We start from the raw sequence: 232,499 nt of genomic DNA on the forward strand, positions 1-232,499 counted from the left end.
CTGGACTTTTGCTAGAAGCTACACTAGAGAATCTAACCAGCCTTGGGAAGAAGATGTTGGGCAAATCTTGGTGAGATGACGGAAGTCGTTTTCCAAGCTCCGCCAAGGAACACAGGAACCTCGTAGTAGACGAACCAAATCCCACGGAAAAGGGAACGAGGCGAGGACCGCATGTCGTCTGGGGTGGAGACTGGGAAATGTCCCTCCCGTGAAATGGGAACAAAATGGAAATGGGGTGGAATCGAGGCTGTTATGGTAGTGGACCGGTCAGTTGGTACACTACAAAGTGGCTCCGGGCTGAGCTGGAGTTCCCGTCCAGGGAGCGGTCAGTTTCAAGCACGTTTTGATTTGATTGGTTGGGGGAACCCATGTCTTTTTCGCTCGCTATGGACAGGACGAGAGTTGAAGTCTCGAACAAGTTGTACATCTGAGAGTTGTCTGTACCGAGCCGAGTTCGGACCTTCAAATGGACGAACCGGAGAGGCCATCGGGACAATGGGGTTCGTCTGCTGTTATTATTTGTTCCTGAATGACGACGGCCATGCCGTGTGGCACGAATGACACAAAATTGAGAAGCAGCAGGCTGAGTGGGAGCCCCCGCTTTGACAATCACGACTTGTAGCCGTTGTTGGTTGACCGGTCAGGACAGTATCGACAACGAAGCGAAAAAGGTGTGTCGCACACCCAGCGTGGTCAAGACGGATGGTTTGCGCCGGGGATACATGAATGCCGTCCGCGATAACAGCGTCGAGTTTTGGACTAATAGGCGATGTTGGGCTCCTATCAGCCAGCGAAAACAGGGATGGAAAACTTGGAAGGGATGATATGCTCCTGGCCGGAGTCCGGAGCATTCTGACAGACATACATACATACGGACGTATGGCGGGCCGTCATTGATGTGTACCGACTAGAGGTAAGACGGAAGACAGAGATAAGGATAATCCTTAGTGTAATCAAGGCACGCCGTGGATCATACATACATACATACATACATACGTGTAATAGGTAAGTAAGCGGACACGGCGGGAAATCCTGTCGAAGGAATTCAGAGGATCAGAGTGAAGCAAGCCAATGGGAGAAGTTCCAGGAGCGGGACGAGCCTGTCAACGATTAGAGCCCGGGAACGTGACAGATAACAAACTGAATGCTGTTCAGGACCGAAGAAGGATCGAGCTGGAGACCGAGGGAGTGACAGATGGAGCCCCGTCTGGAGAAGATGGAAATCCCATCAAAGGAAGCTGAAGCAAGTCAACGGAAGTCGTACAGCAGTTAGTTGAAAAGGTACCTCTGTACGTATCTACCTCTACCTGCCCTGGGTACCTTGAGGTTTAGGGCCACGAGTCCCCTCTCTTCCTCTGCCTGGATGGATGGAACCGAGGAACGGGAGCCCTGGAACTGCAGTGACACTACTAACAGGAGGGAATCGCGAGTTGGGGACAGTAACGGCAGCACTGTACGCCCGTAGCATAACAAGACCATGCAGCTGACATCAAATCCTATTCCATGATCAGTGCACGCATCACGTCCCCTGCACCGGCTTGGACTTTTTTTTTTTTGTTTTTGGCCACTACGCGTAACACATGTTGCTCTATTCCTGTTCCTAGTGTATATTGCTTCCTTGTTTACCCAATAATAAACACCCCTGATCGGGCTGAAAGTGGAAGACAGACAGCCCAAGAGACGGTGCGTGACCATCACCATTTGAACTTTTTCGAATTGTTAACGAGGTACGTACCTGACTGTTACCGTGGGTACCTAGGTAATGCTACACTGTACTTCCATTGGCGGGCCAAGGGCGCAACCTCAAGACGACGGGAGGAAGAATCGATGGAAAGCGGGGCGCGGTATTGGCATCTCCGCTCCTAATACGCACTGTCTCCACACACGGCCGGCCCTCTTTCAGCGACGAGATGGCGGGTTCAGTTCCCTACCGCTGCCACTCAAAACCTCCCCCAAAACACTACACTACCAAAACACTCTAGATTCGACACCCACACAAACCAACATCCGTCCATCACCACTACCGACCGACGACAGATCGACTGCCCCAACAATCCCGCATCCCATTTCCTGTACTTCCATTCCTGTATCTGCGCAGCTGTCAGATGTCCTCCCCATGTCGAACTCGCATTCGACCAACCATGATGCCGCCGCCGCCGCCGCTCCCGCTGCTGCTTCGGTGAGCCCTGCTCGGCTTGCTGCTGCTGCTGCTGCTGCTGGTCAAGATGCTTCAAGCTTCTCCGACATCACTTCCACTTCCTCTCCATCTGCCGAGTCCTCTCCCTGCCGTCTGGTACCCCCAGTCGACCCCCCAGAACTAGACCAGGAACATGGCATCATCGTCTCGGCGCCGTGCCTGTCCCCGGGTCCTCCACCACCACCACCACCAGCAGTAGACGGACACCACCAGCCAGGACATTGTGGTGCTCCTCCTCCCGCTGCTGCTGCTCCTGCTGCCGTCCCCACTCCCACTACCCCCCTGGTCATCACAGATAATACCACAGATCGTACCGTTGCACATGCCGCTGCCGCTGCTGCTGCTGCAGACCCGATCAAATACCACCGCGGCCCTGCTGCTTATCTCCAGAGACACCCCTCCGGTCCTGGCGCTTCCTTGCTGACCCAGGCTTTTGCTACAGCTCGTGGCACAAATCATAACAATCCCCAACATCAACAACAACAACATCAACAACAACAACAACAACCACCACTACTAGCTGATAACACTCTTCAACCTCAACCTCAAGTCGTCTCCTCGTCTCATCTTCTGACCACCGTTCCGTCTGAAAGTCATACCAGACCACTACCGCCACCACAAGACCCCCGTTATAGCCAGGACGAAGAAGAAGACGCCCTGACCCCGAGAGCCGGCTCCCCTCGCAACTCCATCTTTCACAAGACACAACACACCATGGCCTCCATGACTGCTACCGTCACGTCGACCGCCACCATGACGGGCCCTCCATTGGGTAACGCCATCGAGCTCGATTTGCGTCAGGTCAACTCCATGCTCAAGGGACACCGCGAATACCTCACAAAGAATAAGGGCCGGGCAAGGTCTCCAGAACGGCTCGAGTCTACAGGTGCTGATAATAGCACCCATCCCGTCATCTCCACCAAGCTTTCAGAATCCCCTACCGCTCTGATTAACAACAACAACAACAACAACAACAACAACCATGACGGAGCCGCTGACAACGGCGACAATGCTATTCCCAGACTGCGCAAGGATCAGCGAGCACAGACGGTTCCCGAAAAGGCTTGGTCCATCGGCGTGGGAGAGCTGACCGACGACCAGGACGGTCAGGTCGAAAAGTCCATCACCGAGGTCCTGGCCGGCGTCGAGCCCAATGCCCGCAGCCGCAAGGCCAGTCACAGTTTGCGCTTCTTCAAGGAGGGTCTGCCTGATGAAAAGTCCAAGAAGAAGGACGCCAAGCGAGAGAGACTCGCTTCCACCGCCGAGGAGGCTGAGGAGACCGAGACAGAGGGTGAAGGAAAGCCACGGGCCCCTACTACTGTGCCTGCATCTACATCAGAGGACACACAGTTACCCGAAACTGACGAACCAAGCCAGGCTCGCTCCATTCCCTTGCTGACTCCAGAATCCCCGACCGACAACAACAACAACACCGCTCCAGACTATTTCTTATCCAAGCCGGTTGAAGAGCCGGCCCAGCTAAAGCATCAGCCTCCTGCTACCCCGGGTCGCGAGCATACGAGTGCACTACAAGATACTGCTGCAGCTGTTGGCAAAAGTTCTCCGTCGTTGGATCGCAAGCCAGAGCCTCGGCGCAAGTCGGATGCTAGCATTGAAGGTGGATCGCATACAGAGGAGGGCGAAGAGTCTGGGGAGGAAAAGATTTCGTCGGCCGTGTTCCTACCACATCAGGGCCCCGAGGAGGCTGAGGAGGAGCACTCCGACGTGCCTGGCGCCGCTTCTTCCCGAACTGCGCTTCCTTCCAGAACACACTCACGGGCTGAAGATTTCCATTCGTGGCTTGTGAAAGCGGGTGAGCCCGAGGTCGAGTGTCTAGACGAGTGTCCTGACGTTGAAAAGACCCATCGGCCTGCCAAGCCTGCTGCCGACAGCGCTGCTACTGTTCCTTTTGTAGGTTCTCAGATAGACACTGGCAAAGTCAATGAACCTGCCGTTGCGGACGAGATTGAAACTGGTGTCCCTCCACCACAGAAGCCATTCCAGTCCATTGCGCATCATTCTCGTCATCATGATCATCACCATCATCACCACCGTCATCCCGAAGAAGCCATCCATGACCACCAAGGGGAGCCCAAAGAAGAGCAACCCCTAGATGCAATTGAACTGATCCCTTACAAACACCAAGTCGGAGGGCACACCACTCTCTGGCGCTTTTCTCGGCGGGCCGTCTGTAAACAGTTGAACAACCGAGAGAATGAATTCTATGAAAAAATTGAACGATACCATCGCGACTTGTTGGCTTTTTTGCCAAGGTACGTTGTCGTCCCATGTATATCATGTATAGCTGTATGGTCCCATGACTAACCCTGTTGTTGCTGCAGATATATTGGTGTCTTGAACGTTACCTTCCAAAAGAAGCCTCGTCGCAAGTCGGTGCACAAGAAAGACGAGGCGGCTGCTGCGCTGGAAGCCCCTACAGCGGGCCAAGACGAAGCTACAAGCTCCGGTGTTAAAGGAGATGAAGCAGCCCCAACAACCCACGGTGCCCAGCCGGCACAGCCTGAGCAGCGCATGATCAGCCAGTCGCTGCAGCAACCACTGGGTCAGATCCCTACTGTCACCTTTGTTGACAACCAACACATCCTCCCCCGAAGCCTGATCCAACCAGCATTGGCGTCATCAAGCTCCTTCACTCGTTTACGGAGTGCCTCCTCGGCCTCTCTCCATGGGCGTAGGATCATGAACGGACAATGTGCTGAGAACCCCAGCCACATGTTGCGACCAAGGCTGGAGGATCGGCATGCTAACAGCTGGGGAGCCACCATGGTGAACAAGCGGCTGCGCAACGAGGTGTTCAATGACGCCTTCCTCAAGCAGCCCGTTGCTGTTCACCGTCATAAGAAGGGTCACCAAAGGCCCTTCTCCCGGCGGAGTTTGCAGCCAGTTCTCCGCCACACCGAGTCGGATCCGAACTTGGACGTCGCTCAAGATGCCAAGCCGCGGGCCAGCAGTGCTGGTGAGGAGTCGCGCCTCAAGCCCTGCGACCTGGTACGAAGCGAGGAGAACCTAGCCACGCGACCGCGCAGCTTCAGGGAAGAAGGAGTGGAAGACGACGGGCCTAAGGACGTGACGGGGACTAGTGCTCCTGAGCCAGAGATCCTGAAGGATGCGTCGCCCGCTCAGCCAAAGAAGAAGCGTCGGTACTCGGGGACGGGACTGAGGAGGAAGCCGAAGGACGTCGAGGATTCGCGCGGCGACCTGCAATACTTTGAGGAGGCTGACTCGGCTCCCTACAAGGCTGATAACGAGGAGCCCGTGTTTGAGTCTGGTGGCGTCCCGGGTGTGCCAGCAGAGGAGTCCATTGGGCCTTTGGATACCACGCACAATGGTACCAATGGTACCAACGGTGTCGACGCCTCCGTCAACACCGATGACCTTGCTCCTTCCAGCCCACACAACGAGATCGCCAAGATCCCCCGGCCCATTAACCCCAAAGAAGCTCAGACGCAAACCGACTCCCGCGTCGAGTACTTCTTGCTGCTTGAAGACCTCACTGCCGGCATGAAGCGTCCCTGCATCATGGACCTCAAGATGGGCACCCGTCAATACGGCGTCGAAGCCTCCCCCAAGAAGCAAAAATCCCAACAAGGCAAATGCGCCAAGACCACCTCTCGCGAGCTCGGCGTACGCGTCTGCGGCCTCCAAGTCTGGGACGTCGCCACCCAGTCCTACGTCTTCAAAGACAAGTACTACGGCCGCGACCTCAAAGCCGGCCAAGAGTTCCAAGATGCCTTGACCCGATTCCTCTACAACGGCGTCGACCGCGCCTCCATCCTGCGGCACATCCCCACCGTGCTGCAAAAGCTAGCAGAACTGGAAGTCATCATCAGGCGACTAAAAGGCTACCGCTTCTACGCCGCTTCGCTCCTCATGTTCTACGACGGCGAACCGCTTCCCCCTCCTGCGCCTCCCACGCCCTCCACCACCACGCACTCGGAATACGACACGGCCATGGAGGATTACTACTCGACCGACTTTGCGACGGACAACGACGACGCCGTCTCCATTAAGCATCGCATCGATAATACTCTGAACGGGAGTAGCGGCAGCGGCGGAGGCAAGAAGAAGAAAGACAAGCATGAAATCGATTTCAAAATGGCGGACTTTGCCAACTGCGTTACGGCCGAGGACTTGGCTGCCAATGGCATCGAAGGCAAGCCGTGTCCGCCTCGGTACCCGCAAGAACCGGATAACGGGTTTCTGAGGGGTCTGAGGAGTTTGCGAAGGTACTTTTTGAGGATCCAGAGAGATGTGAGGAGGGAGTTGGGGTTGGGGACGTGGAGGGCGGTTGATGAGGAGATTGAGAGGGAGATGATGGAGGATGCTGCGTATGGTGCCGAGGAGGATGAGGGGTTTGTGTCGGAGTAAGGCCAACTTACGAAAGATGCGATTACGCGGTGTGGAGATTATAATAACATAACGGAACGGAAAGTAATGGGAGGAGACTGGAGGGTGTCGAGTTGAGAAATGTTTGATGTGCAGGCTTGGCCGGCTGTTTGTTTGTTTGTCTGTTGATTATTGGAGTATCAGGTTGGTAGATTGTTTGGTAGGGTGTTTAGGGAGTTTTCAAGTTGGGTGATTGATTGATGGAATTTATGATTGAAAGTGCAATTGCTTGTTATGGTTGTGTTGAAAGAGTTAAGTTTGGTGTTTGTTTGTGTCTATCCTGACGTCCGGTTATTTTATGGATATATGGATAAAGACAGGACAGGAGTGAGCAGCAGTGAACAGTGTGCAGTGAACAGAGCAGACCAGACCAGACCAGAACAAAGCAGAGAAAAACAGACCAGAACAGAAAAAAAAAAGATTATCATAATATAAAACGAACCATGTCACTATTCTCCCTTTTTTTCTTTCTGTAGGCAGTAGATAGGTAGGTAACGGATGCAGTAGTCACTGGTCCACCAACCTGCCCTCCCATTCCAGAAATCATATAGACTAGTGTTACCGTATGATCCTACAAGTGGGGTGGGTAGAGTAGGTAGATACACGTCAAAGGGTAGGTACCTACCCAACCCGTCCGTTCCGTGGTAGCTGTGATAATAAAAGACTCCCTCCCTCTTGGTCTGTTTTAACCTGTGCTGTGTAGCACGACGACTCTGGGAGTCTATAGAGCTGATTGCAAAGAAGGGAAAAAAAAAAAAAAAAAAAAAAAAAAAAAAAAGGGGGAGGTGGGATGTGGGTTGATATAAAGCGGATTGGTGTGATCATACGTTAAACACCTGATACATAACACACTAACTACTATGAAGAAATGATAATGGGGATAAACAGTCATTTATATATAGAAGAGATTCGAGATTCGTCTGAAGCTGAGGAGAGGAGAAGCCGAGAAGCTGGGCTAGCTAAGTACTTATCAGCGTGTCTGTGGTTGTACCGTCCGTCCGTTTTTTTAAAATGGAGAGTGGTCAAGGGACTTTCCAATTCATTGGTTAAAATAGGGTGTTGTTATTCGATGGCGACGAGTGAGCCGTGAGAGGGGTTCTTTGATGTGTACTTGAAAGTGTTTTGACGTGGTGGGGTGAGTGAGGTAGGTACTGTTACTGTTACTGTTACTGTTACTGTTTTTATAGCCAGGCGAACAACGAACGGTCTCACTTCAAATATTGACGGAAAGCAGACCTCGTTTCCCAAGGAGACAACTGAAGGAGAAAAATCATTCATTCCCATTTCTCAATTCTTTCATTGAGCCATTCTCTCTCTCCTTCTCTCCTTCTTTCTCTCTCTTCTTTTTCCTCTGTCTAAACACCCCCACCCCTTCCCACCTATTTTTCGTTCCCTAGACTACCAGTAGTGTAGTACCATACCCTAGAACCATATCATAACCATGCCATGCTATGCTTGTCATGAAGCGCCCTTTACCGACTATCTATATAGCCATAAACTTGATCCCATACCACAAGAACAAGAAACAATGAGAAGGAACAACAATAAGAAAAGAGCAAGAAACCATACACCGTAAAACCATACCAGGAAAGAAAACAAACCGTTGCTATGCACGCCTCATAACTCCTTGCTTGTTGAGAGAAAACCATGATAGAAAGAGAACAGAGCCGGCCGACCCAGCTAACCCAGCAAAAAAGGAGAAGAAGAAAAAAAGAAAAACTTTTCGTAATCATGACAGTTCATGACAAACATTTCATCCATCCATCCATCCATTTATCCATCCATTTATCCATCCAGTCATCCATCCAGTCATCACTCGACATTCGACATTCGACAAAAGAAACCAGCGATAGCAGACAGCAGACTGCAGACCAAAGACAAATAAACCGAACAGTGCTTCACCAGCTCACCCAACAAAGTCTCCACTGACTCCTCAACCAGCCAACCACCTCTCCTCTCTCTCTCTCTGCATCTGTCTGAGCCTCTCTTCCAATTCCCTTTCACTCCTCTGGCCCTGTGTCTCTCTCTGGCCCATCTGTCCCATGAAATTTTGATTCGGAGGACACATATTCACTCCATAACCACCACCACCACCACTCACACCACCCATCCCGCCATTAGCGTTCATGTCTACTTCTTTTAACACCCCGCCATGCAGCCGTCCATTGACTCCATTAACTCCACGACCCCTTCCATTCGAGGGACTTCCATTTTGCGTCATTTGTACCTGCTGCTGTTGGTACTGCTGTTGGTACGGAGACTGAGACTGAGACTGACCCTGCCCGTTGACTGGGACGCGTCCAGCAACAGGACTCATGTTCATGTTCATGCTCATGGTCATGCTCTGCCTCCTCCCACCAACACCGTGACTCTGAAGGTGTCCCGGTCCTTCAGCATCACTACCCACCACTGTCGTGGGACTACCGAATCCAAAACCTACAGCTGACCCAAAACTGGAAGCACCCGTAGGAAGACCAGGCACGACTGGAACATTCGGGACTCCACCGCCTCCCACCAAGTTATTCCCATTCCCAGGAGTAAGGGCAAGGGCAGGGGCAGGGGCAGCAGCACTACCCGGAACAGGAGCCGCATTCGCATTCGCGCCCGCTGGAGATTGCTGACCGTGACTCTGACCGTGACTCTGACCCGGGACGGTAAACACCCCGCGAGCAACCAACGCTTTCCAAACTTCGTCCCTGAGAGAAAGAACATGATCGCGATCAAACGGGAGACCATCCACTTTTTTCAGCCTTGCACACTTCTCGGCCAACAAATGGTCGTAGACTCTGCGCCGCATCTTGGTCTGCAGATCGAGTCTCGACGCGTACGCTTTATCGGAAGCGAGCGTTTGCGGGGGGAGAGTCCACTGGTCTTTATTCTCGTGGTTTTCCTCCTGCTCCTGGCCACCACCATCTGCTTCCTCCTGTCCCTTCCGTGCATCCTCGCCTGCGTTGGTGGTGGGTTTGTCCTGCTTGCCGCCGAGACTAGTGTTGCCTTTACAAAGTTCCTGAACAGGCGAGTAAAACCCCATAACCAGTCCGTTTCCTCGCAAATCAACAGCTGTGAGGCAGGAAAAGTTGGCAAGGACGTCAACTAGCGAACTCAGATCCCTAATCCGGTTCCCGGAGATGAATAACCGCTTCAACCGCGGTACATGTCTCAATGGCGACAGATCCTCAAGCGCATTCATGTTGAGGTTGAGAACCCTCAGGTTGGGCATCATCTGTCCGACGTCCACGGGCAGTTTGGTCAAGCCGCAGTTGGCTAGTTCGAGGAGTTGCAGGTTGAGCAGATCGATGGGAGGGTTAAAACCACTCTCTTCGACGCCCTTGGGGTTGGTGGTGCTGCCTAGGTAGTTTCCAGACAAAAACAGTTTGCGGACTTCGTAGGCCCGAGAGAGGAGGTGGTCGAGGTCGAGAGGTTCGGGCCCTTGTTGCTCGCGAAGGGAGAGCGAGTCAAGATGGCGAGCGCGAGAGAAGCCGTGGATGCGGACGAGGCGGTTACGGTCGGCATGGAGGAGTCGTAGATGGGGGAGGTGGTGGATGGACAGATGGCTCAGACAGTTATCGTTGAGATGGAGGTACCTCAACGGACTAACGGCCTGACCGTGTTCAGAAACGGGAGAGGAACCAGAGGTAAGTGCGGCCGGCGAGCCAACCTCAAACACCTCAATCTGGTTCCCTTCGAGGTTAAGCGAGCTCAAAACCGGCAACTGGTCTAGGTTCACCACCCTTTTAATCTTGTTATCCCTCAAGTCCAACTCGGTAAGATGCACCAGCCTCGCCCCATCAAAGTCCACCTCCTCAATGCAGTTTCCTCTCGCCCTCAACACCTGTAACCCATCATGAAACTTGATCCCCTCCAAGCTTTCCAAGCGGTTGTTGTCCACCCTCAACTCCCTCAGATGCACCAACTGCTTGAACGGATTCAAGCTCGTCAATCGGTTGTTGGAGATATCCACATACTGCAGGTTAGTCAAGTGTCCCCACGCCGTCAGGCTTGAGAGCTGATTGTTGGTCATCTTGAGGAAGCGAGTAGTGGACGGAGCGCCGGTGAGGTTTCTAATCTCGTTGTGGCTAGCGTCTAGGGATTCGAGACGGCCACAGAATTCATCGAGAGCATGCAGGGATTCCAAACGCTTGTGCGCAAGGCAGAGGTTGCGCATATCTTCCCAGTAGGGCTCAAAGGGCTCGACTTCGGTGAGCTTGGCGACGAGGTCACGGGTAGACATGGACATAGAGCGGCCACGGGAGTGGTGGTCGCCGGTGACGAGGTGGTGGTTGCCAATAACGTAACTTGCTTCAAGAGCCAATGACGACTCGTCGGGAGGGTGGATGGTGAAGTCCGATAGGGGGCTGAGAGAGAAGGTGCCGACATACTGGCCGATGATGTGAGCCGGGTCAGCGCCGGACATGGAGCATGGTCGTAGATGGTGAGCGGGTGTTGCCACCAGGAAGGAAATGCTGTTGTGTTGTTGAGCTTCGTGGTCGTCTTGGTTGACCATTGATGTATCAGCAGCAACGATGCTGAGTTCCATGCCCTGAGGTTGTGGCGATAATAACGACGGCTGATCATGACCATGAAATGGGAAGCTGTTCTTATTAGCATTACTGGATTCTTCATCATGCTCGTCAATCCGTGAAACAGGTCTTGCCATGTACGTCTGGCCTTTGACGGACAAGTGACGCGGCGGACCTCGTGAACGGCTGCGTGACCTAGACGCTGAACCAGACACAACGTCGTTCCTCAGCTTGGAGACGGCTCCGCGGCCTCGGGGTTGCGGGTGCTGCTGTTGTTGCTGTTTGGTGTAACCTCTGGGCGGCAGAGGTGGCAGGCTACGCTTGCGCTGCTGCTGCTTGTTGTTGTTGTTGCCCTCCCCACCTGTTGTTAGTCCTAGCGCGCTCGGGGCGTCGGCATCGGAGTCAACGTCGTCTGCTACTTCCTGGATGTCCTGGATGATAGACGCAATAGGTGATGAGAAACTGATCGTGAGACGTCTGGGCCGGGCTGCTTGTGGGATGTTGCTTACTCGGTCCTCGTATATCCCAATTTCATGTTCGACATCGACTCCTGTGCTGCTTGTACCCGTGCCCGCCGCCGTGGTGGGTGACTGCAACGAGGGCTTTGCGTCGCGCTGTTCGTCAGTTCTGGTTGGCTTGTTTTTCTTGCCAGGGTTCGACGTGTCAGAGTCTTTGCGACTCCCGGTTGGCTGCCACTGCGGTTCCGAGTTAAGGAAATCGTCATCGCCAAAAGGTGCCGCGACATCCGATGGTTGGTCCAGGTCGACATCATCCTGCTCGTGCTCGTGCTCCTGCCCCCGTTGGTTGGTCGTAAGCCGCAACTTTTCCAATTCCTCCGTGATGTCCACGGTGAGATCGGGAATGTCAGCGAACGGGTCATCTTCGCTCACCTCCGAGGCAATGAAACTATTTTGTCTGCTGCCCATGAACCCGTTAGATGGACGCTTCCTGACCCACACATTTCTTTCCCTGTCCAGCACCATGTTGCCGACTCGGTCTGGAATAAGATGCAGTACACTTTCCGGCGCAATCGTCTTTCTGCTATCGGAGCCCTTGGACGAGGTAGTGTGAGATGACCGTCCCGTGTAGTTATCAGACTCGGACTGGGTATGCCTTCCATCCTCCACATTCTCATGCGACAGCTTGGTCTTGAGCGCTGGGTTCCAGGAGATGCGAATGTTTGGCGGATCGCTGATGACGCCGTCGTCCCTAAAGTTGGGCAACACGGGTCCACCCTTTTTGCCTGCATGATGCTTTTCATCCTGCCGTACAGTACCAAAGCCTTGCCGGTGCAGGGCAGCCGAACGCAGAGACGAGCCCATGATGTCGCCCATATCGCTTGCTTCCTCATACTGCTTGAGACGCTCTGCAAGGACGGGATCTTCCTGCTTGGTTGATCTGCGCGTCAAAGGCGGGCGTCCCTCGCGGCTGGGCGGACGCAGGAACGATTCCTGAGTGGACTCCTCATAGGAGCTCTCCCCATCTGCATCATGGCGAGAATCATACTCATCCGACTCCTCAACACTAGTTAGACCGCTGGCGGCATTCTTGCGAATCATGGCCATGATCTTGTTGGCTTCGATGAGGAAATCCTCGGTTTTGATGGAAGGTTTGCGGTCGGTGTTCATTGCCGACCCTGGTCCGCCATGTTCCTTGGGCGTGCGGCCCTTAGAAGACGCCTTGGATGACGGCCTAGTAGGACGACTGGATGGCTTTGTGATGAGCTCCGTCAAAGGCGGCCTTCCCTTCTTTCCGTCCTTCTGCAGAGACGATCTCTGGAGAGGTGTCGGCGTGCGTGGTCTTGGCACATCTTTGCCCGAGGGCGTACCAGGCTCAACCTGTTCGCGATGTTTTTCAGCGTGTACTTCTTTGCGCCGCTTCTCGATAGCAGCCTGTATCTGTTGGTACGACAGCTTCATGGACTGCGTTTCCGGAGAGGGAGAGATGTCTTCCAGTCCAAATTCGATGTCCGACTCATGCAGAGTCCTACGTCGTTTAGGCGTCGGATCCTTTGACGGAGAAGTGCGCGGCCGCTTGAACTCGGGGGCTGGGTCTGATCGTCGCTTGCTTGGCGTCCCAAACGTAGCGGGGATATGGGTGAAAGCATGACGTTTCTTATGCGCCATGCTTGACCCCATCCTGGAATGTCGCTTCGATGAAGCCGAGTCAGCGGGCTTTTGGCGCTTCCTACGCACCGAAGAGTTGCTTGCATCAGCGTCGTCGCCGGCGTCGGCTTCAGAGCGCGAAGAAGGACGGCTGAAGTCGAAGACAGGGATCCGGGGTTCTGGCTGAGAATCGTCATTTGGACCCTGGTTTTCCTTGTCACCCTCAATGCCGGATGCGCCAACCGACTGGTACGAGAAATCGTCCTGAAACTCGTATCCATCCAAGACCCCAGCTCCAAATTGGTTGACTGCAACCGAGGCCTTGCGTTGACCCGTCTCCTGTCCTCGACGCGTGTGGGTCTTGGGTGGTGATAAATAGCCTCCAGAGTCCATGTAGGAAACGTGTACTGGAGACTCATCTCCAGTTTGCTGTCCAGAAGAAGCCTGTTCACCCGGGGTGTCGTCGTGATATTGACTGAGTCGTCTTTGCAGAATCTCGCTGGTAAAGGTATCGTAGGGCTGGAAGAGCTTCAAAGGGCTGCCGGCCCCTTGCTGCGAAGATGCTACGCGCTTCGTGGATACGCTGAGATTAGGGATTCGGGGAACTGCAGATCTGGTGCGGGGAGAAATTTCGTCGGAGATGTGGCCAGAGACCTGTGCAGGAACGTGCTCGTAGTCATCCCAGTTCTCGATCTTGACCGAGGGAAAGCGCTTGGGGGTGCTAGCTTGAAGAGACTCCTCTGGATTGAGATCCGAGATATCGTTCAATGCTGAACTCAACATGTGGTTCTGGAATGATCCGTCGGCAGACCGACCACCTCTTCTGACGTTGATGTAGCTTCCCAGCTTTTCGTAGTCCCTGGAGGTGTTGCTAGTGTCGCCTGCTTTGTTGTCGCTTCTTGACGAACCACCCGTCTCTGCAGCCTCAGCCTCGCTCTTTCCAGACTCGCTCTTCCCAGAGACACTACCACCGGAATCGCTCTTGCCGGAACGGGCCATGCGCAACTGATTCTTTCTAAGAGTTTCAAGGCGGTGTCGGAGCTCGTCTGGGGAAATATCTGGCACAAAACTCGAGTTGCCCTCGCCCTCGTCGTGCATAGTGAGTAGGATCGGGCTGAAATCCTCATGGCGCAAGACGCTCTGGCCGCTTGCCTGACGCGATCCAGCGCTGAGGTTTCCAAGATGGGACGAGGCAGAGGTGGATGGTGTGCCTGACCGGACCTTGGGGTAGGTCTGTTGCTGGCTAGTCGAGGCGCGGAAACTGGACTCGGATCCTTGACTGGGGTCAGTGGAATCGGTAGCCCGTCGGTACCGTATTTCTGGTATTGTGCGCCGTTGTTGCTCTTGCTGTTGCTCTTGTTGTTCCTCTTCGACTTCCTCCTCTTGCTCCTTAGGTATTGGGGGAAGCGATTGGAAAGACTCATCCACATGTATCTCGACGGTTGAAGGGTCCCGTTCTCTGCCTAGAAAGGGCGGGCTCGAAGGCAACGTGATTTCGACATGGGACTCGGCTGGCGACTCGTACTGGGATTCGAAACCTCGGCCGTTTCGCGTATCCGCATTCGTATGCGCGTCCGCCGCATTCATGTTCGACGCAGCTGGAGGAGGTGGTGGTGGTGGTGGTGGCTTGAAGATGGATTCGAGGATTGCACCAGCCGAAGTAAACAAGTCGGGTGCTTCGCCATAATCAAGCTCTCGGTATACCAAACGTCTCTTCCACTCTGGAGTATCCTGTTTCCTCCCTGGCGAGCCATTCACTTCCTTGCGATTAACAGTGTTGTGGATGACGGAGCCAGCAGACTGGACGGATTCGGCTACGGAGGCGGTGCGACTTCGGGCGTCAATGGCTCGTTGGCGGTCGCGAACTCTATCGCCGAGGGACTTGGTCGAGCCACGGCGCGATGCAGGGTTGGAAGCGGTGTTGCTGTTGCGGCGATCATCGGGGAGGATGCTGTTGTTGGCACTCGTTCGACTCGAATTCGGTCTAGGGATTCGGCTCGGAGGGGTCTTTGGAGGTTTTTTCCTGCTTTGGGAAGTTGAGGAGTCTGCTTGGGATAAAGTGCGACTGTGAGCGGTGGCGGGTCGAGATTGGGATTGCGACTGCGACTGCGACTGCGACTGTGACTGTGACCGCCGATGGCTGTCCAGCTTCTTTGCAAACTGGGACGCGTCCGAGGCCAGAGAGCCAGGCTGGGAGGGCCAGTCCTCCGAGAGGGAGTCGAGCCAAGCATGCCCCATCCTGGGCGGTTTGTCGGATGGTCGGATGCCAGTTTGGGAAGCAAATCCTGGAAATGGAAACGGGGGAAAACGACGAAACGGGTTGTCGGAACACGAGACGAGTTGGGAAGTTGGTGGGTGGGTGGGTGCGCAACACAATCGGCGGAGTGGTGACTGTGGTGACCGGGTGGTGTGTGTGTGCTGGGCGTAGTGTAAAATGTGGATGGACTGTGACAACGCTGCTATGACGGATGGGGACCTGGTATGTAGCCTGTGACGAAGCTCTGGGATCGGTGACTGGATGGAATAATCGCAGTGCAGTGGGCGGAAGGGTGGATTCTTGTTCCCGAGAGAGAAATGGATGGTGGATGCCGTTGGTCGGGAGGATGGAAGCCGGGATGATGCCTTGACCCAGAGAAATTCAAGAATCTATGGTATTTTTTGGGTTGTTTCTCTCTCTCTCCAACAAAATCGCGGGGTACGTATCGATCTCTTTCCGTCCGTCAAGTTGTCGTCGGTTTGTTCGTTGAAGATGCTCTTTTGCTGAGTGCTGTTTGGTTGAGCTTGTTTGTTAGGGTTTTTTTTTTGTTACCTAACGCGGTACCCGTATGGACAGCAGCCGTGGTGCTCCGTTTGGCAGAAAAAAAAAAAAAAAAGGTTCCCGTCATGTGTTTGACGTGGAGAGGAGTGGACGACGAGAGGAGCGGGGCGCGACCAATGGATATGTTCAGTTACTTACTGTGTAGCTATCTATGTATGTTATGACCCGTACCATACGACGCCTGTTGTTGTCCACGGCAGTCAGGTGTTTAAACACAAAACTAAGTTGATGAATGTTGGGTTTGGAAAAGCGTAAAGATATGCAAGGGTAAGACACGATCGGTGGAAAAGGCCCGGTTTGTAAGGCTGGCTGTCGATGATTGATATGCTGATGCTTGGCTATGAAAGTGTTCAGTTCTTGGTTGTTGTTGAAAGTCAAAAAGGTACTTTTGTCCGATTTTGAGTAATCAAGACAAAGCAACTTGAACTGAGAGAGAGAGAAAGAGCTGAGGCGTCTTCCATTGGGCGGCCCATTAACGCGACCTCCCTCTCTACCACTCACGACACGGCTATAAGGAAGGAACATAATCGAGGTGGCTGAACCCGGGCATTTGCTTGGACCACCATGACTTGCAAGGGAAGGCTGGTTGTTGTTGTTGTTGTTGTTGTTGTTGTTGTTGTTGTGTTTCTTGCGCCTGGATGGAAGCTTGGGATCAGACGGGACCTTTCCTTACTTATCTTCAATCAGGGCATTACCAGTCCGTCTTTTACAACCTAACATGCGATGAACTACCTAGTACCTTTACACTTGCCGTGTGCTGTGCTGTGGTCTGCATATTGCCCTGTTTTTTACCATCCATACCATACAATGTACCGACGGGACGCCGCTCCAATGATAACCTAATGATACTTCTAACCCTTTCCTTCGGCCTTGTAGGATACTTTCTCCAACTCCAAGTGCAAGGTACATGGTAGGGACTAGAGGTAGAGGTAGTGCTCGTCCCCGGCCACTCCCTTGTGTTTCTTCAGTGAGACGTTCAGATTGACAACGCCATAGCGCTCGCGTCTTCCTGGTACCTACTTGAGGGAAACAGACAGCGGCATAGGCCGTGATTGGCCCACCGTCGTTTACTTGTCCATCTTGAATTCGCTGTTTTACTTTCAAGTTGATCACTCATGGAAGCACAAGCCATCCCGCCTAGGTTGACAGCAGTTCAGTTGTTGATCTTCAAAGTGGAAACTGCAGGGCAGAGGGGATCCGCAAATACCCCGCTCTTCAATCTCCACTTGTATTCTACGTATGTACTGCGTAGTGTGCAGTTTTAAAGAGCTTGCAGCTGTCTCCAAGACCATGTCACCTGACTTGGCGAACCCTCTTTAATGGGTTTTGCGCCAACACCACACGAAGCCAACAAAGAAAGGAAATGTGACGCGATCCGCCAACATAACCCTGGCGCTGTTTGCTATGTACCTAGTTCTAGTACGTACTTGTAGGTCGCCAAGCTAAACCCGAATCTGATGTGTGCTTGAGACGACAGAAAAAGCAACGAATACCGACGAATGACAGCAAAACCGCTTCAATCACGACGGACTTTTCCCTTTTTGTACCCCAATCAATCTGTTTGTCCCAAGTTGCTATCCACACCCTCGACCAAGCCAGACTGCCACCCAACACGACATCTCGACCGGCGATGCGCTCACTCTGTGCTCAGGACGACGACCCGGAATGACCTGAATGCCACTCTCGTCCTTGCTAGCGACGGACTAATGGACCACGACTGCTATACCTCGATCCATGTAACAGCCACAACCGAACCTGTTTCGGCTAATAGTAGCCAACGCGCCCGTCTAAGCAACCTGACAAAATGAAGCGCCGTTCGCACCTTGTCCACGGCTGGCTTACCGAAGCCTTTCCCGATGAACCTGTCTACGCCGAAGCCCTCCACACGTCCCAAGACATCTTGTACTCCGGTTCCGAAGATGAAGCCTACAACTCCCCGGCCGAGCGACGAGAGCGATACGAGGATAAGGGCCAGCGCTTTCTCCAGGGCAAGCCAATGCTCCTGCTGTCGGCGTCGCTGAGAGGTCCCTTTACCAAGGAGAGCGGCTGGACGAATCCATGGCGGTCCAAGACGGGTAGACAGAGGAGGCTTCAGTCACAGGCGGCCCATTCCACTCCAGGCCCCGCCGACGAAGAATCAATAGTCATAGCAGCTACACCAACGATTGTGGAGAGCGCAGTACGTGGCCAACAAGAGCAGTCGCGCGTCCATGACGAAGCCAGCTCGAGGCCCAACCCTCCCACTACACCCCACCGTTATCTAGACAACGAAATTCTGCACGAGATCAAGAAATGGCAAGACATGATCGCAAATCAATCAGGACTGGACGACCCGTTTGATGAAAACACCTACGAGCCGAGTTCACCCGACACATTGCAGAGCCTTCAAGTTGAAATTACACCAAGGACGCATGGTTCCCAGTTGTTCACTGTGTCATCATCGGCTGTCGCAGAGGGAGCTGGCAGGGAGGATTCAGTGGAGTATGACCACGAGGATATCGCTGAGCAGAATGAAGAAGCGAACCTCGGATGCAGTGACGAGGAGGAAGCAGGGCTTATCAACCTTCTCGGAGACGACGGTTCATCGCTGACAGATTTGATTGAAGAGAAAATTGAAGAGTTGGTTGACGACCAAAATGAGGAGCAGGAGGCGGAGGAAGACGAAGAGGACGAAGAGGACAATATCCAAATCCAAAACACTGAGGAGAACAGACGAACGTCAGAAAGCCTGCCTGTTGAGTCTCTATCTGACTACGACAGCCCTACAAAATGCCCTATAGCATCACAACATCTCCCCCAGCCAAATGGCAAACTAGACCTTCGACCTAGGGAAGAATTGGGATGTCTGCCTGTCGATGCTGTCGACTTATCACCCGCTGCCGTCAGGATATATGAAGAATCGATCCGCGGAAGTACCTGTTACAGTCCCTCTTGGCGGGCGCAAGAGAGGAGGAATCAGGGCAATCTTCTACCAGGACTTCAGGTTGTTGGTGCGACTTTTTCCAGCGGCAATGTCCCCCAGAGTCCCTCAAATCGGTCAGGCCGCAGCTTGCATGCGCCAGCTTCTACCTCCATCTCGCATGGTGAAAGAAGGTCAAACAGGGCTGGATCGATCACCCTCGAGCATCAAACAATCAAACCCGAGCGCATCTTGGTGGACAATCCGTCGTCCGAGCCTGACGAAACAAGAAATTCGCCCAACGATCCATCCGATATACCTGCTCATCACCAACAGATCACCGTGACACAGCCAAAATCCCCTCAGCGCGCCATTTCTGCGACTGATCGACCTCAACTCAATGCTGCTGTCACCCACACTGCTCCTGAGTTGACGGAAGGAGAACAAAAGAGTCTTACTACCGACCCAACATCGCCCTCATCATCCGAATTATCGAGTCCTGCTACGTCTTTCGAGGAAGAAGAGGAGGAGTCCATCGAAGAGCCTGTCGAAAACGTGAGAAAACTTCTCTGGGCCAAAAACCAACGACAACCAAGTGACCAGGACTCTACGCCCGATATGGCTCTTGGTGCACCGCCAGCAACACCGAGTTTTTCCCAAGCAGGACCAAGGCCTTTGCAATACATATCTGTCTCCGAATCAGTAGAAAGCCATGGAGAACAACGAAGTCTAGAATACTTCACAAACAATCAGCACTCCGCAAATGACAGAGAGCCAACGAAGGTCGCGCAGAATGCTCTTAACTCGCAATCATCTAGTCGCTTATTACAATCCCAACCACAATCGGCACCGGAGGCTACAGTATCCGAAGAGAGCATCTACGATGATACGATCAATCAAGTGCGGCTCGAATGGCCAACTGAGGCTAGTAGCCTCCCTCGCCAATCTCAAGTCCAGACCCAGAACTCAGCACCCGTGGCGAGCATAGAAGAACCATTGATAACGGGACATGACACATCAGCGCAACGCATGACACCCGATCAACCAAAGAGAAGTGTCAATGTCATGGATCTTCGGCATATAACAAATCCGACTTCCTGCAACGCAACGCCCCTTCAACCATCTCCGGGTTTACAGATCCCCTTTTCGAAAGCCCTAGAGATACCGGTCCTCGTACAACCACGCTCCTCCGTTACTCCTGAGCCGCCAGTAAACCCGGAACCAAGCCGGTCGCAACTCTCAATCATTGCCAGCCAAGCTCTCGCTCAAGCTGTCCAGCCCGTGATCCAACAGAGTCCCTGGGTAAAGGGCGACTCGCAAATAGCTTTCCTCGCTGTTCCGGCCCCAGAACCACAATGTGTCAACCCCGGCTCGTCACCTCTATCCTCTCCCGCCTCCAGCTCTTGCTTCGTGGACATGGAGGATCCCGTCCTTCCAGTGTTATCCTATCCTCCTGCTCCTGGCAACGACGCCCGTACTGAAGAAGAGACAGCGGTGCCGCCAGCTCAAGCCGAAACACGTCAACTCCAGGCTCCTCATCCGCCCTCGACGCCGGAGACCAAGAGATCGAGTCTCCCAACGCCAGAGTTTACAATGTCCATCAAGTCCTTCAAGCACTTTATGACGCCGTCGCCAAAGAGACCGGCAAAGCGTCCGCGGTTGTCACTAGGAGACGGTCGGTTGCCAGATACGCAAGCTTTGGAGGAAGCGGTGGTTACGAACCCGTGGGATTCGAGTCGCGTCGAGGCTGGTAACATTCATGAAACCGCAATCACGTCCGCTCCTTGCAGAAGAACCAAGCGTGTCTCCTGGGCTCCTTTACCCGGTGAAGTGGACTACGTGGACCCTGACATGTCAGCGGACATGAATGTGGATATGGAGGATCCTGATCAGCCTTCATCGGTCAACAGGGTGAAGTATCAGGGACCCCGGAGATCTATTCTCTCTACATCGGCGTCCATAGGGAACTACAGGGGCATCCCCAGACGAGCAGCCTCTCCACCACCAAACATGTCGTTGCCAAGTGTGGACTCGCTACCAAAGGAAAGCCAAAGGTTCGGGAAGCACTTTGCCGCTGTGTCTGGTCGGAGACGGCTTGCTCCTAAGCCTCCTACTACTACACCTACCGCTGCTTGGTATAGAGGTGATGATGCTGAGAGGGAGTCTCCAATGCTTCGAGATGTTAGTGGCAATGCTCGAAGCACGGGGACCTCCCGACCAGCCAAAAGTCTCCTTCCAAGCGAATCGCAACAAACATGCGGCAGTCCGGCTGTGGATGGGATGGCCAATGCTTTTATGCAAGCTGATCGGCAGACTGAGAACCTCAACTTGAACAGACGGCAGGCAGCGCAGGATGGCATCCCGACAGTTTTTTCTTCAAGCAGTAGCAGGGGAATATGGCAAGACCCGATAGACCCGGTATCTGAACCACAACAGAAAGATGACGATGACGATCGCTTCCGCCTTCCCACTCTGCCTGGCTTGGACTCCCAGCCTCAAGTCGAAGACATGGACGAAGTCACGGAAGTCATGGAGAACTTGGACGATTTCATTGATAGCTGGGATATCGATGAGGAGCTGGCCGAAGCGAGGGGTGAGAAGACCAAGAAGAATAAGAAGACGGTACAACTGTCGAAGCTTGGTCAGGGGTTGATCTCGGGGTTGGGCGATGGGCGCAATCTTTGGGATTCACCGAGTTCAAGGCCACAGAGTACGTTGAAGCGGAAACGGACGGGTGATGATGAGCACGTAGAGCATGGGATGGTAGAGAGCCAGGAGAGCACGAGTGGTGGTGATAGAGGCGGTGGGATATATGATGCAGGCGTTTGGGACCGGATTGTTTAGTCAGCAGCAGCCGGTGAGGAGCAACATATTAGAATCATGGGTGGTGTTTCAAGGGACAGCATTCTCATAACGATGGTTATGATTCATTCAAGCGTTTGGCTTTCCACTTTGCATGGGATAGGGTACGGTACGGTGCGGAACATAGGGCATGCATGGGGGCACTTTTGGGGTAGGCTGGATAGAGCATGGAAAAGAAATACCGTAGAGGCTGGGTAAATGACTACGGGTATAGTATATATGCTAATGGAATACTTGAGACCTCATGCCCCGTCTTCATCTCCGTCAAAGCCGGAAGAACGCACGCATTGTTGACGTTGCTCATTGTTTGATCTCAGGGGGTAGGAGGGGAAAGGTCGGCTGCTTACGTAACCAGCTTTGGAAACGGCACAGTAGAATATGTAAGTGCACCGTACCCGTACCCAACTGACCCGCTGTTAGTGCACTGATCCGTTCGGGTGGCTCGGGTGCTGTGCCTTTGCACTTGACCCTATCAGCCAGCCTAATTAAACCGCCCCAAGACTAACAACCCAAGGAAACCCGGTTCATATGACGGAATCTGACATTCGTTCCATTCCAGCGAAGAACAGGAACTGAAAAGCGACACCGAGAGAGAATCGAGATACCTAGTGACTGTTTAAGACTGACCTGTTGTCGATCTACCATAGGTAGTCTCTTTTTCGATTCTAGCTGTACGTGGATGGTTTCCTCTACCTACCTAACCTACCCAAGTAGCTTCTTCTTCTTCTTCCATTTCCTGAAACCAGGGCACCGCACCTCTTGTACCTGGTCGCGTGAGACATCATCATCGATCGGACCCTTTTTTTGCTTTCCTGCGGTTCATTCCACTTTCGGCCTTCAATTTCCTTTGGAAGGTTAGTTGGGCAGAAATTCGCATCTTTCACTATTGTCTATCCCACGTCCAAGACTTAGGTCGCTCAGCCATCCTGTCTCGATAATTCCGTTCCCTTCCCGACGTAACAGAAACAGACGCGAGATACATACATATAATATACCCTGACGGCCGCCGCCGTTGGAACCCTGACCCGCTAACCCGCGTCGTTAGGTTTGGACCTTGCCAACTGTCTAGCTTCGCTTTGAAGCTTCTCTAGCTTCTCTAGCTTTCTTTAACACCCGCCGAGCCGCGCCGATCGAAACGAACCAACCTATCCTACCTATTCTAACCGACCCCGGGCCGGGACCCCTCTACAACGAACAAACAAACAGCTCTTATACGTACACACGACCTCGAGGGACTTTGGGCAAACATCATCGCGAAGCGGATCTTATAGCCCGCCCGCCCGCTGTTCGCCGTATCGTCATCGACCTCATCGAGTCTGTCTACACCGCCGACACCTCCACCACCAAGCAGCACGCATCTCGTCATCTAGACAAAGCAAAACAAACAGCCATCACAATGCGCCCCCCAACAACCCCCCTAGCCGGCGCCGCAGCAGCCACCGTCCTCCTTCTGGCCGGTGGCCTCCCCTCGACAATTACCACAGCCGCCGCCGCCGCCGCCGCCGCACCAGCCGAAATAATGCGCTGCAAGGAAATCGTCGTGGACGGACACAAGTACGACTTTGGCGAGCTCGGCGGGCCGCACACGGTGGTGACGAACGAGTACGATCCGCCGGCCTACTACAATTACACGTACACGCTGGACATCTGTGCGCCGCTGAAGAGGAAGGGGGACGTAAAGAAGGAGGAGCAGTGTGGGGGGGATGCTAGAGGTTCGTTTGTTTTTATTATTTCCCTCTCTCTTTCTCTTTCTCTTTCTCTTTCTCTTTCTCTCACTTGATCGCGAGGGGGAACAAACCCAGTGGGAGGACAATAACACAGAATGAGAAAGAAAAAAAATTACTAACAGACGGGCAAAACAAAAAAAAACAGTCTGCAGACTCAAACACCACTACTCCCCCTCGGACAAGAAATCCACCTTCGAAACAGCCACCACCCTCGCCGGCGGCTCCTCCTTCCACTACGAAGCCACCAAGCTCGATTCCTCGTCCGACCACAAAGACGGCGGCGTCAAGTTGACGTTTTCCGGGTACAAACACCAAGGACGACAGCAAAAGGTGGTTATTAACTTTGTCTGCAACAAGACCCTAACTGGCACGGAAGGCGAAGTAGAAAGCAGCGAGGACATTCAATACGAGAAACCCAAGCTTCTTCTTGCGACAAGAGATGACAACGACAAAAAGAAGGAAGAGGAAGGCGACGATGGATACCCCGAAACGCAACTACTCAAGAACGAAACGGCGACGGCGCTACTGTGGAATGGGTACAAGCGGGTTGGTGACGATGTGGATCAGCTTGAGTTGACGTGGAATACCAAGTTTGCTTGTTTGGATGCTTCCGGTGGCGACAAGGATAAGCCTAAAGATGGCGATGACAAGGATAAGCCGAAGGACGGGGACAAGGACAAACCCAAGGATGGCGACAACAAGGACGGCGGCGGCAACAAGGGAGGGAATGGCGAGGAGGATATCAACAAGTCTTGGGGGTTCTTTACTTGGCTTGTGGTTCTGTAAGTCATGCCCCCACCCTCTTTTTTATCTTTTCCTTTTTCCCCCCATTTATTCCCTTCCCGTTTTATTGTATTTTGGCTCGCAAGGCTAATCAACGAACGCAAAAAAGCCTCTTCCTAGGCATAGCCGCCTACCTCATCTTTGGCTCCTGGCTCAACTACAACCGATACGGCGCGCGTGGTTGGGACCTCCTGCCGCATGGGGACACGATCCGCGACATTCCTTACCTGCTCAAGGACTGGACGAGACGGGTGTTGAACACCGTGCAAAGCAGTGGGAGTCGGGGAGGGTACTCGGCCGTTTAGGAGGGGTCATCAGTCGAGAATGGATGTGCTTCCGAGGTGGAGAGGACATTAGGGTGTAACTGAAGAGGAGGCGGAAGAGGATGAGCCGGGGGTATATGTATGAGATGTCTTAGCAGTGGGCTGATGATGGGAGGATGGGTTGACGAATGGTGAAAGGGGGGGGGGGGGGGGGAAGACGCAAAGGATCGGATACGACGCAAACAGAACTGCTGCTACTGCTTGCTTGCTTGCTGTAAGCTGTCAGGGCGCGCACGATGCAGAACCTCCGAAATGATTGTTTGCAATTACAAGACTCTTTTTTTTTTGTTTTTTTCGTACAAGTACTTACGCTAGGGATACATTTTCTTCAGGATTGGCGTTTTTGGGAATGATGGATATCCAGATCTCTCCTGTATCGGCGCGTCTTAAGCAGTGATTGATTACGTCTGTCTGGTCCGGGAAAGGCGATGTCAAGCTGGCTGTTGGGTGACACAGTCAGAGGAGATGGTACGCTTTTAAATTTCTCTGTATGATCGATCATCACGGGCATTGCCATGAAGCCCCTATATTCTTCAGATGTATTCAAAGCATGTGTCTTATTTACTTCCGATGACCACAGCCAAGGACGATAACCCCCGGGAAGTGGAGGGCTACACTCACTAGTTTCGGAACTGTCCCCGTGGGGTTCGTCGTGGCGTCGCCACCACCGGATGAAGTACCCTCTTCTGCCGTGCCGAAGGTCAGCCGAACCGCGCACGTATCGTATCACATGTCAGACTTGGCTCGTCTCGGGTACATTACAATATCAACGCCATAACCCTTCTTCTGAACTGCTTTATAGAACGCTCAAGAGGATATTCAGACAAGGTTGCATTGTGGCTGCCAACAAAGTAGGGACCATCTGCCTGCCGGTAAGTTCACAAGTTATCCGTGTCATCCAGTCGCGCGTCCCTACATACCTAAGACAAGAAGCCGAGGTACACGGCTGTATACATCCACTTATCATAACTGACAACAACTGACCGTTCATTGTTGCATTCTGAATCAACAAAAAGACACTTTTCTCTCAAAACATCAACAAATCACACTGACTTTACTTCACCTCGCGAATTCCACCGTCATTCATTCTGGGTACATCGCCTCACGGAAAACCATCATCTTGATCAATTTCGTCTCATCTCACACAACGGCCAACCAACCCAACCAACCAAACAACCAGCCGTCGCCAAGACTCCTCTCACCAACCTTAAACCAACTTCACTCACCTCTTTCTCCCACAAACAACCACAACAACAACAACAACAACAACAACAACCACCACCACCACCAAAATGGCCACCGACCAAAAACCAACCATGAAAACCCTCTTCACCCTCCCCATCGCCCCCTCCGGCTCCCAACCAGGCGGCACCCTAACCTGCACCACCCCGTTCTCCCCCTCCTCTGACTCCCCTGTGCAATCCCGCATTTACATCCTCACCCTCTCCTCCCCCCCCGACAACCGCCTCACTCCCCCCCTCATCACCGCCCTCCTCCGCGCACTCGACACCCTCGAATTCTCCCCCGAGTATCCCCCAGGGGTAGTAATCACCACCTCCTCCCTCCCCAAATTCTTTTCCAACGGTCTCGACCTCACCCACGCCCTCTCCGACCCTTCCTTCCTCCCTTTTTCCCTTTACCCCCTCTTCCGCCGGTACTTAACCTACCCCATGCCCACCATCGCTCTCCTAAACGGACACGCCTTCGCCGGCGGCTTGATGCTCGCCATGCACATGGACTACCGCATCATGAACCCCTCGCGCGGGTTCGCGTGCGTCAATGAGCTGGACTTTGGCGTGCCGCTTAAGCCTGCTATGTCAGCTATCTTCAGAAGCAAGTGCACGCCGGGGGTTTATCGAAGTCTGGTGCTGGAGGCGCATCGGTTCGGTGGGGGGGAGGCGAAGGAAGCGGGAATCGTGGATGCCACGGGGGGACTACAGGAGGTGATCCAGTTTGTGCAGGAGAAAAAGTTGACGGAGAAGGGAAAGACGGGGATTTATGGGTTGATGAAGATGGAGATGTACCGGGAGACGGTGGAGGGGTATTTGACGGCTGAGGGACACGAGAGGGAGGAGGAGAGGGTACGGAGGATCGTGGAGGGGGAGAAGGAGAGGAAGGAAAAGGGGAGGAGCACAAGGGAGGTCAAGGAGGGGTTGAGTAAGCTTTAGGGATATGGGTATATGGAGATTTGGTGCGGTGGGAGGGATGGGAAGGAGGGTGAGAAGGAGGTTGGAAATTGGATGTGGGAATCACGGAACCATGTCGTGCACTGGACAGGTCTGCGTTGGGAATTGGGATAGTATGTAGACCGCTTCAACTGGTCAGGTGCTTGGGGATTCGGAATATTTGCAACGATTTGGTGATTGATTGACATGCTCGATAAGTATCTCGAACTGGTCACCTTCGCGCGATTTACTGTTTCAGACAAACCTCCAACAATCTCGAATATAACCATCACCAGCGACGGCAAAGGTGACGGTTGGTGAACGAAACGGCTCTGAGACACCACGACGTCACGGTCTGGCTTTGACATGTGATACCGGTTCGGCAGTCTGGCGACATTCAGCAATTGGGTGGCTTCTACCGCAACGAGCGAACCGGTGGCAGACCCCGCTCACCCCAGGTAGTCACAGCAAATGCTCCGCGTCAACCGCGCCCAGAGGTGTATCCAACAGATATAACCCCCGACACTCAGTATCATCGCCTCTCTATCTAACATATCTGCCCTGTTACCAGCTTGCTCTCGTCGTCAGTTACCACTTCTACCGGCTCTCTTTGTGGTTTTTGCTTTCTTCTTTTTCTTTTCTGTTTTCGAACCCACCCGTATACATGTATCGTAGTACCTCGAGTTCGAAGCCTGCACGTTCTACTCCTTCCAGCTCGTTATTGCGAATATTTCTTTATTTATTTACTTTTATATTTTTCTGTTTTCTGTGGAAGCAAGCTCGTACATCTCAGGCCTACAAATTCACCGCATAGAACCTTTAACCAGCCTGAAGAATGTGAGTTCCTCGCAAAGGATTCAAATCTATTCGGCTGTGCTACTATCTCGCTGTGTGGACATACCTACTTTGCAATATGGTACGCTTACTGACAATTCCACCCCATCAGCCAGACTGCCGCCCTGTGTCAAACGACCATAGAACTAGCCTTTCACCACCACGACCAACAATCCGGACGATTTCCTACCTTCCAGAATCTTGACCCTCCCCCTACCGTAACGAATATCAACCACCTTTGTCCACGTCCAAAATGCCACCCTTTATTAGTCCGTGAGCCCAGTCTTTCACCACCACAATCAACATCAGACCTTGAATCATGAATGTCCAAGGGAGACAACTAAATGCGTGGCAAGTGCTTGTTGAGAAATGCTTTCCTTGCCTGTGCTTGAACATGTGCATCGAGGGCCCGCATTTCTTCTTCCAATTGGTTTTGCACTAGGATAGGGTTCTGAACATTGTCGACTGGTCCTTGGGCTTCGATTTGGGCTTGAAGCATTTGGACGTGACAACACCTCCGGAGCGACGCCAGCCGTTCCCTCTCTTTGCTCCATCGCTCCGGGGTATAAGGGACTGCAGTACTGCAAAGCGCTTTAAAGTATTCATACCGGATCGGGCCTGTTTTACAGAATCCAACATCAGCCCCAAAAAGGTTCAACCAAAGAAACAGTTCGACGGAACAACACAGATAAGAACGGGACGTTCCTTCAAAAGTAAATAGTTGCCCAAGTCAAGTTCTGTCCTCGACCCAAAGCCAAAATAGCAAGAAAAGGCAGGCAGGAGGTAAGTACTTACTCCAATAATCAGCAGTAAGCCACCTTGTCCATTGCGGACAACATATCACTTCCACGTTGTGCGCAACCTCCAACGCGCCCGCTTTATAGTTCTGATACGACCTCGCTATCTCCTCACCTGGGTACTCTCCTTGCGGCCACATATGCACGGGCGGGAACCTGTTATCTTGGTCATCCCGGTATTCGTTCACTACCACCTGGAATACAACTCGGTATTTTCCCTGTTTGCACGGGAACCTCACGTGGTGAAAGACGAAATACAAATCATTCTCGTTTATGGAAAGAAGGCCGTATTTGGAGGAACTGAGCGTTTGTACTATCCATAGCGGGCCGCGAGAGGCGCGCTTGCCAAACGGGGTGCGGTGCGTCGAGGTGTCGGTGATAATGTCTGCATCAACAATGGTGTCTTGATTGACAACAGTATCTTGCTCAATAACTGGGGCCTCGTCTTTGTGGTTAACATTGTCTCCGTCTTCGTGGTTCATGGTACCTTTGTCCGCATCTTGATCTACTGAGTTCCTCTCAGACGGGGGCGCAGGCCTCGCGGAGTTGTTTCTTTCCACGGTTATGTCCGCTTTGATGGTTGTAACGGCTTTGCTTTTGGCGTTGTAATGATGGATGTATTGTTTCTGCTGAACAGGTTCCGACTGGACAGTAACTGGCTGCCTGGTGACTGGATGGAACAGGGGGAGAATTTTCCCTAAGAGAAGGTCAGTCAGGCCCCAAAACATCTTGCATGAGAATTTGTGTCTCGTTTATGTTTGATTGAGTGTGGTCTGTGTCCGCAGAAGGCACTGGGGGGCAGGGAGAAAGAAGTAGTATGAGGCAGTATCCAAGTAGGCCTTGGTTCTTTTCGGTCTCTCCACTGGCAAGGATAGAGAAACAAGACAGGGACAGAGGCAGCCGGATCGGAATCGGATATGGTGCCATTTCCAGGGGCACATTACCTTCTTTATCTAGGTAGTTGCCTCTGTCATCCATGTGGTGTATCACATGCCCGTCTTTATCCACCTGCTCTACCGACTTCATCACCACCTCCTTCGGTTGCTGTTCTTCCTCGTCTTCAACGTGAAAAACCTTCATGTTCACTACGGTGTTCCCCTAGAGCGCCGGGTCTGGTCGTGGGTTGACGGCAATAACAGCAGCATACTCGATCAGCCCACCGGAGACGGCTCTAGGCTGGGGTGAGACGATGAGTCTAGCAGCGACGGGGCGGCCATCTAGGCCTCGTATCATGGGTTGAGGGAAGCGTTTCCGGATTTCGTGAGGTATGTGGTCACTGTGGGCGTCGTACCATTGAGATGTGGTGAAGTCGCTCATCTTGAGGGTACTTTTGTGGTGATGAAGGCACTGCTGTGTGGGTGATGAAATTTAGGGGAACGTATGAAGTAGTGGATACTGTGATGATAATAGCTAGTTTAATCAATGATAGTGACCATGTAGAGCCGAGGGAATTATCGATGATGCCGTCAAGCAACTATGCAGTGAAGAGAGGGCGCTCTAATTGTTCAAAGACTTTTCGTGGAACAAGCGATTTAACAAAGAGAACAAAAATATCTGATTTCTGATTCCAAAAGCACCTTCCGAGGGTAGCTGTCTGTCTGTCATGCCTTCCAGAGTTAAGACGACAATGACTCATGCTGATGACAATTCCTGGAACATCAATATGAAACAGGCGGTTCCTTCCAAAATTAGTGTTCCTTCTTTCCGCAGGTAACAAATGGAAAATACGGAAGTACTTAGTTACCTGGCCAGTCCATCTGGCCCAGCCTTGTTCCTCCCTATTGCTCCCTATCTCCCGAGTAACATCCATTTTCTGCTCATTCTGCCTCTTCGTCCATCGCGTCTTGTCCGTCCTACTTCGTCTTCCCCACCCTGTGTTTCTCTCCTGAATGCGATGACGCACTCCTTCGATACCACTTTCACGTCGGATGGGCAGACTCAATACAGGTGATTCGAGTTTCTGTTGAGACATCGAGTTACGGCGCGTAAGCCGGTTGGTTAGATGTTACATGCAACATCCCCCTTTCGATATCATAGACCGGGCATTATGCTGCAGGCCGTAACGCCTGTTCATCACCAACCAAGGTGGGTAGTTTTTGGCTGAGAGAAGTATACAGGCTGTGTTCAACATCACGCGCCAGATGGCGAAGGGAAGATGGTGTGCACCGAACATTGAGCGCTCTGAAGTAATAGAAGACGATGCGTGCGATAGCGTCCGGATTTCCTGCTTAGAGGTAGCCTTAAACTCCTTCTTGCTGGCCAACATAGCGATGGCCTCGTTCTACGTACAGGTCACGGTCTTTCCACCCTAGACATCGAGGTCCGGGGGGAGTCTGGTGCCAAGGGGGCACAACAACATGTACAGTTCGATACGCATCGCTTTACATAGGGGTGGCCCTTCCAATACAGTAATCTCATGAAGAATGTATTGGGAGGACGTCGACCGAGGATTACCGGGAATTCCTCCCATGAAGAGGACCTGGAACTTCGAACTTTTAGAAGATTAGAAATCGACAGAGCTTCCGAACCGCTATCCTACCATTCCAGGTTTCCTTCCAATTCATATCTGAGCGAGTGTCCTGAGGTGTATGAGGGGAGGCTATCGAAATCCTGAGCGTTCAACTGAGCCTTCTACACAAAACGCTGACAAAAAGTGCAATAGCAGGTACATCTTACCAGGGTAGGTAGGTAAATATACCACTTCCACGGATTGGGCTTTGGATAATAATAGCAGTTTGTTTCGAGGAACGCCTTGACTGCCATGCCCACCCCAGGCCTTTTCATCGTAGTCAGAGGACAATCACTTAAATCGAATCAACACAACGAAGTTATGCGCTTGGAAAAGTTAACATAAAATGACCGATTCATGACGGTACGGTAGTACCAAAAGAACCCCCTCATTGTATAGTCTTTGCTTGGGTGTACGTGCGAACTCGAGGGTTGACGGGAATTAATCGATATTGAGTCCCCAAAATTCGACAACGCCGGGCGTGCTGTACAAAAAGCACTCGGTACTTGAGCTTGAAATTTGTAGTTGGGCTAGGGTGTGAAGCTGGCTTGAATTTCATCGTAGGTAAGTGGACAATGGCATATTTCATGTACTTGAAAGGTTCCTTCACTCGTCTATCGTTCCTCAAAGATGCGAGCTGTGCATTCCCTTCCAGCAATGACTTAAACTCTGGTAGAAACCACACACCTACGCTATATGCCGCTGATGGTTCCTCACAGAGACGCCACGTAACAGGAACTCACGATCAAGGCTGCTAACAAGTAAAGGCTGCATGATGAATCAAGAGTATCAACAGAATACCTCTATTGATCGAGCCTTTCACTCACATCTGAATCATCTTCTTTCTCCAGGCCATAACCACCTTCCCATTGTCACATTGCAGCTACTCATTTCTCGATATTCCTTTGTTTTTCCCCACTATTTTGTTTTCTGTATCTAACAAAGTTGAGAAAGCGCGCTTATGGGTATTGTTGATTTGTTTATGGAACAAAAAGAAAACACCCAAATGATATATCCCAACCACAGAAACCAACCAAAGTTAAATCAATACAAGAAGCCCTATCCATGCTGCTGACTGAAGACAAAACCCATCATTAACTCTGAACAAATCACACCGTACCTTGTCATAACACTGCACATTTTTGACCATAAGCTTCATATACCCCACCGGACAGACAAGGGTGCGGGCTTAACCGCTGCACATCTCGCAGGAGGAGGGGTCGGCACCGGGATTCCAGGCGCCTGTTATTTGATGTGGTTAGTGTGTGTCTCAAGGTCTGGTAGGGGCTAAGTCTTGTCACTTACAAGCAGCAACTTGTTGCTCAGAAAGTGGAGCATTAGAGTAGATATTCTCGTCCCTCTCCTGGCTATCTTCGTCCACGTCCTCATTCTGGCCCTCCTTTCTCTCCAGCAGCGGTGAGCCAATGTCCTCGGTCTTAACAATCGGGTCAGTGGCCAGAGCCTTGGGGCTCTCAGGCTCGGGCAAATCGGCCTTGAAACCGGCACTCTTGGCGGGCGAGACAAGTGGACGGGGCCTGTTGTCACTCTGTACAAGAGTTTCAGGAACCTCAGTGGGAGGAGGTGTGCTGGCGGGTGTGGGAACATCCCTGGTGCCGATGGGTGTGCTAGTGCCACTAACACCAGTCTGGGCATACGGGCGGGGGCCCGAAGTGTTCTCCCTCAACACGATAGACGTATAAGTGCCAGCGGGAGGGGAGCGCTTCTTAAGACCCGAGTGGGCTGGGGCCACTCGGTCATCCGTGGCCCTGAGAGCCTCCTGGTCTACAGTGAACTGGATGGGCTGAGCAGCAGCCTGCGTACGGAGGTAGTACATGCCGGTCTTGAGACCCATCTTCCAGCCGGCGAAATGCATGCTGGTAATCTTGCCCATGGTGGGTTCGCGCATGTGAATGTTGAGGGACTGGGACTGATCAATGAAGGCACCACGATCGGCAGCCATCTTGACAATGGTACGCTGAGAAATCTCCCAGACGGTCTTATAGAGAGCCTTGATGTCATTGGGAATGCTTTGGATGTTCTGGATAGAACCGCCCTCAGCAATGATGCGGTTCTTCATGGCATCAGACCAAAGGCCCATCTCCACAAGATCCCTGAGAAGCCAGGGGTTGACGACCTGGAACTCGCCGGCGAGCACACGTCGTTGGTAGATGTTAGAGGTGTAAGGCTCGAAGCACTCGTTGTTGCCAAGAATCTGAGAAGTGGAAGCAGTGGGCATAGGAGCAAGCAGCAGACTGTTGCGAACACCGTACTTCTTGATGTCCGCCTTGAGAGCAGTCCAGTCCCAGAGGTTGGTAGGGGTGACGTTCCACATGTCGTATTGGAGGATTCCTTGGGAGACGGGTGAGCCTTCGTAGGTGGCGTACGGGCCCTGCTCCTTGGCGAGCTGGCAAGAGGCAGTAAGAGCGGCGTGGTAGATGGTCTCGAAAATCTGGATGTTGAGCTTGCTAGCCGCGTCAGAATCGAAGGGCATGCGGAGAGCCAAGAAAGCATCAGCAAGACCCTGAACACCGACACCAATGGGACGGTGACGCATGTTGCTGTTGTGGGCCTCCTTAACGGGGTAGTGGTTGATGTCAATGATCTTGTTGAGGTTGCGGACGACGACTTGAGTGACCTCGTGCAGCTTCTTGAAGTCGTAAGAGGCATTCTCGTAGTCGATAAAGGCGGAAAGGGCGAGAGAGGCAAGGTTGCAAACGGCAACCTCATCCGGAGCAGAGTACTCGATAATCTCAGTGCACAGGTTGGAGCTGCGGATGGTACCCAGGTTCTTCTGGTTACTCTTGCGGTTGCAGGCATCCTTGTAGAGCATGAAGGGGTTGCCCGTCTCAGTCTGGGCCTCGAGGATGGCATACCAAAGCTTCTGGGCCTTGACGGTCTTGCGACCCTTGCCTTCCTTTTCGTACTTTTCGTACAGAGCTTCGAACTCGTCACCGTAAACGTCGGCAAGGCCAGGGCACTCGTGAGGGCACATGAGAGTCCACTGGCCGTTCTGCTCAACACGCTTCATGAAAAGATCGGGGATCCAGAGGGCAAGGAAGAGATCGCGAGCGCGCACCTCTTCCTTACCGTGGTTCTTGCGGAGGTCAAGGAACTCGAAGACATCGGCGTGCCAAGGCTCGAGGTAGATGGCGAAAGCACCAGGACGCTTGTTGCCACCCTGGTCAACGTAGCGGGCGGTGTTGTTGAAGACACGGAGCATGGGAACGATACCGTTGGATGTGCCGTTGGTACCAGCGATGTAGGAGCCAGTGGCACGAATGCGGTGGATGTTGAGACCGATACCGCCAGCCATCTTAGAGATCATGGCGCAGGTCTTGAGGGTATCGTAGATGCCCTCGATACTGTCTTCCTTCATGTCGACCAGGAAGCACGAAGAGAGCTGGGGCTGGGGAGTACCGGCGTTGAAGAGGGTGGGAGAAGCGTGGGTGAAGGTCTTGAGGGACATGAGGTTGTAAGTCTCAATGACCCGCTCAACGTCGTCTCCCCAGATACCGACAGCAACACGCATGATCATGTGCTGGGGACGCTCAGCAATCTGGCCATCGAGCTTAAGAAGGTATGATCGTTCGAGGGTCTTGAAGCCGAAGTATTGGTAGTTGAAGTCACGGTCGTAGACAATTGCCGAGTCGAACTCGTCCTTGTGGCGCATGACACACTCGTATACGTCCTTGGCGATCATGGGGGAGTGCTTTCCGGTCCTGGGGTTGACATAGTTGTACAGCTCGCTGATAACGAGCGACCATTGCTTCTTGGTCTGCTTGTGGAGGTTGGACACGGCGATACGGGCGGCGAGGATGGCATAGTCGGGGTGGGTGACGGTCATGTAGGCGGCAGTCTCGGCAGCCTAGGGAAAGATTATGTGTTAGCTCGTGATTTATAATCGGTACAAGGAGAGGGACTGGGGAGAAGGTGCTTACCAGATCGTCTAGTTGTGCTGTGGTGACGCCACCGTAGACGCCAGAGATGACCTTTTGTGTAATGGCTACAGGATCAACATGGTTCATGTCGAGGCCATAACAGAGCCTCGAAACACGAGCTGTGATCTTGTCGAACTGGACGCGCTCCTGGCGGCCATCTATGAGGAGAGAGTTAGCATTGGGCGTGATGATGGTATTGGGGTAGGAAGGGAGAGTCGTGAACATACCGCGCTTCTTGACATACATAATGTCTGATGTGTGGGGGAGAAGGTGAAGAAGAGGGAACAAGAACAAGTACAGTTATTGACAACCAAAATGGAGGGGACAAAACAGAAGAACACGAAAACTTGAAGTGCTGCTGCTGCTGCTGGGCCGTAGACAGGATTCGACTACGCTGACAAATGGCACGAGCAGGAAGACGACTAACACCAAGATAGGCCCAAGCAATCTCGAAGTTGTCTTGGGGGAAATTGGGTATAGGATGGAGGAGAAGGAGGAGAGGGAAGGACAGTAACTTGAAGTAGTCACAGTCACGGAAGAGACGGGAGAGAAGGGGAAGGGAGAGAACGAAGAGACGGATCGAAGGAGAAGGCAGCGAGAAGGATGGTTTTTCGAGATTGGCGCGTCCACTCTTTTCTAGCGCTCGTCTTGGACTGGAAACTGCCAGTGCCAATGCGGGACCTCTATGGGTCGGCCGTCAAAAGCGCGTCACCCACGGCAGTGTGCACTGCAGTAGCAGTATGTGTGCATTTTGGAGTACTGGGAGCACAAGGACGCGTCTCACTGCGGGCTGCTACAGTTTTTGTTCTTTTGGAGCGCGTTGTAGCCCGGGGCTGGAGGGGAGGGGCTCCACCAAAAGTCTCCTCGTCCCCCCCTCCCCTGGCCCGATGTTAAACAAAACACTGCAGCTGCCACCCCACCTTTTAACAGCGCTAGCACCACTTTACACGTCCAGAACGACGCGTCTGTAAATTACATCATCGCAAGCAATGCGGAATTGTGAATTACCGTGAACATTACTCTTTGCCTTTTGCCTTTTCAAGTTGAGACAAAATTCACAGATATTCACAGCGCCGTGTCACCCATTTGTTTACATCGCGCCCTGCTGCCTGACAGTCTGACACTAGCAAAATCCCAGACCCGCGCGGATCCGTAACTCCAGCCATCGGCACCTTGAATCCGCCCAAAAACACGGTGCTTAAGTAATCATGGATGGGCGCCCTGCAGCGACTCAGCGGATGAGCTGCAGCGAGCCAAGCATGGCCCCTGTCAGGTCCCAATCCAATGTTCAAGCTTAAACCTCTCTCCATCAGCCAAACAAGTCACTGGAGTAGGAGACGACATCATACTGTCCTGTTCATCTCGTCCGATGACTTGAGAAAGGAAACGTGCGCTTTACAGGGTTCAAAGGTTTCAGTTTGAGCGTTTAAATTGCAAGAGAAGACACAAGATCCAGGGTTTGACCAAACTTTATGTCGATGAGATTGAGTGTCTCACGACCAAGTCTGCACATCCTCGCAAGACCACCAATCTTGAGCAGCCGTAACTGCAACATCACAGCACCATTGACAACCATGGCGTCCAACTCTACCCTTGCGGGCAATGGTTATAAGCCCAGATATATCGATGTAAGTCACTCGGTCACCAAATAATGTTTGCTTCGGTGATCATCAACATCAAAAGAAATACATGTCCATCAAAACACCCACTAACTGACATCAATGTGACACAAAAGATCGGAATCAACCTCGCCGACCCCATCTTCCGCGGCCACTACCACGGCAAGCCGCGCCACCCCGATGACCTCGCCGGCGTCGTCCAGCGCGCCATCGACGTAGGCTGTACCAAGCTCATCGTCACCGGCTCCAGCTTCAAGTCCTCGCGCGACGCCCTCAAGATCGCCCAACAGTTCCCTCACCACGTCTACACAACAGCCGGCATCCACCCCTGTTCGTCCTCCATCTTTTCCACCTCGCACCACATGCACCATGACGAATCCGGCTCCGAGTCTGAACAATCTCCTGCTGCCCCAGAAACAGAAACAGCAGCCGACTCGGCCTCCACCCCGATCCCCATCTGCGCCGACCCCGACCCTGACGCCCCACAACCCGAAGACCCTTCTCTAATCGACCACGTCCGCACCCCACAACTCATCGCCTCCCTCTCGGACCTCATCGACTCCAACCGTTCTCCAAAGGGGGGACTCATTGCCTTTGGCGAGTTCGGCCTCGACTACGACCGCCTCCACTACTGCTCGCGCACCATCCAACTACATTCCTTCCGGGCCCAACTTTCTCTCGCCGCCTCTCTCACCCCGCAACTACCCCTTTTCCTACACTCGCGCGCCGCCCACCGGGACTTTGTCGACTGTCTCAAGGAAGCCTTTGGTCCGAACCTCGAGCGACTAGAAAAGGGCGGGGTGGTGCATTCCTTCACTGGCACGCTGGAAGAGATGCAAGAGCTTATGGATTTGGGACTCTTTATTGGTGTGAACGGGTGTAGTTTCAAGACGGATGAAAACTGTGCGGTTGTCAAGCAGATTAGGTTGGACAGAATCATGTTGGAGACGGATGGGCCGTGGTGTGAGGTCCGGGGCGGACATGAGGGGTGGAAGTACTTGGTGAAGTATCATGCGAGGGAGAGGGAGGTTAGGGAGAAGGCTGAAGAAGAGGCGAGGAAAAAGAAGGAGGAAGAAGAGGAAGCAGCAAAGGCCCTCGCAGACGTTTCTATCAATGGTAATGGGACTGAAGTGGAAGTCGGGAACGGCGGTACCCCGGACATCAGCGGGACCTCCACACCCAACAACCCCAGTGGCCAACAACAACAACAGCCGGGTCAAAAACGCGAACGGCGCAAGAAGCAACCCCAGCCGCCTCCACAGCCAAAGAAGAACAAGAACGCAAAGAAAGAATCGGACGTGCCTGAGCGGTTCAAGGTCGTCAAGAAGGAGAAATGGGAAGAAGGGGCTATGGTCAAGGGTCGCAATGAGCCGTGCACGATTGAGCGGATTGCGATTATTGTGGCGGAGATCAAGGGCATCTCGGTGGAGGAGGTATGCGAGGCTGCTTGGAGGAATACTGTCAAGGTGTTCGGGTTGGAGGAGTGAGTGAGAGGATGGAGACGACATGAAGAGATTGGGGAGAAACTACTGTAAAAGGTAGAAGGTAAAGGAGTTGGGGCGTTGTTTTCGAGTTAGGTATATCAATCTGATGAATGCCCGAAAAGAAGGTCATATTTCGACGATAAACCTATCATGATTTGAAATGGCAGGTAACCATGTCCCTAGTTGATAAAAAAAAAAAAAAACCGTACAATACCATAGACGCTGCCTCCCACTTTGCGGATGCTAGTTCTGTAATGAAGGACAGGATGCTATTCCCAACGCCAAACGCCACTTGCTACTGCTACTGTACCCGGACACATGATGTAGTATAACATAAACCCCCTTTTCATAACCCTAACCCTCCTTTTACCTAGACTCCGTCCTCAGTCTTCCCCTCCTCCTCTCTTACCTCAAAGTCCACTCCCCTTATTCCCCCTAATCCTCCCCTCCCTAACCTTTCCAACAGTAACGCCCTCTTCCCCAGTCAACCACCCCGGCATTCTCTCTCCATCCACAATTCCCGCCTCAACCAGCTGTCTGATGCCCGCAAAAACGTGCGAGCCGTGGAAGGTTAGTTTGACGTTTGGTCGCCATTCCTCTCTTTCTTTCCCGGCCGCTTCTGCTGCTGTGCCATTAGAGCTACTGGACCCAGACCTCCTATCACCGGGGGTATCTTTGTCTCGTTCTTTGTCTCTTTCTCTGTCTCGTTCGTTTTCTCTTCCTCTTTCTTTTTCTCTGTCCCTGTCCCTGTCTCTTTCTCTTTCTCTGTCTCTTTCTCGGGACGACGAAGAGGAAGAAGAAGATGATGATGATGAAGAAGAGGAAGAAGAATGGGTGGAAGAAGAAGGAAACTCGTCTTCGAGAATGATATCCACCCTCTCCACACCTTTCCCGTCTCCCACGCGTGCAGTCTCGGCGAACCTCGCTTTCGCCACTAGCTTTCTCCTTTTCTGTTCTCTCTCTTCCCTCTTTGCGCCAGCCGACAACGACGGCGGGTCCAACCTCTTCTTCTTTCTCCCAGCAGCTGAATTATGTTCCTCCTTGTCACCCTCCCCCTCCTCCTCTTCAGAAAGCGGAGGCGAAGGAAGCACCGTATCAAGCGGCGTCTCCCTGTTGCCTCTTTTCCCCTTTCCCTTGTCGCGCATCTCATCAGCGTAGATACTCCAACCCCCGCCCGCTGCTCCTTGCCTGGTATTTGCGCCGCCGCGGCGGTCCAGAAGCTCGTTGAGGTTGCGCGTCGCTAAGCTGGTTGGCTTCAAGCAGAAGCGTTGGCGGGGACGGGACAAAGCGGCGGGGATGCCAACTAGCAGCAAGTGCTGGAGGGATTTGGCTTCGCCGGCTGTGGTGTTGATCCCTGTCGTCTTTGTGGCTGCCGAGGAAGGGCCGGCGGCAGGGGCGGAGCCGGAGAGGAGTTGGGGTTTGGAGATGTAGATGTAGGGAGAGGCGTCGGGAAAGGCAATGTAGACGGTGCGGGAGGTGTCAAAGGTGGTTGTTGCTGCTTTACGGCTGGTTTTGGAGGAGCCGGACTGGAGACCGAGGCTGGTGTTGTAAGGGGAGTCGAGGATGAAAATGCGCAGGATCGACAGAGGTAAAGTCCGGTGGCGGTCAAAGTTGTAATGCGCCTTGACGTCCGGCGGTACCTGGGCTTGGAGGTTCTTGAGAAACGTAGAAGGGTGAAACCGCGGGATAACGAGCGATTCTTTGTCGACTTCCGGCTGTTGGTCCTCCTCTTCTTCGTTCGTGGATAATGGTTTCAAGGGCATAATGCGATATGCTGCCCACTTCTGTGACGTGGGGTGATCATAAAGGTACTGAATATCTGCCATAGCAAGCTGATACAGCGTCAGACCATGGCGCCAATCCCCCTCCATAATCCTGTCAATCACCTCCCGCTTAGATCCCTTGCGCGATTGTAAAGTTGTGTAGAGCTCCTGCAATGCTTCGAGCGAGCGCGCGGGTGGGTGGAAGTCGTCAGCATATTCATCTTCGTCATCGTCTTCGTCGTCGTCGTACTCGGAGGAGGAGGGTGGGCGGAGGTAGGGAGCCGCTAGGGCGAGATTGCGCTCGTCGAGCCAGTCGAGTGCGAGGGTGAGGAGTGAAGCGCGCGACAGCCGATTGAGGATCTTGAAGACGGCTGGGTTGGAGGGGTCAACGCGTAAGGAGGACGGCAGTCGCGCGGTGGTGGGGATGGAAATGGGCGCCATTCTGCGATTGGGTTGGGGTTCATGGATTGATGGCCCCCTCCTCCCTCCTCGTTGCGTTTGTTGTTTACTGAGTAGTTTGTGTGGATGTCGCGTGTTTGGGTTCGGATGGCCTCGCTTAGATTGAATGGTCGGGGTCCGTGGCTTGGCAGTTCGCGGGCGCTGGTGGATTTGTGGACCGGGCTTGGCCGACCGGGACGGGTTGTCGAGTTCGGGATGGACTCGATGTGACCGTGTTGGCCCACATGTGCCGTGCTGAAGCGTCTCCGGATCGACGCCGGTCAACAAAGCCGCAGCATCGGCTGGCCCGTGCGCTCAACGTCCGAGATCCAGGTACGTACCCCCGGCTAGTGGGGACTCCCACCACATACTGCATAGCATGTATCACAGCACTGTATCCCGCCGGAGACCCGCCGAGTCCGCTTTCATCGCCGTTCTCATCCCATCTCCAATTCTCGCCTTCATCGTCCCCCCTTCGATTTCAGTTGCTGGCAACTGGCAGCTGGCAGCAAGCTGTCTGGTAGTTCCTTGTTAGGGTTGACACTCCGCCACGCGTCTCGACCACCATAGCCAGGGCCAGCCAAGAATACACGGTACAAGCCGTCGCGAAAATGTCATTGACTCTTCAAGATCATCTCACCTTTTGGCCTCCATGGCCGGTTATCTAACATCTACTCATGAATTGCTCTCCACGCCCGGCCAACCGTTCGCTTCGCTAAGACGCCGGAATAGGATTGGAATCGGCATGAAGCCTCAGCTTTGTTGTTCCTTTGTCCTCCTCCTCCTCCTCCGGCTCGATGGAGCTTCCAGCGCCGGTGATGCCCGCTTGTGCCTGTTCCTCATAAAACCCTGAAACAGGAGCTGGAATAACGGCAACTCCACAGCAATCGTCGATCGCTTGGAAGTCTCTGATCCAAAGTTTATCTCGGGCGCAGTGCCAAGTCTGGTCAAGCAAAAGAGGTCTGACCTATAGAATGCCGCCGATTGCGGACTGTGATTTTCACTGTTTAAGCCGGATGCCGGTCACCGACGTCAACGACAGCGAGTTTGTGATCTCATACACTACCTACGATGTAAGTACAGTAGGAAGAGGAGGGACGATAGGATTGTCTGTTTTCGTTGCTGATAAATCGGACCCTTTTGATGTTACAGCGGTCAAGGCAGTCTTACTGCGATTACTGATACCGCTTACCGGCTATGCATGTTGGCATTGAATTCAATCGAACCATCAAGGGATCCTTTTGTGCTTTTGTGAGTTAGCTCTGGGCAGCATCGTCAGGGTTCACGACGTCCCTCATTGGATTATTAATACAGGCCTGACATGTGAATGGTCCGCCCTTCAGAAGGCCCGTGGGAAATCGGAGGCTCTCACTCGCCAATTCGTCCTAATGCATCGTCGTGCAGATCTGGGGTGTCATTGTTCGTGGGAACGGCCTCTTTTCTTCTTCAGGGCCTGTCACGGTGTGCTAGGGGCACAATGGAGCATCAGAAGAACACATAGCATGGGGAAGCCTTAAGAAGAAGAAACCCCTCCTGGCGGGGCGGGACCTGAGTTCGGATCTTGATCTGTTTTGGATCCGAGAGGAAGACGCTTGTGCGGTCAAGGGGTTAAGACGATTACTAACCAAAGTGATGCAGCGAGACGAAGGGTTGGACACGAGGGAATTACATATGTAGAAGAACACGACCGAAACGATGGCCCGGCAAGGTTATAACGACCGAATGATAGGCATTACTGGCGTCGAAGTTGGTGAAAGAAGAGGTCAACATTTCTTTGTTGCCTCGGAGTTAACATCTCATTCGGTCGTGCGGCGCAACTGAAAGGGGAAGCACCGAGACCTTGAACCTAGTGCACCGTTGGCGAAACCAAAGACAGCCCGGCGCAAAATGGGGTTTGAATAGGAAGAGAGTGAAGCGGAATGTCAGACCCTTTGAAACTGACACGAAGGGCGCAGCCTAACTACTCGCTCTACCCAAGACATCAACGTTGATTATTCAGTTCCTACTGCGGTAAACCCGACTTTGTGATCAAAATGAAAACCCCGCCAGCCATGGCGTCCTCTGCCGTGATTGGTGTCTTTGTTCTTGGTAGTATTCGGTACCGTGAGGAGCAAGAGGGTTGCGGAGAGGGCAGCGTGGGAGGCCGGAGGACACTGCCGTGCTCATTCATTCGGTGATATGGATGAGAGTGAGAGTGGTGAGAATTGTGTGGTGGTGGTGGTTTTACTTCCACGTTGGGGGGCAATTTTGCGCCGTTTACCGCCCACACCTGAACCCTACTACAGTAGGTCGGCCCATGTTGGGTTAGCATGATCGATGGGAGTGCAGGGGTAGGGCAGTGCATGAGGTGGTGAGCGCAAAGAGCGTGGGATGGGATGGCCTCTGACTAATCGCACAGTGAAAGGACCCCGCCGGCCCCATCCCACTAAAGAGTCCAACCAGTCATCATGGCCGATGTGGCCGCTCCTCGCTTTCTCGACTTTTCCACTTTCAAGTTCCATTCCCGGTTCCGTCTTCAACGACACACACACACTTTCTTCACACAAACACTCGGACCCTGACTGAACACTGAGCAACTGAACATCATAATCAACACCATCGCAATACATCGTTGCTTTTTAGAAAAAGTATGATTCGGGTGGCATTTGTGTGTTTTCTTGCAATCAAACCTCTCTCGTCCCCCCATCTTCGTGCCCGTCGCCGTCGTTGACCATACCTTGCAAATTTCCCTCCGCCGACGACGGCCCCCTCCAGTTCCAACCCTGGCCAACCTTGGAGCCTACATCTGACGATAAACCGTACCGGCCAAATACATATCAATAGTATCACGCCGCTGACTCGCTGGAAACAACGGTACATACTGCCGAATCATTCGACCCCGTTCAAGAACAAACCCACTTGTCTCGACCAGGAGTCGCGGCTCAGGGCTTCGTCCAAGGCTCCAGTCTCAATATCTCCGACTGGGACCGGACCCCATTCGAGTCCCATTCGACTCCAGTTGTCCGGTTCTCGAGAGGCTCCAGTTTGAGAGGCTCCAGTGCCCCGCCCCCGTGGTGCTCCTCCAGTCATCAGCTCCAGCGCTCCCGGCCCCCCCGTCGCTGCCCCTGCGTTGGTCTCCTCGCACGCTTAGTTTCCATCCCGTCCAACTCAGTTAAACATTTACCATCCCGGTGCCATCCTCTCCTCCCAAAATCTACCCTTCTTTCTCGACTACACACCAGAACAACCAAGGAAGGTCAATCGACTGCATATCCCCGACACTACTCCAGCACTCGCCTGGCAAGGCGCGCCAGCGTTGTGACGTTCACACCGTCTACACTTTAGAAAGAGAAGGAAGAACTTGGTTATCAAGGGCGCTCTGAGAAATACCACTCGACCGACAACACCACACAAACCATCGTCAAAATGGCCGGCAGTCGCATCAACTTCACCAACTATCTGCGCAACCTGAATGTGCAGGAGCCGCAGGTCGAGGAGTATGTGGCTCCCAATGACGAGGAGCTTGCGCTATTTACCAACACCAACTTCTTTGACTACGAGACGGGCCAGAACACCGACTACCAGGCGCCGCCTGTCAAGCCCGATGCTGTCGTCGCTCCTACTCCCGTCGAGACTGCGGCGACATCGCCCGAGGTGCCGACCGATGCCTTCATGACCGAATTCCTGTCGGGCCTCGACCAGGGCTTGGAATTTGCTGCTCCTGCAGGTTAGTGTTTTTGCGACTTTGTCAAATTCTTATGTCTGTCTGTTTCTATCCCTTTATGGTATGGTTGTGTCTGGGATATCTTTGTGTTTCCTCAGTTGTCATGTTTGTTTCACTTTGCCTGTTTCCCACCTTTGAAAGACCCCTACATCTTGCGGTGGGAGGTACCGGCGAGGATGCATGGCGGAATGCTGCACACAAGGGGCAAGTGTCCTGTGAAGAGAAGGCAAAACAGAAAGTGATGCGACGGCGGTGGTGGTACCCGGACGACCCCGGACGGCTTGGGTCGGGAAGGAGGCAGATGAACACCATCAGGGCCATCCACCGCGACTTCTATTAGCTGCAGTCAGCTGCATTCGCCAGAGAGCACCCTTCTCCTTATCGGGAATCCGGCAGCGTGTTCGTCACCCCCACTCTTTTCCGTCCATTCCCACATGGTCCGGACCGTTTCTTGATTGGAAGCGTGTCTAGAGAAACAGAGGTCGAGGTACCTGGCAATGATGGTCCTGGTTGTATGTGGTCGGTGGTGGGAGTGCCGAAAATGGGGCTGACAAATGACAACGCTCCCCGAGAATGGTGTCATTTCTCGTGACTTTGGGGGGATTGCACCATCGACGAGGGGTGATCAACAATGGCCGATGCCAACCACCTTACCCGTCTTGGTTACTACGCAGTCTCCCCCCAGTCTGCGCCTCCCGTTTCCATGTCGACGGCATTCGGATATTGTCGTTCGCGAACTTTCTGGCTTTTCTTCTCTTCATTTCCCTGTCTTGTATATCAGATTGTGTCATCCTGTGGTGCAAAACAAGCTTTCTGTATGGAGCGGCTCCGCTGACCATGGCACAATGTCTTCAGCCGACTTCAACTTTGGCGACTTCACCACCACCTACACCTCGCCCACCATCCCGGCCTACCCAGACACTCTAGGCCAGCTCCAGCCCATTCAGCCCAACCCACAAGCCGCCTACCCTCCGGTCTCGCAGCACCATGCGTCTCATCACGTTCAGCATCCCCACCAGCCCGGCTATGTCCTTTCCAACCCTCCCCAGCTAAGCGGCAACAAGCGCAAGGCTAGCGATGCCATGTCTGTCCCCCCCACTCCCGGCGCTCGCGTCATGAGCTTCGAGGAGGCCTCTCGCCTTGCCGCCGAGGAAGACAAGCGAAAGCGCAACACCGCAGCTAGCGCCCGGTTCCGCATCAAGAAGAAGCAGCGCGAGCAGGCGCTCGAAAAGTCGGCCAAGGAGATGAGCGAGAAGGTCACCCAACTTGAGGGACGCATCCAGGCTCTCGAGACGGAGAACAAGTGGCTCAAGGGCCTCGTCACGGAGAAGCACGGCAGCAAGGAGGACATTCTCAAGCTTCTCCGCGAGTTCTCAGCCCACGCTGCCAAGGTTTCCAAGGATGCTGCTGCGGCCGCGGCTGACAAGGCTGAGGCTGCCGCTGACAAGGCTGATGCTGAACGCGCCAGGGAAGAGAGCTCCTTCTGTGTCTCCACCTCTTCTCCCAGTTCCGATGAATCCGTCGACACGGACAACAAAAAGAGGAGGAAGGACTAAGGCCGAGCTTTCGGTGACGATGACCAGTTAGTTGTGGAGGAAAAGGGGGTTTGTGGTCAGAGGGTTTTTGGCTTAACAGTGGATATACATCATCATACTGTCTGAGGCGTTTTCGCGTTGCTTTTGCTTCACTTTTTGGTTTTGGCTTTTCATTTTATTTTTTGGTCCTGTGGTCGTTCGTGATGGAAGGAGAGTTGGCGGCAGTAGTTTTGCTTGCTTCTTCCTCTTTTTCTTATCACGTTCACTCTTATCAGCATTCTGCTCAGCGGTAATCCCGTCTTGGGCTGCATCTGACTTTGGTTGGTCGGGTGTATTGCGTGCGTGTGCCTGCAGAGGTGCAAATGGGTGGACGGATCGACGGACGGACGAACAGACGGATGGATGGTACGACATGAATGATATGAGATATCACAATGGTGGCTACAGGACTCCGGTATAACTATATTCATGGCGGTTACAGGACTCCGACATTGGCGGTTACAGCACTCCCCTCAAACATGAAGATCTGAAAGAAAAGATTTTGATGAAACGAGTCATGGAAAAAAGAAGAATACAATGGGTGTGTGATGTGGAAGAGTTTCGTGTTTTGGCTTTAGCTTTTGAAATGCGTGATACCATGTTGGATATTGGGAATCTGGACGGGAGTAAGGATGGAACATTCACATTTACAATGAATATACAAGAGAAATGCAAAGTATAGTACAGGAAACATAAACAACCATGCCATGAAGTCATGAAACCGGGGGTTTAAGTCCCCTAACCCATTGTTTTTATCTCATCAGTTTTTCTTCCTTAAACCCTCTTAACACAAATACATACAGTTACATACCCTCCCCATTCACCCTCCCCTCCCGCAAATTCGTCAACCGCAACTGATTCCTCTTTCCCAAGATCCTCAGGGTATTCTCCCTTTCAATCTCCGTCATCTCGGGCCAATTCGCAATCCGCGAAATCGTTCCATCTTTGTGCACCACCATTGGGCCCAGATTATCCAAGGCAACAGCTTGTCCGTTGACCGTGACTACCTTTGGTTGTTGATCTGGAGAAACGGGGGTGGCCGTCTCTGGAGAAGGTAAAGGGAGGGGGTTACCGTTGTTTTCGAGCTTTTGGTGTTCTACGGAGAGGGGGTCGGCGAGGGGGTCGTCGGTTACCTCTTCTGGGCCGAATTGGGTTGGTCGGTGGGGGGGAGTAGTGGTATCGGCGACGGAGGCCGTAGGGTGGGTGCTGGATGTGGAAGTGGATGAGGTGCTGCCGGGGATGGGTGACGTGCTTGATGAGCAGCCCGTTGCGGGGTCCGCTTTTGAGGTAGAAGTAGTATCCATCTTTTTTTGCGCTCTGGAAGTATGAAAGAGCCTTGAGCTGAGAGTCTGGGTAATAGGTACCGGTGGTACTGGTACTCTCTTGGTGCTGATCTGGGAGGGAAGAGATCGCGTTGAAAATCTGCGCGCTGCTGATGCTGCTGGCCTGAGGAGGCTATACATCACAGCACGGTATGTTTCTTCTTTGAATGGTCCGTTGATGACCACTCTCTAGGTATGGAAAGAGTGGTTGGTGAGACCAGCTGGGTTTGATCTGTCTGGTGGTGCCGGTGGTGGTAACTCCACTGAAGCCGAGGGTTGAGTGCTTGTGTTTAGGTAGGTATCTCTAGGTAAACCGAAACTGGAAGGTACCGGTACCTCAAGCTCAAGCTCAAGAAGCGTGGGGGTCTCGACCGTCTCTGAGAGGTCTAGGTCTTTTTTCGACAGCGTTGCTTTGAGATTCAATAGTCGGTTCGTAGGCAGTCGTTGTGAGCGAGATGGTGGTGATGCTCGGTTGCGGTTTAGTGTACCACACGATGATTCGTCCGGACTGGCTGTCCGGCTGTTCTGTTTGACTAGCAGCTGTTGCAAGCGTCGACTAGACTTGTCTTTGGTGTATGTAGTTGTGGATGAATGGATCTGGTCAAGAGCAAGCCGCGGTTGAACAGTGAAATGCGGCGGACGCGGATATGGATCTTGGACAAGGATGTGCGCAACAGAGAGAAAAATAAGCCCGTGGTGATGTGTTGTCAGACTTTGTTTTGGGTATGGCTTCGGCGTTTTGATGGGTCTGGGCTTCGTCGCAAGCTTCAAGGAAGAAATGACATGAAATGAGATACGACCGGATTTCAGAATCGATTGCTCTTGTGATTTAGGTCTACAGTGAGATGGTCAAACAGCCCACGAATAGTTCCAATTATACCTCGTCAACGTTGTCGTTGAGGTTTCTCTTCTACTGCCGTCACAAAAAGCTGGAAGCGTCTAGAAGCCGCACCAGTGGAATTTTTTGGAGCGCCCGCCGAACTGAACGACCTTTGGTGCTGAACTGCAATGACCGCATGTGGCCCGTGCGTCAGGCAGCTCCATCTGCCCCTGACACGACGGGGATCTCGAGAGCATGGAATGTCAACATTGCATCGCATCGACACTAAAGCATTGCGATGGCATTTGGACGTGCAATGCATTGAAAATGTGTGAAGTAAAAAGTGGCTGTTTAAGACCTTTGGAATGATTGAGAATTGCATCGCCATGACCAGTAGTTGCTGTCTCCAGCCAGCGCCAATGACATCTTCCACTCCCGTCCTCCGATATCAATTCGGGTACTCAATCATCAACTTCGGGTCCAGCGTCACTCCTCACTAGTTCTGGCAGCGCGGACAAACAGGTAGCACCGAGCTGTCCTTAATGTGGTTGGCGCTTGCAAGCTGCGGCGGATAGACCTCGTTCGGGCGGACGATTGGCGTTCAGACTGAGCACATCAGTCGGGGGTCCTCTTGCGTGATGAACCTTCCCGCTCGCGCTTGCCTCGTTGTTCTCCGCACTTGCATCCGTACCTGGACGGGCAACTTCTTGGTTGGTGCTCACGACGGAAATTTTCCTTTGCACCTGCCTGCTTTCCGTCGCTGGGGTCCCGGCTTCTGGAAGGAAGGATTCCGTGTGGGCTTTTTTCCCTTCACGTCCTCGGAAAATAAGCTTCATTGGGAAGGGAGAGGTTGATCATCGCGCGGAGAATCGGGGGATGGTTCCTCGTAAGAGGCTCGCACAGTGAGAACCCATAGCTCGCTTGCCGTGATGGGATGATTCTCTGGCTGTGAGGTCTTGTCCCGTCGCTATCCGCTTGTTGCGGTGATACTAGGACGGACGAAAACTCTTCTGCATGCCAATATGCAACAATCTTGCCCAGCTGGCGACCTATATGAAGGCAGGTATGGCAGCAAATTGGCCACCGCGTGGGGGTATCCCTCGTCTGTGTATCCTCGAGGAGAAGGTAGCTGCGACGGACTTGTTCGTGACAGGGACTGGAGGGCAGACCAGACGTGCAAGACAGGCAAGACAGGCAAGACCGTCCGGGGGATGACATTGACTGTTACCGCCCGAAGGCGACCACCCCGCGAGCTCGCAACGCAAATGAGCTGAACATGACAGAAGGAAACTTCATCTGGACATGGGCTAGGGTCTTGGAGTGCCCTTGAGCACGAGGGTAAGTGCTGATTTTCCCTTGCAGCATGTAATCCCTCACCTTTGAAGACTGAGTGTTTACGTACAATCCTGCCCGGGACTCCAACCGCGTCTCATTTGCTTTCCATCTTCACTTATCTGGGCAGTCTCTGGTCAAACTTTTGTCTGGTGAGCCTTGAGACGCTTACCGGCGGGTCGAGAACGCCCACATTCGGCCGATCGGACCTGTTCTCGTACCGAAAGCTCGTGCTGACGCTGTTCTCAAGGCTTTCGACGCACCAGCCCACTTCCATCACATCGCTGCTGCCGGCATAGACGCCGCCGGGCGGGCAGAAAACTCACTGCCTCGTCCCAGCCACGCCTCTTGTTCATCAGCACAAAACCCCGCTACACCATGTCAACGCCACATCCCACGCGCCACCATCCTCAGCATCGTTCTCACACAACTACTCTCCCCTGAAGAGCCTTGCCAGACCAAAGAAGACACGAAGATATCTCTGAGTTATGGGGAGGCACAGAATCACAGAGAGGCACATGGCTGGGTGATCGAGTTATTGATGTGACAAGACATTCTTAAATCGGACGTAAAACATGGAACCACAGAAACTCCATGATCTGCATCACAACTGACATTTGGGCAACGATGGTGACTATAGACTTGCCCTGGGTGCAGTGGGATTATACTCGTTCGAGAAACATAGTCATAAGAGAAACAGGCGGCTCCTTCCGAAATTATGGTCCCTTGTTTCCTACAGAAACCATGTAAGTAGAACGTCACCTAGCCACCGAGTCCATTTGGCCCAACCCTTTCCCTTGAACAACATCTCCTGCTCATCCTGTCCATCCAATTCATCCTGCTATTCCGCCCATCCTGCATTTCTGCTTCATCTTCCTGTATTACTCTCCTGGGTTTGATAACATACCATCCAAAACGAGATACAAACACAGATAACTGCTGAGCGAATACAAAAATGACACTGTATGCACGCCCTGTGTGTGCCCTTGCCCTGTGTGTTGTGGCTTGCCGGTGGTACGCACGCCCCCGCCATGTTCATGTGGGAATATGGGCTTGTGTCCTGACTGTCCTGAGCTCTCTCTCCCTCCCCTTACAGAACACTCTTACTCCACCTCTCCCTCGTGTTTTCAATCATACTCATCACCTTCCTTGGTAGCATCTTCACTCTTTCGTCTTTTGCTTTCGACTCCAGAATTTCCTCGCTCGTCGTAAGGTATCGCTTCTTGAAAGTTTCCCAGAGCTGTCCGTCTGCGAGGTTTGAGTCGGGAGTGTGGTTGGCTGGAGGTCTGGGGTAGTACGGATCATTCCGCCAAAAAGCCCTTGCCGCGATAGTGAGAAGATTCATTTCGTCGGTGTCGTCGGTTGGCATCGCCATCTTCTCGCAGCAGTCAAAGTCGACCAGCCACATGGCGTGAGAGCCGAAGGGCCCTTCTGAGGTGAATGCTTGGGAGCCGATGCTGAGCGATGAAGCTGACTGCCCCTGGTGTCGTCGGGGCTGAGCGAGAACAAACTCAACGTCCGCCGCGTCAATCTCAGCCTCCCAATGCAAAAAGGCCATTGTATCAGCCATAGCCATGGCGTACTGCTCAACTGGGAGCCCAAGTTCTTCGATCTGGTCGAGATGGAGCGGGATATTGCGGAGGGTGACAAACACAAGCCGAGGCTTTCCAGGGCGTGCTGAAGCAGCCTCTTTTGGTTGAATGCGACGTCGTCCGAGATAAGGGCGCACTAAACAGTTTTGTTCGTTCGTCTCGGCGTCAAGGAGGGCAGCGGTGAGTTTTTCGTCTTTAAGATTTCCACCGCGACCACCAGTACCATAACATGTATGTGCGAGGAGATGACGAACGCGCCGACCCATCGGCGGGATTCTTTCGTTCTCGAGGGCAATGCAGGGTTTGTAGTTAGATGGCAGAAAGGGCAGGAGCAAATCCCATTTGGTAGAGTCCGGGGTGATGTAGTCGATAGGGGCGGGGATGTTGACTTGGTAGCCTGTAATCAGGTTCATTTTTGACTCTGATGCTGGTGCTCCTGCTAAGCGTGCTATATGTTTGTGAATTTCGTGTTCCTTTGTGACAGAACGGTGCCAGGTACCGTCCCCGCGTTTGATGACGGTGTAATCGTCGTTGTCAAAATCGCCGTTATCGTGATCGTCGTTGGAAAGGCGTTTGGCCCAAACAGAGCCGCAACGGCCGTGGCCAACTTCGACGAGATCTTTTTGCTGGTTCATGGTTGATCGCTGTGTGGTTGTAGATGGCGCAGTGCGTATTGCCAGAAGAAACTGAAGACTGGATAGATTGACAACAGGACCTCCAATTTTGGGTTGGGGGGAAGCAGCTTCAAGTAGTCTGTTTTGTTCTCGTGACGCCACTTTGAAAGTTCCAAGGTCTGGCTGGAGCATAGCGTCCATGCATGCAGCAATGCATTTCCCTTTTTCATCAAGCATCCGCGCTTTGAACAAGTGTTCAGTTTACCATGATTGATGTACTGTATGATCTCGTGGCAAACGGTTCTTATGTTCCATGGAAATCAGGCATAACCTGCAAGTATACTGCACAAATATGTGCATTATACAGGTGCTCACCAAATGAAACGGGGGAGACGCGTTGCCACCTCGGAGTGTTGTGAATCCGATTCTTCTCGTGTCTTACCTTCTTCTACTTATTTTCTCAAGGGCGCTGGAGGATGGAGTCATCGAAAAGAGCCGTCTTGCACACCATTTCTGGTGGTCATAAGTGTTGTAGTATTCTTACAGATTATGCCAGATCTCTAGAAAACTTTGAACCATTTGCCCGAGGTTATACGATACAGATTCTGGAAAACCGGGATGCAGGATGCAGGGTTAAACGATGTCTGGCTACCACATACGGTACCGAAGCATCTCGTAAAAGTGTTGTAAAAACTCGCGAAACTTGCTACCATCAATCTCCCCTTTGAGCGCCGGGCAGATAGAGGCCATATCTGTGTATGGCAAGCCTGAGCCTATACATCGAAACGTACGCAAGTCAAAGTGATTGGCAATGTCTCCCGAAGGCTCATTAACTGGAAAGACACATCTGCTGGCTATGGGGGCGCCACGTTAAGCCCTTCCCGGCGTTCAAAGAAGAGATTGACGGTGGTTGATTCCCGGCTTTCGGCCTGACCACAGCTGCTTGGGTAGTGTGACCGTCTCCTGCTCAAGTTCATCCGTGCGGGTACTATTCCACTCCATATGCTGAAGGTGCATGAACATCCTAGATCTTAACTTGAAGATACCGGCGACGAGAACCGGATACCTTCGACAAGGAAGTACGCGTTTCTTGGGTCGTTATGAAGGAAACGACGTGAATTCCTGCCTTACTTGGTTGCTGGTGGCTCGTTACGAGATTACAATCACTCTCTTCTTCTAAGTCGTCAATGACAAGGATGACAAAGCTTTCATTGGACCGTCAGTATCGACGTCGGGTTCCGAGATCTTGGACACGGTTGCGCATGGGATGGTCTCACCTTTGGAAATTTGATCTGGGAGCGGGACAACCAGCTCAGCATCGACGGGGTAGGTCTTGATGATGCTGAGAGAATGCATGGCTTGGTGAGGTGGCCTTTGTTGTCCGATTCTGAGAAGGCCAGGATTGAAAAGCCCCTCTCCCTTAGGTCCGTTGCTAGCCATGTTGGAAGAGTTTCGATTGTCGGAATTTCTGTGCTTCGAGAGGGAAATGACTGGGGTGATGTGATAGGAACAACAAATCTCTAGAAGTCTAGTTCTGCGATCCCCCATCCGATTTGTACACTAATCCTGAGGAAGCGCCACTGGCAAATTTATATCTGCTAATAAAGACCAACTTCCTGTCAAGCACTTGACCGAGCTGCCTAGGTATACATCCCCGCACGATGATCTGTATGTTGACTTGGAACAGTTGCAGGCCGCAAACTAATATGCCATTTGGCCTAGCGCTCGAGACACGACTTTGTGAGATCTTCGAAGCAAGTAGGTCCTTGTACTTGTTGTTATCTGCTGTTCTGGGCTAACGAGGGAATGTATCTAAGAAAATTGTCTTTGTGCGAAAGCTCAACACTGAGGACCTCTTGGGGAAAGAAAGACTTCAAGAGACCAGCAAAAGGAGGGAAATGTTGAAGACAAGAAAATGAGCGAACGTTCAATGGCCGCAACTGGCAGTTATGCGGTTCGGTGTGCAATGGCTGTACGCCGCGAGATTGACCAAGGAGACTTCAGTTGGTGGCATCGGAATTGCCAGTGGAAAATGAAATGGAAAAGAGACGGGAAGGAGAAAGAGACTGGAGAGAAGCTGGAAGAGATCGGCCGCCACACCAAATAAATTGGCACAACGTACCTTCCCCGGTCTTTTTGGCCATCGCTCCTGCTCTTCACACAACACCCGAGGCCGAAGGTGCTAATCACATAACCTGGAAAGCGGCCTGAAATTACAGATAGAGAGGACCGCCCGGAAAAGTTCGGGCCATGCGCTCTGTTCTTCATACAAAAAAAGAAAAAAGAAATAAAAAAAAAATAAAAAAAAAGGAAAAGGAAAATTGAAAATTCAAAAAGAAAAGCACAAAGACACGACTCACCGAAAAACATTGAGTTCCTAGAAAGGGCTCAGGAATTGTCCACCCAGTCTATTGCCCAGGATGTCCTTCAGTTTCGTCCGCATAATCCACAACTGCGCAATTGCCAAGGGGAACCTGTCTTGTTTATTTGGGGCAATCTCTCTCACACGACTTTTTTCTTCCTTTTCTTCCTCTTCAACTTCAGCAGAACATGTTGTTTGGTAATGAAGAGATCTGGGTCAGAATTCAGGCCGCTTTTTCTCTCAAAGCTACTATTCTTGCTCTTCATGATGTCCTTCTTTTCCCATGTCTGTCTTCCTTCATACTCTTCGCCCCTATTATCCACCTCCCTCCGATATCCTTCGATCTACTTTCTCTTCTTTGCCCATTTCCTCTTCGTCCTCCTACTACTCAGTTCTCCCACATAATGCTACATGGCTATGCTCCTTTCCTACGGCGATAGCCACAAGATCCAACCATGTTGGAGGTTTTCTCAGCTCAGGGCCCTGCTTGCCTAGCCAATCACACGCCATTTTACCTCGTCATGTAGGTAACCTCGCCATGTAACCTCAACATGTGATCCTAGCGTCGATGGCCTCTTGGGTTCAGGTCAGGCAGCCATATTCGATGGATCTCCAGCCTCATCTCAAATTTCCAACATCATCGAGCTTGCAGCAGCCGCTTTTCTTGGAATTGTTGCCATTGATCCTACTTGCCTATCATTTGATGTCGTGCGCCGTCCGATCTCTTCGTCTTCATGGCTAATTCCGCGCAGACGGACACAGTGTCGGCCGGTAACCTGTTCAGCTATGACTCGGTTGCTCTGTCAGATCCGTCAACCCACATTCGTCTGCTTGACCTCCATCCCGCTTCTTGTTATACGGACGACCTATACTGCTGCATATACACTGCGCCGATTTCGCCGCCGCCCAGCTATATCGCACTTTCATACGTCTGGGGGGATAGCACCAGGACGCATGAGATTTCAGTGGCCAATGAAGTCAACGATGGCAGAGCTTTTATACCACTACGCCTGACATCATCCCTGGATACTTGCCTCCGTCATCTTCGAGAACTCCATTACCGGCGGCAGCTTGAGCCTCTGCCTCTATGGATTGACCAGATATGTATCAATCAGGACGACAACGAGGAAAAGTCCTTCCAGGTCCGGCTCATGAGGGATATCTACTCGTCAGCCCACCAAGTCGTCGTGTGGCTAGGACCTGCTGTTGACGACTCCAACAGAGTGATGGATGCCTTGGCAGAAGTTGGTCAAGAATTCCTCGATAAGATCGGCGATCATACCGAAGAAGAACATTGGCTTTCCGTCGATCGCCTCATCAAGGAAAAGATTGAACAACCTGATGCCGTTACTTTCTTGCGTGAGGCATACAAGGTTATCTATATGCTAAACAGAGAACACTCTTTTACACGTTGGGTGGAAAGAACATGGTTCAAGCGACTGTGGACTATACAGGAATTCTGTCTCTGTGCAGATACGATTTTCGCTTGTGGTTACAAGGTTGTCTCTCAGAAAATGGTCTCCGCACTGACCGATTTTATGAGATGCATTATCATGGACAAATGTTTGCGGGGACTTCTGGAGACCCCTGACACACCTACATATTCCACCCTCTTCTCAGGGCTCATGAGATTATTCCCGCTCTTTCAGCATCGGGGGTACTGCCAGTACCCGTATCGGAAAGAGACACTGGAACACCTCCTTGTAGAACTCTTTGTGGGAGTCACACCGCCATGCGTTACCAATAAGCGCGACAAAGTGTATGGACTCCTTGGCTTAGCGGGGGACGCCGATGAACTTGGTATTCGGCCGGATTATACTACGTCGACGACCCTTGCGCAAGTGTTTACACAAACAGCAAGAGCGATAATCCAAAAGAACTGGAAAATTCAGCGAAAGAGAGGTCTACAAATCCTTCGCTATGGGAGCTTAGGACAAAGGAAATCTGCCCCCAAGAATGAGACGGATTTACCGTCATGGGTGCCTGAGTGGAACGGCAGGATCGCCAAGACTTATCAGCGAGAGATGTCATTCTTAGCTTGTGGGGAGATCAGAATGCCGGATTTGGTGCCAACTACATCCCCTACGATTCTGGGCCTCCGCGGTTTTTGCGTGGGTACTATCGTAGATCTAGGAGAGCAGGCACGGGTGGACATTTGGCGGCGTTCTGCTGACGGTGCCAAGAAAATCGTTGGATTTTTCGACAACTTCAGGAGACTTTTGAACTTGTCCAAGCAGAACAAGCGTGCTAAGGACATCTATGCAAGTACTGCTCATCATGATGCTGCCCTATGGCGAGTGCCCATTGGTGATCAGCATATTATTTTTGGAGTTGGTCGCCAAATCGCGAAAAGGACAGACTCGAAGGAGGATTCAGCGTTTCAGAACTTCATCGCATACTACGAGGACTACGTGCGCCGGGACGATGATTGGAAAGATTATATGGCAGCTTACCAAGCAGGAGAGGAGCAGGCCAAATTGAAGATGGGCAAGCACATGGACCGGGTTTTCTCAGAGGGATATTATATGGGCTTGCGGCATATGGAAGGAAAACGCCCGTACCTCACAGAGAATGGATATCTAGGCATGGGTCCAGGGCTCTTACAGCCCGGCGACAAGGTGGTTGTATTTCACGGCGACGATATACCATATGTGGTACGACCGGTGCCCGGAAAGGGGGATAACACGTACCTTTTGATGGGGGAAGCATACTGCGATGGGATTATGGACGGGGAACTCGCTGATACGGCGGAGAGGGAGGATTTCTATCTTGTCTGATGTGGTCTTTTCCTTTCAGTTTTTTTTTTCTTTCTCTTTCTTTTTCTACAATTAGCTTCACGGTAGTGGCGGGCGTGTTGACCTTTTGGATATCGGCGGATTGTGGGGGAAGTTGCAAGCTTGGGGCCTGGCCCACTCGCTCTTTTCTTCCACCAAACCGCTGCAAGCCACCCCTTGGACACTCCATCGTGATTTCTTCACAACAAATATGCGTCAAATGAATGTACATTCATTTTGGATCTCTTCATTTGTCATTCATCAAGAGATATATAGCTTATGCATTTTGAGTCTTTGGAGGGACCGAGTTCCCGGGCTATACCGAAGTTCAAGGAAAGTGCCTCTCACAACAGAAAGGAGGTCTTTGCAATGGGACCGTCGTGTCGCTTCTGCGCCAACATCCGCTCCATGGAAAGAAGTTGCGAGGGCAATGACTTTCTCGTCTATTCTAGTTCTTCCTATCCTCCAGGCTGGATCTTCTCCTCGCTTGTCTTTTTTTTTGTTTGATCACTTACAGTATTTATTTCGTCGCCCTTTTCTTCCCCACGCCATGCACCGCTTGACGCATGGTAGCTCGCTTTGCATGCATCGATAGCAAATCTGCACGACGATGCCTCAAGAAAAAAAAGAAGAAAAAAGGAAGAACGTTTACAGCTCCGACCAGCGACGCTCCGAGTCGGGCAAGTTTGAGATGCCGGGGAAGAATCGAGGAAGTAGCGTACCTACTCTAAGCTTGGAAGGCCGGTGTCAGTCAGCATCTCATCCATCCCCAAATGGCCATTAAGCTTCATTCATCGCAGCTGTTTATTGGGGCAAGAGAACTTCGGCTGACATGTGAATTGAGAATAGTGCTTTGTACTTCTGGCAACAAGCTTGCTCGACTACATTCAGACAAAAATGCCAAATGTCCGTTCGCTCACCTTCGAGAGGGACATGTTCTAGGCCTTATTTATAGAGGTGATGATGCCACGCCTACTGGAGGGTTGAGTCCGATTCCGTCAAGCGCGCGTTCACTTTCGCCCATGGACCGTTCCGGAGCCGGCTCTGTTGATAGCAGGAGACGCCAGTCCACGTCGTCAGTACCCAACAACGTGATACCACTTCGTCTTGCCGACCCCAACAATAATGGCTCTGGGGAGAATGGGGGTGGCTTCGAGAAGGGCTCGGAAGCACCTCGCTACTTTCCAATGCAAAGTATGTCCAAAGCGCTTTACCGGGGCATACAACCTGCGCTCATTGGTACGGCTCATCAAATTCTGGTCCAGCCCGGCACTCCGGTGCATTTCAAACATGCATGTTAGGCCCGGCAGTTGGTGATTGTGACGCCCCTCGACTTCAACTTGGTTCATGTCCGGCATCCCATACCTTAGTCTGCGGATCTCGGCCTTTCAAAGCCAAAGACTGTTGGAAAAAGCTGCATATATGCCGGTGTTGCATATATACGAATGTGCAGAGCCTCTCGGACGTCCAAGTCCTGTGAAAATTCCAGTGCCGTGGCCGCGGTTGATATGCATGTTCATGCGTAGAGGTACATACCTCTAAGCCCCATTTCTCCTCCATAACCTTTGCCATTCTCAGTCCTTTGATGGCTTAACACTCACTGTCTCTCATCTTAGTGATAACCCGCTCCGTATACTTTTATTTCTGCGCCATCTCGGACCCAAGAAAAAAGAAGGAGAAGAAAAAACAAATGCCCGCTTCGCATCTATGCACATGTGCTCTCCCTACCTAAGTGGTTGCGGACAAAAAAACATCATGTTTCCTGGATTTTGTATGCATCAAGGGCGACGAAGGGCTACTGGAACGGTCTCTTCCAGCTCTATAAAGCTACCTATCTTCTCCTTTTTGCTTTACTCTTCTTCTTCATCTCGTACTGTCATCATCTCCATCAGTTCTCTTCTCACTTAACTCTCAAGGACGCTATTGGCGGTTCGTTCACCAGAACATTTCCTCAACCCATCAACTGAGAAGCCAGATCTTACCCCCTTTCTACCATCTATCCACCGAGACCAAGCAAACAAGATGGACGGCAAGAACAGACCCATTTCTCCCGACCACCACGAAAGTGATCAGCATGACCGCCCGTCCAAGCGCCAAAAGACCGAGGTGACGGAGTCATCAGAAGCCGTGGTGGGAGGTGAAGAGAAGGAGAACCGGGAGGAACAAGACGACAAGGAGGAGAATGACAAGGAGGAAGATGAGGTACCCTCTAGTGATGATGGCGAGAGCGAAACCGACGACGACGACGATAGTTTGCCCTCGCTGGACCTTTGGCAATGGCCTTCTCCCCCGCTCGCCGGAATTCAGGAACAGGACCAAGCCCATAATGAGCCCGGGCAGCAACTCAACCAGCAGCAACAGCAACAGGAGCAGCAGCAGGTCATAGCTGCACAACAAGAACCACAGCAACAACCGCACCCCGAGCCAGTCACCCCTGCGGTTGTAGTGCCTCATCAACATCATGAGACACAGATTGTGGCTGGCCTCCTCACACCAATCCTTGTACCCCAAGGGGGGCATCCGCACGAGGCGCAAATCGTCATGGGTTTGGCCACGCCAGCACCAGAGGCCGAGATGCTCTTACCAATTGTCCCAGACGATGGGTTTGCTCTGCCTCCGCCAGTCCTTGCTGTTATGCCCGAGCCAGTCGCTCCTGCGGTGGTGGTGCCTCATCAACATCATGAGGCACAGATCGTGGCTGGCCTTCCCACACCAGCCCTTGTACCCCAGCATCCGCACGAGGCGCAAATCGTCATGGGTTTGCCCACGCCATCACCACAGGCCGAGCCTCAGCTGGGTGTGAACTTACCAGCTGTCCCAGACGATGATGGGCTTGCTCTGCCTCCGCCAGTTATTGCTGTCGCGGGGTAGTTGTACCTGGAGACATCGAACGTTCACCGGCATGGTAGTGAAGGGCAGCCCCTGGGTGGGGGGTATTTCCTTGCGCAATACCTCTAGGAGCAGGCAAGACAGTCCGGGCCGTTTGGGAGGATCAGTAGCAGGATTGGATAGCTTCGTTTTCTCGTCCTCAGTTGCTGGGAGTGAGATGCACGGGATTGGGGTAAGTTTGGGAGGTAGTTCTTCTGGTTATGATCGTTGGATATCTTGGCGGTTTCGATCTTCTCTTTTCTTTAACCTTACAAACTCCCTAGGTACTTAATCTTTATCAAATTTCAAGTATACCACCACAATATTATTGTCCACAACCTGGTACCGAAATTCGACAGGGCATTTCCGATGCACACAATTGCTTCTTTTTCGAAGAGATTTATTCCCAGAGATCTCTCACCGTCACATACGTAGCCTACAGTCTCCCGCCCCAAATAGAGGTAGTCGTTCCTTCGGGTGATGCTGGCTGTGTGATGGGGAGTACCAAGCCTGACTGGTTGGCTGGCTGGCTGGTGTCTCGTTGGTTGCGTTGGCTTCGTTACGACTAAGTTTCGTACAGGGAGGTACGCTTGGAACGATCCCAATGACCCAAACACAAGTACAAGTACGGCTTTGTACCTTTCTTATATAGCTTCCTCTCGGTATAACCTTACCGTTATAACCGAGGCTATTAACTCATGTTGTATATACGGCCCCCGCAGCCTCGACCCGTCCTCGTCCTATCGATACGCTCGCTATCGTCAGTATTTTCCACCCACGGCCTTTCACCTTATCTTTCCTTAATTGCGTTCTCCCGGGCCGCTTTAGAAACCTTTAAAGGAAATTTCGACCCAGCTCCTTCCTACCTTCCCTCCTTTCTTCTTTACATCCACATATCACCGCACCTTCCGCCGTGTTGTGTCCGCCCTTTGCCCGAACTTCCTTCCGCACCTCGACCGCTACAACTCCGACACGGTTTCGTCACGACTCGAGCGTATTGGTGCCGATGTGACCTCGGTCCGTGCGAAGTAGAATGGTTTCGGCGATCAGCTTTCTATCGTGAGTACTCCGCCGCCAGCGTCTCTGTCTCGCCTTCCCCGCTGACCAGTGCCGTCTCGTCTAGTTTAGCTCCCTAGGTAGGTAAGTAGTCTTGAGAAGACCGTCGGTATTAGTCACTATCGCGTTATAAGAATACCTACCTAGGCTCGGTCGTCGACTCTTCTTGTACTCGGCCCCGTGTCGGACAGAAGACGGTGCCGGGTGGTGTTCCTGTCGGTGACGGTTCTTCTGACACCTACCTATTGACGAGGACACTGAGAGCGAGAACGAGGACGACATACCTAGGTGGAGGACCATGGCGAATGAGAATGACGATCTCTTTGACGCCGATGCGGTTTCGGATTCTGGCGCCGCGGAGTTAGGCCTGGCGGTCGAGATAAAATGGATAAGACTACCCAGCAAATTAGGTAGTTAAACCAGTCCACTAGGTACCGCCCCCTTAAGATTTTTTTTCGTTTTCTCTTTGGAAAAAAAAAAAAAAAAAAAAAAAAAAAAAAAAAAAAAAAAAAAAAAAAAAAAAAAAAAAAAAAAAGGCCGTTGTAAGACTGAAATAGGGATAAACAACACATAAATTCGAAAAGACATCGACCAAGCGTCCTACTATTTCTACCTATTCAGCAATTGCCTAAAACTCAAGACCCAGAGGTGTTACAAAAGCGCTCTGCTGACGTACAGCGTGCGTAGTAGGATTATACCTTACCCAAGGTATAGTCTCAAAGGTTTTAACTAGGTATATTGTTCAGGACGAGCGTCCCTACTTTGTTCTTCGTCGCTTGGTATTATGTCTAGAGGCTTTCGGGGAGGCTGGTGAGTTTTCTGATGGGAACCGAACAGATGAGATGAGAAGAGATGAGATTGGATGGGTCCAGATCTGCTACTCTGCTCAGCTCAGCTGAGCTTGGTACCTACATTTAGGAGGGACAGCATACTTCTGGTTCATACCTCCCTTAGGTAAGTAGAGGAAGCAGTATGAGGTTGGTCTGTCGCTTTCTTATCCCCTCTCCCCTTGAGGGCTCCCTTCTTATGTCGAATGATAGTCGTGATGAGAGACGTATTGTACCTAACTTACACTCGTACTCCCGTTCATAGATTCCCTTCCCAACCGGAAGAAAACACATATGACCAAACACACTACGCACTACAAAATTTGGGGGATATCGTTCGTTTATAAATTGCCCATAAGTAAAGGAAGTCAGTGATGACCAGACGAAAGTCTATGGTACTCGTAGAGTCGTTGGACGATCAGCGGTCCCTGGTGTTGTCTGTGCATGATATCTTTTGTCTTTTGTCATTGAAACCATGTTCTTCATTCTTTTTAATTATGGAACTTTATTTCCGGAGTGTCATCATGTTCCCAAAATTTTGGACTGTTTTTCTTCTAGAGAGTAGGGGACTTTTTGTTGATGATAATTGGACTGGGAACGGAGTAAAGGGAACGGGACAGTCGGGCCAGCGTGATCGGCGATCGGTCAAAAACTGGTGGAGTCGTGAAGGGTAGGTACGAATTTTGGTTGATGTGGCGATGGTGGCGGTGACGGTGTGGTGACGGTGTGGTGACGATGTTTAGGTGAATGTTTGAGAGGTTCGTTTTGGAGGTTTGGTACGTGATACTTGACGATTGACGATGAATGAGGGTTGTTGTGTTTGGTGAATTGATGGTTTTGACGAATGTGGTGGTTGTGGGGAGGGCTTCCTTCTCTTTTCTTGGCATCTCTTCCTTTCTTTGTACGTTATTTTTCCCCACCACGTTTCAACATCAATGACCTTCAAGACGATCTGGTGATCTGATCATGGCATCTTTAGTTGTTAAACGTCTCTCCAAGGGAAGGTATTTCGTCTTCTCGTTAACGTCTGAGAATCTCCGATGTCGCCTTTTTCCCGGCTGTGCGGATGGACCCACCGTTCGTCTCAACGTCACCCGAACTTTCGGCGTAAACCTTTCATTCAAATTCCACACCTTGGAAACATCACCGACGGCGTGAATAAGACACGTCCACGGAATGTTGACGTCTGATTGACATGATCATGTTACTGACGATCCGACTTTCACGTACACACCGCAATCATGTACCTTTTCAGCTACAATCCGAGTTTCTGCGGCATTTGAAAGGCGGTAAAGCCTTTGCATAATGTATCTATGTAGCAGCTGTATCCGCAACATATGCAAACCACTGCACGAAGCATGCATACCTACCTAGGTACACATGCTTGGACCATTTGTATGTAACGTGCGGCTGCACACGAGTAAACGTGGACTGGAACTGACCCTGAAGAGCTCGTCAGGTTCTGATTCAAACAGCGAATACAAATTTGCGGAGTTTCAGGAATATGAAGACAGAAAAAAAAAAACTAATAAAAAGAACGAATAGAAACAAGTCGTCCAATAGGCATGAGAGTAAATATTGAATGGACATAAGATGCTTGGCGAAAGGCAACGTGAAGTTGGTTTGCAGATTGAGGTGAAAGAAGAGGGGATTAGGTTGCCATGTAAAGCTGGACAGTGCATCATCCCTCAGCAGGCAAGAAGAGATCCAGGCCCTAGTAAACAACCAAATCCCCTCCCGTACACGGCACACCCCACTGCAGGACGCACAGGCTCACACAGAGGAGGGACGGAGTAACCCGTTACCCGTCGCTGTGTGCCATTTTGAAAGCGTGTGCACAGCAAATGAGGTTATGAGTATGACATGTGGTCGCACAGCTGGGGGTTTGTTGGTAGGAGATGACGGAGATGGGAAATGAGAATGGTGGTACACAGGGGCAGAAGGGCGGGGATGCCTGTGTTACTGATGATGAGGATGACTGAATGGATGAATGAATAACTGGATCTTGGGGTTATAATTTCTTGAAATGAGAGGTTCGGCACTGCAACTGTAGAATGTAGTGTAGAGATCCCGCTCGGGAGTCGGGACGGTATGTGCAGTCAGTAGTGAGGTGCGGTTATTGAGGTTGGTAGGTAGTGTTTGTGGCTTCAACGACACTTATCCAGGTGGTTGGGCGGTTTTATTTCCCATCTTCTTTTCTTTTTTGCTGTCTCTCTCATCACTGCAGGGACTATTTGCTGCAATGGAGTACGGACTATTCTGTCAATGATCGTTTATGAGAATGAAACTAGCGCCATGGACAGTATCCGATAGAGAGACACTTCATTTTGACAAAGTCCCGCCCGGGCCCGTTCTAGTTGCTCAGCATTGGACGAGTATTGTGGTCGACGTGGTGCCCTGGTGCTGCTGCACAGAGGGTAATAGTGGTCAAGCGTGTCTCACCGAATATTCGGCATTGAAAAAAAGAGCTTTTCCCTTTCGATGCTTTTCGTGCGCATTGTGTCTTGCACGTTGAGCTTTGAGTGGTGCTGAGACCTCTGTGACCTCGGTCTCTTCGTTGTTTGCCTGTCTTTCAGTGTAGAAAAGACTACCTCTAGGACTCTGGGCAGAAGACGCCAAGCGGGACGAGTGACCATGTTCAGCGGGGCTGCCTGTCTGGGCTCCAGGTTGTTAGCACGCTGCGGGAAAGGGCTCCACACTTGACCTCCATGTCAAATCATCGTTTGAATGTTGTTCAAGGCGGAGCATCGTCCCCAGGATCCCAGCCTTCTGTCTTGTCGCTACACTACACTACACTACACTACACTACACTAGTAAAAGTCTCTGATTTCGGACATTGGCGAGTGCTGATCCTGATTAGGGTCGATCGCGATCGAGGCCATCATCATCTCCTCATGTTTTTTTGCTAGCGAAAAAGTTCGGAATGGCAGCCGATGGTAACAGGACTTGCAAGAGCGAGAAAATCAAAAAGACTGAAAGGGAACAGAGCAAAAGAGATTTGATTGTGAGTGGTACTCATGACATCAGTCCACTCTCCAATTCCTTGGTGCTCTCCACTCCATGATGCACCGCTAGCACAGACCAGGCAATGGTCCAATGCACCGCCAAATCGGCGTGGATCGAGCTTAAACCCGACCCAAGGAAGGGAAGTGAGTGCTGATGGGATGGGCGCCGCCGCAGGTACCAGGCCCGGCACCTCATCCTCCCCTCGTCTGATATTCTCAACAAACTACTTACACGTGTAAGGAACCACCTCTGCTCGGCCTTTGAAACAGCCTCAAACCCATCGCAAAGAAACAACCTAACCAGCCCTCCGGGACTTTTGGCTCGTGGTCAAGTGGGGGGAGATGGAATGGAGACCGCTGGCTGGAATGGGAATTCGCACAAAAGCCACTGTGTCCAGCGATCCACTCTGTCCGCACGCCAAGCGACCGACGACAAGCGACGATGAGCATCCAGCTGCTCCAGGGTTCAAGACCATGGTTTGAGATAAATTTCGACAAATTGGCCAATCAACTCCTGCCATATTCCTGCCCAGCATGTGGCTAGTGCACACTAGAGACCGGGGACTCTCCACAGAGAAACATCATCGATGCAAACCTTATTGACAAACACCGCACTTTCCCCGACTGGAACCCCCAAGCAGCAATTCCCAGCTTTCAAGCGATCATCATCAAAAAAAAATATTCTTCAACCACGTCGTCGGGACCCGGGCGGGCATGGTGATTAGGGGCATTAGACTGGTCCGTGCATACTCCACTTTCCTTAAGCCGAAGGTATCGAAAGTCACCAGTGTAATTACCGTAATTACAAAACATATGGTCGGCATATGGTTGACATATGTTAATATTAACGATTCACATTCAGATGCGGGAGCCTCTCACCGGCCCCCTGCACCCCCGGAGCTAACCCTAACCCTAACTTACCCTAACTAACCCTAACTAACCCTAATACTAATTGGTAATTTGCAAAGAAGTCGGGTATTGACGGCTGTTTGCGGACGTAATTACAAGCTGGTATAGAGGAGGTACCAAAAGCGACTTGGCACGTGATCAGACCCATATTTTCTAATGCCCCCATTCACCGTCCCCGACCCGGGCTGCCGAATGAATGACTTGATAGACTACAATGTACACTATGTACACTACATTGGCTTACGCAAGGACCGTACGATCGGGCAGCGGCCTTTGGCAATCTGGGCTTGGCCGCCAAGGAAACCCAGCCTCTTCCGTCACAGGCTTCACAGAATCGCAGGACCCTCTTCTCTACTTGCTTCCACGCTTCCATCCCGCAGCCAGTGAGAAGGGCCACAGCAGTCTGGTGGCAGGTTTAATGTCCAGAATTTCACCAACCCGCTGCGTACCACGGCAAATGGCCGGTTTTTGAAACACGGGAATGACCTTGCTCTGCTCGGGTTCTCGGAACAGCTTGTTGCTCATCTCCCCATCTCCCAATTGCCTGCCAAGAGATGGTCGATTGATGAGTGGTCAACCGCGAAGACGTGTGCCATGACATGACATCCCAACATACCCAGCTTTTGACGACTCTGCAACGTCAACATCAAAGTCCAGGAACAGCAATCAAGATGCTGATGACATCCCTTTTTGGATCCCCAGGCACAATAACAACACTTGCCGCTTCAGCCATAACCCAGAAACCAAAAAAAAAAAAAAAAAAAAAAAAAAAAGTTCACACCGCGTACTATGGTGACAGGGAGAGGCCGCCTACGAGCTGTGTACCTGCCAGTTAGTTAAGCTTCTAGTTGCAGTGCATAATGTGGCTTGCCTTTTCTTTTTTCTTTTCTACCCTTTCAGTTCCTTGCAACATGGAATAGCTCGCCCTGGCCTTGGCAGCCTGCCCTGTTAGACCTGACCCTGCCGACCTGGTGGCCTGCAAGCAACGTCACTCGGTCACCTTATCACCGGCCATGCCATTTGTTAGCTGTACTAGAACCACTGCTAGTGGTTGCCACGGAGATGCACACCGAATCTAGTCTATGTATTGCGGTTGCGAACCAAACAAAGGTCTTACCTCCCTGTCAGGTACCGACCGGGCAGGGACCAGTACTTCCCAACCTAGCTTCGTGGCTCTGAAAGGTCATCAGCGACATCGATGGCCCACCCATGAAATTTGTCTCCTACCTACCTACCCACCACACCATATTACATACGTAGTGTACATGGCTCGTTCTTGATGGTGTTGAAGGCCAAGAGGTGATAGCTGGTACCTACTGCGCAGCTGGTCGGTGAGTTCGGATGCGGCAGCTGTCAATGATGCTATCGGGCATCATTTCTGCCTTTCTTTTCCCTACTGGGTGATGAAATGGATCGTCTGAGCAGCGAAAATCCAAAGGGTCCCAACAAAGAAGGATCTGACTCTGTGGAGAGTGCTGTTCATGGTCGACACTAACCCCCGGTCCTATGGGATCGATGTACCAAGTGGAAACAAACCTGGGTGCCCGGCTGCCCGGTGGACGACCGACGTCGTAGCACCCTGGTCGCATCTGGACAAGTTCTCTGATGGAGAGACATCACCAAGATCAGACTCCACTTTTTGTTTGGTGGGACAGCCGAGAACAAGCAACAAGGAAGCTGAACCTGGTCGACCTGGATGCCCGTGGAGTTGGAGTCCGACATGGGGCTCCAGACGGACGAAAAAACACGGTTTGTTGTTTCCTTCCACTTCCTGTTGTGGCTGGCCCGTTCCGTCAGTCGTCACTGCCCTGCCTGTCTGTCTGTCTGTGTAAGTGAAATTGATATAAACAGGAAGGCACGAGGTGCTACATCCAGTCGAGTCCTTTCCATCTTCCATCTCATCCAGCCTTGGCAATTCCCGCGTTTGTCTCACTTCGAAGGACTCAGACAAGAACATTTAATTTGCACCACCCGACCGCCCTCTGCCCTCAAATCAGCTCGCCTTCACTTGCTCCCACCAAACAAAACCTACCTACCTACTTGGACCGCGACTTCTTGTCTCTTCCTCCTTCCGCACTCACCTTCAGCAATAATCCATCTCGGACCTAGTCGCCGCCGCCGCCGCCTACAACCACACACTCAACCACCACACCAACATCTTTACATCCATCAAAATGAAGACCTCTGCTATCCTCGCTCTCACCGGCGCTCTTGCCGTCAGCGCCCAGTTCCCCGACAACTTCCCCAGCTGCGGTGTAAGTAGAGCCCCATGATGAACACTGGAGATGCATGCCATGGGTCAAAACAAAACCATGTTACTGACACCCCACCCTTTAGACCCTCTGCGGCAACAACATGCTTGACAAGGCTGGCTCCGAGTTCCCTTGCGCCCGTGATGATGCTTCTTGCTTGTGCCAGTACGTCAACTTCGGCTACGGTGTTCGCGACTGCTCCATCGCTGTCTGCTCTGAGAGCGACGCCGACACCACCATCGACTGGGCCAAGAAGTGGTGCGCCGACGCCGGAATCGACCTCAACCTTTTCCCCGCCGCTGCCGTAAGTTTACGCATTTCATGGCTGAGACGCAGGCCGTCACTAACAAGCACATAGGGTCCTGGCGCTGGTGGCTCTATCCCCGGTGTGCCCACTACCACTACCACCGTGACCTCCGGCGTCAGCACTATGCCCTCCAGCGCCGTCACCTCCGACGCTTCCTCTGACAGCGCCGGTGCCGGCGGCGCCGCTACCGCCATCACCACCAGCGAGTTCACCTCCACCTGGACCAGTGGCGACTCTACCGGTACCACCACCGGCACCACCACCATCTCTGGCATCTCTGGTGTCGCTGGCGCTACCTCGGTTCCCCAGGTCACCAGCACCGGCGAGGCTACCACCACTGTCACCTCTGACAGCACCACCTTCGAGAGCACTTTCAGCACCACTGTCACCTCGTCGCTCACCGGCTCTGCCCTCAGCTCTGCCCTCCAGAGCCAGGCTAGCAGCGTTTCCAGCCCTGGCGCTGTAAGTCTTTTTTCCATTCTTCTATATTGCTTCGACCAAGATGCTAACAAACAACCCTCAGGCTCCTCACCAGACTGCCGCTCCCATCGCCGGTGTCCTTGCCGCCGCCGGTTTCGCCGCCATGCTTCTTTAAGCACCACATTCAGCAAATTTTCCCTCTAATGAGCGGACCTATTTGACTGACACGATTTGGAATGATGGGTTTTTTAAACTAATGATGTGATGAATGGCGCCAAATCTTAATGACCTGAAAAAGAAAGGAGTCGGTCTGGTAGATGCTCTTGCATATATGTAAGATTCGGGGGGGTTGGTTTCTGCTTTTTTTTTCTACACTGTTACGCCTGGAGATGATACCATTGTGGTGGATTTAATCTTGGGAATGAAATGAGGGATGATGGAAGGACGGGTTACTTAATGAATGATGTATGAACATTTTTTTCCATCCTGGCCCACTGGATAACAGTAGCCGGATGAAAAAATAAGTCAAGGATAGATGCTTAATCAACATCTTACAAAATGCTTTTTTGTTGTGCCATTTTGTGAGGTGGCAGGATATGAAGGGACACAACTACGCATTCAATGCTCAACAAATAAAGCCAACATTTGATGGTAGGAACGGGAGCTCTTACATCGTACTTGAAGTTAGCCATGTTTCCGACAATCAAGGGTGAACAACGAACGTAGAGCAAGTCGTTTTGATCAAGTCAATGTGGATTGCTCAATGTCGACATTGCGACTGGACGGGGAGTTCCCGATCAGCGACACTCGCCTCTGTGTAGTTTACTGCGAATTTGGGTACGTTCCGTCAAGATTCACCCCACACCTCCACACACATCTTCCCTTTGACTTCTCATGTGAACCTCCCCACCCACTAGAGTAATCTTTCTTTCCACTGAATCAACACATTCCCAAGCCCTTCTTTGCGACATGGGAATCTGATCCGGTCACAAAACGACCAATAACCCTCCACTCCCATCAAAGGATCACTCATGTCTGTCTGTCGGGTATCGGCGTCAAATGGGGGAAAGGAGAATAGATGTCCAAGTCAGGTCTCCTGACCACCATCATACAGTTCAATAAGTGAGCGTGGATGGATGGATGGATGGATGAAGAAGTAAGCAAGCTTGGCCAACCAAGAATATACAAACGACTGAATGCTTTTAGATAAGAGACCGAAAAGGGAGATATATCGTAACACCTGGTTTTCTCTACAAGCCATAGTGCAGTGAGCCAGTGAGCCACTGTAGCAATAGCAAAACACATGATAAACTTTTGTTGGTAAGTGGTAGGTAGGTAGGTAGTTCATACAAGCCATGACATCGTGAAGACCCGCCGGTTCCTTTTTCCTTTTCCCTCCCCCCCCCCCCTTTTTTTTTTTTTCGCCTGTTCCTATTCCTGTTCCTGTTCCAACTTGTCAATCTCCTCCTCAAACACCTCGAGCACCTCCTCCTCAAACATGTTTTCTGACTTCGTTTGGCCTGTCTGTACTCCAGCCCTTAATCTCCTCCAGCCCTTAATCTCCTTCAGCCGCTCCAGTCACCTTCGTCCAATCTCTCAGTCTGTTTGTTGTTTTCCCCAAAGATAAACGTTCGAACCCCGCCAGGCTAATGACTTCCGTTGGTCGTCGCAAACCTCGCAGAATACCGCTGCGAATCCATCAACAGCTGCTGATCAGGCGTTTGCTCGTCTTCTTCGTAGTACTCTTCTTCTTCTTCAAGTTCGTCCTTGACGTGGACAGTGGTATCATTTTGTTCTTCTTCGTCCATATCCTCGTCATCCTCTTCATCTTGGCCGGCATCTTCCATGACGACAGTTTGATCTTGGTCTTGGTCCACCAGTTCTGGATCGACATCTTCGTTATCCTCCTGTTGCTGTTGCTGTTGTTGCTGTAGCTGGCCGTTGTCCTTCTTCTTCTGAGGACCGTTCCGCTGTCTCTGACTACCACCACTAACAGCAGCAGGGGTGGGAGTTTGTGGCAGTCCAATTTGATGACCGTTTGTAACGGCGGCGGCCGGCGTGGGGGTGTTGATGACAGCAGCGGTAGCAGTGGTAGTAGTGGTGGTAGCAGCCTGCTTCCCCCTCAACCCCTTCTTCAACTCCTTCCTCCTTGCTTCTCTCGCTGCTTTGAGCTGAGGATGGCGTTGCATGAACTTGGGTCCCCAGTGTTTTCCTACCGTTACGGTGGAGGTAGTTGTCGATCTTTCTTCCTCCCCTTCCTTACCCTCCTCTTCTTGTCCCTCCCCTTCTTTACCGTCCTTCCCATCCTTCCCCTCCTTACCCTCCTTCCCAACCACTTTCCTCCTCCCACCCGCACTTCCCCCTGCCCCCCTCTTCTGAACCTGCCCCATCCCCTGTCCCTGTGCACCAGCCTCTTTCAACCCCACCTCCAAAACCCGATCAGCAAACCGGCGAATATCCTCCATCTTCACCGGCAGTCCCAGATTCTCCTGCGCAAGCACCCACATGGCGATATTCTCCTCTTGCTCGGGCGTGAGCTTTTGCATCTCGCGCGAGGACGCCTCGTAGCTCCGCTTGGCTTGGGGAGTCCCCTGGAAGTGGCGCTGCAAAGTGGAAAAGGGGATGGAGTGCGCTTGGGCGGCTTTGCGGATGGACAGACTGCCCGAAGAGACGGCGGCGATGGCGGCGGAGAATTGGGTGGGGGTGTATTGTTTTATGTGGGAGGTGGAGCGGGGGCCGGGCATTTTGGCTGTCTGTTTGTCTTGGGATAGGGGGTTTGAGGGGTAGATGGGGGATAGGTTGATGAGGGGTTGAAGGGGATAGAGGGGGATCAAAGGGGGATCAAAGGGGGGTGATGAGTTGGATTAGGGGTGGGTAGGTAGTTGATTCGGGATGGAGGTGGTGAGGTCTGAGGTCGATGAAGGTTTGTTTTAAGACCTGGGAGTTCGGGTTGAGTGAATCAAATACTCCCTCCAATCGAAATTTGGACAGTTGGTTGGCGAGGTAGAATCTTCGGATATCGCGTGTAAGAGGTGATGCTCGCTAGAGTTGGTTAGTTGCGTGACCTGACCAAAACAGAACCTTTTGCATGAAGGATGCTGACCCAGACTGGAATGAGTGGGATGAAAAACGTACCGGCGCCAAGTAAGCAAGGATATACTGGTCAATTGTAGGAAGAAAGGTAGATGGCAAAAGTGGTGCCGAGGTCCAATTGTCAAGTGTCTCCGTCTCTCCTCGAGAAATCTTTTTGAAAAAAAAAAAAAAAAAAGTCAAGGTATGATTGAACAAATGGACGAGCGCTAACATTTCCGTCAGTGGCACCACGCAAATCCTGCTAGTGACCCAAGATGTTGCGGCGCCACTTGAATCAGGCAACCCTTGACTAAAGCACGTGACCTGGCGCATCTGTCGCGCCTCTGGGTTGGCCCGCCAGCACTAAAGAGGTCCACTAAAAGTGTACCCTGCGTCGCCCATCTGCATGCCTACGAAGAGAGAGGTACGTGCACCTGACGTCTCAGCGTCTTTGCTCTTTGTCGCGTGAACAACAAACTTTTGCTTCTCCTTTTCACGGATTGATCAATTACGATATCTTCACCATCTTCATTTTGAACTGATACACTTGTCAAAACACACTCATCCGAATACTTACTTCAATATCACCAACTCACCTTCTCAATTTCGAACTCCACCCACCTGACGTCATCCGCCACAGCAACATTCAAAACACGGAACCTTCGCGTCAACGACACCTCCAAAGGCAAGCACAGCTCAACATAAACATAACACGACCACTCAACCACTACCCCCCCATCCAAAATGCCAGTCACACGCAAATCAACTCGCTCTCGTGGCGGCGCCGCTGCCGCTGCCCAAGGCAAACAGCAGACCCTCTCCTTCCACCACCGCGTCACCAAGCCGACCGTCAAAACAGGCAAAGACCTCGTCAAAGAGGAGGAAGCACCTGACCTAAACAAGATCAAGGCCAAGGACATCAAGGTCGAAGAGGAAGCCATTAAAGAACCCGAGCCTAGCGAGTCGGAAGAGGAGGAGGAGGAGCACGAGAAGAAAGAGAAGAAGAAGCAGCCACATGCCACCAAGGTGAAGAAGCCCGCAAAGAAAGCCGCGACGAAGCACGTCAAGGAGGTACACGTCAAGGAGGAACCCAAGCAGGAGGAGAAGAAAGAAGAAGAGGAACCAAAAAGAAGCGAAATCGAACTCTGCGCCCTGGAGATCCCGCAATCTGCCATTGATGCCTATTGGAACAAGATCGACTCGGCGCGCATGGCGTCCACCGTGCACAAGAAGCATACACAGGACTTGACGACGGGGGAGAAGGTCCTGAGGTATTTTGATGTTAGTAGTCATTATGGTGTAAGTGTCAACCTCACTCTACTCTTTTGTGATTTCGGCAAGTGGATGGAGACATGGCTGACTGGATATGTAGCCTTGCATCGGAATTACTCGTCTCAAGCGCTGGCAGAGGGCAGAGAAACTGGGACTTAACCCCCCTCTTGAAGTCTTGGCGGTCTTGTTGAAGGAGGGAGAGGGTGAAGATAAGGTTAAAGAGAGGGCGCATATGGATGAATTGTTGAACAGTGTTTCTACTGGTCCTTGATCACCAGATCTCCTTCGGCAGTTGAAGGCCAGTCTGAAAGTTCATGAAGCGCAGGATTCTACAGGTATGGAATGGGATGGGTTGGGATACGAGTCACAGTACACACAGTTTTAGCTGGGTTGGCGAGGCGATCATGGGGAATTTGGTTTGCGGAAGATCTACGTTGGGTATGGACAAGAAGTAACATGGGAAATGGGATTTGGGTCGGATTTTGCATCGCATCGAAGCTACCTCTATAACGTGTCATCGATGCGCAAAGTATTTTATAACTTGTCTTTTCTTTAGGATCGATATTCTGAAAGAAATCTAGGTGTATGCGTCCTCGCCCAGTTTGATCTATTTTCTTTCTCTTTGCGGTTTCCCCTTTCCTTTTCTCACGATATCTCCGATGCCAAACTATATCCAGTTCAGCCCTTCAGCACAATCCCGAACCAAAACCACCACACCCTCCTCTAATACCAAATACTCCTCGTTCTATGATGCGGAATCCTCTCCCCACCCTCCTTCTCCAACTCCTTGACAGCATCATACAAAAAGAAATCAATCAAGACCGCATTCACTTTTCCTTTGGCGTCCGGATGCTCCCTGATAATCTCCCTCCTAATCAGCTCCACGCACCAGATACTGCAGGCCCTCAACTGCATCTCCCACTCGCCACCATGCTCAATCATCTTCTTCTCGCGCACCGCCGTCTCCAGCGTGGGACCGTACAAGAGGCAGCCAAGCTGCCACAGCATTTGCGGGACGCGGTAGTCGGCAAACATGGTGATTTTGTCAATGTCCGCAAAGGATCCATAGCTTTGGCCTTCGAAACAGGCCCACAAGTCAGCGACAAAGATTTGTGCGCGCTTGAGGATGCGGATGGGTTGGCGCCGGCCGGGGTAGGGGTGGATGTCAGCGAAGCAAGGGAAATCGGAGGCAAGGAGGTTGACGAGGGCTGCGGCTGAACCGTTTGCTTCGTCGATGAGGTCCAGGACAGAACCATCGTATTTCTCGTGGAGGACTTGGCCGGCTTCACGGAGACAGTCGAATCGTTCTTGGAGGAGGGGGATCTCCTCGTCTGTGGCGGACCGGAAGACGGTGCGGAGGACGTCCGGGGTGAATTTTTCGTCATTGATCCAGAATGCGGGATCGGTGATGGGGATTCCTGGACGAGAAGATTCAAAAAACAAGTGTCAATGAAGGGTTCCTTTGTATTTCTTTGCTTTGTTACATAACTATGATACAACTCCAACAGCATCTTCCTCAGTAGTAGCAAAAAAAAACTTCAAGAACAAGAAAGACCACAAACCTTCCTCTAACCCCCGCTGCAACGCCGCCACCAAACTCCAGTACCCCGTCCACCTCTTTCCTCTGTACTCCACCTGGAACCGGTCTTCCTCGCTCTTCTCGCTCCAAAACGAAAAGTTGAGCAGATCCATGGTGAAGATGAACTTGACCGTCTCCTCGTTCTTCTCCTTGGGGTGGAGCGCGTGCGTCGACCAAGTGGCGGGCGAGTACTCCCGCTGCTGCATCTGGTCCCAGATGGTGTTGGCGGCCTTTTTGCACCCGCGCATGTCTAGGGCCACGTCAATGGCGTGGTTGTAGACGAACTCGGCAGACTCCAAAACGCCCGTCTCGGCGGCGGTGTGGGAGGACTGGTTGCCGTTGAGGTGTTGACGCAGGAGCTCGAGGAGCTCGGGGTCGGGTTGGTCTTCGTCGGAGGAGTATGACATTTTTCGATTCACGGGGGTGGTGGTGGTGTGGATGGGACGAGAGAGAGAAATGGGTGAAGGGAGGTGAGGAAATAATAGAGGGACTGAAAGGAAACGAGTGATGTGTTGGGATTTTGAAGAAAAGGGTTGAAGAGGAGGTCTGAGGAAGGGGGTCAGGGCGGAGGGAGTGGGAAAACGGAAAGGTTGCATTTTGAGAGTTTGGTTGGCACTGACACTGACTGTCGAGGGGGCAAGGTTAACCCTGAGATGGGTTGACTGATTTCTAGAATACGATATCCTAAGCTCGAGGGGAAAACAAACGGTCAATTTTACGGTGAGAGATATGATATCCTCGATATCGTCTTGCTCACCCTACTGTGTCGTTTTTCCATTCTCTCCAACCATTCAGAATCAGACCAGCCAATCTTTCATTGTCTGCATGATGTTCCTCTGTTGACTTGTTCAGGGTTATGTATGGGTGGACCCCCCCACCGCAACACAAAAACACAAAGTGGTTGCAGCTTGCAGCAGGGCGACCAATAAGACGCGGCACTTGCGTTGCCGTGTGCCTGCCGGTCGAAGGATCGTCTATGGCCAACCCCGGAATCGGTTTTAGCGTGTCGCTGGAGTTATGACGCGCTACCACCCAGCAAGTGCTGAAGTCTTGACCTGGAAGGAACTCCGGTCTGCCTGTCGCCGATTCAGCGCCTGGTGGTTGCAACTTTTGACTGCCTTCAGTTTGCATCCACGAGGCTGAACTTTTTCAATTTCCGCTTCAATTTTCTTCACCTCTTTCTGCCCTGGGCTTCATCTTGTCCTGGGTATACAGTGACCGCCCGCTCAACGTGAAATAATACTACCCCCCGAACCACCTTCAAGCCTGGTCGCACCTCTTGCTCCTCGGGCGCAAGCCTCCTCAAAATCTCGCCATGGATCCCGCAATGGGCAATCCCATGGTCCCCATGACGGCGCAAATACCAGCACCAGTTGCCCAGCCTATTCCCTTGCCGGTGTTGACGCGGGACAGCTACAATTCGCAATCATTAGGGCGGTCTTTGAATGCAAATGTCAAGCAGGTACGTGCCTTCATTCATCCCAAGTCGTCTCCTCGGCAACAAATGAAGGCCTCCCAATGCTGTCGCAATCCCCGTCGCAACTGGCATCGCTCGGATTGCTATAGAACTTCATTACGAACGCCCCTCCAATTCCAAATCTACGCTTCCTTCCTGCCTTCGTCGCGCCACAACCACCATCATGACTTCCCAGTTGACTGCCGAAGCGGTTCTCGCGCTAGCTCCCGCAGAAACCCCCGAGACTCTGCTAACGACCACCTCACAGGCGCGCGTGCTCATGGTAGGCGCCGGCGGCATCGGCTGCGAACTCCTCAAGAACCTCGTCCTTACCGGCTTCGGTGAAGTCCACGTCGTCGATCTCGACACCATCGATCTCTCCAACCTCAACCGCCAGTTTCTCTTTCGTCACGAACATATCAAAAAATCAAAGGCACTTGTAGCCAAGGAGGCTGCGCAAAAGTTCAACCCCGCCGTTAAGATTGTCGCCCACCATGCGAACATCAAAGATGCGCAGTTCAATATCGAGTGGTTCAGCAGTTTCCGGATAGTCTTCAACGCGCTCGACAACCTCGAAGCCCGTCGCCATGTCAACAAGATGTGTCTTGCCGCCGACGTCCCCCTCATCGAAAGTGGAACAACCGGCTTCAACGGCCAGGTACAAGTCATCAAAAAGGGTGTCACAGCCTGCTACGATTGCGCGCCCAAGGAGACGCCAAAGTCATTCCCCGTATGCACGATTCGCAGTACACCGAGCCAGCCTATTCACTGTATAGTGTGGGGCAAGAGCTACTTGCTCAACGAGATTTTCGGAGCGAGCGAAGACGAGTCAGCATTCGATCATACTGTTGATGGTGATAATGCGCAGGAGATCGAGGAGCTCAAACGCGAGTCGGCGGCGCTACGAAAGATCAGGAATTCTGTGGGTACAGAAGAGTTCGCGCAGATGCTTTTCGAAAAGGTATTCAAGACGGATATCGAGCGGTTGCGCTCAATGGAGGACATGTGGAAGACGCGCAAGCCGCCTGAGCCACTCAACTACAAGGAACTCCTCGATAAGGCCAAGTCGCTCGACAAGGACAAGGTTTTGAAGGATGCTCAGAAGGTGTGGTCGCTGGAAGAGAACCTCGTCGTCTTCAATGACAGTCTCGAGCGACTTAGCAAGAGGGTTCTGGAGAACAAGAGCGCCGGTGAAGAATCCATCATCACCTTTGACAAGGACGATGAGGATACCCTGGACTTTGTCGCCGCGAGTGCCAACATTCGCTCAGCGGTGTTCGGTATTGACAGAAAGTCAAAGTTCGACATTAAGCAGATGGCTGGCAACATTATCCCTGCCATTGCGACAACGAACGCCATCGTCGCCGGTCTTTGCGTGCTGGAGGCATTCAAGGTCCTGAAGGGCCACTACGAGCAGGCCAAGGAGGTTTTCCTTACGCCGTTTGCTAATGCACGTATGTTGGCGTCCGACAAGTCACGGGAGCCTAACCCTGATTGCCCGGTCTGCGGTGTTTACCAGACGAGAGCGTATGTCGATTTGGAGAAGGCGACGTTGAACGATTTGGTAGAACACTTGATCAAGACGAATCTGGGGTATGGCGAGAAGGATTTCGCTATTAGTAACGAGGTTGGCATTCTGTACGACCCGGATGAGACGGATAATCTGGAGAAGAAGCTTTCGGAGCTGGGTATGTTTTGCTACTCAGATTACAGTGGAAGCTGCTACCCATATCGCAATGGAAATTGCTAACATCGTACAGGCATCAAATCCGATTCATTCCTGACCATCACCGACGAAGACGATGAGGAACCTTTCGTTAACGTCGTCGTTGCCATCCAAGAAGCGTACGTCCCCATTTTCTCTCCCATGTTCGTAACTAACACCCTCAAAGCAAGGAGCCTCTGGGTGACAAGCCAGTCAAGGGCATTCTCGACCCAGAGGACGTCAAGATCCCACTCAAGCCCAAGAAGCAGTCACAGCCTGAGCCAGTGGCTACGCCGACAGCTGCCACCAACGGTGCCAGCATATCCAACGGCCAGAACGGAGGAGTAATAAACCTTGATGGCGATGAGCCAATGACGACACCAGCCAAGTCGCTCAAGCGCGGCCACCCCGAAGACGCAGAGGGTCCATCGGTCAAGAAGATCAAGGCCAACGACAAGGCGGCGGATGACGATATCGTCTTTATCGAGGATAGTGCGGGAGCTATCGTGATTGATGATGACTGATCTTCCATCACCCCTTTGCCGTGTCTTGTGCGCGGTTCATTATTGCTACCGTAGGCCGTAGTTATGGTCGGTATATACTATGATTACCACATGGCTTGCTTGCTATTCTTGCTATACCTACTAGCCACAGATACCCACGGGAAGCGGTGTGTCGTTTCAGACAGCACTTAACCCTCCATCAAGATTAAGTACGCAGTTGTTTGCATACGGGTTCTTGATAAGGAACAGGGCAGCGTCGGCGACTTCATCTGTTGTTCCGAAGCGGCCTAGGGGAATTTGTTGGAGAATGGAAGGGTTTTTGAGACCTAGATGAGATGAAGAGGTCAGTCGGGTATTCAGGTGCGATGATCTTGAAGGACTAGGTAGTCAGATGAGATGATCCAAGCTCCTTGAGACATTTGCGATTTTCCATTCTAGCTGGGCGTAAGGGACTACTAGGGAACACAATGGATTGAAGATCAACAAAGGGATAATTGGTGATGATTGTGTAGATTTTTGTTTAGATGAGTTCTGGTTGATGATGAGGATTTGTTCTTCGATCTCACTGTTGGTTCTGCTGCTTCACCAATCGAGGATGTGGATTGGATGGATAGGTGTGTATTCCAAGAACGAGGGGGAAGACCTCTCTCGTTGTTCTCCCTGTCTGGCTGGAAATGGACCCATATAATTCTGCGATTCTCACCACGAGCGCATCTGCCAGCTGTATCCAACGTTCCATGAATATAGAACGGCAGCCCAATTTGAAAAATTCCAAGGAGTGTCTGTGCAAGATCATTCGTCGTAATTGCTCGGTTCACGGTTGCGCACGAATGGAATGAGATATCATTGCACAATAAGAGCAAAAATAGGAAAGAGAAAGAGAGAGAGAGAGAGAGAAAAAAGAAAGGCAGATGGACTTACCGGTAGTCATGTCCGTTTCGATGTAGCCCGGCAGAACAGCGTTGACTCTTATCCCGGATCTGCCGTACTCGTGTGCGAGGGAGGTTGTTAAGCCTGTTTGGTGTCGTTTGTGTTAGCCAGTGTTGCTCATCCTTTTTCATAGTCCGTATCGCTTTGATGTTCTCCCCCTTTCCTCTTGCCTTTTGATGGCTTACCCATCCACCCTCTTAATTCAAACACGCTTCCTCGTCCTCGCCCTTGGCCTTCTCCATGCTCTAGCCAACCAGACTATGACCGTATCTGTCCATTTCCAACTCCTATCTTCATTCACTTTCACGTCTAATCCCCGTTGCATCTACCCCAGAGCTCAAATTCAGACAAAACGAAAAGGGGAAAAAAAAAAAAGAAGACTCACCAACAACCCCCGCCTTAGCAGCCGCATAGACACTCGTCCCAATCACCCCCTTTTGCGCAAGTAGACTTGCCACGTTGATGATTACTCCCCTTTCTTGTACTCCCTCTCGCACCCCTTGTCCTTTCCCTTCCCCTTTCCCTTCCTCTTCTGTCCCCTCCATCACCCCTTCTGCTCCTCCCTCGTCCGCTTTCACTCTCGGGTGCTGCTGACTTGGCCGATTCCGCAACATAGCCCTCCCCACAAACTTACACCCCAACACGGTCCCTCGCAAATTCGTATCCAACAACCCTTCCACTTCCTCGATAGAAGTCTTCATTAATGGACTCCGCTGCGTGATGCCTGCGCAGTTGATGAGGATGTCTACCCTCCCTTTACCACCTTTTGAATTACTCTGTAAGAGGTCCTCCCAGGACGAAGCGCTAGTGACGTTTAGGGGGTGGTAGGATACCCTCTTTGTGTCTGATGGTTGTTGTGCTGGGCTGTGTAGTGGCTGGGATAAAAGGAGAGATTGGGAGGCGCGTTGAAGGGTGGATTCGGTCCTCCCCAAGAGAGTCACGGAGCAGCCTTCGAGGTAGAGACGGCGGGCGATGGCGAGACCGATGCCGGAGCCGCCGCCGGTTATGAGGGCTTGTTTGTGTAGGAGGGAGCGCATCTCGCGTTTTGGAAGAGTTGGCCTGGGGAAGTGAGTGAGTGAGTGGGTGTTGGGATTGGTGATGTTGTGGGTGAGTAGTTAGTGGTGACGACGGTCTGGTCTTGGCGTTGATTGCAACCGCTTTGTCCAAAAGCCGGGACCAACAAAGGTGGAGATGCCGCAAAGCACCGTCATCCAAGGCGGACATGACATGACGGCCAAACAAACGCATTGACCACGATGCACTCCCGTCCGTCTGGGCTCCCGCGCAACGTGGTTGCTGAATGACCCGAAGCCAGCCCCGTTCCCGTCCAGACCCCACTCCCTCCGGTGACCCTAACCCTGTTCATTTTTTTTATTTTTTTTTTACCGTCCGGGTTCCACGATGCTTACGGTGTCGTGTCCGCCCACCACCATTATTTATTCCCGTTCGGGACCTATGTACCGGGGGCTCCAAACCCTGACCGGGATGTGCATGACGGCTTCCCTCGTCGTAACAAAGTAACCAAAGTCCCGTACGGACGGTAGGTAAGTAATTCCCGTAACGAGCTCCGTGTGTATGTATATTTCAGTACTTACCATGGTTCTCCGTTACCGGCCGGCACCTCTTCCGGGTCAATTGGTTGTTCTCCTGCTTTTATGACACCGGTTTCGCTTTTTGGAACACTCTCTCAGCTGTCTGTCTATCTTTTGCAACTGACAACTGCAGCAGCCTCATGTGTTCATACCTAGGTAGGTGTCTAGGCGTACATATAGACGTTGCCATGCTATGCGAGGGATGCGGGCTTCACCGCTTGACTTGGATTTTGCTTCTGCTTCTGCCGCATGCCTATCGCATGCAAATCCGTAGGTACATAGCTCGCTTATCGGCTGTCGTCGGTTTGGTGTCGATGGCCGGTCTTGAGTATCGCCAGATGAATACGTACCTACGTTTAGATACCGCCAACCGCCGTTCCGTGTAGGTACGGTAGAGGTTCGTACGGCTCGGCTCCGGCACCAGTCACATATGATGCATCACCGGTCTCTCCGTCCGTCCGTCCGTCCGTCCGGGTCGGCTATTACTTACCATGGCAGTTTCCTGCCGAAACCTTCCATGAGCCGTGAGTCAACCAGTGAGACTGCCCTCAAGAGATTATTTATCGCATTACTCAATTCACGAGCTTATGATTGTCAAAGTTACGAAACATTCAATGCTTGAACGAAACCCCCCTTGCTGGCGAAGAGTGGCCCTCGCCAATGCCACGTCGACTGCACATCGCGTTCCATCGCTTCCCTTGTTAAGCTGCTAGACCTGCGCAAGCTTCGTACACTAACAACTTGACGCACGCAGGACAGGTAGTAATCAACTGCAGGGACATGGAGCATGCATCCGGATTTCCCTCCGCTTTTGGGATTTGTCACTTTGGCTACCATGGATTTCCTCTTTGTCCCATTCACATGCAGGGCTTACTGCTGATTTTTCTGTTTACATTACAAGAGTGAGTCGGTCAAGCTTGCAGGTTTGTATGAGAGATACAAACATGCTAGTAGGTAGGAACCGCCTGAAGAACACCAGGGGGGGTTTGTTTACAAAACCTCCTCCCCAAATCCCCCCTCCCCCACCCAAGCTTCACTGGGGACGATCAGATTGTGATGATCCTTTGAGTACCTCACTGTTACTGGGTCACCAAATTTGTGCTGGAGACAGAGAACATGACTGTAAGTGGAAATATCATGAAACTGTGCGGTACCTAGGTATCTTTCCAGTTCGTTTTAGCATTTTATTCCCCTTCTTACGACGTTGTTTTCTGCATCCTGGAGGTGAAATCAACAGCTATTACTATATTACTGATCCGAACCGTCATATCCACTTGAGTTCGGAACCGACGATAAAGTTGATGGAGTTTCTATCAACCTCCTTTATGCGATGGACCTTAACATCAGCTCGTCCCAATGTTACCTACAAAATCTCAGAAATTTCGAAAGATACCTATGGACAGCATGACCAATTTGAACTGATGCTGGCCATTCCCATCTCACGCCTCACAACTACCTACCTCCGTCCCTCGGACTTTCCAGTAACCTCCACACACATCGGTCCGGCGTGGTGTAGTTAATTGCTTGTTACTTCCATCGGTAGGGCTGTTGAGTCACGGGTAGGTAGGTATAGACGCCGTGACCCCAACTCAAACTAGATCAGATCAAATCACACCTTTATAACCCCGTCAATAGAAGTAGATCGGAATCCTATTCCGATTATATGTACCTCTAAGCACTTAATCTCGAGATTTACATGCGTACAACAAACATCCCATATTGACATCCTCAGATTCAACTACCAACATAAATCCTTTCACCCCAAATACTGAGACAGGAGATCATGATCTTGATCTACCCGTCGACGTCGTGGCGCCTTCCGGCACGATGCAGTACAGACACCCGATCTAAATCACTCCCCGCAGTTCCAGACATAGTTTTAAACCGTTACTGATCACGGCGCCTTTGTCTCATCGCATCTCGCCTACACATATGTACCTTATGCTTCGCCTTGCCTTGCCTTGCCTTATCAGTATGCATCTCTATCCCAAAATAGAAGGAAAGGGAGGGGGGGGGATAGGTAATAGGTTGCTTGTTTGCTATATGTAGCGTAGGGCTCGCACAGGGCTTGTCAAAAGTCCAAACTCAAAGTGATAATGTAGAGATAGAGAGAACTGAATAATGAAAGATGAATTGGAGAGATGGTTGGTTGGTACCTACTTGTGTTGGGTACTGTATGTACTTATTTACGGTTGGTTACCTACCTACCTAAGGTACCATAGGAACGAAAGTGATGAAAAAAAAAATAAAAAAAAATAACAGACTTTCAACATTTCAATTTTCTTTCATGTACCTCTCTCTCTATAAATCCTCTAGCCTCAATGTGCAGTTAACTCCCTCCCTCGTCTTCCAATCGTGTCAGGCTTCACCCACGATGCTACCTCATGATAAAGACATGATACCTACCTTTCTACCTAGGTACCTCTACCGATCATGACCTATGATGCAATGCCCCCCCCCCCGCCCCTTCCGCTTCCGTCGTTTCGTTCCTTTCTAAATAGAAGCTAAGAAGCTAAGAAAGTAGGTGAATTAGGCAATTAATGATGATGAAACGCTGATTAGACAAGATAATATAATAATCAGCCCCTTCCTGGTGGTGGGTTAAGGGTAGGTAGTAGGTAGATAACGGGGAGGAACTGTTTGAGCCGAGCCGGGCCTCGTAGCGATGTGACAACACAGATAGGAGGACAGGAGTACGTAGCTCAAACAGCGACAACTAACTGTACACCGACTACATACACTTCTTTGCATGGATGCCTACCTCTATATATAAAAGGGCAGTACGTACGGTACAGCAGCCAAGGAACTACTAGTAAGGTTATTGTATACGACAGAGAACCAGAGTTTTTTTCAATTGTAATTGGAATGATTGGAATTTTCCATTTCTTGGGGGGGCAGACTGCCACGTTAGGTATGTAGGAGTAAAGAAGCACTTTGCTACCTACCTATTCATTACCAGAAATAGTCCAAATTCATAAAGTGCCATTTTATATCCATATAGAGGCATACATGGTAAGTAGTTTAGCAAGGTGTAAGTAAGTACGTACACATATACAAATGTATATATATATTGGTATATGCCGAAGAGAAGCAGCCAGCGGAGAAGGTATTGGGTGACAGGAACAAGAGGAACAGTGTAACGAGATGAAAACCAGGACAGGACTGAAGGTTGTTTCCTTCCAATATTCATTCGTTCCTGCTTTCCTCCTAGTAGGCTACAGGATGCTTCGTTACCCTGATTCCCCAAGGTACTCAAGTGGAACCCAAGGTACCTCTCACCGTCGTCTTCTCCTTCCTTCTTTGCTTCATTCCTTCCTTCCAGTTCTGCAATGCTGCAGTGCCCTTCAGTGCCCTTTAGTGCTTTCGTTGATTTCCCTTGTCCCTCTCCTTTCATCTGAGTACCTGGTGATCTGAGTGGCGTAGTTTACACACAGTGATCTGAATAAGCAAGCCACATCATTCCCTCCAGCCAACCGGGCAACTCCCGTCGAGCCCAGCGACCCCAGCAAGGAGCCCAGGGGCAGCAAGGAGCCCAGCTACCCGATCAACCTACCTACACTAAAGACGGGAGCCACTGAAGAAAGGCGAGACAGCCCATCCTACCACAAACAGCAGTTCAGTTGTCCCGTTCCCCGTTCTCCTGTTCCCCTGTTCCCCATTATTCCGAATATCGCCGTTTCAGATCCCATCGATAAGCCTTTTCCAACCTTCTACCCTACCCTATTCGTCCGCCCAGTGTCCAGTGTCCAGTGTCCAATGTCCAATCGTCCACCAATGTCCAATGTGACATGTGTCTCGTCGTTATCCGTTATCCGTCCCTTGCATTGATATCCATAGCATACCATACCTGACAAAGCCAAAAAAAAAAAAAAAAAAAGAGTGGGAATGGTGACATCCCACGGATGCCACGCCACGTGTCGGTCGATTGGTCGGTCAGTCGGTTGTCGGTTGTCCGGCTGTTGCAATTCCTCCCTGTCGTAACGGTACATATGTATGTACGGTCGTACCCTGAATGGTCTCGCTCGCCACTGACCGGATCCATTCCACACCAATCAATATACGTGTTTCAAAAGACGCGCCCCGTAAGGCTTGGTCTTGTTCCTTCCCGCATTTTTTTGCCCTGCCCTGTCCTGCCCTGTCCTGTCCTGCCTGCCCTGTTCTGCCCTGTTCTGCCCTGCCCTGCTTGTTGCAGGCGTGTGTATGTGCGTGTGTGTGGGTCGTTTGATGTCGTGGTCGTCAAGATAAGATTTCGTCCTTTGTCAGGTCAGTTTTCCATCACTTGTTTCATTTCCTTGTGATGGTCGTTTCGTGTTTTGTATCCTTTGTAAGTTTGGTTCCCATCTGTCACGAGTATCACGTCGCTGGTGTCGAGCAATTCCGTTTCCGCTTGTGTCTGCTTTGACCTAGAGTTGAGTGTGCATTGCAATGACCAGAGGTGCCAAACCCTGATTTGAAATGTACCTAGGTAGGTAGGTAGCCAACGAAGAAGAGATGCCAACCTCTCTCTCCTGTAACTGTAGCGCTGATGTAAAGTGAAAGGGTTGCCAAACCCCATTGTTATGAAACCAACGCTGAAATGCAATGAACATAGCAGAGGTGCCACCCTCAAGCTGAGATCCCCTACTGACGAAAACCCTCTGCCCCTACGTGATGATCATAGGTTCGCTACCCCAGACGGGGGCAAGAAAAAAAGACAAGACAATGCGTGGGTGTGCGTGTGCAAAAAGGCCTCTGATTGGAAAGGCCTCATCTATACTTGAATGTTCTCTTCGTAGTCGGTATTTGCACAAAATAAAGGTTATTCTGGTCGCTTTCCTCCCTTCTCCATAACTCTGACCAGTAACCAATGCCTTCTCCCCCTCAAACGGGATGGGATCATGATGTAAACAATTCATACAATGCTTTGCTCCTCCATGCTAATAAAGTAAAACCGCGAGTTGATGCTGTTCCCTTTGCCCTTGCCGTGCTGTTCCCATGCTAACGTCTCCTTTACTGTTGGTGATGGTAATGATGATGATGTATAAAAAAAAGGAGTAAAATATAGACGAAGAAGAAGAAAAAAGAATTGCAAGGAAAGCCAGAGAAAATAAACCAATGCATTCTGGCACAGCTGCACTAAAGTAACAAAGCTCAGTCGCTCTCCACAACGAGCTTCTTAGCAGTATCTGTGCTTCCCACGCTAGCATTGGTGTCCCGACGCCTCGTACCATTGACCAATCTTCCCATGGAAATGGGCTCCTTGGAAGTCAATGCAGGTGAAGGAGAAGAGATTGTTGGGCTTTTCTTCCGCCTAGCCATGACCAGCCCTTCATCACTATCGCTGTCGTCATCGTCATGGTGACTGCGATAGTATTGACTCTTTGCCCGCACATGAGACACGGGGTTGTGCTTAACAGCCGGCTTGTTAGCTGTCACACAAACGGGTACAGCCGTTGGTGTAACCTGCTCCTGCTGCTCTTCGAGCGGGAAACCAGCCACAGGCTCCTTTGAGAAAGCTGGAGGTGTAAGGGAGTCAGTTGTGTCGATCAACGATGACCGACAGACCACTCCTGGGTTGCCAAGGAACTCGCCTTCTGGGTCCGCGGACACAGAGCTGGTGCTGCTGAGCAGAGCCGGAAGAGAAGGGTCAGACTGGAAGGCTAGGATCTGCTCTACGGCGTCTTTCGTTAGACTCTGCTTGGAGCTGTACCGCGGGCTCGCTGCCTCGCTAGGACTAGTTAGCGGAGAGGTCAAAGCTGCCATGGATGTAGTGCTAGACCAGACGATGGTGCCTTGGCGAGATTGTGCCCTGCTGAACATGTTATCTCCGGGCGAAGGAGGGCACGGAACAGATGCGGGTTCGGCGGAAGAAGTCTCGTGGTTTCCTCTTAAGGTGTGGTTGTCGGGATCCTGTGCTAGGGGAAGCTTTTTATTCAGAGTCGCGCTGATGAAGTCTTCGATCCGGTGTGCTGTCTGAGGGCGTTCATCGAGTTCAACCATCGGACGTTGTCGGTCGACAATGTGGCTTTCAGATTGGTGGTGGTGATGGTGGAAGGTGCTGGTACCAGGCGTAGGGGGCGGCAGGCTCTGCTCCTCCGACTGCTCCGAGACCTTTGCAAGGTCGATTGAATGCGTGATACGTGGTCTTTGAGGCATCTGAACATTGCCGGGTGCAACAGCAGTGCTAAGAGCGACCCTAGGTCCAGCCCGTTTGTCGTCACTAGCAAAAAACCCCCGATCAACGGAACGTGCTCGGCTGGTATCATCAGCGGGAGGCTTCATGTCCCGGGTCTTCCTGAGAGCGTTGCAGGGGTCTTCGGGTGCGATACCATAGAGAGGAGTAGGTGGTACGGTTTGACAGTGGTTCGGTACGAAGCCTGTCGTGGGGGTAAGGCGTAAAAAAGTGTTGGTGGCGGATCGGGCGTGGCCACGGTCTCGTGGTTTCATGGAAGTGCGATCGGGCAACTCGTCTCGTTCTCGATTAAAAAACTCGCGTAGTTGACGTGTGGTCGAATGTTTGCTGACGGCCGAGGTCGAGGGCTCTGGCACGGCTGAAGCCGGGGAGCCTCCAAGTGGCGAGTGTGATGGGCTCGCGGTGACACTTTGAGTCAATGGGTGCGACCCTGTCGAGTATTGAGAAAGGTTGGAAAAATAATCGTCGGGGCGTAAGCTTTTGCGCCGCCCGTCACGCACTCCAGGGGTAGGTATGCCGACGGCGGGACTTTCCGCCGATGAGCTGGCGGCACTGCTCGTGGCACGTTTGCGTGAAGACACGCTCTCTGAGCGATCTCCTCTGTGCGTGAACTTGGTAACCGTCTTCTTGAAAGCCAACTTGGCCCGCTCGACAAATGTAAGGGGCACAACGGCTTGAGTAATATCGCGTTCGTCGACTTGGATTCTCCTACCTGCCGTGCGACGAGACGGATCGGTATCATCCAGCCAGGCTATGACATTATCAATGTCCTTAAGGACCCACGGGTGTCTCTTGACGTCACGCAGGCGGATCCGCTTCTCGGGGTTCTTGGTCAACATCTTGCTGAGCAGGTCGTAGAGGTCGTTATCAATCTCTTCGTATAAGGGCTCGTCGTCGTTACGATACGGATCGCGGTTGACTCGCGTGTACAGGGACTTTTCGTCGGGTTTGGTGGAAGGATCGACGGGGCGGAGGCGCTGTCTCGGAATGTAGATGTCTTCGGTAGCAATCTTCTTGAACATGCGCCACTCGTCCTCCGCCAGGAAGGGGATGCGGGCAAAGATCAAGCAGTAGAGGGTAACGCCTAGAGACCACACATCAATCTGCTCGGTGATCTTGGGCTGCTGGCCAGGTCGGTCATCGTAGGTGTCGGTGTAACAGAGCTCGGGGGCAAAGAAAGCAGGGGTGCCGACCGTCTTGGCCAGCTCAAGGTCGTTATCGAAGTCGCGGGCTTCAGACTCGGAAACAGGCTCATCGGGCTCGCCATCGCGGAGGGGCCGTCCAAAGTAGGAGACGCCGAAGTCGGAGATCTTGACTCGGTGATCCTTGGTGCAAAGCAGGTTGGCAGGCTTGATGTCACGGTGGACAACGCCTTCATAATGGAGGTACTCAAGACCGAGGACGGTGTCGCGGAAGGCCGACCTGGCCTTGTCGATTGTGAAGCAGGGTACATACGAGTAATCGTCAACGAAAGGGTCGTGCACTCTGTTGTAGTCAACCGACGACATGTGAGACAGGATGGAGTCGGCCATGCTGGGGGACCTCTTGCGGAGGCTGTGTTCATTCTCGCGGGGGGCGAACAGCGAGTCCTCGATCGCAGAATCCTGGTTGATGTGCGAGTGTCCATGGGGCGTCTCCATCTCATCTTCGTCCACCTCAGGAACAACCGACGCAATCGAGGCATGGTCGGGCTCGGAAGGCTGGGGGGTGTTGGAGCGGGAGATGGACTTCATCGACTGTGTTCGGGAGGGCGCGCGGGAGGTCACTCTGGATGAAAGGCCAAGCCAGTCGCCGGCAAAGGACGGGATGGACGAGTCTCTGCCCAGGGACCTAGCGTGGAAATCAAGATCGTCGTCATCGGCGGCACCGAACTCGAGACTCCAGAACTCGGCGTTGTTGGGGTGAGCCTGTCGCGCCACATGCGCCCGCTTAGCTTCCTTCTCGGCTTGGCGTTTTTCCATGAAGCGCAGGTACTCCTCCTCTCTTGCATCCGGCAAGGCTCCCAGCTGTTCTCTCTCCTGGCGTCGGCGTTCATAAGCGCAGATGTGAGGGAGACCCTTCTTTCTCCAGACAACCTCGCCCAGCTCCACGTGTTCCAGCACCATGTAGATTTTCTTGAGCTCGGGGTCGTCGATGATTTCGAGGAGGGCGACAACGTTGGGATGACGGATCTTCTTGAGGATGGCGATCTCGCGCTTGCTCTTGTCCTGCGTCGACATGGCGGTAACCTTGCCGAGCCGTCTCTTCTTGGAGAACCTGGGAATAATCTTGATGGCCACATTGTCGCCGGTCTGGGTGTTGCGTGCCAGTTTGACCTTGCCATGCATGCCACGTCCAAGCTCTTCGATGATTTCATACTGATTGATGGCCTTGCGCCCGGTCGTGTAATCGTGCTCGACGTTGGCCTTGTGGGTTCTGGGAGGGTAGGATCGTGTTAGTATGGGGTAAAAGGGGGGCTGTAGGCTAGACTGTCACCAAAAAGATAAGAAGACTACTTACTCGCGAACCTTGTGGCTCTGGAGCGGGTGAAGATAAGGGCTGTGCAGGGTCGGCGCCGGAGTGGTGTTCTCGGACGATGGTTGGCCGGAGAGCGACATGTTTGAACGGGGGATGCTCGGACTGAAAAGGCCAGGCGAGGAGACCGGAGTGCTATTGGCGGTCCGGTGCGGTATTTGCGAGGCCATTGGAGGAAGGAAGGGGTGGAGGGGCCGCGGATGGTGTTGAGTCGGCGTCTGGGAGGACGACGACATCGAAGGTTGTTGTGTTGGTTGTTGAGGCTCCATGATTGTGGTGATGAGGGATCGGTCCAGGTCGGGAGTCGCAGTAGCTTGGGGTCACCTTCATGCTGGCGAGCGGTAAGGAAGGAAAGTTCGCTTACTACCTCGTGGGTTGAGGCATCGATCAGGGACTAGCAGAAGACTACTGTAGGCAGGTAGGGAGGTAGGGACAGAAAGCGAAAGAGTCGGTGATCCGATTGATTGACTGTTCGTGACTGTGACTGGGTGTTGGATTCAATCCGAGAGCCACCTCTTGATTAGCAGGCCATGGAGGCTACAGGAGTAGTGTGCTTTTGTGCTCCACGCTGCTTGGCTTGAGTCGGCAAAAGGAGTGGGATTGTGGAATGAGATGCACGTCTTGCTCGTCTGGGCGACGGGAACGGAGTCCGCAGTTGGATCGTGGAGTCGGGGGGATGTCGACTTGGGAGACTGGGGGAGTATGCGGTGAGAGGGAGCAGAGTGGAATTGAAGTTGCTAAGTAGTAGTCTAGTAGTGTCGGTCGGGGGGGGGGTGGTGGTGGTCAGGGTGGTGTCGTAGTCTAGTACTACTAGAACAGAGAGTGAGAGAGGCGACGAGGAGGGAAAACACCACCGCCAACTGCGAGTTGAAGAATGGGTGGGGCAGCCCCCCGATGGGTCACCTCCAAGAGGCAGATGGATGGATCCCGCCCGCGTCTCACTGCGAGAGTTGGAAAAGGTGTGGGAAAATCAAAAAAAGGCTCGAAAGAGAGTGAAAGATAGCGTCGTATTCCTGTATGGACCGGTACGGCCAGCGGCTAGGGTGGCATCCACTTTCTGAGAGAAACACGGCCAAGGTACCAATACTGTATGGTAATCGTACTTTCGAGAAACTACCCAAGTGGATGTGGCCTGTGAGGAGTACAAAGAAATACAGACATGGACCAAGGAGCAACGAAAGAGCATGGACGTCTTGGCGGACATCAGGGTACTCAAGAGTATCAAGAGTATCTCTCCCGATACATGGGATTACGCACACCTGTATCAATATTACAGCTGACATCCTTTTTTTTTTTTTTCTTTTTTTTTTTTTTTTTATCTAAAATGCATTTACAGACATCCTTCTCTGCCCCTGCCTCCAACGGAAGTCTGAAAGTATCATCGGTTTCGCTTGAGATGTCAGTCAGGAAATGTCAATTGGACAAAAGCCTGATTGAACAACTTTACTTAGCATTCGGCTTTCCACGTAAAAACAAGTCTTTAGTTTGCCGCTTGGGTTGAGCCAAGTCAGTAGGGCAAACTGAAATTGATCGAGGTTTGAGCCAAGCAATTGAGCGGCGTTGCCAGGCGCAGGGAGGCCGATCATGGTCTGAGGCCGGCTCCAGCAAAGATATCAAAATGCACTACTAGCTCCGTCTTGTAAGATGTTGTGAAGAAGGAGGCACAGAAAGGCACAGACGCCGGAAGCCATGCGGGTTTCTTTTCAATATAAGTGTCCTTCTTGTGTCTGTATCTACCTTTAGGTATGAATAGGTAGAATATTGAAGCATCCTCCGCTAGGAAAGGCTACAGTTGCCACTTTCGCACCATTGGGAATACAAGTAAAGAGCAGGATCGGATTCCGAGATGGCCCACCGATTACCGTGTCAACCGGCGACGGCGGCGGCGGCGGCGACGGCGACGACAAGCCCGGAGGGCAACGGGCCGCCTCCTTCAATCTCTTTTTCATCGGGGAGCATGGAGACCACAAGTAAGTAGGTACCTCTAACGATCCGTAACGAACCATTCGTCCTGGCGACAGTGACACTTCTGGTGCAGGGGAGGCACACTGTGAGGAGCGTTGCAGTGGATGGACGGCACAGCAGAGTTCAGTTGACGTCGCACTTTCCGGAGACCGTCATGGCATGCGCTTGCCAAGACCCACCAGGTGGAGCAGCACCTCTGGGCATTTCCTTATCGCAACCCCTGCTGTGAGGTTCGTAATTGGCTTGGACAGGGTTGGTCGCACGAGGCTTTCCTGCTGCATGTCTTCACCCAAACCCACTCACACTTGGATGTCTTGCTCAACACCAAAGCTGTCTCCATTCCCAACTATCATGAACATTGATGGACGATCAAGTGAGGTGGGCTGGGTTGTGCAACGCATTCGTGGCCCCAATCTCAGCTGCGGGGTTATGGAGACACTCGGACAACAAAGTCAAACCACTTCACCAGAGTTCAGATAATGGAAGCAAGCAGAAGCAAGATCTGGCAGCGAAATGTCTGATAACAACCTGTTCGTCGTTCCCACAGTGGCAACTTGGCAAACTCAAACCCAACAACCCACGGGAGTATCGGGGACAACGAACGAGGGGTCCAGTCCTCCTCTTGAAGGCATGATTACGTTGTTGATCGCCCTCGCATGGTTTGAGACCAGATGATGTCTCCATCCTTGAACAACCCGAACAACCCACCACCAAAGATAAGATGACGGACCCCTCCGACCCCGCGATGCACAGGGAAAGCGCAAAGAGTGTAGCGTGTATCAGAACTGAGCTTGGACGTCTCAATTCACTTCTCCAATTTTCTCAATTACGGCATCAACGGGTGAGACCAGCTTCATCCCGGCCTAGTCCCACATCAAACAGACTCTTCGAATGTTCAACTCCAACATTTCCCATTTTCATGCTTTGTTCCTTCCCCTTCTCATTCCCAATCCCCAACAATGCTTTTCTCGGGCATCCCAAACCACCTGTCATGTCATTCCACCATTGCCAGACGAAACAGATGGGATCTGGTGTTTCTCATGCGTGCGACAGTTCCAGATTGCGGCGCCAAGCCTTCTCCTTTCCAAAAAGTCCAAACCATCCAACCACTCAAGACCAACCAGACACGGCAAACCCGGACCTTGTTCGCTTGATCTGCCCGGTCTGTTCCCTTCTCCTTCCGGCTTGATACATACATATATACATATACAAGGCAATGCCAGCCTGGCAGATTGTGATTTTCCAACTCCATTCGTTGGGATTACATAGATGAATCAACGGGAAGAACAGTTTGGTACTTTCTCGGTACCAAATGTCTGGGTGGGCTATACCTGGCGACGGGAAGCGATAAGGTAAGCATGTCGACATGCAAGGTTGACGGTGTGCTGCTAAGGTATGGTAAATGCCATTCAGCCTGCTCACCCATCACCGAAAAGGCGAAAAGTTCAAGGTCAAGACACCGCCAGCTTTGACGCCTTACATACGTTACGTACCCAGGGAATCACTTACTGGTTTGTTACACGGTTACATAAATAAACACGCGGAGGCCACGGCCACGAGACGCGCTTCACTTATAGCTTTGGGCCTCCCGGCCTCTTCCTCGTCCGCCTTGTCTTGATATCTATACTGCATAACAAAAAAGAGGCCAGGCAACTGAGTCTCGGGCGCCATGCCCAAGACCCATGTCGAAACTTCTTGACGGCCTCATCTAAGAATAACTAGTACCCAGCTGGTAAAGATCTCTGTCTTGTACAAGACCTCGAGACTCCGGACGCCGAGCCTCTCTGGGGTAGTCAGTGTACATGGGAGGACAACTGAACATGGTAAAAGAAGTCATTTAAACTTTTTCTTAGTCGTGCCCGCCAGTCGTGCCAGGGTCCTGGTAAAAGGGTCCTTCGTCCATGCCGGGCTTGTGCCTCCCTCCCATCCCTTCCCGTCCGCGTTGAAAGATAAGGAAAGTCTGATACTAGTCGGGTATCAGGTTTGATCATCAATAGTTATCTCCAGTCTTAGCTGACTTGCCGTTAATTTTCCTTATTGGGATATAACATGAAACATTGATGGGAATCAACTACCGGATGATGATCCAGGTTGGTGAGATGGAAGGGTAAAACAAAGACAAAAAAAGATTGGACTTTTCATAGAAATCTCAGCTTCATGTCCGCAGTTGCTGCAAAGTGGCCTCTCCAGCTTGTACGACTGGACTGACCACTCAACTAAATATCGCACCAATGTCAAACACCTGCAGCTGTTTTGCTTGCATCAAAATGTGTGCACATGCCTATGCAAGTGTCGGATACGATAGTCCGCTCCAGTCGAGCCGTTGTGAGATCGTTAATGTATATGCACAGCAGCAACAGCAGCCAGACCTGCAAAGCTGTAATGTAAGTGGAAAGCAGTCAGCCCCGGGAAACCCAAAACAGGTACAGTACCATGCCCACGGTAGCCACGAAAACCCCAGCAGCAGCAGCAGCAGCAGCAGCAGCAGCAGCACAACCGAAATGTAACAACAGCTCCGCAGCGGTGAGAAGAAGCAAAAGAAGAAGAAGAAGAAGACGAGGGCATCGTGAGATCCCGCTTACAGGCTAGTATAGTGTATTCTGTGGAGTTGAGGCAATTCCCACCTATGTAGGTAGCCACCTTCAACCCCAGGGTCCTAAGGTCCCTAGGGTTCCCGGCCTCCCGGTTCGGTGCAAAGTCCAGATTTAGTTCCGTCCTAGGTAGGTCCAGACTCGAACGAACGGAGAGGATGCTTCCCCCGCCAGTCGAGACGAAAGAAGGTTAGTGTGGTGTAGTTAGACTGTAACTTACGTGCTGGCACCTACTGACACTACTACTCTAAACTTACGTGCGTTATATACTACCTCACTACCCCGGATTGTGCCACTCGGCCGGCCACTCGCTCACCGTCAATCAATCAACCTAGAGGCAATCCATCGTCACCTCCGGGCAAGTCGTCACCTACCTACCTACCTACGTACCTACCTCTACCTATTGGAGCGGCGTCACTCGAATCACGACAACAATATTCCGAACCCCGGATCTTCGCTCCCAGCTAAACTTCAGTTACTAGCTTACCTAGTTGGCTAGCTAGCTACAAGCTACGTACCTTAGTATGGAGCTAAGAAAAAAAAAAAAAGGCGGCGAAAACAGGAGATAAAGAACCGGGGATTGAACGAATAAATGCTACGTAACATGACTCTTTGCTTGTCCGCTCGCTCGCGTGAGGACTCCGTCTCGTCCTCGTCCTCATCCTCGTCCTCCTCCACGTTCCCGTCGGAAAGTTACAACCAGCCAGTGAGAGAGAGAGAGAGACACCGTCCCGACCGACGGGTTTCCCTCGGGCAACTCGCGGTTCTGATTGGTTGGCGAGCATCACTAACAAACAGCACTAACTCGGTAAATCCACATGTACCTACCGTAGGTAGGTAGGTAGGTACCTAGGTAGCAGCACTCGCACCCGGACTCGCAGGGCTAAGTAGGTAGCGGGTTCAGCGGGCTAGAACACTGGATGTTTATCCGGTCAGGTCACCTACCTTTACGTATCTACCTACCTAGACTTGAAAGAACGCTACCTACATACGTACCTCTAAACGTCGTCGCCCGGGATTCACGGGATCACTTTTAAACTACACTACCTACGGGACTACGTACGGGAGGGACCTCCCACCTACCCGCGAGGACTGAACTTTCCCAGTTCCAGTTCCAGTTCAGCTTGACGATGAAGAAGTGAGACATGGTGCAGGTAGGTAAATAAGTACCTAGGTAGGTGATTTTAACCTTTTTCTTTTCTTTTACTAGGTCTAGCCGCGCCGCACGCACGTGTGATCTTCGTTGATCATTCCGATCTCTTTTTTCTTTCTTTCTTTGTCTGCCCTGTTGCTACCTACGCGTGTAGTTGCCCGCCTGTTGATCACAAGATCAACTCCCCCCTTCTTCCCCCTCCCCCCACCTCCTTTTTTTCTCCCCTTCCCAGCCAGCTGTTACCCCAGCTGTTACCCCAGCCAGGCCAGCTAGGGCAGCCAGGCTCCCAGACTAGACCAGACCAAGACCAGCCTGAGTACCACGAGCCAACTACCAAAGCTTTGGAAACCTCAACCCCCCTCGGCTGTGGGCAAATCGGATATATACCTACGGTCGGTCGGTCGGTCGGTCGGTCGGTCGGTCGGTCAGTGTGGTGAAGAGGTATTCTACGTACCTCTAGTGCTACTTGCCTCGGCTACGGTACTATGTCTAGGTACCTAGGCAGTTGGAAAAGCCGTAGGAGAGATAGATGCTCCGGCTTATATAGGACCTAGAAGAAAAAAGAATAGGAGGATGAAAGATCTCGCTAGACAGCAAGGCATCAAGTCACGGTTGTTGTTGTTATTGAAGCTTGAATGAAATCAATGAAGCAATGCAATGTCAAAAAGCTAGGGGGGGGGGGAACCAAATCACGTCACGGTGTCACCGACCGACGTTGGACGGCCGTTCTGTGTATTCCGAGTCACTCATCGGCTTGAAGCGGGCTTACCTACCTCTACGTAGGTACCCTGAAGCTTTTCGGTAACGAAAGGAAAGAAGGAAGGAAGGAGGTGGGTTCCTTACTTCAACGATGACGGTGCTTTATAAAGTTTTACAATTGGTGTTAAAAATACCATTGTACCAACGAAGAGAAGGAAAAAAAAAAAAAAGGTGGACAATGTTGATCTAGATCTGTTAAGGATCCGTTTTTGGGCGTTGAGAATTAAAAGTATGTCGATCTTGGACATACATAAGGCGGGGAAGTAAGTCTAAGTATAAGATCCATTTCCCCATCATCACCATGGCCGTCATGCTTGTTTGTCATCACAGTCACTATCACCGGCGTCATCGTCAATTAGTACCGTCCTCGTCCTCCCCATCACTGTCGCCGTCACCAGCGCCATCGCCGTCGTCGTCACATGGAAATATACCTTAGAACTCCGCGAGTTCTTGGTTTCCCTATACTTACTTGTACTTTTCTTGGCTTACCTTGTTTTCTTAGTCTCTGGTCGTACTTTATGTAGCATGTATTAAACATACCTGTATATAACCTAGACTCGGAACTACACGTCTAGGCTTTCACTCAAGCTACATATGTAGACACTCCCGTCACTGTCAACTAAAGGTAGTCAAGTCTCGGGTTCCCCAAGAAAGACCAAACCCGATGGAACACGGTCGGCAAGATCAATCAAGGTAAACCGGCCGGATGAATACATATTATGGATGTCTTGAGCTTTGTTCCCTCGTTGTGGTTCTTGGCACACAACACAACACGTCCTGGCACGTTCCCTGGGCGGCAGGCGACAAGTCAAAAGAGAGCAGGAAAAGAAAAAAAAAATTAGATATCGTGTGCTTCGGCTCGGGTGGTTGCATCGTGCACGTTGTCGTTGTCGTCGTCGGTTCTTCTTTTGCTACCTATGTTTGCTTCCCCGCATACGAGGGAGGGAGGTCCTTCATCGCTACTCAGGTACCTACAGGACAGACGGACGGTCTCGGTCGATTTTCAACGGGCCGTTGTTCGGCGTATTGGAGTAGGAAAACAATCTCGTCCCGCAGTTGAATGTTGCTGCGATGCTACTCGATGCTACGCTCCCTAAAGCGACCATGGAATAAACAGACAAGTGATAATTTGCTTTGGTCTGTCTGTCTGTACCTTACTTCGTTTCTTTCGGAAACTCCACAGACGTGCAGACTTTCGTGAGCCGGACTCTTCGTTTCCCCTTTTCGCTTAGATTCTTCCACTCGGGAGAAATGGTAAGTTGGAATACTGCTACCGTAGCAGGTCACGTAGCATGAACACAGAAGAAACAGACAGAGACACAAACAAAGTTTCGTCGTAGCCTCCGTCGTGTTCAACACTGTGATCGAACCGGCAGGCAATGCTTCTTCCAATGACAAGAAAGAAAAAAAAAAAAAAGGTTCATGATGCATGTGCTGTAACAAAGGAATGCTCCCAGCCGTCATCATCATCGCTCCGGCCTTCCGTTCGGCGGCGGCGGCGGCGACTGGAGTGGCCGGCCACCCAATAGCCAGAACCGCCCACCTTTTTTTCCTTTTCTGCCGCCACCACTACCACCACCACCACCACCATTACCACCACGCCCCGCCTTCGTCGAGCTTTTCCCATTCGTCTACCCTTCCCTAAATACCTAGGTGAGATCCTACCAAAGCAAGCCTCGATATGAAAAGTAAAGACATCGTGTATGTTCATCGGGGGGGATGCTTGGTTGGAACAGGGTCAGGTTCGGATCAGATCAGATCAGATGTCACCTTGGTTGGTCCCTTGCTTTACTTCGTTGTAGTGTACATAGTACTCATTGCAGTCCCGAGGCGAACAAAACAAGCTCGATCGATAAAAAAAAAAGAAAAAGACTGGACTGGACTGGACTGGACTGGACTGGCTCATTCATTTTCATCTCGGCGCTCCCGCCGTCCGTCCATCTGGAGAAGGAAGGAAAGAAAGAAAGAGAGGCCCCCCCCCCCCCCCCCCCCCCGGGAGAAATCACCGTGAGGCAAGACAGGAAGGAGAAGGACAAAGGGCGAGAACGTTCGACGGCTGCGAGACCTGCAAGAGCTGCAAGACCTGCAAGTTGAGTGACGGGAGGACAGACAGACAAGCGGAGGACAGGGGGGGGGGACTCAGGAAGGACAAGAATACAGCACTAAACCTTCGGGTTCTCCCTATTGGTCGATGGGGGGGCATGAGTGGCTGTGAGCGAGCGACGGATGATGGGGGGGAGGTGTGTGTGCGATTCATTCACAGTGATCGATGGAGGAGTGCCCAAACGAAATCTATTAGGGGTTTTTTTTTTTTTGTGCTGTTTGCTAGTTGGTAGCTGGTTGGGTCCTGCCGACCGATTTGTCGATCTCTGTGGTTTTGTTGATCGTTGGAGTTCTGAGAGACCAGTCGGGATGAGCACCCGATGATGATGGGTTTTGTGTGTTTTGGTTCGTTCGTTGTGTTGCGACGATGCCTGCGGACAAGAAGAAACACCAGGCGGGGACCCCAAGGCGAAAAGAGGCAAACTGCCGTGGACAAAGGAAAAAGTCAAGTAGAGGGAGGTATATACACACGTGCTGACGGATTTTCCTTTTCCATGTGCCGTTGTTACACCCGCTTTACACTACACTACGCAATAATCGTGCTTATTTTGTTAGTCGGGTTTTGTCGTGGAGAAGTGGGAATGGCCTCGCTTTCCGGGGTGCTTCGAGAGTGCGATTTACCTAGGTTACATGTTGGATTGCAAATTGCGTATGCGCCCTGGTATCATCGTGACTCACTTGTTGGTTGTATGTAGACAGGAAAATTTCAAAGATCGAATGGGTTCGGTGTGCATTGGACCGACGTCGGCCACTGAAAGATTCAGACAGGCAACTTGAAGACTCCACGGGTTCGAGATCTGATAACGTTCCTGTTGACTGTGTCCATCAAGCGGGGCTCCTATTGGAAAGCAAGCACAGTGTGTTGTGTTATTTACTGTATCTGCGGAAGGAAACAACCAACTGAACCGACCATTTCGTCGATTCAATCTTTCACAACCAACTACTTCCAGGTACCTTTCGATACCTGATTAAACAGTCATGAAGTTCATCCGTCCATGACTCGAATAAGCTCGATACTCATTACCACTGAGTCCTACATAAGTCACTTTCTCGCTGAAGACGGAAACCCGAAGCTTATTCCGTTTATATCCGACATGGATGAAAAGAACAGAGGCCTTACTCCTGCATCTTGCCGTGAGCCTGTTCGCTGTCATGGCGGCCATCATGAAATTCTGGAACTACATAAGTTGAGTGTAATATTGAATTCCATTGTCAATACCAGCCAGAAGAGACAGGACAGTACATAGTATCATGGCATGATAAAACACCGTGACACATTGTGTCAGCGGACTGTTCAGTTATGGAACTCAACCTGCAAGGCTACCTACGACTACACACAGTGCAGCGGAAGAGTGGATCCTCTGGTGGTCTTCATTTTACCCCAGAATCGAACATTGGCGCTGCGATCTCACAATCTTCCATCTTGAACTTTGCCATCGACAACCCCCTCTCCACTCTCGACGTCCTCTTCTGATAGCCGCGACAAGCGACCCTCTCGCTAACCACTCCATGAAACATACTGTGCAGAGACAAGCAAAACATTTACGGAAGGGATCTCCAGATCAGATCTATGTAGAATGGCGACGGCAACCTCGAGAATATTCGCCAGCCCCTCCCTCAGCATCAAGCATCGTACGACTCACTCGCCTCGGCGTAATATGGCAACACGCTTCATCACTTTGATGGAACATGTTGCTCAACGCTACGGCCTTGGTTCCAATATCTCCAGACTCACAACGGCCAATCATGTTGGCCATTCAACCACGGACGAATTATGACGTATCACCTTTTTGTCTATACTACAGTATGTCGTTGGAACCCGGTTGTAACTGTTCGACGGACTGTTGGAGTTCAGACCGATGGGTTGTGCGGGCACTAACAAACACCACCAACACGCATTGTTCACTGACTGACATCAGCAGCTCTTCTCCTCACAAAGGGAAATGGAGCCAAGGTCTCCGCACCCGTCTCGCCATGCCCCGGCGCTCCGACTTCTCCAACTGACATGTCAGGTCAGACTTAATATCATGGCAACTATCTGACCCTCTTACACTCAACGATACGCTTCACACGGCACATACACCAGGAACAAAACGCAAGGTTCTCTTCCCCAGCTCTCGTCGCACCAACAGACCGGGACCCTAGGAAACCACCGATTATACCCTCCTTTTCCTCTATTTCTGAACAATCCCCGCCCCTATCGGTCACCGAGAGCCAGTTCGTAACACAGAACAAGGGGTACAGGATGACTGCCGAACACTGCGAGCCTGTTCAAAGGGTTCATCTCCCGGGGAAGCGAGCTCATCACACACACTCACACACACAACGAACCGGAATGACATATGATATTCCCAAAGCCGACTCTGGCCTTCCCATTCATGCTGCCATGTCCAACAACGGACAGCTGCGCGCGGTGCTCAAGGTGCTTAGCCGCTAGAACATCATACCAACCGACCGTTTGGTCAGTCAATCATTCCAGTCAATGCATCTGATCTGACCCCCGGTCACTGAGGTGAGGTGAGGAATCAATTACCTGGTCTGTACCCGGAGAGAACACTCGACACCGGACGACGTCCCATCTCTACCATCTCAGCAAAACCGTCAGAGCGACACTGTACAATCTGCCATGAACACTGCAACCCGACAATGGAACTTGGCAAAAGCGCGCCACTGTGATTGGGATGGAACAAAGTCCACGGGACACCGGCCGTTTCTCCACTATCGCGCCCTCCGAGCCCCCCCGATGTCACCAGGCACTGTCGCCATGCTGACGTCGGGTGCGGGGCCCGCCATCAACCCCGGATTCCACGCTTGCCACGATGCTCTGTCACTGTCAAAGCTGCGGTTCTGCAGGCACCAGTGGGAGGGGTACCCGTATGTTCTCTCGCCACTTGACCACCACGAATTCATTCCATCATCATCAATCGGTCTGAATATCCATCATTTAGGGAATAGGGACCTCGGGGAACCGGGGACACACTTGCGCATCACCTCCGAGCCGTGCCGGTCATGCTACCTCCGACGGTTTATGGGGCAATGCGGGGATCGCCAACATCTGTTCAGTTACCTGTGCATGAGGGTATTAAGCGAACGCCCGGATGTTGCGCCTGCTCGCCAAATATCAGAAAAAAAGCTCGAAAAATTCAACAACAGATGGAAATGGGAAATGGCCCGATTCTTGCGTAGGTACCAGTACATTGCCAGTAAAAGTGTATACACCAGCAAACGACAATCGTCCATAGCCACCAGGAGCAGAACCGATGGTGCGAGGAGAGGAATTGCGCCGATTTGGTGGTGGGCGGTTGCAACTCGGCGACTCTGTGACGGTGTATACTGTAGAGGGAGAGTCGCCGAAAAGAAACCGTACCACTACCACCCAATATCTAGTGTATAGTGCCTTGCTTCCAACACCACCAGAACCGCTAATATTGATCTCACGGGCAAAGTGTCACGGAGAAAAATATCAAGTGATTGGTTGAGCGGCTGGTGTGTGTGGTTTTAGTTACCATCAGTGCACAGATCAGCGAGGCATATTGGATGGGGTGAGTCGATACGATGCAACCACGGCGTTTTTCTTTCCTGATCTCTTTCAATGCACAGAGGATAGAGTAAACTACCAGCTCTGAAGTTCGCGACCGAGCTCTATGAAAGTTTCAGTTTCAAGCTCGGCGGTTTGATTACCTCAAGTTCGGCTCGGGCTTGTCGTAGGGCACCTACTTGTCTTCACCGTTTACCGGTTCGGTTGCCTCGTCCGGACCCCATCTGCAGTGAGCCGTCTTCTCACACGAGAAACAAACTTTGCTTTTTTCTTCGGTATGGTTTTCTTCATTCATCACACTCCGCAGCCTCAAAGATTAAAAGTGGCTGTTGCACATCCATCATTTCCATCCAGCGATCTCCTGCACGTCATTTCACACACCACATGCAGTCTCCCAGAAGTCTGGGTATCACTCTCGTTCTTCTGAGCCATATCACTCCTTACCGTGCCCGACCCTCGCATTTTGACAAGTCGAGGCTCAACTGAAGTGAGCTTTTTGCTTACCTTACTGTACACAGAGAAAGAGATATATCGATCTCGTCTCGGGATTGCTATTCATGGCCAATCCGTCCATCACTTTTACTGCAAGATTACCTATGATATATTTATTCACAAGCGCCTGGCTCGCAAGTGTACGCAGTAGATGATTAATCGCCCCCTTGGCAGTCGGGCGTTGAAAGTGGACCGACCGCTGTTCTTCAGCCTATCATCTTATACGAACACTCACGAACTTCCACCCACACCTTCAAAGGGAAGGGGGTGATGTTTCTCAGCTCAGCAGGTATAGCCGAAGGTTACCTAGAGGTAGGTATCAGCTCCAACTTCACAGCCACTTTCCTTTTCTCAGCGGGCACGTAACTTGATCCTCGCAACATGTCAACTTGAAGTCATGACATGTGATCCCAGGTGTGCGCGCAGTCTTGAGATGTAAGGCATCAAGGTGTGAGAGCAAGTTCGACTACACTAGCCAATGACAAGCGTCAGGAGGGCTAGTGTCATTTAGTATCAGATTAGACCAGACCAGACCAGACTAGTGTAATGGTCACCTATACAACCTTTACAACCTTTACTAACACAACCTCTACCAACACTTCTACCAACAATAACCGAAGCCGTTGGTTTCCTAGGTATCAATCTCCCTATCCGGTCGGTCTGGCATATATTTTCTCATCTGTCGTGTGTCTCACACCTTCTCGTCTGATCAACTTACCTAGTCGATCTGCCCCACCAACCTACTTAGAGGTAGGTAGGTATGCAGCATGTCGACCATGTTCATCAGATCAAGTTGCGTTGCGGCAGCTGGGCTGTCCGCAGCCAAGACTTTCGGAGCCGGGCTGTGTCTCACCTCTCTACCATACCTCTCGGGTGTGTGGGTGGAGTGGGTCTTACCTTACCACACCCTGATTGCCGTTCATGCTAGTGTACTTTACTTTACTATAAGGTATGTCGGTATGTCGGTATGTTGTAGAGGGGGGAGGGAAGGGGAAGAAAAGGGAAGAAAGTGGCTGACTGACTTACTGACTGGGAGAATGGCCAGAATAGTGGCTGTGTCTCGAGCCTGTCTGTGTTTATATGGGTGTTCATACGGGGTGGTTGTGGTTGAGATATCTTGAGTGTGAGTGTGAGTGTGAAGCCACACCTAGACCTACGCCTCACCGAGCCATACTGCACCATACCCCATACACACCTCGTCTTGGTGGATGATACTGGGACTCCTGGAGGCAAACATCCATCCCATTTTCAATATTCCGAGGGCAAAGTCACGATGTTAATACTTACTTCCCGCCGCGCGTTACGGCTTACGGCCACAGCCACGGCCACAGTTATGGTTACAGCTACGGCTATGGCTTCCTCACCCTCACCTTCGACCTCACCCTCACCCTTGGCCTAACCCCCCAGGTCACGCTCTTTCAGCGATACCAACTACCTCCTACCTTTTAACAAGCTAGCTGAACATAACAACACCAAGTGACCAGACCAGATCACTGAACGACTGGCTCTCCGGGCTTGTCAATGACCTTTATGAGATTTGGTACCTCCGTATGTGGGTGTGGCACACCCACCAGGAAAATAATGGAAAGTATGAGACTTGCCAGGCTTCATCCGAGTTCGAACCTGGACTTGCAAGGCAAGTGGAAGGCGAGGCTGCTATCCCCAGGTCAAACCAAGCCAAGCCCCGTCTCGTCTGGTCTGGCATATAGGTACCTTAGTCTTGTTGCCTGATTGATACCAGTGGAGTAAGAGTCAGAGGAGAGAGGTGAAGGAATCAAGAGAAGAGGCTGGCTGCCTGAGTGAGTGGATGACTCCCGTCGCTAGGAAAATAGTCGGAACTATGTGTGGCACATCGACTGGACTGCCAGAGGTATCCTATAGAGGTAGGTAAGTATCACTCCGCTGGGCAGAAGAATAGAGATAGCCAGCCAGTCTCCTGATGATTAGGTAACTGCTTGTATGAAGATCGGTTGGTCCGGTAGGGTGGAAGGCTGGAAGGCTGGAAGCACGGCTGGCTGGCTGTTATCTCGCACCACACACCAACCACCTTTTCTCATGTACATGTAGCAACTGGAGGCAGATGTGAATTTCTACTACCTACACAGATAGAGATTTCGGCCGGTGAAGGGCAGTATTGATCACACTTTACATTCATTCCTATCACTTTGCGTGAGCGATTAGGTAGGCATCAGGCCACATGGTTCTGGGAATGGGATATGATATCTGATAGGTAAGAACACGCCGGTTTACTTTTTCATGAATGGGCCTTTTTTTCATTTCCCTCGCCGGTCTCCCAACGACTACACTAGGTAGGTATACGAGTGAGCATCAATGGGTTAGGTGGGTTACCATTTGTGACAATCCGGGGTCTTTACGTTGTTTGCTCAGATACCTATGATATGTTATCTGAAGGCGAGATAGACGGCCGTTGGAATGGATGGATAGAGCTGGGGATAGGTAGGTAGCCTTGTCCATCATACATAGGTACCTACCTCACTTTGTAACAAATAAACAAAAGGACCGTGATACACAGGTATAGATGAGCTGGTAGGTAACTGAAGGTTTGCTTAGAATGGCGATAATTACCTCCAGAACTGAATAGGCATTTATCGTCTTTCTTTTTAGTCCTTTCTTTCAGTCCTATCTTTTAGCTCTTTTGTTTCTTTCAACACACCATCAGAAAAAAGAGCTTGTAAGTAGGTATCTCCCCCCTCCCCAAAAGTAGGTAGGTATTTTTCCACTCCAGCATTCCTTTTTTTTTTTTTTTTTTTTTGCTCTTTTTTCACTTGCGGTTCACTCGGCACCGCAGCTCAAGATGCTGATCTCGGCTTTCCATCGGCGTTTCATCTAGTCTACGCAGTAGTCTGAGATGCCATGCCTATCCCATACGACCGACGATCTAGCACCTCTATCGCACATGTCAAAATCTTACATAAGGTACCTAATGTTTTGTTTTGTTTCAGCAGCAGCTTCGTTCGGCTATTATGGGGTTTTCTATCGTGACTTGTGTTGTATACAGTACACTACGCTCAACATCCGAAACATTGAAAGGAAAAGCAGGTTTTTTTGTTTTTGGTGGTTTCGATCTCGGGGAATTCTCTTACCACGTGGTGGGGTTCGAAATCAGGATGTGACGGACGGGTTTTTACCTAGCTGTAGGATGATCTTAGTGTAGTGCAGGCTACAGTAGTGTAGGCCCGGACTGAGCCTTCTCTTTTCTTATTCTTTTTCTTTTCTTCCTAGTGTACCTAGGCTGACACATACGGGCTACCTCTAACAGCGAGTCGTCCGAGACAATCACCTCCCATCAAGGCTGTGCTTTCCAAGGGGTTGTTAGATGTACGTACCTTAGGTATGTTCATCTTGGAAATTGGGACGGCATCTTGAATCCAGTTCTTCCCCCCCCTCTGGTTTGTTTGCCGAAATGCTTGGCACCCATGGCATGGATCAGATGTTGATCCCAAGTCGGAGCCGGAGCTTAGATCCGGAGCTTTCACCTCCCAAGGTCAATTCGGCCGCCCCCTCATTACCGGTCTCATCAGAGATCAAAGCGTAAATCGCCGAGTCGCTTAGTCTTGATCAACAAAGTCAATACTAGTGATAGTCTCGCGGTCTGGTATACTTTTTGGTATGGTGTGGTTTGAGAGGTAGGGCGTTTGGTGGTTTCCGGATGTGCCAAGTTTGGGTATATCCCCTCCGGCCGGTCTAACGCCGGCGAGCTACAACTGCCGTTCGAGACATGGAAGATGGGTAGCTCGTGCCGTGTGTGGTGATATTATCATGATGATACGCGCAATGGGAGGGAAGTTGGGTGCTACCCTACCTAGGTAGGTATACTGGGTCGTTATACGAAAACGAGGTTATAAGCATGTGAAAAGGCATTTTGAACAGCTTCAGAAGTAAGCAAAAGGGGCAAACTAACAGATGAGAGTCAACAAGGGGAAAAAGAAAGAAAAAGTCAAACGTGTCGTCGACAGTGGATTCCCAGTTGCACATGCAAGGAAGAAGGGGTCTTCCATCGGGCCTTTCCCAGACATTGACTGTGAGGTGGGAATCCCTTCATGCGGGCAGTCCACAGTGGTGTGCAGTGCAGTGCATCATCACGCCGAAGCACTGCCTGCATTCCCTTCCAAGTCGCACAGCCTGCAAGATTTTAGCGCTGTGATCCACTGATGGACAGTGATCCTTGGGTTGGGTTTCTTGTCGGCTTCCACTGAGGGGAGGTAAGATGGTGGGGTGCGTTTGGTGCTAACCTCTGTTGGGTGTTTGTTGCCGAGACACTCGCTAGGTGGACTTGGGGAGATTGCGCCTTTCCATGCTCGGCAGGCCTAGAGGTATCGGGCCACGGCATCACCAACAACACCAAGAAACTCTATGCAACCTCTCGATCTCGATCTCAGTACAGCTTGGAGATGTCAAGTTACTCCCATTCCCATTCCCATGGTCCTCGTTGGTCAGGGTCCGTAGTCGAGGTTGGGCATAAATAAACACGTGGATAATCACGGGCATCATCACGAGTGAGACATGGAATTTGCACATGCTTTTCCCAGAATCCATCTGACTCTCAGCAGCATCCCAGCCAAGCCACCTACCGAATTTGGAGACAGAACGAACAAGCCTCTTCTGCCTGTCTCCGCGGAGCTGGATCGAAGGATTCGGAGGGAAGAAAGGGACTAGAAAAGGAGGGACGGGATACACGATTGTTGGAAGAAGCCGGGGGGTAACATCAAAGGGAAGTGTGATAGCGGGGTGTAGGATTTCGAACTGTTTGGTGGGCGGCTTCCAAGTCTGTGATTGCCAAGAGCCTACCTACCTTACCTGTAGGACCGACCGAACGAAGAGCAGGCAAAGATTCACACGATCGTAAAAGGTATGAGTCTGGCATTTCCATCTTTCCATCCTTTCGTGTAATTCACATCGTTACAGGTTTTCTTGATTCCACTGAATTCAACTCGAAATTATGGAAAGATATTGCAAATATACGAATACACCGGTTGAAAAAGAAGCTAGCAAGGAAAGAAAGCTAGTAACATCGGACTACGACGTTCGACACAGTCCCTCACTCACAAACAATGGAAAGCAAGAAAAAAAAGTGACCAAAGTCCAAGGACAACGTTCGACGTCCCCTAACCCAAGTCGACCAAGCCACCCAAGTGGCCAATTCCCCCGGATTCCCTGAATCTGGACGCGCTTGCCCTCCTGCGTCCCCGACTGGGCCGGTTCGCTCGGTCGCTGGTCGCTGGAGGGTCCCCATCGTCATTTGTCCAAAGCGGCCGAAGCGACATCGTCATTTCTGTTTCCCAAGAGCCAAGGTTTGGGCCAAAGAACCCAAGTGCGCTACATATCCCGAAAAATACCTAGCTATGCCGAGTTGAGGAAACCGGGAAATGTATCGTTTAGTGCCGTCAGTCACACTCACACTTTCCCAAGGAGTCTCATGTCATGCCCACCTGCAATGAGTGCCATGCCGCCATGTTCTTTCTCGTTTTCCCCGCATGATATTGGCGATAGTAGAGGTAGGGAGCTAACCACTACTTACTGTACATATTCCCACCGTCCTCTATTCTACTTCCCGGTTACACTGTCGTATGTGTCGCCTGTTTCCCATACTTTCCTGCCCCCAGTTTCAACTTTCCACTTTACTAGTGTAAAGAACGGGAAGAAAAAAATGAGACCGGAAAGCAACATGCTGAATTTCAGCCGGCAAAGACAGACACGGGATGAGAAAGACTGGCAATGCAATGCAAGACGGCAAAGAGTGTGATTGATTGATTGATTGATTGATTGAAGCAGCACAGAATGAATGACTGACCAGAAGAAGCTGAGGGGAACCGTTCCCACCGCCAAACGCCAGACCCTATCTTGGCATTTCTTGGCATTGGGCATCTCAAACCCCCATTATTTGGGTAAATAGGTTGGGTCAGAAATTGTAAAAAGGCGATATTTCCGACTTTTGTTAGCCATTTCCTATTGTAAATCTATCCGCGCCGGACCCGAAATAATATTGAATTAAAGCCCTCGAGTAATACTATACTGTAATATATAAATTGTACCTAAAAGGATATTATTCGTATAATAATTGTAAATAATAAGCCTACTACTAGTATTATAGCTACTATAGGGATTACCCCTTAATATATTCGTAAACTTCGCAATTTAACTAACCTTATAGGCGAACTATTTATATAAGGTTATAGTAGTTAAAACGCTAGGAAGCTCCTAGAGTAGGCTATAGATATATATATTAGTATTATTTACTTTAATATAGCGTTATTAACTATTACGAAGGAAGTATTCGAGTTACTAATATTGAAGTTAGATTTATACCTAAATAAAATTCGGGGATTCTTCGTAACTGAATATAATATATATATATCCGAACGAACTATATCAAAGTATTTAAAGGAGGAGCATTAAAATAAAAAGAAGCTAAAGATAAAGGTAGTTTAATAAATACCTGAATTAGTAATAAAGTAATTATACTGGAATTCGCTTTTTATAATAAAAATATTTGTATTTTATAATAAATCTAATATAAACTGTAGGGATAATATTCGCTATATTAGTTAGGCCCTAAAAGGAGCTATTCCTATTATTATTAGCTATTTTATTCGTAGCTACTAGTACTATCTCCTACCTATAATTATAATAAATAGCCTTTTAAAATTACTCGTTTTTAAAGAATAAATAGATAAAGATAGTTTTATTATATAGTTAAGGAATTATATACTACCTAAAATAAACCCGTTCTTAAACTATAATAGTATATTAGTAATAAATAATATTAAATAGTATTATAATGCTAATATCCTTATAATATATTGTAATACGGGTATTCTCCTTTAGTATTTACTATTATACTTACCCGAATATAATTTAATTGAAGTATACTTTAATAATTTTAAATAGTACTTAGAACGTATTTACTGAATATATAATAGTAATAATATCCTAAATAAAGACTTTCCTAATTTTCTATATAATATACTATATAGGAGATCGGTACGAAAGTGGAATAAATATGGAGGTATTTTAAGTACGTATAATTAAATATAGAGGGTATTAATAATAAAAAGGATTATTATACTTTTTATTTAAATAAGGTAGTAGAGTATACAGTTAATAGTTATATTATTAAGTATAATTTAATTATATTTATAAGTGTAGAGTAGGGAATAGGAATAAGAGTTTTTATTATTATAGTATAATTATTTAAATATATATATTATTTATATTTTATCCTAAAATTTATAATATATTCTATTCGTACCCGAAGAGATTCCGAAAGCCAAATTCTATAACTATCTAATATTCAATAATACTACCTACCTACTAAAAAAAGAATAAAAAAAAATATAAAAAAAGTAGTTATTAGAAATAGGGCGGAGGCTAACTAAGTTATATAATAATTAGCCCTACCCTAAAAAATCTAACCCGGATAAAGGTAGAAAAAGGAAATAATAGTAAATAAACGGTAATTAATATATAATTAAGAAACCTATAAACTAATATATAAATTAAAATCCGAATAAATTAGAAGGGGGGGCGGAGGCCGACTAGGTAGTATAATAATTAACCTTACCCCTAAAAATATATTTAGTAAATTCTTTAACTATCCTTATTTATAATATTGAACTCTAATTTACTAAACTACTTATAATCCTCCTTACTATTGCTATTACCTATAATACTAATATTTTTATTATCTATATAGAGGGGGGTAGCTAGTTAGGAGCTATAGTAATTAAAATTATTATTAAAAGTATTATAAGAAGTAACGAGGCTTTTTCTGCTAATATAAGGATAAAGGATATAGTAAATATTATTAACCTATAAATAATTGAATTAGGATAGGGCGTAATTGGGGGGCGGAGTAATTATATATTATAAATTAGATATTATTTAAGAACTCTTTAACTTCGGCGATTTCTATTGCTAAAATAATATAATTATTAAATAATGTATATAAAATATTCTTAATAGCTTTATTTAATTTCTCTAATAAGTTAGAATAGGTATTAAGGGTCTATTTAATTGTAACGAGAATAGTATAGAGGAAAGAAATATTTTAATAAATAATAGTAAGTTTACTAATAGTAATAATAGTAATAGTATTAAGGGGCTCTAATATTTTATATTTTTTAGATAAGGAAAAAGTATCGTCCCCGAACGGGGAATTAACGGTATGTAGAGAGCCGAGGTAAATAAGAGTAAGGGGGTTAATATATACCGAATCCTATTTAGTAGTAATTTTATTTATTTTTAAATAGTAAATATTAAATACCTTTATATTAGAGGTAATAATATTACGGAGGTAAGTAATGGCTATTATAAATTTATAATTAATAATAGTTAAATTGCTATTAAAGTACTATTCGCTAATATAGTCCAATTAATAGTAATAATAAGTACCTTAAACCTTAATTAAATAAATATTAAAATTAAAATAGATATAAAGGGCGAATAGTTATATACCGGGCTCCTAAAAGCAGTAAGCTTTATTATAGCCCTTATAAAATTTAATAAAGGTTACAATAATAATACTTAGAATTTTCTTATATAAAAGCTTAATATACTTAATATACTACTTATTTTTATTAGTAATAATAAAATATAATATTTTCTAAAAGTCTTTCTCTCTATCGCTTCTCTTCTTATCCTCTTTTACCCTTACTTCCGTATTATATTTATACGTATTCTAACTATCCTTATTCCGGGCCGAAGCCTTAGCGAATAAGGTAGATAATTTAAATTTAAGGGGTATTGTAAATTAATATTAATTTAAGTAGGGCTTAATAGACGGGTAGTTAAAGGATAGCTAATAGGAAGTTAATAGGAGGCCGAAGGAAGAGTAATAGACAAAAAATAGATAAAGAATGGAGAGGGCTAAGTAAAATAAATAAAAGAAGAAGAAGAGGGAGAGGAAGGGAGCGGGCAAAAGATTTAATTATATATTAGATTTGTATAGAAATGCGAAATAGGATGAAAACCGAGGGGTAATTTTATAATATAATTACAATATTATATTATAAGTAGGTAAATAAATAATTAAATTACTATAGCAATCTACTATAATAGAAGCGAGCGGTATAATATTGTACGTAATATATATAAAATAAATATATTCTTTCTATTAAATATACGCGATTTAACGGCTAAGTATAATATTACGAGGCGAACGGGTACCTTGCGATATTATATTTAAATAACGTATAAATCCCATTTTTTATATATTCCCTTATATTTTAATATATATTTAATTATTATTCTTAGAAATATTGTACTCTTTATATTCGATTAATAGGGTATATTGTATTATTTGGATTATTATTATAAAAGTATTACTAACGCTTTAATAGTAATAGTATTATTAATTACTATATCCCGGGTATTTATTAATATTAGGATACTAATAATATAAATTAAAATAGTATTACTTATTTAAATTTAAGGGTAATAATAATATATTTACTACTTTATTAATAAAATTATAGTATATAATAAGGAATTGCTTTATTAATTAACGGATAGTTTAGTATAGAGTAAAAAAGTAGCTTATTTGTATAAAGAATTTAGTATTAGCGTTTTTCAATTTATAAAAGGAGTGTAGCGCCCCTAATTCGGGGTTTATAATAAATATTAATCGAAGGTTACCCTATATATACTTTGTAATCTTTATTTTACTAGTCCGACCGGTATAATACTATATATAAAAGGCGGCTATCTACTAATTAATGAATTCGCTATTACTTAAACTGGGTAGGGCTATAGGCGGCGGTAAGGATAATATAATAGAAAGTGCTATTATTAGTACTATTACTAATAATAGTATTAAAGGGAGGGCGCCCTTAATATTAATAATTTAGGAATAACTATAAAATATATAATTAAAGTACGAAGACGAAGCCGACGAAGGGCCGGTAATTATAATATAAGAGGAGGGAGGGAGGGGGGATTAATATAGAAGTAATAAAAATAGTAAATAAGAAGGGTACTAATAATAAAATGCGCCCTCCCTTAAATTTCTCTCCTTAACCGCTATTAATTAGATTAGGATATTAAATAGATTGTTAAGCGTAATATTATTTTAAATAATATTAATATATATAAGTACCTTCCCTTTACCTTTACCCTAGTTTCTATTTATTATAATATTACTATTATTATTAATTTTATTCTCCTCTATCTTTATAAACCGCTCTATTAATTAAGAAAGTAGTATATATACTATTGTTAAACCTATTTCAATCTCCTTCGCCTACTTCCTAGCTTTATTAAGAGTAAAATAATAGTACGTATTACTCCTATTTATTACGAAGTATAGTAAAGGATTAATACTTTTATTATAATTTTTATATTTATACTCTAATTTATATATTTAAGTACTAACGAGGATTCGGAACCCCCTAATACGTATTATAGTATTAGATATACTGTTAATTGTAATAGTACTATTATAAATACTTCTAATAGTACCCCCTCTATTATATTATACCGCTACAGCCTCCGCCTATACTATCCGCAATTTATAATTATTAAATACATTTAGTATTATAATCTTTAATAATATTATATTCGAAACTAATTTCTAGCCGGAATCTAGCGTTTTTACTAGTATAATTACTAGCGGAGGAGGGACTACAACTATTAGTATATTAAAATATAGGTTACTAAATTTTAGAAGGTTATAAATACTTTAAATTAGCGTTACTAGTATTAGAATTAATAGAATTAAGGCGGACGGAACTTTTAAAAAGCGAAATATATAAATTATATTAAAGTGATAATAGTTAGTTAGAAACTTCTAATATACAAAGGTATATAATATATAGCCTATATTAAATTACTTATATAGATACTTCGAATCTTCAAATATATTAATTTAATATAAGTAAAGTACCTATTTAAATACACTCGTCCTCTAATTAGTAAATATAATTATATATTCAATTATATAGAATATAATTTTATTAAGGATTTATACCGCTAGGTAATTGTTGTAAATAGCTTCCTAGAATCCGATTTAAACCGAATTTAAAGTAATATCGAATTTAGAAGTCGAATTTAAATTAATATAATTGTACTTATTCTATATAATATTAATATTAATTATAATAATTCAATTTACAAATAGAAATAATTTAATTTTAAATAACCTAATAATATATATAACATTCGTAATTATTATAATATTAATAGGGATAGGGTTATTATAAGAATAATCTGGGGACGAATTTAAATTAAAATTAGTAGGCGTTTCTTAGGGAAGAAGTTTAATAATAGTAGGGATTATATAAATTATTTAAAAAATTTTTATAATTATTATTATTACTCGAAGTAGCTTCGTAATAGTAAGTACCTTTATTAGAAGTATTATTATTAAAAATAGCTTTATAATAGAGGGGATTATAGGGGTTGCCCGAAATAGAATATTAAGCGCTTAAATAAACGAATTAATAAATAATAAAAATAAAAATAAATAATCCTAATAGGATAACTACTTTACCTTCTATACTAGTATAGGCTAGTAAATAGAGGATATTCGTATTTCTTTATCCTTCCCATTTTTAATTATATTAATTATTATATCTATAAATAGATCCCCTATATTATCCCCCTCCTCTTTATCCTCCTCTTTATCCTCCTCTTTATCTTCTTTATTATTATCCTTTATAAACTTTTACTTATCCTCCTTATTATTATCCTCTACAAACTCTTACTTATCCTCCTTATTATTATCCTCTACGGACTTTTATTCTTATTTATCCTCCTACCTTTATTTATTGTCCGAATTAATTTTAAAATAAATACTAGAAATTTTAATTATTTCTAAGGGAGGGCGCTTAGGTTTAAATAAAATAATCCTTAAATTATATTTCGAAGTTAGTATTAGAGTCTTTAATATAATTTTATAGGAATTAAATAATTTAAGTATAATAATATTCTTCTTAAGAAACAATTTCTTTGGGATAGGAACGGTTTTAGAAATTAATTTTAAAATTAGCTTTAAAATTAATTTAAAAATTAGTTTAAAGGTAGGAATAATAGGGGCAACCTTTTTCGCAATTTTAAGGATAACTTTCTTTAAAGTAAGAATAAATTTAACGGGGGGGGTAATAGCCTTACCTTTACCCTTCGAATTAATAGTAAGAAGCTTTACTTCTTCCGGTTCGAATTTAAGGTCTATTACTTTATAGTTCTTTTTATATTACTATAAAAGATTCTTCCTTATAGGAGAAGATAATAGAGGTTATAGGTTGTTAATAACTTCGTAATTTTAATTAATATCCGCTGCCTAATTAATATAGCGCTTCCTACCGAACGTTACAATAGCGGCGGTGGTAGTAATAGCCTAAGGGTTAATCTTTTTAATAGTAGTACGAGGTATAGTGAATTATAGTAAGTAATTACGGGCGCGCGGGTATAAATAGCTTCGTTATTAATAAAATTAATTAATTTTAATTATCTACTAGGTTCGCCAACGACTTAATAGTTAGCTAGATAATAGGGGTGTAAAGAGGGTCTGGCGTTTGGCGGTGGATACGAGGGTCTGGCGTTTGGCGGTGGGAACGGCATTACTACCACCACTACCACTATCACCAAACTCTTAGCAACGCTCTTGGCATTAATAGTATTGGTCAGTCTCAGCCGTCCTTGCCCGTCCTAACCAATCATTCCCGCATTATGCACACTTTGTGCTTAATCTTTCGTTTTCGTTTTACTCGTTAGGGCTAGAAACGCCGCAGTCTGACCCCGTGCGGGGTCAGGTGCGTGGATTCGCGAAAGTGAATGGATTTGCGAAAATTTTGGTACTTCCCCACCTATATAAATTAGCAGTACAACTATGTTTTACTATTATTATAAAAATTCTTATATTTACGTATATAATATCGCTTAATCCAATAAATATCCCTATATTCAATTAGTAATTCAATAAAGTAGGGTTAATATTAGTATCCCCGCTATTACCACCTTCTAGTATAGTATTTTGAACCTCTACTACAAAATCCTCTACTATAGAATTTAATTATATACTAGAATTTTACTCTTCAATTAGCGAATTAGGAAGCTCCTAACTATACCCCGGTCCATAGTAATATATACTAGTATCGTTCTTACGTAGTATTTCGATATACTCCTCCTATATTAGTCCAATCTACTCCTCGATTTCATCGTCGTTAAAGGGAGGGAGCTTATCCTCTTTAAATTTAATATTAAACTCTTTACTAGTAATAAACGAAGTAATAACTTTATTAATAATAATTGAATTGTATATCTATAGGGTAATAGGCTTCGGTCTATCCCCGGACAATACTTAATAGAAAGGAAGGGTGATATCCTTCTCTAATCTACCCAACTACGCTATTTCTACTTAAATAGTAATTTATTTTACCTCCTAATAGAACTCCTAGCGCTTTTACTATATAGATTTATAAAGGTTAAGTAATTGAATTTAGTCTTTAATTTTATTTAAAATTAGATTAATTACTATATTCTAATTTGTATATAATTTACTAGCAAATTATAACTCTACCCTTTTATTTTAAACTTTATTCTATTACTTAGTTTTATATATACTTAACTACCTTCTAAGAATAATCCGTTCAATATCGAGATCCTTTTTACGTTGGCGCAGTCTCTCTCTATTGCGTAACTCAACTTTATAGTATTCATTTGCAACTATACGAAAACGAGTATTACTAACCTTAATTAGACTAATACGAGCAACTAACCGGTTGGTTATACAGTTTTTTCTCTACACTACCTCCTCTAACTACCTCCTCTTTTTAAAGCGCTACGCTTCTACACTAATAACCCCCATTAAAGTAATTACTTTAATAAATTTATTATATTTAAATATAATATATCTAGTAACGGGGCTAAGGGGTATCTTTACTATAGTCGATTTAAGTAACCTATCTTAAACGTACGTATTATACCCTGAAATTGTAATTATATTAAGTAGTAGTATTATTACCTTTACCTAGTCTTTCTTAAACCGTAGTATTAGAGGGGGGATTATAATACTATAACTATTATAAAGGTTAATAGTATTAAAGGATCTAAGTTATTATTGTAGTGCCGGGTCTATAGGGCCTTTCTCCTTCTCTTATATTTGCAAATAGGCTTAATTAATTACAATTAATATTAATTTAAGCCAACCTTCTTCGTTTTTAATTGTAATATACCCTTTCTTTCTCTTTAAAACATCCGGGTTAATTATTAATATAAATAGGTCTTATAATTTATTAAATACAATAAATAGTTTATATGGGTAAAGACCACACTTTACCCAGGCAGACTTAATAGTCGATTATTTAAAAGATTTGCTTTTAATATTAAATAATTTATTTAAGAACGTAAATTTAATATACTCTACGTTACTATACGTTATAGTTTTAAATATATCCTTCTAATAATAGTACTTATAGATTTGAAAGATACTAATATTGAGTGGTTGAAATATATGCGTAGAGTAAGGGGGCAATAAGAAGAGGATAATATTATTATAGCGGTATTATTAGTAGAATTCGATAGTATAGTAACTATTATAATTATCTAATAGTAGGAAACGCTTTTTATTTTTATTAAAGGGATAAGAGTATTCCTTCTAGTAATTAAATTAATTGAGGGTAAATTGGTTATTAGTGTAATTACTTAGGAATGTAGCGATAATAGAATAATTGTTAAATTAATTATCGATATAGTTCTTACTAATATTAATACTAAGGAGGATAATAAACGTAGGTACTATACGACTAAATACGGATATATACTTAATAACCATTATAAACTCGCGTATATTTGGGTTGGGGGTATATATAATTAATATTTTAATATACAATTAAATAATATAGGATTTAGATTGTACGCTAACTTTAAATTTAAATTCATCCCTATTCTATATATTATTTAGCGTAATATTATATTTATTAACCGTTTCTTTCTACAGTTTGAAAACCTCCTCTATATTAATTTAAGACTATACTGCCTTACGTACCTACGCTAGCGATTTCGTACGTATAGATTTAAATTCTAACTGGGTTATATAACGACGAACTTAGTGTTGGTCGATGTCGATTTTGCGACTATTGGCCTAAATAAATTATTTAATAACGTAAATAATCTTTCAGTTTATAACCTTATATCCTATTTAAATATTAAAATAATTAATTAATAATTAATATTAATTATAGTTAACCGTTATAAATCTATATAAATTGATAAATATTTGTGTATTTACTTAAGTATATAACGCGAACTCCTCCTCTTTAATTAATTTCTTTGCCCTGCTATTCTACGACCGTAGTTTGGCACCCTTCGACCGATTTACGGTAGTATAATAGTTGGCACTATAAGTTCGTACTACGGCTACGACTGTTTTGAACTTTCCTTCTTTTAATATACCGATAGCGAAATTAATATACTATTTATTCGAAAGACCGGCGAGAAGGTTACTAACGGGCTCTATTATATACGATTTTACAATAAAGTAATTAGATTATTGAGGGTGTAAATATTTAAAACTAAGGGCAGGATAGTAATAAGCGAAGGCGTTAGACGGTTAGAGATAACTAGACTGCCCGCTGCTTATACCCCGTACGTTATTGATACGTTAGATTAGGAGTTGGCTAGTAATATTTATATTGGTTACTTTATTTGCCTTATTTTATACTAAATACTAGCGCTGCTAATGCGATATTTGATGGATTTATACGGTTATGGAAGTCAAATTGCTTATGCTGGGTATGTAAAAAAAGAGAAGTACTTTGATTTGCCACCAAAATTGCGGGGTGGACCAGGTACCGATTTTTTTTCGCGAATCCATTCACTTTTGCGAATCCACGCACCAGACCCCAAGCTTTGCTTGGGGTCCCAGAGGGCGTTTCTAGCCCAGACGAGTACATGTACGCAAGTACGCTCTTTGTTACATACCTACTGCAGCGTAGGTAGGTATCTTTCCCTGCATCTTTTCGTTTTGAGGGAAAGCAATCGAAGGCGAGTCCTTCGGGAAGTCATGCAGTCTTGAGAGGGTTGCTAGGACAGATTGGGGATGGTTGGCTTTACCTCTTTTTATTGGATGGAGCAAATACGATCTGCGAGAGTGTGATTGTTGTGGTGTTGCGATGCTGCGGTTTGGTAGAGTGAAGATGGTGTTGTATCTCGGAAGGTCTGAGACGGACGGCTCTGACGGGACGGGATGAAGACGAGAGAAGAGTAAGCGAGGGGCAAACTGAAAGGAGAGGATGGACTGGAGATAAGACTTGCAAGTTCATTCTGCCAGGACTGGTATCAGGCACATGTTCTTCGCCATGACAGACGGAAGATTACAGGATAATGGACGAACAGAGAAGACTGCAAATCTTCAAGTGAAGGCATTCCAACATCTGGCTAGGCAGCTTTGCGCGTGTATGTCAAGTGGTTGAGTGCCATCTCGCCTACCCTTACCCCAACCCGTCTAGTCGACACGAAGCCAGCTGCGTGCGCCCCCTTCAATAGATCACTGCACACAACTCCAAATCCGGGGTAGTCAATTTTGGGTGTTGACGATAACGGGAGACAGCAGAGCTTCCATGTTACCGCGATAGCTCTGCCTCGTCACCGGGTTCAGTAACATCCCACCCACATGTACCATGCCCGAAAGAAGCGGCTGAAGAAAAAGTGGCGTTATCGGAGCAGCATTGCAGATAGAGCATATCAATCTAACCATACAAATCGTTCGCGTGGTTGAACCCAATGACGAACTGCATGGATGCTATCGTGGAATTTACCATAGGTATTCAGCCTCGGCTGCCTTGTCCTCCCCCGCGTCAGGCACTTTCGTGAGGTTGTGTGAGGACAGGACTTAAAGAAGACCGGGCAAGATAACAGCCTCGTAGTTCCAAACATCTGAAATATCAAGAGATAACTTTCAAATCTTTGACTACGCCGATTGACCGAACATCGCTAACCTTGGCACCGAAGTTCATGATTCCCGCTTTGTTATCTCCCTCTTGTTTGCAAAGTCTCTGCTGTCGACTATCTGTGATCATATCACGAGAATCGCCAGCAACTACATACCTACAATGGATAACGACACGCCACCACCCATCCCACCACGTCCTCCAGGATGGGTAAGCAGTCCGCTCTCAAGCCCCGGGTCAGGTCCAGTGCCATCATCGCCGCAACCACAATCTGTGGATAACGAGACCCCTCCTCCTCCCCTGCCACCAAGGCGACCAACAAACGAAGAACAACCACCACCACCACCGGTTCTTGAAAGGCAATCAAGACCGTACAGCTACGTACCGCCGGCGTCTCGGGAAAGTTCCGGCTTAAGTCCTCCTCCTCTGCCGCCACGCGTGACTCGCCGGCCTGTTCCGCAAAGGGAGCCGCAACCACAACCACAACCGCAGCCACAGTCCTCATCACCGCAATTTGAACCGTTCCGCCCACAACAATTCCAGGAACCAAAGGTCGATGTTAACCCACCAAGTCCGTTTCAGTCGCAAGCTGGAAATCAGACTACATCAGCCGAGTTTGGGGGGTTCAGAGGACATTATACGCCTTATCAGCCGCAGCAGACCTTCCCGCCTCCTCCTCCTCCTAGACCACCCCCTACCTCATCCTCATCCTCGTCTTCATCTCCACAACCCTCCATCCCCTACGAAAAATGGACACCCCTCTTCCAACCCACCGGCTCGCCCAATCCCATCTTCATAAGCCTTATGAAATCCTTTTTTGAAGTGCTGGTAGCTCAGCAGACACCGGAAATGAGACCGGCTGATGGAGGTGGGATGGCGGTGAATGGACAAATGAAGCTGTTGTTGAGTCCGGAAAAGTGTAGTGAGTTTTTGGATGTGCAGGGGTTTGCGGTGGAGCATAATCCTTGTGAGTTTTATCTTCTTCTGCTTGTTTGTTTTGGTAGAATTTTTTGGCTTGAATTTTGGTGGTAGAGGGAGCAAAGGGGAAAATAAGGTAAGTATGTAGGCGATTGGAGGCCGGGAGGAAAGAAAGAAAAGGGGGGAGAGAATCGGCCAGGAAAAAGAAAAAGAAAAAAAAAAGAAAAAAAGGTAATGAAGGAGGAAAGAAAGGAAGAAAAAGAGATTGAGCATAAAAGGAGAAGAAAAGAAGGAAGATAGAAAGATTGAGGAGGGAGAAAAGAGGAAATGAATGGGGAGACGAAGAGAGAGAAGAGAAGGAGAAAAGAAGATGGGGAGGAAAAAGATGAAAAAGAATACGAGGAGAAAGGGGGAATATACCGGATTATCTACTTCCTCTGCATGTGGGCGCCAAGTGGTGCAGTCTGCCAAGTGGTAAGGCGTCTTGCGAACGAGAGCGGTCATGAGTAGAACACCTGGGACTGCTTCTGATCTTGCCTCTTGTCTTGGAAGGCCCTTTTACACCGTTTTCTTTGCCATTTCCATCACAAAGGGGATCTTTTCAACAAGCTGGGACGACCAGCACCGGCTCATCACTTGTAATGAACCCAAAAACGACGAGTGTCATCCATGTGCTGCTTCATCAAAAATGCGGCTCCACCTCCTCCTATCCTTCCCGTTGTTCCTTCCTTCCTTCCCTCCCCACACACAACCACCACCTCACACAATCCTTTTTTTTCTCTTTCTTTTTTTTTTTTTTTTTTTTTTTTTTTTTTTTTTCCCTCTTCTTCTTCTTCTTTACAGTTTCTCGTTGTCCTTGCCCGTCTCAACCTTTCTCTCCTCGCCCTCAATCAAATTGACCCCATACTAACCAACTTCTTCCATTCTTACCTACCTCTAGGGAAACTCAACAAAACCCCCTGGTCCTCCCTCCCCGCCATGTCCCTCCCAGGGCTCCCCGACCCCTTTGCCGGCGTAACCCCCCTCGACAAAGCCGACTGGGAATTCCGCTTGATTCTCCAAGCATTCGGCATCCACCACCTCCCCATCCCTCGTCCTCGTCCTCGTCCTCGTCCTTCTTCTCGCCCTTCTGCTCCTCCCAATCCTACAAACCCCCTCATCCCCTCCTGGTTCACCAACCTCTTCACCACTTCATCTACCGAAATCCCCGAAAGTATGCGCGTCCTCGGTATCGGACAGACTCCCTTTCTTACAGAACAGGGATTCATCAAGTACATGGCGCTTGAAACGGCAGGAGAACCGGATAGGGGGTTTGAGGGGGTTAATACTGCGCTTAGATACTACGCTGGTTGTTCTGCTGGACAAGGAGAACAATGGGGAGAATCAGGAGGGAGAGGAGGAATAGGAGAAGCGGGAGGAGGAGGAGGGATAAAAAGGTGGATGGAAAAACTAGGTCCGATACCGAGGGACATGTTCCCTTTGAGCTGTCCTAGAGAGATTCAGATGGCAGTGGATGTCGGACAGGCCAAGCATAGAAGGTTATGTGAGGAGGCGGTGGCGGGGTCGAGGGCGTATTGCGACATGGCGGCGGAGGGGAGGAGGCATGCGGTGGAGCTGACGGGGGATTATAGGACTGTGAGGGTTGATGAGTGGGGGAATCGGATTTGGTGAGACTTGAGATATCGCCTGCAAATTGCACCCTAAAAGATTTCTTATACCTACCTACCTACGTCTATCTACAGAGTTCCCATGAACCCCCCCCCCCTGGGAATTTTTTTGTCTAATTTAGGCCACCACCACATCGTTTGGGGAAGAGGTGTCCAAAGTATGATACTTTACGGTCGATACCTACCTACCTACCTAGGTACCTTCCTCTCTTTTAAGCCCTGGTATCTTCTTTCTAGGTAAGGTCTGAAATCGTGTTTATCAGTGGTCTATAAAAAGGACAGCGCTACCATTGTAACTGTGAAGCAATCCGTCTTTACTACGAGCACAGCGCGTGGTGAGAAGTATTTATTGAGAAGAAAAAGAATCGAACCACCAAACTACCTACCTAGCCACTGCGGCGGCGCATATTCCTTAAAAGGGGTTACTTAAGAACTTTACACGGCATATGGTTTCCAGTTGCTTCCAATTCACTACCATCAACAGGAACCCACCCAAACCCAAACGGCGGGCATGAGCCAAAGTATCAGGGGAGGGGGGGCCTCACGACACACGTCACGTCATGTCATGTCATTCGCGGGAAAAGCTCTAGACTAGGTAGGTACCTACCTACCATAATAGTAACGAATCGAATCCTTTTTTTTTGTCTTCCTTCCCTGTCTCTTTCGATCCCCTGATTGATTTTTCGAGAGGTCATATATGTGTAAGGTACCTACCTACCTACCTACCTACCTATTTACGTACTAGACTAGTCTGCCATGAAACACTTCCCTACAAAGGCCGTCTCGAGGGTTGAGATTTCGGCGGCGTCTCGAAGAAGAAGAAGAAGAAGAAGAAGAAGAAGAAGAAGAAGAAGAAGAAGAAGAAGAAGAAGGGGAACTTTCTTTTTCCCTTGGTGGCTGGATTTCCCGTAATGGGTAAACAACATAAAGCAGGACGGGACCAAGAGAGTGAGTGATAGTGTGAAAAAATTGGAATGGTTTTTTTTTTTTTTTTTTTTTTTTTTTTTTTTTTTTTTTTTTTTTGTTTGTTTGTTTGAAGCCTTTCGAGAAGATGTGGGCGGGGATCATAAATGTCAACAATGGAGAGAAGAGGACTTACTAAGGTAGGTATGTACTACTATCGACCCTTCACCCCGCCAATCGCGGTAGTACCTAGTGTATGGACGTTTTTTTTTTCCAGATAGGGCTGGTTGAGTAGGTATACGTGGAGGAAGCATAGTAGGATTAGTATAGTACAAACATTACCAGGGTAATTAAGTCTAGGTCTAGATGATGAGATCACTCGCTACCTAACTTGGAATATCTCGTCCCAAGAATCAAGTGAAATTGGGGATGCACGGCGGGAGCGAGGGATACAAAGTACTCTCAGCTTCGAGCGTGTTATCCGTGTCTATCTATCATGGAGCATACCAATGATGATCTCTTGCAAATCAGAACCCGAAAAGAAGGGAAAAAAAAAAAAAAAAAAAAAAAAAAAAAGAACGAGAAAGAAAGGAAGAAGCGGATATGGGGTTTGTAAACATGGTCAGGAGACCTGACTTTGGCATAATGATGCCACTGCGGTGTTTATCTAGCGACAATCGCAGGTCGTCCTGGATGCTTATGGGGTTGTAACTGTTAATCACTCTTTCGAATAACTTGTAAACTAAGGTGTGACTTTCTCCGCGCGAGTGTCTGACCTTCTGACCGAATAGAATACCAAGACCGGTTGTTTGATATAGGGATGATAGTAAAGCAACATCTTCGAGACAAAGCATATTTAGCTATGTTGCTACCCCTTGTGAAGCTTTATGCCCAGCACGCTTAACTTCTAACCACAGACTCCTCCTTGAACGCTGATCTTCCTTCTTCCTCTGCCATTTAACCTCATAATCCCACTCATGTGTTTTAAACGAAGATACGGGCCGACCAACACCACCCAACCTATGACCCAGTAGCCTCCCGGTAAAACGTCAAACTTCTATTCGCTCCCGCCGCCACAAACATCTCCCCTTTACCCATCCCCGGGGCGAGCACCTTCTCCGACTTTGGCAACCACCTCACACACCAGAGGGCGCTTTCCGTCTCACTGTGCGTCGCGACACAGACACCCCTCGCCACATCCCACACCCTGACTTTGCCGTCCAGCGATCCGCTCAACAGGTATTCGCCCGTGTCGTTCCAGTCGATCGATGTAATCCATGCGGGCCGAGTGCCCGTGGCAGATAGGTTGGCGACGTGCTCGCCGTGCTGCATGTCGTAGATGGCGATGATGCCTGCGTTGCCAGCGGCGGCAAGACGCTTGCAGCCGGGGGAGAAGGCGACGGCGCGGATTGGTTTTGCGAGGCCTGTTTTGTAGCCCGTTAGCACCCACTACCTTATCCATTTCCCCTTAGACACGAAGAGAAGACTCACCAGAAAGCGAATAAACCATCCTCCCCGCATCATTATTAAACACATACACCCCGCCATTCTCATGTCCACTCGCCGTAAACTTGCCATCCCTACTCAAATCCACCGCCATCGCAAAGCTGCCCGTCCCTACACTGTCGTGTCCACCACCACCACCTGCACTCGCCCCCGTTTCGTAGGTTTGTATCTTTGCCTTCCCCAAAACATCCCACACGTGAATCCGTCCGTCGCTTGTCGTAGCCGCTAGATATCCCTCGTCCGCACTCAGCGCAACGGCCCAGACATCGCCCTTTTCCTTCTTGTTGTCGGGGGTCGGGAGTGTCCAGTAGAGCGACCACTGGTCGGTTTCGGGGTTGCGGTGCCAGACTTTGGTGTCGCCGCCGAAACCGACAGAGACAAACGTGTTGCCGGGACCGCCGCGGGCGGTGGTGATGTGGTGGCAGCCGAGGCGGTGGGCGTTGGAGAGGGTTTGCGTGAGAGGAAAGGTGGGTGAGGTGGTGGTGCTGTGGATGAGCAGGTGGGAGGAGCCGGAGGCGGAGATGAGGGCGTTGGGGGTGGGGGCTAGAGAGAAGATTTCGGTTGGGTGGGCTGGGGGAACAAGTGTTAGTTGCGATGCGATCTCGAGATGGTGTTGCGAATAGAGAAAAGGAGTTATGGAAAGTTGATGGTGATGAAGGGGAGGGAGGCTTACCTTGGTCCACCGTGTGGAGGGTTAGGTATTGTTTCGACTTGGTAGAGGTTAGTATTTAGGCGTGCCGACTGTGAACTTGTGAATTCTCACCATTGTCACTGTCTGTCCATACACGAGGCGAATGTAGAGTGGTTTGCGACAGGAAGTTGTCGCGGGAGGGAAGTTGTTTGGAGAAGGAAAGTAGTGGTTCTGGTGTTGGAGACAAGCAACTGGATGGTGGGGCAGCGACTGCAGCTTTCAAGACGTCACATCCGCGGTGCTAGCCGGGGTGCTCCAGAGCCTCCAGGTACGTACTTATCCGCCATCTTGATGTGGAATCCACCTTGAGGATGAGACAAACCGAGAGTCGACATTTGGCTGTTTGATAGTCCATGTTGGGATGAATTGATAGCTTTACTGGTTTGAATTTACAATGAGCGTTGAGCCCAAAGTTATGTGGTATCATCGATATCCTGGGGAACGCTCCCGGTGCCCTTTTCGATACACACCGGCGCGAACACTTTTGGTATATGTACAGAATAGTATACATTGTCTCGCTTCACACATGGACACCTAGATCGTACACAGATGTTGTGTGGTATGGGACGGATACAGCAACTGAAGTCAAGTGCCATCTTTCCCCGGGCATTATCACATGCCCTGATCCCATCATCCTCCCTCTCCTCTCTCCAACTCAGCATGCGCCGCTTAGTAGGCCTTGGCGTTGCTGCCACCATTACGGTCCATGAAGCCCTTGAGCTCTGTTGGGGTGTCATCAGTCAGTCAGCATATCTCCCTAGCACCATAAAGACATGAAGTATCCCAGCAGTTCCATCACATACTTCCCAGGCAGGTGGAGCACAAGTGGTGCATCCGCTTGAGGTTGCCGCAAGCCGGGCACCGGTTGAGATGTGTCACGTCCTTGAGCGCCTTGCCGGCCATCTGCCTGTGTCTCTTCTTCATGTGCGACGTCTTCTTCTTGGGCACGGCGCGCAGGATGCCTTCCCAGATGTCCTCGAGCAGCGACGGTATCGACGGGAGGAGCGAGATGGCGGCGGCGGGCACGGCGAAGTTGAGGGCGGGGACACCGAAGCGCTGTGTCCTGAGGGTTTGGAAGAAGGTCGAGGGGTTGAAGAGCCGCATGGCGGGGGCGGCAGCAGCAGCAGTCATGGCGGCCATTTTGAAGATTGGGGTATCGGGTTGGTTGCTGGGTGAAGTATACCTAGATGGAATTCGTTTTCGGATATGCGCAAAAAGTATTCTAAGGGAATTTGTAGTTGTCGCGCGAGATATTGGGGCTTCCGGTTCAGTCCCTTGATGATGTCGTGTCTTGCTCCCTCCCTTGTTCAAATTCCAAACCCTGCTGTGTGGCCGTCAAGGTGCTGTGTCCGGGTGGTCGGATCGCGAATCGGGAATCGGTGGACGGAGAGCGGAGTGTGATTTCTCGGACCAAAGCAAAAGGTGCTTCTTCCTCTGCTGGGCTGCCGGGGCCGAAAGTCGAGAACTGGCACCGCGCCCGCGCGGGACGGCAATCGTTGGAGGGGATCCACCCATCTCAGAAAATTCGGGCATGGGTGACACGGACCTACCAACCATTCGCGGTTCCCCCCAGGTCTTTTGTTAGTGCAATTAGTGCAGCACTCGCTGTCAAGTCAGTGCAGGTGCTGCTAAACCCGATTCGGGTGTTCCTGAAGCACTGACCCCACAGGGCCAATCAAACGAGCTGGGCGGCAAGGTGCGTGTCTGCCCCTTTCCCAGCTCCCGTCGTTCAGTGATTCGCAGGTTCAATTTGGCAGTCGACTCCCAGTTAGGTTAGGTTGCCTGGCCCCCTGGAAGTGGAAGGGAAATTGTGTTGTTTGGCAACGTGCAGTAGCAGCAGCAGCAGCAGCAGCAGCAGCGGGCAGCACTGCAGTGACAACCAACAGCCAGCCAGGTCCCGTCTGGCAGTCTTTCTGTAGGGGAAAGCACCATCACGTTGTCTTGGTTGGTGCCGTCGGGTGTCCAGTTCCATCTCCCATCCTCCCATTGCCCGATTGATTGAACCAAGCATCTGATTGCTTGTCCCCTAATTGCACTTTTGTTTCATTTCACGACCACACACACACACACCACTTCTCTTCTTCCCCGTTGTCCATCCCGTCCGTCTCCAGTCCAACCCACGCCCTTCCTTCGACCGCCCGACAACAGCCATCTTCATCTCCATTCGCTTCTCTCTCTTTGTTCCGCCGCCAATTCTCTTCCCGCCATCACCTGCTTTTTGGAATAATAAGTAGCCCCCATCAAGTTCGCAATCATGTCGACCATGGGCCCTGCCACCGTCCACCCCGAGACCCACGTCGGTTTCGACAGCATCACCTCCCAGATTGAGCGCAAGCTGCTCAAGCGCGGCTTCCAGTTCAATGTCATCTGCGTTGGTACGTCTACCTCTCCATTCTCTGCCATCAACCTATGCCCACGCAACTAACACCGCTTCCACCCAGGCCAAACCGGCCTCGGCAAGTCGACCCTCATCAACACCATCTTCGCTTCCCACCTCATCGACTCCAAGGGCCGCCTCCAACCCGACGAGACCGTCCGCTCCACCACCGAGATCCAGTCCGTCTCCCACATCATCGAGGAGAATGGCGTCCGTCTCCGCCTCAACATTGTCGACACCCCCGGCTACGGCGACATGATCAACAACGACCGCTGCTGGGATCCCATTGTCAAGTACATCAAGGACCAGCACTCTGCCTACCTCCGCAAGGAGCTCACTGCCCAGCGTGAGCGCTACATCCAGGACACCCGCATCCACTGCTGCCTCTTCTTCATCCAGCCCTCGGGCCACTCGCTCAAGCCCATCGACATTGTCGTCCTCAAGAAGCTGTCGGATGTCGTCAACGTGGTGCCCGTGATTGCCAAGTCGGACTCCCTTACGCTGGAAGAACGCCAGGCCTTCAAGGAGCGCATCAAGGAGGAGTTTGCCTTCCACAACCTCAAGATGTACCCCTACGACAACGACGAGCTTGACGAGGAGGAGCGCTCCCTGAACCAGCAAATCAAGGTGGGCTTTTGTACTTGCCCCAGAAAGTAACAATAGCTAACGTGACACAGAGCCTCATTCCCTTCGCTGTTGTTGGTTCCGAAAAGAGCATCGTGGTCAACGGCAAGCAGGTCCGCGGTCGCCAGAACCGCTGGGGCGTGATCAACGTGGAGGACGAGAACCACTGCGAATTCATCTACCTCCGAAACTTCCTCCTCCGCACCCACCTCCAGGACCTCATCGAGACCACATCCCAGATCCACTACGAAACCTTCCGTGCCAAGCAGCTATTGGCCCTCAAGGAAAGCAGTGCGCAGGGACACAGCAGCAGGCCAATCAGCCCGGCTGCGGATCGCGAGATGAGCCGCAACTCTCAACGCATGACCATGAACGGCTACTAGGAGAAGCCCAACCACAATCAATGAGGACAGCAAACTTGACGGAGAGTCGGCATGCGCAACACACTGCAATCCCCCGATATAGACGAACGACGACCGATACGCCCCTCGAGGATATGGGGGGCCAGAACTAAAAAGGCTTTGTTTGGGTCGGGAAACAAGCGATGGCGCAAACGGGATGCAATGCGTTTATTCACTACTGCCACGTCTTGTTGGTGATATGGTTATTTCGGTGGAGTGGACTTCTTAACCCCCTAATTTCGTTTTTAGTACCGGAAGCTCCATTGCATCTCTGCAGCTTTTGGGCCGACTTTCTATCTTAATGAGGCCTTGTCAGAGAGTATGCACTTGAGGGCTAGATTCAATATTTTTACGGAATACATACAGATGTGCCGAGAAAGGCGGATGGGAGCTTTCCAGGGAGGGTCCGAGGCAGAGCAGTTTAGAGACGAGGTTCTTGGGCCAGCTTAATTGTAGCCATGTTGTTTTATACAGATGTTCAATACCCAGCTTATTACGTACTTGCCGCTTTGGTTTCTTGACTTTCTTGACTTTGATGATGATGATGATGATGAGGATGAAGATGAATAAGTCTGGCAAAATAACCTGACCTGCTCTGTTTCAAAGAAAAGCCTGGAAGCTCAAGCTGACAATGAACCCAAGTCCCGTCCCGGGATGCCCTAGACTGACGTTAACTCCGGGGGCTGTTTACAGTAAACTCTTTGCCCCACCAATCCACGCGTGCCGTTCTCAGAGACACGTCCCACTCGAGTGGATTTCCCATTTGTGTCATTCCCGCATTCCCACAATTTCCATGTCGTCTTTCTTCTTTCTTTCTCATTCGCATGTCCATCTCATCCTGGAACCCGATCTTAGTCAAGAGACTTAAACCTTGGAATCGCCAAATCCATTCCATCAATCAATCAATCAATAACTCCCGTCGACCTTGATGTAAACAATCATGCGCTTCTTCATCATCGTTACCGACCACACGGATACCCAGTCGCATAGAGGTACACATCGCCACCATCCATAGCCATAACCGTTTACCTAGGTACTTTTGCAACAACATCACCATCCATCGCCATCCACCACCATCCGGAGCCAACCGTGAATAATGACTACGAATAAAATGGCCCCAAAGGACCCAGATATCGATATGATGGATATAGACCACAACGACGACGACGACGACGACGACGATGATGATGACTTTGATGCCGACGAACTAGATGCGTATTTCCAGGCGCATGGGTTGGATGAAGTACACGAACCGTTTCGGTGGGTGTCGCCTGATCGAGGACGACAAGCACAGGAGGAAGCACTGCCACTACCACCACCACCATCACCACCACCACCATCGGGACAACCACAGCGGGGGCATGAATCCTACTTGGGAGGGAAGGACTCCAGGTGGAAGGATAAGGGGAAAGGGAAGGCTGTTGAGATCGAATTGGATGATGGAGTAAATGGGTATTCCCAGGTGGAGGGGCAGGCGCAGGGGCAGGGACTTCGGGGGATGGATATGGAGTTGGAAGGGGTTGATGAGGAGATGGAGGAGGATCAGGATTATGAGAGGCCGCCTCCTTCTTATCAGCCTCCGGTACAACCGCGAATACAACAGCAGACTTCTTACAGCTTAGGACCAAATGCCAAGTGGAAAGGAAAGGAGAAGGAAAAAGATTATGGACGAGGGGATGTGCTTGGACTGGATGCATATGGTCCTACGGTACTCGGGAATTCTGCAGGACTAGAGACTCGGAATGTGCCTGGGTTTGGCAAAGGGGATGTCCTCGGGAATCCAGCTGGATTTGGTAAAGGCGATGTCCTAGGCCGAGACGCTGGATTTACGAGCGATGTACTCGCGAGAGACAGTAGGCTAGCCAAAGTTTGCGCATGGCTGGACCAAGCCACCGAGTCCGGGATACCGCTCAAAGTCCTCAGCAAGGATAACGCCGCCGCCGCCGCCAACCAACAACATATTAAAGAGGACGGCCAGACGAAAGCAGAAGGCCGAGCTGAGGGAGAAGGAAAGGGAGAAGCCGCCCCTCCTATAGATGATCTTGACTCGGAAGCCTCCATCGCTGCTCGTCCCATCGTTTCGCATGATCCTGACCACCCTGATCGCCCGATCGATTTGGACGTCAAGCTTGCAAAGGGGGTTATTCGGCATGTGATTCTGAGTGAGAAGTTTCCTGAGGTTTGGCCACTTTCCGAGGCGAAGGCGGAGGCGGGGGCGCAAAAGATGGTTGAAGGGAGGGGGCAGGAGGGAAAAGAGAAGGAGGATGGCCATGTGAAGGACCAGGAGAATAAGGGGACGCATGGGAAGAATGGGGTGAAGGGAGTGGAGGGGGCAGAAGACAAGGGCTTGGAGAAAGAGACGGATCAAGAGGCAAATGACTCCAATGGGCAGACGGACAAGAAGGAAGTTGTTATTCCAAAAGGAGTGGTGATGCTCGTAAAGGGTATTCAATACCTCAAAATGCCTTCTGAATATTTGGACGGGTCGCAACTTGGATCAGAGTACGAATACGAGGATGATTCACAACTTGGAAGCACTCCTGCTTCTGAAATCGGGAACCAACTGCCTCGTACACATGGCAACGAGAGCCAAAAGGTTTACAACGAAGCAGACGTCAACGATTCCAATCACACCAGTAACTACAGCGAGTCTGAGAGAGGGCAACACAGCGTTGCAAAACCCGCCAAAGAACTCGACGACCATGACCTAGAAATCCCCGAAACCGACCTCTCATCAACCAGCAACCACCCCTCCACCATCGCCGACTCCGACTCCGACTCCGACATCCCCATGTCCAACACCGACTACCCCCTCCCCCCACCATCCAGCCAAGTCCCACCACAAAGCCAATCCTCCTCCAAGTTGTCCCGCAAACGCACCTGGTCCCAACGGCATGACCCCTCATCTCCCTCTTCTTCCCCTTCCGCCCCTTCCCCCCCTTCACCCCCTGCCTACCCAACCATCTTCGACAACCGCACCCCTCCCCCACGACCACCAAGTTCCAATTCCGTCCCCTCCCAACCACCCATGGGTCCTCCAGACCTAGTCATCCGTCTCCTGCTATACGACGGCGAGTTCTGGGTGCAAGCCATTCTGAGGCCCGAGTTCCATTACCTAGTGCTAGGACGCGATTTCGATGAGTGGGCTTCTGTTACGTACCCGGAAGTTGAACAACAAGAAGGAGACAGAACAAAGGGAAACAAAAAGAAAGGAGATGGAAAAAAGAAGACGGCGGAAGAAATAGCCAAGGAAGAGGAGGAGAAGGAGCAGGAAAAGTGGCAGAAAAAGTGGCAGGAAAAGGCAAGGGGGGATGTGATGGAGGGGGGGTATGTAAGGTTGATGGGGGATGATGTGGTGGTGGAGTTTGAGGAGGTTGATTTTGAGCCGAAGCCAGTGCCTCAGCTGCCGCCGGTGCCGATGAAGATGCCGGTGCCGTTGCTTGAGCAGATGCTTCAGCAGATGAAGGATGGTGATGCTGTGAGAAGGGGTCAGGAAAAGGGGAAGGGTATTCAGGGAGTGAATGGGAAGCAGCAGTTTGGGGGTATACACGACGATGGGATTGGTGATCCAGAAAAGTTGGACAAATTGAGGAGGGAGATTCTGGAGCGGAAGTGGCTGGAGAAGTGGAAAGAAGTTGAGGCTAAAGAAAAAGCCAGGATAGCAAAAGAACAAGAAGTCAACAAACTAAAGGAGGATGGAAAACCAAAGACAACCAAAATGGTCTGTCTAGTGGTAGGCCACATGGTTCCGGTCGGGTTGGACAGGAAGTTCATGAGGGAGGTGAAAAAAGCACAGCTCAAGGCTATGGCAGAGGAGCTAGGTCCCGCCTTGCAAGTGACATCGACAGCAAGCGATAAGATGGATCTGGATAAGAAGGACGAAAAGTCGAATCCACAACAGCCTTGGTGGGTGCCAACTGGATACGTGGCGGAATTGGACGCGAGGGATGCGAAGAGAAGAAAAGAAGAAGCAGCTCGGGCAGAGGAGAGAAGGAAAATAGAGGAAGCCAAGGAAGCAGAGGAGCGAAAGGAGCGGACTCGCCTCATAGAAAGATTCGAAAAATTAACAGGGGCTCAGATGGCGAAGCCGGTTGAAAAGGCAAAGCCGCCTGAGAAGAAAAAGCCGCCCAAGATCAAACAACCAGATCCCAGATTTGTTCTTCCGGAAGAGTGGAAAGATCTGGACATGGCTACGGTTGACGGACTCATCAAGGAATGGGAAAAGCAAAACAAGCCAAAAGAGCCAGAGCCGCCAAAGCCACCGAAACCCGAGAAGAAACCTATCATTACCGCCAGACGAGCACCGCCATTTCATCCGTCCTTCACCGCGCAGGAAATCTTTCTGGTGCAGAATCCACAGCGAAAGCCCGTCATAAAGGCACCGGAACCCGTTTATGTAGCATCGGAACTTCGGTCATTTCAGGTTCTTCAAGATACTCGTCCAGCGGCGATTGTGAATAATCAGCAGATGCAGAGGAAGAGGATCTTGGAGCTTCCACCTAGGGGTCAACGGCGGCCGCAGCAGCAGGGATCGGGGCCTGGGCTTCCGCCTCATCTCCAGCCTAATCCCTTGTTACAGCCGCCTCGGCCGCAAGCACAGATACAACCTCGACCGCAGCCTCAGCCTCAACTACGACCTCAACCTCAGCTTCAACGTCAACCACCAACTCGACTTCAGCCTCGACCCCAACTATTACCGCAGCCTCCAGCCCGGCCATTCTTCCAGCCGCAAGCTCAAACCCGACCACAGTTCTTACAGCAGCAACCACGACCACAAGCCCAACCTCAACACCAACCCCGTCTTCAACCTCAACCTCAACCACCTCCCAAACCCAACCCCCACCTAGCCACCGACCCCACCACCCCCCTCAAACTCTGCCCCCTCCACCAAATCCCCCACCTCCCCTACCCTCAAAACTGGATGGTCAACGTCCTCGCCATCATCGTCTCCATATCCGACGTCCAGCCCTCCCCAATGCCACCCACCTTCAACCAAAGGATCGTCCGTCTCGCTGACCAATCTACACCCAAACATATCTTGCTGAATGTCTTTTTGGATGCAGAGGACTTTGATCCCAAGCCGGGGGAGGTGGTTCTGTTGATGGGAGTGAAGAATCATAAGTATGAGGGCGGGTGTTTGAAGAAGTATTGGAGTGATCGGCCGCCGGAGGGGTGTTTGTGGAAGTGGTGGGTTGGGGAGGAGGAGTTGAGGGGGGTGGGGTGGTGTAGGGAAAAGGTGGAGGGGTTGAGGGGGTGGTGGAGGGGGAGGGAGAGAGATGGTGGTGGTGGTGGTGGATGAGAAATGGAAGTGGGAGAGGAAGGATGGTTAGGAGTTGAAAGGTTACGTTAGGTTTCTTGACGTAAATCGGAGCTAGGGGCTTCCTTTGGTAGTCGTATACTACACTACATACGTTGAAGCTGAGCATTTCCTGATTCTTGTTTAAGCCAAGTGAAAGGAAGATATGGAAGGAGCGGGCTGGAGGACGACTGAGACTGTGGAAGAGAGAAGGAAGGAGTGACTACCTAATGTTGTGGCTGTGTCTCTGTTATTGGATAACAGAAAACTCCTTCGACGTCTGAAGGATGTGTTTACTTCATGATGTCCATGGGTACTTCCCCTCCAAATTTCTTGCAGGCCATGAGATGTCTGTGAAGGAAGGGCTGACCAAGACTCAGCTGTCATGCCATCGCTGTTCTGGATAAGCGAAATCACATTGTTGACGGTTCACACAAAACACAGAGTTTCCTCGACACAGCATCTCATTCCGGCCATTGGATGACGACGACCAAACTCTTTCAACACCATATTTACGTTATTTTGGGTCTTTTTAGTCCTTATATGCTCATTCTTTCCCATCGTGGCAGTCACAGACATTTCAACATCATCACCACAAGCTCGCCATCCTCAGCTGTACAGACAGCAATGTCTACACCTCACAGCACGCCTCCCCTCCTCATACCCCAGATCACAAAAATCATCGTGGGCAATCTACAGAATCCAGCAGATCTCAAAAGCATTTCGCTTGTCTGCCGGTCTCTCAATGCGGCCGTGCGACCCCATCTCTTTCGGTGTCTGGTATTCCCCAGATTCGAAGTCTCGACGCCAGATCCTTCCAAACCTCTTGCCTATCCGCTCAGCCCGGACTACACTCCCGACGAAGATCCCGATATCGATTACAGTTTTACTGGCCTTGCGCGCTCTTTGAAAATCCCCAGAGACATAGCAGCTACCCACATAAAATCGGTTGGCAACTTGCCCAGGGCCCAGGAGATAGCACGGTATAAACGCGAATCTCTTCCAGTGTACCGAGCCATTAGGTGGTACTTGAAACGTACCCCTCTTCTAGACCATTTTGAGTCCATCAGTGTACCTCGACTGGTCCATCAGTTTCTACTGTTGTGGGAATCCGTTCCCAAAATCCGGTCGATCAAAATGGAGGCAAGGGGAAATATTAGAGAGGAGCAGATTTTGGACACCGCAGGCGCAACCTTGGCTCAAGACCGGCCGGAATGTGAGTCTCATAATCCCAGTCCTCTAGATTCAAGGATGCATACTCCATCTTGATTCTAGAAACAAAAACTGACATTTGGTTGCGCCACAGTCCTGGAATCTCCAGACTGGTCTACTTTTGGAACTCGAACCTACAACATCCCAGAGGCTCGTCTCACCTTCCCGCATCTTACTATTTTGGCCTTGCATGGGCTTCCGTTTGATGAGAATGCACGCCATTTCCTCAGTCTACCCACATCCTCAGTCAGACTTCGGGAACTAGTGTTGGTGCTCAAAGGTGCGCCCCATCTAAGCTGCCTCGAACTCAGTGCCCGTGTTTCTGGTACCGGAAGACCGCGCGGCGCAATAATACAAGAGCTTTGTCGCAACTATCTTCACGCTGGAGGAAGGGCTCTTCAAAAGCTGCGCTATATCAAGCTTGGCAAGGGCTTCGAGTTATATTTTCCCAGGAACCCTGGATACATCTATAGCCACCCGGCTGGCTTTTTGGGTAATCTCTTGGACTTTTCCCGACTCGAAGAGCTGCACTTGTTCTATGACGACTATGTAGACGGTCCATATCTTATAGAGGCCCATCACCCCAAAGACTTTACCGGTATCAATCTTGCTTTCAACACGCATTTGGCGAGAAAGTTGATCCACACGCTCCATCTCCCCAGCTTAAGAAAATTAACATTGCCCTGGGCTGATGGCTATGCCTGGGAAATGATCTACTACGATTCCAAGTTCACCCTGAGACAAAACTTGGTGATCAACTTTGTGGATGAATTCCATCTTCAAGACCAGCATCGACCACGCGACGGCCGGCATCCCTATTCGTATCTATGGCGTGTCCACACACTACTCCGCCCCTTTCCCTTGTCGGGCTTAGTCCTGCCCACCAACGGCATGTCCCTCCCAGAACAGAACTTATCGCATCTGGTGTCCATGACCACACTCAAGTCTCTCAAAACGATCCTTCCTCTGTTGTGTGACTTTGGCTTCTTCTGTGCTACTCATGATACCACGCATCTGGTCGAATGCGGTCCCAGTGAGGTATCGTCGACGACGAATATCCACACCATTACGTGGCAGCTGAGACGCATCCGGAACCTGCGCGAACTTTGGCTGGCGGGAGATAGTCGTCACAAGTCGTACAGATGTATCGTTGAGCACATTCGGTCTCATCATCGCTTGCGAATCGAGCATTTGGCCATGGCGTTTATCCAGCGATTTCGGAAGCTGGAGTATATCCGGATTCTGGACCGGGCGTGGCGGATCGCGAGGAGGGATGATGCTGATGATAAGGATAAGAATAACGAGGAGGAGGAGAGAGAGGAGAAGGGGGGATATACTACCTCTAGTGATGATGATACGGGAGGAGAGGAAAGAACGGAGGCGGTGGCAAGGGAACTGAGTCCCTGGGAGGTGGAGAATGATGTACCGGATGCGTTTGATTACCGCACGCCGAGTCTGTTTTAAGGGGGGAGGTAGTGCTGAGGTGTCATTTTCCTCTTGTGATGTTGGTTTTCTGGGATAGTAGGTTTGTGGTGTTTGGGCTGCCCTGGTCAGGTGCTACAAGAGAAGGAAGAGCGTGGGAGGACGGAGAATGGAGATGATAAGAAGAGAGGAACTTGGTTAACGGACTTTTTCTATAGAAAGGTATTAGTACGGCACTTGACTACAAGAGAAGAAATTGAGGCGAGGTGAACATGTCGGGGGGACTAGTACTGTTTGTTGTGAGTCTCGTTAGGTACACAACTTGAAAGATTTGAGCACACCCCTTTGCCCAAGGGGTCTGGTTTCAGTTTTTTTTTTCTCTCTGACATGTCCATGTGAATAATTAGGTACCTCCAACGAGTATCTCAAGTAGGTGATATTTACTGCCGAGTCCATCAACATGATCGTCTGTCTGGCTTCTCCCATGTGGTGAACTACGACGATGATTTGAATGAGAGCATACCTCGGTATCACGGCACTCTATGCCTTCTACTACTGTACATGTACATGTATTCGAGAGTCTTCTCGCCTCTACATGATATGTGTGGTACATACCAAAGAAGTAGGTAACAGTGGCCAATAATGTGCAATAATGACTCGGTACCTGCTTGTAGACTACTACCTGCCCAAGGTAGGTCGGTAGGTAGGTAGAGGTGGGTAGGTATCTATCAGATGTGATGTGATGTGATGCGGTGGATGCAATGGGATGCTGCAAGTACGAGCACGCGCCAAGGGAGAGAGGGAGGAGGAAAGTATGGTAGGCTGGCTGGCGCGTGGTAGGTTGGTCAAGAGGTTGTGAAAACTGTTTGTTGAAAGGGTTTGCAGTTTGATTGAATATGGGAGGGGACAGATGACGAGCATATCTCCAGTTACCTTTGATGGTCTAGGCTCAAGCAAGAAGCTGAAAGCTGAATGGGCTTTTGAGTGTCAAGTATACATCTAGGTAGTATCTAGGTAGGTATTCGAGGACGATAGAATGGCACATTGAAGTGAGGAGGAGAAAGAAAAGCCGAGAGGGGTGTGGTAGAGGAGTGTTCTTGTTTTGTTGCTTCCATTGGGGAAAAAAAAAAAATACAGTCCAGTACTGGTTTGTTTGTTAGTTCGAGACCTCATGTCAACTTTTCCATGCGTTTGTATAGCTAACTAATGCATAACTTCACCTTGGATACGCCATCTCTACAATCCAAAATGCCAGATCAAATTCTGCTAATACCTTTTGATTTATCTACGTAAGCTTTAGGACTATTCAAAAAAGATTTCATCTAGTGCACTAGGTATGTATATTATACTACCCAGAGTGCCTAATGTAGGTACCAAGCTAACAAACAAACCAGCATCGGACTGTACCTAACTGGGCGATATCTTTCTGCAGCTTCCCTCAGGGCATCATGGTATGGAAAGCAAGGCAAGACAACAAAGGCAACATATCAGCATCGATAGATAAGGTAGGTGGTACCTTGGGTAACGATCCAAATATGTGCCATCCACAACCTCATATCACCATCTTCTACCAACCTACCTATGCTTTGCAATGTCACCGAAAAACAAGAAGGATAACAATCGACCGCCAAGTATACCCCGCGAAGGCTAAACAATTCTCCACGATGATGATGAAGTGGGAAAATGTGAACGAAGGAAGGTGAGTACCGTAGAAATTCGGGAAATTGGCAAAAAGCTATCCCTCTTTGAGCGCTCGACAGTAAGCACAGGAAGCAGCGTACTCCTGTACATATGTCTGCCCAGTTAGTGGAGGCTCTTCAATACTACCCAACACTATCTTGCCTGCGTTCCAAAGCACAGGCTTGGACTCGAGCGTTACAGATCTGCCAGCATCCTGCTTGATATCCAGGTTTTTTTTAGGCATTAGCTTTTTGCCAATTTCCCGAGTTTCTACGGTAGATATTGTTCCCACCTTCCCCTTGCAGTAGGTCGAAGCCCCATCCATGCCCATGTCCATGCCCAAGAAGGCCAAGAACATGCAAAGCAACTACTCAACGCGACGCAAGACATGATCTGCCAAGATCTTTCTTACACGATGCGATCTTATTACTGTAGTGTATGTACTTCGTCATTCAGAATATCTCCTCCACCTATGTATAAGCCTCCATGTATGTATGTATGTCTCCAAGTGTAAGCGCTTCGTTCCGCCCCAACTGCCGAGTGCCGTTTGAACCCCCCGTTTATAGCCGACCAATGTCACCTTTCCCATCCTATTTCTTTGCGTGGGGATGCAACTCCCAAGTTCTTAACTCCGAATGTTGTTCGTGTTTCCCCGGTTTTACACTTCACCTCGCCGCCGTCTGGTCTTTGCGGGGCTGGCAAGTGCGAGCACCTCCCTTACCCCCACCCACATGGCGCTCTCACAGAATCTCGGCATCGATCCCGCCCGCACAACGGCGTTCGGATTCGGAAGGTCAGAATGTTCGTTGGGGAAGGGAGGGGACGGGAGGGGTTGAATGCGACGTCTTGGTATCGATGCTTTTGTGGCAACCTCTCGATCAATCCATCCATTTTTTTTCTGTTTGGGAAGAGGGGAGTATGGCTGTACTGCTATGCTTTCTAGGCACTTGCGACCAACAGTACTCTAGAGGCAGTCATGAGTTATCGAAATAGGATAACGACAAGTGTCGTTGCGCATTGTGAGACTGCGCGCGAGCTGGTGAAAGGCGGATTGGGAGTGTGAGGGGTGAGATGAGGAGTCAAGATTGGGGATTGAGAAGTGAGGACCTCAATGGCCAGTGGCGGATACGACAAGGTTATCGACCATCGACCATCGACTATCGGGACGGCACGCTGGACGCTACGACGTCGCGTGGGTATCTTGGGAAGGAGGGGAAAGAGGGCAGTGCTAGGATAAGAAGGAGACATCGATGCCTGGGAGAACAAACAGCCGAGGTCGTTGTCAAGGTTGGATATGGCTACATCACTAGTAATGGAGGTATTGTGTGCTGGAGGTTACATGATTCGAGACTGAAGGAAACCAGCTGCCATAACGGGAGAGTGGTAGATAGGAACAGGAACTTGAACAGGAACAGGAACAGGGACGCCAAAACGACATGGCAATCGAGGAAGAACTTTGGTTCTGTTGAGAACGGACGGGCAATGATGTGACTGCAAGTGAGGAAGAGTATAAAGACCCTCTCCACCATCGTCAAGATCGTCACCGTTTTCAGGTCCCCAAGCCCCAACCAGCTCCTCATCCCCGTTACTCACTCCTCACTCCTCAGCCTCTGACTTTCCTCACCTCCCTCACAATGAAGACGTCCACCTTCTTGGCGGCCGTCACGGCCTTCGCCGGCACCGCTGCCGCCGAGTCCATGGCCAAGCTGAGAGAGCTCAAGATCGACACCTGGGCCCGCCAGCACGAGGCCGGCGCCTACGACATTGATCGCTACCAGGCTACTGCCGCCACTTCGTGCGTCAACGGCAAGGCGGGCGAGTACCAGTGCAGCAACGTCGATTTGAAGGGGTTCCTCCGTCATCAGGACATGGGATCGTCGACGCGGAAGGGCAATGACATCTGGGGTGAGTTCCATCAGGTGTCCCCTCAATTTCCATCTCCCTCTGACAACCCGAGTTCGAGTATATGATACTGATACTGATGCTGACGATGTGACGTGAAAGGCTGGACCGCTCCCAACGGCCGTGAATTCGCCACGGTCGGGCAAACAGACGGCACCGCCTTCGTCGAGCTTCTCTCCGACGGCTCGCTCGTCTACCTCGGCCGCCTGCCCACACAAACCACCTCTTCCTCCTGGCGCGACATGAAAGTCATCGGCAACCACGTCTACATCGGCTCCGAAGCCTCCAACCACGGCCTCCAAGTCTTTGACCTCACCAAGCTACTGGACATCGACCCTTCCTCCCCCAAGGTCTTCTCCACCACCTCCGACCTGACCGCCATCTACAAAGGCTTCGGGTCCTCGCACAACATCGTCGCGCACGAGGAGACCAACATGATCTACGCCGTCGGCACCGCCGCCTCGGCCGGGTGCAGGGGCGGTCTGTTCATGGTGAACGTGACCAACCCTGCCTCCCCCGTCAAAGCCGGCTGCCTGTCGGCGGGCGGCTACGTGCACGACGCGCAGTGCGTCATCTACAAGGGACCCGACACCCGCTACACCGGCAAGGAGATCTGCTTCAACTTCAACGAGGACACGCTCGATATCGTGGATGTGACGAGCAAGTCTTCCCCCAAGACGTTGAGCTCCAAGACGTACAACGGCGCGAGCTACACCCATCAGGGTTGGTTGCTCGATAGCAGCATGAAGTACCTGTTGCTGGATGACGAGTTGGACGAGTACTACGGCAACGGCAAGGCGTCGAACAAGAAGACGACTACGTACATTGTTGATATCAGCTCGCTTACTGCTCCTACTTTCAGCGGTATTTACCAGAGCCCGGCTACCTCGATCGATCACAACCAGTATGTTGTCAAGGGGCTCAGCTACCAGAGTAACTACGGGTCTGGTCTGCGTATTGTTGATGTGTCGAGTATCCCTTCCAAGCCGGATGGGTCGGGCTTGAAGCAGGTTGGCTTCTTTGACTGCTACCCTGAGGATGACAGTTACGGTGGCCGGGCCGAGTTCACGGGTTCTTGGTCTGTGTATCCCTTCTTCAAGTCGGGATATGTGCTCCTGAACAGTATTGAGCGCGGTGTCTTCAGTTTGAAGTATACTGGCGCTGGTGCTGCGTTTGCGTCTGAGTGATTTGGGAGGAGGAATAAACTGGCTGCTGTCCAGGGACTTGGGAAGGGGGTGGTTTTGGATACGCTGAATGACTGTCACATAAGCGAAAAGCGCATGATGAACAAATGACGATTGAAGCACTGGAGCGTGACTGACATCTGTGGAAATGTGGTGAATTATGAGTGTCCGGACGTCCGTGAAAGAAATTAGGTGAACCTTCTGTGCACTTCTGTTTTGTACCTGTGTGAGTGTGAGTAACAAGACGTGCAAGGATAATTCAGTCGAGTGTCTGGATCACTAACCGAGAAAGATATACATCTAGACCTTATGCTCAACAGGCACTCGCCAGGATTAAAGCAGGTTGATCAGCAATTTGGAGCCCAACACACCGAAAACTGGAAAGATTCTCGTCAAGTGACGTTTGTCATCGAGCATCGAGCATCACCACAACTCCATAAATCCGTGTCTTTTGAGTTCGCGACCGTCGTTCCGTTGGTGATGACATGAGACAGCAAAGAGTTGTGCTAATGTGGCTAGAGCCAAGGAAATATGGTCCAGCCTTGAGCTGCGACTTGCAATTCCACGGAAGGCAATGCGGGTCACGCTGTCCGGCAGGAAACAAAGAGAGAAATTGGCGGTCATATATATATCAGAAACAAGAATGCCACGCGGCCTGGCTATAACATGAGAGAACAAAGGAATGGGAATAGAACAATGGATAGACAGAATGTTGTCTATAGTAATTGACCTCGAGAATGACAAACATGGGATTGCGGAAAAGGAGGTACAGCAAACTACTGGAATGTCTTTCCACCGGGGAAGGGTAGTCGAGTGGCGATAGTAGAAGAGAAAAGGAATACCTGCTTACGGGGATGTCGTTGAGTCGGTAGCATTGACTGATTGCTCATGAATGCCGTTAGCGGTCGCTAGGTATCCGTGCAACCGCCAGTCCGTTGTCTGGAATTTCGTCGTTTGCTCATGTGTAATCGCAGAAAACCACGATGACTTATACTGAAGTCACTGAAGCTGAATTTTCCATCTCCCTCACGGGATCCGTTGGCTTTGCCGCTCAGATAATGATAGACAGGTGCTGACGAGGAATGGCCAGCTCCTGGCACGAGTCAATACCCATTGTCTCCTAGGGAAAGAAACCGACCTGAATAGGCTCTGAATACCGCCTTGTTCCCGTAATATCATGCTGGGACACCCGTGGCCACAATGGATTAGATGTATTAATGCTTTCCATCCATACTCCGGGCTTCCTATTAAGCCATCGTCAGCACTTTCGATTTTTTCACATCACTTACTAAACAGTAACTCACCATGTTGCTAACAAATCTGAGATCCATCCTCGCCATCATTGCCGTAGTCGCTACGGTCTCGGCAAATCCCTATTCGAAACTCGTCGGCTGCGTCGATGTCGTTGACATCAAGACAGGCAAAGTCACTGACTGCGTACCAATCAGCCAACTTCCGAACGGCCAAGATTCCAACCAAACAAAATACCAAAGGCAACACGCCAGAAGGAGAGCAGCAAATGAAAATAACCGCTGTGTGAACCTCAAGTTCAGCACTCAGTCCCCTTCCGCCAACGGCCCCAACCAAAACCGTTGTGTCTCCTTGCCCACCCTCCGCCAGCTGCAAACAAACTACCAGCATCAGCAATCCCTTAAACCGAGAGACAACGATGACACGGACGCCTCCATCGAACCCTGCATCGACGTCTACTACCTCTCCCCCAAGGACAACACCACCATGACCGGATCCTGCATCCCCATCTCCGACCTCGACAAATACCAAACCGTCACCATCAACCCTTCTTCAGACCCCCCTTCTGACGGCCCCCCAGAGTCAAACGATCCCTACGCCGCCGACTCATCCTCTTCCCTCTCCAATCGCGACTTCGGCCCCGGCGTCAACTACACCTTCTGCACCGAGCCCTACGACGTGATCCCGCACGAATCCCCGCACTTTCTCGACTGCGCCCTGATCCCCGCCAACGCGCTCGGGCGCAGCCGCTACTTTACCTATCGCGCGTCCATCACGGATTCGTACACCTTGTTGACAGCCAAGACGTGCGAGCTTGTCCTGAGGATGAGGGGCACCGTGGTGAACAAGGGGGTGGTCCTCAAGATTGGCAATACGGATATCGAGCGGTCGTATGTGTATGGAATCAAGGCCGTCATTGATTCGCCGGATGGTGCGGCTGGTAAGCAGGGGCTTTGGATGGCGCGGGGGTTTGAGGTGGAGGGTAAGTGGAAGTGTTGGAATAATGCGGAGACAAAGCGGTATCAGGTGTATTTTGGGTATAAATTGAAGGGGAGCCAGCGGGGGTGGTGGGACGGGCTTGCGAGTTGAGGGAGTGGAGGGAGTTGTGTGGTACCTATGGGAGGAGGGGGCTGGAAAAGGCTCGAGATGGTGGAAAGGGTGGGAAGAAATGGGAAGAGGGGACATCATATGGGGGAGCAGAGGTTGATGCCATTACGCGAGGTTGAAGTGGAAGAGGGAAGTTGGGGTAAGATTGAAGGAGAGAAGAAAAGGCATGATGTACTGATAATACTTTCCTTACCTCTGTCATCAGGTAGCTTAGGTTCATGTGCAGTGTTAGATAACCTCTCCGCGATGATTTTGATCGCCGTAGTCACGTACCAGGAATTCGATAACTCCTTTCCAGCAACTTTCGACAATTCAAGTATCAGTAAATCCCCCCACACTGTCACTAATACCGACTCTTCCCCCCTGTTATTGAGAGCATGGCGGGTGAGTGAAAGAAGCCCATTCGTACCTTAGGTCCTCCAAGTCCAGAGAATGCTGGATCCACCGTGACTCGAAAAATTCGAGGACAGAGATGCTTCAAGTTGGAAGTGTACCTCCATGCTGCAGTCAGTCGAGCCTTGTGAACTGACCACAATTTCCTGTTCATATGGCGTTTTGGCTGCCAACAAGTCGGAACATCAGCAACATCTCAATCATCAGCAGGGCAGTAGTCCAATCCCGCCATCAAGGGTCATCAGCCCAACTGGTGCTCCAACCACACAATTTCAAGACACGGTACCAGGTCATCCGGACGAACGCTCATATGTTGCCCTTGGGATCTCAAACAATGGACTTTGAACCGTCTCCGACAGTCTTTGTCCACCCCTGAGCCACCCGCTTCCCGTCCCGCTCGATGCCACTCTTTCCATAGTTCTCTCCACCCAAAATAACCACAATCCTAAGACCTCAAGTCAAAGGCAATGTTAGAATCCTGTTCAACCATGTCGAAGGATAAAAGCCTCTGGCAGGAACTTTCTTTCCCAAGAGAATGGTCTATTCACTTGAATAACATCCTCGCCCAAACCCGTATCAGAGGCCCCTGGACCTACCGCACCGACACTCATTTGACAAACGCACAAAGAAACCAGACCAAACACTCAATTTGACCGCATTTCTCCACGAAAAAAAAAATGCAACTCCCAGCCAACCTCCTCACCCTCCTCCTCTCATCCTCCCTTTTCACCCTCATCACCGCCACCCCCATCGCCACTCCCTCCAAACAGTCCGCCAGCAAAACCAATCCCATCAACTCCTCCATCCCCGCTTGGACCGACCCTAACACCACCAACCACATCCACACCGAAACCGAAACCGAAACCGACCCCTCCGACCCCGCCATCGCCTTCTTCTCCTCTCTCCCCCCTCCCAGTTCCCCACCCAACTCCTCCTCCTCCTCCTCACCCAACCCCTCCTCCCCATCCACCACCGGCCTCACCAAACGCTCCTCAGGCAACAACAAAGACCACTGCCGCGGCGGCGGCTACTTCAACGCCACCTCCCCCGGCTCTCCCCTCGTCGACGACTGCAAGGTGATCATCCAAAACATTTCCCCTCGCGGAGGCACGTGGCACTACATGAGCGGCACGCAGCGGACGCTGGTCCGCCACGGGTCGTGTGCGCTGGGCATCGAGAGCACGCCGGACGTGCCCAAGGGGTTGCAGACGTTGGTGGGCGATTTGGATATTAGCGAGTGGATCCAGAGGAGCATCGACAGGTATCAGTGGAAGGGCAAGGTGGGCAGTTATGGGGATACGCAGTGTGTTAGTCAGACGTTTAAGGGGGATGAGTATACGCTGAGGTGGGGGTTGTATCATTCTTGAGGGTTGTGAGGGGGGGAAAATAAAGGGAATAGAAAATAAAAAAGGGGGGGTTGTGGAAGGGAAGGGATAAAGGGAGGAGATGATCGGTAGTTTGAGGTAGTTTTCTTCTTCTTCGTAATCGTTTTGGTCTTGACAATGTTTCTATAACGCCGTTTAGTTTTCTTCTTCGTAATGGGAGGCCAGCCTTACTTCTCAATCTCCCTTTTGTTCTCCGTTAAGAAATGAAGAGACAGCTGGAACCTATCAATTTTTTTTGTTCCATCTTGGTCGTTTTGCATTCTGCGTTACACATCGGAGGGAGAATGTGGTGTCGGAAGCTCTGTCTTTGGAAGAAAATAAATCCACCCTTTCATATTGCTGTCATCTACTCAGGATCTCACAACGTTGGCTGTCCTTTTCTCTCTCTCTTTTTTTTTTTTCTCTCTTTTTTTCTTTGATCTTTTCTTTTTCTCCATCTACAAATCCAGAAAATTCAAGACAATTTGATGCCAACGCCGCTGAGTAGTACTGACGCTGGGAATAATGTGCAACGGGAGTTATTTGGGAGTGTAGATGGGGGTGGATATTGACAGGGACATACATACACCATGGTATTAACTAAGGAAACGCGTAGATAGGTACCTACCGTACCTAGGTATGGAGATCCTTGATTAAAAAACTCGTGGGAGAGCCGTGATGACAGATGCAATGCAGGTACTACCAACACACACAGTCACAAAAAAACCTCGCACACCCGCACACCGTACTATGTACTCTGATAGCCACATGTTCTATCTTTCTAGAAACCCCCCTTGGAAGCCTGGTGATCGTATCATGTCATATCATAAGAGTGACGGGAGTGTGAGTGACACCATGCATGCGGGGACCTTGTGGTATCAGGGTCTTGTCCACGAATCTTTTAGTCTTTCTTGTGTGAAAGAGTCCTGTTGATGAAGGACGAAGTGTGTGTCCATTCAGCAGTTCGTTCTCTTTAAGGCTAATCTCAGGAGCTTCGGGTTTGGACTGATACTCGTACCGCCGATACTTGATTGACGCTCGAACTGATGCACCAAGCACTTGAATCTTTTCAAAGCTGGTTGTATGATGAGTAGCTCGAAGACCAGTGTCTTGACTGTACAACATGTAGAGAAAAGGGGGGGGCGGCAACTCGGCGACGACCTACCTAGCGCTAGGTAGTAGGTCCGAAGCACATACAGTAGCTTGTGATAGGCATCCCGGCCAGACCTGGCGATAGGCACCAGGCACCAAACATGAACGGCAGTTCCCTAGCGCCGAAGAAAAGAAACACCGCAGAGAAGGAAGGAAGGAAGTGAAGAAGTGAAGGCAGGTCCCCGTTGGAGCCATTACTGCCCGTCTTCTTTTCCACATGGCGGTCTTGGTTGGGCAACTTGGCGATGGCGCTGTACTTGGCGTGGGGGGTCTTTTAGGAGGAGGAGGAGGGTGACACAGCCATGCTTGGCTTGAACCACTTGGTCTGTTTGCTCTGCTTGGCTGGCGCGTGTGGCCAATTCTTGGATGTTGAAGTCTGGGCAGAGCATGGAAGGGTTACGAGATACGCGATGGGAGGTTTGAGTGTAGTGTTGTGGTGCTGTGTTCTAACGAATGGGCAACGGGACAAGGGATGGGTCAACAGACGCAGAGGCCAAAGGGAACGTGTAAAGGGTAAAGGAAGTGGTCCTTCCGTATATTTGAGCATGAAGCAATATTGAAGAGTCGGTATGCCATCGAATCGGCCAACGAAGTGTCAAGTAGAGTGAAGTGTCAACGCAGGAGAACCCAGTAATTGTTAGTGAACTGTTAGCGCAGCACAACCAGCTTTGACCAAAGAGGAATTGGGACACGTGATATAGTGTGTGGTGAAATGCCACCGAATGTCAACCTACGCCCCTCACGGACGCCACCAAGCGGTCGATTGTTATCAGTGGCTTGGATCTATTGAAGAAATATTCGAGAACTGGTTTTGAGGTGTGGTAGTCTTTTGGATGTAGGGATAGAGGGCAAGACAGAGCAGAATAGTGCCGCTGACGTTGAATTCGGCACAGGAATTGGCCTCAACTGTTAACCTTTGCCTCGTTCAACCGATGCTGATAATTTGGCCATGGGCGTTTCCTTTGTTCTTGGTGATTTGATGGTGGTGGGAGTTGACATCATAGTAATGTGTATCCCGGGAGGCGGAAGTGATACTCGAGGGTTCTTTGACCATGCCGCAATTCGGCGCAGACATGCTTTGGACGTTCCCGATTTGTCCCAAATAGCACTTGAATATCGCCGATGTAGGGTCGAGATAGAGGTAAATGGTATCAACATCAGCCGTCGTCGACTTATGCTATCAGGGCGACTCCGTAATTGTGGACTTGGAGCAGTTATCGTGATCCACCGAGTTCCACCGAGTCCACCGAGTCCACTCTGTCCAGGCACCTAAGAACAAGCGCCCGAGATAGGACAAGATAGCAATCCATGTTTTCACCTATCAGCCCGTGTCGGCCCGTGATAAGCAAAAGGCTTGGAAGGTCTTGGGAGGTTCTTGTCGCCCTGTTGGTGTTTGTTGGAAAGAGCGCTGGGCAGGCGCTGGGCAAGTCCTGGGCAAGTCCTGGGCAAGTCTTGGTCAAGTCTTGGTCATGATGTTGGATGGACGAAGGAAGGAGTTGGGAAGCCGAGTGGATCCAATTTCCCTTCCCCCGCATTTTGAGGTTGTTTGCGTCTGGACTCGGAGTGGACCTACAGTACGTAGCAGTGACTCCACTATTGTGGTTGAGCACCAGGTGTCCAGTGGAGTCCCAGGAGAGCGGCCACCAGGCACAGGTGCCAAGGGACAGCCAAGAGCCGCATGCAATGAAAGCAGCCACACTTCATCTCATATCCAAGAAAACACCAAGACTCCCAAGACCAAGCCTAAACACTTGGCTTTTGCCCGCTCATCTTTGCCCCATTTCTCCATCTCGCCGTTTTCTGTCTTTTGTTCTTCGACGGTGATCCCTCTCCCAGAAAAGGACCTCGATTGAGAACACCGTCGAGAATATGGACACAAAATAATCTCAACAGTCTGCCGCTAAGCTATCAGCAAACACAAACGCCCTGGCATAAAGAATCATCACCATGCCACCCGTGGGACATGTCAGTCAGGCACCCCAATCCCCAAGTTCCCAACACATTCACCGAGCTGTCGGATTCTTCAGTTGCAACACATGGTTAGTGTACAACAATTGTCCCCACATGTCTTTACCCCTTCTCTCAAGTGATAGTACTGCGATTCTGTATCGGGTCAACCAATGGTATGCTCGTCATTCCGCTAGTCTCATCTGTTAGTGTTCCTTAGCACCGGTGGGGACGGACATGGTCTCTATTTTCACCATCCATCCATCCATCCATCATCACTTGTGGATATCACCATGCCCAAGGGTCTGGGGACTGAGGGACTGGGGAGACCACGAGAGCAACGGGGACCAAGTGGACTCTTGGGTTGTGCTTCCCGTCCATTGCCTTGTGGTTCCACAGCATCTGGACCCCCAACTCTCATATCTCGGCCGTCCATCGCCGGTTTATCGCCTATCTCGGACAGACACCAATGATGTAGTCGGGTCCTATTCAGCAGCAGTGAAGTCGTCAATGACAGTCAAACCACTCTTCCTTTGTTCACGTACATCTTCCAGGGGCGTCTGGCTGTTTAACCCAAAGATCAGCGCTTGTTTTCCTCCAGCTTGATCATGTCTCACTTTTTCCAAGCCGGTGTTGATTCCCGATGCAGTTCTAGTTTAGTTCACCAGCTCACCCGATTCCCCCCGTTCTTCATCAGCTGGGCGAGCTTGGGTAGACTTGGCCTATCATGTCCTTTCCGTTTCCGTCCTTAGCAGTATAAAGTCTAACAAGTCCGTAGCCTAGGCCCGTCCAGCCACAACACCCCATTGGCTGCGGAACATAGATGAAATAGTGAGAGATGCAGCTTTCTACGAGCCTTCCATGCCAGGTGGTGTGGAAAACGGGGGCGACCTTTCTTGGAACGGCTACTGCCCTGTGATAGTATCTGCATGCTTCGACATCATCCTTGCCTTCTCCCAACTGTCTCTCTTATTGCACGTATAGGAGTGCTTGTATGTACACATTGTTATTTGTCCACAGATTGCAACCTGACCGGGTCATATGGAAATACGCTTCCGCTACGGATCACACTCCAACAACGACAACAACAAGGACATGGAGGGCCATGGACTGCCATGTGTTTGGCCTAACCTCCCCAAACCACCACCCCCCTCGGGGCTACCCTATCTTCTTCAGACGACGCCTTTCCCATCTCGGGCTACCGTCCGAGAGGCTTTCCCTTCAAGCAGGGCCACCTCCGCAATCCAAGAAGCTTGGCTGTACCACCATCGCCACAACGCCTACCCTCTATCTCTCTAGTCTTCCCGCAGAGGCAATTCTCCGCGCTGGCGCCTATCCAACTCCTGATAGGATGCCTCCATCTGACCCCTATGTACATATGTGATTCTACTGTACATCGCCTTTGGGGTAGACACTCCCGCAGTCTGACCAGGCCCAGCGTGAACGAAGTGCTCGTGGCAAAAGTACTTTATCCTCTCTCCCTCCCCTCTCTTCTCCTTTCCTCCGTCTCTTCTCTCTCCCCACCTCCCTCCAACCCATCATCCCAAAACCACACCATGTCCGACATAGAAAAAGGGTCAGCGGGCTCCCACGACAAGGAGACCCGCGTCGACGCGGCCACTCTTCCCGCCTATGAGGCCGGCAGCGTCGCCGAGGCGCAACAGGAGGACTTCATGACGCGCAACGGTCTCAACCTCGCCTCCTTCAAGCCCCGCCGGTTCCACACGGGCGACGGCACCGAGATCGAGCGCACCATGAAGTCCCGCCACCTGCACATGATCGCCATTGGCGGCTCCATCGGCGCCGGTTTCTTTGTCGGGTCCGGCAAGGCGCTGCACAACGGCGGGCCGGCGTCGCTGCTGATTGATTTCGCCATCATCGGCGTCATGATGTTCAACGTCGTGTACGCCCTGGGTGAGCTGGCTGTCATGTTTCCTGTTACCGGTGGCTTCTACACCTACTCGACTCGCTTTATCGATCCGTCTTGGGGTTTCGCCATGGGTTGGAACTATGTTTTCCAGTGGGCGATTGTCTTGCCTCTGGAACTTACCGTTTGCGGGTTTACGGTCGGGTACTGGAATCAGGACATAAGTGTTGGTACGTAAACATACTCATTTTGGTCCGTTTATAACAAGAAAGATACTGACCGTAAAAACAGCCGTCTGGATCACCATCTTCCTCGTCGCCATCATCATCATCAACGTCTTCGGCACCCTCGGCTACGCCGAAGAGGAATTCTGGGCTTCGGCATTCAAGCTCGGCGCCACCATTGTCTTCCTCATCATCTGCCTCGTCATGGTCCTCGGCGGCGGTCCCAAAGGCAGCCGCTACGACCACTACACCGGTGCCGCCCTGTGGTACTCCCCCGGCGCCTTCGCCAACGGCTTTAGGGGGTTCTGCTCCTGCTTCGTCACTGCGGCTTTTGCCTTTTCGGGCACCGAACTCGTCGGTCTCGCTGCTGCCGAGGCCAAAAACCCCGTCAAGTCCCTTCCCGGCGCCATCAAGCAAGTCTTTTGGCGCATCACCCTCTTTTACATCCTCGGTCTCTTCTTCGTCGGCTTGCTCATCCCCTATGACGACGAGAACCTGTTGGGCGCTAACCCGTTCATCAACGTCAACGCCTCCCCCTTTGTGCTGGTGGGCAAGTACGCGAACCTGACGGGCTTCGACTCGTTCATGAATGTGGTTATTCTGGTGTCGGTCCTCTCGCTCGGTGTCTCGTGCGTCTATGGTGGCTCGCGCACCTTGACTGCCCTCGCTCAGCAGGGGTACGCGCCCAAGATCTTTACGTACGTTGATCGTTCCAACCGCCCGCTGTTCTCGGTCCTGCTCATTATTGCGTTTGGCCCCCTGGCGTATGTCAACTTGGCGGCTGCTGGTCCGACCGTGTTCGATTGGTTGCTTTCGCTTTCCGGGCTGGCGGCGCTGTTCACGTGGGGATCGATTTGCTTGAGCCATATTCGCTTTCGCAAGGCGTGGGCGCTCAAGGGACATAGTGTGGAGGAGATCCCGTTCCGGGCTGCGGGCGGTGTGTGGGGATCGTGGCTGGGGTTGGTGTTGGTTGTTTTGGTGTTGATTGCTCAGGTATGTGCCTTTTTTTTTTTTTTTTTTTTTTTCTGTCGCTCGCTTCGCTCGATTTATATCTCGTGACAAGGTGCTAACAAGTGCATCAACAGTTCTACGTAGCCATCTGCCCACCCGGCGGCGGCTTCAACACGGTCGAGGGCTTCTTCGTGCAGTACCTCGCCTTGCCCGTCGTCATCGTCTTCTGGATCGGTGGATTCATCTGGAAGCGCACGAGCTGGCTCCGCGTTGATCAGATCGATGTTGACACGGGCCGTCGCGAACATGATTGGGAGTCGATTAATGCGTACCAAGCTGAGTTGGCTGCTATGCCTGCTTGGAAGAGGTGGTTCCATAAGTTGTTTGTCTGAAAGCTGCTGCTGTCACAGTAAAGAAGCAGTGAGGATGGATGACTGTGGATTGCTTTTGTTTTTGTTTTTTGTGTTGGATACCTAACTTATACCATTGTTGAAGCGTTGAAGCGAGAGAGAGAGAGAGGCAGAGAGAAAATGAAAAAGGGGAGGGAAGGGGGAACCTAATGAAAAGATGGAACTTGATGATGATATCGAGATTAATGAAATGAAGAATCAGTCCATAATGAAGTGTTGACCATACAACCAAACCATTCTCGCACTTCCTTCCATGATCCACCATCCCCGCACTTGCATTCCATGCCCCTGGCGCGATGCCGGACGGTATAAACGGGGAAGCATGGCCATATGTTCACATAAGCAATGTGCTGCTACTCCTACTACTACTGGTGGTGGCGGTGATAATGCCGAGGCAAATCCAACCGATGTCTACTGAGGTAAGGCGGGAATGTGATGAAACATGAATAAAGGGAATGAAAAAGACGGGTCCTGTTATAATGAATGAGAGTTTTGTGGATGAGGAAGTAACTGGATGTATTGGTGGGACGGAGTGAGGACAGGAGGTAGAGGTATCGTCCTGGAGGTGGTCATGACCTATGGAACGTCCAGATGGAGGGAGTCCCGTCGGGACGTGCACGGTATTGGGAGTGGGAGTGGGAATGGGAGTGGGAGTGGGAGTGGGAGTGTGGGAGTGGGACTTGCTCCTGGTGAAGCAAGTGCTGTTAACTGACTAACGTGGAAAGTGCCTGAGATGCCTGTGTAGTAGATAGTGTTATATTCTGGCTTTTGGCAAATTGCTAGAACAAAAGCGTAGGTACCTAGGTAGAGAAGCGGGGGCAGCTGTTAGCGCATCCCCGCGCCATCTTGCCCCTGCCCGCAGTACCTCTAGCAGAGGGTGACCAGTACCTAGGTGGCCGCGACGAAAGCCGAGCAGGGCAGGCAAGGAACTCATCGCGGACACTCGGCAGATTGAAACGCATTATCATTGTTCCAAGAGTTACATATTCTAAAAATCGATTGGAAACCATGGTGTTATCTTGTCTCTAATAGCTAAGTTCCCGCTTTATGCGTAGAAGGTTAAGGTTCAAGTAGAGTGCTTCAAACTGAAACCCCGTCAGATGCTTGGTGGCGGGCAGTGTTGTGGTTGAACAAGCTGCCTGACGCTTCCAGTGGGTGGGCGCTACCTAGGTAGAGGAGAGGTGTTAACAGTGGGGTTTAGCGTCTAAGTCTGTGGCTGCGGCTGTCATAGGTAGGTGGGAACTGGACATTATCGTCGACGCGTTTCACGAGTTCCATGCTTCTCTGACCTAGTATCTACTATATGTTTTCCTGGCTGTTCCCTTCTCCTCCCTTCTCTTTTTTTTTCGTTCTTTTCGCTCTTTATTTCTTTTTTTTTTTTTTTTTTTTAATCTCTTGACCTCCCATTCCGATCTCCTAATCCCTCTTCGCAGCGCCATCATTAGTCAGGTGAGCTCCTTGCACACCATGATGATGGGACAATTTCTTCCATCGCTTGTACAGCACCAAACACATCACAGAACACCTACACCTGATTCATCAAGTACGCACTATCTCCATCTCCATCTCCATCTAGACACCGAACTTCCATAACAATACGATTTTGCCCCAAAGTTGATCCAAGCAAGTTAGTACAAGTAAGCAAGGCTAAATGGTGGAGTTGATTACTTGCTACGGTGTCCCAATCCGGAAAGCACTGCGAATATTCCATGCATACACTACACTACACTACAATACACTACACTACACTAATCCAGCAGCATGTCGATCCCCCAGGTTTTTATGAATGAATGAATGGTCAAAAGATCCGAATCAACCAACGACAACAAAGGAACAAATACAAAAAAAAAATATTACTGCGCCGCATCACATTACACATTACACATTGGAGGTACCTAGGTATAGGTGCATATCTCCGAACACCAGTCACCAGTGCGGGGGGGGGTTTCTTCGTTATCTGCACATCATCCATCCCTTCTTGGCTTTACCGAACATGCCCGGAACAAAGAAAAAAAAAAAAAAAAACAGGTATGTACCATAGACTAGAGCAATTCGGCCAAGGCTTCCACCCACCCACCCACCCAAGGCAGAGAGTGAAACAGAGATTCATGCAAGGCTCAGTCAGACGCCCGCCCGCCCGCCCACGCGCGCGCGCCGGAGGAACCTCAACCTACGGACTTCCAGGTCCGTTGTATATGCCCGGATTTTATTCCTCACACATACACATACATGATTTGATTTCTTCAGGGAGGGGGATTCAATGCCGAACATATATATATATATATATATATATATATATATATATGTGACCGAAGTAGTGGATATTGAAAGACGTTTCATGTTCCACACACTCTCCTCTGCTCACGGTTTTTTTTTAAATTCCAACGCCAAGTCATTGATACCGTACATACACCAGAACGAATACCAACAAAGCAAAAGAAGATTCGACATGGGCATCTTTGACTACCTCCGCCCCAGGCGACAGAATGGCATACCCAGAAAACACACCATGCCTCCTCCAGACATACTCTCATACCAAAATGATGCCCTCGACAAGCGACACTCCAAACTCTCCTCCATGTCGCCCAACGCAGAGCAGTCACAAGCCAACACCAGACCAACAACAAGCTCAAGCTGGACCTCCGCCATAACCTCAACCACCACCTCAACCTCCATCTCGACCTCAACCTCGACCTCCATCTTGACCCCCACCACAACCTCACACACAACAACTACCACCCCCCTCTCCCCCCCTCACTCAAACTACACTCTCAGCAACCACGACCTCAACCTCAACAGACCACCCACCCCTCCCTCCCGGCACCCACCACCCCCCTCCCCACCCCCATCCCCTCCACTCTTTCCAACATCCGAATTCACTCTACATTTACCACCACCGCCGCCGCCCCCCTACGCCCGCCTCTCCTCTCGAAGGACAGACCTACCTCTACCGTCCTACGCAGAACTTGTTCAAGAGAGACAGATCGTCCCTCCTCGTCCACGACCACTTCCCACACCGCGAGAACCCCCGCCTTCTTTCGAGGCGGCGGAGATTCAGGAACACGACGAGTTACATGGGATGGACCCTTCGAGTTGGCCGGGGTGTGAGTATTGTCGGGTGTATGAGTTGTGGGTTTCTTATTGGAGGGGGGAGGGGGTGGGGGGTGTAGGTGTGAGTGGGTGATTGAGCAAGGGGAAAGATTGCGGTTGGAAGTTACCCTCTAGGGTGCACATGCGATGGGGTTGGGGAGCTAGGAAGTTGGAAGAGTAGGTAGGAAGTTGGAAGAGGTGAAGGGAGTGATGCCTTGGATCGAAGGAGTACACCTAGCTAGGGGTCGAGATGTGGATGGATGATGGGCAGGCAGCTCAAGGGATTTGGGACTTGGGATCAGATATCGAATTTGGCTGACGGCTGGCTGGTGGTTGGAGGAGCTAGTAAGGGAACAATCATGTATATGTTACCTATACTTCCATTCCCACTTCCGGATTGTTGCTGCCAGCTAGAAATCACTCAGGACCTCCCTGGAGCTGGTCATTTCGTTGCTGTCTTTGGCGTTTGCTGTAGGTCGCTCCGCCAACTGTTCTGACTCCGGGCACGGGCTCCTCCTCCTCCTACCCCTACCCTCCCCCCTGCCATAGGTTTTCAACTACCATAGCGGTGAAATTCAGGCTGTGGACCTCGGAAGTCCAGAATTCTTTTCCTTCAGATCGAACTTTTACAGCTGAAAGTTCTCCCTTACTGTATTCCCGCTCTGGACGTCCACAAGAGTTGCAAGAGGGGTATTGCGATTCGTCGTGCCACCCAATTTGCACGTTTAGACCCAGTGTCTTAATCAACCACCGATTGATGGTCTTGTTCCGGATATAATCGAATGTCTTAACCTTGCCAAGACACGATTCACATCCTTCTCGAGCCCTTTCATCCATCATCAAGGTGTTTAAATCCTCAAAAACCGTTTCGGCTGATTTGGTATAGTCAGGGATGATTTGAGCAAGGGAGCTGCGGGTTTCATGCGATATCGAGAGTACTGCGTAAATATAATCTCTTGTGTCGGAGGCCATGATCTGGCTAGTGGCGCAAACATAAAGCCAGTCCCGCAGGGTGTATGAATTATTTTTTCCCCGATAGAGCACAGTGTCCCAGAACTCAGCATTGTCTGATTTGACCACGGGTAGAGATTTCTCACTTGTTTTAAGAATGACCCAGAGACAATTAGCAACCACATTCCCGCGCCTGGAGATGGACCTAGAACCGCACATGAAAACAAGCCTTTTCGCTAGGAAGAGTTCCTGGATGATCCATATCCTTTTCCAGTAGGGACGATTGCACCAGGCCAGAATGGCTGTCCTCGCACGGTAGTTTTCGGGAAGTTGTGTATCAAATATGCGATCCTGAGGCGCGGCGTTGAGCATATCTATCGCATAGTCGCTGTCGTTTGCCATCGGTCCAGTCCAGGCAAGGACCTGCTCCGCACTTGAGAAGATCTTCCCCATCTCCCGAACTTGCTGGCTTTTCTCGGCATCGTCATTTTGGTTGATGCACAGTGCATCGATCCAAAGGAGCAGGAAGTCGAGGTAACGGATGACCGAACTGATCTGTTTGAGTGCCTCGGAAAGATTTTTGCGGATCCTGACCGTGTGGCCGTCAATGGTGATATTTGGGTCGTCATCACTAGGTAATCCCCATTCATACGACAGTGCTTGGTAGGGGATGATGCCTAGCTCCGCATGTAAAAGGGAGTAGGTAGAGCTAGCCTCTTCACCAGAGCCTGGTGTAATGAAGAGAAGACGGATGGTATTTTCATGGTCGAGTTGTCGATACGGGTAACGTTCGCCAGTCGTTTGGACAGGGCCTGAATTGCTACCACAGGAGTTAGCTCTCCGTTTGTGTAAAGGGCGACAAGGCTCCATACCATGCCCCAACCCTCTCACCACCTTCGTGGGCTTCCATGATATGCCTTTACGTCTTGTCCGTTGAAATTCATTGAGCTGGTTTGTGTCGATGACAAGGAAAAGATTATGTTGAAGCAAAGATTTGTTGTTGACCTCTTGGTGACTTTGTGAAGTAAATGTGGTCGATGTCTTGGAGTTATCATCTCATGAAAACATGCGACGGAAGGGAAAGCCCAACAGCAGCTGTTGTATCGACCTGGTGAGAGGCTCCCTGCCCAGCCACACCTCGTAGGCAGTGCTGCATGACGTGGCAATTAACCAATCAATACGGTGTGATCCGATGAGAGAGGAAACGCCTGATTGGCAGCTTGGTTGATGAGGGACAAAAGGCTTGCAGACTTAGAATGAAAATCGAGGTGGGATGGATCTTCCGTTGTGACACAACGTGAGACTGTGGTTGTTGGCAAACGATGCTTAAGGCGGATTGGTGTCGACGTTCGTTGAAGAATGTAAAATAGATACCTGCTACATGTGGATATTGCTCAATCGTTGGTCCGGCGCAACCACAGACACGTCGTTGCTTGTTGCCAAGAACTCCATGATCTCGCAGAAGACCGTTCGCACCGACCTGTCGCAAACTGGTATGGTGGTAAGGACTCCGTTAGCGCAGTCCCAGAAAAGTGTTTGAAGCCGTATATGTAATCCCAAAGGATTTTGTGTGGATATGCCAGACCGCCGGGCGCCGAGGGCTTAAAACACCGAGTCTGTTACCCCCGAATGCGTAACGCTCTCCTTCCAGTGTTGTGATTTGCTGGTCAGACTCAGAGATATCTGATTCAAAGAGCTAATAATCGAGATCACTCTTCGAGCCCTTTGCCACCTCGCATCTTTTCGAATGCTCTGAATCCAGCAGGGCGACACCTTCCTCCTGTGAAAGACCCATTTTGAGCGCAAGTTTCAGCAACCAGCGTCTGTGATTCATCAATGAAGGGCCTGCCTCAAAGGATTGTAAAAGCTGACGGTAAACTTCCGCAACCGTCTTGTTGTAGTCCACTATGATCTGGGTCGTGTCAATACCTGGTTTGAGCATGTCTATGACGCCGGGAGAGGAGATGGCGAGTATCGCATAAATATAATCATGCGGGACTGTAGCTTGAAAATCGGCATTAACAACGACAATAAGCCATCGAACTAACGAGCAAAGCCCCGATACTCGCTTTGAAACAACCATCGCGTTTGCCGCGCTCCGGCTCATGATATTATAGCTTTTCAGAAACGGCCTGAGTGAGAGATCAAGTAATTGGCCCAGAGCCTCGTCAAACGAATCTGATGCGATGGACTCAGGACCACACATGACCACGTACTTTTGGGCGAGGTATAATTCCTGCAGTATCCAGACTCTGCGCCAGTAAGTACGTTCACAAAGTGACGCAATCGAAAGTATCAGGCTGTCCGTAAGGCCGCCTGTTGCCACGAATTCGGGCAGCTCTGGGTATGACATGCTCAGAGTCCTCATCATTCTTAGCGCATCATTACTACCATCTCTGGGCAACCCTATCCAGGAAAGCACCACTTTGGCAGAGCTGAAGATGGTACCCATCCTCCCAACCTGGCTACTTTTCTCCTTGTTGTCGTTTTGGTTGATGCAGAGGGCGTCAATCCACAGTCGGGGTGGGTCATGTTTTGCCCAGAAACTGCTATCCCCCAGATTAGTCCAAGGACCTAATGATTTTTCATGGCAATCCTTCTCAGGTCTGTTTCCACATTTGCAAGCATCCACGACAGAGCCATGACAGTGCGGACACTTGAAGTCATGACGTTGCTTCCGGTAAAACGAATAGTGTTCGGAGATCTGCCGTAAAGCTTCGTGAAGATTCTTCCGGATTTGAACTTGGCGATTGTTGACAAGGATCATTGGGTCATCCGGCTCTGCTTGGCCCCATTCGTAGGATAGCGCGATGTACTTCTCAGATGTTGTTGAGAGATGCATTTCCAGCGACAATGTTTCGCCCTCATGAGAACTCGGTTCCCTGAGTGTCAATAAACGGATGGCATTCCCGCCCTCTTCTGTAAGGGGCAGGATCGCTGGGGGAAGTTCGTCTTCGCCCTGGTCTTCACCAATTCTAGTTGTTTGTCAGTTGCGAGTCGACAAGCCCTCGACAGGAATAAAGATAGCTTCATATTTAACGGCTACAGCACAAATGACTGGGGTGCAGATTGAAGTGATTCCAAACATACGTATAGTAGCTGAGGGGAGGCATTCTATAAACTTTCGATATGGCTCGTTGTTCATCCACGACACTTTTGCAGGCAGCCGATTATCACGTCGTCTATAGGTTCGAATTGTCCCCTTTGTCAAGCATTGGTGTAGAGGATCTCGATACTGTGCTTTTCTTTGAGAGAATTTGTCAGCAAGAGCTACAAGCAGCAGACCCAACACAGCAGCCGACGCAAAGTACAACAGAATGATCGACAACGTACCCCAGTTGGCCTTCAAGACGACTTTGGCTCTCCAAAAGAGATACCTTGCATGCATACGGTAGACTAAGAACAGCCCGAGCTTGTAAAGTACACGTTTGGGCTTTGTGCTTGCTGGTCATTACCTCCGGGCGGTATTGTTGAAGTATGAAGCTGAGGAGGGGAGTATGGCGTAGGGTGTTGGGCATCAAGGCCAGCCAATGGGTTTGTGTAATCCTAGGCTGAATCGGATACGCGTTGCATTCGGGACCCCAATCAATCACGCCCTTTCGCGATGCTTTCAGCCACAGTGAACAGCAACCAGTCAGGCAAGAGTGTGTCATATGATTCCTATATGTGGCAGCTAATGATTGGCCTCGGATTGGACGTTGGGCAATTTGTGGCTTTGTTGAGGGGACTTCGAGGCTGAGCAGTAGTAAGATACGCCAAGCATCAGTCTGGTGTATCGGAGATCCAAACGGCGTTCTCTAGGGCAGTTCCGATAACAGCCGGGTAACGAAAAAGTCTTCGAACGGCTGAACTCCAAGCGATAATGGTAGGCCACTGCTTTCCATTGGACATATGAGTATGCAACTTGTCGGTGTCACTCGAAGACAGAGCGTCATAACGGTCGGTTTCTCCCCAGGTCTGAGTGGGTAAGCATGCAATGACATCTGGCAAGAGAGATAGTTGGTAAGCGTTCAATTCGAAGCGAGAAAGTCCAGATCCGAAAGGCGACCAACCAGTCATAAGTCGAAGAAGATTGCTCGGCCATTTTCCGTGTTCATATTGGGCGGAGAGAGGTCAAGAGACGTCCAAGATCGCTTTGGTGGAAGTCGGGCTGATATGTGACTAGGAGTGTTCGTGGGATATGGGAGCCGTTTGGAAAATCCTTGGATCGGATCGAAGTTGATTGCCGTTGGGTTGATCATTGAATTGGAGAAGGAAAACGAGGGGGCTCGCGCAAGTACAAAGTCCGTCTTGCAGTAAAAACAAGGCTAGGTCGCCTGTCGGTTGTGCATCCGTTGCTTCGCCGTGGCCATCAACATGAATTGCGTAATCATTTGCACAGTCGCTCCTTCCAGCTTCAGGTGAGTTAACTACCGGCTTCAGTTGCCTCCTAACATGGATGCCACCAACCAAAATGAGAGAAGTGAGATCGCTTGATACAACACAAAACAAAAATTACGGCATTAGGTAGGTATTGACATACGCGAGGGAGCCCATCAAGTATACAGATGTAATTACAGACGGACATAACATCCGAACCCATAGCTTCCTATCATAGACTCATCATCATGGGACAACCAAGCAAACAAATAAAAACACAGAAAACCCATCCGCTTTCCACATCCACAACCAGAACCCCCCAACAAACTCCATCAGCCATATCGAACCCCTATCGTAATTCCTCCCCTTTTCTTCCCATCCCTTCCCTTCCCTCTCCTCCACCAACTGACCACACTCACTCATCATCAACATACTGACAATGATGCGCCACCAAAACCCAATCCGCCCCCGCCGTCTGCCTCCAACTACTACTAACACTAGCCACCACCTCCCTCGTCCCCTTGCCCTTTTTGTCAACCGTATACAAACTAACCTTGTACACCAACGCCACCGCCATCAAATCAATCTCCACCACCAGCGGATCGCCATGGAACCGGAACCCAGCCCACGGTTCGGCCTTTTCGAATACCTCGAGTATGTTCGGCTCGCTGTCTTTCGATAGCGGGGTGGTGGAGGGGTGCGATGACAAGAGAGGGTTGATGAGGATGCAGTCCTCGGCCATGTATTCGGGCGCGGCGGAGGGGTCGTCGCACAAGCATCGCCAGAAGAGGGTCTCGATTTCTTTGGCGGCGTGGTGGTTGCGTTTGGAAATGGTGTCGAGGCGGGAGCCGCCGTTGGGCTTTTTGAGGTCTTGGTTGCCGAGGGTGGTGGTGGTTTTGGAGGAGGAGTCGGTGGTTAGGCCCATGACTGTTGGCATTATTTGTTTATCTCTGTTCGGTTTGTTATTGATGTTGACTTTGGGAGGAGTAGTAGTGTAGTCCGTTGACGCTGTCGTTGTGGTTCAAGGAGGTGGGGTGCTGAACGTGATTGGTTGTCGTGGTGTATAAGTGCCGTTAAGGAGTTATATGTCTTTCTCCGCGTATGCACTAACAGTGTTCCCTAGTGGCTGTAACGCTGTGTTTGCTTCCTTGTCAATTCGACCTTGAGGAGAAAAAGAAAAAAAGAGAAAAGGGGGAAGAAAAACCCAAAAGGACCCTGAAAATCCAGCGAGAACCCCCCATTGATGTTATATTCCCCTCCCCTCACTACCATACTTACGCAAATGCTTACCTACGCAAAACAAGGAAACTCGCAATAATGATGTTGTTGGTTCTTGTCAATGCCCGTTGATGATCTGTTTATGCGTGCGATGACTTATCCCAGACTCACCAATGAGGTTCCATGCGCATCCCCGATAACATGGCAATGTCATTCAAACCTTGACGTCACCCACCGACCGACCTGTGCGCTCATCACCCCCAGACCTACCTACCTACCTAGCTACCCCCTTCTTTTCCCCATCCCAACACAGGTACTAACTAATATCGATCAGCATACACGGAAATAGTAGTCTAGGTAGGCTGAGCACCTACCATAGGTAGGTCCGCAATCCACACTTTCACCAGGTTTTTGCACATCCTTTTCCATCTCTGGTGACAGCCGGGATTCTCAAAGTCAGGGTCGACCGTTGACAAGAAAAAGAAAAAAAAAAAAAAAAAAAAAAAAAAAAGAAAGAAAAGGACCCCTAAATTCAGCTCTCTCTCCTGCTGGCTCCTTCCTTCCGTCTCTAGCATGGGATGGCAGTCCAGTCCTCGTACATCGCCATCTAGAAATAGTAGTTAGTATACACGACCTGTTCACTGATGGCACAATGACACAATGACACAATGGCACAATGACACAATAACACAATGGCACGAGACTTACATGATTACCATACTTCATGTACCTATGCATGCATGCAGCGGACTCAGGTCGTCAACTTTCGATCGTCGAATTTGCGTACTTAGTGAACATCGGCACCTACCATACACTAGTATACCTAGTCTAGCCTAGTCTAGTTCCCGGCTCCCGCCGCCGCAGCCGTTTCGGAGAATTTCAAAGACAGAACGAACAAGGCAATAAGATCGAGCTACATAAGGGGTATAAGGGGAACCAACCCCCTTTTTCTGCTAGGTATTTGTATACTGTAGGTAAGTATCTTGCCACTTTAGTACCCTGCCTTGCCTTTCGACCGTTGGTTCACTTAAATTGTCTTGGGACCCTTGGATTAGTTTCATCCGTCCCGTCGTCCCGTCAGCCCGCCCGCTCTTTGTGGCTCCCGCTGTGCCTCGGTCTATGTATGCCCTTCTTCAATCTTTATCTAATAGGTAGTAGGTAGGTAGGAAAGCCAAGAATCACCAAAAGTAGGATGAGGATGTTAGAAACGTCATGTGTGCCGGATACATAAAATCCGTCCCGTCTTGTCTTGTCTTTTGGCTTAATCATAATACTAAGTTCAGTTCGCTCACGTGCAACCACTTCTATCACTTCCATCGCCGTGTAAACACGCTACGAATGTAGTCTTCTCTTAAAATCCCACCCAAAAATATCAGAATACCGCTAACCGAAACCACCGACTGCCATCCCATCTTCATGCATCTGAGCACTCTTTGTAATTGTTGGTCGTCTTTAATTTCCATTTGATACACACCACTCCGCTCCATTGCCTCCGTGTATACCTCGCTTCTTATCTTTGTTCATAACCCTGTTTTCATTTCCCTTCCAAACACCGTACCATACTACATGAACTCATCACCACCGTACATACATGATAATACATGATTTTTTTTTAACCTAAACCTACTATAATTTGTTGTTGTTGTGCCTATACGTAAACCCCATCCCATCCCATTCCATTCCATTCCTTTCACTTCCATAGCCATAACCATAACCATAACCATGACCATAACCATGACCATACCATTGCATACCATTGCATACCATTGCATACCGTTAACCACCAGTTCGATCGAAAAACGAGCAAACAACAACCATAACAAACTCCACGTTTTGTGAAAACTTTCAATCAAACAGAATACCACACCACACCACTCAGACAATGCATGCAATGTTTATCCTCACCACCACCACCATCAACTGGTCCCTCTACTCCGTCCCCAACCGATGCAAATTCGACAAAATCTTGTCCAACACATCCTGCCGACTCAACGCCGTCCCACCATTACCACCGCCATGTACCCCTCCCCTTGATCCTCCTCCTCCTCCTCCTCCTCCTCCCCCCATCCCACACCCCAACTCCCCCTCCTCTCCATCCTCGATCGCACTCGTACTCCCCATAAACACATTATCTCCACTCCTACTCAGCCCTCTCGCCCGTCCGCTCCACGTACCATTCCCACTGGCTCCCGATTCAAGACCGCCGAGCAAGCCGCCTAGCGTACCCAAGGCCCCCAGCCCGGCAATCCCGCCGCTGAGGGTAGCCACGTTGAAGGCAGAGCCGGGGTTAAAGCCTCCTACGCCGACACCGCCGAAAGCGATGCCGCCAAGCGGGGTGGGTGGTGGTGCGGAAAGGGGAAAGTAGTTCTGGTCGGGGGAGACGTCGGTGGAGGAGAGGGTTTGGGGTTGCAAGGGAGGGGTTTGGAAACCTTGGGCTTCATTGAAGTACGAATTCTCTTCCACGTCATGGGCTTCTTCTTCCCCTCCGCTCTCTTGTTGCTCGGCCCCTGCATCTGCTTCTGCGGGCGTGTGGTCCGAGGTATTTTGAGAGGGTCGTTGTGTTGCAGTGGCTGGCGCTGGTTGTTGTGAGGACGCATTAAGCGCCGAAGGGAACTGCAAATGGACATTGTTCGCATTCGTCCAGGGGTTATTCGACGTCTGCTGTGCCTTTGGAGGTTGACCTTGCGGTGTCGACCCTGCTCCCGTGTCCACACTTAACTGGGTAGGAGAGATAGTTTGCTCTGACGCCTGCTGAGCCGATTTTCGTTGTCGCCGCTTCTGAGACTGGGATTGCGAGGAAGCTCCTTGACTTCCCTGCCGGCTGTTTGTCTGTGGAGGTTGGCTTAACGGCGATGGCTTGGCCTGATTCATCTTTTGCACGTACGGCGGCAACGGAATCGGACTATGACTTTGCTTGGTAAACTGCGGCTTCGCCGGCTGTTGCGGCTGAGGCTGCTGGTTCTGAGCCTGTTGCTGCGATTGAGGCATATGATGATGATGCCCCTGTTGTGTCGGCGAAGGGGAGAACATCTGCGGTTGAGGGCTCCCCACCATTTGTGGACTCCCCATCCAGATGTTATGACTGCCCTGGTTTTGATACTGCTGTTGCCAAGGTCCTTGGTACTGCTGCCTCATATCTTGATGAGATCCAGACTGTTGCTCAAAGGCAGGACCGAACAGGACTGGTGCTGGAACTGAGTGACTTGAAAACGGCGACGAAGATGAGGATTCACCAAATCCAGCCTCGTGCTGGTTGTAAGTGTACTGGGGTTGGACTCTTGGGTGCTGCGTAGGCTGGCCAGTGAACGAGTTCTGCTGAAACTGACTATCGTTCGGCTGAGCAGATGCAGAGGAAGCGTTGCGTGAGTGAGCTTGACTAGTCACTGGTCTCGAGCTAGGCTCCGAAATGTCCTTCCTCGTCAAGGCCTCACGAGCATTCTTCATGAAGTTTGTAAAGTTTTCCGCATAGTCATTCGTGAAGTCGGCGTGAACGAGCTTTTTCTTCCCAGTGGTCTCATCCAGTTCAGTCACAGCCGGCTTATAAGGCGAGTGGTGCTTCAGCGGATCCCTAGTCTTCATTAGCCTTTTGCTTTCAACGTGTTTACAAGCAAACTTACTTGTTATTATGAACCTGGAAAAATTCGTACTTTTGAGACACCCTCTGATCATCATCCGCACACTTAAGCAGTGACGAAGTCATTGGAGCCGGCATGATGCCCTCGTCACTCAATGGAGCCCAGACTCCCCGTCTGCACTGACTTTCACGGCCTGAAATCAGGTTTTTCGGAGGCCATACAATTCCTGGGAGGTCATGGATCCGGTCAATGCCAGCAAACGAGAACCTTCGGGATGCAAAGGCATCAGGCAGGTCTTTCTTAGCGCCTGGCCTCTTCTCGGGGAGTTTGAGTTTCCTAAACTGGCATGCCTTGTACACCTTGAAGGGTCTTGGCTTCGGCAGAGGTTGCGGCGGAGATGGTGGCTGAGTTTGATCTACCGGCGGCAGCGGTTGGTGAGCTTCTTCGTCCTGGGGCTGTGGTTGTTGCTGTTGCTGCGGAGAGCTCTGAGTTGACTGTTGAGCTTGCAAAGGCACCTGGGGTACAGGAACAGGCGTCTGCTGAACATGGTGAACCTGTTGCTGCTGCTGTTGCTGCTCAGGCAGTGCAGTTTGAACCTGCTGTGGCAAAGGAACAGGACTCTGCTGTTGCGGTTGTTGAGGCTGAACCTGTTGTGGTAAAGGAGCACAAGTCTGCTGCTGAAACTGGAAAGCCTGGGGCGGCAGCGGGACAGGGGTTTGTGGGTAATTCTGCTGAGGTTGTTGCTGATAATGCTGCTGCGGCGGTTGGAAATGTTGGAATTGCTGCTGTTGCTGCTGCGGTTGGAATTGGTGTTGCGGCATCTGCTGGGGCATTTGGTGTTGAGCAAAATGATGTGGTGACATTTGCTGTTGAGGATATGGTTGAGTTGACTGCGACATCCTACGCTGACCATCGTAGTGCATGGGCTGAGGGCTAAACACCTGGGAAGGGTGTACCGTTTGCGGGACATTCGGTCGCAATTGTGCCTGGTAGAACGGGTGGTTCTGCTGAGGCACGTACGACGGTGACGGAAGAGGCGGTGCTGGCATGAACATGTGCGACGTATATTGAACGTTGAACTGTGTGTGTGGCTGGACAGGCTTGCGTGGTTTGTACACATATGGCTTATCCTGCTTGGATGCTAGGGCCGACGACGATGCTGGTGACGCGATGAAGGTCTGCTGTTGTTGTGTCGGGTACGTTGCCGACAACGATTTCCTAGGTGCCGAGGCAACTTGAACAGGGTAGGTTGGAGGCGGCTTGGGTATAGTGTCCAGAAAGTTGCTCTTGGAGTTGTGCTGCTTCCTAGACGGGTTCTCCGTGTATTGCGCTCTGGCTTCCGTAGACGTCGGTCCCAGGTAATGCCAGACTTGGTTTTCCTTGTCCAAATCAATCTTGACTTGCTCCTTGTTCTTGTCGGGCTCGCCAGTGTGGAATTCGGCCCAGACAAATCCAGTAGAGAACTCATCGCCCTTCCTCGGTATCTCCTCGACCGGGCGCTTGGCGTTGATCTCCTGCTTGGCTTTCTTCGAGGTCGGCATCGGAATGGCGTTGGGTGATGCCTTAGGCAGCCTGTACTCGGACGGGTCGGCCACGAGAAGCCATTTCCACTCAACCTGAATCCTATCACCGCTCGGAATAACATCCAGCAGGAGGGTCTCCTCCTCATGCAGGTTCTCCACCACCACACCGGCGAAAATGTTGCCCTGATAGTACTGGATCTGACAGATGTCGTTCTTTTTGAGTCCCTCTGCAGTCTTGCGCACCACAGGATCGTCTTCGAGAATAGCGCCTTCTGTTTTCCGATCTCTCTTAACTCTGTGGAAGCGGCAGCTGAACTCAAACGCCTGCTCCTTGTATTCCGTCCCATCCTCTCCGATAACCGGCACATCACCCTCTTCCACAAACACACCAGCGGCAGCTGCACATGTGGCATGGTACGCCCTGGGACACTTCTTTTGCGAGCATTGGAAGCAAGCACCTTTCTTGGACCGGCAGTACAAGCACTTGAGCTCCAAGCGGGCCTTGTCGATGCCCGCCACATTCGCAATGATTTCTTGGTCGTCGACGGTCTCGATGTATGTCTCGGGTAGATATAGAGCACACATCCGGTGGGCCTTGCGACCATCGTCCGTAGGCATAATCTCTGCGCCGGGAATATCGTTGGGACATAGACAACACGGCGGCTCGACAGGTGCCTTGAGGCGGAAGCGACTTCTTTTCGCTTTCCCTTCTGTACCCCTGTTGTTTGCCTCCCGTTTTCTCTTTTGCCCCGCTGTCCTGACTCTCTTTCCTCCTCTGTGATCCAAGCCTGATGGCGGACTAGGCAATCCGGTATCTTGGTCTGATTCGTCCGAGTCCTCATCCTCGTCTTCATCCTCATCCTCCGTTACCTCATACTCGGTCGACTCGCCGCGCAGCTTACGCTCGATCTCGTAGACATCCACCCAGACACTGTCCTGAGCTTGCGCACATTGACACTTCTTGGCGATCTTGCCCATGGGGAGCCAACTGTCTAACGCGAAGTTGACAGCCTCAGCGCAGTTGTAGCCCAGGTTGTAGCCAGAGTGGTAGCCATACGGGTAGGTCACGACAAACTCGCCGGGATAGGACACAACCTTGTTGACCGTGATGCCGTAATGCTGCTTGAGGTGGGAGGGGGAGATCAGGAAGGACTTGTGGCGGAGGAACTGATCGCAGGCTTTGGCATCGGTTGGCCAGATATTCTTCATGGCGGCTTCGAATCGACGGGCATCCGCTTGCGAGATACTATACCATTGCTTGGGAGCTCCAAAGTGAAGGAAGTTGATGCTGTAAAGGTCGACATCCTCCAAATGCCACGCAAAGGTCGCCTTCCACATACCTAGGTAGAGATACGCCGTGTTGACGCCAGGAACCTTTGTGCCCAGAACATCCAATAGGTTGGGGAGTTTGTTGAGATTCCAATTCTCGGTGGATTCGGCGAACAAGGTTCCGGGGAGATCGGCACCGTATAGCGGAGGGGCATATGTCAATGTCTTCCAGTATATCCTTTCCAGCTCTTCGCAGCGCTCGGGCGTGAAGTCGGACACGTCCATACGATAATCCCAGTCCTTGAAAGCAGCCTCGTCGATCATGGCCGACCCTTCGCGACGAATGTACTTGCGCCGTGCCGATGTCGATTGCATCTTGGGCTTGCCTTGCCTGCTAAAGCCCATTCGGCCAGCTCTGGGAATGCTCTCTTCTTCCTCGCAAGCTTCGTCCTTGATATCCTCCTCCTCAATCGACGCAAGTGGTTTGTCTTCGTCTTCGGGCGGTGGTGACACGGGAGTGATGGGGGGATCGTCGGTTTCATCCGTAGCGGCCTTTGCCGATCCTCGAGTAACCCTGCCCTTTCTTTTTCCTCTGCCCGTGTTTGTATTTGTCGGAGTCTTGTTCGATGTCGTACCGTTCGCAGCAGGCGGGGCAGCGCGGCTTCGAGGAGCGGGCTTGGTCTTTTCGGCATTGGCTCGTCGCTCTCCTCGTCGCGCAGGGGGCTGGTGTTCGCTCTGATCGCAAAGTTGGCGCCATTGGGGCAGGTTGTAGGATCGCTGATGGAGAATATTGACCTGGCGATAGGTTCCATTTTGGCCCATGATCTCCTGCTTGATTGGCTCGCGGACGCGGACCTGCTTGACCAGCTCGTCCAGTGGCGGCAGCGCGCTCCTCCATTCCTCGGGAGGGATGATCTTGATAATGCCGGATTTCATGCCATATTTGTCTACCTTTTCCATCTGCACTCCCCCAAAGAAATCAATTCAGTCAGCGAGACCTGGTGTCATAGCACAGGAAGAAGACAAACATACAAAGAGTTTGAAATCTTGAAACTGCTTCAGGGTTGGCTTGAAAACAGGAACGTTGTTCTCATATCTATCCGGCAAGATCTCGCCAATGTCCTCACTTGGAGACGTGGGGGTGGTCGCAGACGCTGCCCCGGTGTCTGGCTGTTGCGAGTGCGAAGTTGACTCTTTTCCTTCGCCTTCTTGTTCCTCCTTGATCTGCGTTGCGCTTTCGACCGTGGCCGCGGTGGCGGGCTCATGTTCATGCGAGACGCTAGGCTCAGGCTGCTGTTGCTGCTGTCCGGTTTTCGGATCAGGCAGCGGGTCGGAGCCGAGGTCGAGATCGAACGTATGGTCTTGGTCGAGTTTGTCGGCAACATCGTCATCCAGGTCACTGAGTTCGGACTCGGAAGCCTCGTCGAGATTCATGGCCTTGTCGCTCTCCGGTGGCGATCGCAGACCCATGGGCGTGGAGGCATCGGGGTCGGCGTCAGGATCGGCGTCGGTCATGATGGCGTCCGGACTGCTGTGGGCGACGACGAGGTCCTGGGCGACAGCGTCTTGGGCGACGGGGTGGTCTGGCGCCGTAGCGCCATTCGCTTGGGTGGACATGATACGGGGCACTACATGCGTCCAGGCTTTGCGATTTGCGCGATGATGACGAGGTCGAATGCTGGGACGGGGCGTGCGTGCCGTGTGCGGATAGTCGGTCGGTTGGGAAACGGGACGAAAGCAAGGCGTCGGGGGTTGAGCTCGCTGTGGTCCGCCAGCCGGGTCTGCCACTCCCAGGGCGAAGGAGGGCTCGTGTGTACACGGTAGAGACAGGCTCGGGTCAGTCCCGGTACCCGTCGTGATGAGTGCTGTTGCGTGCCTGATGCGTGATGCGGCGGCTTCGTGCTTGGATTTCTGCTGAAGAGCGGGCAGCCAAGTCGAATGCGCCTGGCAGGCAGGCAGGCAGGATAATCGAACAATCGGGCGGTGGGTTTGGTTGGGTGTTACTACCTAGGTAGAGGTAGTAGGTACAAGGACTTGGTAACCGAAAGGCGGAAACGGCAAGTGTCGAGTTCAGTTGTTGCTGTTGATCAATAAGATGGATGGATTGAATTGTTCGCACTTGTGCCGGGATCGGGCCTCTCTGTCTCCGTCGGTCTGTGTTGTTTGTTGGATGGATGGATGGAGTGTGTTTCAAATTGATGGGAGCGACTTTTTTCCAATGTTCAATGTCAATCGATGTCCAGTCCAGTCTTGTCTTGTCTTGTCTTGTCTTGTTAGGTAAACTGACTGCCAATGTTTGTCGTTTCCAGCCGAACGTGTGTATTGACGGCGATCAGAGGCTACACCTGCCGCTATCTGTTAGTAGGAGGAACCTTGAACCGACCTGGCGCAGTGACCAAGCAAGCAAGCAAGCAAGCAAGTGGAAGCGTTACGGTAACGAGCGGGGGCCAAGGTGCAGTGCAGTCCAGTGGTTGGTTGGAATGGATCGATGGGTGGTAAAGTGAGGTATGTACTGCGGTACGTAGGTTGGGGACGGCAAGCAAAAGGCAGGCAGGCACTTGTTGAGACCTATCATGCCCGTGGGAGGGAAATGGATGATTGGATGGGTCGATCTGCTTGCAATCTGGGCTGATCAATTGACGGACCGGGTTCCAGTTACCTGACAGTTAGACCTGCCTTCCAAAAGCAGGCTTTGGAGGTTGTCTCCCGGTCCCATCTACTAACTACGGCTAACAGAAGACAAATTCAATGATAACGTGATAACACCACGCCCGACAATGGGATACGGTAGCGACAGTGAAAGTGATACAGCTAAGTGATCAGATAGAAGTCGTAATGGGCGCTTCCCTCGCTTGTTTGCATTTGCAACCTGTGTACTAGGGTTGTACGCTAGGGAAGGAAACCTGAAGGGTTATGTAAGACATTGTGGATTTGCATTCAGGTGGAGGTTGTTGCCCGATGACTCTTTTTTCCTCGAGCGCTTGGCCCCTGCCGCTCCGGTTTAGATTGTACCGGTATTGTATAAACCGTCGGCCAGCATCATGTCTACTTTTATGTTGGATAGTTCCCGCGAAAATAAAGTACATATTCCTACGGCGAAATATTCCAAGAAGAACATGTCAAGTCGCATAACCATTTACCCTCATCATTGACTCTTCAAATCATCCTCAATCGGTCGTCGCCCTCTTTATGATCTTGGTGGATCGTTGAACGAAGACGGGACCCAGGGGACCGGAGCCCTGTGACTGCCGAAAGCGATACGGTACTTAACCAAAACTGATGGACCCCACTCGCTGGCTGGAACTGCCTGCCCTGCCTGCGTGCCTGCCCTGCCAGATGCCAGATGCGATCCCAACTTGCATCAATCTGGGACTGCAGTGGCTCCTCCAGCTCGCTCCTCCAGCTGGGCTTACGCGGCTGGGGTGGAAAACTACCTAACCAATGAGGAGAGGAGCTCGGAGTTGAGTTGCCAGGTTGGGGCAGGTGGCAAACTGGAATCAAATCTGGACTGGAGAAAATCCGTCACTCCCTCAGTCGAACTCCACGTGACTTTCCACACTTAAAACTTCGGATATCGTCGCCGTTAGGTCACACTAGGTCCAGCCGGCGGCCGGATAAAAAACCAGCAGGGCGATCCACTCTGCCCCAAAACGTCACTGTCACTGTGTTTTATGTCACTCTTTCTTGTGTGGCTTTTTTTTTTATTTTTTTATTTTTTTTTCTTGTCAGTTCAGTTCCTTCTGTTTGTAGCTTTTGGTTTCTATCGGCCCGTTGATGGTGGACTCTTGGCATTTTGGTACACCGGCCGGTGCGGGCATTCCATACTTTATTTATTAGCGCGGTGAATTTGCAAGTGGCATTAACTTTTATCTTTCCTACAGAAGATTGTTGGTATACCCGCGGCCAACCAGTAAAACTCTATAAGGTTGGCGGTACCGCGCTAAAAAAAAATAAATGCCGGCAGAGGTGTACATAGGTATGAGTGAGGCTTTTTGGGAACTTGTCACTTGTTTTTGGTCGCATGCGGAAGGTAGAAGTAGTGTAGGTAAAAATGCAAAAGCGTCCAGTGTGGAAGCGGAAAACTAAACTGCATCATCGGAAGAACTTGAACTCCTGCTGGAAACACACTCTGGTGTGGTCTGATTGGGCTTTGGAGGGGCTCTACCACCACCACCACATGGACACACACATGTGAATATCTCGTGTGTCTGTGCATATTTTTTGCTTGACGTGGAGACAAAAAGTGATGCTATTCACAGGTTTTCTTTCACCTAGGTGTGCTCGAAGAAAGGTAAGGTCAGCTGCGATTGCGAGTAGTTGTCAGCGAAGAATAACATTTTCTGGATGAATTCATATACATAACGTCGAAGGTTAATTCAACGTCGCGACGACGTCGCTGTTCCCTGTGAAGATGTATGGTGTCGGTCCTTTCTCAGTGCGTTCCCCCACCATTTATTGTCTTCCCCCTCATCTCACAGCATTGACGAACACGCAATTGCACTTACAGTAATCACCCCTTGTCCAACGCCCAGTCCAAGATTGACCAGATTGACCAGATTGACCCAGCCCTACACTATCATTCGTTCCAGTCCTCTGTCCCCCCCCCCCCCCCCCTTCCCCCCCCCCGCGCGCGTGTCATATCAAAAAGGCGCGACCGAGAAATCTCCACACACCTGCCATGCCATGCCATGCCATGCCATGCCATGCCAATTCAGCCTTAACTTATTCCTTACATATGTACGTACATACACTACATCCGCGATCCGCGATCCCGCGATCCATACGATCCATACGATCTGGGGTTCCCCTCGCGTTCTCGGCATCATGCCCGCCCGCACGCATGGCCTGGCCCGAGGCCGGACGGACGTACCTATGGGATGAGAGCATCTCTGGGTTCGGTGAGTGAATCTAGTAGTGTAGTGTATGTACATAAGCTTAAGCAAGCAAGCATGAAAAGTTGACGTGCTTATTTATGTATTGTTGTGCCGGCCGACCGACCAGTGACAGCTCAGAAACTCAAAAGTCAGGGTCCGTCAGCCCCCCCCAGGCAGGCCCCCAGCGACCCCCGCTTTGGTCTGACTCGGACATCTCGACGAACTTTTGTTGGGCTCGCGAACATACATGGCGGCGCATCTGACGGCGACCCAACAAGTTTGAGAGGTCCGGGGTGGTTGGACATCCCCCGCACCCAGCGAGGTCAAGTTGGTTCAACCCGCGGCGGGAAGGTCTTTCTGGTTGATTACCTATAGTGACCTCACTGGAAACCACGAGGTGTCGGTCTTGTCCAGGCATCAACGGTACATAATCTTACATCCCAACGCGCTCATAGGTGACCGAAATGCTCACCAATCGGCTACCACAACCCCATCAGCAGCCGTGATCTTCAGGAACCAGGAACTCGAAACGAAGGTGCCTTTGACGTGCAACCCGCAGACTACAGGTTTTGACATATACTGGGTTCCTGGTTAAGGCTGCCAGCGAGATGTAGGAACAGACACCGCACCCTGGCCAAACGGTACAGGCGGGAGACCTCTCTTACAGGTCCAAACGTGGGCGCGGTGATGCTTACTATCAACCCCGCAAATCGACAGGCGGCGGCGATCTACAGTCGGCCTCTGCCATGGATGGATGATCTAGTCCCCAGGCCGACAGTGTTCTCATCAGCATCCACTTACCGTGCCTCTCACGGACACTCCCATCTCATGAGCCCCTCCTTAACTTCTAAAGTCTCTTCAATAGCCCAAAAGTGGTGGAGGAGATAGCTGCATAGATGGATCCATAACATCATAACATGATACCAAAACCCCCGCCATATGACCTAGTATATGTATAAACTAGCAAAAGAAACAAAAGTGTGCCAAGAAGCTCAGCTGAAGAAAGACACCCCCACCTCTTCTCACCACCTTGTCAAAACCTGATACCACAGTGCTCATGAAGAAGGAACGGGCAAGGGGAGATGGCCAGCTCCCAGTAGCCCTGTGAGCTCGAATAATATAGGGATCATGTCGACTGCTAGCCATCCGATACCTGTTGTGGCTGTCAGTGAGAGAGCTCTTTGAAAAGGCGGGGTCCATCTTGATCCTCGACCCTCTCCTCACGTGTAAGATGAAGGAACGAACGGAAGAAAGGGGTAGCTTACCAGCATAAACAACCAACTTCGTCACCACCTCCACATCATACCTTACTCTCGGCCTCGTGAGTTTCGAGAATATTTCCCTCTCTCCCAACTCGTCCCTCTGGCCCAGATACATACCTGGCTCCTCCACGGCCGATGAATTTGGGCTCAAATTCCCTGTGCTCTCCACAACCACCTGCCCCTGACCCATCTGCCTCTCGTACTTCTCAACGCCCGACGAATGCGCTGTCTGATCCACCATAGACTCCTCTCCATCAGTGCCCTCAGCAGTACTCTGAGCCTGCTTCAACCCGGAGCCCTTCTCGCTACTCAAGCTCTCCCTCCTCTTCCTCTCCCGATACGCCAGCGTCTCATACGCATCTGCCGCGCTCTGTGGTCCAATACTGACCGCCCGACCACGCCCAGGTCCACGGATGCTGCGCATCATCCGGGGGATGTCGCTGACTTTGGGAAGAACCTCGTCGTCGCGCAGGTTGAGCGGGACGTCCTTGTACTCGCTGGCGGGCATGAAGAAGCGGCGGGGCAGTGAGAGGCCGTGGGTCTCGATGACGCGGAAGAGGTGAGGCAAGACTTTGAGCAGCGTAGGCTTCATGACTTCGCGCCAGGCAAAGATGATGAGGACGCCGAGGATGAGACGAATGACAATCACCGGCCACCCCAAAGCCGAGAGGTCGAAGAGAGCGTTGGGTCCGTTGTAAATGTGGTTCCACCTTGACCGCGCAAAGTGCCAGGTTCCGATCTCGAGACCGACAATGACGCCGGCAAAGGAGACGGAGTCGTCGAAGCAGGGGCAGTCGTCCGCCGGCTCGGGGTGGATGCGCACGAGGATAAGGATGGTTATGGCGAATAGTATGGGAGCGAGATAGTCGCTGGCGTACAGCCAGTCTTGGAAGGGCGGGCCGTAGTAGAACTCGATGTAGGAGATAGCGGCGCCCATGATGGAACCGATGATGACGTCGAGGAAGCCGTGCATGCCGCAGTAGAGGCGGCCGAAGACGATGGAGAAGGCGTAGAAGTAGGCAAGCAGCTCGAGCGCGAACGTCGTGCTGGGTGAGAAAGTGTTCTTGTCGCTGTGGAGGACGAGGATCGAGTAGACGGTTACGGAGACGGCATTGGCGGAGTGTGTAGACGGGAAACCGTATTCGAGAGCGGCGGAACCGGACATGGTGATTCGATGGAGAGGAGGGGAGAGCGGTCGCGGGAGGGAGAGCATATCTTTGATGAAGCCGGTCCAGAAGACGCCGGCAGCGAGGATGTGGACAAGGCTACGTAGGGCGCATTGTCAGCTTGGGTCTTGTGGGATTTCCACTGGTTTAAGGCGAAGGACATACCCCTTGCCGAAGCTGGAGAAACTGCACCAGAAGAGGACTGGTAGACCGATCATGAAGAAGGTGTGTGTTCCGAGGTTGGCCGTGATGGCAAAGTATCTATCCAACGCTGGTGTCCGTAACTTTTCCTGGAGCATGGCTAGGTATGGGGTTTCCCAGCGGATGAGAGGGAGTAGTCGTTGTCGTAGGTTGTATCGCCATTTTGGAAGCGCTCTCTGGTCTAGTCACCATGGTCAGCTTGAGGCGCGAAGACATTGGGAACGCGAACAATATGTAGCTCAAGATTGGCGTGCAAGACAGCGACGCAAGAAGACATGGCGGGGTTGGAGGGGAACAATGTTGCTCGAGAGGGTACGGATGCGATCAGGCAGATAGCCCAATGGTTCCATCCAACAGGAACACAATGCCAGCTCTTGTACATACAATGATCTAGGCTCTTCAACCCCGCGTCGACGACGCCATTCTCGACGGGTTTCCCATTGACAGTCAGCAGCGGGGCACCATTGGAGAGCTCTGCGCCAGAGCTAGCGCCATGGTTGTGTGAACCCATGGGTGAGGGTTGGAACTGGTGATCTTATAGCGTTGGTGTTGACCTGGTAGTCATCAATGAATGTCGGAAGTTGTCTTATGCTTTTTGTTGTTCGAGTTGTCGAACCAGCGAAGTGGATGTTTGGTGTCAGCAACGGGACCTCAACAAGGTCAAAACATGTGAGTGAGTTTCCCAGGCTGAAGTCGTCGGCTTTTGGACCAAGGGAACTTTAGGACCGGACACTGGTCAAAGTCTGGACGGATCAAACCAAAATGTCTCGATCTTGAAGACTTTGGACGACCTTGGCGAACCCTCGTCTCAACCGCTCTCCTGGTTAAAAGATCCAAACAGGGAAAAGTCACAAGCCAAAACTGAAGTCAACAAATGGCGTTACTCTTCACAAGGCGTGTCGCGGTTTGGGACCCTTGGCGTCGTCAGAATGGGATTGGTTGCTGATCTTTGCGCTACAACATCGTTAAACTATTACCTAATTGCGGGTAGCACCAAGCCGACCAATCCCCTGAAGGCCCCTCCGTTATGTGATCCAACGGTCTTAACACTCATTCGCGGGAGACGCAAGCGGCTATGTTAGTGCACCCTGGCATTATCATTGCCTGCCGGGACAAGCTCCTCCCTATGACATCGCATCTCCAAAGGAGAGGGACACGTTCATTCAACAAACACCCCGTCAAGAAGACACTTTACGACATTCACATGTCAAGATGGCGGCGGGCGTCGACGAGAAAGATAAAAAGACAATAGTCTTCCTCCATCCCGACCTGGGAATTGGCGGCGCAGAAAGATTGGTTGTCGACGCCGCCGTAGGCCTTCAGAACCGTGGCCATAAGGTGGTCATCTTCACCAGCCATTGCGATCCCAGACACTGTTTTGATGAAGCTCGCGATGGTACTCCCCCCTTTGACCTCCAACATCCAAACCCCCCAAGCGCATAACTAACAAAGTCACGAAACAGGAACCCTCGACGTTCGCGTCCGCGGCAACTCCATCATCCCCCCTTCCCTTCTCGGCCGCTTCTCCATCCTCTGCGCCATCCTCCGCCAACTCCACCTAATCCTCCAAATTACCCTCCTAACCTCCGAACTACGCACCCTCTCCCCCTCCGCCTTCTTCGTCGACCAACTCAGCGCCGGCCTACCCCTCCTCAAACTTCTCGTTCCGACCTCTCCCATCTTCTTCTACTGCCACTTCCCCGACCTGCTCCTCGTCCAAGGGCGCCAAACATGGTACAAGCGCCTCTACCGCCTTCCCTTCGACACCTGGGAAGAATGGTCCATGGGCTTCGCCGATTCCATCGCCGTCAACTCCTCCTTCACTAAGGGTATCGTCTCGCACACATGGCCCAGTCTCGCCAGCAAGCGCAGCCTGGAAGTCGTCCACCCATGCATCGACGTGCGCTCTACCTCCGACTCCAGCCAAAACCCCAATGACGACGACAAGGATGTACTCCCCTGGACCAAAACGGGCATCATCCTATCCATCAACCGCTTTGAGCGCAAAAAGGACATTGCCCTGGCCATCAAGGCCTTCGCCTCTCTTTCTCCCGAACAAAGGGGGAAAGCAAAGTTGATTATCGCGGGGGGGTATGACAACCGCGTGCACGAGAACGTTTCGTACCATATGGACTTGGTGGACTTGGCCGAGGGCGCTCCTTACCATCTCAAGACGGCGACAGCCAAGACGGTCGTGTCGGCACTGAATACCTCCCCTGATGTGGAAGTCCTTTTTCTGTTGTCGGTACCTAATACCCTTAAGGAAATCCTGTTGCGGTCAGCGAAATTGTTGGTCTACACGCCAAGTAACGAACACTTTGGTATCGTGCCGCTTGAAGCCATGTTAAGGGGCGTGCCGGTGTTGGCGGCGAATAATGGTGGACCGACGGAGACGGTGGTGGAAGGGGAGACGGGGTGGTTGAGAGACCCGAATGACGTAGGGGAGTGGGCTAAGGTTATGGATAAGGTTTTGAATGGGATGGGGGAGGAAGAGTTGAAGAGGATGGGAAAGAAGGGGGTGGAGAGGGTCAAGGGTAGGTTTGCGGATACGCAGATGGCGGAGAGGTTGGAGGAGATTATTGAAAGGATGCCCAAAGGGGACGCGGCGCAGAGTGGGATGATTCTTTTGGTGGTGGGAGCTGCGGTGGCGGCTGTTGCTGGGGTTATCAGTGCTGTGTATTGGAAACTTTGGTGAGCGGGTTGTTTGGTGTGTTTGAAATAAATGGTGATGGTTTTGTATAGATAGATATCGCTGGGTTGAAGTCCTTGTCACGGATAATAAATATTGAATATCACTACCCACCTTCTGAGTCAAAACCAACAACATTGGCAAACATGAAGCCATCCATCCTCGTCTCCATGGGTCCAGTGTTCAAGTTATGTTGTTGTAATTACTCATATATTCCCCCAATTCCATCAAAAATCGAGAATCGCTCCACAGGATCTGTCCTCAGCTTCGTAAGTACCTTTCCCCTGGAATCATATCACACATCCCCTCATCGCTCCCAATACACTTCTCTCCCTCCCTCCAACCATTTCAAGCAGTTCCGTGTATATACCCATCATAGATGCAAAAAAAGCCATAGAATAACTGGTCGTGTGCCCCCTTTTCGTTTCCTTCGTGTCTCTCCCCCAACCATAGATAAGAAAGAAGAGAAAAAAAAGATACGTGAAGTGACCACCAGGATCGCATCCAGCAATCCACACTCCTTCAAACCCAAATTACTACCATTGCCTCCTCCAGTCCCTTCTCACTCTATGGCTGCCGGCCTGTCCCTAAACCTAACTCTGTCCCTGAACCCAACTCTACCCTCGAGCCTAATCCAACCCTCCCATCTCCCATCTCCCACAACCCCCAAAACCTCAGCCTCATCATCATCATGGTACCTAGGTCCCAATCCTACCTCAAAACCCCCGAAAGTCTCCCCAGCATCATGATATCCTCCGCCTCTCCTCCACCACCACCACCAGTAGTTACTGTTGTTCTCTGTTGTCCGTCGACAGCACTACTGGCGTTTCCATTCCAACTTCCAGCAACAGCAGCAGTAGTAGTAGCCCCATTGTTGTTGAAGCTTTGGTTTGCACTACTAGTACTGGTTGGAGGTCCACTTCCACTTCCGCTTACGCTTCCGTTACCATTACCACTGCCACTGCCACTGCCACTTGCACTTGCACTTGCGACTCCGTTTTGTTGCTGCTGCTGCTGCCCGTAGGTTGGTAAAGGGATGAAGCTCATTGATGTGTATGGTCTCTGTTGTTGCTGTTGTTGTTGTTGTTGTTGTTGCTGCTGTTGTTGTTGCTGCTGTTGTTGTGGGTGTTGTGGGTATTGTTGTTGTACGGGAGCAGTAGGAGGAGGAGGGGGCAAGTTCTGAGCTTGAACTTGAGCTTGACTTTGCTGTTGCTGCTGTCTCTCAAGTTTCTGCTGCTGGCGTTTCCTCTGACGCGTCAGACGATATCGTTCCTTGGCAGCTTGAGCCTTAGCCCGGGCTCTAGCCTCAGCCATAGCCTCTGCCTGACGTCGCGCTTCAGCCTCCTTTGCGGCCCTTTCAATTTCCCATCGGTTTTTCCATAGAGACTTGGGATCGGGACCTTGTGGTTCGGTTTGCGTTCGCCTCTTTTTGGTGTTTTGCTGCTGCTGCTGTTGCTGCTGTTGCTGCTGCTGCTGCTGCTGTGCCTGGCTTTCGCCTGTCGCATTCGTGATGATCTCACCCCCGTTTCCTGTTGTCGTCACTGGCGGCGCCATCGCAGCATTCCCACTTCCACTTCCACTTCCACTTCCACTAGCCATTGCCGTCCCAGCTTCCAAAGGCCCAGCCCCCGTCTCAACCACACTCTCATCCTCACTCTCACTTTCACTACCCGACGTCCCTTCCCTCTCTCCCGCACCCTGTCCATTCCCATTCCCATTCTCACCCCTAGTCCCCGTCCCCAACCCCTCTGCCTCCCCATTTCCACCACCACTATTTCCCTCCTGTTGCTCTCCCCCCCTCGGCCGTCCCCACCGTTCCCTCGCCTTCTCACTCCCTCTCAGCCCCCCCGCCCCCCTCGCCCTCGTCCAATCCTCCACATCCACCTCCCTATTCCTCTCCCTCCATGCCGACAACGCCCTCTTAACCGTAACCCCACTCACCACCCCCTTTCCATCCTTCCCCAAAATGACCCCCAACCCCGCCGCCACGGGGACATCCTTCCATTTCACCTCTCCCCTTCCCCCATTGCGATCCAACCAATGCTCAATCACCTCCACATCCCGCTCCGTCAGTTTCCGCTTCCGTCCCCGCGTCTCCTCGCGCGGGTTGTTGATGATCTCTGCGATGCGGGCATTTTCCTCTTCTTCGAGGGCGGCGGCCGTCTCGGCGTCTAAAGCGGCGCGTTCGGAAGCCGTCAGGTCCTGCGAGACGGTAATCTCCGAGAGGACGCGGTAGCCCGTGGTGCGGGAGACGGAGAAGAGGCGGAAGATGTCGTTGTTGGAGATGGTGCCGGGGGGAAACTGGTGGCGACTGCGCAGAAAACGGAGGAGTTTGAAGGCGCCGATGATTTGCAGTTTGGTGGTGGGGGTTACGTGGGGGGCCATATTGCTGTCTTTCTTTCTGTTGTGATCATACCTAGCTAGGTAGGGATGGGTACCTAAATAAGAAAAGATGAATGGTGTTGATGGTGATGTTGATGATGAGGCCCCTCTGGAAAAGAAGGGCGATGAGGGTTGTTTGGACGAAAAAGATGGAACTGGGAAAGTACGACACGGTGGGAGTTAGCGGGTTTTGTTGTTGATGTTGTGGTGGTGAAGTGTGCCAAGACGCGCTGTGACAAGGGTTGGAAGTCGCTGATGCGGTGCCGGTTAATTTGTTTCACGTGCGGGTTCAGGGTTAGGGGTATATAGAGCTGATCGACTTGTAGTGTTCGAGCGCTTGTGATGTTGATTGTTTGCTGTCGAAGGACAGGCTGTCTCCAGTAACTAAAAACGATAAGAAATTCCTATGGAACTTGCTGAACGCTTTCCCAAAATCAGGCGGTATTCCGTGTAAGAATACACCTATAACCCCCCAAATGTCCTCAGAGTTCAGGACATACCATGGGCGCCGTTGATGCATTGATTGGTCCTCCATTGGCCCGAACCGTCAAGGTAGCAACCCGAACTCCGAGTTGTTGATCATAGCCACGCCAACCCCAAAAAAGCCAGGTAGAAAGGTAAAATAAGGCAATAGTTTGGCCTAATATCTCTTCGCCGTTTTGTCCTTACCAGCCGCCGGCCGACGATCTAGCCTCTTGACCACACTCCCCAACACAATCTTGAGCATTTTCTCTCCCTCCAACTGCCTCGCTCTTGTATCTCCATTGTCCCACGTCACGGTATCAACCATATCCCTCGATTTCTCACCACCCAGCTCGTCATCCAGCTCCGCCAGCGCCGCCCTAGCCCTCGGGTCATCTCCGACCTGGAAGAACTGAATTCCAATTTGATAAGGAGGGGCATTGACTCTCTCCAACTCCTTGATGACTTGTAAGATCCTCGACTCCGGATCATCCTGTGGATCCCCGTCCGTGATCACAATCAGGTTCACCGGCTTCACGCCCGTCTTCTCCGGGTCCCAGCTAGAATGCCCGAAACCCCGCGTGTACATCTTTAGATACGGGCCCAGAATGTCCCAGATGCGCTGGCCTGTTAACGTGCGTCCAGACGGGTGAACGCTGTTGAAGATTTGATTGACCTTGGCGGCCGAGGTGATGTTCGTGTAACTTCGGGGGTGGTTCAGGAAGTGAAGGTCGACACCGTCCTTATCGTGAGCGACGCAGACGGGGGCGATGGCGGCAATGGCGTCCCTGGCTTCGGACCACCGCTGGCCAATCATCGAGCCGCTGTCGTCGATGAGGAAGACCGTGTCGAAGATGGAGAGAAAGGCGTAGGGGTCGTCGATGTCGGTGATGACTTGCCCGTTTAGGGTCACACGCCGTTGAAAGGAGGTCGAGGCGCCCGGGTCTTGGTGATTCGAGGCATGTAGCTGGTTGCCTTTCGCCGCGATGGCGGGAATGGAACTAGATCCCCCGGGCTTGCCTGACATGGCCTCGCTGTAAGAGGGCGGGGCTGCCTCGGAGTTGGCGAAGGGGTTATTCGGGGCGAAGGTATCGCAGACGGTACTGATGGGTTGGGAGACTTGACCCTGGTCTCGCAGATCGGACTCTGACTTTTTCTTGAAAACTCCAGATAATCTTTTGAACCCTCTCGACAAGGCAGTGCCTTCCTCTTTCTTGCCTTGATGTGACATGATTGGGTCGTTGTATGAGGCTTGGTTTGTGATGGTTTGTTGATGATGGCGATTTGGGGAGATGTTGCGGGGGGGAGAATGGTCGAGGTCTGTCATTTTGTACCGTGACTCCTTTCTGCAGTTTCGGTGCTGCCGGTTTACTGCGACAGAGCTCCTTTCCTTTGTCGTTGCCGTACTTGGCATATAACTAGCATTAAAGCTGTTTGCTCTTTGCCACTTCCGTTGGTGCAATGCTGAATGTGAGAACGTCAAGGGATGAAATGATAATGTAAGGTAATTCAAGGGATGCAGAATTCACTGGCTTGTACCGTAGCTGGCGATCTATCATCAAATCCGACGATTCGAGCTGACGTGCATCTTATATGATAAAATGTAGAGGCGATTACCTCTACTACTTGCGTGCTCACCATACTGCGAGATCGGCTTGGCAATCAAGGAATGTTTTGCTTTCCTGCCTTTTCAAAAGCCTATGGCTGTATCATGTAGTACTTGATGTCGGAGTGAATGGGTTCGTCTCCATATGACAGTGAGCGGCTTTTCATGCGGAAAGAAGATCCGATATTTGCAGGTGATGTTCTGTTGGTACCTTACTTGTATCCGGGGCAATTACTGTTTGGGTCGGTCCCACAATTTCTGGGAAAGTGACCCACTGGGAGCGTTCGCCAATGGAAGCCCCCGCCCCCATTCACAGGGCGGGGCAAAACACCTAGGGGGCGGAGCCTTGCACTGCCCATGAGTTCGGTTCGTGCCTGGGATCTCAGCCTCCCATTCTGTGCGACATCATCAAACGAACCGATTCGCCAGAAGGTATGATGCCTGAGGCGCAAGGGTTCTTTCTGCCCTGTATGTGGTTTTGTGGGATATGTGTTTCTCTGAACACAAATCGCCCTTAACCACAAGGCGAGAAGTGACGCTGTCATCAACAATGGCTATCCCCAAGCAGCCAAGTCAGCAGTGCCCTGATCTGAAAAACCCGGCTTCGGTGCCGCATATTGGATAGTGGAGGGTCTGTAGATGTGGAGAGACTCACAAAGGTGCTCACAGCAATCAGTCAGTCAGCCTTGACGATATCGGCCTTAGCTGAGACCAGAAGACAAGAGACTCTGGTGACAATGTCAGTCCCAACGAAGGAGGGTGGTCGGACCTTTTAAAGGCACAAGAAACATATGGGAGGGCGCCCGGTCAGGGGGACAATGAGGCTTCGGGGCTGAAGTTGAAGCTGGGCACTCCTCCAAGCGTTCCCGCCGTGCCGCCCTCAGATCCTACAAACTCCAAAAGCTTGGCAATGATCATCAAGAAGAGCCTCGCCGTATCTCAGCCCTACGACTGACTCTTGGAAGGCCCACCCGGTGAACCGGCAGGGGACAGAGGTGGATAACGACCATTGTTGTGGTCTCCTTCTTGGCGAACCTCTTCCTCAAGCCACTCCTCCCTCGAGGTCCTTTACCCGGCAAACTGACCTTTATAGGCTTCGCTAGAGAACTGTCAAGAGAGAAATGTCCCGAGCCATCCGGTATCAGTTCCAAAAATAGGAGCTTTAGCATTGCTTCGATCTGCGAGAATGTCGGTCAACTGACTTGGCTCTGAAAATGGCGAGTTAGAGAAACCGATTCGGGCAACGGGAGGTACGTTTAGGGGACCATCGCGATGTCGAGTGTTAAGAGCGACGAACAGCGACGCCGGCGGTGACATGACTGTCAAACAGCTCCGGATAGATCCGGGCGACAAGACGACCGTTGCAATGCAGCCCCTATCTTCTTGGCAGGGGTTCCCTCTTGATCCGAACCAGCCGACTTGCAGGAGAGCACAAAGCAAGCTGAGGTAACGGACGAGATGGGGTCAAAGTACTACAGGAATATCGAGTGGTGATACCAAGTGGTGATGGTAACCATTACACGTCTAGTCCAAGGTAGGTAGGCGTCATCGGAGTTGTCTATACATCAACACGTAATGTCAGACATGTATCACACTAGGCCCCTCAAGGGAAAAACATTCACCCCTTCACTTGTAACACCCAGATCACTGTGATCAGCCAGGCACAGTGAATAGGATCTGTATGGAATTCTTCTCCCAGTTCTACCGCCACTGAGCCCCTTCAGCCCCCCTTCCGAGCCCCCGCCCCCCTCTCCCGTGTGCCGTCCAGTCCCCACCGCCGACACCGAGTGGGTTGCGGAAGAAGAATACGGGAATTCTATGTGTCTATGTTTTGGAGCTGACCAACGAGAGCCCACAACGCACCCACTTGGATTGAGTTGATCTCCAAGTTCAATGCATATCCTCATGCATGATTGGCATACCGTCCACTTGTATCACGGCCACAAGTTCGCAACTCCAGCCTCCTGAATGGACACCTTCCACAAACCTTGCTCGGGGAACCCGAACGCGGCGTCATCGACTGGGGAATCGCTACCAATTTGCCCGAAATCGGTAGTTTGCTTTGGTAGATTTTTTTTTCGGTTTTTTTTCATCTTTTTCATCTCATCCAACTCTCCAAGTCTGGGCGGCAGAAACATCACCAAAGAAACAACAACAAGAATCAAGGTTTCTGCTGGTGAGCTCATCGCATTGAATTGTTTCCTCTAGGGGCTCGCTTCGTGAAACAGTTGTACAAAAACCATGTCTTTGTGTTGGAGATTGCATAATGCTGAGATTTGGGGTCAAACTTCATCGACGATTATCATTGTTTCTAACACGAGCTGATTGGCCGAAACACCCATGCTTGGTGGGTCTGCTGGACTTGGACCCTGGCAAGACTAGCCGATTTCGCAACCGGACCTAACACCTCTTCGGCCATTGAATTGTACTTTCCACTTCAGGTTTCGATGGATGGATGGATGGATGCCCGTGACTGGACGACCCCTCCAGTTGGTTGAGGTTCAGGTTCTCAAGTGAAGTGGAAGTCCCGCGGGGTAGCTCCCATCGATCGCGATGTGAATTGCTTTTATTCTTCCCGTCGCCCTGCGCTTTCGGGTTTGTCCTGAGCTTTCCTTCTTCTCCTTCCAAGCCAATTTGGAGAAGCAGTCAGCAGTCGACAGTGTCTTTCACGATGGCTTCCCACCAACATCCACCCCCCGGTGCCTTCCACAACAGGAAGTTCAGCATCAACCGCAACACTGGTATCCCCAGACCTGCCCGTCGCTTTTCCATCCAAGAGCCCAGCGCTACTGGTATGTCGTCGTCCTTTGATTCAGTTACAAACAACATGTTCGCCAGGCTAATCAGAAACTCAGAGGCGTCCAGTAAGATCCACAGAAAGTTCAGAGAAGCTCATGAAGGGTACGTCTGACTGTGCCACGCCAACCTCAAACGACCCAATTCTAACCTTGCGCTGATAGACATCTTCCTCATGCTGGACTGGATGCCACTCGATCCTCCACCGGAGTCATCTGGTGCTCCGAGCAAGCCGGCGAGCATGGTTTCTTTGAGGAGCCCGAGAAGTGGGCAAACCTCGGACGTGTGTATTCCCCATCCAGTCCTAATTCCCCAGAACATTCACTAACACACATTCTCAGAGGGCGCTCCCGAAGTCGACGACGAAATTGAAGGCTGCTTCCCCCGCCCCCAGCACCTCGACATTTCCGTAAACTCTCGCGAGTATGGTCCCACAGCCGGCATCAAGCCTCTCCGCGAAGCCGTCGCAAACCTCTACAACGAGATGCACCGCCAAGGCAAGGAATCCAAGTACACGTGGGAGAACGTTGCCATCGTCCCCGGTGGCCGCGCCGGCCTGATCCGTATCGCCGCCGTCCTCAATAACGCCTACGTCGGTTTCTTCATCCCCGACTACACGGCCTACAACGAGATGCTTTCTCTCTTCAAGAACTTCGCCGCTATTCCCGTCCCGCTGTCCGAAGAAGACGACTACCACATCCACCCCGAGAAGATCGCCGAGGAAATCGCCCGTGGCACTTCGGTCATCATCACCTCCAACCCGCGCAACCCCACCGGCCGTGTCGTTGCCAACCCCGAACTCGCAGAAATCCAGGACATCTGCCGCGAGCGTGCCACTTTGGTTTCTGACGAGTTCTACAGTGGATACAACTACACCTCCAACTGCGACGGTACCACCATCTCTGCCGCCGAAAACGTCCAAGATGTCGACGAGGATGACGTTCTCATCATCGACGGTCTGACCAAGCGCTTCCGCTTGCCCGGCTGGCGTGTAGCATGGATCTTGGGACCCAAGGAGTTCATCAAGGCCATCGGCTCGTGCGGTTCTTACCTCGACGGTGGCACCAACGTGCCTTTCCAGGAGGCTGCCATCCCCATGCTTGACCCCACGCTCGTCAAGGCCGAGATGAAGGCTCTCCAGCGTCACTTCTGCGATAAGCGCGATTTCGTCGTTGGCCGCCTTCGCGAGATTGGTTTCTCCATCAAGCTCGTCCCCGACTCGACCTTTTACCTCTGGCTCAACCTGGAGTGGCTGCCCGGCCCGATTTCTGACGGCTTGAACTTCTTCCAGGCCTGTCTCGAGGAGAAGGTGATTGTCGTCCCGGGTATCTTCTTCGACTTGAACCCCAGCAGACGTCGTGATCTCTTTGATTCCCCCTGCCACCACTTCGTGCGCTTGTCGTACGGCCCGACCCTCGACATTCTGGCGAGGGGCTGTGATGGTATTGAGCGTGTGGTCAGGAAGTTCCAGGCGTTGGAGGCCGAGGGTGCTTATGGGGTCCCCAAGGCCCCGAGCCCGAGCAGGACGGAGGGTGAGAAGGAGCCACACACTGTGCCTAGTGCGGGTGGTGGGGAGAGGGAGAAGGATGAGGAATTGCATTTGCTTTAAGCGGCGTCAGCCTCTGGTAAGGCATGGGCTCTTGACTGGCCTTGATGCCATGGTGTTTCAGTGGTTTACTGGCCGGTGTCTTTGTTACCGTACGCATTGCGATTACAACATGGCGATTTGCGCTAGTTAGCGAGTTTGTGGCTTACTGTAGTCAATTTACTACACCTTGACATATTTGCGTCCGTGATATCTACTTGTTGTTTCAACCTGACGATATCCTTCTGCCTCTTCACAGCTTCAAAAATCCTCCGCTATTAGTCGTCTACGATTACAATTACCCGTCTTTTCACATAACCTCTTGCTCGTTTCCTTCGTAGGTTTCCCTTGAAGCCTTCGCAACAGCATTAGCAGCCACCCCTTCTCCCTTCACCACACCACACCACTCTAGCTTGGATGAGGAAGTCATCGAGAGGGTACCTCTACCCATTGCCCACCCACAGAGTGCCCCAGGCTCCCGTCTTGCCTGACAGACACACCGTTGCTCCTTCTACACTACAGTGTATGCCTTGATTGGGTCTGTCACCCATTCTTCTGCGAACTACGAGCTGCATTTTTTCCAAGCGACAAAGCCTTTGCACATGAAGAGTGACCAAGGTAGTCTCTGGGCTATGAACAGTGTTACGTGAATGAGAGGCACCCCATTGCAGAGATTGCCGAAAACCGATCTGGGTGAGGACTGGACTCGGAGTTCAGTGTTGTTCCTTCTAGGTGAGGACTGGAGTTCAGGGTCGTTCTTGTTGGCTTGCCAATGGACGATTTCATTGTTTCTCGTAACTGCTGGGAAGACGGATCCTTCCTTCCTGATGAAAGAAACATCAGTCTGTTGAAATGACGTATGGTATTTTATGTGTATCACCTATCGATGCGTTCTTGCCCGTCTAGAGGAGTATCCTTTGCTTATCAGAGGTAGTTGCCTACTTTTCTTTTTCTTTCTTGGACATGTCGAATGATGCAGTATTTCCCGTCAGGAAATTGAAGCTGGTCATGGCCCAGTGCCACCTCCTGGGCAGCTACCCGACGGCCCAGTGGCAGAGGCTACAAAAGCCCTTTGTCAACTCCTGGATTGGCGAAACCCCCTCTCTTCTTCTTCTCTCTCTTTCTCTTCAAGAGAATCACCAGATGCATCATTGATTTCATTACCCACCGACGCTATGCTGGTTTCCATGCCTCATGGTATCCTCCCTTTTTCATCTCAAGCTTCCATCCAAGGTCGTTGCGGGCGCGACGCGCGTCGCAAAGGTAAGTTTCTTTTTTCTCTCCCTTTTTCACTGTCTTCAAACTGCATGGCCCTGACATCGTCCGGCGCTGTTTTTCCCTCCCTTTTTTTTGTCCATGTGCGCACTCACTGTGGTGTTTTTGTGCCCTCTCTTGACCCGTGTTTCCATTCGTCGGCTCATTTTCTTCTTTCTTTCTTCTTTTGCGTTTGGAAGCTCTTCGCCACTACGTTTGCATCCTTCAGGCTAGCAGTCATTACAACCATCAAGTGTTGAATGCCGATTATGATTGATCCTCCTCACGTGTACCTACCTCTAGTTGCTCGACCTTCAATCGCATGTCTTACCATCCCTCTCATTTCATTCAGTCAACTCAACCGTCTTCCTTGAGTCCCGAAGCTCAACCTCCAAGCCATCCTCCTGGGCGATCATCACGATGCTCTCTAACCCGAGCCCTTGACCTCAACTGCCGAGCCAATCCATGTCCTTCCTACCGCCCAAGCACTCTTGCCCTGCCATGCCCGCCCCCCTCTCTCCCTCTCTTTTCACTGATCGAACCACCATCCCGATTCTTCCCTCATCCATTTATCTGTATGACTGTCATTGATTGTTTCTTTGTGTCATTCTTCAATTATCTCATTACTTCCATTGCTTCATGCTAACATATCTCAGAGCCGAGTGAAGAAGCCGAAGCCGAAGAAGACTGCGCTGGTACGTATATTTCGTCTGTTCGGATTTGAAGAGCTCTCACTCCTTGGCAGTCAACGTGTAACTAACTGTTATGCAGCAGAGATTGATGGTAAACACCAACAACAACGCAATTCAGGTTTATGTGCAAGCTGGCTAATATAGGTCAAATGGCGCCTAGGCTCAAAGCAAGGAGGTATGTATGATACGATACAGGGCTATCAACCCAGCGAGTGCTTATATGTTCCTGTCGGCTAACGATATTGAAGAGTCTTCAGAAGCGCACGGACGAGCAGCTGGTGGTAGTCCAGGTAAGTAAATTCTAGGTTATCATCGGTATAATCTACGTATATGAGCTTGTTACTGATAGGTACTTTTATGTTACCTGTTTTTTAGAACCTGACGGCCAAGATCAAAGAAAAAAAGGCGAAGTAGGCAGCCGAGCTGGCCAAAGATCTGGAGAAACTCAGGAGCGAAAACGATAAGCACAAGGTAACTTCATACCAACTTCGATTTGAATACCTTACAGGCACATGCAATTATCAGAAGTGATTACTGATTTTACTATGATTCCAATTAGGCCCTCAAGGACCAGACTGCCGCTGCTCTTTCAGCCGAGGGGCTGGCTGCTTCACTCCAGGCCGATAACGAAGTAAGTACTCACATTTATTGTATTAAACTTCTTGCCAAAGACATTTAGAGTTTAACACCAAGCTAGGCAATGCTTGAAGCCGCCGTTCCTGACGCTTCTCCCACTCCTGGTGCTGGAACTACGCACAAGAGAGTCAGAAACGCTGATTCGGGCGTCGGCAGCTCGGTGGATTCGATTTAATTATTTATTTATGTAGTTAGTATGATGGGGTCACCACCCCCGAAGCTGGCCCCGAGGCCCCCACAAAGGATCTTGAGGGCTACAGAATGAAAAACGACTGTCGAACATGGATGTCTGTATATAGCTGGTTGGGTTCAGTTTATATTGCCAGAGTCCGTATAACAGACCAACACAACGCTTCTGCAAAACTATAGCATGGACCTTGTTCTGGACAAAATAGTTAAGACCTTTGACAATATCCCTTGGGTATACTCCTACCACGCATCTAAGCGTCTTTACTATGTGTTTGTACTTGATTTCTAGGCAATTGCAAGATTGAAATGTCCCAGAGGGATTCTAGCCGAGCTGTATTTGAATTATTATAATGCCTATCACGACTTTGCAACAGCCTTTCTTCATTACAACGAGCGGTACAGTACCGGACTGCAAAGGTCTCAATTGATTTGGTCATGGACGAGCATGGCGTAGAAACCGAGTTGCTACAGAGGGACCTCCCTGTCTGGGCTTATACAATGTGAATATTTAACTTTGGTCAAGAAACGGCCCCTGCCCTGCTCACCGGCTAGGACCAACTCTATCCCGTGTCCAAAGGGAACTGTGGGGGGATGAGTGACTCGCTGCCAGCTGCTGTGTTCAGTTCAATTCAGTTCGTTCCCTTTAGTTCAGAACCATTTAGTTCCTGAAAGGTTGCGTGATCTCCTGAGAGTCTGAGTCGAAAGTTCTTCCGTCTCGTCTGGAACCCACATGAGTTGAAATGTTGGAGAACCACTGCATCAATCGTGGCGCTTTTCCTCGTGCCGTCACCATTGTACTGGTATCAGGAAAGAAGGGTTGTATGTACTTTAGGAACCAAAGATAAACCGCATATTGCTCAGATTACAAAAGTGAATTTCCTACTATCGATAGAATTCGTGGTAGGTGGTAGTTAGTGTAGGTACCTAGGTAGGTAAGTAGGTAGGTAGGTATCGTGTCAGTCAAGACATGGATAGATAGGTAGGTAGGTAGGATGGCTTGAACGTTTCGGGCAGGAACTGAAGAAAGCTGATTGACTTGCCAGGCAGGGTATGTCGTCCATGATAAGATTGATGCCGAGACATACCTTGCGTTGCAGTCTGATATCACTGCTCGTTATCGTAAGAAAGTGGCCGTTACGAAACTGTGATGCTTGGGGGTTACGACAATTGGAAACGGTGTTGGATAGAGTCCCTTGTGCATATTCCTATCCAAAAATCACCTAACACTCTACATTCATGTTAGAAGTGTATGTGATAATGACGGTTGGATGCACGAAAAGTAGGAGTATATATATATATAGAGAGAGAGAGAGAGAGAGAGAGAGAGAGAGAGAGAGAGAGAGAGAGAGAGAGAGAGAGAGAGAGAGAGTGAACGCGGACCCAGGTCCAAGTGGTAGACGCTGGCCACACGCGCAAAGCGAGGAAGACCATGTGCAACTGCGAGATGGTACCTACCTACCTAAGGTATCCATGTCATTGGGATCCCATACGTCAGCGGCTTCGTACCTAGACAAGAGACCTAGACATCGGTATGTAGGTGAGGTGCCTGGTGGATATCTACGGGAGCTTTGACTGACATGATGAAGTAGAGGTACCTAGGTAGTGAAGACGCTGCCCAATCGGTGTATGTGACATGCACTCACTGGTGATAAAGGACACAGAGAGGTACCTACGAAGACGCCACCCTATCGAATTATGGTCCAATCACGGACGGACGGACGATCAGTTACGGTTACTACCTACCTACCTGTAAGTAAGGTACCTACCTACCTACGTGAGTTGTTTCCCCTGGGGTGGACGGATCGCCAATGCAACTGGTTTGTCGGGTGCTGCTGATGCCAGGGTTCCAGTGGGTAGGTAGGTGGAGTGAAGGGGTGGTTATTTGGGAGACAGGACTAAGAAGACTAAGACAAAAACCTAGGTACCAAGAGAATACCTACCTTCAATAGCCTACTAACAACCATTGCTCTTTCTAAGTGTATATACAAGGAATGATGTCAAATGTTACCTCTAACTAGGTACTTATCTTGTCCAGGTGAACATTGACTTAATGAGCGTTGCCTACAAATGTGGTGCGCTGGCGTGGAGGACTGGACAGGAGGAAGAGGAGTGGAATGAGTTGGTTGTACTTTCTTGGTTCAACATGGTAATATCTTTTTGTTTTCTTACAACTCGACATATCTCCGTTTATTACTATTATTATCATCACACATTGTTCATACATTCTCTTTTTTTCTCCTTTATGCCCTCGTAATGGCATCAACATCCACCACCACCCCGTCTCCCTTCTTGCTCGTCGCCATTCCCACTCCATTGACGGCTTCCTCCTCACTTCCAAACGACAAAGCCTCCGACTCAACAGCCTCTGTCCCCCTTTTAACCCTGACAACACTTGCTGACTTCCCTGCACTATCAACATCAACATCAGTATACACCCCCGACTCCGACCCCGATTCGCCAGCCGCAGCCGGGGACTTAGTCTTAACCATAGCAGCAGCAGTGTTAGACTCCCCCACCGGCTCCGAAAACCCATACCACGCCACCACCGCCACGCCTAGTATACCCGTAAAACAACTCATAGTCAAAGCCGCGATGCCTCCGCCCGTAAACCCCGCGGGGATCGGCTTAGGCGGGCTCGGTTGTCCGTCCAGCACCAACCACTGCGACAGATCATTTTTGTCTTTCCCACCCCGTCCCGCAGCGTTGCCCTCAAAGGGGATCGGATCCTGTCTATCCCTGCACGCAGCAAGATGGTCCGCGGGAAGGTTAATCGTTTGCTGCAGGACCGAAGGAGCTTCGATAAACGTCACTGCCAATCCGCTGATCATGTGCCACTCGATGTGGCAGTGGAAGAGCCAGACGCCGGGGTTGTCGGCTTGGAACCGGATGACTGCGTTGCCGTTGGGTTCTACGACGAGGGTGTCGCGGCGCATTGGGGCCGTGTGGTTAGAGCCGTTGGATGTGGAGAAGGAGGATGTGGAGGAGGAGGAGGAGGAGGAGGGAGACCAAGTTCCTTCGTCGGCGCCAGAGCGGTGGAGGATCTGGAACTGGTGTCCGTGTAGATGGAAGGGGTGGCGGCCTGAGTCGAGGTTGTTGAGCACGATTTGAACGATGGAGTTGTGCGAGAGGATGAATGGGTGGGTGTAGGTGCCGTAGATGGAGGGGTTGGTGGTCAGATCCATGTCCTGGGAAGAGGAGGAGTTGGGGGAGGAGAGGACGGTGTACAGAGTGGGCACGCGGGGAGGGACGTAGGTGATGTCGTTGAAGAAGGCGTAGTTGGCGCCGGAGGCGAGGTTGTTCATGGTTACGTTGAGGGTGATGGTTTGGTCGGGAGAAGGGAGGGTGGTGAGGTTGTCTTGGGGAAAGAGGAGAGTGTCGTCCAGGGGGGTGAGGGAGTCAAGGGGGGTAGGGAGGGGAAGGGGGGCGGTGGGGTTGTAGAGGAGGTAGCTGGTTACGTTGGTGTTGAGGCCTGGGGGGATGGTGTCGAAGAGGGTCTACGTTTGATGTTAGATATATGGCGAAAAGGAGGAGATGAAGGAAGAAAGGTGACTTACCGTGTCCATGCTGGCGATGATGGGAAAATTGCGGGAAGTTTCCTTCTTGGCCGTGAGGAGAAAGCTGCATCTCTGGGCGGCAGCCACGTAGACCATGTTTGTCTCGGTAGGATGGACGTAGACACCATCCATCTCCACGACGGTGATGGTGTGGTCTTCAACCCAGATGTACTGACCCGCGAAAGCGCCAATGTTTGCGATGCGGAACAGGTAAGTCCTGTCGGGCACCATGGGCATGGTCAAGTTCTGAGTGTCGTTCATGAGGGCGGACTTGGGAACCGGCTCGGCTCCGGTTGGGTTGTACTTGCTCATGAAGCGAGGCTGCAGCAATGACATGCGGTCATGGTACCAATCCGAAACGGTGAGGACAAGCTCTTCATCGTACTCAAACGGGGCTTTGGGATCGTGAATGACGAGGGGTCCTCTGAACCCGTCGGGATATTGGCCTTTGTTGTGGGAGTGATACCAGTAGGTGCCTGGCTGGTCGACGGTGAAGTTGTAGGTGAAGCTGGCACCCGGGGGGATAGGACATTGTGTGACCATGACAGGGCCGTCCATGTGGTTTGACCCGTTCATGAACAAGCCATGGAAGTGAAGGGAGGTGTCTTCATCACCGAGCGAGTTGTGGAGGTTGACGATGAGGCGATCACCAACTTGGACATCTATCCTCGGAGGCGGCCATTGGTTGTTGATGCCAATGACCGGTCGCTCGGCCAGGCCGTCTGGATTGGCCGTGATCCATGACACGTTGAAGTCATAGACGACGGTGGCAGCATGTGCTGCTGCTGTGGTGAGGGAAAGAAGGGCGATCCGTGACAGTATCCTCATTGTGGGGGGCTTGTGATGTCGGTCGACAGTGGCTGAATGTCGAACTTGAGACGGACGGACGTTGTCCGAGTAAGAAGATCTGATAAACTTGGTCAAAAAAGATCTGATAAAACCCAGGCTTGCCAAGTCAGTCAGTCAGTCAGTCAGTCAAGAGAAGTGGAAAGAGGGGAATTCGGAGCGGTGGGTCATCACTCAACACTTTCCCACCCGGGCACCGAGTGTCACCTCGGCCTCGGTCTTGGAAAGCCCAGCCCAGCCTCGTGGCATCATGAGTCAAGCAAGCAAGCAAGCTCCTCTTTCCGGTTCACAAGACCGAACCCATTTTTTGCATGGCACAAGAATTATTGTTGTGATTGATTGACCGATCGAAATACTACATGTCTGGTTTCTCGGGTAAGTCCGTTGTACTGTGTAACAGCGGACAGAAAAGAACCTAGAGGTATGTAATGAACTGCCTGCGCATGGGACCCTTGGTGGTGGTGGTGTTCGAGGCCAGGCCCAGCCGGGTGGAAGGAGAGGAGAGCGGTGGAGAGGCATCGTCCGAAGCGCTTTATCTAATCAATCAATCTAGGGAACTGAGCTGAGGATCGTTCGAGATCTCCCCCCAGCTGCGCGATATATCATGTTAGCGTCATGGAGGTTTGCGCCGGGCCAATCGGTGGCTTTCATTCTCCTGCAGGGCCGATACAGTTGGATACACGCTCTGCTCTGCAGGTCCTGATGAATGCAGTATGGTAAATGCTAGAGTTTGGTGCCCAAGTTATATTACTATGGAAAGGCGTCCTAGCTGCTACATGTAAGCTGGTTAGTTAGGGCTGGTTCTGTCTTTACAAAAGATGGTTCTTTGCTCACCTTCAAAACTCCAGAGGTAACGCTCGAAATTTAGCAGGCAGAGTTGGGGAACAGACAGACAACGGGTATAGGTATGCTGGCAGAGGTTTAGGTAACATGATCAAGCTTTCCGGCTATTGCGGGGCGCGCTATAGTGGAAAAATTGCAAGGGTAGCATAAAAGACCCGCCCTTCCATTCTCCATACCACATGGCATCGAACCGGGTTATTTCCGGGTAACATAACCAAACAGCACAATCTGATATGGCAGCGCGCAAAGGAACAGTCAGTCCATGGCAGTATGCCGAGGTGACAGGAATACACTAGAGGTACGGTATGTATTAAATGAACAGAAAGGAACCAGGCAGTTGTGAGTAGGTACCTCTAGGTAAACTCCACGGCAAATGGACTGAGTGTGCACTTGACTTGACCGCTCGGTTGCTAACCAGCCGGTTCCTTCCTTCTTGGGAATGGGCATCAGACATCTCCTTCCTTGCTTGGCTCCATGGGCGCACAAGGTAGATGTTGTGTGTTCCATCCATGGGATGGCGGATGCCACTAGACCGTGACTATTCCTTTTCCATTTATCGGGTGAAACAGGAAGTACGTACCACCTCGAGGTACACTAGACTAGACCAAGTCTAGAACCAAGTACAGTACCAGTGTTCCCTCTGCCGCTTTTATCAGATCCTTACCTAGTTCTTTTTCCACTTCAGTCAGTTGCTTCTACTGCACCACTGCACCATCTTCTTCAACCACTTCTCTTCTCACCCTTCAACTAAGGGAACCACCCGCCCGTCAGTCTCAGCCTGCTGCAGACCTGAAGACAGCCAAGCCAACATGCAACTCTTTTCCGTCCCCATCTTCCTCCTCGTCTTCCGCGAGACCATCGAGACATCCATCATTGTCTCGGTCCTCCTCGTCTTTCTCAAGCAAACCCTCGCCTCCCCGTCGTCGTCATCATCTCCAGCAGAGGCAATAAGCCATGCCGCCGCCACCGCTGCCGCTGCTGACGATGATGAACTCAAACATCCCTCCTCCTCCTCCACCACCAACAACAACTCCGATTCACCACAACAACAACCCGTAGTTGTTGATCTCCGTGTGTACAATGCCCTCCGCCGCCAAATCCTCCTTGGTACCGTCCTCGGCTTCATTCTGTGCATTGCCATTGGCGGCGCCGTCATTGGCGTCTTTTACACCCTTGGCGTCAACAAGTGGGAGAGCTCGGGCGCAGAGCTCAACTGGGAAGGAGCATTTTGTCTCTTGGCCAGTGTGATTATCAGTGTGGTGGGCGCGGCGCTGTTGCGAGTGGGCAGGATGAAGGAGAAATGGAGGGGCAAGATGATTAAGGCTATGGAGGGGAAGGAGAAGAACAAGAAGAAGTCAAAGGGTGGGAGAGTTGCCGGGGGGGAGGAAGATATGGAGCGAGGAGAGACCGTGGAAAGACAACGTGGATGGTGGGTCAAGTTCAAGGCGTGGATGGAACGATATGTCATGTTTATTCTACCCTTCGTGACGGTCCTGCGAGAGGGCGTGGAGGCGATTGTCTTTGTTGCTGGTGTGTCGTTCGCGGCGCCGGCGACTTCGATTCCGATTCCTGCCATTGTTGGCGTCATCGTGGGATCGTTGGTGGGGGTGGTTCTGTACAAGTGAGTTTCTCTTCCTCCCCCTCGTCGGCCTGAGCGGTAACTGATAATGTTCCTTCCCAGATTCGGATCCTCAACCAAATTGCAACTCTTTCTCGTCCTCTCGACATCTCTCCTCTACCTCGTCGCAGCTGGCCTCTTCTCTCGCGCAATCTGGGCCTTGGAGAGCCAGCAATGGGCCAAAGCCATCGGAAGTGATGCTGTGGAACTCGGTAGTGGCCCTGGATCCTACGATATTGACAAATCTGTCTGGCATGTGGACTGTTGCAGCCCGCAAGTGAACGGTGGAGGCGGTTGGGGCATTTTCAACGCCATCTTCGGCTGGACCAACTCGGCGACATACGGCTCCGTTATTGGATACGACCTGTACTGGCTGGTTGTCATTGTGTCGTTCCTCGTCATGCGATACCGCGAGGTGAAGGGGAAATGGCCGTTGATCCCACAGAAGACCGAGGTTGAAGATGGCAGCGAAAAGGGTAGCCTTTTTGGCAGGTTGAGCTGGAGAAAGGGCAGGGCTTGAGAATGTCTGTATTTGCATCATGTATTGCAGGTCAAAGCCGCCGCGTGCGTGGCACAGAAGAAGGAAAAAAAAGGGGGGGTCATCTACATAAAAAAAAACTCAACAAGAAGAGAAATAAAAACAGATATTTTAAAACCAGTTGACGTGGCTCATCAGTGAACCCCCAGTGCTCTGCTAGATAAGATACAACTCCCGCCGTGTACGAATTGGATAGCACACTGGTGAGATGGCGTCTTGCTCACTTCTATATTTTATCTATTTACCGGGTCATCAAGACAACTTTTGATCAAGCAATATGCCCTCATCTAAAACGCCATCTCATGCCAACCAACACTCTGTTCTTGATTTCCTCAATACTCCTCCGCCGTCCAATCCCACTCATCAGCCAGAAACAGTTCCATGGCCATCTTGCTCGTCCCCAGCGTACTACTATATCTCATTCTCGGATCCGCCGCCAGCGTTCTAGTGAACCTAAAAACCTTAGTATTTTTCCCTTTCTCCCTGCCACCATCTTTTTCTTCTTGCCGTCTCTCCACCAAACTAACCCAACTCACTTCCTCCCTCCTCTTCTCCCAATCCGCCCTCTTGATGAGTACCACCTCGCTATTCAGCATAGCCTGCACGTAATCCAAAACCGGCAACATCCTCGTCCGCAATCCGCAGTTCGTATGATGTCGATCAATCTGATAACTCGGACACTGTCGTAAAATCGCCACGAAATGGTTGATTTCCATTGTCGAAATTCCCCCCAGATCATCTTTATTGCCACCAGAAGAAGAAGAAGACTTGGGGGGACCAAAAACCACGCCCATACCCGGGTTATGTCCATCCACTTTCGCCAGCGGATTCTCCCCGCCGCCGTCGAATTGAGCGATAGCCCGATCGAAACTTGCCGGACTAAAGTCTACTAGACTCAAGAGTCCCTTGGTGCAAAGAAACCGAATCATCTCGCCTAGTTGGTAACTGTCGCAGCTGGCGCTGCTCTCGTACCCTAGTTTGCATTGACGACCTTGTGCGGCGGCTTGTAAGGCCGAGGCGGCGTTGGATGTGAAGCTTGAACCTATCCCCGCACTACTGGTGGTGATGGAGCGGGTCTGTGGTGGGCGGACGATGTAGAGACGCAAAAAGTGGCGGGGGATGGATGCCAAGACGGAAAGGAGGCAGGTGCGTCGATAGGAAAGTTCGTCTTCGAGAGTGTCGGGGAGGGACCACCATTTTGCTTTGTATTTGTATTTGTATTTGTTGTGTTTGTATTGATTTCGAGGGTATAAATTCTCAGGGTTATGGTGAGCGGCAGGGTTAGGATCAGAAGAGGTGTAGTCGGGTTCAGATTCGGAATAATCTTCTTCATCATCAGGGGAAGCGGAAAGGGTCCAGCGGCGGGATCCATAGAGAATGAGTTCGCGGGTGGCGGATTGGAACTTGAGTGGGAGGTCGAGAAGCCAGGAAACCAAGATTTTCTGGCGCAAGAGTTCTTCGCCCGCAAAAGTGAGGGCGTGCCCGTCTTGGTCTTTGGTGAGGCGGGTGGGTGTCGCGGGCCATTTTAAGGGGGTCTGGGAGGAAGAAGAAGAAGAAGAAGGGAGACGGGAGAGGGAGGGCGTGCAGGAGAAACGGTCGGCGAGGAGGGCGAGGGTGGTTAGGTAGGGGATTGTCAGGGGGGGTGCTGCTGGTGCTGCTGGTTCGGTGGTGACTGGTTCGTTCGGCGTTTCTGGCTTTTGTAGTGTTGGCTTTGGTTGTCCCTTTTGTGATGTTTTGTCTAAAGGCTTTTTGAGGCCGTTTGTTGGCTGGGTGCCTTTGGTTGGTGTCTTGGTTGGTGGTTTTGGGGCTGGTTTTTGGCCTTTCGTTGTTGCTGCCGTTTTGGATACTACTGGTTTTGGTGTCGGTGTTGCTGCTGCTGCTGCTGGTGGTGGTGGTGGTAGTGATGCTTCTGCTGGAGGTTCCGCCGATGTCTCATCTGCCGGCGGCGGTACCCTCCCATGATGCAGTATATACAGCAAATCATGAAAGATATACCTCATCTCCGCACTCTGCGTGGCCTCGTCATCTTCTCTAATGCTCACCCGTGGGAGCTGCGTCCAGTCCGCCTCGCCAGGACTAATGTCTTCCAGCGAAAGCTTAGCAAGAGCCGCCTCAACAGCTTTGGCCTCAGCAAAACGCGTGTCTGAAAGCAAACGGGCAAAGTAGGGCGAATGCTCTTTAAGGACAGAGAGATGAACGCGGAAACCAACTCTTTCTCTAGGCTTGGGCGGTGGTCTCGGTGGTCTTGCTGGCGTCTTTGCGGGTCCTTGTCCGGGTATTGTTGCCTTGCTGGTCCGAGGAGTTGGTCGGGAGGAAAAGGCGGCAAAGGCTTTCTTGGCGGCGAGAATGACGGGTTTGGAGGTCTCGAAGGTTACGTCGAGGATTATGTCGCCGTTGGGAACGATTTCGACGATTTCTAGGTCGGTACTGCCGACGCCGTTGATGGGTGTTGACATGATGGGCTTGGGATGAGATGAAGTGATTGAGGATGAGGAGGATGTCATCCAGTTGGTGGTGTCTCGCTTATATCCAACCCTTCACACATCCATCGAAAGAGAAGTCAATTAAGACTGATCAATTTGAGAGGTCTTCCTGGATTGGAAGGTGAGTTGACGAGCTCTACACTTCCACTTCAAGCAGGTGTCGATGTCTGATATTGAAGATTACGTGATCAGCCAGAATGGTTCGCGTCGCAAATCTTCACGCCAACCGGCTGACCAAACAAGACAGTACATGACATTGTGAGATGATTCATATTTCAAAAGCTTTATTCTTTTACTCACTTGTGATTCACAGAGACGAAACCGCCACAGGTCCAACTCTTCAACCGGAGAAACAGGAATGTGGATGTCCTTGGAATTGTTGTTATCGTCTAAATTCTGTATCATTTCATTGTGAAGCGGCTAGTGATGCAGGAGGCGATATTGTTAGTGCAGTCGCTATGTACACTACGTACAAGTAACTTTAAGAGGTCCAATCCAGGGCGGGCATCTGGGGTCTTCCGAGATCGGATCTGGAACCATGTCTCGTTCATCACAAGAAAGGAGAACGAACCCCTATCCACATGTTTCTCGTGTTTGTTTGCCTTGTATTGATAGATCCTGTAGACCCAAAATCAATCAATCACTGAATCCATCAATCAAGGTGTTTGCTTGTTTTCTGTCCACCGCTGGAATGAAACGTGGTATGGACAGCCAAGGTAGCAAGTACCTAGACTAGCTGTAGCAGCGAGTGATAATATCCGGTAATGATTAGGTAAAACAGAGGGCGGCCGAGACCGCTACACTGCTGGATGCCTCCAGCTGACCCACGACAAGGCCGCCCCGACCAACTGTAAAAGACCCAAGACCACCATCGTGCACTTTGGCGTCAATCCCGTCATTCAGCCCCATGTCGTTGCCAAGAAACCGACGTCAACCTCTTCGGCCAGCTTCCTCTCTCTCTTTTTTCCCTGGCATCCCGCTCCCCATCCCCATCCCCATCCCCATCCCCCCTTACACCTGACCGTTTGCTATGCTCACCAGAGCAGATACGATTTTTCTCAAGTTGCTTTTCTCCGCCTTTCCCTACAACTTGTTGTCTTGACACCTCGTCGCCGTCACCTCAGATCGCAACCTAGGTCAGCTTGGATAGGCAATGGCCGCCGTGCGCCGCCGTTCCCCAACCCAGTCTCTCGTATCTGCTCTCCAACACCTCGAGCCTGCTTCTTTCCACGCCAAAGCTCCCAGAGCTGCCCACCAAGACACCGAACTGCTGCTAGATGCCTTTATGGGCTATCTCTCTACCTTCTTCCACCATCCTCCCACAGCTACGCGACCTACGATGAGACGAGTAACGATGCCCGGTCCGCGGGTCCTGCGCACAGCTGCCGGTAGACGCTACCTCCATGCATACGCACGACCCTCGAGAACCTCCTCCAGCTCGACAATAAGCGCCGACGAGCTTTGCGACCGTTTCCGAACCCATACCCTCACCGACCGAACCTCGAAGCGCAAGTTCCACAACTACTTTGTCACCCATCTGCCGTCGTCCTCCTTACATCCCGATTCTCGGTTACAACATCCCCACCATAAGCTCCCGAGATCGGCATCGGTACCACACAAGCAGGATCCCGGAGCTGCTCCGGCTGCTGTACCTCCCAACATACCCAGTCGCGACCTCACCGTCGTCCGAATTCCCCTACGAAGCGCAAAACACCATTTTGGCACGGCCGTCTCGCGCGGTCAACGTAACTACAATGAAGACACAAACCAGGCTGGTACAATCAGCATGCCGTCCTTTGCCAAACGAGCTCCCATGAGCCTCGTTCGCAGCCAGTTGCGGTCTCTTAATGAGAACGCCACGGCAAATAGCGCGTTTGGAGACCCCCAGATCTTCTACTTTGCCGTCTTTGACGGCCACGGCGGCTCCGAGTGTAGCGAGTTCCTAAGGGACGAGCTACATGGCTACATCGAACAGGCAGCATTGGACTTTGGTCTGCAGAGTAGTTTGCAAAGACAAGGCACAAGTCTGGACAGCTTGAGTAACCCAACGGAAACGTTTGGAAATGCGCCCAGGAGCAGTAGAGATGCACTTAATCGGATCGACATGAAGAGCGCCGAAGAAGTCCAGGATCGGCTCAACGTACCGGAAACCAAAGGCAATGCCGTCGTCGAAGAAGCTTCCCACGAGCCACCCCTTGAGGGAGACCAGCCCACACCAGCTGTAGCAGACGCAGCCAAGGCCGAAGAGCTTGAAATAGACCTCTTGGACGAGTACCGCAACACAGTAGGAGGCTACTTTCGCCGCTTCAACTCTCGCTACTTTTCCGAACGAGCAGGCGGCCGACCCCGCCAGTCCGGTTCCAATGCCGCCTCCTCCACGGACGATAACAAGAACAAGCTCCAGCCGCAAAGTGACGAAACCCCTGCCACCACGCCCGTGACCGTCGAAACCGTCCTCACCTACGCCTTCCTCCGCGCCGACCTCGACTTCATCACCGCCCAAGCCCGCAAGCCCGACCCCGACGACCTCCAAGTTGCCGACAACCCCGTCAACAAGGACGAAGTTCTCGGTCAACCGCACCTCCCGCCTTCCGGGCACCGCATCGGCGGCCCCGCGCGCTTTAAGGGCGGCTCCACGGCCTCGATCGCCCTGATTGCCACTCCCACTCCGGCACCCTTCTGGCACCCGGCGGCACACAGCACCTTGCTCGTCGCTCATGTCGGCGACACCCGCGTATTGCTCTGCGAAACCGCCACCGGCCTCCCTCGACCCTTGACGCACGACCACCACCCCTCCAGCCCCGTCGAGACCCGCCGATTGATGCGCTACGCCGAGTCGCTGATCACCGACTCCTTTGGCGAGGAACGCATCGGCGGCCTGGCCAACAGCCGCTCATTCGGCGACATGCAGTCCAAACGCATCGGCGTGTCTGCAGAGCCCGAGATTATACGGGTCAATATGGAACCGGCCGAGTACTCGTTTCTGGTGCTGATGAGCGACGGCGTGAGCGGCACCCTCAGTGACCAGGAGGTGGTGGATGTGATTAAAGAAGCCAGGACCCCCGAGGAGGGCGCCAAGAATGTCATTGAGTATGCGACTGAGGTGTCGGCCGATGGCGATAATGCTACGTGTCTGGTGGTGAGACTGGGCGGGTGGGAGAGAAGGATGGAAGGCGGGTTGGGAAGCTTGGGGACCAAGGAGATTAGGGATGCAAGGAGGGCGGAGGCGTTGGATCCCAGGAGGGGGAGGCGGTGATTTTGTTTTATTCTTTCTGATATGGTTTGGCGATAGAACGTACTGTAGACAGCGCTGTTCGGTTTTCGTTTCTTGTGACTTATGTTCAAGTACATAATGATGGTTTTATTTTGAGTGTTTGTTTGGGACGCATAGCATCAGCATGCGGTGGGGTGGGTGTTGGGAGAGGGGCTGAAGCATCGAATATCACATCGATCCCATTTATATGATCGTTGAAATCGGTAAAGTGTAACGTTTGGGGGAGAGAGAGAAAGTAGAAAATCCTGATCGCGTTGCTGCGAGGCATAGTACCTGGAGAGAGACTTACACGTCTACTTAACATGCAATATAGAGCATCTATACCCCTCGGAGATGAACTGCTATCATGTTTTCGTGAACGTCTTGTTTGCGCAAGTCTAGGGAATCAAACCATGTGCCTCCTTGATTGATCGTAGTCAAAGTAGGTTAGCATTTGCCAGCGTAGTAGCAGTGTGATGATTACGACGCCCTGCTCGATTCAACGACCAAGTTCAAAATATTAAAGAAACAAGAACCAAAGGGACTTTACCAGAATGTAATGTTAGACAGGAGCGTAGAAAGTGGTGGTTGGGTACTATTTGTGCAAGACCATGTTCTGCGTGATTGTAAAGGTAGACTTGGAGAGCGGTATATAGGTAGGTTGTCAATGCAATTTTGTTCAATAACAACCAGCGGTTGTATAGTGTAGCGGTTATCACTCCGGATTCTGAGTCTCCAAATCATCAGAAAGTATATTCCGGCAACCCCGGTTCGATTCCGGGTACGACCTCTCCTTTTGGGCTTTTTTTTTGTTCCTTCACATTACTTCAACTTTCCATATTCAGTCGCTTTTTTGCCTCGAGTTTTGTTTTTCCACCGCTCCCGGATATTTCTTTCTCCCTAGTCCCCCCTTTTTCTATCTTTTATTTACTCCTATTATTCCCTTATATAGTAAACATATACACACAAGTATGCGGCTTTTCCTACTACACCACTATGCAAAGGAATGGAACACAACCCCACCAACCCCACACATCTAGTCTAGAAAGTTCGTTCCGAATTGCCTCACCTTCATCCACAAATCCAGCTACATAGGTCCGCATTCTAGCAGGCGTACATCAACAAGAACCAAACGCAGTTCCAAGACAAGGTTCTATAGTGTAGCGGTTATCACTCCGGATTCTGAGTCTACCAATCATCAGAAACATTCCGGCAACCCCGGTTCGATTCCGGGTAGGACCTTCTCTTTTGATTTTTTTTTTTTTTTTCAAAACCTCTTTCCCTTACCTTATATGACACCTCTTGCTTCTTCCCTTTTACCATTTTCTTTTTCCGGGTTTTTGGTTCTCTGCTACAAACTGTTATGCTTGTTCTTCCCGTTGGAGGTGCTTGGTCCATCTATAACACGGATCTTCGAGCGCGTGTCGTTGTCGTCGCTCGGATCTAGACCTAGGTATGCGAAACGATGATTTGAATCCACATCACTGACATTGAACGGGCGAGGTAATTGTGAGTCCTGGCTCTTCGTGCAAGGACGTTGATGATGTTTTGTCGGGTGGGTTGGTGTTACTGGTGTGCTTCTCGCGACGGCGGCGTATCATGGAACGAAGCTCGTGATACCTATCTGTACTGATTAGGAGGACGACTCGAGGGTACTAGAACTAGGTGGTTAGTAGTTATCAGGCAAGTTATCTTCGCACCGCAATGATGGCATTTTCGACATGATACTTGTACCTTTCTCCGTCAAGTCGAGCCACTTGCCCATTAGATCGCCAAAGACAACAATGATTCGAGAGCGCCTATTTGGGTTCCTGAAGGAGCGTGATGGGCATTTATCGGTCAAGAAGGCCCTTGAAGTGGATAAAACTGCCTTGATTCAACAGACAACGTCTGGAAGATGAGCTGTTAGGTACCTATGTTAAGGATATGATTCGGCATTCGCATAATGTCGTTTCACTATTTGCGCTGTACAAAACACATGATCACAGCGTCGGAAGGTATATAAGACTAGGTTTTTGGTTGGATGGGATGTCTTAATCATTATCTAGGTAGGTGCTGGTGAGGGGGACTCAATAGAAGTTAAGCACCCAGCAATATCTCTCCTCTCGTTCATATTAGCTTGATTCGTCGTGGTTCAACATGAGCGAATAATGCCACTGCCATATCGCGAAACTTTCCGACCCGGCTGTAAACACAAATATCCTCATCGTCACTAAGCCTTTCCTCCCTGAGAATAAGGCCCTGTATCACTGTCATCCTACGGTAGTGGGTATACTCCTCCATGGCCAAGCACCACAGTATACAACCGCCTTCTACTTCACCTTTAATATCGAGAACATGATCAGCTACCCAGCGATCACCTATTTTCAAGCCGCCGAAATGAGGCGCATACCCCAAAGACGAGTTAGGGTCTGGCACTTCCATGAAATCGGTAGAAAACTCCACCTCGACGAGACGGGCACCGCCTATGATCAAACTCCCGCCTTTCAGCGCGCCATACGGGTCATCGTACTTGGGGACTAAGTTGATCTCTTCCACTTCCCATTCCTCGCATATCGCTCTTCCTACTTCTTCCTCCCTGTCCCTGTCTTTGTCTTTGGCATCGGCCGGATCTCCCTCACCTGCGACTGATAGCTTCTTCTCTTTCAACTTAAACCTCAAGTCAGGATCCCACTGAGTGAGATATACAGCCCCATCGATAGACGCCCACGACCAGCTGGGCGCGATAAACTCTGCTGGTCTTTGCGTCGACAAGTTAGATCGAACGTCCCAGAGTAACTCCTTCTCCAGCCGGGCGCTCCACAGCCCAGCCACATATCGCTGACCAGAAAAGTAATTCCGCTGATGAAACTTCGCCAACCCGGACAAGGCAGGTAGTCTGTCCGTGACCTTGGTTATCAACCGGCTGCTGTAATCGCGTACCATTTCCCACCAGCTCCACTCACCTCGGTAAGCCAAGAGCAGAGAAGTAACGGTAACGGCAGAGGGGACCGGATTACCGTCACGGTCTTGAACAAGGGTTAGACTTTCAAGACGTTCCTTAAGCCCTGGCCACTCCTTGAATAGCAGCTCCGGGCCCCACTCAGAATAGATAGGGCAATTCCACGGCCTCTGAGCAGTCCCTTCCAGCTCTTCGCACATCCACAGTACCTGATGCTTAGCGAAATAGATAACCCGCCGCGAGAGCCTGCTCTCCTGGAGCGTCCAGGCGCGCGTGCAGAGGGGCGAGATTGTGTCGTGGTAGGATGTGCCGCCATAGATTATGCCCCAGGCCTCTAGGTGGATGGATATTCGAAACCAGATGAAAGATTCGTCCATGTCGCTTTTTATAATACCACTGCCACCAGCGGGAGATGCATGTGAGGTGGTCATGAGATCCATATAGGAACTGTCCTCATCAAGTGGTTCCAGACGCAAACCCTCGCTGCTGTCATTAGAGCTCAGCGCGGAGAGCATGCAGAACGCGTGGGAGTATATCTTGGCCATCAAAGCGGCTTCGTACGCCCAGTCTTGCTCGTCATCTTGGATGATGCAAAGCGAGTCAATCCAGAGATATCGGTGGCCGAGTTTGCGGGTGATTTCGATTGCGTCTCGAAAGGTCCTGGGTAGCTCAATGAATGGAATCCTCTCCATTCGCTGGGTTAAATTGGCTTTGGTTGTTGTCGCTGGACGCTTTTCCGGCGGTCCCCAGCAGTGACTTAGTGTGAGGTAGGGCGGCGGGAACTCGTTCGTATCTGACCCTGGGCCCATCGCTAGACTCAAGCAGACGAGCTTGACGTCGTTCCCAAGATGGGATGGTGGTCCATTACCCGTTCCGAATGCTTGAACATCGAGCAGTCTAGTTGGCAAGAAATCGGTGTCGGTATCCATTGAGGTCTTCCTGATCTCGCGGCATTGCGTATGATTCCGTTGGCAGTATCTTAACCAATCTTTCAAGAGTAGGATGTTATTTTCAGGATTTTGATCATTGTATCCCATAGGCGGCTGGAACTTGGGACCTATATGAATCAACAAACTTGATGGTAAGCTCAAACGTCTCTCCCAAAAGGCATCTCAAGACAATAGTAAGCTTGAACGTCTTTCCAGAAAGGCATCTCAAGATAGTAGTAAGCTTGAACGTCTCTCCCAAAAGGCATCTCGAGACCCAGGTGGGGGAGAGGGAGGGAGAAAAAGAAAAAGAACCAACTTACACCAACTCCCCGGCACCTTGACCAAATCCGCCCCAAACAATTCCCTATTATTCAGACACTCTATCCTCCAATCCCACTTGTCCCTCGTCCCATCCTCTTTCCTCTCGCTACCCGGCCTCCAAATTCCCCTCCGCCCAAAAACAAGCGGCACGTCTGCCGCCCACTCGTCAGTCCGCGGATTCATTACCGGTGGCAGGTAATATGGTCTTGAGATATTGGTTACGCGGGACGCGCGGTCGGTGTATTTGGTGATCAAGAGGCAGAGGTGGCATCCTCCCTCCATTTTTTCTTGTCTGTAGTTTTTTTCTTTCCTCCTTTCGCCACCACCCGCTTCTTGTCTTTCTCCCGCTTCTTGTCTTTCCCCCCCTCTTCCCCCTCCTCGCCCTTCTTGCCCTCCCCCACCTTCGCTTTTTCCGTTTCCCCCATTCTCTCCACTTGCGTTCTTTCCTCCCTTCATCCGATTCGCTTCCTGGTACAGGTAATCTGTTTGGGTCCTACCTGCACCTGCTTCTTCTTCGCCTGATACTTCCCTTGCCACTTTCCCTGCTGCTTCCTTCATTACTTCTTTCCTCGCTTCAGCTTCAGCAGCCATCGCCGCCTGCACTATCGCCGCCTGCGCTTCCATCCACCTCCAAGTACCAAGAGTAATAACCGGGTCTACACCCCATCTCCAGTGCGATTCCGATTTAGATTTTGTTGTCGGCCAAGGTAGGGAAGCAAGCCAGTAAGGGACGTGGGAACAGTAGGCGCAGAGTCTGGGGGTCATTGTCTACCTAGGCTTTGACACACACTGCGCACTGAGTGGGAGAGCTGTGGACTGGAAAATGGTGGGGGTCTCTGAAGAGGGATGATGGTTTGATGTGTATCGGGTGGTGATTGGATTTCACGTCCAGTCGATGTCGATGAGATGCCGATACTGTTGATAAGTGTCAACTAGAACTGACAAAGAAACTTCAAGTGTGCTCAGATTAGTATGGATGGAGGAATATAAGAGATCATGCTATATGTACATATATTGGGTCGGGCAGTCTCTGCGATTTGTTATGATCAGCGAGTAGCAGAACAGCACCGACACAGATGCATACTACCTACGCAAGGCATCTTCGAAGGCAAACGAACTAGGTGACGGCCTGACGGGGACCGGGGGGGAGAACCAATAATGTTACGCTTCTAGATTCCTTAAGCGCCGGTGCTACGCTGCCACTCAAGGGAACCGCTCGTAACAAGCGCTCTAGACGTACATATCAATTTAAAGGCGACACTGCTTGGATAACGCTGAATCGAGCATGACTTCCAAGTTGTCCGGTCGGGTATCTGCTGCTGATCAGGATAATCATCGGCTTGAGGAGCTCAGTTTCAACAGGAAACCGGTCGAGTCTGACGACATCAGGCAGGGGGATGACTTTGCCGTCAACTAGACTCCTTCTGTATGGTCAGACACATCAACTCTGCCGCTTCGAAACACCATGCTCCCCAGGTTTTCAACAGCGGACAGGGAAAGGGAGATCAACAACAAACCTCTCACCTGTTTCACATTGGAACTTCATGCTTAATCATACTTTATAAGTCTGCAATGATGAACTGTTGAACTAAAGTGAATGGTATCATACCAGAAAGGGATCATTCAAAGAACACCATCCTCACCGTGAACCTAGGATATACTCGTAGAAACCGTAACCATTCGTTCATTATCCAAGATCATTCCGTCTTCCATCTCCGCTTTCAAATCATTACTTCACCAAGCTCAATACCTCCGATGCTCGTCCCTACCGCCATAACTTCCGCCATATCCTCCACCACCTCCATATCCACCTCCATATCCACCTCCATATCCACCACCATATCCCCCTCCGTACCCTCCTCCACCGCCATGATGACCACTTCCCCTAGACCCTTGCCCAGGGTAACCTCTTCCGTCTCGCTCCTCGCTGCTACTCCTGCTTCCATGGCTTCCTCTCCTCCTCCTGCCATCCCTACCGCCACGTCTCTCATCCCTCTCATAATGCTGATCATAATTCCTCTCGTACGCATCAGCCCTTCCACCGTGGGGATAAGGAGCCGAGCCACCACCGCCTACTGCACCGCCATGGGGGTAGGGAGCGCCGCCGTGTGGACTTCCGCCATAGCCACCGTGGCTGGGAGGGGGACCAGCAGAGTAACCAGCGTACCCGCCGCCGTAGCCGGAGGGGCGAGGAGGAGATGGGGGACGCCCACCACTGTAGGAGCTATGAGGGGGGCCGCCGTAGTGTGGTTGAGAGCCGTAGGGTGGCTGGGAGGGGGGCGCGCCATAGGAGGGTTGAGATGAGTAAGACGGTTGGGAACCATAGCTGGGTTGAGAGAACCCGCCGTACGATGGTCCAGAAGAGCCACCGTATGATGGGCCGGAAGAGCCACCATATGACGGCTGCGAAGGATAGCTGCTGCTGCTGCCCTCATAAGCTTGATGACCGCCGTGGTGGTACCCAAAGGACGCAGGGGCGGGTGAGGGGCGGCCGGAACCATGAACGGAGGATCCATACCCAGAGGAAGAGGGGCGGCTGCCGTAGTAGCGATCTGTTGGCGGAGAGGCATGGCGTGGGTCGGCGGAGGAGAAGTAAGAGGCTGCCTCGCCGTGCGTGGGAACCTCGTGGTGAGAAGAGGAGGCGGAGTAGCCATACTTGTGGCCGGTGGAGGAAGACGGCCTACCGCCACCTACGCCGCCGCTAGGGGCAGAAGTGTCCAGATCACGGGATTGGATCTTGCTCCAGAGGGAGCCCGCAACTTTGCCGTGGCCACCATCAGCGCCGCATGAGGTGTGGCCACCACCGGGGCCACGGTCCATAGGTTGACCGTTCAGGACATGGTTGTGGCCTTCCTTGACGGACTCGGACGCGAGAAGCGTCTTGTAGTCATGATGAGTCTCCCGGGACCACTGCACAACGGTCTCGTACATTGTGCGCTGAATCTCGACCTCCTCCTTGTAGTTGGCAGGATGGTGGAAAACCTGGAGGACGTCGGCAATGACCTCGCTGTCGGGTACACCGGGATTTTCCCAGGCGTAAACAACCCGGCTGTCGTTGGAGTTAGCATAGTTCGAAGATCCGAAGATGAAGCAAGGAAAAGGTGGAGACCTACGGAACAACGTATTGAACAATGTTGGCGGCGACGCGACCGGCGCACGAGTTTAAGATGTTGGTAAAGTGGTCCTTGGAAAGCATAGAGTGGGTGGGGTTGTCGCACTGAGGGTTATTCCACGGCTCGAGCTGCTGCTTTGCGCTGGTCGCGATGAGACCAGACGAGCCCTCCTTCAACACTTGAGTGACCTGGTTGATAATGGGGCGCAGGAAAGGAGCCAGCAAGCCAAGAATGAAAGCCGTCAAAGTCTCGCTGATCTTCTCCAGCAGACTCTCCAAACCGGGAATCTTTTCAATCATGTTGTTGATGGACCTGACAATCTTGTCACGAAACTCGAGGATTGGGTAGATCTTGGCGGCAGTCTTGACGGGGTCAAAGTTGGGGCTCATGCCAGGAACAACATTGACGTTGCCAGCAGATCTGCTGTTCTCCTGTTCTTGAGCTTCAGAGGCAGCCTTCAGGCTACGGGCTGTGCTGGCATAGCCGTCACCGACACCCGGAAGCTTGGAAACGAGAGAGATAAAGTCTCCATCGTTGCTAGAGGAACCGCCTAAGTTCAAACCAAAGAGGCTGAGACCGCGATCGCGTGAAGAACCGCCACCGGACCCCTTGGTCAGTTGTTCAGCGGTCAGGAGGGCATCGTTCATTTCGTCAACCTCGGATTGGGTGAAGTGATCGTTGGCCTCACCCAACACGGAGTGCAAGAAGTCGACCCCTCCAAATGTACCGGTGACTAGAGGCCAAACCGACTTTCCATTGTTACGTGTGTCATTCCTGAGTGTGATTCGAGTATCTGTGCCAACGTGGGGAAAGACTGGACTATGCCCGCCCCGCCTTTCTTCCATATCGATTAGGACCAACTCGCAGTAGTTACTGTGGGCAGGAAAGTCCTCCAGGGTATGAAGGGCCTGTCCCAAGCACCTCAAGGCCTCGCACAGGTCGGACTCCTTGCCTCTGCCACGAGAGCCACTGGTATACAGACGACCGAAATGGATGCAACGCTCCAAGCTGAAACGAATATAGCCGGCACTTGTGGTGTTCCAGCCTTGTTGATAGGCCAATCTTTCGTTGGCGATATAGTTTTTCATTCCGGAATATAAATCGATCTCGAGTTCTCCGGGATGTACCGGGCCCCGTAGTCTTGGGTCAAACTCGCGGGCATCCTTTCCGTCAGCATAGCCAAGAGGGTTGTCGATATGTTCCTCGGGTCTGTAAACGCCCAGGCGCTCCTCGGTAACCTCGAACTCTTCGGTAGCGTATCCATGAGCCAGGAAAGAAAGAACCCATACCTAGTGACAAGAGTTAGTGGATGGAATGAAACGAGGGCACGGCGAAGATGGGACGAAAGACTTGCAATGATGCGAATGGTAGCCGCATTAACTCCCTTCAAGCTGCCGACATCGATAGCCTGGGAGTAGTCTCGGAGCCAGTTACCAAAGTAGGTGCGCCCGACCATCATAGTGGTCCACTTTTTGCCGTTAATGAAGGCCAGAGTCTTGAGAACGTCTTCGATATCGCCATGTCTCCAGTTGTGGCCCTCGACCTGGGCGATGGAGGGAATGTTGCCAGCACCGAAGGCTGCGGCCTTGTCCGGGAGGACAACCAGGACCAGAGCTAGGACCAGCAAGACGCTGCCCCAGCCTATCCTGAGACCCGTCATCGTGTGCAACTCAAAATGTGTGGCTTCGCGTGCTTTCTTTGTGTATTTGCGCGCAAATGGATGAAGGTTTGGGTCAGTTTTTGAGATGAAAGAGGTCAAGATGTCATCCAGTCTTCAGTTTGCCAAGGGAGATGAGATGGAGAACTAGGTCTAGTAGCTAGTAGGCGCAGTACTTGCAAAAAACATGCGCGTGACTCAGCTACAACCTGCGCAGAAGGTGTGTCTCGCGGACGTCTTTGGAGAAGTACAATTGGAGGAACCTTGAGGACAGAGTAAGACAAGCGGCCTGAAGCTGGAAGGAGCTGTCCAGTGGGCAGATTACGAAGGATTTTGCAAAAAGAGGATGGGGATGGGGAAGGAACGGGCAAAGCTGCGACCTGAGGAGAGCTGAGCTTGATCAACGAGGCGCGCCAAGCAAAGCCCTTGACGTCAGATTTTGAACTCCCACCAAATCTCAACTGCAGTGCACTGAACACTGCAGTGACGGGAAGCCGAGGCAGGTGCTCTCCTCTCTTTGTGAACGACTCGATTAAATTGCTCGCCCGCAGTCTAATACCGAGTGCCAAGTTCTTTCCCATCTAGCAAGGCTCAAAGGCGTGCCAAAGATGTTGCTTGACCTATATGTACGTACGGTCTCGGCGTATACGAAGCTCCCAAGAGTTCTTTTTGGAGCGGAGCCATCCATGAACCCGCCGCCGTCCCATCTCCAACAAAGTTCCCGTCATGGGTACACTAGAGGTAGGAAGTTGTGCACGGTGCTCGGTGTTCAGTACTATAGCCGGCACATAAATTAGTTTGCAAGGCATATAGTTGTTCATCATCTGCAAGTTCGACATCACCCCAAATGACTTCGCGGTATCAATCCCATTGGACATCATCCAACACTGTCACATGAAGCAACAAAAAGACGGGAAACACTCCGACGAGAACAAGCATAAAATTGGCCGGGCACAACCTAAGTCCCGTCCCGCACTTAATATCGTACCCACTTTACTCACCACTGCACCGAGCCTTGAGATTGCCCCGCCAAAATCCTCCACATTTTCAAAGGGACCTGGCAATCGGCAGGCACCGCTCCCGACCGACAACCGAACTGAAGTTGGGACATCACAACGCGTTTGGAGTACAGGAGCTTGAACCAACCCGTCGTCAGGGTTATCATAGAGTCCAGGGTTGTACGTGCGGTTCCAGAGAGATCCAGGCAAAAGGCAAGATCCAGCGAGAACAACGCCGAACAAGATTGGAGTTCTCTTTTTCAGACCAAGAAAAAAAAACAGAGTTCGATTTCTTCGCCCTGCGCCGTCTTGGCGAACCCATCGGTACCATCGGATAACGCCACCCTCTGCTGACGGTTTTTACGCGCATTCCGTGGACGGGGGACCACAGCGACTCCAGCGAGTGACAGCTGTCGCGCGCCCCCAGGAACTTGGGAACCCCTGACGGGTACAGCAAGGCCGGGCCCAGAAAAGTCGTCCGTTCTTCAGGAACACGCAAACTCACGCCCGACTTCCGTTCCCGTCCCTTCCCGTAGATCCTATCCCATAACATCAGAGTAAGACCCCTTTTTCCCTACCTACCTACATTGTTTCACTCTATTACTATTCTAATGCTTCATTCTGGTATATGAGGCTTCATTCCCACCTTTTATAAGCTCTTTGATATCCTCGTTGCGAGGTAGTCTGTATCCCCCGTCGTCTTTTTGACTGTTTTGGTTCTTTCACCGCCCAAAAAAGTTATAAGCGAGAAGCGAGACAATCCCATACCCAAAACATCAATCCCAGCCGAGACGTCGACCTCACTCTGCAGAGAGCATTGCATCCTGCGACCACAATACAGCAACCATGTCGGGCCGCACTCTCCCCACCCTCACCATCGACGAGGTCGAGTCGCACAACTCGGCAAAGTCTTGCTATGTCACCGTTGGCAGGAATGTCTACGACGTGACCGACTTCCTCGACTCCCACCCCGGCGGTGCTGATCTCGTCCTCGACTGGGCCGGCAAGGACATTGGCGCCATCCTCAAGGATGAGGCATCGCATACTCACTCCGAGGCCGCATACGAAGTCCTCGACGAGTCGCTGGTGGGATATCTTGCATCAGGAAACGGCGCTGCGGCGAACGGGACGACGAAGGACGGCGAGAACGGAACAGAACAGCAATGGGTTCATCCTCGGACGGGTATGTCCTGCGAAGAGGACCTCAGCAAGGACACCGACTACAACGCCGATTACAAGACACATAAGTTCCTCGACTTGAACAAGCCGCTGTTCATGCAGATCTGGAACGGTGGTTTCTCCAAGGAGTTCTACCTCGACCAGGTCCACCGCCCGCGCCACTACAAGGGAGGAGAGTCGGCGCCTTTGTTTGGCAACTTCCTTGAGCCTCTGTCCAAAACGCCGTGGTGGTTGATCCCGCTAGTCTGGTGGCCGCCCATCTCGTACGGTGTCTCCGTCGCATTCCAGGGCTTTGGCAGTGTCGCTCCCGTGGCCGGCTATTTCGGATTTGGCCTCGCTTTCTGGACGTTGATTGAGTACATTTTGCATCGCTTCCTGTTCCACCTTGATTAGTGAGTATTCGCAGACCCTTTGCGCAGCACTCGAACACGCACTAACCCGCTTCTTTCTAGCTACCTCCCTGATAACCGCGTCGGCATCACCGCGCACTTCCTCCTTCACGGCATTCACCACTACCTGCCCATGGACAGGTACCGCCTCGTCATGCCGCCCACCCTCTTTGTCGTCCTGGCCGCTCCCTTCTGGAAGTTTGCCCACGCCATCCTGTTTTACAACTGGTACGCTGCCACTGCCGCCTTCTGCGGTGGTGTCTTTGGCTACACCCTTTACGACATGACCCACTACTTCCTCCACCACCAGAACTTGCCCGCCTACTACAAGGAGCTCAAGAAGTACCACCTTGCCCACCACTTCCTCGACTACGAGAACGGCTTTGGCGTCACCAGCGCCTTCTGGGACAAGATCTTTGGTACCGAGCTTGTGTACAACCCCAAGACGAACTAAGTACCACACCTTGGTGGACTTGGTTCGAATATAGAACTCTCTTCTTCACACACACAGCCCGACTAGACCTTTGCAAGGCGTCGTTGGGGTACATACTTATATGAAACAACCATATTTTAATGAAAGAAAGAAGGAAAAACAGAGTATGTACATAGAATAGGATGCATGAAGTATTGACGCCGCACGCAGGCACGGGGTGGGCAGGACATCTCAAATCACGGGTTAGGCAGCTGGGGAAACACAGACAAAAGTCAATGGGAAGGGGTTTTTGCTTCGGTTTGGGCTGGTCGGCCGGTTGATAGGTAAAGGGGATGGGGCGTCTAGTAGCTGTTAGGTTTGGCTGGACTGGACTGCGGTGGCAGCAAGGGGGAATTATCATGGGTATATGTTGCTTCTTTCTGGTCGTTGGTCAATACCCCCTAATGTTAATATGAATGACTCGCAACTAAGGTTACTGGAAATACGCCATTCAAAGCAGTGTCTATTATGAGTGTTGATAGTTGATGCATATTGCTGTTGGCAGGTTCAGGGGTAGTTTGGTTGAGAATGTGCACTTTGTTGGCTGGACTTATCGCTACAGGAAAACTACCGAGCCTCACCGTGACACAGCACACTTTCCCGTCATTTACTGTATCCCAGTTCAACCTGAGCAAAGGCGGTCAATGCAATTTCTTGGCATCGAACAAGTTTCTGCGAGTGGAGGTCACGTGTCCATCATATAACCTGCCGCCGGCTAGCCAGTGATGGGCCGCCACAGCCTGAAGTTCCCCGGCCCAGCGCCGCCCAGACCCCTTGAGGCTGCCATTTCGGTTGATTCCATTTTATTGCCAGACCGGAAACTGCGCCTCCCAACGTCCAACTTGACAATTCTACCACTTCCAACCTGAGCCCACGCCGCATTTGGTTGCTCTAGTCACAGCGCGCGCTTGTCTGAAATCATTTCATATCTCCTAAAACTCGACGGCAAAGCGAATTGAATACTGCGATCTAGACAGAGCAAATCACACTACACACTTTACACAAAATGTCGGGCTTAGACGTCGAGGCTCTCCTCGATTCCACTGCCTCTAGCAAGGAGCAGCAGATGGATGTCGACCCTCCAACCACCAACGGCGGCGCTGACCAGAATGGTTCCAAATCCGAACGCCGCGACCGTGACAGTGACCGCGATAAAGAGCGCGAGCGAGACCGTGACCGGGGCCGAGATAGCAGCAGGGACCGTGGCAGGAGATATCGTGACCGTAGTTCGGGTCGCCTTCGCAACTCGTCGAGTGAGGCTGGTAGAGACACCCCCCGCAGTGATGCCGGAAGTCACCGAAGTAGGCGTCGAAGCCGGAGCCGTGATTCTGGCAGACACTCACGCCGTCACAGAGATGGAGACTACTACCGAGGCCGCCGAGGCCGCTCCCGATCTCGCTCCCCGAACCGCTACTACCGGCCCCGGGGCGACGATCGCCGCGACCGCGGTGACAGCTACCGTCGACGTGACGACGACCGCCGCAGCGGCAGAAACACCCCAAGGGCCCGGGATGGTACTCCTCAGCCCCTGACCGAGGACGAGCGTGATCGTCGCACCGTGTTCGTGCAGCAGTTGGCTGCCCGTCTGCGCACTCGCGAACTCAAGGAGTTTTTCGAAAAAGTCGGCCCTGTTGCCGAGGCCCAGATCGTGAAGGATAGGGTCAGCAATCGCTCCAAGGGGTAGGTTACACCGCAGTCCGTCTGTTCCCGCAGACAAAGAGACGTAGGCTAACAAAGTTGACATGACAGCGTTGGTTATGTTGAATTCAAGAACGAAGACTCCGTCCAAGCCGCTCTACAGCTCACTGGCCAGAAACTCCTAGGTATTCCTGTCATCGTCCAGCTTACCGAGGCTGAGAAGAACCGCCAAGTGCGCACCACAGAGACCTCTGGACACCACCCCAACTCGATTCCCTTCCACCGACTCTACGTGGGCAACATCCATTTTAGCATCACGGAGCAAGATTTGCAGAATGTGTTTGAGCCCTTTGGTGAGCTCGAGTTTGTACAGCTCCAAAAGGATGACAACGGCAGGAGCCGTGGTTACGGATTTGTACAGTATGTCCACGTCTTTCTGTTTTTCCCAAGACACAGCGTTTGCTAACTCACCCGCTAGGTTCCGTGACGCTGGTCAAGCCAGAGAGGCCCTCGAAAAGATGAACGGGTTCGACCTCGCTGGTCGCCCGATTCGTGTGGGACTTGGAAACGATAAGTTTACCCCAGAGTCCACTGCCAATCTCCTGCAGAGGTTCCAAGGCCAGAATCATCATCAACAATTCCAGGGATCCGCTTTCTCGGGCGCCGGTGGACGTGGCCCCGCTACCTCCAATTTTGATCGCGCTGGCGCACGCGACAACGAAAAAGGCACCGGTGCCAGTGCTCTCGACGACACCGACGTTGCTGGTGTCAACTTCAACAACTATAGTCGTGATGCCCTGATGAGGAAGTTGGCACGAACTGACGAGCCACCTGCTAGCGTCATTCCTGAGCGACAGATTCTCAAGCCCAAGACGGAGACCAAGCCGCTGCCTGTCAACGTGAACATGGCCAGCCGATGCGTTGTTCTCCACAACATGTTTGACCCTGCTGAGTACGTCAATCCCTTGCCCCTTCGGTCTCATCGGATGCTAACCATTTAACAGGGAAGAGGGTGAGAACTGGATCAAGGAGCTCGAGGACGATGTCCGCGAAGAGGCCGAGGCCAAGTATGGCCACGTCGTTCACATTTCTCTAGATCCCAACTCGGCCGGCGACATCTACCTCAAGTTCGATAAGGTCCAGGGAGGAGAAAACGCCATCAAGGGCTTGAACGGCCGGTATTTCGGTGGGAGAATGATTACCGCTGCACCTGTTGTGGACGCGGTCTACAGCAGTTTGTTCTCTCGCTCAAAGGCGATCTAAGACGCTAATCACGACTTTAACTGCGTTTCCTAGGCATTCTCACTGTAAGCATCTCCGACTTTTCATCCAAATTCCAGCATGGGGCTAACATGATTGCAGAGTCTCGACAGCCCCACGAGGGAGCGACGGTCACTTATCTCTAGGATCCCCTGTTGTCTTTCATGCCGTCGAGCGAGCAAATTGTCCTGCTATATATCCATCCAGCCATACAACATCTAGCGCAACCAGTGATGGACAACATCCAGCATTCAAGTTTGAAGATGCTCTCTCAAGGTTTCACGGCACACTACACCACAACCGGTCTTCGCAAGGACCATTGATCCCTCGCTGATGAAGATGCAATGACAGACAATCGTCCCCGCTGCTCTCTTCTCACTGCCATTTTTTTCGAGACCGAAGAAGCGAACTGGGTGGACCGGGGGTTTGCCCTACTGCTTCTTCATCTGCAAAGCAGCTCTTCCCACATAGCGGTTAAGCGACCGAATACTGATTTCTGTCTTGCACCAGAAGAGACAATGGGAGACTGTGTCGTCCATGGAGAAGGCGAGACCATAGCGACGGCGAGATTCTCACCACATTGCGCTTGCAACGCATTTGAGCCACGGGAGACTTATTCTATGCACTGACGCCGTGCATCACGAAAAGGTATCAACCTCTCCCTTCAGAGCTCGACTTATCCTACTACGTCCGGTGGCGTTCCTTCGATGCAATGACCTTGTTTCTTAGATGCATTTATGTCGTTCGTCATTTAGCGAAATTGTATTAGATTTGGGGAAAAACAATAACAAGGGTCATTCAAGCTTCAATACCTCCCATGCTTACGTGATTGTTGATCATTACGACTCTGTGAAGGTATGCCCACACCCCTACTTTCCGGTCGGGGCGCAAATATGATGAGATACCTGACTTGATGCAGTGATTGGTATAATCAACTGAGAGCTGATAGTACCTCGGTTTCATTGAATCCCCGAGTCTTTGATGCAGATCGTTTCGTATCGCAGTGATAGTGGTCTGTATCCTGTCCCTTTCTGTATTCAAACTCTACAGTTCACTACGAGTGTAGCACAAGTCTCACTGATGAAAGAGAACCCATTCACTTTGCCAACCAGCCTACCTCTCTTGTGTTCACCACTTCCTCTCTTGCCTCGATCAGAAAAGCAAACGGACATGCCATGCTATCTTTCAGATCAACCACAGCATTCCTCGGCTTCAGTGAGATGGGGTCCATAGCAGCTGGTTAGCGAGGTTGGCGGGTTGAGGCTTTACAGACTTCTTTGGACAAAGCGACAGTGAAGCTGGTAAAAGTTTCAGGATCAGCATCTACTGAAATCGCCTGCAAGTGCAATATCTAGGGGCTGGCAAACGCCCAGTATCTCTCATAATTATCCATGTCAACCTCTGCTACAACTTTGTTCACCAACAGTTATTCGAGCGATAATAGACACTTGCGTTAACAATTCACTGACGGTAATCATCTACCGAAATGCGAAGCATCACACTCCTTCCACAGTCCCACACAGTCTCTGCTTGCTAAGTGTAGCAACCTTGACGTCGTTACAAAAGCTGCAAGCGCAGGTTTCGTTGCCAGTGTCAACAACCTGCCACTTCACTCGCACAAACCTGTTTGCACATCACCGTCGTTGCTGTCCAGCGATGTCGATGAATTGACTTCGGTTAAACTGTTTGATCTCATATCTTCGCCAGAAGACGGACGGAACAGTCGATGGATGCTTCTAGCCAGTTACACAGAAATTGAAGGTCGAGATGGAGTGGGCGCCCAGGCAACGTGTGCAAACAGTCGTTGTCAACTGGTATGATCTCGTCTCTCTCCTTTCGTCTGGTCGTCAGTCTGCCAAGAGCAAGTTCTGAATGCGTGCTCAGTGGTTTGATCACATCTCTTTCTTTCTCCTGCATGTCTGCGTAACCCAGCCTCAACTGCGGTGACCAAGTGTTTTCAAGGAAGAAAACTGGACGCAAATACTTTCAGCTTGCCATCACTTTCTTCTCCGGATACCCGGTCAGAGCGAGACAAATACATCTCCAGCTGGCAGATAAATATATCGGCTCCGGTCACTATATAGCGTTGAATTTCTGACGAAAAGCCCTCTCCGGGTCATCTCTTCCCGCTGCTACCACCAAAGTCCGCTGGGAGTTGTCACTGCAGGGGAACACTCCATCGTGAAGTACGTGGTGTTACCTCAGCAGCGTACTCAGCTCTCACGGACGTTTCTGTATTGGAAAGGGCCATTACTCCACATAACTGCCGTACCCTGACCTTGAGCTGCCTCGTTAAGCACATGTCTGCATTCACAGGCATGAGAAGCAGTTGACGTGGCACTTCATCCCATTTCGGTAAAATTGGACTGACCCTTTACAGAACACTGTCCAAAGTCGAGCCGTCTTGTTTTAGGAAAGACTGGCGGTTTTCGACTCAGGGAAGTAACCACAGATTTTCAACAAAGATCCAATCAGGGACCCAGCTGCTTCCTCATTGCCTCAGCAACCGGGAGAGTAAACGTATCCGTGGATCTTCACTGTCAAATTCTCGCCCGTGTGACCACCTCAACTTCAGATGACAGCTCGTCTGATCTCGTCAGGCCCAGTTTAAGCATCGGCTTGCAAACGCCGGTCGTCGTCTACTCCAGAACTGAGGACACCGAGGGTGATTCTCCTGCCCATCAACGTCTGCTTTCAGGTCCCATCTTCCCGGTTACTGCGGTAACAGAGGTCACAGTATCCCATCTCCTTCCAGTTCACGACGGACCTGGAGCCAGCACCTTGAGACAAACGCTGCGAACATCCGGAGGACACTCGTCTGAACTTTTGGCTCCTTCCTTCTCCCTTCACTTTCAGTCACGGGTCACAGAAACCTTAATTTTACGTCTACTCCGTTTCCCCGACAACCCCCACAAAGCTCAAGAACGCGGGCGGGTTCTGCAGTATTTAATCCTCGCCGGGCCTGTGCACTTCCTCTTCCTCCTACCTTTTACTCCCACTCTCTTTTTTTCGCATATCCATCGCCAGATCTCCCCCCGCGCCTGGATCTCGAACTTTGGGAGTCAAACTGATCGTGCTCTTACTAACCATACTCTTCAAACGTCTTCCTTGACAACCTCCTCTTCGCTTTCTGCGAACGTATTTCCAACACCCACAGCCATCCCCTCGCGTCCACCACACATCCTCCTCACCGACCTCAGAATTTTCTCATCCATCCTTGGCCTAACGTTAACTGCGCTCACATCGCGCTCACATCACCATGGGTCGCGGAAGCTTCTCCAGCGACGGCTCATCCGACGCCGGTGGCGCTCGCCTTGCCCTTTTCTCTCCCCCGCCAAGGGGAAACCAACAATGGCGGTCTGATACTAAGAGTTACAAGACCGAAACTCCTGACACCGACACCTTCCCCAGCGAGCCCAGCGGAAGCGAAAGGCAGTCGGGAGGCGCCCGAGTCAGCGGCCACTCGCGACACTCGTCGATGGCCTCGGCTGTGTCTATGCATTCGTCACATTCGCGCTCTAGCAGCAGCACGTATGTTGGCAACACACATGGTCAGCTTCAACCTTTCAACAGCTTCCAGCCTGGAGCTTCACATCATCCTTCGGGACCATCACGTCCTCCTCAGCGGTATCAGATACCTGATAACCAGGTCACGCCGCCTAATAAGGTGCAACATCTGTCGAAGGGTTTGAGTTCCATGGAACTCATTCGCAGTGGAGACCACCCTGCAATTTCAGTAAGTCCCTTCTCACCTCTCCCTCACCCTGAGCAATAACTGACACTCAGCAGGATATCCGCAAACACGCCGCCGATGCCAACCGTCGGCTCTGGGGACTTAAACACGCTGTCGACAGCTCTAAACACGTCCCTTCCGAATTTCGCGAGGGTTTCGACGTCGACATTACCCAGGTTCTCAAGCACCTGACCACCATTTCCAGCGCTGCCGAGTCCTTGGCGACAGGCCTCGATAGGAAAAGTGACGAGTGCGAGAGCCTGCGCACGATGTACTCGTCGCAGACTATGGATTATGATGGGACTCGTGCGCAGCTTGAAGCTGAGCGTGCTGAGATCAGGGCTGAGCGGACAAGGATGCTGAAGTTCGAGGCCGACATGAAGGCCGAAAAGGACAAAGATGAGAGGGTTATCAAGGTATGTGATCACTCAACATTGTTGGCCTGGACGGGCCGCTAACACGTTACGTAGGCCCTCCAGGAACAAATCGCCGGCAAACGCCACCTCTGGATGCAAGTCCGCAAAGACCCTGAAGAAAAGGCTATGGCCTTGGAGATGCTCTCCCGTTCTTCCACCCCCTACACATCCGTCACCGACTCCTCCGCCTCCCCCACCCCCACCGGCCCTCGCGACTGGCAAGCCTCCCGCACCATAAGCTCCAACTCTCGCCCTCCGCGTAGCGGCCACAACCTCATGCCCGGCACCCACTTCGGCGGTCCCATCCCCCCTCGCTCCGTCTCGGGTTTTGCCATCGCCCACTCCCAGCGTCTCAATTCCCGTGGTGGCCACAGCTCACACCGCAAAGGCACCGGCCGCGTCGTTTCCGAATGGGGCAGTCCCGTCTCTCGTGGCTCCGCCGGCTCCGGCCGTGGCGGCGGTAATCGCTCCCACCATCACGGAGGTCCCCCCACCGCTATCTTCATCCCTCCCACACCCAAGACCCACGACGAGGACGGCCCAACCGCCACCTTCTCCGGCAAACTCACCCACCTCCTGACCGTCGTCATCCGCGCCTTTACGCACAAATACTTTGGCAAACCCATGCCAGAAGTCGAGTCACGTCTCCGCAAGGAATCCCCTTCCCTCTTCTCCTACATGTGCGACCTCGTCTACCCCGGCCGCGGCCGCAAGATAGGCGAATCGCACGTCTCCTTCCTCCTCAACGACGACGTCTCCCGCCCTTACCTCGTCGAACGCCTCCTCGTACAATACTTCACATCCACAATGCTCCAATCCGAGGGATGGACGGGATACGAGCCCTCAGTCGACAAAGAAATGGCTTCCCTTTCTGCGCGCCTCAAGGACTCTTCAGGCGCCCAAAACCACTCCAAGACGCACGAGCGCCAGGCAATGGTCAATCGCCAGGCGGAACTGGTCAAGCAGATGGTTGATCACCCGAAGTGGGCAGAGTTCAAGAACTATAAGGTGAATGATCACTACCAAAAGTTCAAGAAGATGGTGGGACCTTTTTTGCCGCCGGGGCCGAAGAGCGATGTGCGTGATGAGGCGCTGTTTGATTTGTTTTCGATTGCCGAGAGGGCGTGGAGTGTGGCGCAGATGGGATGGGAATCCAGGATGACGTATGTCTATCTGTGGAGCGAGACGTGCAGTAAGTTTGTGGAGGCGAGTCATACGGCGGTGAATAGTGAGGTGCCGGCGGGACAGTTGCAGGCGAGGCAGATGAGGATTAGTCTGGTGGTGACGCCGGGGGTGACGATGAGGGATGATTCGAGGGGGATGAATATTGGGACGAGGTTGGTGAGGAGGAGTGATGTTTTGGTTATGGTTTAGGTCGGTCGGACGTTGCATCGAGGTATTGACTTGTCCTGCTGGAGAGGCGGGGGCAGGCTGTCTTTCATCGAGTTGATATCGCACACGGCCTGGTGATATACCTACCTATCCAAACATCGATGAGGCTGTACACTACAGCCATACGTCCCTTCTTCTTGCTTTATTCGACAGCACGCAGCACACAACATCATTACGACTTGCTTCCTTGGGTCTTGGGTCTTGGGTCTTGGGGTTTGATCGCTCAACGATTTCACGGCATTCACAGCATTCACGGCGCAGATAACAACATGATACCCTCCTTTTCCTTGCACGTCCTATGGGGTAATGGCCATTCATTGGTAACCTATTTGGGAGTTGATCGGGTTCACTTTTCCTACCTTTTTTCTTATCTTCTTTTCAACATCGGTATCTTATCTGGTTCAACAACTTTCATATTTGGCTTGGTGGGGGAAAGAGAAACGGAGAATAGAAAAACACAAAACCACAAAAAAAAAAAGGGGGGGGGGGGGGGGGGGGGTCAACAGTTTGCTGGCTTGTGAAGGAGAAAAGGAAAAGAGATGCGTAGGTAATCAACATACATCATACTTATCACTAATAGCATCGTATATTTTCAACTTCAACTTCAGCTGCAACTTCATCTTCACTTCTACTTCCACTTCATCCTCACAAGCAACAACTTCACTTCAGCTTCCACTTTACTTCACAAGCAACAAGCAACAACAACAAACAACAACAACAACAAACAACAACAGCACGGACACAACACACAACCACCCAAACATCCGATACGCACAAAGCATACCTAGCAATATCACCACAATCCGAACACACAAAGTTGCTAGGGAAGTACCTTCACGCCGCATGGACCTCCTCGGAAACCATCACCTACAGGTACCTACCTACTTACCCACTCGGACTTGCTTGGCTTGTCTTGACTTGTCTTGACTTGACTTGTCTTGTCTTTCATGCATGCATGAGCGGGACCAGACGGTATCCGATTTGGGATATCTCGGTCGGTCGCTAGATAGGTATACTTGCAAGGCACGCTGCATCGACTGGCTGCATCGACTGGCTGCATCGACTGGCTGGCTGTCTACCTATATCTGGTGGCTAGCTAGGTACATCTGGCTGGCTGTCTATATCTGATGGCTAGCTAGGTACATCTGGCTGGCTGGCTGGCTGGCTGGCTGGCTGGCTGACATTGGTACCTCTACGTATGGGGTTTGAACTAAACTGACATGACATGGACATGACGTGTTACTTACTGGGCATTCGGAGGAAATAAGGGGCATCACGCACAAAGCATCCCGGGATATCAATCACGGGGAACAATGGGAGAATGGTCAGAGTTTTTTTTTTTTTTTTTTTTTTAAAAAAAAACTATCTATCAACTCGCAATTCTAACACGGGGTCTGAAACGGAGTTTGAACGGGGTTTGAACGGAGTTTGAACGGGGTTTGAACACAACACAACACAACACAACTTGACGACACACGAGGCATCACAGGGAATGATGAAGAAACGAAGTACCCATGTTTTGGTGCTCGCGGTTTCAGAACAGAACAGAACAGGACAGGACAGGATCTTCTTGGTTTCCTGCAGTTTATGGTATGGGTACCTACGGACGGGGTTTGATTGATTGAGTGAGCGACCGCATGGGACTTGAGATTTGAGACTGACTTGACTTGCTCAAGAGGGTGGGTTTTCAGGGTGGATGGGTTTACTTAGAATGGGGATGGGGGTGGGGGTGGAGATGGGGTTGGAAATGGGAATGGGAGTCAAGAGGGAAATAAAAATGGGAAAGAAATGGAATGAGAACGGGAGCCGAAAGGGAACTGGAAATGGGAGTCAAAAGGGAAATGGAATCGAAAGGGAATCGAAAGGGGAAGAGAACAAAATGGGAATTTGCGATCGGAACACACCTACCTAAGTAAAGGGGTTGCGAGATTGATACCATACGTCACTTACATGGCTTAGATTGCTTTACACAGCTCTTAACTCTTCCTTTTTCTTTAACACAGAGAGAAACTTACATGGTCATAATCAAGATAGACATCCAAAAAAACTGGTGCCGAGTCCCATTTTTGCAAAGTGATATGTCTGAATCTCCCAACCTTCCTCATTTCAACCACCCAGCAGTATCGTCAAAACCTGCTTCACCTGCTTCACTTCTCTCGCCCGCATTATCCCCTTGCTGAGCCCAAACAAGTAGCCAGTAGCCAATCAATACCGATTCAACAACCCCCAAACACAAGTCCCCTCCCCAATCCCCCGTCCATCAAACATCCACGACGCCTCATTCTGACTCTGACTCTGACTTTGTCTTTCTCCAACATTATCATCACCCTGATCAACTCCCATCAACCCAACCATGTCACCATCACTTATCGCATCTCTTGCCCCTATGTCCATGTCCATGTCTATGTGACTCTGAATATCAGTCACCAGCCCATTCCCTAAGCCGACTCCTCCCAACCCATTTTCATAACCACCACCATCACCACTCTGTACCAAGTCATTACTACCATCATGAACGACAGAATCAAACTCGTCGTACACAAAACCCGTTAGATCGTTATAGACCAGGTCTCCCGTCGCGTAAATAGGGGAGATGTCGGTCCAGTTGAAGTCGTCGGGGAGAGACGGGAGGGATATGGAGGGAATAGTGGAAGCGGCGGCGGCCCAATCTGCGACTCCCGGGGACAGGGCTGGATTGAGACTCGGGTCGATGGGGATAGCCTCGGTTGCGGTGTTGGTGAATGAAAAGGTAGTAGAGGCATCAAAGGTGTTGTTTGTGATGGTCGTGTTGGTGTTGATCTCGGATGTTGCTGCACCAAAGTGCCCTTGTGCGAAAGACGGAGGCGCGGTAGATTCTGGAGTTGTTATTCCCGTTGTTGTTGTTGTTGTCGAGGTAGCGGTGGCAGGTGTGGTGGTCGAGCTTGCTCTGGAGGCGATACCCGATGGTACTGACGTTGACAAGGAAGCCGTCGAGAGCCCATTTTGAGCAGCCGTGGTAACAGACTTGACAACCCTCTGCCTCGCCAGTCTTTTCCTTCTCCCACCAACGGCAACAGCGGTAGGCTTATTAACCGCTACTGTACCTTCTGATACCAGACCAACCCCCACGCCTTTCTGCCCCAAATCAACACCCACCGCCCGCCCCAACCGTTCCCCAACCCCCCTCACCACCCCTCTCGCCTGTCTCGCCAACGGATTATTCCGCTCCTTCATCTCCTCAAACCGCTCCTCCGCCCACTTGAACTGCTGCACCACCTCCCCCACCATTTCCCCCGTCCCCGTTTCCTTTTCCTTCGGAGGAAAAAGAATATACACAGCCCCCATCAACACAATCGCATCAAACGTGCCAAAAAACAAGGTAAACGTATTCTGCCTCATCTCCCGTCGCAAAATTTCAAAATGCGTTCGTTGCGCTCTCAGCATGGCCAAACACCCCCTTTCGACTGCTAGATGGCGCGACAAGGGGCGGGTAAAGATATACGGACGATGCAAGGCCATGAAGTTGAAGGCGGTCAGCTGCGGCAGGAGGGCGCGGGCCCAGGGGATCCAGTAGCATTGGGGCAGTGAGTCGAAGCGGGTGTCGGGGTTGTGTAGGCGGAAGTAGGAAGGGATGGAGTTTTCGAGGTCTACCAGGTGTTGATGGAGGAGATCAACTTTGGAGAAGGACGCTGGGCAGGGACCTTCTTTCTCTAGGGCCAGGATGGAGACGAGTTGGAGGGTGATTTTGTAGGTCCAGAGGATGCGGGTGAGGGGTGTTGGGGGGTCGTTTTCTTCGGAGCGGGGAATGATGGGTGTGGGAGAGCGGCAGTTGGTGGTCATGGTGGTGGCGGTGGTGGTGGGAAGAGCAACGTCGATGGGCAGGATGGGCGGGTTGGTGGTTAGGTCGATGGTGGAGGGCCGGCCAAGCGTAGCACCGCAGTGGATGTCCCAGGTTACAAGAATTAACCAAACTTTGCGGCGGCGTTGGATTTCCCATTGGTTTTGGAGAATGGTTTCGGCGGTGGCGGAAGGGGGAGGACGAGGGTCGAGAGAGGAGCGGTGGAGGCCGAGTTCTTGGGCGTCGCGGATGGCGGTGCCTATTGCGTGCCACTATGGCCATGTTAGAGACTGGTCGTTGTGAAGAGAGGGATAAGTGTACTCACAGCTTCGGGAACCATTGCAACAAACTTCAGAAACGCAGCCCTCACGAACCCAGCGAGAACTGTCGTCAGTGTCATCTGCCGTTTGCCCAGCAGTGACAAAATAGCCACACCAGACTCACTGTACTCCTTCGCTAGGTCCTCAAACGTCATGTTTCCAGTGTACTTGAGAGCCTCAAAATCCACACCTCCTTTGTCTCCCAGATTTGCCGTCCCCCTACTCCCAACTTTTCTCTTTTCACTGCCACTGCCACTGCCCTCCTCATCCCTACCATCCGTTACCACCTCCTCCCGACCCCGCTTCCCAGTCTTCTCAGGCAAAATCAACATGACTATACTCATAACTTGAAACAACAACGCCGGAAACACCCTCAAATCCGGCGGTATTGCCCCCGGGCCCCCATTATTGAACACGTTAAAAGGGATTTTATACCACTCTTCCAACTGAGCATCGAATATGTCTCGATCCAGCATGGAGTACTGCCAGTTGAAATCCCGAAAGTAAACATCGACCAGTCTCTCGATGTATATTCTCGCCGGTAGCTGACGGATCAGAGACTTGTAGCGATTGACAATGTCAGTTGGCGATGTTGATGCTCGGCCATCCGCGTTGGACAGTGGGAGTGTGGAGGATGGGTGAGGTATTGAGGATGACTCGGAGTGAGTCTCGATTTTGTGAATGAAACTGAGGGTGGAGGTTGAAGCGCCGGTGGTCGAGTAGCCGAGGTTGGCGACGTTGGCAACGTTGGAGGCGATGTGTTGGTGGTCATTGTTGTCATCGGTGGAGGATTCCCCTGACCAGTGTCCCTCCGTAATGCTGCTACCCCTATTCTCATCGAGCCTGGCTCCGGGACTCACTATTTCAGTCTCATTGGAGCTGGTCCGTTGTGCTCGCTTTGGCTGCTGCTGATGCCATTGTTTTTGTTTGACAGTGGGAGCTCCAGACTCATACTGGCAATCATCTTGTCTATGGCGCGAGATGCAGTTTGTACAAGGGAGTTTGCGGTCACACTATGGATATGTGGCGGGCGTTAGTGAAGATGTCTGACAAGGAACTTTAGCCAGGGTCAACTCACCTTCTGTTTCCTCCGGTGACACTCTGTGCAAGAAATGACTATCCTCCTCCGTTTCCGTGGTGGAGGCCTGTCAGAGACAGCGCGGGTATGGTGACTTGACCCATTGTGATTGACATTGACGTTGAAGTTGGAGCCTTCCTCGAGGCTCAAGGCAGTCATTTTCCTGATTTTGTAAAGTGTGTTTGTTCCTCTTTCATTGATTTAGTCTCTGTTGCTCTGGTGGACACTTGTGAGATTAGCACATGTATCGCGAATGTATTTTTTTGGGGTATCAGTCAGTTGAACTCACAAGTACCCTTGATCACTAACCACTTTGACGATCACACCCTCAACGTCGAAAGGACTCGCTTTCTGCTTGTCATGAACCCGAGCTGTCAGACAATTGACGGATCCAGTCAGCTCTCACGGCAGGCAGACACCTTGATCCTCGTCGTTTGTAAGCATGAGGAATCAGAAGCGAGGAAGGGAAAGTGGGGGGGCTAATCAAATGTGCTGTTGATGTACAGGTAAGGCGGGAAGGAACCTCACTGGAGTCTGTATTGGGGGTGGGGGGCAGGTATGATCGTCCCTCTGAATGGCTTCAATTCTGGGCTGACGACCGACATCAGTGATTTCATGCCTGGAATGACGGACCCATTTGGTGAGGCTGCTTACTTTTAAAAACGAGCCTTGCGTGTAGTTCCGCTCAATTGACAGAGGATCTCTGCTGCCCGCGGAAACACCGAAATGGTCAAGTTCGTCGTCCCACCATCGCCAAATGCGGAGACGTCGTCGAGGGGAAAGCGAGCCCGGGGATAAGCCAGTTAACTCCGCGACCCCGGTCTGTCTTTTCTGTGTAAAAAGATCTTCATCATTCGTCGCTTTCGGGAACTGGCTACTTATCGAATGCAACGAAAAGAGAAAACACAGGCAAATAAAGTTAGAGTTCAAGACATAGTGAACAGAAAGTAACATTATGCAGTGGTATACACAGCAAAAAACAGCAGGCCAAAAGTGCCAAGCATCTATTATCGCCCAAACGCCGTTCGAAGCCGCCCAAATCCTTAGAGAAACCCTTGGCCCAAAATGAAAAAAACAACCTCCCTCCTTGCCCGTGTGCCTTACAAATGACTATGGTAAGTTTTCTTCCACAATATATCCATGGCCTGCGACCTGATATAACAGTCCCGGCCAGAAGAATAACCGAGTGTGATTACATGATGCCACCAAGAATTATGTAGACGCTCATCCCAGTCATATGAAAACGAAATATCCTCCGCCATTTCTTATTCCCCAGTCTTCTATGCCAGACGCTCCCGGCGATCCTGGTACGCCTTCCAGGCTTTCCTCCTGTAGCGCTCAGCCTCGGCCGGAGGATCCGCCGCGGTGATGATGCCACGCCCAACAATCGCGATATCGGTGCCCTTGATGTTGACAAGGTTATCCGGCGTGTTGTACTGCTGACCCAGTCCGTCGCCCTGAGGCGCTTCCTCTCCTGGTGGCGGCAACTTGCAGCCGGGTGTCATGTGGATGAAGTTGTCTGCTTGCGCTTCTTCCTCTGTCGTGCTTTCGCCGTCTTCGTAGCTTGGGGCCAAAGCTTCCTTGGTAATGCCGTTCAGGTTCTGCTGCGCAACGTAGCCCATGACAAAGCCCTTGTTCTTGCGGGCCGCCTTGACACACTCCCATGTGTACTTGCCGTCCATGAGGCAGCCCTTGGACGACATCTGGGCCAAGATCAGCAGGCCGCGGTCCAGAGGCGCCTCCTCGATGCCGGGGAACACCATCTCATCGTCCTCCGAGATGGTCTTGACCAGACGTGGCGAGTCGGCCGGCTCATATGTCTGCGTGACGGTCGTGATGGAGACGATGCTACTCTTCCTCCCATCCGTGTCCTTTGTGGTGGTGCTGGTCTCGCGGGTGACGACCTTGCGCAGCTCCTCAACCTGGTCCTCGGCTTCCTCGTCGGCGAACTGGTCCGCGACCGGGGTGCCCACCGAAACCGACGTCTTGACCTCGTAGGGGATGCGCTCCCTCCACTTTTGCGCGGCCTGGGCCATGGCGCTCACCATGGCCTCTCCGGCGTGGATGTCGGCGTTGGTGATGTGGGCCCATTCGACAATGCGCGCGGTGCCGGCCGTGTACTGCTTCTGGACGGTGCTGCCAATGTCGACGAACTTGCGGTCCTCGAAGATGAGGAAGCCGTGCTTCCGGGCAAGGGCGGCCAGCTTGGCGCCGGTGCCCGTGTGCGGGTGGTAGTCCCACCCTGTGATCAGGTCGTAGTGGGTCTTGAGGACGACAATCGAGGGGCCCACCTTGTCGGCAAGGGCGAGGAGATCCCGCGCGTGCTCGACATCGGCGCTGAGGCAGAGGTTGGACTGCTTGACCTCCATCAGGCGGAAGAGGTAGCTGGTGAGGGGATGCGTCGAGCTCTCTACCCGCTCAGCAAACGACTGCTTGAGGGACCAGTGTGGCTGCGTTTCCTGACTTGTCGACATGTTGGCTGTTGTGATTTGCGTTTGTTGGATGTACAGCGGAAGGCAATCCAAGCAAGATATTGTCGAATACACTCGAGGTAACAACTATTGTACTTGGACAAGTCGTGTGAGTGAAAAGAGCTCTCGTCAAGAGTGGAAAAGACCACAAGGCCAAGGATGGAGCTAAGCTACCTAAAAAGAATTGCCGGCACGAGGTGGGATGGTGGGGTTGTTGAAGTCTAAGCTTGACTCGTGTGGTCCAAGTGGAAGTAGGTAGTGACTCGGCAAGGAGAGACCAAGATCGGAGTGGCCGGTGGTGGTGTTTGTTGGATTGGGAAAGTTGAGAGGAAGAATCGAGAGGTTGAGGAAGCAGCTGCATCGATCTACATATGTAGGTACGAGCGGGAGGAAGAAGTGAAGGGATGTGTCAGTGTCTGGCCCAGGGCACGAAAAAGAGAAAAAGACGACGGGATTGATTGGGAAGCGCCGAACTCTCGATGCAGTGCCCTGTCGCCGAGGACGTTGGGTGGACCCCAAAAAAGTTACATGCTCTACAGTGTGGTGGGTGACGGTAAAGGAGGTAATGGCCCGGTGGGTGGTGGTATAGAGGTACCGGGGGGTCCGCCAGGGGGTGGTGGGGGGGGGGAGGGGGGGGTTCACTCAGGGTCGGGTGCCCGTGCTGTGCAGGCCACACTCTGCATTCGACCCTGCAGCGAGCCAGCGCCGGCACGATTTTTTGGGACCTCCGACTAGGTACCCGACATGGCGCAGCCAACCACGGCTCCCCACTGGGATCCGGATGGAGGTCCCGCCTAGGTCGTTCACGGGGGGTCGGAGCCCTCGCGACTGGATAATGTGTCGACGATGTGACCCGCGGCGACGGGATGCGTTGCTTGGGACCCGGGAGATGGATAGGTACCGTTACTGTCACCACAAATGGATTACAATCTTTTTCCTCTTTTTCTTTCTTTTTTTTTTCTTTTTCTTTTTCTACTTAGGAACAGGCAGCTGGACCAGGGACCCGGAGCGTCCCAGCGTTGCCGTCGTTGTCACCTGAACTGACCTGGTATGTAATCAAGAGCGGCATCCTCTACCGATGGGACCGTCCTTTCGCGGCACCAAGACACTGGCAATCCTTATATTGGTTACCGTAGGAGCATATTAGTGTCAAACTGGCGACGCATGGCTCTTTGGCTCGAGTTCACAAGAGCCGCCCCTCCAAGCCAAGCCTCCCCCCTTGGCCCTTCAACCCCGTACCAAGACCAGGGGCGATACCGCCGTGAGGGGTTATAGTGGGCAGCTAGACCTAGACGAGAGCTTATGACGGTCTCGACCGACCCGGATCTCGGGAGATGAGCTGTCGCCCTGTCGTTGTGTCTGTGTCTCAATCAGGAAAGCATGGAATTGGGATGGACGGCACAAGGCAACACCAACAGTGCGAAGTCTTTTGGTTGTTGACATTGTCCTAGATCTGAGGATCGGCCCCTACCTTTCCCCAAGTTCATTCATATACCCCAGCTGTCGTGCCGTAAATATATCCTTGGCAAAGACGAGATTCCCATGGGACTGCGAACCCGATGGACCCCTCCCTGATGGATTCCCTGATGGATTGCCTGATGGATTACCATATGGACCCTCGAGGACCCCTTCCGGCCCTGACTGGATTCTCTGGACCTCGAAACCGGTGCCCCGGGCCCTTGTAACCTTGCTGACTGGACGGCCCACCGAGTCGGGAGTCAAAGCACAGAGAAACGTCGTATGGGATCCAATCGAGCGAGTTGAAGGTCAGCACGCAACGTTGAGATGCCAGGGAGGGTTTTCACATGTTCAATTCCGCGTTTGAGGGACTGTCACCTGACAACGGGAGACCGCATCCTCAGGTTGGTGAAGGGGTGGTGGACAACAGCATGTCACTCCGAGTCTGCACTCTAACCGACTCACATGGATGTGGGAATGTGACGACTGAATGATAATAACCTCTGTCTGTTGTTGCTGCAAGCGAGACGGGAAGTTCCCAGCAAGGTGTTTGGGATCCATCCAATACGTCGAGCCAAATCACTTGATTCCACCACAAAGTCCAGACCGCGAGTCCGCGGTTTCCCTGTCTCGTGTCAGTCAACTTTGGGGCTGTTCAACTTGGGCCAGAGCCAGGTACCCCCCTGACCCATCCACTTGCTCCAGCTCAGGTCCTTCCTTTGCGTCCGGTCACTGAGGACGAGAGTGGGGAGTACAAAACGAATTGCCGTTGGAGAACTTGTCGCGATTCTCAAAAAGAGGTGTCTTGTGCTAATACCTCAGTTGACCCAACATCTCCCAGGAAATCTCCCCAGGAACTATAATGAATGGAAGGCAAAACTTTGGAGATCAGTTCAGACTTTACGTAGCCAAGCTCAAGCTCAAAGCCAACCCAATACTTTGGTGAGCATTCGGGCCGGGCCTGCACAGACCATTCGGCCGTTGCCAGCCGAGTCGTCAACAATTCCAATTGCATTTCTTGAAGCGAAGAAGGGCACTTCAGGCTGCACCGCTGCACTGCACTGCTTGGTACCTACCTAGACTATTCCCGCCTCGCTTCGTCTTCGGGACTCGCTACGACTCACGGGCAATTGACTGTCTTGCTCCCGGGCAAGGATCATATCGTCGAACCTTGTCGCCGTCATTGGACGGGGAAAGCTCCGATCGCTGGACCCAGGCCGCGGGGAACTCGGCGACAGGTGACAGGTTACAATTCAGGAACCAACACCAACCCTTTTCATCGACTGTTCACATGCTAGGGTTCATTATAACAGAAAAAGAAAGAAAAAA

The 232,499-nt window shown here is 50.9% G+C and overlaps 58 protein-coding genes and 2 non-coding genes across 63 annotated transcripts; 33 read left to right on the forward strand and 27 right to left on the reverse strand.

Moving 5' to 3' along the window:
• Positions 1 to 224: 224 nt before the first annotated feature.
• On the forward strand, positions 225 to 1,277 carry NCU03547 (hypothetical protein; the record flags this gene model as incomplete). Its single annotated transcript, XM_951733.1, has 4 exons — positions 225 to 325; positions 623 to 671; positions 1,006 to 1,009; positions 1,156 to 1,277. The coding sequence occupies 4 exons, from the start codon at positions 225 to 227 to the stop codon at positions 1,275 to 1,277; spliced, it is 276 nt and encodes a 91-aa protein (XP_956826.1).
• Positions 1,278 to 1,953: 676 nt separating this feature from the next.
• Positions 1,954 to 7,062, forward strand: NCU03546 (hypothetical protein). Its single transcript, XM_951732.2, has 2 exons — positions 1,954 to 4,470; positions 4,540 to 7,062. Exons 1-2 carry the CDS (start codon positions 2,117 to 2,119, stop codon positions 6,584 to 6,586), a joined length of 4,401 nt encoding a protein of 1,466 aa, XP_956825.1. The 5' UTR covers positions 1,954 to 2,116; the 3' UTR covers positions 6,587 to 7,062.
• Positions 7,063 to 9,040: 1,978 nt separating this feature from the next.
• NCU03545 lies at positions 9,041 to 15,647 on the reverse strand (the record flags this gene model as incomplete). Of its 2 annotated transcripts, XM_011395253.1 has the most annotated exons (3): positions 11,634 to 15,647; positions 9,179 to 11,555; positions 9,041 to 9,057 (listed from the first exon to the last, which is right to left on the reverse strand). In XM_011395253.1, exons 1-3 carry the CDS (start codon positions 15,465 to 15,467, stop codon positions 9,041 to 9,043), a joined length of 6,228 nt encoding a protein of 2,075 aa, XP_011393555.1. In that variant the 5' UTR covers positions 15,468 to 15,647. The 2 variants fall into 2 exon arrangements, with proteins under 2 accessions (XP_011393555.1, XP_011393554.1); XM_011395252.1 differs by having other exon boundaries at positions 9,179 to 15,647.
• A 1,747-nt stretch (positions 15,648 to 17,394) lies between these two features.
• On the forward strand, positions 17,395 to 22,051 carry NCU03544 (hypothetical protein). The gene has a single exon (XM_951730.2). It carries the CDS (start codon positions 17,852 to 17,854, stop codon positions 21,788 to 21,790), a length of 3,939 nt encoding a protein of 1,312 aa, XP_956823.1. The 5' UTR covers positions 17,395 to 17,851; the 3' UTR covers positions 21,791 to 22,051.
• A 251-nt stretch (positions 22,052 to 22,302) lies between these two features.
• Positions 22,303 to 25,213, forward strand: NCU03543 (hypothetical protein). Its single transcript, XM_951729.2, has 4 exons — positions 22,303 to 22,662; positions 22,854 to 23,520; positions 23,681 to 24,317; positions 24,428 to 25,213. The coding sequence occupies exons 2-4, from the start codon at positions 23,205 to 23,207 to the stop codon at positions 24,621 to 24,623; spliced, it is 1,149 nt and encodes a 382-aa protein (XP_956822.1). The 5' UTR covers positions 22,303 to 22,662; positions 22,854 to 23,204; the 3' UTR covers positions 24,624 to 25,213.
• Positions 25,214 to 25,847: 634 nt separating this feature from the next.
• Positions 25,848 to 27,096, forward strand: NCU03542 (enoyl-CoA hydratase/isomerase). Its single transcript, XM_951728.3, has one exon. The coding sequence runs from the start codon at positions 25,934 to 25,936 to the stop codon at positions 26,807 to 26,809; it is 876 nt and encodes a 291-aa protein (XP_956821.1). The 5' UTR covers positions 25,848 to 25,933; the 3' UTR covers positions 26,810 to 27,096.
• Positions 27,097 to 27,653: 557 nt separating this feature from the next.
• Positions 27,654 to 29,912, reverse strand: NCU03541 (hypothetical protein). The gene is made up of 3 exons (XM_951727.3): positions 29,382 to 29,912; positions 28,436 to 29,134; positions 27,654 to 28,258 (listed from the first exon to the last, which is right to left on the reverse strand). The coding sequence occupies exons 1-3, from the start codon at positions 29,515 to 29,517 to the stop codon at positions 27,981 to 27,983; spliced, it is 1,113 nt and encodes a 370-aa protein (XP_956820.3). The 5' UTR covers positions 29,518 to 29,912; the 3' UTR covers positions 27,654 to 27,980.
• NCU03540 (hypothetical protein) lies at positions 29,536 to 30,409 on the reverse strand (the record flags this gene model as incomplete). Its single annotated transcript, XM_951726.1, has 2 exons — positions 29,536 to 29,764; positions 30,015 to 30,409. 2 exons carry the CDS (start codon positions 30,407 to 30,409, stop codon positions 29,536 to 29,538), a joined length of 624 nt encoding a protein of 207 aa, XP_956819.1.
• A 1,382-nt stretch (positions 30,410 to 31,791) lies between these two features.
• Positions 31,792 to 35,704, reverse strand: un-24 (unknown-24). The gene is made up of 4 exons (XM_951725.3): positions 35,112 to 35,704; positions 34,885 to 35,042; positions 32,252 to 34,811; positions 31,792 to 32,188 (listed from the first exon to the last, which is right to left on the reverse strand). Exons 1-4 carry the CDS (start codon positions 35,128 to 35,130, stop codon positions 32,136 to 32,138), a joined length of 2,790 nt encoding a protein of 929 aa, XP_956818.1. The 5' UTR covers positions 35,131 to 35,704; the 3' UTR covers positions 31,792 to 32,135.
• A 236-nt stretch (positions 35,705 to 35,940) lies between these two features.
• On the forward strand, positions 35,941 to 38,267 carry NCU03538 (deoxyribonuclease tatD). Its single transcript, XM_951724.3, has 2 exons — positions 35,941 to 36,512; positions 36,620 to 38,267. Exons 1-2 carry the CDS (start codon positions 36,357 to 36,359, stop codon positions 37,988 to 37,990), a joined length of 1,527 nt encoding a protein of 508 aa, XP_956817.3. The 5' UTR covers positions 35,941 to 36,356; the 3' UTR covers positions 37,991 to 38,267.
• Positions 38,100 to 40,424, reverse strand: NCU03537 (CHL4 family chromosome segregation protein). Its single transcript, XM_951723.3, has one exon. The coding sequence runs from the start codon at positions 40,189 to 40,191 to the stop codon at positions 38,398 to 38,400; it is 1,794 nt and encodes a 597-aa protein (XP_956816.3). The 5' UTR covers positions 40,192 to 40,424; the 3' UTR covers positions 38,100 to 38,397.
• Positions 40,425 to 42,664: 2,240 nt separating this feature from the next.
• Positions 42,665 to 47,555, forward strand: cys-3 (cysteine-3). Its single transcript, XM_951722.3, has 2 exons — positions 42,665 to 43,894; positions 44,747 to 47,555. Exons 1-2 carry the CDS (start codon positions 43,594 to 43,596, stop codon positions 45,445 to 45,447), a joined length of 1,002 nt encoding a protein of 333 aa, XP_956815.2. The 5' UTR covers positions 42,665 to 43,593; the 3' UTR covers positions 45,448 to 47,555.
• Positions 45,993 to 47,706, reverse strand: NCU03535 (hypothetical protein). Its single transcript, XM_951721.2, has one exon. It carries the CDS (start codon positions 46,926 to 46,928, stop codon positions 46,269 to 46,271), a length of 660 nt encoding a protein of 219 aa, XP_956814.1. The 5' UTR covers positions 46,929 to 47,706; the 3' UTR covers positions 45,993 to 46,268.
• Positions 47,707 to 49,929: 2,223 nt separating this feature from the next.
• On the reverse strand, positions 49,930 to 51,166 carry NCU03534 (hypothetical protein; the record flags this gene model as incomplete). The annotated part of the gene is made up of 1 exon (XM_951720.2): positions 49,930 to 51,166. One exon carries the CDS (start codon positions 51,164 to 51,166, stop codon positions 50,030 to 50,032), a length of 1,137 nt encoding a protein of 378 aa, XP_956813.2. The 3' UTR covers positions 49,930 to 50,029.
• A 2,974-nt stretch (positions 51,167 to 54,140) lies between these two features.
• het-6 (heterokaryon incompatibility-6) lies at positions 54,141 to 56,497 on the forward strand. Its single transcript, XM_951719.3, has one exon. It carries the CDS (start codon positions 54,242 to 54,244, stop codon positions 56,282 to 56,284), a length of 2,043 nt encoding a protein of 680 aa, XP_956812.3. The 5' UTR covers positions 54,141 to 54,241; the 3' UTR covers positions 56,285 to 56,497.
• A 557-nt stretch (positions 56,498 to 57,054) lies between these two features.
• Positions 57,055 to 57,582, forward strand: NCU03532 (hypothetical protein; the record flags this gene model as incomplete). Its single annotated transcript, XM_951718.3, has 1 exon — positions 57,055 to 57,582. One exon carries the CDS (start codon positions 57,055 to 57,057, stop codon positions 57,580 to 57,582), a length of 528 nt encoding a protein of 175 aa, XP_956811.1.
• A 721-nt stretch (positions 57,583 to 58,303) lies between these two features.
• Positions 58,304 to 59,152, forward strand: NCU03531 (hypothetical protein; the record flags this gene model as incomplete). Its single annotated transcript, XM_951717.3, has 1 exon — positions 58,304 to 59,152. The coding sequence occupies one exon, from the start codon at positions 58,304 to 58,306 to the stop codon at positions 59,150 to 59,152; it is 849 nt and encodes a 282-aa protein (XP_956810.1).
• A 7,479-nt stretch (positions 59,153 to 66,631) lies between these two features.
• On the forward strand, positions 66,632 to 68,486 carry acw-6 (anchored cell wall protein-6). Its single transcript, XM_951716.3, has 4 exons — positions 66,632 to 67,201; positions 67,284 to 67,502; positions 67,557 to 67,967; positions 68,029 to 68,486. The coding sequence occupies exons 1-4, from the start codon at positions 67,121 to 67,123 to the stop codon at positions 68,098 to 68,100; spliced, it is 783 nt and encodes a 260-aa protein (XP_956809.1). The 5' UTR covers positions 66,632 to 67,120; the 3' UTR covers positions 68,101 to 68,486.
• An 862-nt stretch (positions 68,487 to 69,348) lies between these two features.
• NCU03529 (hypothetical protein) lies at positions 69,349 to 70,669 on the reverse strand (the record flags this gene model as incomplete). Its single annotated transcript, XM_951715.2, has 1 exon — positions 69,349 to 70,669. One exon carries the CDS (start codon positions 70,667 to 70,669, stop codon positions 69,572 to 69,574), a length of 1,098 nt encoding a protein of 365 aa, XP_956808.1. The 3' UTR covers positions 69,349 to 69,571.
• A 731-nt stretch (positions 70,670 to 71,400) lies between these two features.
• Positions 71,401 to 72,867, forward strand: NCU03528 (DNA polymerase delta subunit 4). Its single transcript, XM_951714.2, has 2 exons — positions 71,401 to 72,296; positions 72,370 to 72,867. Exons 1-2 carry the CDS (start codon positions 71,742 to 71,744, stop codon positions 72,538 to 72,540), a joined length of 726 nt encoding a protein of 241 aa, XP_956807.1. The 5' UTR covers positions 71,401 to 71,741; the 3' UTR covers positions 72,541 to 72,867.
• On the reverse strand, positions 72,742 to 74,717 carry NCU03527 (hypothetical protein). Its single transcript, XM_951713.2, has 2 exons — positions 73,832 to 74,717; positions 72,742 to 73,687 (listed from the first exon to the last, which is right to left on the reverse strand). Exons 1-2 carry the CDS (start codon positions 74,442 to 74,444, stop codon positions 72,993 to 72,995), a joined length of 1,308 nt encoding a protein of 435 aa, XP_956806.2. The 5' UTR covers positions 74,445 to 74,717; the 3' UTR covers positions 72,742 to 72,992.
• Positions 74,718 to 74,892: 175 nt separating this feature from the next.
• On the forward strand, positions 74,893 to 78,286 carry NCU03526. 2 transcript variants are annotated; one of them, XM_011395251.1, is made up of 4 exons: positions 74,893 to 75,310; positions 75,514 to 76,992; positions 77,065 to 77,149; positions 77,197 to 78,286. In XM_011395251.1, exons 2-4 carry the CDS (start codon positions 75,585 to 75,587, stop codon positions 77,531 to 77,533), a joined length of 1,830 nt encoding a protein of 609 aa, XP_011393553.1. In that variant the 5' UTR covers positions 74,893 to 75,310; positions 75,514 to 75,584; the 3' UTR covers positions 77,534 to 78,286. The 2 variants fall into 2 exon arrangements, with proteins under 2 accessions (XP_011393553.1, XP_011393552.1); XM_011395250.1 differs by having other exon boundaries at positions 75,573 to 76,992.
• On the reverse strand, positions 77,337 to 79,709 carry oar1 (3-oxyacyl-[acyl carrier protein] reductase 1). The gene is made up of 3 exons (XM_951711.3): positions 78,828 to 79,709; positions 78,434 to 78,526; positions 77,337 to 77,838 (listed from the first exon to the last, which is right to left on the reverse strand). The coding sequence occupies exons 1-3, from the start codon at positions 79,477 to 79,479 to the stop codon at positions 77,690 to 77,692; spliced, it is 894 nt and encodes a 297-aa protein (XP_956804.3). The 5' UTR covers positions 79,480 to 79,709; the 3' UTR covers positions 77,337 to 77,689.
• Positions 79,710 to 80,334: 625 nt separating this feature from the next.
• Positions 80,335 to 81,715, forward strand: NCU16501 (hypothetical protein). Its single transcript, XM_011395363.1, has one exon. It carries the CDS (start codon positions 80,964 to 80,966, stop codon positions 81,552 to 81,554), a length of 591 nt encoding a protein of 196 aa, XP_011393665.1. The 5' UTR covers positions 80,335 to 80,963; the 3' UTR covers positions 81,555 to 81,715.
• Positions 81,716 to 84,732: 3,017 nt separating this feature from the next.
• On the reverse strand, positions 84,733 to 89,500 carry stk-22 (serine/threonine protein kinase-22). Its single transcript, XM_951709.2, has 2 exons — positions 88,706 to 89,500; positions 84,733 to 88,621 (listed from the first exon to the last, which is right to left on the reverse strand). Exons 1-2 carry the CDS (start codon positions 88,987 to 88,989, stop codon positions 85,165 to 85,167), a joined length of 3,741 nt encoding a protein of 1,246 aa, XP_956802.1. The 5' UTR covers positions 88,990 to 89,500; the 3' UTR covers positions 84,733 to 85,164.
• Positions 89,501 to 98,259: 8,759 nt separating this feature from the next.
• On the reverse strand, positions 98,260 to 99,039 carry NCU03520 (hypothetical protein; the record flags this gene model as incomplete). Its single annotated transcript, XM_951706.3, has 2 exons — positions 98,260 to 98,469; positions 98,935 to 99,039. 2 exons carry the CDS (start codon positions 99,037 to 99,039, stop codon positions 98,260 to 98,262), a joined length of 315 nt encoding a protein of 104 aa, XP_956799.3.
• A 19,329-nt stretch (positions 99,040 to 118,368) lies between these two features.
• Positions 118,369 to 120,814, forward strand: NCU03518 (hypothetical protein; the record flags this gene model as incomplete). Its single annotated transcript, XM_950781.2, has 2 exons — positions 118,369 to 119,192; positions 120,084 to 120,814. The coding sequence occupies exons 1-2, from the start codon at positions 118,388 to 118,390 to the stop codon at positions 120,812 to 120,814; spliced, it is 1,536 nt and encodes a 511-aa protein (XP_955874.2). The 5' UTR covers positions 118,369 to 118,387.
• Positions 120,815 to 122,410: 1,596 nt separating this feature from the next.
• NCU03517 (Ski8) lies at positions 122,411 to 124,076 on the reverse strand. Its single transcript, XM_950780.3, has 4 exons — positions 123,983 to 124,076; positions 123,893 to 123,929; positions 123,205 to 123,789; positions 122,411 to 123,137 (listed from the first exon to the last, which is right to left on the reverse strand). The coding sequence occupies exons 1-4, from the start codon at positions 123,983 to 123,985 to the stop codon at positions 122,734 to 122,736; spliced, it is 1,029 nt and encodes a 342-aa protein (XP_955873.3). The 5' UTR covers positions 123,986 to 124,076; the 3' UTR covers positions 122,411 to 122,733.
• A 189-nt stretch (positions 124,077 to 124,265) lies between these two features.
• Positions 124,266 to 125,384, reverse strand: NCU03516 (mitochondrial ribosomal protein subunit L32). The gene is made up of 2 exons (XM_950779.2): positions 124,714 to 125,384; positions 124,266 to 124,632 (listed from the first exon to the last, which is right to left on the reverse strand). The coding sequence occupies exons 1-2, from the start codon at positions 125,048 to 125,050 to the stop codon at positions 124,580 to 124,582; spliced, it is 390 nt and encodes a 129-aa protein (XP_955872.1). The 5' UTR covers positions 125,051 to 125,384; the 3' UTR covers positions 124,266 to 124,579.
• Positions 125,385 to 125,761: 377 nt separating this feature from the next.
• NCU03515 (cell division control protein 10) lies at positions 125,762 to 127,819 on the forward strand. The gene is made up of 3 exons (XM_950778.3): positions 125,762 to 126,285; positions 126,352 to 126,914; positions 126,965 to 127,819. Exons 1-3 carry the CDS (start codon positions 126,165 to 126,167, stop codon positions 127,292 to 127,294), a joined length of 1,014 nt encoding a protein of 337 aa, XP_955871.1. The 5' UTR covers positions 125,762 to 126,164; the 3' UTR covers positions 127,295 to 127,819.
• A 276-nt stretch (positions 127,820 to 128,095) lies between these two features.
• NCU03514 (hypothetical protein) lies at positions 128,096 to 132,678 on the forward strand. Its single transcript, XM_950777.2, has one exon. It carries the CDS (start codon positions 128,409 to 128,411, stop codon positions 132,609 to 132,611), a length of 4,203 nt encoding a protein of 1,400 aa, XP_955870.2. The 5' UTR covers positions 128,096 to 128,408; the 3' UTR covers positions 132,612 to 132,678.
• A 1,067-nt stretch (positions 132,679 to 133,745) lies between these two features.
• NCU03513 (hypothetical protein) lies at positions 133,746 to 135,610 on the forward strand (the record flags this gene model as incomplete). The annotated part of the gene is made up of 2 exons (XM_950776.2): positions 133,746 to 133,824; positions 133,915 to 135,610. The coding sequence occupies 2 exons, from the start codon at positions 133,746 to 133,748 to the stop codon at positions 135,282 to 135,284; spliced, it is 1,449 nt and encodes a 482-aa protein (XP_955869.1). The 3' UTR covers positions 135,285 to 135,610.
• Positions 135,611 to 138,556: 2,946 nt separating this feature from the next.
• Positions 138,557 to 140,011, forward strand: NCU03512 (hypothetical protein; the record flags this gene model as incomplete). Its single annotated transcript, XM_950775.1, has 2 exons — positions 138,557 to 138,827; positions 138,927 to 140,011. 2 exons carry the CDS (start codon positions 138,557 to 138,559, stop codon positions 140,009 to 140,011), a joined length of 1,356 nt encoding a protein of 451 aa, XP_955868.1.
• Positions 140,012 to 141,313: 1,302 nt separating this feature from the next.
• NCU03511 (hypothetical protein) lies at positions 141,314 to 142,348 on the forward strand (the record flags this gene model as incomplete). The annotated part of the gene is made up of 1 exon (XM_950774.3): positions 141,314 to 142,348. One exon carries the CDS (start codon positions 141,314 to 141,316, stop codon positions 142,346 to 142,348), a length of 1,035 nt encoding a protein of 344 aa, XP_955867.3.
• A 971-nt stretch (positions 142,349 to 143,319) lies between these two features.
• NCU10152 (hypothetical protein) lies at positions 143,320 to 144,126 on the forward strand (the record flags this gene model as incomplete). Its single annotated transcript, XM_001728335.2, has 1 exon — positions 143,320 to 144,126. Exon 1 carries the CDS (start codon positions 143,437 to 143,439, stop codon positions 144,124 to 144,126), a length of 690 nt encoding a protein of 229 aa, XP_001728387.1. The 5' UTR covers positions 143,320 to 143,436.
• Positions 144,127 to 148,376: 4,250 nt separating this feature from the next.
• On the forward strand, positions 148,377 to 150,928 carry pmg (permease general amino acid). Its single transcript, XM_950718.3, has 3 exons — positions 148,377 to 149,319; positions 149,381 to 150,306; positions 150,399 to 150,928. The coding sequence occupies exons 1-3, from the start codon at positions 148,593 to 148,595 to the stop codon at positions 150,654 to 150,656; spliced, it is 1,911 nt and encodes a 636-aa protein (XP_955811.3). The 5' UTR covers positions 148,377 to 148,592; the 3' UTR covers positions 150,657 to 150,928.
• Positions 150,929 to 153,123: 2,195 nt separating this feature from the next.
• Positions 153,124 to 153,858, forward strand: NCU16502 (hypothetical protein; the record flags this gene model as incomplete). Its single annotated transcript, XM_011395364.1, has 1 exon — positions 153,124 to 153,858. One exon carries the CDS (start codon positions 153,124 to 153,126, stop codon positions 153,856 to 153,858), a length of 735 nt encoding a protein of 244 aa, XP_011393666.1.
• NCU16503 (hypothetical protein) lies at positions 153,524 to 156,019 on the reverse strand. Its single transcript, XM_011395365.1, has 2 exons — positions 155,588 to 156,019; positions 153,524 to 155,535 (listed from the first exon to the last, which is right to left on the reverse strand). Exons 1-2 carry the CDS (start codon positions 155,623 to 155,625, stop codon positions 154,293 to 154,295), a joined length of 1,281 nt encoding a protein of 426 aa, XP_011393667.1. The 5' UTR covers positions 155,626 to 156,019; the 3' UTR covers positions 153,524 to 154,292.
• Positions 155,930 to 158,306, reverse strand: NCU03507 (hypothetical protein). Its single transcript, XM_950716.2, has 3 exons — positions 158,049 to 158,306; positions 157,806 to 157,955; positions 155,930 to 157,690 (listed from the first exon to the last, which is right to left on the reverse strand). Exons 2-3 carry the CDS (start codon positions 157,826 to 157,828, stop codon positions 156,412 to 156,414), a joined length of 1,302 nt encoding a protein of 433 aa, XP_955809.1. The 5' UTR covers positions 157,829 to 157,955; positions 158,049 to 158,306; the 3' UTR covers positions 155,930 to 156,411.
• Positions 158,307 to 159,211: 905 nt separating this feature from the next.
• Positions 159,212 to 160,132, reverse strand: NCU03506 (hypothetical protein). The gene has a single exon (XM_950715.2). It carries the CDS (start codon positions 160,009 to 160,011, stop codon positions 159,490 to 159,492), a length of 522 nt encoding a protein of 173 aa, XP_955808.1. The 5' UTR covers positions 160,012 to 160,132; the 3' UTR covers positions 159,212 to 159,489.
• Positions 160,133 to 161,550: 1,418 nt separating this feature from the next.
• On the reverse strand, positions 161,551 to 169,023 carry NCU03505 (JmjC domain-containing histone demethylation protein 3D). The gene is made up of 3 exons (XM_950714.3): positions 167,692 to 169,023; positions 163,910 to 167,619; positions 161,551 to 163,860 (listed from the first exon to the last, which is right to left on the reverse strand). Exons 1-3 carry the CDS (start codon positions 168,274 to 168,276, stop codon positions 162,222 to 162,224), a joined length of 5,934 nt encoding a protein of 1,977 aa, XP_955807.3. The 5' UTR covers positions 168,277 to 169,023; the 3' UTR covers positions 161,551 to 162,221.
• Positions 169,024 to 172,313: 3,290 nt separating this feature from the next.
• Positions 172,314 to 175,067, reverse strand: NCU03504 (sphingosine-1-phosphate phosphohydrolase). The gene is made up of 4 exons (XM_950748.3): positions 174,547 to 175,067; positions 174,127 to 174,343; positions 172,799 to 174,060; positions 172,314 to 172,686 (listed from the first exon to the last, which is right to left on the reverse strand). The coding sequence occupies exons 1-4, from the start codon at positions 174,671 to 174,673 to the stop codon at positions 172,589 to 172,591; spliced, it is 1,704 nt and encodes a 567-aa protein (XP_955841.3). The 5' UTR covers positions 174,674 to 175,067; the 3' UTR covers positions 172,314 to 172,588.
• A 221-nt stretch (positions 175,068 to 175,288) lies between these two features.
• cot-5 (colonial temperature sensitive-5) lies at positions 175,289 to 177,015 on the forward strand. The gene is made up of 2 exons (XM_950747.2): positions 175,289 to 175,558; positions 175,626 to 177,015. The coding sequence occupies exons 1-2, from the start codon at positions 175,375 to 175,377 to the stop codon at positions 176,855 to 176,857; spliced, it is 1,416 nt and encodes a 471-aa protein (XP_955840.1). The 5' UTR covers positions 175,289 to 175,374; the 3' UTR covers positions 176,858 to 177,015.
• NCU03502 (hypothetical protein) lies at positions 177,003 to 179,380 on the reverse strand. The gene has a single exon (XM_950746.2). The coding sequence runs from the start codon at positions 179,234 to 179,236 to the stop codon at positions 177,563 to 177,565; it is 1,674 nt and encodes a 557-aa protein (XP_955839.1). The 5' UTR covers positions 179,237 to 179,380; the 3' UTR covers positions 177,003 to 177,562.
• Positions 179,381 to 179,529: 149 nt separating this feature from the next.
• Positions 179,530 to 182,712, reverse strand: NCU03501 (von Willebrand factor). The gene is made up of 2 exons (XM_950745.3): positions 181,957 to 182,712; positions 179,530 to 181,855 (listed from the first exon to the last, which is right to left on the reverse strand). Exon 2 carries the CDS (start codon positions 181,107 to 181,109, stop codon positions 179,874 to 179,876), a length of 1,236 nt encoding a protein of 411 aa, XP_955838.2. The 5' UTR covers positions 181,110 to 181,855; positions 181,957 to 182,712; the 3' UTR covers positions 179,530 to 179,873.
• Positions 182,713 to 183,437: 725 nt separating this feature from the next.
• Positions 183,438 to 186,114, forward strand: NCU03500 (aminotransferase). Its single transcript, XM_950744.3, has 4 exons — positions 183,438 to 184,093; positions 184,157 to 184,202; positions 184,262 to 184,380; positions 184,439 to 186,114. Exons 1-4 carry the CDS (start codon positions 183,973 to 183,975, stop codon positions 185,704 to 185,706), a joined length of 1,554 nt encoding a protein of 517 aa, XP_955837.2. The 5' UTR covers positions 183,438 to 183,972; the 3' UTR covers positions 185,707 to 186,114.
• A 729-nt stretch (positions 186,115 to 186,843) lies between these two features.
• NCU03499 (hypothetical protein) lies at positions 186,844 to 188,439 on the forward strand (the record flags this gene model as incomplete). The annotated part of the gene is made up of 7 exons (XM_950743.3): positions 186,844 to 186,945; positions 187,593 to 187,631; positions 187,708 to 187,719; positions 187,789 to 187,803; positions 187,877 to 187,918; positions 188,188 to 188,259; positions 188,326 to 188,439. The coding sequence occupies exons 1-7, from the start codon at positions 186,877 to 186,879 to the stop codon at positions 188,437 to 188,439; spliced, it is 363 nt and encodes a 120-aa protein (XP_955836.3). The 5' UTR covers positions 186,844 to 186,876.
• Positions 188,440 to 190,567: 2,128 nt separating this feature from the next.
• On the reverse strand, positions 190,568 to 193,156 carry NCU03498 (Lcc3). Its single transcript, XM_950742.2, has 2 exons — positions 192,008 to 193,156; positions 190,568 to 191,947 (listed from the first exon to the last, which is right to left on the reverse strand). The coding sequence occupies exons 1-2, from the start codon at positions 192,833 to 192,835 to the stop codon at positions 190,694 to 190,696; spliced, it is 2,082 nt and encodes a 693-aa protein (XP_955835.1). The 5' UTR covers positions 192,836 to 193,156; the 3' UTR covers positions 190,568 to 190,693.
• Positions 193,157 to 194,349: 1,193 nt separating this feature from the next.
• On the forward strand, positions 194,350 to 195,972 carry NCU03497 (plasma membrane iron permease). Its single transcript, XM_950741.3, has 2 exons — positions 194,350 to 195,317; positions 195,378 to 195,972. The coding sequence occupies exons 1-2, from the start codon at positions 194,506 to 194,508 to the stop codon at positions 195,832 to 195,834; spliced, it is 1,269 nt and encodes a 422-aa protein (XP_955834.1). The 5' UTR covers positions 194,350 to 194,505; the 3' UTR covers positions 195,835 to 195,972.
• Positions 195,973 to 196,072: 100 nt separating this feature from the next.
• Positions 196,073 to 198,706, reverse strand: NCU03496 (hypothetical protein). Its single transcript, XM_950740.2, has 2 exons — positions 198,636 to 198,706; positions 196,073 to 198,502 (listed from the first exon to the last, which is right to left on the reverse strand). Exon 2 carries the CDS (start codon positions 198,354 to 198,356, stop codon positions 196,185 to 196,187), a length of 2,172 nt encoding a protein of 723 aa, XP_955833.2. The 5' UTR covers positions 198,357 to 198,502; positions 198,636 to 198,706; the 3' UTR covers positions 196,073 to 196,184.
• Positions 198,707 to 199,237: 531 nt separating this feature from the next.
• On the forward strand, positions 199,238 to 201,940 carry NCU03495 (protein phosphatase 2c). Its single transcript, XM_950789.2, has one exon. The coding sequence runs from the start codon at positions 199,489 to 199,491 to the stop codon at positions 201,589 to 201,591; it is 2,103 nt and encodes a 700-aa protein (XP_955882.1). The 5' UTR covers positions 199,238 to 199,488; the 3' UTR covers positions 201,592 to 201,940.
• Positions 201,941 to 202,282: 342 nt separating this feature from the next.
• On the forward strand, positions 202,283 to 202,378 carry NCU15253. The gene has a single exon. It is a non-coding gene; the product is annotated as a tRNA-Gln (tRNA).
• Positions 202,379 to 202,737: 359 nt separating this feature from the next.
• NCU15254 lies at positions 202,738 to 202,830 on the forward strand. The gene has a single exon. It is a non-coding gene; the product is annotated as a tRNA-Gln (tRNA).
• Positions 202,831 to 203,599: 769 nt separating this feature from the next.
• pin-c (partner for incompatibility with het-c) lies at positions 203,600 to 206,583 on the reverse strand. Its single transcript, XM_950788.2, has 2 exons — positions 205,779 to 206,583; positions 203,600 to 205,586 (listed from the first exon to the last, which is right to left on the reverse strand). The coding sequence occupies exons 1-2, from the start codon at positions 206,542 to 206,544 to the stop codon at positions 203,698 to 203,700; spliced, it is 2,655 nt and encodes an 884-aa protein (XP_955881.1). The 5' UTR covers positions 206,545 to 206,583; the 3' UTR covers positions 203,600 to 203,697.
• A 742-nt stretch (positions 206,584 to 207,325) lies between these two features.
• On the reverse strand, positions 207,326 to 210,892 carry het-c (heterokaryon incompatibility- c). The gene is made up of 3 exons (XM_950787.3): positions 210,247 to 210,892; positions 208,893 to 210,181; positions 207,326 to 208,828 (listed from the first exon to the last, which is right to left on the reverse strand). The coding sequence occupies exons 1-3, from the start codon at positions 210,550 to 210,552 to the stop codon at positions 207,523 to 207,525; spliced, it is 2,901 nt and encodes a 966-aa protein (XP_955880.3). The 5' UTR covers positions 210,553 to 210,892; the 3' UTR covers positions 207,326 to 207,522.
• A 772-nt stretch (positions 210,893 to 211,664) lies between these two features.
• NCU03492 (inositolphosphorylceramide-B C-26 hydroxylase) lies at positions 211,665 to 214,172 on the forward strand. The gene is made up of 2 exons (XM_950786.3): positions 211,665 to 213,118; positions 213,179 to 214,172. Exons 1-2 carry the CDS (start codon positions 212,394 to 212,396, stop codon positions 213,567 to 213,569), a joined length of 1,116 nt encoding a protein of 371 aa, XP_955879.1. The 5' UTR covers positions 211,665 to 212,393; the 3' UTR covers positions 213,570 to 214,172.
• A 181-nt stretch (positions 214,173 to 214,353) lies between these two features.
• On the forward strand, positions 214,354 to 217,292 carry Pad-1 (Paddle-1). The gene is made up of 5 exons (XM_950785.2): positions 214,354 to 215,267; positions 215,337 to 215,645; positions 215,704 to 216,177; positions 216,230 to 216,532; positions 216,588 to 217,292. Exons 1-4 carry the CDS (start codon positions 214,594 to 214,596, stop codon positions 216,486 to 216,488), a joined length of 1,716 nt encoding a protein of 571 aa, XP_955878.2. The 5' UTR covers positions 214,354 to 214,593; the 3' UTR covers positions 216,489 to 216,532; positions 216,588 to 217,292.
• A 2,375-nt stretch (positions 217,293 to 219,667) lies between these two features.
• On the forward strand, positions 219,668 to 221,908 carry NCU03490 (hypothetical protein; the record flags this gene model as incomplete). The annotated part of the gene is made up of 4 exons (XM_950784.3): positions 219,668 to 220,221; positions 220,275 to 220,634; positions 220,689 to 221,826; positions 221,889 to 221,908. The coding sequence occupies exons 1-4, from the start codon at positions 219,745 to 219,747 to the stop codon at positions 221,906 to 221,908; spliced, it is 1,995 nt and encodes a 664-aa protein (XP_955877.3). The 5' UTR covers positions 219,668 to 219,744.
• A 2,556-nt stretch (positions 221,909 to 224,464) lies between these two features.
• On the reverse strand, positions 224,465 to 227,947 carry col-21 (colonial-21; the record flags this gene model as incomplete). Of its 2 annotated transcripts, XM_011395249.1 has the most annotated exons (6): positions 227,896 to 227,947; positions 227,531 to 227,660; positions 227,242 to 227,457; positions 226,169 to 227,176; positions 224,566 to 226,115; positions 224,465 to 224,513 (listed from the first exon to the last, which is right to left on the reverse strand). In XM_011395249.1, the coding sequence occupies exons 3-6, from the start codon at positions 227,398 to 227,400 to the stop codon at positions 224,465 to 224,467; spliced, it is 2,766 nt and encodes a 921-aa protein (XP_011393551.1). In that variant the 5' UTR covers positions 227,401 to 227,457; positions 227,531 to 227,660; positions 227,896 to 227,947. The 2 variants fall into 2 exon arrangements, with proteins under 2 accessions (XP_011393551.1, XP_011393550.1); XM_011395248.1 differs by lacking the exon at positions 227,896 to 227,947 and having other exon boundaries at positions 227,531 to 227,713.
• A 60-nt stretch (positions 227,948 to 228,007) lies between these two features.
• On the reverse strand, positions 228,008 to 230,238 carry pyr-4 (pyrimidine-4). The gene is made up of 2 exons (XM_950782.3): positions 229,887 to 230,238; positions 228,008 to 229,799 (listed from the first exon to the last, which is right to left on the reverse strand). Exon 2 carries the CDS (start codon positions 229,713 to 229,715, stop codon positions 228,522 to 228,524), a length of 1,194 nt encoding a protein of 397 aa, XP_955875.1. The 5' UTR covers positions 229,716 to 229,799; positions 229,887 to 230,238; the 3' UTR covers positions 228,008 to 228,521.
• Positions 230,239 to 232,499: the final 2,261 nt, after the last annotated feature.

The sequence above is a fragment of the Neurospora crassa genome, linkage group II, assembly GCF_000182925.2.
Source record: "Neurospora crassa OR74A linkage group II, whole genome shotgun sequence".
Taxonomy (NCBI): Eukaryota; Fungi; Ascomycota; class Sordariomycetes; order Sordariales; family Sordariaceae; genus Neurospora; species Neurospora crassa.

Bases quoted from the DNA above. Each gene is read 5' to 3' on its own strand.
- NCU03546 (XM_951732.2), top strand. From the start codon at position 2,117: ATGTCGAACTCGCATTCGACCAACCATGATGCCGCCGCCGCCGCCGCT. The intron at 4,471-4,539 runs GTACGTTGTCGT...TTGTTGCTGCAG, and splicing joins TTGTTGGCTTTTTTGCCAAG to ATATATTGGTGTCTTGAACG.
- NCU03544 (XM_951730.2), top strand. From the start codon at position 17,852: ATGAAGCGCCGTTCGCACCTTGTCCACGGCTGGCTTACCGAAGCCTTT.
- NCU03543 (XM_951729.2), top strand. From the start codon at position 23,205: ATGCGCCCCCCAACAACCCCCCTAGCCGGCGCCGCAGCAGCCACCGTC. The intron at 23,521-23,680 runs GTTCGTTTGTTT...AAAAAAAAACAG, and splicing joins GTGTGGGGGGGATGCTAGAG to TCTGCAGACTCAAACACCAC. The intron at 24,318-24,427 runs GTAAGTCATGCC...AACGCAAAAAAG, and splicing joins TTTACTTGGCTTGTGGTTCT to CCTCTTCCTAGGCATAGCCG.
- NCU03542 (XM_951728.3), top strand. From the start codon at position 25,934: ATGGCCACCGACCAAAAACCAACCATGAAAACCCTCTTCACCCTCCCC.
- NCU03541 (XM_951727.3), bottom strand. From the start codon at position 29,517: ATGAAGGTTTTTCACGTTGAAGACGAGGAAGAACAGCAACCGAAGGAG. The intron at 29,135-29,381 runs GTAATGTGCCCC...ACCTTCTCTTAG, and splicing joins CAACTACCTAGATAAAGAAG to GGAAAATTCTCCCCCTGTTC. The intron at 28,259-28,435 runs GTAAGTACTTAC...TCTGTAAAACAG, and splicing joins GCTTACTGCTGATTATTGGA to GCCCGATCCGGTATGAATAC.
- un-24 (XM_951725.3), bottom strand. The intron at 34,812-34,884 runs GTAAGCACCTTC...ATCTTTCCCTAG, and splicing joins CAGCACAACTAGACGATCTG to GCTGCCGAGACTGCCGCCTA. The intron at 32,189-32,251 runs GTAAGTGACAAG...ATCAAATAACAG, and splicing joins TGAGCAACAAGTTGCTGCTT to GCGCCTGGAATCCCGGTGCC.
- NCU03538 (XM_951724.3), top strand. From the start codon at position 36,357: ATGTCGATGAGATTGAGTGTCTCACGACCAAGTCTGCACATCCTCGCA. The intron at 36,513-36,619 runs GTAAGTCACTCG...GTGACACAAAAG, and splicing joins ATAAGCCCAGATATATCGAT to ATCGGAATCAACCTCGCCGA.
- NCU03537 (XM_951723.3), bottom strand. From the start codon at position 40,191: ATGGCGCCCATTTCCATCCCCACCACCGCGCGACTGCCGTCCTCCTTA.
- cys-3 (XM_951722.3), top strand. From the start codon at position 43,594: ATGGCCGGCAGTCGCATCAACTTCACCAACTATCTGCGCAACCTGAAT. The intron at 43,895-44,746 runs GTTAGTGTTTTT...CAATGTCTTCAG, and splicing joins GGAATTTGCTGCTCCTGCAG to CCGACTTCAACTTTGGCGAC.
- NCU03535 (XM_951721.2), bottom strand. From the start codon at position 46,928: ATGTATAGCCTCCTCAGGCCAGCAGCATCAGCAGCGCGCAGATTTTCA.
- het-6 (XM_951719.3), top strand. From the start codon at position 54,242: ATGGCTAATTCCGCGCAGACGGACACAGTGTCGGCCGGTAACCTGTTC.
- acw-6 (XM_951716.3), top strand. From the start codon at position 67,121: ATGAAGACCTCTGCTATCCTCGCTCTCACCGGCGCTCTTGCCGTCAGC. The intron at 67,202-67,283 runs GTAAGTAGAGCC...CCCACCCTTTAG, and splicing joins ACAACTTCCCCAGCTGCGGT to ACCCTCTGCGGCAACAACAT. The intron at 67,503-67,556 runs GTAAGTTTACGC...ACAAGCACATAG, and splicing joins ACCTTTTCCCCGCCGCTGCC to GGTCCTGGCGCTGGTGGCTC.
- NCU03528 (XM_951714.2), top strand. From the start codon at position 71,742: ATGCCAGTCACACGCAAATCAACTCGCTCTCGTGGCGGCGCCGCTGCC. The intron at 72,297-72,369 runs GTAAGTGTCAAC...CTGGATATGTAG, and splicing joins ATGTTAGTAGTCATTATGGT to CCTTGCATCGGAATTACTCG.
- NCU03527 (XM_951713.2), bottom strand. From the start codon at position 74,444: ATGCAACCTTTCCGTTTTCCCACTCCCTCCGCCCTGACCCCCTTCCTC. The intron at 73,688-73,831 runs GTTTGTGGTCTT...CTTCTCGTCCAG, and splicing joins GCAGCGGGGGTTAGAGGAAG to GAATCCCCATCACCGATCCC.
- NCU03526 (XM_011395250.1), top strand. From the start codon at position 75,164: ATGGATCCCGCAATGGGCAATCCCATGGTCCCCATGACGGCGCAAATA. The intron at 75,311-75,572 runs GTACGTGCCTTC...ACCACCTCACAG, and splicing joins TGAATGCAAATGTCAAGCAG to GCGCGCGTGCTCATGGTAGG. The intron at 77,150-77,196 runs GTACGTCCCCAT...ACACCCTCAAAG, and splicing joins GTCGTTGCCATCCAAGAAGC to CAAGGAGCCTCTGGGTGACA.
- oar1 (XM_951711.3), bottom strand. From the start codon at position 79,479: ATGCGCTCCCTCCTACACAAACAAGCCCTCATAACCGGCGGCGGCTCC. The intron at 78,527-78,827 runs GTGAGTCTTCTT...GACACCAAACAG, and splicing joins TGCTAAGGCGGGGGTTGTTG to GCTTAACAACCTCCCTCGCA. The intron at 77,839-78,433 runs GTAAGTCCATCT...CATCTCATCTAG, and splicing joins CGAAACGGACATGACTACCG to GTCTCAAAAACCCTTCCATT.
- NCU16501 (XM_011395363.1), top strand. From the start codon at position 80,964: ATGAGAGATACAAACATGCTAGTAGGTAGGAACCGCCTGAAGAACACC.
- stk-22 (XM_951709.2), bottom strand. From the start codon at position 88,989: ATGGAGCCTCAACAACCAACACAACAACCTTCGATGTCGTCGTCCTCC. The intron at 88,622-88,705 runs GTAAGTAGTCTT...CTACCCTCCCAG, and splicing joins CAGAGCCACAAGGTTCGCGA to AACCCACAAGGCCAACGTCG.
- NCU03517 (XM_950780.3), bottom strand. The intron at 123,790-123,892 runs GTAAGCCTCCCT...TTGTTCCCCCAG, and splicing joins CCTCCACACGGTGGACCAAG to CCCACCCAACCGAAATCTTC. The intron at 123,138-123,204 runs GTGAGTCTTCTC...GCTACAAAACAG, and splicing joins GATGGTTTATTCGCTTTCTG to GCCTCGCAAAACCAATCCGC.
- NCU03516 (XM_950779.2), bottom strand. From the start codon at position 125,050: ATGGCCGCCATGACTGCTGCTGCTGCCGCCCCCGCCATGCGGCTCTTC. The intron at 124,633-124,713 runs GTATGTGATGGA...ACACCCCAACAG, and splicing joins GTGCTCCACCTGCCTGGGAA to AGCTCAAGGGCTTCATGGAC.
- NCU03515 (XM_950778.3), top strand. From the start codon at position 126,165: ATGTCGACCATGGGCCCTGCCACCGTCCACCCCGAGACCCACGTCGGT. The intron at 126,286-126,351 runs GTACGTCTACCT...GCTTCCACCCAG, and splicing joins GTTCAATGTCATCTGCGTTG to GCCAAACCGGCCTCGGCAAG. The intron at 126,915-126,964 runs GTGGGCTTTTGT...AACGTGACACAG, and splicing joins CCCTGAACCAGCAAATCAAG to AGCCTCATTCCCTTCGCTGT.
- NCU03514 (XM_950777.2), top strand. From the start codon at position 128,409: ATGACTACGAATAAAATGGCCCCAAAGGACCCAGATATCGATATGATG.
- pmg (XM_950718.3), top strand. From the start codon at position 148,593: ATGTACATATGTGATTCTACTGTACATCGCCTTTGGGGTAGACACTCC. The intron at 149,320-149,380 runs GTACGTAAACAT...CCGTAAAAACAG, and splicing joins GAATCAGGACATAAGTGTTG to CCGTCTGGATCACCATCTTC. The intron at 150,307-150,398 runs GTATGTGCCTTT...GTGCATCAACAG, and splicing joins TTTTGGTGTTGATTGCTCAG to TTCTACGTAGCCATCTGCCC.
- NCU16503 (XM_011395365.1), bottom strand. From the start codon at position 155,625: ATGGAAGCCCACGAAGGTGGTGAGAGGGTTGGGGCATG. The intron at 155,536-155,587 runs GTATGGAGCCTT...CTCCTGTGGTAG, and splicing joins GGTGAGAGGGTTGGGGCATG to CAATTCAGGCCCTGTCCAAA.
- NCU03507 (XM_950716.2), bottom strand. From the start codon at position 157,828: ATGCCTCCCCTCAGCTACTATAC. The intron at 157,691-157,805 runs GTATGTTTGGAA...ACAAACAACTAG, and splicing joins CCTCCCCTCAGCTACTATAC to AATTGGTGAAGACCAGGGCG.
- NCU03506 (XM_950715.2), bottom strand. From the start codon at position 160,011: ATGCCAACAGTCATGGGCCTAACCACCGACTCCTCCTCCAAAACCACC.
- NCU03505 (XM_950714.3), bottom strand. From the start codon at position 168,276: ATGTCCACCCAAGCGAATGGCGCTACGGCGCCAGACCACCCCGTCGCC. The intron at 167,620-167,691 runs GTATGTTTGTCT...GGGGGAGTGCAG, and splicing joins TTCAAGATTTCAAACTCTTT to ATGGAAAAGGTAGACAAATA. The intron at 163,861-163,909 runs GTAAGTTTGCTT...AATGAAGACTAG, and splicing joins TTCCAGGTTCATAATAACAA to GGATCCGCTGAAGCACCACT.
- NCU03504 (XM_950748.3), bottom strand. From the start codon at position 174,673: ATGGGTTCACACAACCATGGCGCTAGCTCTGGCGCAGAGCTCTCCAAT. The intron at 174,061-174,126 runs GTATGTCCTTCG...CGCCCTACGTAG, and splicing joins TTCTCCAGCTTCGGCAAGGG to CCTTGTCCACATCCTCGCTG. The intron at 172,687-172,798 runs GTAAGCTACCCC...CAGCCACAACAG, and splicing joins GAAGTTGGTTGTTTATGCTG to GTATCGGATGGCTAGCAGTC.
- cot-5 (XM_950747.2), top strand. From the start codon at position 175,375: ATGGCGGCGGGCGTCGACGAGAAAGATAAAAAGACAATAGTCTTCCTC. The intron at 175,559-175,625 runs GTACTCCCCCCT...GTCACGAAACAG, and splicing joins TTTTGATGAAGCTCGCGATG to GAACCCTCGACGTTCGCGTC.
- NCU03502 (XM_950746.2), bottom strand. From the start codon at position 179,236: ATGGCCCCCCACGTAACCCCCACCACCAAACTGCAAATCATCGGCGCC.
- NCU03501 (XM_950745.3), bottom strand. From the start codon at position 181,109: ATGCCAAGTACGGCAACGACAAAGGAAAGGAGCTCTGTCGCAGTAAAC.
- NCU03500 (XM_950744.3), top strand. From the start codon at position 183,973: ATGGCTTCCCACCAACATCCACCCCCCGGTGCCTTCCACAACAGGAAG. The intron at 184,094-184,156 runs GTATGTCGTCGT...TCAGAAACTCAG, and splicing joins CCAAGAGCCCAGCGCTACTG to AGGCGTCCAGTAAGATCCAC. The intron at 184,203-184,261 runs GTACGTCTGACT...TTGCGCTGATAG, and splicing joins TTCAGAGAAGCTCATGAAGG to ACATCTTCCTCATGCTGGAC.
- NCU03498 (XM_950742.2), bottom strand. From the start codon at position 192,835: ATGAGGATACTGTCACGGATCGCCCTTCTTTCCCTCACCACAGCAGCA. The intron at 191,948-192,007 runs GTAAGTCACCTT...CATCAAACGTAG, and splicing joins TCATCGCCAGCATGGACACG to ACCCTCTTCGACACCATCCC.
- NCU03497 (XM_950741.3), top strand. From the start codon at position 194,506: ATGCAACTCTTTTCCGTCCCCATCTTCCTCCTCGTCTTCCGCGAGACC. The intron at 195,318-195,377 runs GTGAGTTTCTCT...GTTCCTTCCCAG, and splicing joins GTGGGGGTGGTTCTGTACAA to ATTCGGATCCTCAACCAAAT.
- NCU03496 (XM_950740.2), bottom strand. From the start codon at position 198,356: ATGACATCCTCCTCATCCTCAATCACTTCATCTCATCCCAAGCCCATC.
- NCU03495 (XM_950789.2), top strand. From the start codon at position 199,489: ATGGCCGCCGTGCGCCGCCGTTCCCCAACCCAGTCTCTCGTATCTGCT.
- pin-c (XM_950788.2), bottom strand. From the start codon at position 206,544: ATGACCCCCAGACTCTGCGCCTACTGTTCCCACGTCCCTTACTGGCTT. The intron at 205,587-205,778 runs GTAAGTTGGTTC...TGATTCATATAG, and splicing joins CAAGGTGCCGGGGAGTTGGT to GTCCCAAGTTCCAGCCGCCT.
- het-c (XM_950787.3), bottom strand. From the start codon at position 210,552: ATGACGGGTCTCAGGATAGGCTGGGGCAGCGTCTTGCTGGTCCTAGCT. The intron at 210,182-210,246 runs GCAAGTCTTTCG...TCTTGTCACTAG, and splicing joins CGGCTACCATTCGCATCATT to GTATGGGTTCTTTCTTTCCT. The intron at 208,829-208,892 runs GTAGGTCTCCAC...CTCCAACGACAG, and splicing joins ATTGTTCAATACGTTGTTCC to CCGGGTTGTTTACGCCTGGG.
- NCU03492 (XM_950786.3), top strand. From the start codon at position 212,394: ATGTCGGGCCGCACTCTCCCCACCCTCACCATCGACGAGGTCGAGTCG. The intron at 213,119-213,178 runs GTGAGTATTCGC...GCTTCTTTCTAG, and splicing joins TTCCTGTTCCACCTTGATTA to CTACCTCCCTGATAACCGCG.
- Pad-1 (XM_950785.2), top strand. From the start codon at position 214,594: ATGTCGGGCTTAGACGTCGAGGCTCTCCTCGATTCCACTGCCTCTAGC. The intron at 215,646-215,703 runs GTATGTCCACGT...CTCACCCGCTAG, and splicing joins CGTGGTTACGGATTTGTACA to GTTCCGTGACGCTGGTCAAG. The intron at 216,178-216,229 runs GTACGTCAATCC...ACCATTTAACAG, and splicing joins AACATGTTTGACCCTGCTGA to GGAAGAGGGTGAGAACTGGA.
- pyr-4 (XM_950782.3), bottom strand. From the start codon at position 229,715: ATGTCGACAAGTCAGGAAACGCAGCCACACTGGTCCCTCAAGCAGTCG.